This window comes from Pezoporus wallicus, unplaced genomic scaffold (assembly GCF_028554395.1).
Source record: "Pezoporus wallicus isolate ANWC-B61680 ecotype Strahan unplaced genomic scaffold, APGP_CSIRO_Pwel_v1 contig_7000, whole genome shotgun sequence".
Lineage (NCBI taxonomy): Eukaryota > Metazoa > Chordata > Aves > Psittaciformes > Psittacidae > Pezoporus > Pezoporus wallicus.
Genome location: NW_026642512.1, coordinates 159,749 through 420,563, shown reverse-complemented (window position 1 = coordinate 420,563; position 260,815 = coordinate 159,749). Strand labels below are relative to the sequence as shown.

At 41.0% G+C, this 260,815-nt stretch overlaps 3 protein-coding genes across 4 annotated transcripts; all 3 read right to left on the bottom strand.

Annotated features, from left to right (window-relative positions):
* Positions 1-57,467: 57,467 nt before the first annotated feature.
* Positions 57,468-188,350, bottom strand: COMMD10 (COMM domain containing 10). Its single transcript, XM_057430831.1, has 7 exons — positions 188,270-188,350; positions 188,047-188,137; positions 185,318-185,428; positions 183,990-184,145; positions 159,260-159,370; positions 58,627-58,686; positions 57,468-57,993 (listed from the first exon to the last, which is right to left on the bottom strand). The coding sequence occupies exons 1-7, from the start codon at positions 188,299-188,301 to the stop codon at positions 57,955-57,957; spliced, it is 600 nt and encodes a 199-aa protein (XP_057286814.1). The 5' UTR covers positions 188,302-188,350; the 3' UTR covers positions 57,468-57,954.
* Positions 188,351-193,041: 4,691 nt separating this feature from the next.
* On the bottom strand, positions 193,042-199,036 carry ARL14EPL (ADP ribosylation factor like GTPase 14 effector protein like). 2 transcript variants are annotated; one of them, XM_057430833.1, is made up of 4 exons: positions 198,838-199,036; positions 195,207-195,328; positions 193,632-193,768; positions 193,042-193,264 (listed from the first exon to the last, which is right to left on the bottom strand). In XM_057430833.1, the coding sequence occupies exons 2-4, from the start codon at positions 195,315-195,317 to the stop codon at positions 193,042-193,044; spliced, it is 471 nt and encodes a 156-aa protein (XP_057286816.1). In that variant the 5' UTR covers positions 195,318-195,328; positions 198,838-199,036. The 2 variants fall into 2 exon arrangements, with proteins under 2 accessions (XP_057286816.1, XP_057286815.1); XM_057430832.1 differs by lacking the exon at positions 198,838-199,036 and having other exon boundaries at positions 195,207-195,729.
* A 7,632-nt stretch (positions 199,037-206,668) lies between these two features.
* LVRN (laeverin) lies at positions 206,669-245,697 on the bottom strand. Its single transcript, XM_057430830.1, has 20 exons — positions 245,099-245,697; positions 237,666-237,808; positions 236,264-236,403; positions 233,992-234,118; positions 230,115-230,269; positions 228,679-228,792; positions 223,955-224,098; positions 223,588-223,653; positions 223,386-223,451; positions 222,142-222,311; positions 220,634-220,710; positions 219,496-219,635; positions 217,953-218,008; positions 216,533-216,686; positions 215,489-215,583; positions 214,484-214,591; positions 210,064-210,234; positions 209,594-209,734; positions 208,307-208,382; positions 206,669-206,911 (listed from the first exon to the last, which is right to left on the bottom strand). The coding sequence occupies exons 1-20, from the start codon at positions 245,695-245,697 to the stop codon at positions 206,765-206,767; spliced, it is 2,889 nt and encodes a 962-aa protein (XP_057286813.1). The 3' UTR covers positions 206,669-206,764.
* Between the last annotated feature and the right edge of the window lie 15,118 nt (positions 245,698-260,815).

Below are 260,815 nucleotides of genomic sequence, written 5' to 3'. Positions count from 1 at the left end.
TGCACGCAGGTGTGTGCGTGTGTGTGTGCACGCCAGTGTGCAAGTTCCTTTCCAGTCTTTCAGTTTATGCAAAAATGTAGACGTGTTTTTAATCTGTTACAATAACTGTGTCAACATACTGTAGAAAAAATGATGGGGATCGCTTCTAAGCTTTTTATATATATATATATCTACTGAACAGTATGTTTGAGTAAGGTGGTTGTTGCTGTTTCAGTTTGTTTTTTAAAATTTTATACTTCCATTTGTTTTTCAGGGCTTTGTTTTTGTTTCTGAATGATTGAAAAGACAGATTTTAAGTCCATTAGCTTATAGATGGTATATATAAAGTCTGGATGGTCTAGACCAAAGTGTGTAACAAGGGTGCTTGCATGTTCTTTCATTTCACCATGGCTTCTTTTCTGAAACAGTTTTGTTCGCCCCTAGTGAACTATGCAGACTGGAGTAGATAGATCAGTGTCCAAACTAATGTTGTTGTTTTAATAAAAACAAACAGAAGACCCTTTGAAAACAATAGGTAGCAAGGTCATTTTTTAAACAGAACCAACTCACAAGCTTTTTACCAAGCTCCAAACCACTGGAGCACCAAACACGCAGGTGCCCTTGATATTACCCCACAAAGTGTTCTCCTAAAACATAGAGATGAATAATCATGGCAACAGCTTGTGTAGCGATCGCCTTCACAATGTACACCACACCGGTTACTGGGTTGACCTGGAAGCGTGTATTTTGTAGTTGGTGGATCTTCTGCTTTTGTCCTTTCCCTCGCCCAGTTCCCTTCCACCCTCTGTTTCGAGGGGCTCATGAACCTATGTGTGCCTTTGCTTTCCACCCTTGCTATACACTGGTAGATGCAACAAATTCAGACTTTCATTTGTTGTAAAGTTGTAAAGTATTGTGATGTCATCAGTTTCCCTTCATTTCCACATCCCCCTAATATCTGAGTCACAACTTAATGTATGTTGTAAAAAAAATTAAAAATTTAAAAAAAAAAAAAATCAAAAAAAAAGGCAAGAAAGAAAGAAAAGGAGGAGGAAGAGAAAAGGGGAAATAAAAGCTCTTGATTACATATGGAAATAAAACCAGACTGTTCTACCTTATTTCTTCTGTTCTGGTTCTTTTGTTTCTACAATGATTTATCCTTTTCCTTAAAAATGATAAACAAACGTGATGCTGATCATTTAGATCAGATTATGGGGAGAAAGAAATTTGTTACTTTCTGTCTCTTAAAGAAGATGAATTTGACTTTAGAGTAAGGTGATGGTAATTAAAAATTGAATCACACATTTGCTCTCCCTCTATTCATATTCTGCATTTTCTTTTTATGAGCTTGTTCATCATCAAATATTTATGGCAGACTTGACAGTTTAAAAGATCAAGGCTGGGATTTAAGCACGCATGGTCCACCAAAATAGATCATCATACAGATGTGACTTCATCTTCAGGCTTTACATATTAATAACAGAGAAGCCTCTGTTTCCTTTTAGCAAGCATAAATTGATTGAGCTTCATAGACCTGATTTAGACGACGTTGCTGGAGAATAATTCTACAATCAAATGGTAGTAAACAGATAAATAACAAAAGAGCATATAACGTTCCTAGTCCTGGGAGCCATTAAAATGCATTCTCCCACGCTGATTTTGTGTAAAATGGGATCACTGATGCACAGCCATTTACAGTACAGGTGGACGCATGGTTACATTAGTTACTGGGCTTCGTGGGTTTTGTTTTGTGAAGAAGTTTCTTATGCTCCTGTAGAAATGAAGAATCCCATACAGTAATTTACCTTTGCTCAGGTCATAGTCAGGCTTTCCTGCCCTTCCAGGACACCTTGTTCTGGACAACCTACAGCCTTACTAATACATGCCAGTCCCCTACCTTGCACCAAGGATAGCCCTGACACTGGCTCCACAGAAAGTGGTGAAGTACTAGCTTTCCTTAAGGAGTAGAACATGATGGATTTAAAAAGAAAAGTCACAAAGTCTTGGCACACTCTCCTCAGTGGGAAAGCAGGAGGACCCTCTACAACTCCATCTCCCCTCTTTCCTCTGAAGGACACCAGGGCTCCAAAGGTGGTGGCCTTGGTCTAGCAGTGACATGCAAGAGCAGAGCAATGCAAACATTTTTCAGTGCCTTGCCTACATATGCATCTCTTTTTGTTTTTTCTCAGTGACAGGCTTCTCTTGAGCCATGCATACCAGCATGCTGTTGTGCGGTGTGGACACAGGGAGGCTGACTGCCATGGCCAAGACCTGGCAAGCTGCCCCAAGTGGTGCTATGTGACCCAGGGTCTCAGGACGGGGGGCACTGTATGGTCACACAGTTGCTGCATTTGACTGGTATGCTCCCAGAGTCACAGCAAACAGGAAAGCAAAAGCTCTCTGGGTGCTTAGGGATGAGTATGGTTTTCAGTCCTGAAGACAGTCCTTTGTGAAGTTACTTTGTCCAGATTTGTTTGAAACACTTCATATAAGCTGCACCTAAGGAAAGTATTCAAAGATTAATATACCTCTATCTTAACATTAATATTAATATGTCTCTATAAACAATTGCAGGCTGTTGCTTGGAGGATAGGGCCCAAGAGCACCTCTAGCAGTGGCACTGGCTGCCTCCTTTGCAAGAGCTCCTCCATCTGTTGCCAGTGAAGGGACGGTGCATTTAAAGTACTGGCGTGAAGGAGGGAGAGAGGGAAGGGGAATGCCCCAAGTCATGAATCTATGGGTTCTGTAACTGCTCTGCTTGTGTGGCCAAAAACTGCCACTCAAGGAAAGGTATGAACCTAGCCACCTTAAAGCAATTCCCCTTGCAAAAGGTCCCTAAACATGCACCTTTGCACCATCACACACGTAGTCCCTGACAGAGACCCGTCTTACCATACTGCTGTGCAGAAATGTCTAGAAAAGGAACCAAAGGAAACAGGGTGCATCACATTCCAGTTGCCCTGGTGGGGTCTTGGCCAGCCAAGTACAGCACAGGCATCTACAGCAGCACGCTGCAAAGGGAAGGTCACTCTATTGAGCACCAACAGCAACCCAAAGAAGAGGCAGTGCCCTCAGCCTCCAGTATGGTGGCTTTTCACAGGGGAGGAGACCACTGGGATACCCGCTGTCTATTTGAACCATGAGATCCAGCCCCTGCCACTCCTGTCACACTGCAAAAAATTCCCTGGACCTGAGCAGGGCAAAGAAGATACTTGGGAGAAAGCAGGAATGCTCTGAACACTTCAGTCAAATTAGTGTCACCTTATTCATCATATTAATGTTGACCTCATTTAGCATGCCATCGAGGATGCATGAAGTTCTTTTCCAATCAGCATTAATTTGCATACATACTTTTACACGAAATAGAACCTAGCTGAATGACTCAAAACAATAGGTCTCTGTAAATAAATCCTGGTCCATCACCCTCTTCCTCCCCTCTTTCTCTGTACGTTTTCCGCATTGTAACTTCTACAGCAGGGAATATTTTGCACCTGAAAGCTCCTTACACAAAAAAAAACGTGTTGGCAGTAAGGAAAAGCATGGGCAATTCAGTACACTTTGCTGCCAGCAGGATGGCAATACACAGTGCTGATTTTGCATGAAAGGGGGTGCCAGAATAAAGTGCCAGCACAGTAATGCATCTGCACTAGGAACAGCACAGTGGCCAGAGTCATTTCTGGGGTGCAATTCCAGATCATTCTTCTGTCACAGAATAGCAGAAATACTCTGTGATCTTTCCCGGTGCTGGACATGGATTCTTGCTCCTTAAAGCTTGCTTATAAAGCTTGTTTAAAGCAATGTGGAGGACCTCAAGTGGTAGTCTTGTCTAGACCACTGCACCGCATCAGGATCAAGCAAACCTAACCCAGTGCTGATAGTCTCACATCTCCTTGTTTTATTCTGGGAAGAAACTGAAGTCACCCAAGGGGTCAACATTGAGCATTTCAGAGTGTCCAAAGAAAATAATATGCTAAGAAAGTGGGTTGGATTGGCTTAGTTAAGGCCAGTTTTATATTTATCCTATTAAAGTTAATTTTCCAGAAGTATGGCACCTGCTCCAACAAACAAGTGTTGGAGAAGCACAGTGTGCGTGTAATACTCACATGCTTCCTGCTGATGTGTGTGTTTGTTAATGAGTCTCTAAGTAGTCTTTTTATGATTTTTCCCCCTTTTTTTAAAGGTTAGAGATACATTTCTTCTCAGAATAAGTACTAAGAAGATCATCACATCCCTTGCGCAAGGAGGATGATGACTTCTTTATATGAATAGAAACAGGTAAATAGTCATCTGTCCCCTGACTTTGTAATTTAAACAGTGTAAGTCAGTAGGAAAAGGCTATAATTGGAGTCAGAGTAAGTGAGGTGAAAATTGCTAGGTGGCAGTACCATCTGCATCTTGTTTTAATTAGCCAAGTTTATCATCAGACTATAAACTTTCTGCTATTCAAGTCCTTGTTTTATTTCACCCATCAGTTCAAAGGGATTGCCACATATCTAGGTAAGCACAATTACTAATCAGTAAAGGAGAATTATCCTCCCCACTGATCTGGCTAACAGTTACTGTGTCTAGGAGAAGGTACAAAAATATGACTAACCAAGATTATTGTCACATCTGCTTAGTGTTTCATGACAAACTCTATTGAGGCTAACAGTACCACTGTTAATTCAATTAGGTCAGTGTTTTCCTTTGCTGGCCATGATGCATTTGGAAGACCAGCAACTGTATGCAGAGCATGGCTGGCAGTCCTCTGCAAGGAATAATAGCATCATAATATATTAAGATGAAGAAAAATCTAGCAGGCTGCAGTCAGAGCACATCAGCCGTATAGCTGAACCCTGCAATATCACAAGTGGGGGAGGAAAAAAGTAGCTATGACAGGAAATTATAACAGCTATAAATGACAGAGACTACAGGAGGGAATAAAACTCATTAGGTCAGCTCTTTAAGCAAAGTGCAGGGGAAGCACAGACCAGCCTGCCTGCAGCAGTGGAGTCACTGCATGCCCTTACATTCATCCTCCTTAAGATGAAATAGCAGATGGCTAGTTCTGGATTTAAGGGAAGATGATAAATAAGGAAAGGAAACTGGCAAAGAGTTCAGTGGAAATCCAGCTCTTTCTCTGGCCTGCAAGCTCTGCCCTAGCATTCAGCCTCATGGAGGGCTTTTCAGGGCTGCCCCTTGTGCAGCAAAGCTGCCACCTCACCATCAGCAAAGAAACCACCCTGCTTTGGGGAAGCACCTTGCACAGCCAGGAGGATCAGCCTGTGGGAGTGAAGGGCACAGGTAACAGGGCTGATGGATGGGACCTTTGTTCTGACCTGCTCAGTTTGAGCTAGCAGGTACCATGCATCAGCAGGCAAGCACAGCCACACCGTAGCAAACATCAAGGAGTAAGAGACATGCTTGTGGAAATCCTATTCCAGCCTCTTTTGTGGTCAAAGGGAAAAAAGCCAAAACGTGCCTTAGCCTCAGCCAACATGTTAGTAAAAGGGTGCTGATAAGAGCTTTCCGAAACAATTTCTGCCCCCTTTTTTTTTTAATACTATCTTGCTGTGTAGGGAAAGGCACCCCATGGGGGGTGGGGGGGGGGGGCTGTGAAGAAGTTAAAAAGAGAAAAAGAAAACAAGAAGATTTTATTTCTCTGACTTTTAGCAATGATTACATAATCTTACCAATTCTCAATAAACACAACCTAAAGTATTCAGGCTGCTGATAAAGGTATTGCTTCTGATGGTGCAAGCAAACAGCAGATTGGGTTTTTTTTAACGCTGTGCAAATTGCTTGTGAAGGAACCTTTTATGAGATATGGTGGTTCACACAATTTTGTAAAGAGCAGGAGACAAAGAGTTCCTTTTACACTAAAATGGTTTCCTAGGAAACACTGTAAAATGTAACATGATATCTCTTTGTGGAAGTTCAAGGACTTGTGTGCGCGAGAGAGTGTGTTTCTCCTGACCCTCTTCCTTTTTTTTCCCCTTTATTGGTGTGGTGTGTGGTATCGCTGGCCAATTTACCTTTTGATGGTATCACAAGGACAGAGCAAGCCTGTACCACAGCAGTCCACAGTCTGAAGGACACTATTCACTTTGATAATCAGATGTCTTCTCTAAACAGAAAGGAAAAAAATTTGGTCAAAACCAAGTCTTTTCATCAATAGCATCATGATTTCAGAATCAGAAACAAATAATGACTGAAAATTCTCAGAGCCAAATTTCAGATGGCAGACAGTCCTTGTACCTTTCTTAGCATATTTTCTCATCTGTATGGACTCTACACCACTACACCACACATGTGTTAGTGGGAGTAAAGCAGAAACCAACACCCTGCAATGCTAATCAGAGATCTGGATTTGTGTGTTATAGGAAGGTCAGAAACATGTCCAGACCTTCCTTTCAGTTAAAGCCTAGTAATCTCCCCACCTGAGAGAAGCACTTTGCCCTTCCCTACACACAAGTAACATGTCCCCCAGGGATACAAAGTTCCTGACTGGAACAGCTCAACTGTTTATCTGAACAAGTCTGAATTTACCTGATGTCATGCCTCTTTCATTAGTTGTACTACTTGGTTTTTAATAGTGACACAGTATTAGGTGCATTTCCTATGCATGTTAAAAGACTGCAGAAATACTGATGTATAAAACCCTTTGCCCCGTCCCTGACTATTCTTAAGACCTTGATAAGCTGAAGTCCTTAGGTAGGCAGTACATGACTGTGCAGTGCTGCTAACAAGTCCTTCATCCTCACAGCTGCGGCCAGGGCATCTGTCCACTGTTATGTCCAAGTACAAGAACATGCTGGCCCAACTGCAGAAGCGCTATGGCAATGCATACAAGGGAACAGAGCCAGACCAATAGGGCCCAAGCCTCAGCATGGCTAGTGGTGAGCCATGCTGAGTGGCAAGCATGATTTCTTGCAAGATATCTTACAAGAAGTTGCTTTGCAATAGACCATCGTTGGATAAAAGATTTAAACAGGGCTTGGGATAGTAACCGGATCTTAGGACTCCCTTTGCCTGGTTTGGAGAAGCAAGCCAATATTTCAGAAATAATAGCATTTAGTTTAAGCATAGATGACAGACGCGGCACTGACTGTCCCAGGCAGCCTCAGCCAGAGAACCTTCCTGAGTTAACTGGACTGTGTCTTGGAGAAGCACACATCTAATGTACTGATCCCTGGTGCTGCCTTTCCACCCCAGTTTACTACCTTGTTGGAGCGGATGGTCTGTTGTGCCCCAAGCAGAGCCTGGGACAGTGGCCAGCGGACGTGTGCATGGTGGTGTCTGGATCTGTTCCTGGGAAAGGTTCCTGGAGTGTTTCTCTCCTGCAGGTAACAGATGCTGAAAAAATCACAGAACAAAGTCCTAAGATATTAGCTCATCTTTATAAGCACAGTGTAGCCCAAGCAACGGGTGGACTAAGGACTGACATTTACTGTCAGTGCAGAAATGTGGACTTAGGGGAACTACTGAATTCAGCAGGGTGACCAGGGTAAAGGAGGGAGCAGCGTGTGGATCCAGGTGTGCACCCTGGAAGAGCTGCCAGCAACGCAGGTGATGACCCAAGGAAACACTTAATGTTAAGCATGGTATCATCCGGTGAGCTCTGGTTTTAAAACCAGGCCCAAATGACAGCTTTTCTGGGCAGGGCTCCACATCCCCTCCTGAAGAAAACATGCTAACGGCATTATGAATGGCTTCTTCCAACCCAGCCCAGAGCAGACAGCCATGCACCCTCTATAAGAACAACCACCCCTCAAGCCAGGAAACCTTACAGGAATCGAGCAGTGCTTGCCAATGAAGGTAAATTGAAGACTTGGGACTTGCTTCCACTGTCGTTGCTCATGTGCCTGTGTGGACATATCAGTTACCCTGTGTGGCACTTACTAGCTGTCCTCATGGGCAGATCAGAAACACCAAGGACAGAGGAAAGGGGCTGGGCTCTTGTAGCCTGTTTGCTCATCCTCTGCTGTACTGGCTCTGCTGTACTTATAGGAGTAAAGTGCATTTAAATGAGATTTCATCAGGATCAGCAGGTAATCAAGCCCACAGAGATGCACTATGCTTATAGAAGCTCTTTTTGAGTAGAAATGCATCCCGCTTCCCTACTGTCCTAAGCCACTTATTTTGGGTGCCCAGTTACTGAAGGTGTAAATAATTGACATCTACTTTCAAATAACTCTCCTCTAGTGTAACTTGTACATTTAAATATCTCCTAACTAATATTTATACATTAACCCTTTCCTAAATAACTCCAAGCCCATGTGTGCATTTAGAGATTTAAAACCCTATACAGACAAACACACTTTCTAACAGAAGTCATACTAAGTATTAGTCAATGCAGCAAAACCCGACTTTCAGGCAGGGGCTTTCTGAAAATGTGAAGAGTCATGAGTTTGTAAGCCCATCATGCTGGGGCTTTGGCTCTGTCCCCTAGTGTAACCAGCTCACCACACAGTTTCTTTAGACTGTCCAGAAGCCAGCCTCACCCATAATCACAGATGATAAAAGATCTTCTCTGACACTTGAACACAGAGTATGAAATGCATTAGGCTGACTGGCAGAAGACTAAATGGTCTCCCAAGTATTTGCTTTTTAATGAACATGCCATTTTGCATAACACATGCAACCCAGCAGGGGTTTTGTTCATCTTAAGCTTTTAATGAAGGTACAAAACACAAATCTACCTGAAGATTGAACTACTAGCTGCTACAATGCTGGGAAGGACCTTACTCATTATTAGAGTTGGCCTAAAAGCAATAAAAAACAATATATCACCTTTGGATTCTGTGACTGTATAGTGTAAGAGAAAGGATAAACTCCCCCTTGACCTAGATAAAAATGCATGTTGCCTTTCCCCATTGCTTTAAAACAGGAAATGAAAAGTTGTCCCATTAGTGCTGATCACCCAGTTAGTGCTCTAGCATCATGTCTTCCCAGGCTTCTATGCATTGCCAGTACTGCAGTCATGATCAACTGCATTTGGCATGTCTGTGGGACCTCTATCCCATGGGACAGGGAAGGCTGAGTCACCGCTCCTGTGGCTGGTGCTGCAACAGGCAGGTGCTGTGAGCACTGCAGGAGGATGGTGGCTGTGAGTGCAAGGATCAGCCACCAGCAAGGGTGCTGGCAGTCCTCTGTGGTGACTGCACAAAAGCCTGGAAGTCTGTGGGCATTCACAGGTGCTCTGCAACCTGACTTGGAGAATGCAGGGAACCTTCATGTATTTCAAAAGGATGTTGAGTCAGGCTGTTTCTTTTTAAATCCTTCTTTTCTCTCTTCTTATCTTGCTACCTGCCCAACTGGGACTACTTTGAGGAAGGAGAATAGGATGGATGACCCATTTTATGAGCAGGCAAAGTGAGGACTGAAGCCATTTTGTCCCAGGCTACCTGCAAACCAGCAGTAGGGAAAATAGGTGGTCACAAGGTCCCAGGTCACTGTCGTGCACATTCTCCTCTGAATTGCCCAGTTTAACTGGCCTGTTTAAAGAAAGGCACAGCTCCCGATCCTGCAGTCAGAAACAGAGAAAAAAGGAAGGCGGTTTGAAAGGAAAAGAATCCTCTTTTGTCAAGAATTTCCAAATCGGGCAGACACACAGGTATTTCTGTTTCAAGCAAAAGGAACCAGGAAGAAAAATGTGCCTTCCCATAGAGTGGAAGAAGAAGGAAAAGGAAAACTGCTGGTGTGAGAGCAGGGAAGGAAAGCAGCATGCAGCCTGGGGGGATGAGTGTGCCAGGTCGCTCCATGGGTGACCACAGAGCACCTCACTGCCTTGCCTGAAGAGGTGCACTTCCACCTGTGGGTGACGGGCTGGGTACCAGGTCCCGTGTGCCCCACAGCTCCTGCCCTGCCCTCCACCCTGCCCAGATGCTCAGAACCGCTGCCAAGAGACAGGCAGGCAAAGGGGATGCCTCCAGCACTGTGGGGTGTCTGCTCTCAGAAACCACCCTGCAACACTTTGACCATAAAACTCATATAGGTACAAATATGCATATAATTTACATGTATGATATATAAGATATATGACATTCATATTGCATATATTTTATACATATTAAAAACCAGTATTCAGCTCAATAGTATAAACCTGCTTACGTTCAGTTCTTCATACAGCAACTTGTTCATGGCAGTGGTAATTTGTGAAGTTTGTTTTTCAGGAGCTGATGATGGCCAGTCCTTTCCCCCTCCTCTCCACTTGATCCCCCTTCAAAAGTGAGGTTTGACAGCTGTAGAAAATCTGGCCAAAAGTATCCTTTGCACCTTTTTTAGCTCCACTTCAGAAAGCAAAGGGCTGCTTGGGATGCCAGCAGGGAGCTGCCCCAGTCCTGCAGCCTGGGTATGAAGGGTGCAGGAGGGGGTTTCCTCCCCAGAGAGCAGCACTGCTGCTGCAGTGAGGCACAGCAAGGTGCCTGGGGGTCTAAGAGGCCTCACTGCTCACTCAGGAATTGAGTATGAAGGTCATGGTCATAGAAGAAATGTTGCAGGTGGTGCAGGGGGAAGGCAGCAGTAGGCTCTTCCACAAAGTAGATAGGAGTAGATGGGGCTGAAAATCCTGCTAGCTTCCCACAAAAGAAATAACCTTATGAAGCTAGAATGAAAGTCGTTTAAATGAGATGGTGTGGTCTTACTCATGCAGCTAATTAAAGGTTGCCTCACGTAGAGGGAAAAACATCAAAAAAGGAGTGTAACATTTACAGCAATAAAAATGATGAGTGATTTGTTACCAATTCGTGCCAAAGACAGAAAGCCCACAGAGCCAGCAAAGCTTTTTCCCCATCTCCTCCAGGGAATAAGGACTGCAGGCAGCCAGCTGCCTCCTGCCCAGGGGGGTGGGGTTGGCCAAGAGCAATTAAACACTAGATTATAATTGGGCTTTGGTGAGCTACCTCTCTAATCAGTCATCAGCTGTAACGTTGCTGTCAAAGTAGCGAGGATGATCTTCACTTAGGCTTTCCCTCTGTTTATCTGGGGAGAGTTTGGATGGGTTCATTTTCATTTTAAGTGGAAGATAGTGCCAGAATGGAATGGCTGCTACCACGCACTGCTATTTCAGCTGCTGTCCCTTTCCCAGGCTGCTCTGTGCTCCCGGCTAGAAAGAGCTGGGAAGGTCCCACAGATGAAATGCCAGCCAGCTGTCTGCATGACCAGCATAATGCACATGCCAGTGCCTTTCTTTTCCTGCCCTCCTTTGCTGCTGTGTATAGTGGTAAGCCTTGTGCCTCGGCACCAGGGCAGAGGAGGAGGCTGCCTGCCATTCCCAACTGGCACTTCTGCCAAGGAGGCCTGGAAGATCTTCAGTCCCAAGAACTTGGAGCTAGACCACATCCTTTTCCTCCTTCCTCTTGTCTCAGGATGTTTTTGGTCCCTGCTGTGACCCTGGCTCCACCAGAGAGGAAATGCTGGGGAGCTGTAACACAAGCTGGGCAAGCTGGGCTGGCCAGCGGTGTGGGCTGGACCAATTTGTATATTTATATGTATTTTTTAGTACCATATGTTTAATAGAAAAATAAAAAGCAGCTTCTATAGCTGAAGCAAGAATTGAGCCAATAACATAAAGGAAGAGAGGCAAACTGCCAGGAAAGCAAAAGTGGAGTACAAAGCTACATGGTAAAATACACAGCTTGTCTGTCTTTGTAGGAGATCATCAAGAATATTTGTTGTCAGATGCTGACAAACTTCCTTGGATCATATATTTACCTATCTCCTATAGTGTGTGCTTCAGTCAGACTGAACAAGATTTTCACTGAGCTACCACCAGCCTAACCCCCAACTGCATTTCGAAAGCTTGAGCTATTGCAGAGCACGCCTGAAACGTCGAAATGAGAAGAGACTTTTGGATGGGGCAGGGAGAAGCTGCCTCACCATGGCTGCACAAACGACTGCTCTTGGCACTTCAGAAGCAACTTTGGTTAGAAACACCCACCTAGCTGAGGCTCCTGCATTCCTGCTGGACAAAGCCTGGTGGTACTATAAACAGTAGCAAACAGCTTCTTGAAGGGGAAAATACTGGACAGCCTAAAGTACAAATTCACATTCACCCACATCCTACCATGTCCATTAATCCAGGTAATGTTACTGCAATTAAACCCCATGCATTTTCTAAGAAACCGCAGTTAACCCATCTGTTTAGAATAGCTTATCAAAATAGCATCTCAGATGCCACTGTGGTAAGCACTGCAGATAATAAAGTTTTTAATGGTAAGTACTGCATGTAACATTCTCACTTGAAGATCTTTGTGCATTAAGGAATTTTCCTTCTGAATAGTTCCATTTAATTTCTGCACTTTCATTTAATATGATGTGCATTAAAAGTATGCACAAGCCTCAGCCAGGTGGTTTTATTATCCTCTGCTTAGGGTAAAGGATTACCCTAAGCAAAAAAAACAGGCCCAAAATCTCACTGAAGGCCATTTGGATTTTTTCTGAGCCCACCTCTGTAGCTACATTCACTGCATTGACACTTGATGAACTCCTGTTGTACTTGCCATCACTTATAGGGCATCTCCACAGGACACAGCAACATCAGGTGAATGAGACCAGTTATTGTGGGTAGTGTGCATTGCTGGCCCATACCCTGCACTGAGCCTCTCAACCTTCCTCTGTGTTGCTTTGTGCCTTATTAAAGCCTAAACTCCTGTCTGTAAGTCAAAAAATGTGTTGGAAATGTTGGTTTCAAAACCTTAAACCCTTGCCCATACATACTTCAGATAGAGGGAAACAACACAACCTTTGAAACAAACCAGAGCTCCAGGGGAGACTGAGGTTACGGTGGCTCTAATTTTCACAGCCATCCATCATCTGTTTTGCATCTGGGGGGAAAAGACTCTACAGGCAATATCTTATTTACTGGTAACATACAAAAGAAAACATTTGCAGATGAGCCTGATCACAGTTTCAGAGGCTTTGCATTGCTGCTTTATACAGAGGTAAAACCCTTTCTGCTGGCAGGCTACCAAGCAGGAGGGCAAACATACACCGTGTGTAGGAGGCCTTGCAAGCACTGTAGATAATAAATGCCAGTCAAACAGGTATTTTTGGTAAGGTATGGAATAATTCTTCTCCCTAAAGCTATAAATTTCCGCAAAGTTTACAAGGACGAGATGGAAACAAAGATTTCTGCTTTTATGTCCCACTCTCTTACAGACTCCTTTTTCTGGTTATAGATAAAACAATTCATCTTGCTAGGAATGCATTTTCTTCCTGTTTATGGACATGGAAAATGGCTATATTATAATCAAACATCATTATGTTTTATCATTTATTGACATCTCTGAAGTCTTTTAAGAACCGTGGATGAAAGGTGCTATACAAGTGCCAAGTACATCATAAATTATTAAATATTTCTTCAAGATCTGCTTGCTTGGTCTTCGTTTCATCTCTTGATACCAGATTTCAGAGTGAGATACACAGAGGCCTTTATGAAACTTTCCCCTCCTCACAATCATGCTTGTGCTGTGCAGGACGAGGCAGAATCGCAATAAATCAGAATATATGCTGTTTCCTCTTCTGCTAAGCACAGCAGAGACACTTCCAGATGTACCTAAAGCCACTCTGTACCTGAGAAACTTTACAGGCCTCTCAATTATCTCAAATAAAAATAAGTTAAAAAAACAAGTATAAATTGATTACTTCCAGTTACACCATTTGAGTTTTTGTCTATCAGAGCGTCTCTGCAAGGAAGCGATCCTGGGGGCATCGAGGTTAAAAGCAAGCAGCAGCCGCATACAGCCCTGCCATGCTGCTGCGAACAGCCCTGCCTGGGTAAAGCAAATTATGCAGCTGCTGCTGGGCATTTAAAATGTATATGAACAAGCTGTCAGTCCAAGATCTAAAACTTATTCAGTTATTCAAACTAATTCAATTCCATCACCCAGCTCTGACACCCCCAGCACTTGCTGCAGACCATTTTAATAGGAAGTGATATGTAAGTGCAAACACCTGGGAGGCAAGCAGCGAGGGGTTGGGGGGTCTGATACAACAGTCATCACCATGGTTGTTAACAGCAGTGGCATTTATGTGATCCTAATTATGCTGTAAGCATCAGACAGGTGAGGAAGGTTCTCATTCCTCTTCCTGCACTGCTCTCACACCATCTGCAGGCTCCCACCACCCCTGTGCATCCCCCCACGGCCTCTGTGTCCCTCCAACATATATACATCCATACATCCCTCCTCCAGGCCCTGTATGTTCCACACAGCCTCCACGGACCATCACAGCCATCTGTGCTGCCTCAGTCACCCTATCCACAGAGACAGCCAACACCTTTCATGTCCTGAATGTCCCTGGCAGGGCTTACATCAGTATCATTCAAGTCTTCAGTATCTCTTAGGTCAGATCAAGATACCAAAGAGTAGCCTGAAAGAAAATATTAGTTTGCGAGAAAACGTTAGAAGCAGTGAACTTTCGCCTCTGTTAGTTAGCCTTCATTTAACCACAGCATAGGTCATTGCGTTACCAGATCTCATATGGCCACTCACTGTATTTTTACATTCACTTATCTTTGTGAGAGTGATAAGAGCATGGAAGGACATCTTGCCTTGAGACCAAATTCTGACTTATGCTGAAGTGCATGTCTGCAGATGCCATCCTTCCGGATTTTCAAACACCAGTAAAGTCTAAACATGGACATTTTGGTTCCAAAACAGTATTTAGTAATTGTTCATGAAGGTGAATTACAAACTGACTGTCTGGGAGTCATGGGTCTCATGGGGCTAGATCCAGCAGGGCTCTTGCAGGACTGAGGCTTGAGCCAACATTATTTAGTTTGGTTTTAATCAATATTCCAAAAGATGATACAGCATTTTCAACAGCAGTGTCTTACAGATGCTGTACTGGTCACCGAGCAATGGGCAGGGCAGGTTGTGGGTGATCACTGAGCTGAGCTGAATGGGGGAGCCTACCACCCAATGGGGCCATTCAGATGGGATGCAGGCAAAGGCTGGGTCCCATGGGCCATACAGGGTTAGTGTGCACACACGCTGAAGGGAGGTAGTGGGACCTATGTCTCTGTAGAACACAGTGGTGATCATAGTGCATGCAGGAGAGGGAGTGGGGTGATTTTTTGCCTTCTCAAAGGATATGGTCCAGCTGCCAGGGTTGTCACAGCAGCATCCTAACACCTGTGCATTGTGCAAAGCCTGAGCTGCATGATGTTCGGCTGCTGGAATGTGGCTTTGGGGGTGTGCGATGGCTCCAGCTGGATAAAACCTCTGCCTGCAGGATGCACAGGGGGGGCACCAAACAACTTCATAGCCTATGATTCACCAGGGGCCAGCCTCAGATTATTTAATGCTCATCATTAAAACTCTGTGTAGCTCTGCTGAGATGCTATTGCTTGTATCAGTGCTGCCTGCACCCACCAAGGTCAGAAATCTGAGGAGGTGAAAGGCAAAACAGAGATGAAGGGACTCAGTTCAGGTTTTATATCCCAGTAATGACCAAGAGAAGTGCAGAACAAGCTTCTCCTAACACCAGACCTGCACCCACACTGAGACTTTGATCTTGCAGCAGTGGCACTGGAACAGAAAACTAGCTTTTAATGAAGCTCATGTGATCAAGTGGGTTACTTGAATACGCTGGTAGTTTTAATTAACTTGTAAAGCAATTCTTCATTTGCTAGTCAAGGTTACCTGTGCCATGAAGAGGGTTGTTGATATCTTCTTTGTTTTATAATACTGAAAGCTTTACATTTGCAGCTTTCTCATTCACACAGGCCTACTCTGCCAGCTCATTTAAAATAAGGCTGAGACCCAGACTTCTGCCTTCGACAGGAGGGACTCATCCAAAACACAGAAAGCTGTAGCTCCAGTCACCAGCTGCAGCAGCAGTGCCTGCCAAAGGGGCTGGGAATGCACCAGGGCATTTCAGACCCTCAGGAGCCATGTTATTCATGTTCCCCCTTCCCAAAACATGCAGCTGGGTAGGGAAAAAATAAGGAAAATAAACAAAAAAAATGGCATCCTTTAGCAGACATTTTTGACAGAACCAATATACAGGTTAAACCTGGACTTCAACTTCCTTTCATTGCATGAACATAAGCCAATAAATGGCACAGCAATGCAAACACCAGTCTCTGCTTTTTCCATGTAGGCTCTGTTCTTCAGGGAACAAAGGCAAGGGGATCCCAGAGTGGGTCAGCTCCATTCTTCTGCCACTCCAAACATTTTGTGGGGTGGCCAAGCAATGCTGTATGTCAGAGCAGTAGGCAAAAGTGCTCTTGACTTTATTTTATACCTTACAAGATTACAGTGATAGTGGCTGAAAGATTAGGTACTGCAGATTCCGCAACAAGAGTTTTCCTGACAAAAAATTACTTTCTTTTGCCATTTGTTGTTGATCTCAAATGAACCAATTATTAGAACAGAATGAAATGTTCTGCTTGTTTTCAAATCAGCAGTATTTTTACTCACCAGAAACATCTTGTAGCTGTGCAAAGTTAAAAAAAAGGAATAAACATGATTGTGGGGCGTGTTCATTTTACTTTTCAGAGGTAAAACCTATGTGTATCTAAAATATTCCCAAATTCCTTTTCCAGAAACACTGAAAAGAGCACAATTCACTTCAAATGTTGATGTAATAATGATTTTCTCACATTAAAGGGATTTGTCTGCTTAGGTCTTTTTGAGTGACTGTCTTGCATGTAATAGGAAGAATAAGCATCATTAATTATTTATCTTATTACTGTTTAACATGTAAATTGCAGCACGGCATGAAGGACCTTATAATGCAAACATCGGCCTTTCAGAAATACAAAGCGTACACGCAATACCCAGCACAGGGACACCAAGGACCACTGGTGCAAGGGGGAGGGCTACACGAGGAGAGGAGGATGGGGACCCAGCAGTGTTCTAGCTGATTCCTTTCTTTCTTCCATGCCTTTGCACAATGGGAGCAAACACCTATGACCTGAATATCCCAGGGACAGATAGGAGGGAGAAGTATCCCTGTGGCTTTTTTCCTTCAGCCAGCCTGCATAGATGGCCTTGAACTTAGGCAGCGCTCAACAAAGTGCTGCACACCAGTGTAAGCCAAACTAAGCAGGGTAGGACCAATTTGGAAACAATAATCTCTCTTTCTTAGTATGTTTATAGGTGATAAGATAAACCCAAGGTTTGGTTTTCAGAACAATTTGGGGAAGGGAGAGAAAATGCAGGTTGTGATCACATCTGGTTTTGCCCATTCTTTCAATAAATGAGGGGTACGTGTAGGAATAGCCGGTAAGAGTCGATTTTCATTTTAAATAGCAGTAGGTCACTCACGCAATGCTTTTCAAACAGGGCAAGGTCTGCTGCTAGCTGTAAATGGGGAGAGCAGCATGTGGGAAGCAACTCAATTGACAGGCAAGGACCTGAGAGGTCACATAATAGGGTTCAAAGTCTGTTTAACCATGCAAAGCCAAGCTGGGAAAGTACCAAATAAAGCATCAGCTAGGCGAAGCACAGCTTTCTGCATCGAATCACACTGTCGGGGCTAAATCACCGGAAAACCAAAGTCCTCTGCACAGCGGCTCTGCTGCTAATGGGTCTCATCCCTGCGCTGCCCTCCGCCATCACACACATGGGCAGGCACATGTGGGCTTGCAGCCCCCCTTCACCCTGCTCCACATCCTCCCTTCCCCACATCCCACAGGGAAGTGGGGAACGGCAAGAGCAGGCATAGGCAGCTGCAGCCAGGCTCCTTATAAGAAAACCTGGGGATTTATGTGGGTCTCGTAAACAGATTCCCAGTCCCCAGAGGGCCTGAATGTGTTTTGGTGGGTGCATTTTGCCACCTCCCCAGACAGGCTTGCAGCCTGCACTCTCTTTGCAGGCTTCGCTGGAGGGAATGCTTTGTACAGCTGCTAGCTGTGAGCAATGGAGGGACAGCAGAAGTCAGGGGCTGCAAAGGCCACAGGGAACACCCTTCCAGCAGCTGGAGTCATGAGAAAGCTCATCATCTGCTATTTCGGGTGTCCTAGTGTAAGAAGAAAGCAAAGCAGAAGGTAGGCAGGAGGAGGACATCTAAACCCACGTGGTGGTGGTGCTCAAAGCCCCACAGCATCGTCAGTGGCTTGTACAAAGTACCAGGACACAGTCCTCCCCTTGTCCTTGGGGACCCAAGGGTGGTGGAGATACGATGCAGGTCAAGGGGAAATTCCTAGTGCCTGGGTCCCAGCAGCCATCCTGGCTGGGAAGTTACAAGGCATTTTTCATCCACTGGAAGGATAAAATACCTGAGGGACTCCAGGCTTGGGAGGACAGAAAGCATTTGTCTAAGCTTATTTCAGGGAAAATAATATATTTCCAGTATACTTAGATATGAATGCAGGCAGCTTTTAACTTATAAAAGCACACAAACAAACAACGCGACAAGAGCAGTTCAAAGACTGTAGTTCATTTATTTAAAAGTAGAAACTGCATTCACTCAGACATGACAGTAAAAGCCAAGGGTGTGGAGATCTTTTAAAAGGGGTATTTTAAATAATATTTAACCAGGTTCTGAAATTCTTCAGCCAACATCCAAATAAATGTTGAAGAAAAGGAACAAAAAAATACCAATTCTTTTGAAAATTTCCTTGAAACAGCCCCACTTTTATTCCTAGCTTGTTACACTTCACAACCACCTTGAATTAGCTCTTTGTTAAACCGACTGAGCCTTTACTGTTAGACCAAAATGATGGGTCAGATGACAGGATTTATCCACCCCTTTGCTTTACAAAACAGACCATTTGCCAAATGCTGTTGTATTTAGCAGGCTTAATTTTGGTTCATCATCTTATTTTATCTGAATTTTGTTTGAATTGTAGAAATTCATTCTTTGGTCTTCTGCAGTTCAATATATGCTTCAGGGCTTGTGTGTATGATTTATGTGCATGTGTACACCCTCCCGACACTGGCTTGAGTGTTACCCCATCTCTTCAACTTGAGCTGCTGCATTCACATCCCCCACTAAGCTGATGGAGACCAGAGCAAGGAGACCACAGCAAGTGATGGTCTTCTGGGGACCACTCTCCAACAATGGAGCCTTGGGGAAAGGAGAGACTCACCAGGAGGAGGTTTTCTGCCTTAAATGCATCCATTATTCAAGGAACCTTTTTTGTATCCTGTTTTGCTCTGAAATCTTTTAAGCTGCTTCTGGTCCTCCATAGCTCCAGGATGTACAGTGTTGTGGGATGACTGCTTGCAGCCTGGCTACAGCCCAGGACACCAGGTGGTTTTGATCCTCTGTAGCCTAAAGCAGAAACTCTAGTAACTGGCAAAACCCTTCTGGAGCACAAATTCCTTTACGAAGATTAAAGAATACATCTACATGCCCCATTGACCCCTCTGATTCCCCATCTCTTTTCAAATCTCATCTGAAAACATATATTTTTTCCTTCATCTGTACTTCTAACTTCTCACTCACTCAGGTAATATTTATGCTTCTGCTTTACAACTGCATCATTTAACTGTACTGAAATCTGTAATTGAAGTGTGCACAGAAGATTATAGATAAAATAAACCAGTATTATATATGTTAACCTAGGGGACTATGTTAAAGATAAGCACATAAAATACAACTCCAAATGTACTACATAGCCAACTGACTCGTGGCGTTCTTAGTCCTGGTGAGGAGTAACATCTTGGGTTCCTGAAGTACACATGAGCTGGGTGAGCAGCTCAGGGAAATGAAGAAATCTGGGCCCAGGCTTGAGTGGTAACTCCACCTACAACATCTCTGCAGGTGAGAGGACCGTCTTCTGGCTCTCCACCAGAAGGACACCTTTGGGACCAAATTCCCCATCCTTCCATACACTGAACTAATTACAGCAAAGCATGAACAGTGTGCTACACAATTGAAGAGCAGCTGAAATACGCTTTCAGCAAACACATGAAACAAAACATTAATGGGGAAAAGGGTAATTTTTAATTAAAGAAAAAGGTGGAGTGGCTAACTATCTGGAAGCTCTGCTTTCCTTAGGGGTATATTTCATTAATATTTGTCTCCCATAGTAATCTGGGACCTGTGTCTATGAAACTTCTATAAGCATTATTTCTACACCAAGAGCCATATCCTTACACTTCAGCCTACAGGAGTGAATTTATAACCAAGCCTCTGATACCCAGCAATAATTTTGAATAGGCTCACATTAGATAATTAAATGGTTTCTTTCCTCATGGAATCCAACAACTTCATGATTCTTTCAAAGGACTATCCCTTAACAACAGCTTTTGAGTCATGAAAATGCTGCCCCATTACACGACCAGGGGAGCCAGACAGGGAGAAACCAAAAGGAAAGACAGTGCTGGAGCAGGATCAAGAGGCAGGACATAGCCCTAAACTGCCACTTCTCCTATGGCTGACAAGATCTGCTGAGCTCACAGAGGTGTGGGGAACGCAACATGATCTGACCAGTGTGCATTAGCTAATTCAGCAGTTGTAACTTGGCACACTTCTGCTGGCTTCACTGGTGCTCTGTCAGCCTACATCCAGGGGGGGTCTTGGACCTATGTCTAAAAAGTATGTATTTCATCTGCCTTTGATAGTTGTTGTAACAGAATACTGTGCATTGCTGGAACTAAATCTGCCCCAGCAGGACGCCGGAGTGGAAAACCTAAGATTTCTTTCTGTCTCTCTGATAACTACCCTCACTCACAAGTGTGATAACATACACCAGCAAATGCTTTCTGCATACCTATGCATTTCTCTGAAGGACAAAAATATTTTGCAATTCATTTCTATTGCTACTATTCATTATGCTATTCAATTACATTAAGTACCCTAATTACTTATTTACAAAGGGTTCGAAACTCTGTACTTTGTACCCAACCTATGTACTAAGCCTGGAGGTGACGAACACTTCTATGCATTCATCTCTTGCTAGTAGCTGTTTTCAATAGCCCTTTATTTCCCACAAGTCATGAGGTCAGCAGAATTTTAGAGGGAAAGTACGACTTTCGGCTGACAGTGATCCCAGACCCGGGCGAGCCCAGGAGGTCTGGTGTTTTCCTGCACTAGTGTCACTGTGGTCATACTTACCTGCTGGTGATGCCTCAGTTGTGTTTCCAGCAATGTCTGTGTAGACTGCGGGATGTGACCTCCTTAAGATGTCCACAGACAGGAGGCTGTGAGGGATGTTGGGTGCCAGGGCCACCACTGGGAGACAGCAGCCTGGTAGCACCAGCCCTGGTGTACGGGAGACCCCACTAGCCCCATGGGCTGGCAGCCTACCCCATGGCCTCATTCATTTCTCCTGTTTCTGTTCCCTTAAGGCCTCCCTCAAGGTTCCTTTTGGTTCTAAGTAAGTAAGGTATGTTGGTTTTGAGGTGAAGTGTCCAAAATTGGACCCAGATATTTCAAGGAACTTTTTTTGTGTAAAGCAGAAGATGCATATCCTGTACCTTGTCTCCTTACGGTCCTGTTTGTGTACTGTAGGCAAACGGGTTGTCATTTAACACTATGTTTGTGTACTACTGTCCATTTCCATTGAAAATCATATTTTCCTCCACTGCTGTTGTCCAGCTAGCGTCTTTCTTACATGTATACCTTAGAGTCATCCCTATTGAGTTACACCCTTTTTTTTTCGGTCCATATGTCTAATTTGTCAACATTATGTGGAAGTCTAATCCAGGATTTCAGCTCCCTTGCAGTAACACTGATAAGCATGATCACTACTCCCATATTCAGGCAATCACTGAATTACTGAATAGTGCCAGTGTTCAGAGCTGCTGAACAGGTAGCTTGACAGATGCAAGGCTGCTGACACTCTGTTCCCAGATCCGCTCAGCAGCAAGGCTGAACATGTATTCCCAATAGGCACAGAACACTCATCCAAATCAGTAGCATGCAGATGGCCCGATCGTGTTCCTCCTCTCCTTCCAGTAAGTGGCCCCAGATATGCAGTCTCTGCAGTAGCTGGTCCTGGAATCCCAGGCCCTGTCTGCCTTAGAAGCCACAGTCCCTCTCCAGCTCCTGGTATCCAGAGCCCCTCACATATACAAGTGTGTGCACACTCTGATCTCCCCTGGTGCCTGAATCCCAGACAGGAAAGTGACCCCTTGACCATGGTCTGACTCCCACAGGGAGGTGTGACTCCCACTCACACCCCGTGCATGCACAGGCATGCAGAACAGAGTCAATCACCCAGAAAAAGTGCACTCACTGTTCCTGTTCACACACACTTGGCCCCTTTCATCCCTTTTGTTTTTCCCACAATTATTCCTTTCTAATCCACCTTGGTCCATCCCTTTCTCTACCTGTGGTCCTTCCCTAATCACAAAACTTGCACATCACTGCAGCTACCCTGCAAACATCCCATAGCAAGTGTTGTACAGTCCCTACATGCTCTTCCTCTGCACCGCATTGCCTCCAGGCAGCAAGGGAAAGGCCGTCAAGTACTCCAGGGAGCCTCTCCCATCTACCCACAGGTCTCACTCTGCACCCTGGGCCCATTGCTTGCCAGATGCTTGATTATCTTTCCATCCACCCCATAGTAGACCATGATTTTAGCTTGCCAAAGACAACTACTATGTGACATAGCAAATACCATACATAGTGAGACACACCTGTGAGATGAAAAGGAGCCAGATACGTTCCTCAGATCAACTGTGGCCTCTGCTCTGCCTAAACCAGTGCAATTTTTGCCTTCATGCCATGATGAACAAAATCTACTCTTCAGCTCCCACCATGGGGACTAGAGCCTCACACAGGTCCATGCACATGCCCAGGGATAGCCAAATTGGCAGACATTCCAACAGCAAGGGTCTCTTGTCAGTTTCTGGCAGTCCATGTGAGGCACAAGCATGACATCTAATCATAAGCTGAGATCTATGCTAGGTTTGGCTACTATGGGGCCATCAGCCCAGAAAATTCAGTTTCTGTCTTGGGGCGAGCCCCTGTGGTCAAGCAATGCCACACTGAGGGCATCAATGCACACACACCAACACACACGCACAGGTTTGTGATGCCAAGTGTCTCCTGAATTTGGCCAGTTAATCACCTACTCCTGTAACTAAAGAAGCAGGCAACCCCCGGCCCCCCAGAGCATTTACCTCTCAGCTTGAGATCTCTCCCTACTCGCACATTGAATTTGAAACTAGTCCATATGTCTGCAAATGCACTGAAACATCAATATCCAGATGGGATAGACATGTAGAGCACAATGCTGGCTTGCAGCCGGCCACAGCTTTAGTCAGCCACACAGCAGTGTGAGTTTAGCCTCCCACAGCAGCTTTCCTTGGGCCAAACCAAGGCAAGAGGATGAATGAACATTTGTGCCTCCATAGCATAAATATTCACAAAGCTCAAAGAGCTGGAAAGCCCCCTTTAGCTGGAGCAGTGGATAAAATTCGGAGGGCAGAGCAGAAAGTGCCGGAGGGGAAAAGCTGGTGGCAGGAGAAAGCCCATCCTCATGCATGTGATGATAGTGCTAGCTGCAGTTTTCACATCTCTGTAAATATTGCTCTAAAGAGAAAGTCAGTGTATTTCCACAAGCATAGGCTGTTTTGATGTTATTACCCAGCATGTGGTAGGTGAACCGGGAGTACAGATCATCTTGTGACACATCTGGAAAGTTCCCTAAACCAGTAACACGTTATTGGAAGAGTGGAAGTGAGAATATAGAAAATAAGTGCATGAAGTGTGACACCTAAGCACCACAGAAATGTTAAGACATTCTAGAAATGCTAATGCTAATTTTAACATAAATCTACTGAAACTGCCATTATTTCATTATGTGGTTTGTGTTGTGAAGACGATTTGATTGGTGAAAGAATTACTTTGCGATGTATTTAAACCCTGTGTTCAGAGTGAAGCAAATTAAGACCTATCCAAAGGGCAATACTTTCAAATGAGAAAACAACTTCCCCACCGTGCATCCATGCATAGCAAAGTGAACATCGCCAGTTTGCAACATCCTTCAAACTTGCTGGAAATAAATCCATGCAAGTGGACAAAATGGCATACACCTAAATGCAACATATAACCAGCTTAGTTATAAACATAAGTATCAGCAGAATTCTAAATCATGCACAATGCTACCAAAAATGCTAATTTGAGGAATGTCTGATACCAGATTACAACATATTTTAAAGGTCTTTGTTTCAACATGCACTGGAGAGGTGTGGAAAATTCAGAGCAAACTGAGAACATGGTTGATTTATTTTTCAGAAATCTCTGGAGCTCTGTCAACTTATCACAATTAATTCCAAACACAAAAAGATCTTAATATGGTGTCCAAGGAAAGAGTTGGATGCCATCTCTGACTACCTTCTGACAGGAGAGAGAGAGAGAGAGAGACACGATTTCCTAGCCATTTGAGGTATTCCAGTTTCATTCCTCAGTTGTGATGGGGGAGCACAGAAAAAGCATCTTCGGGTGGTGGGCTGGCTTGTTTTATACCACAAGAAAAGTGCAAAAGAAATTAGAAATTTAGAAATATTTTTTGCCTTATCATCATCAACAATGACAGCTTAAGGAAAACACAAGCAACTCCTCCAAAAGCTCTGTGCACCATTACTCCATCATGCCAGCAGGCTCACACACGTACAGAACCAGAGCTCACTTATGCTGCATGAAACACTCTTGCATTCTTGAATAATTTAGACAAAAAATGTAGACATGCTGAGCCTTTCACTGTAATTATTCAATACTGACGCTATCCCTTCCAGAAATCTCAGAAATGTTGGCAATGTACACTGGAAGTTCAGGTAAGGCAGGAGTATCTAAACAAAGGAACTGGCCCAAAAAAGTTCCTTATACTTGCATTATACATACTGCCTGCATCCTTTGCGGGCAGAGGACATCCTACATTATGTACAATAAAGCAGTCAATAGATTTAGCTGGCCTGACTGGCACTCAGATAGAAAATCACTGCAGACCTTGACAGTATAAAGGAGGTCATTAAGAAATAGAAGAAACAGAAAGAAAACTCTTTTCCAGTGTGTTCACCATAAGCCTGAGCAGGCAGGTAGGTCAGCCTTTTCTGCTCAGATTCCACATCAGGGGAAACACACCACAAGAGCAGAATTTCTGGGTTGCTGGTGCTCTGGGATTTATCTTAGGACAAGAAGGTCAGCAAGGAAGTTCAGGTTGAAGAGAGGGTCCTGTCTCACTTCAACCTCTAGTACTCTAATATTACAGACTGCTTTTTGTATAGCACCATTGCTGTGGGAACCATTGCTATTGATCATCTCCATCCTCACATGCAAAAATCTGTATTATTATTTTGTTGGGTGTCTCCAGGGAGGGAAGTGGCACCAGGAGCAGATGGTAAGGGGGTAGCAGCTTTCTGAAAATCAAAGGTGGCAGTTTTGCATGACTAAAATTCTTAGAGAGATTTCTAGCCTGCATCTCTCCCACAAATGCAAATTATTCCCGTAGCTGGGCTGGCATCTCTGTGAGTAAACCAAATCCAGAGAGCTGGGGGTGAAAGCACTCAGCCCCTGCATGTACAGGGACAAACAAAGCCAGGCTGTGGCCTTTGCCAGCTCTCCGCACTGAAAGGAAAGTGCTCCCCTTTGGACAATTGAGCACAATTAGCTCAAATCTCTCAGATTTCCTCTAGTGGAAGAGATTACCAGCAGGCCCTGCTGCTTAGAAGTGCTGGGCAGCATAAGGAGAGGGACTCAGACAAAGGGTGCATGCATCCACTGGAGTCTCCCCATATACACTTATCCCCCCAGTGCCCACTCCTGCACATGTCTTGCTGAGAACTGTATACATTTAGGATCAACTGTGCTGCAGATCGAGCAGCACAAGGGCTTGAAACATTTCCTTCCTGTTCAAGGGCACTGGCAAATTCAGATGGCCAGCTGGTCACCAGCTCTGCTGGTGCTAAGCACCTTGACAAGGATGCTCCAAACCCAGTCTCCACACCCTCCTCTCTGCACTGCCTTAGGGGTCCTCTGCTTCCCCAGCCAAACTCCATCTAGCTTTACCCCTGCTGCGGGACAGTCACTCTCCCTCACACACAGACAGCACCAGCTCCCACCAGCTCAAAGGGCACCTTCCTCCATGCCACCAGCACCACCCCTGTCCGTGCCCTGGGGACTGCATAACCTGCAAAGCTATCCTCCTCCCCTTCAGCTGTGAAGCACTGGACACAGAGATGTAGTCATCCCCCTTTCCCCCTCCTCTTTACTCTCACAGATAGCTGAATCCCAAATGTTTGTTTCCAAAAAATTACTTTCGAAACACAGCCCTGACAACACATCCCTTAGCAGCAGGAACGTGCCTGACTTCCCTTTGCTGCCTGCCTCCATCTTCACAAAATATGAAACTACAACTGCGCCACTGATGTCTGTCAAGACTATGTGATTACACTAACCACCTTAATATGTATTTCTTTGCATAACAGCTAAGCAGACAGTTCACACTCCAGCAACCATTCAGCAGAGATGAGGATCTTAACATCAATGCAGATTAATCTCAGAGCACCATGGAAAAACATCTCGTAATTGGTGCAACTCAACCAGTTTCAAAAGAAATTACCTCTGGCCCATAAGATACAGAGAGGCTGTGAAATGGATTAGCTGAGACAAGGGAGGAGAGGCAGAAAAAGAGCGAGGAACAAACATCAGCTCAGAATAAGCTAGGCGGCAGAGCTGAGACAGATGTGTTTTCAAGGGCGCAGAGCAAGCTCCAGCAGTAGCCTTTGCCTTTTCCCACAGTAAGCTGTTATCTGCAGAGGAAAAAAAAAAACAAACCACCACAACAAAGCAGGCATAAACGGGCAGCTCCTATTCGATACCAAAGCCAGTTATCAGCGCCGAGGCCTCATGTGCCACAGAGTACTTGTAAATTTACAGTCGGCTTTTTTAGATGTGCAGATAGGTTCATTGTGCAATTATCTCAGTAAAGACTGCCAGTGGTTTGGGGGCTTTATGGTGTTGACTACAAAAATAAAATAAAGGCCCTGGGCCTGAAAATATTAACCCTTTATGAGCCAGAAGGACCACTTTGTGTTTCTGTGTAGGCTCTAGAGCAGAAGGAAAACTGTGCGATCCATGCACAGTGATTAATTTATGTAAACACAGCTGAAGGGCTAAGCCTGAGACATGACTGGAGCTGCTGCTTCACACTGGGAACAGTGAGATATGGCAGTTGTGCCATGAGCAGGATCAGTGCTTTGAACACCCAGGGCCAGCTGCAGACATGGCTTTCTCACCAGAGAGATAAGGTATTAAATGACACAACATTTGCCAGAAAGACCCAGGGCTTCAGAAGAGACCCGTCACCTTCTCTGCTGCTCCCCTCACCCAGGAGCACAGAGGGAGCCAGCAGCAGGGTGAAGCCCTGATGCCCAGTCCTTGTGTGGTACCAGGCAGTGTCCAAGCCCCTGAGCCAAGCTCCCTTCTCCAGGGATGCTCCTACTACCTCCACCTCACAGTAAGGAGGAGATACGAAATACCAGCAGGGGACCTCTCATCGAGGAATGATATGCAGACAGAGACATCCCAGCACTATTTTCAAAATGAAAGACAGAGTTTACTTAGATTTGCAAGGAGAGTTTGTAGGCGATATAACAGCAGAGAGGAGAGAACATTGAAATACTTTCTTTCAACAAGCAGACCCCAGGCTATTGGCAGCCTCTGACACATTAAAACATCCACAGAGGCTTTTCCCTCACAAGTATTAATTTGAATTAAATACTTAGAACATATCCTAATAAAAAGGTATACATTAAAAGGCAATGGAGAACATCACATGGCATGAACGTCTGCAGATGGCAAGATCTCAGTAACCTTCTCAGGAGCATATGTACCAAAGTTGATGGAAAGATGTAAAAACAGGCTATTTCTAGAAACATTCCTTTATCTTCATATTCTTTCGTAGGAGAAGAAATACTATTTAAAAGGAAAGCCTGAAGAAGTCTACCAAGGAAGTTGTCTTTAATGTCTACATTTGCATTCTATTTCAGTATTTTCATAGCACTACCTGCAGAACTACTTAGATAATACAAGGAGGAATGTCAGCTCTCTGAAAATGCCTCCCTGAGTAACATCTGGACACTGGAAAACAACGGTATAATGAAAACACAGGAGAAAAAGTGATTTTCGTACTGATCTGAAGTTACTTATCTGCCCTACAGGCCTACAACTTTGCTGGTGCCTAAAGTCATACATGGCATGTGACATTGCAGCTCTACCTTTGCAAGAGTCTGATACTTAATCAATTGTCAAAATGTTATCTGTCAGCCACAGAAAATGAATGCAAAATTTCTATGGAGAGCTCCATGCTACACATAAAACATGGCTACTAAGCAAAGTAAAAACGCCTAGTAGAAGAAACTGAGGAAGTGGGTGAAGCGGGAGAATGACATTTGCAGAAATTCAAAGCAATGAATTCCTCACCAGGGAAGGTGGGGTGAAAGATGTACGTTAGCTAACTGCTTAAAGAAGCCTGTGGGAGAAGGATTGTTAGGGCAACAGTGAAGGGGCATCCACAGCTCAGTAAGGGGTTATGGGGGACCTCATGCGGAATCTGAAGCAACTCTGGCCTATGCCAAGCCCTCCAGTCATCAGACAGTGTTTAAACACTTCCAGTTCTCACCAAGAAAATCTGGTGCAGTGGCCTCTTTGGCGACTATCCCCATGAAAGCAAAAACCTGTCAGTCCTGCTGGTCCAGTCAAAAGTTTACAGCTCTCATTTACAGACCTCTTCTGCTCTGAGGAAGGAAAACACTGCGCAAAAAGGCTGACCTGCTAAAACAATCATTATCAGGGGTACAGCCTGTGATAAATGCAGGCAAGTGGAGTCCAACTACTCCTGACTCTGGTAAGCAAGATATTTTCCTCTTTTTTCTTCCATTTTCCCAAGGAGAGACATTTACCAGCAGGCCCCAGCTCCCTGCTAGGCAGCCTGCAGGGAAGGGGAGCAGCCATGGCTGCCCGGCAGTGCCACAGTCAGTGCAGATCCCCTGGGATTACCCGCCAGCCTGTTCGCAGTTTGATCCCACTTAGCACAAGCAAATATCAAAATATTTTGTTTCTAAACAGAAGACTGAAGACTGTTATGCAAATCATTCTTATCCTAATGCACAGGCAAACGGTTGAATTAGAGCAATAGGATTAGATGCTAATTTGTCAATATTATAGTTCAATTTAGAATATATTAATAAAAGGAAAAAAGATGACACTGGAGTTTCTGGTCTACCAGTCAAACGTTTCAAGGGATGACGTCTTCTCTTTCTGGAGATAATTCACCCAGAGGTGGGTGATGGACTACTTAAGGCAATTAAGGGCAAAGGCATCAGGGGCTTCCCTCCAAATTGCAGTGGGAAAATCGGCAAGGCACTGAGCCCATTACTTCCCTGAGCCCATATTGCCTGCAGCGTGGTGGGGGTAGCGGGTACACTCTGGCTTTCTCTCCCTACTGAGACCTGTTTTCTCCCATCTGGGCAGATGGAGTCGTCGCCTTGCCCACACCTGGCTGTCTTGCAAGGAGATGCCTCGCCTCGAGCACCACACTGCTAGAGGAGAGCTGTGCAGAGCTTACCCCCACCACCGTGCAGAAGGCACCTGTGATGTTTACACCAAGGCCACACAGTCTGTGTTCCCAGTGAGGAGCCCTCTCTCGCTCTTCTAGCCCTACGGAGGAGACAGCAACATTCCCCTGTGGTGTTACAGTCCCAGGCCCATAAACCCCACACTTCTCCCCATCTCACCATGCTGTCCTTTCCCTTTCTATTGTCTCTGGCTGCAGAGTGAGCCCAGCCTGCTGTTTCACCTCCAGCAAAGAAAGATCAGTGGAAATGCCTGATTGCTTAAAGTACAGTACAAGTAGCACCAGGCTTTGATATAGCAATTCCTGTCTCAGACAATTTAGCTTTTGATCTCTGGATGCAGTTAATTGCTAGCTATGCAGACGTTTGTGAAGGAGAAAACAATCACAAGCAATTTTAGAAGTGAGATGCTTGATGCTTAATCTTGCACCTGTCCTAAGAAATGAAATGGGCTTTTCTTAGTCTGGATCATGCTGCACAGAACTGCAGATCAACCAAAGGCAAAACATTTCAAATGTCAAATAGATGCAAATCCACTGCTCTCTCTCATGATAAAAAGAGAAAATCACCAGGATAAAAACAATAAGCTGTTGCAACCAATATACACTCATTAACTGCATTCTTCATGTCTTGAAAATAAGGCAATACATCATATACAGAATAACTGGAAAAAGCAGCTACATTCATTGTTCATTTTGTTCTTCTTTTTTTTTTTTTTTTCCTTCATGTGGGTAATACAAGGACTTGTATTACAATACAAGGACAAGCAGAGAGCCAAGCCTCACCTCTCCAGGGTGAAAAGCAATGCTATTTTCAGATGAGGAAGGGAGGAAGATAAGACAGGACACCCTGGAGTGCACCTAATCTAGGTTCAAGTCCGAGCATGTAAAACAAATGCTAGCAAAAAAAAACCCTGTCTAAGAGCTGTTTAGGTATGTCTCACTCTCCCTCTCAACCATAGCTGATACCCACCACCAATTTGCTTCTTTCTCCTGAGTGTTATAATGACTCATCTCAAACCCTTGAAAGCCTGATAATTTGGGATTGCCTTAAGAAATGTCACACCACAATCCAGTTTAGCCCACACACTGCAGCCAGATGAGGCTGGCGGTGAGGGCTTCAGACTGCTACACAGAACAGGGCAAGCACCTCTCCCTCACTCACTTGCTGCCCCCCTCTTAGGACCTCGCTGTGCTGGAGGGTGTAGCCATGTAGCCCATTTGACTTGCCCCCTGTACTCAGTTTTGATTACTTACCCCTCCCTGCACCTGCTGGTAGTCTGGCATCCCCAATACACAGGAGCAACAGTGCAGTTCCCCGTTGTGTGAAATAGCACTTCCCTGTCTCTGCTTCAGTCTGATAACCAGCTTGCCTGTTGAGCAGCGCTTGGATGCTTTTAGCAAACTCTCCACAATGACTCAAGCTGTCTTTCATTTTTTTTCCTGAGCTAAGAGATCATAATTTTGTATATGTAGTCACTTTTCCCCTGGCAGCCCCAACACAGAATTTCATTTTAGTGCAATGAGCTGTTGCAGCATCTTTTCAGAGTCAGCATTAACTTTGGTTATCCTGAATAACAATTGAACAGTTGTAAGCATTGCCACTATTTGCTTGTACCACCTTCTCCAGGCCACATTAGGAAGATGCTGAACATCAGGCCCAGGACTGGCGTTCGTAGGACCTCCTCCTGATGTACGAGATGACTGTTTCTTCCAATCCTCTCCTTTCTGGGGTTTAGCCCACAGGTAACCTCTCCTGTTCCATAACAAGTGCCATAAGAGCTTTTCTTGCTTTCCTAAGTCTGTGTTGAAAACTACAAATCCCAGACAAGCACAATGTGTATGCTCATGAAATCCTTGCAAGAGTTCATGTGGCTCTCAGGTTTGATCTTCCTCTCAACACCCATGTTTCGTCTCAAACCTCCAGCCAAATCTATGAAATGAAAGCCTTGACTGACTGCTAACATCCAGGATCACCCCTACAGCTCTGTTCAAAGCCTGGCATCACTTTCCCACTTCCATCCCTCTAAACCCAGAGCGGATCGTAGTGCCAGATTACACACAGTTAGTAATTCAGAAATTTCTTATTTGTGGTGTGTGTTTTTTCAGGACTCCTGGGTAAACACCATCTGGTGCTGAGAATTTGTTAATGTTTAGTTTATCAATTTGTTCTAACATGCCTTTTCTCAACACCTCCATTTGAGGTGGTTCCTCAGACTCCCTCCCATTCGCATTGTCTCCATCGTAGTGAATGCCAATGCAAAGAATCTGCCCAGCTTTTCTGTGATGCACTTGCTGTCCACTGGCAGATCTTTTCACACAGGGGTCATTAATGGGCCCCGCGGGTTCCTGGTCACCTCTATCGACTGGGGCCTGTTGTTGCACAACCAAAATGATCCTGTTAATATTTATACATCAAAATAGATTTTAAATAAATTTATACTTTTAATACACACTGCTGAGTTTACTATGAAAATTTCAGATGGAAAACACCAAATGTGATCTTGGTACACATCCAAACACAAATGTGTATTCTTTTGAGTAATTCCTAAACAGGAACAATTTTTATCTTAGGGATCTACCAAAGCTTACTGATTACCAGCCTACAAGCACATTGTGTAGCCTTCAGTCACATCAAGTGCTCGCTATTGACAGAGATGAATGGAGCCTGGAACAGCACCTTTCTTTGTGTTAAACGTTCCATTCAATCCCTGAAAGTACTCAACAGGAGAAAGAGAAACCAAATACAAGATGACCCTTGCCTAGCCAGCCATAGTGCTTTTGAAGCCCTGTTTATGTGAAGAGTTGTTAAGAAGATTTATGTGAGGTTTCTCATGAAAATTCATAACAAATGTTTCAGTAGTGGAAGGTAAAATATTTATTAGAAACAGTGGATTGAAGAGAAAAGCTCGTCCCTGTGATCGCTTTGTCGTACATAAAATAAGCAATAAAGATGACTGCCTAACATTTACTTACAGTCCCAACTTAAAGCCCTTCGAAAAAGAGAACACGGGCATAAGGGGCAGCAGTTTCTACAGCACTGAAAGAGAAGAGAGCGGCTTTGGTGCAAATGAGAGGGAGATGAGGAGAATGATTTATAAGTTCCTTGATTAATCTTTCACTTTATGTGGGAACAGTCTTGGGCATTTGATTAAATATCCAAGGTAGGAGAACAACATCTAATAATGTAAAATCTTGTTTTGCAGCTGCTTCCAAGATCTCGCTCTTTCTTCTGTGAAAGTGATTTGAATTTCAGATTATTGAGGTTTTGATTTGGTTTTTTGCTTTTTTTTTTTCTAAATTAAAGCTGACGTCTCTGGAATAAATTAAAGTGTAGAGGTGTGGAAAGGACAGGAAGAGTCCTGTTTACTAACTAGCGCAGTTTCTCAATCTTCTCCTGGTCCTGAAAGTAAGGAAAGCAATCATAACAATGAGGAACATGCTTTTGGTGCTGGGGCAAAAGATCATAGCAGAAAAATTAATTGGGATGCTGTTTACAGCTGAAATATATCACTGTGTATTCATTAGCACTGGGCATGACAACACATAGGGAACTTTACTCACATAGATGTGGTTAGGATAATGAACCAGCAACCCATATCTGGGAACTTAAAGCAACACTTGCAAGTTCATCTGTCAGACTTCTCTGGTACTTGAGGCAAGGGGATGAGGGGAGGAGCCTGAGAGAACCTGAAATAGCATAACTTCATGTGGGAAGATAGTACCATCACACAGCTCTGAACAATGGAGAGAGAAATCTAAAATTCTTTTTCATTAAAGAACATTTTTAGGTGCTATTGCCTTTCTCCTCTCTGTTTTCTGGGTATCGTTTTAATGAATATGTATATTCCAAAATATTTTATTTATATACTTTCACTCCTTCTTTATCATACTCCTACCTTGTTACTAAGTGATGGGGCTGTGCTGTTGCTATGTATTCTTCCTCAATAACCCCCCTCATTTGGTGCTGCCATTCTTCTCCTTGTCCAAACAGGCCACAGCCAACAGCCAGGAGAAACAGCTGGCTTTGTTTCAAGGCCCCAGGTTTCACTTGTATTGGTAATTGCATGAGCTATGCTGAGTTCACAGATGTGTAGCCCCATGAAACTGTCTTGCTATTGCTACAGCACAACTTGCAGCCTCCCAGCCCTCTACCCTGCCAAGGCAACCAGACCAATCCAAACCGACGAGCTGAGTGATCTGCCAGCATTCGTGGGACAGTTCACCCAAGAAGGAGACTCCTCTTGCAAGTACGCCCATCCTCAGGCACACAGCTCTACCATGAGACTATGTCCAAATCCAGGCATCCCACCAGAGTCCACCTGAGGTCTCACAGAGAGAGAGCCCAAACAGACAAACAGTTTAGACAGGAGAAGAGAGAACTCATTTGAGATTAATCAGATTGCAGACACCTGCTGTGCTGGAAAAAACAGGTTAGTGCATTTTGATAGGGGTGTTTGACCAAGGTGTAGTTGCAGCAGGAGATGCACTGCCACTCCCACCTCACTGCCCAGGGAAAGATAACACCATGTATGGGGACCACCCGAGGGGCATGTCCAACCTTCTGGTGCTCCAGGGATATAAGGCTTATGAGGTGCAGTTAAGGCAGAGGTGAAGGGTCTCAGTTCAGAGCCAAGCTGAGAGCACCAGTTCCAGGCTGCAGCCCCAGTCCTGGACACTGGTGCACTGAGGTGTGGTGAGCTGGCTTCACCTACATCCCTTGTGGGGTACTGACAGGGCAAAGGGAGCGCCTGGCCCTGGGTGAGGATCAGGGCTGGGGATGCAGTGGATGCTCCCAATGCTGTGGATCAGCCATTGTGTCAGTGGGAAGACAGTGGAGCTGCACTGCACAGCACAGCCTTGATGAGACCCAGCCTGTCCTCTGGTGCTGCAGGGCTCCCTCAAAAGGAAGGGAAACTTCAGACAAATGCGCATTTGAAAGCCAGAGAGACCATCTTTATAATCTAGTGTGAGCTTCCAAATTCCCTGGGAATAGTACCTCACCCAGTAATTCCTGCTCCAGATTTATTTGGATGTTTTCAAACAATGTTGACCTTCATAGTGTATTATGATCTGCATACAAGCAGACAAGCAAATTATAGCTCCATGTTTACAAAAGCTTACCCTGTAGTACCAATCGATTTATTTTTCACTAATACATTCACACTTCCTTCTCACATATCTCAAATTCTAATTAATGACAACCAATGGCTTCGTTTAAAATACAAGGAATATCCTGTGTGTTATGCAACTACAACTAGGGAGGGAGGGGAAGGGAGAGACAGAAAAAAACGCCCATTTGTTTACTCTCTGTCTGCAATTTGTAAAGCAGATGATCTGGGTGTTTAGAACTGCTTTAAGAGCATAGCTTTGTCGGCCAGGCTCCTGATCCAAGCCAATTTTTCCAGCTGATTTGCAGACCCCCAAAACGGGTGTTCCTAAGCCCGTTGTAAACATGAAAATGACAGATACCATCCTGGTGGATAATTCTCTAGCAGTGACATCCACTGCAGCTGTGAGAGGCAAGCTGGAGCAAAGCTTGCCTCATCCCACAGCATAATCCCAGGTTTTCACAAACAATAAACTGTTTTGTATCCTAGCCCAACAGTCAGCTCACTAAAACACCAGACCTCATTTTTCCTATGCTCACACCCCTTCCTGTTGTTTTTCCATCTCTGATAAAGTCTGGTTCACTGCTAGTTACCCCTTCTCTACTCTGTCCTATTCCTCAGTTCCCTCACCGAGAACCCCCATGTGGGAGCTTTCAGGCCCTAATTTCTCTAGTTTAGCATGGATAGCAATTAATTTTAGCAGGAAAAATGGGGAGCCAAAATTCACTGATGCAGACAGGGATTTACATGGTGGAAACAACGAACTTGCCTTGATCTCCTTGAAGTCCGATTCCTGGCATGTTTAATTTAAAACAAATATATCTCCTGCTGAGTGGATAGTTGGCTTGAAATTTGGACTGAAGTGGTGTCAAGCTGCTCAGTGGTAATAAGTGGCACATTTGCCTCCGCTTCCTCTCAAAAGGTATTTATTTTTGGTCTGAGAACTCTGAAGTTAATTTGGCTGCTGGTCCAAAGAGATCCCACTCATGTAAAGGTTTTCATGCTTGAAAAACATGTAAGAACATAGGTATTTATGAATGAAGCAGCAATGGACCATAGTCAGTACAGCACTTTACATTGTGCAGCCTTTTGCTTTCCTTTCAAGCTGAAGAATGCTTCAGTTTTTGTTAGCTCTCCTCTGAAACACACCCTGTAGTTTATTTCTTCACTCAGACGTAACACACTGAGTTCAGCTGGCATGTTTTTTTTTTAAAAAAAAAGCACCAATTATTGCCCAGGATAAAGCAACAATTTTACAGCATTTTCTAGAAAAGAAGAAAAAGCCTAATGAGCTATTTCCCAGCTTCAATCTTGACAATGTATCTATGACCTGTTTATCTCATATTCGCCAGGCTTTCCCACCAGGCTCATTATCGAGGTATAATAGCACCCATCAAGAATAATAGGAGCAAATATATAGAGTGGTCAATTCAGATGTAATACTCAGCCTTACAGAGATGCCTCAAATAAACTGCCAAGAAAATTACAATGAAGTTTTGACAGAAGAATTTGCATGCAATACTTAATAAAAATATAACACAGACTAAACCTTAATATCTTTAACAATGACAAAATGACAGTTGAAAGTGACCTTAATGGTATGAATATTTAATTGGGCTTAATAAAATGTACAGTCAAGACCAATACCAGTAACTAATTCCAGGTACTAGCTTATTTTTTGTGTGCTTTAAAACTATTTTGCTTGGTCACTGTGGGGGGAATAAAAACAACAAAAAAAGTGGTTTACAGCTCATTGCTGAAAAGAAGTTGGAGCTGGCTGCCTCTTTTCAGGAAAGACACACTGCCAGGTTGGTACACAAGACATAACTTTAAGGAGTTTAAATGTTTCTTTTCCTGAGGAATAGTAAAATCACCCAAACAAACATAATTACTTTCCAAGAGGCAGCACTTTGAGCCACACATACAGGGAAGCAAAACACTTTTTTCCAGTTGCCATTACCAGCAGACCTGCCCAATCCTTCTTTGTAGCTGGATTTGGAAACTCTTCACAGGGCACCAGCCTTTGATGCCTTTTTTCCTGGAGCATCCCACTGCACTATAATAGAAATAATGGTACGTTTGTGCCAGCCCCAAAAAATTATGCCTGCTGTTGCAGAATGGGTGTTAGCAGGGGAAACGAGGCCTCAGTTTTAAGTGAGAGAGGGGAGGCAGCCCACACTGCCACGACCCAGGCTGGGATCTGTCCCTGAGGACTGAGATAGGTGCCACTGATGAATGCCAGTGGGTCAGAGGACAGCCAGAGCTGGCCTAGTGCTGGCATCGTATCTCCATCTCAGCCTGAAGGTGGTGAGTGCTGCTCACCCACCTTGTGCTACCCTTTTGGAGCCATATTTAGATGTGGTTACCTGGGAGTAAGAGCTCCAAAACCCCAATACAGCTCTGCCCAAATTGCACTGGGATTTATTCTGATTGGGCTGTGCATTAAGCATTGTGCATGCTCCTGCTGCACTGTGCCAGACATCAGGGGGTGAGCAGCCTGGTCGGAGGCTTACCAACAGCGAACTAGGTGGAAAGAGTCTGTGCTGGCTGTTTTTTGACTGACAGGGCTAACAACTCTCTTGGCTCCCATTACCTCCATCTTGAGAAGTCTGATTCATCACAGGGGTCACCCAAGGGAGAGGGACTGCTGCAAGGAGCTGAAGCAAAGTGCTATGAGCATGTGAAGATATGGCAGCAACTGGCAAGAAGAGCTGATTGCTTTAAGAGAACACACAGTGTGAAAGACAGCAATAAAACATCCATGCTGTGCATCGCAGGAGTTGCAGCAATACTTTTAACAGCAGCCTGTGCTCTTCAGTGGGTGGGATGCTCTCAGGGTTGGACCTGTCAGCATGGCCGTACCATTTAGACCAAGGGAATGTGGCCAGCTTTGTTTCAGTTTGTGATTCACACCAATGGCTGCTGCTCTTCCCCAAGATAGACCCCTTCCACTCTTTTGGGCTGCCCTAAATTCATAAGGACAGTCCTGGAGTTTCCCTCTTTGAACAACCAAGAAGGTGCACGATGCGAGTGAATTCATTTTGGGGACAAAGCATGCAAATAAGATGCAGGGTCTTCTTCCCAGTCAGGGTCATACTGGGCTGGGTCATGATGGGGAAGATATTTAGAGTTCTGGTGACATCTGACTTACAGCCTTTGGGGAAGAGACAGTGTCTACCCAGTGCAGACTGCCTAGCTGTGCCTAGGGACTGAGCTCCCATTCAGGAGGGTTTGTAAATGGTCCTTACCTAAAATCCAGTGGAGATGAGCAGTCACATCCTTAGCAGTTATCTCCCTGTGTTGGGACAGCTGCTACTCCTGGGGGAGAAAATGCACATCTTTCCTCCCAACAGTCATCTATTTCTGGGCGTGAGAAATGACGGTGAAATTCTGCATTGAAAATTGACCGCAAACACAGCACCTTCTCACACTGCTCACTGTGAACTGTCACATCTGCTGACTTCAGGTGACTGAAATAGATTCTTATTACCTTCTGCTTGTTGGTTGCATCAAACCAACACCATTGAGAGAGAAAGAGGAAAAAGGTGGACAATTTTCCCTATTTTGTCAGCTTTCACAACATTTTCTTTACCAGGACAGTGAAAAGCCACAGCCTCACATACAGATCCCAAATAATTATGAAACACAATATGGACTCCTACAACACAATATTTTTACGGTTATTTTTCAGAGCAGAGCCATACTCTAACGTTTTATAGAATTACTTCCTGCAGACTGCGTTTTTTCAGCAGCACAGCTATTTTTAGCACCCAAAGCAGATTGTGGAACCACCAATCTAAAACATATCACAGGGTACACAGATACCAGCTCTCCTGATGTCCCAAACCTTGACTCTGCACTTACACTACCCCAGGGTCTTTTAATTTTTCTGATCTGTCAGGGCATATCCCAAACAAAGCATTTCTGGTAGCACGGCTCCTCCAGCACCGTTCAGATGTTTTGGATCAGAGCTAACATGGAAAGGAGACAGCTATTTAATGAATAACAGACACCACAGGAGCTAGGTTTTACTTAGGGTCTTTCACACAACAGAAGAAGAAATGAAGTCCTAGGGAAGGGAGGTCTGATGATGTCTTTGTCATCATGCAGCCATGTCAAATCACCAGCTCAGTCTGTGTAGATGCTCCTGGCTCTACATAGAGAGTATGTGCCCTGGCTGCAGAAATGGTGCCGCTCTGTTTGCTGGTTTTCAGTGCAGGATATTTATATGGTATAGACGGTTCTTCAGGCATAACAAGGGAAAGAGCAAGTAGACAGATGATAATTTTGTGCTGTGCAAAGAAACATCATGAACAAAGCCCAGTGAGCAGATAAATCCCAGCCCGGTCAATTGTGAAGTTACATCTTTATCTACCATTGTTACCCAGAAGAGGGAAACATCCAGCTCTCTGGCAGTTTTGCTCTGGCACTAACTGTAAGATGTGTCAATAGCTCTAATTGCTGAAAACCTTGTCGCAGTGATGAAAACCAAGCTTTCTGTTCTCTCTCAGGGACAGCCAAAGATACTGATCTGAAGCCAGAGTCTTTTTTCCCATGGAGACTTATGGCACTGCAGTAAACCAACTTGCTTAATCAACCCTCTGATTTACATGGTCTCGGATCAGGTCCTCTCTGACTCTTCACACACCTGACACTTAAAGTGCAGATGCCTGTCATTCAAAGGCCTAAAAACCATCACAAAAATCATTACAGCTTTTTTTTTCCAGACTCCTCACCTGGGGGAAATTAATTCCAAGTCCCTAGACATGGAGCCAGCAATGGTGAAACAGCACAGCAGGTCAAGCCAAGCTCGCCCCTGCTTCCACCCCTGTGACCAGCTCTGTGGCAGATGTGCCTGATGGGGCCAATGCCAGACCACCACCAGCCACCTTCCCTGTGATGCTCCAGCACACGCAGAGGTGGGGAAGGGGAAAAAGAAATAAATCACTTCCTTACACTTCTGCTTTGTCCTCTCCTTATGATGGTGTGAGGCCTGATGGAGGCAGCTCTCTACAGCTTCCTCAGCTCAGGGGCTTCAGGGAGGGATTTGAGAGCTTCATGGGTAGGGACCCCATTTCTGCCTGGGAAGCAATCTACAGCTTCCAAAACTGATGTTTTCTAGCTCTGGCATTGGGCGAGCAGATTGCACCTCCACTGTACAGAGTGGCCTTGCCACCAGCAGGACATTATGTCCTCCTGCCCACATCCCAGGCCAAAGCAATCAAGAAGTAACCCATTACTTCCCCAAGGACATTTCCCAAACATGACCAGTAACCTGCTGAGCTCCTGCAGAGCAAGCCCCTGGTTTGTATGTTGTAGGATATACTGCAAAGCCATGACCAGTCATGTTGACACCTGAAGGAACTGCTTCCATATTGATCCTTCTGCTCAGCAGTTTGTGGGTTACTCAAGGGCATCTGAAATAAACCAGGCAGAATTTTTACTGGGAAGGCTGACTCTTTCACCAAGAGTCAAACACTCTGTGGTGATGGTGAAATAATTTTTTTACACATGTACATGATTTTTTAAAATTATTTTTATGATAATGAAGGTCATATCCCCAGGAGAGTGTTTATTTTGCTCTCCTTTCATTCACATGCAGAGACAGGAGGGAGAGGTAAGGTAGGGAACTGAAAGAAAAGGGCAAAAGGTAGTGCTGAAGCAACGCTGAAGAAATAATACGTGGTGATTGGTATGAGGGGCTAGTTTGTCAACATCTGTGAAACAAGAAGTGAGCTGCATCTCCTAGCGAGCTGACCCCTTCCCTGCAGAAACTGCCTAATTCTTGGCTGCTAAAATGAGGAAGTAGCAGGCGAGTTATATACCCTTCTAGGTGACTGTTTCCAAATATTGCCGAACAGTTTCAGTGTTCCTTTCTTGCTTCTCAGGGTTACATATCCTTGGACACGGTTTCTATAACAGGTTTCTAGCATCCTTTCACATATCCTTAAAATGGTCTGTAATGTTAGAGAGCACTCTAATTTTGCACAGTTTAAACCAGCCATAACTACAGAGCTGTTATATCCTGTGCATCTTGCCTCAAGGCACAACGTAAATGAAAGTGGAGCTAAGAATAGGGCCTCATGTCTCAGCTGAGGGGAGAAGCATGTGCCTGCCTACATAAAGAGAAGTAGGTTATGTTTGGAATAGCAAGAGACTTTTTTCTTTCTTTTTTTCCTCAAGAAGAAAATAAAGTGTCAAAACTATCAACTAAGCAGAGCTGATCTATTCTCCTTGCCTCATTCCTAAGCAGGTAAACTGTATATATAAGAAAAATAGACAGACAGACAGAAAACTCCCCAAGGAGAATCTCATCTTAAGACATAATGAATTCAGTCTTCAGAGACCGTGAAGTCTGAGTGTTTTTAAGCTCTGCAATGTCAGTCGAATAATTATCTCACAAAATGTGTTTGTGTAGGTGAGGTCCCTGTGGTTTGGTTGCTTCCCTGCTATGAAATAGAAAGCTGCTAACCCCTTGGAAAAAAAGAATACAATAAATACAGGGAAATCAGAGAACATGAGGTTTGTACAAACACCGCTTTCTACTTGTATTCTTCATTTAAGTCCTGCTGATAGAATACCTTAGAAATAATGCTTCAATGCGATATAGGCTTTTCTCCCAGTTGTACGTGCAGACAACCAGAGCAAAACATTAAAATAAAGAAAATAAAACACGCTACCAAACAGTTGAGTGCTAAACATATCATTAACTGTAGATTTTACGCTGAAGAGAAATACAGAAATTTCAGAAAAACGTCCTAATCAAACACATTTATATTATTTATGTTAAGTTAATTAAAAATAGAGTATTAATTCAGTTGCAAAGTGACTATGTCATTAACCTGATTAGATATTTTCACATGTAGAATATTTTACATTTAGGAGATAAAATCTGGCAGTGTGGCCCAGTGAATATGGGACTGGATTAAGAATTAATCCATTAATTGGCTGGGCAGTTGGGCAAAGCACATAATCCCTCTGCACGCCTCATTTTTCTTCATCTTTAATACAGAGTTTTTATGCTCTCCAACTTTCACAAAGTGCTTTGATATACACAGATAAAAGGCTTATATTAATTATTATAGATGAGTACTGAAATGCCATAAAAGCATTGCTTAATGAAATATTGATTTAAAAAATATCAAGCGGGAGTAATTCCTTGCCTTAGATATTGAGGAAATGCCTGTGAACTAGGGGTCTTAGATTCATCTCCTCAGAGATGATTTGCTGCTCTGAATGGGGGAGCAAACAGAAAACAGAAGTATTGCATTGCTCAGTGGAAAAGCCAAGTCCTGGGTCCCCTAAATGACCAGCTGGGAGTGCCATGAACAGCCCTACCACATGCACCTAAGATGCCACCACCACGCATGGGAAGTGACTTCAGTGTCTTTGGGCTGGGATTTTTGAAGTGGAAATGAAACTGAGGGAAGTTAAAGATATAATTTGACCCCTTGCAAAAAGCTTCCCAGTTTGTGCTCTGTCTCTTTCAATGGAAAGTGGTCTGGACCTAAAGGGGGGGGGGGGGGGGGGTAGCATTTAAAGGTTAGTAGCTAATGAGAATGTTTGGAATTGGAGAGACCAGGGATGAGAGGAGAAGGAGGCAGGGGTTTCTGCTAACTAAATTAGGGAATCAACAGAAAGCTGTTCAAGCTTACATCTGCAGAGACATTTACAGGATCCCACAAACACCTACAGTTTAACATGTGTTGGGTATTTTAGATGACAGTGGTATGCTGAAACATTTCAATAACACAGTAAGAATGTTTCTTAACTGTAAGGGAGCCTGACAACAGCCTTGTAATCCATGCTTTGTTGTTAGAAGTGCTTGGAAATAGTTTGGAAAGCTATCTGGAGCATCTGGGAGGTGGAAATGTGTGTGAGCAGGATGCAGTGGGTTAAACTAAATAATCTGGTCTTTCCACCCTCACAGTTATAAAACATAACACCTTTCTTTTTATGTTCGTATTAGCACCCTTCTCTCAATTCTGAGCTTTTTTTGTGTTACTAAGTTTTTCTCTGACCATTCCACATTTTTCCTGAAAGCACTTCCCCCTTCTTTCTTTATGCCATTTCATGGACCAGATAGCTCCAAGCTAGAACTGACCACAGCCATGTTTTCTGAAGCAACAGCAAACACTAATGAAAAGTTTACCAACCTAACTCACTTTTGCTTTCCTGCCAGAAAATCACTGAGAAAAGTGGTGGAGGACAAGCAGGATGGACTCAAGCCCCTTAGCTGATCTGCCCATGAGTGACGGGTCACAGAGCCAGTGAGCACAGTGGTGATGCTGCTGCTCACCCACCAAAAGAACAGCAGAGACACGTGCAAAGCTGTGCTCTCACCTTTGCTTGTTCCCCAACCTACATCTGCAGTTTCTGAAAGCAAATCAGGCTGCAGGAGAGGCTGGTGGCACGGCACAGCCATTAGGGTTTGCACCATGCTTGGGCTGCAGATGAGCCCCTGGACACCATGAAGGGGTTTGCACTGTATAAAGGCAAAGTCCTGGCAACCTCCTGACGAGACTGCAGTGCAGACAGATATTTTATCACAGGTGTAATTTTAAGCGCAACCAGAGCTCTGCAGGGCTATTTGCATCTCCCCATTTAGGCATTTTGTGTAAGTGCTTTGCTGAATCTGTCCCTGGAAGCTTATTGATTTGGTTTTAAGCCATGTTTAGACTGCCTACCCCACGCAACAGTTTGGCAAAGTCTAATTAACAACCTCACCACCACTTACATGACCCAGAAGCACAGTTTAAAGCACAGATGGAAGTGAAGACAGATAAAAGTTCCGATAGGGTGAAATTCAGAGAACCCTGTATCAAATGCCTATGCCACAATTAGCACAGCCTGCTTCCATGAGACCCTTGCAGAGGTAAGGTGATATTCAGTGGGAATTAGGGTATTGGGTTTTGGCATTTAATAGCAGAAAGAGCATAGTTAGACCTGAAAACACAAAATGAAGAAAACATTCCAAGCAGTGGATGCCTGGCCCAGCCCAGCTTGCAGAGCCCTCCTGGGATGCATTTGAAGGAAGCCTGTAGAAAAGCAGGATGACTGAGCTTGTAACCTCCTGCACCAGGGGACATGTGCCCTGTACTCAGCCTTCTGTGGCCTCTGCACATTAAAAGAAGCAATTCAATACAGCAGAAATAACAGAAGCCAACAAAAAGCTCCACCACATTTACCAGTTTACGGCATGGGGGCTGAGGAAATCTCTCATCTGCAGCAATGCATTTCTGGCTTTTTGTTGGTCAGTGGCAGAACTGCAAGTGCAGAGGCTCAAGGTGCACTAATGCATGTCCCTCTACCCTTTCAGGGCACTCTGCACCGAGTACAGGAGCCACCATTAAAAAGGAATCAAGCTTAACAGAGAGGATCTTAGAGTTCAGTTTTGCCTTTTCCCCTGCGAGCAGGAATGTAGCCCTCTGTTTCCAGGGCCACCCTGTGCCAGTCACTCTCTTGGGTTAGCCGGGTCTGTGATCCTGCAACAGAAGACAATACAGCAGCATAAATAAGAAATACCTCCACAGAAATAATTTAAAGGGATGATTTAGAAATAGATCAAATCCTCAGCCAGGGCTTCAGTTTTGTCGGTGATGGTAGCTTTGATGTGCCTTCTTCAGGCACCATGCTAAATTCATACACCCATCTCATTTTAAAGAGTGGGAAAATTAATTCTTATTTTAGCTCCGTCACTTCAGAGAACATACACCAAGAAGGAACCAGCCTATTAAAATAGAATTGAACTCAAGTCAGAGAGGTGAAAGTCTAATGCTTTATGAGTATCCATTAAGTACCGGGTAAAAGTACAGAATATTCCAGATTTTATCCATCCGATCTTTATAGTTATCCAACTAATGGAGACAAATCTGAAAGCTGGATCTATTAAACTCCTCATATAAAAACAAAAGCTGGGAATCAGCAGAAAAACTGGAAAGTGTGAAAAGTTTCACTTCAGTTTCCCTTTTTTTTCCCCCAATATAACTTCTCTCCCACTATCACTTCAGTGATTCAAACTCTACTCCACCATCTGTGCTGAAAAGAAACAAATGGAGTGCATCTAATTTCTGGAAATTCTGACATAACCTGGGTAATCTGGTTCCAACAAAAAAATCTGAGTACGAGTCAGCTTTCCCAGCTTCATATCGCACAAGAAAATGCAGCTGAGACTGGGTCAAATGAATGCTTATAGAACAGAATGCAAACATCACAACAGAGTAAATGAGACCCCAAAAGTATATTCACTCCTTCACTGCACTTCTCCACTTAAGGTGGCCATTACCTCAAGTGACAGGGTAGTGTCTCACTTAAGCTGCCAAATTGTGTAAAAAGTCTGAAGGACATTCACAGCAAAGTTACTCAAGAAAATCCCCCTAAAGCTCTGGATTAACAACTAAAAGTGACCATCAAATCTCTAATCTAACTTGACAGATTCAAAACATATGCTTTTAACCTTGTCAGCTGCCCATGAGTTATACAGCATGAAAAGCATCCCTTCCCCTTGATGGTCAAGGCAATTGTACATCATCTTTTCACTGTGGTATGTGAGGGAGATGAGAGATGAGTCTCCTCCAGGTTCCTGTTCAGTGCTGAGAGATGCAGTATTAATGACAATTCACTTCAGCCCCTCTGCAGGAAAGAAAGTTTTTTAAAAAGGAGATTGATGGTGAAAAAAATGCCTTTTAGAAGAACTCCTCACTTTTTCCATTTGCATTTCCAATTTAGCTTCTTTCCATGTACACACGGCTAACTAACAGTCAGCTAAGAGTCAGAATAGTGCTGACTCCAGAATAGAGCTATTTCTCCCATTAAAGATACACATAAGTAGTTACACAAGCACCTTATAAAGACTCCTAGTTAAATGTGCAGTGCCTAACTAGCATACAGTCTTTGCCTCCAAACACCACATTTATTGAACACTGCAGACTTAACCCTATAATGGTTTATAAAACAGACAGGCCATTAAAAACAGGCAACTACCTTTCAGGTTCCCTCTACAGAAGAGCTGGGAATAAACTTCAGGTGAGGGCTTTGGTCACTTCTGCTAGATATTTCTTTTTGGTGTTAGAAGACTTAGATAGATGGTTTTTAAGTGACTATCTAGCGTGGGCAATATCTAGCATTCAGATACACAAACACAGCCAGTGGAAGTCTGAAATCTCGGAAGTCTGAAAGCTTTCTTCTTTAACTACATCTGCAGACGTACTTAAGAGTTTTCCAATGGCCAACATACACCTTAGTTTTTCTTTGCTATGATGCGTGTAAGATCCAGTCAGAAATGATGACGGTGCTAGTTCTGGAGATTAATGGGTACAGGACTCACCTTAAGAGTGTTCTCTGTGGCAGTTCGTAGCAGAACATTATCCTGATGAATGGCATCCAGCTGAAGTTAAGCAGTCAGAGCCCTTGCTTTTGCCACTTTCCCCTGGGAAGCTTGACAAATAAGCGAGCAGCCTCAGTGCAAAACAGAATTATTTCAGCATTGTTCACAAGACAGTGGTACCCACAGGCCCCTTTCGGAATCAAGACTCCCTTGCTCTGTCACTGTACAAGCAATTATATCCCAAAAGTTAAAAAAAGGAGTCTCATAAAAAGACTACGAGTCAGAGAAAATCAAGCGCAAATAAAAACTGCTCCACACAGCACCCTGAATCCTGTATTAGTGACAATCTTTGTAATGAAAGAAAACTGAAATGATTTTTAAAATATTTTAGAAGTATTAGATGGGGCTTACATATTTCTTAGAAGATGAACCCTGAAGCGGGGGGGGAGGGGTATACAAATAATTCTTGCAAAATTCTACACGATGAACCCGTTTCAAGCACTGATCACCAAAAATTTGAGATCTTAAATCATTCTTTCAGATAAAACATTATCTTTGTTTCAACAACAGCATTTTCCAGCCTGCCCAGACTAAATGAACTCTATATCCTCACAGCACAGGAAAAAATGTCATGTTTTCATGAATCACTGCAGAGCTATGCAGAGCCACCTTCATCTGCCTCTGTAGTGTTCCTGTGTTACTCAGTCTGCCTAATTAATTCTGCTGAGAAGCACAAAATATTAGACTGGGTTGTGTGCTGCTCTTCTCAGCATCTCAGCTAGCACAGATATCTCTGCTTGGACCTGTCCATGTTCCCTTTCTTTACTTTTGGCCTCTTTTATCCTTTCCTCAAGAAATCTCAACACCCTCAACACCCCAGGTTCCCCAGTTAGGATAAAACTGGATACAAATGACATAACAAACACTAGAAAAATAGAATCTTTTGCATTAATGAGCTCTATATAACAAATCTGGACCTCAACTGAATTTAAGTGCCATGGTCTTAAGATTCATAATAATTTACATTCTTAGATATGGCTTTTATCTTTTTCTTTAAACATCATTAACTACTTTATAGTATGGTTTTGAAACTGAAGTCTTGGGAGGTTAGAGCTACTCCCTTCATACATCAAATACAATATCCAAAAGCCAACCTGCTCGGTCAATCTCCCTTTAAAAGGATTATCCGTATCAAAAGATGTACTGAAGCAAACAAACACTTTATTTCCCTCTCAATTTAGGCTCCATTTTATCTAATGAGGCAGACACTGAAGCTGTGCTTTGCATATCTGGCTTTTATGGATCAAAGAAGAAATATTTCCTTGCATGTGGATTTTATTACTGTCAGGGAATAGTTCTTCTTGTTCTTTTTTGCTTGCATTACTAGACACCACTGTCACATACTGACTTCTAAGGTTTTTACAATGTGTTAAGATGGGTTCACAGATGAATCTTGATGGAATTCAAAGTGGGAAATAATTTTTCATCTGCTTTTTTCCTCTGCTGACCATTTGACTTTCTTGATCCTACAGGGGATGTGAGTGAATGCTACCTCTATTTAAGCTGATGTGGTGACTTAAAAATGCATCTCAGCAGAGGCAGTGGACAAGATCCTGTAATAGTTTCATTCTCTCCTCAATTTATAAGCTTTCTGTCACCATTTTAGAGATTTTCAGGCTCTTATAACATTACAGTTCTTTTCTCTGCACTTTATATATGTGACACTCGATAAATAATTTGACAGCACCTTGTGGTGAACTCCCCTCAAATAAAAATTCTCTATCCTTCCACCTCTGATCCTACTCCTAGCTCCAAATCAGCAACAGACCCAAAGGACTAAGGTTATGAATAGATATTAGTTTGACAATTTAAGTGAAAACAGGAAAGTATCTGCCCTTGGCAACAGACAGAAACTTAGATCTACTCCAAAGCAATTTCAAACACTTGTTATGCATAAAAGTTACACCACTCGGACATCCTAGCAGATGGATGCACATTGGATATCTTTTAACTTCATTAACAAGGGCGTTTTCTGCAGATCTGTTTGTAAGCTGTGTGTAACTGTGTGGCTATAAATGTAAGATTCTGCTTCATCCTTTGATTTTGTTTTAGGAGAGGCAAAAATCCTTGGGACTGAAATTTGATGTGGCTTAGCTTTAGTTTGTGCAGCCTTTGGCCTCTCTTTTAAGAGGAACTCCCTTATCATTTTATAACCTTGTAAAAGTTTTCACAGCCTGAAGATGTCTCTAAGGAAAAAGGTGAATTAAGAGGCATCTTTATCTTTAGTAGGCATCACATTTAAAGCAACCCTTCTTTTATGGACCTCTAATATAACAGAGGCACTACAGAAGTAACTACAGTCTAACACCTGATACTTGGCATCCTGCAAAAATAGAACAACCTTCCTAGCAACTGGATTAAAAGTTAAGAATAAAGGGTTGTATAAATACTAATGCTGGAAGCTGGTAAAATAAACAAAACAAAACAATAAAAACAATAAAAAAGCTCAACAACAAGAAAAGCAACCAACCAAAACCAAAACAACAAAGAGAAATGAAGATCGGAAAAAAGCCTCGTTATGCTGTCTAGATGTTAAAAACAACCAATAGGAGAAATAGCTGGATGAATAAAGGAGGACATGCTTTTCCCCCTCCCACTCTCCTCTCCTGACAAGGGAAGAAATCCTTGCTCAAGAGCTGAAATTAATGCGGACCTCAGAAAGATCCCAATTATCATGCTGGTGCTTATTTACAACACAAAACTGCTTAACCAAGTAAACTTGGAGGACCAGAGTTTTTATCCCCAGCAATCTCTTACACTGTGCTTTCCTGAAAAATAATTCTGAGACAAAATAAGAACTATATATAGAAATGAGAAATGTGAGAGCAAGACAAGATGAAGATACAATAAACTCAGGTCTGGCATATAAAATGTACTAAATGAAATGCATTGAGTGAGAGAAATGAAGTGATAGCACCTCTCCATGGGGATAAAGAACTAGCAGGTGTCTGAGAGCAATCTAAGCAAGGTAATTAAAGACTTTTAGCCAGGGGGTTATGCAGAAGACACAGTACTGTAGTCTATTCACACCACAGAATGATGCTGGAAAGAACCAAGTCCCCAGCTGTTTGCTCAGCTCCCTCCTCTTTGAGTAGCCAAACCCCAAACCCAGTTCCTAAGGCACCACCTCATCTGCCATACAGAATAGGGCAACATCAACCCCTTGAAGCCCAAGAAGCCCATCCTCAGTTGGAGGTACCTATACAGTGAATATGGAAACAGGCAGCTATGAGGTGATGTCTAGAAAAAAAAGAAAAGGGAAGATGGACTGTGAAAAGTGGAGCTGGTGAAGACAGGAAGAATGATAAAGTCAGAGCTGACCAGGTGGTGAAGAAGCTCCTGAAGTCCTCTTAAAATTTGTCATTTAATGAGTCATCCACTTCCAAATGCCAAAATGACCGTGTTCAAAATGTGATTCATTAGGTGCCAGGGAAACACTGAGATTACTGAGCTTTACTAGTACTCCCTTAGGAACAAACTGACCATAAATGTCCTAATATCTTCTGTCACTGGTTAATTCAATACAAATGGATCCCACTGGAGAAAGACTAAGTACCAGGACACACGTCTGTGTGTAGATGTCCATAGCCCTGAGTTCACCCACCTCTGGTATGGGTGAAATAGAAGTTGCTAAGGAGTGAACAGACTCTGCCTGGGTGACATTCAGTGTCCCAAAGAAAACATCCACTTTCGGTTTTGAGAGGTAGGTCAGTAGAACATTACCGATTTTTGTGACTTTAAAGTAATATAACTGCACTCAACACATTAAAAATAAGTTTCAAGTGACCAGACCTCTGCCTTCCTGAGCAAGGAATGGGATGTGAGTAACCCGAGATTTGACACCCTGATGACAGGTAAAAGAAGACAAGGTTTGAGGTAGCTCCTGCAGAAACATTTCCCTCCACTACCTCCACAAAACAAGGCTCAGTAACACCGGGAGGAACCTCTGGGCTCAGCTGCCACCCTAAGAAGAAGGTGCTCCAACCAGTGACTTGCTGAAGCTGATGAAGGCAACAATAGAGTTGGGCTGTCATAGTACACACAACACTGGAATCAAAGGTCTGCAAGGAGGAGTTTTAGGACCAAAGTGCTGGGCCCAATGACAAAGCATCCCTCTGCAGAAGCTAGGACATGCCTCCTATTAGAAACAGATGAACTACATGAAATACAGTCTTGAGCTCTTGGATTAGCACCTGAAGTGATACGCATTAAGGAAAACTAGTTAGTGACTAAATGTAAGTTTATCCCCTCGAGAGTCGCACCAGTAGGCAGGTAAATACACATAGACCCAGTTCAGGGTTCAATACTGCTTGCCAGCATGGTGATGAAGTGGCAATCCAGGTGTGCAGATTTGGGCTTTAGACAGTTTTGTTTGGCAGCTTTTTGAGGAACCACTTTATTTTTGAGCTTGTCTTTGTTGTAGCCCATGTTACTGATGTTGTCTTTATCCCGAAAAAGAAATGGTGTGAAGCCCTCTGTCTCTTGAATACCATGTGCTACCGACTGCACAACAGGGCACAGAGCACTTCACATCAATACTTGAAGAAACACTCATATTATAAGCAGTAGCACAGACCTTCCAGCCACACACAGCAAAACTGCAGATGAAGTCTGTTAAGGAGAACCTGAGATTCACCACTCTGTCGGTACAAAAAGGGTGCTCTTCTGGAGATGCTCATAGTGAATTCTTTAGTAGGGCGTTGGTCTCCATTGTCTCCTGAGTCAAACATGTACAGCCTGGAAACTCCCAAATTAAAAGGTTATTTTATTCTACCAACAGGTTGTCTTATTCTGTAAAAATACCCCAGCATAGGCAATACACAGTCAAAAGGAGTATCCCAGTGCACTGCTCCTCTGAGGTCGCTGGCTATGATACCTGAAGCACTAAAATTTACTGGTTTCTCGGTGTTCAGATGTTCCATATCCTGATAGTTAATAGGGTAATTTACATTCAATAAAAAGCATCAGAACAACGGCAAGCTGAGACTTAAAGCAGTACCTACATAAAGTGCATGTGCACCTAAACTAGCATCCTACTGCATGATACTAGACATAAAAGGATTCAAAGCCCAACAAGCAGTGTGTCACAAATTCACTCTAGAAAATTAAGCCGTTCAAACTTCTGAGTGCCACACTTTGTTTCATTTAAAGCAGCAAATATTGTCAGCTTTTAAATTAGGAGTACACATAAACCCTCTGGAATATGGGCAGACTACTTAATAGTCTGCTGTGCTCTTATCAGATCCTTCACAGCATAGCCCATGAGAATATTTTGATTCAGTTCTGCATGTTTCTGGTAATAAAGAATTATTTGTAGCATAAATCTGAAGATGTTCTATCTTCTTACCTTTTGCTGATAAGAAACACACTGGTCTTGCAAGCTCAGCAGCTAGCATTTATGTATATCTTGGTTTTGATCATGAACGTTATTTTTTAGCAGGAAATTAAAATCTCTTGTGGATTAGTATCAAATCCATGCTTACAAAACACATCAGTGAAAAGTGTTACTGATGTCTCTTCAGAGGATTTAACTTGATCGTGTCACATTAATCACCTCTGAAGCAAGGAATGACTCATAATTGTTCTCCATTACCTTGTGTTTGCTTTTTCAGCATTACAAAAATGCTTGGCCCAGGACCATGGATCATAAATCTCATCGGACTTGTGGACAAGTGGTTTTTTTTTTGCCATGCTATGTTATGTGTTGGCCTTTTTCTTCTGATTATAAAAATCTGTTTCAAATATAGGTACTTCTGAAGTAATCAGGTTTTCAACCTTCTGTTTCTTTGACTACAATGCTCCTGTCAGTCCTTATAGAAGGTAAAATTAATCTATAAAGCTGTTCCATATCCTCTAGGATATTTGCTTTTCAAAGAAGTGACTGAAAGCTACTGTGTACTAACACCCAAATAAACAGATTGCATCTGCAGTGAACAGAAAGATCTTTCGCTAATGCAGCAAAACCTCTACAAAGTTTATGTGATCACTCAAAGAAGCAATGGAAACAGGACTGATGTTCTAATAAAGGTAAATTAAAAATGAGCTTAATGCGTCCAGAGATGTTTCTTTTTCTTTTTCATAAGAGGCTTTTTTTCTGCATCTTACTGTTTCCGGATTTTCCCTGCTGTTTGGCTGGTTTATCTAGTCACTTCCTTGTACCAACAGTACTGACCTTGGGTGTCATCATGATGAACGGTGCAATTTCACAAAGTATAATCAATTTGAGCATGGTGTTTTACTGGCTTTAAGACCCATACTGAGTCCTTCAGAAGTTCACACCAGCAGAGCACTCTTGACAGAAAAACGGCACCTGCTGCTCCTCTGTTGAAATGTGGCCATGCTACAAATGTTACAAATGAGTAAAGAATGTAGCAAAACATTAATTACAACTTAAAAGTGTAGGGCAAACTGGGGGCAAAAGCAGTTACCTCAAGCGGTACAGTGAGCCAGGGCTAGAAACAGTAGAAGAATGTCTGCAAAGAGGTCAAAGAAGAAAGGCAAGTTTGGAGAAAAGTTTTCACAAAATCCAAGACAGCACCAGAACTCCAAATCATGATTTAGTGGAATGCATCATTCTTACTGGGACTTCAGAACTGTCCTCAGGGATCATGTTCATAAAATCAGATGCCTTAAAGACTAGAGACTAGGGAAAGGTATCTGTGCTTTTCAGAGTCTGCGCTGTTAGTCAGATCCACAACATGAGGATTTCAGCCAACCTGCACCTGGAGTGGCATGGACAGCCATTCCACTTCAAATCAATTAACCTAACCCTTTGGAAATCAACTGGTGACTGCTTTTATTCCAAGCAGACTCTTCCTTGCAAATAAAGTGTTGTTACAGGTTGATGCAGTTGCATTTTCCTGTTTTACCTTGTGCCCACTGAAGTTACCAGGGCGTTACTGCAGTACCATGTTCCCAGACTGGAAACGGAGCAGCCTTCAAATATTCAAAAAATATAAGGAGAAAAAGGAGAAATAAGGAAACAAGATTATGCAAAGAAATCTATAGCATCTTTTTCCAGTCATCAGAAAGATTGTCAAACCAAAGAAAATCATCAAATGCTTTTAACCAAAGTCAGTATAAAGTATTCACTAAATACATGTATTGAGAGTTAAAAGGTAGAGTAAATCTTCATACAAGTGATATGAAGATCTCTTTTATCTATAGAAGAGATATGGCTACTTTATCTGGAGGCTGGCAGAGCTCTCTAAAGGTCTGGATTTTCAAGGGAGGAACTACCATTTTTGAGGCAGAAGTGGGCTAACACAGCAGCTGAAGGCACTATCTGATTTGAAACTACCAAAATCACTTGACTGAAGATGGCTATGACAAAGGGGCTACTCTGGCAAATAAAAAGCACAGTCATCTGCAGCCCAGGTTTGATTTAGGCAGGGCTATGAAATGCAGAATGAGGTTCCAAGTTCATGCATTGTGACCTTGCACGTAGGAATAAGATTGATTAATAGAAAATTTCCTTTCTTCCAAGATGATGAAATCATTATACCACAGGGGTATGACCTTTTGCTCAGATACTCTTACACATTCATATCCAGGTCTGCCTGGAAGGAGTTCAAGCGTAGATTTTATTCATCTAACATAGTAGTTAAATCATGAACTTTGCTCCAGGCACCAGAATAAGCTCCACCTTCAGCTTCTCTCTCATATTGACAATTTCAACTAAATATTCATTTAAAACTTCTCTGTTCCCAGAGAGATGACTGATCTCAAAACTTACCAACTTCAGTGCTATGTAAGAGATATTCACCAATCCGAAACTTCATCTGTCAACCCCAACAGACTTTTTAATATCTTTCTGATAGCCAGAAAGACATTAAATTTACCCAAGGCGCTTTGCCTTCCCAGTTGGGAGCTGCTTGAAGAGGCAGGCAAGAGCAGCACTGCCCAGGTACGCATGAGGGCCTTGTATGCTCTGTCCAGACATACAGAAGGGCTTCAGGGCACTCCTTCTACTGACTACAGACATAGAAGAATCAATCAGTAGGATACCAAACAGACTTTTGATTGCCAGATGAAGGGTGATATCTGGCAGGGTATGGGAAGCTGTAGTTAAGCTGTAAAAGGATATTAAAGGCTCTCCAAGTCACTTACTGACCGTTGCAATGAGGAGTGTACACAGTATCTGTTGCCCAAACAAAAACTAAGAAAACTCCATTTCACTGCACATGTCCGTGGTAATATGTTGTGCTCTCTCAATTAAAGGAGACTCTGCTCTGTTTATTTTCTCCTTTTTGGTTCTTTACAACACTTTTTTTTTTAATCAGATTTTCTAAGAAACTGGGACCACTACAATTCATCCTGTGACAGAGAGTAAGTAAACACAGCTCCAAAGGGATCAGCTCATATTTATGGGCTTGCTTTCTCTGCATTTATCTGATGTACTTCTGTTGCTCTATATCAGATTCTGAGCATGATTTAGCTTGCTCCAACCCATAAGGATGATGAGGGGAAACAGAAATGATTTCATTCATGCAGGCAGTTCAGCTGCAAAGAAGAAACTGGATCACTCATAGGCTGGAATGAGAGTTTGCTTCAGAAAGAGCACATGGTTAATAATACCATTGCCCTGAAAGACTGGTCTTGTTCCACCTCCCTTTTCACATAAACCTTCTCTGGCTCTTTCTCAAAGTAAGTTCCAAACCTGCAGTGCTAGGACAACATCCACGAGAGATTCACCCTACCTGGAGCTGTGCTGAATGATGGCTTGAGATAAGGGAAGGGGTCTCCCTGGGAGCAGAGATAAAGCATGGGAGGAGAAAAGTCCATTTTGTTCTTGTGGTCTGTGGTGCGTATCTCCAGGCTGTGCATGAGCTGGAAGTAGCATGAATATACCCACAAGACTCACTCTTCAAAACTGTGTTTCACCCAAATGCAAAACAAAAGGTTTTAGACCTTCGGCATGCACACCCCTGCCTATGCTCCCACACCAACCTGGTGTATTCAGTTCTGAATAGGCTATGTGTCCTTTTCCTCCCAGAAGGAAAACTGCCTCTGCAGTACAGCACTGGGTGTAGTCCCTACTGCAGGCAGATCTCTCATTCTCCAAAGGGATCCCCCAGCCCATGCTGGTGCTCATTTTTCTCTCATTCCCTGACACTGCTGAGACACCAAGACTTCCACCAAACCAAGCAGGGGCAGTTGCTCTCAGGGAAGACTAATCTCCTCTCCAGTTCCACTCAGGTGCAGAGAGCAGCAACTAGAATAAAAAGCCTTCTTTTCTGCAAGAAATAACACAGAAACCCTAAACAGCTCTGCTCTTTTGTAGTTACTCAGCTTTCTTTCCTTATTCAGGAACACTTAAATAAGTGACCAATGTTGTTCTCTCAGATAGCACTGGTTTTGCCATCACTTTCCTAATAATGTATAACTCTAAGCTTCCCATTATACAGCAAATTCTTTCGAAACTAAGAGTTTATGTTTGAGTGTTCCTCAACAAAAAATAACAACTATACTTCTTACCATGAGGTATATGGTGGTTTTTATTATGGCTTCTGACAGCAAGACATTCAGTACATTCAGAAAAAAAAAGGCAATTGCTGCTAAAGAAATCATAACCCTCCTCATCCATCTTCAAACAAGGATAAACACTAAATAAATTTTACAAAATCTTTCCAGTCTTAGGGTTTGATTTTTCTATTTTTCCTTTTAACATTATTGTATAACTTTAAAAGTATTTCCTATTAAAGCTAGATTTAAAATGCTCTTTTTTTGTTATCCCACAATTTTCTTCAATTTTGACCAAATTTGCACCAAGGCTGACACTTACATGTAGATAGTTACACAACTGGACAGTTTTAACTCTGATTTACTTTGTTTCCCCAGTTTTCTTCCCATTCCCCTATTATATAAGGTTTTTCTCTTCCTTTGCCTTGTATTTTCTTTGTGTATATACTTTTGCCATGTTTTCCAGTGTTTCTCCTCTTCCTTATACTTTCCCAACTCCCAGATTCCACACTTGGGACACACTCTATCCTCTCCGTCCTTTTTCCCCACATCCAGTTACTTCCTACTTTGTCTCTGACTTCTTTTTTTTTTCAGATGTGCTTGCTGATTTGTCCAAACTTTGCACTCCAAACTTGTCCTGCCTTCACCCCATCCTCCAGGATTCACCAATCACCACCTATATTCACAAAGATAACTCCTCTCCCACACTTGGACAACTGCCTTAGTACGTCCTGCATCTACACGGCAGAGTCTTCAACTTACTTCAGACCTGACTTCCAGAACTTAAGCTCTGGAAACTGGAGAGAAAACACTCAAGACCAATGTCCTGGCCCATAACATACTATCCTAGTGGAGAAGAAAGGACCTAAGGGTCAAGAAGAAAGGGATTTTCCTAATTACGAAGCACCGATAATGCTGGCAGAGGGAATGGTGGGGATGCTTACCTGCAGGCACACACCAACCCATACAGCCTGAGATGAGCAAACCAGCAAGCTGTTGCAGAATAGCCAGGCTGAGGATGTGATGTCTTTGGGTGGGAATGTTTTATCCCCAGAACATAAGGTATGTTTGCCAGTGGCTTGAGACAAGGCGAGATTTTAGCAGCCAGCCTCACAAGGTGTGAAGGGTAAGATTCTGCTGTGCAGTGGTGACTCACTTCTTTTCTACAGGGTAATAGCGTTACCTTACCAGAGTGGTACAGTATTGTCTGGTGTTTCAGTGAAGAACTATGATAAATGTGTTTTTTCTCTCCAGTGTCCTTTATTCACATGTAGGCTGCTAAGGCCTTTTTCTTCTAAATCTGTTCTCTCACACCTCAAGACAACTGGTGTAAACCCCTTCAGCAATCTTGAGGCGACAGCACCATCCCTAATAAAGCAAAACAAAAAGCCCAAACCAACCCTCTAAAAGCAACAGTGTAAGAAATCTGGCACAAGAGAACCTAACCACCACCTGTTCAAAACATACCTTTAGGCTACACTTATATCTAACGTTGCAAACCTCAGAAGAAAACTGGCTGGTTGAGTATTGAACATCCCTATTTTAGGCATCAGGAAGAAAAAAGCCTTGTTCAGAGAATCCCTTAAAGAGAAAGAAAAACAAGCTATTTTCTTTCATTTCCTATTAGGCTGGAGTAGAGTTGCACACTGTGCCCGTTATCAAGGTGTAGCAATGAAGTTGCCTGCTCAATGAATGGCAACAAACAAGAACTTTAGCTTCTCACACTGCTCATGAACTTCCATTCATCTAGAACTGATGAGTGAAAATATGACCAACTTGGATTTATGTCACTGTACCTTATTTCTTCCTGTTCCACATAAGAACAGTGGTAGACAACATTAGAAAGAATCAACAAACAGCTTTCAGAAATCTGATCGTCACACTATTTCAGTGTTCTTTGTTATATACTCAGAGATTTGTCCCCCCAGTTATATACCATACTACTTAGGCTCATTGGTATGCATGCAGTGCTAAGAAGCTGTATTTGTTCTCAGTGACAAAAGTAAACACTGAAATCAGAAACATTAATTATTTAGGAAAAAAAAAAAAATCAAAACCAAAACTAAACCAATCTATTTGTAAATTCAGAATTTATTTTGACAAATTTGCAATAAGCATTATCAATTGTGTGAATAACAATTCAAAATGATAGCGATTTTACTAGCTGTATATTTTCTAGCTACTTTTATATTCTTTTTATGTCTAAAAAATAGATTTTATTCCTGGTTCCTCACTATTATGCAAATTTATACCATAATCAAGTAACACACATAACAAGACAAAAAAAAATCTGAAACAGGGTAGCTTTCTTCTCCCCCTCCCCCACAAGTAACGCTTTTCTTCTCAATAGCTCAGAAAACAAGAGAATGTCCATCAGAACCTTCAGACTCTTAACAAAGACTCTCAGCTAATGTTACTGGTTTATAAAAGAGATAAGCCATATAATTTTACAGGAAGCGACCCACTGAATCCTTCAGCAAACACAGCCTGGCAATCTATCTTCAATTCAAAATAATGAGGTGGCAGGAGCGTGATGGAGAAATAAGTCTTCAAAAACATCACGTAAGGGAATCCAGCTGTGCTTGTATAGTTTCCAGCTATTTAAGGGAACAAAAATAAGAGAAAAAATTTCACTCATATAAAATGTTGTTTAGAAACATGCAAACAGCAAAAAAATCACATTCCAATACCTTCAACTGTGCATGCTAAATCTATTCACATAGCAATAAAAAATCCTGTACTCGTGAATACTTGTTTTTACATGAAGCTATTAGAATTCATTGCTGGAGTTAAAATATTCACATTTTAAAGAAGCAGTTGTCTAAATACTGCCTTCTTTACACGCACAGATGTTTTGCTGTGAATTTCCAATGCATAATAACAAGGTAAAAAAAATAACAGAGTGCATTTCGACTGGATTATGAGCCTGGCATTTTGACTGAAGATGTTACACAAAGATGCTGTTTCCAGAGAGCTCTTTGCTGTTAATCATCAGCAGCTCCTCTCGATCTAACCACCAGGTATGCTTGCAATGTCCCAGGCCTTGCCAATTCCAAATTTGAATGCACAGACTCCTCTTGAAAATGTGATCAAAGAAATCCAACAGCCTTAATTAAAGTTGGATCCATTTTCCTTCCAGTTTCATTAGATTTAATTCACATAGGCAACACTTCCTGCTGAGCAGCATAAGGTGTTTACAAAGAAACTATAGTATTGTAAAATCTACAGACCTTGTTATAGAATTCAAACAGCTCCTGATGACTAAATTCTACAAACACTTTCTTCAGGTTCTGTGAAGAAAAAAAAAAAACAAAAACGGAAGAAATAAGCATACTTCTTTTTTTATTTTTTTTTTTGGCACTAATTCCTGTAATTCAGAGTATGAGATTAAGCTATGTGAAAGATAACAGTTAGTTTTCCTCCTATCCACTATAATGTCCCACATATATGCATATTCCATTTCAGTGAACAACTGAAGTCTACAGGTACATCTATTTTGCCAAAAATAGTAAAATATTCTATAAAAATTATTTTGTTACCTTATTTTTCAGTCAGATAAAAATGAAAGATTACATTCGTGTTTCTCAGCAGCCTGTCTAAGATCTGGTAAATACCATCACACAATGACAAAGTCAGTAGTGTATTTGATTGAACTTGCACAGCTATTAATGTACTGCACCAGCAAAGAGCTAATACTTCCATTCATTAATCTAACAGTTATAATCTTAGCATGCTGACACTGCTATAGGCATCTGCGCACAGATTCAACCTAAGTTAACAACACAACAGCTTCAAAGCAGTGCTTAAACACTAAAAAAGCATAATAACATAACTGATGGAAACTACTGTAGATAAAACAGATGGTGGTAATAATCCTCTGCATGCATGTGCTGATGTCTGTGGAGACAGGGGCTAAATTACAATTTCTGTCCTGCTTAACTCGCTTGAAAGAAACAGGTAGTTTAGTTCCTGCTATTTTCAATCACAGTGCAGATCTATCCAGACTGTTTCTAAGCTTATCTCTTCTACATCACTTTGTCACTTCTTCTAAAATAAATTCCTATGACTGCACAGCACATTCTTTGTATTGTTGCTAGACTTTCCAAACTGGGAGGCATTCCTGAGGATAACAGCTGCACTTCCACAGACACTAGCAAGGCTCTGTGAAAACCAAATCTGGACACCACTACTCACAAAATACTATCAGCTGAAATAACGTACACAAGCAAAGTTTGTTTAATGGGTACCAGGGTCATGTACCTCCTAAGTCAGTACAAAAACGCTTATTTATCAATTCTGCTTAAATAAGCAAGGATACTTTTGCATACAGACAAGGCTGTGGCCAGATTCTGTGTACTCTCATACCAATGCAGGTCTTGATCTAAGTCAGTAACACTGCTGAATTTGGCGCACCAAATGCACAAGAGCAGCAGAAGCCCTGGGAACTCGGGATAGGTACTGCCTGGTGCCTGCTCCTCAAAAGGAGCTGTAAGACACAGGAAAGGGATGAAATGTCTGGGGCCAGTCTGTCTGGTGCAATTCCTCCTCCCAACTCTGCAGAAAGAAGGATCCTTTCCAACAATTTCAGGAAGGCTACAAAAGCCTAGAAAAGGACCAGTGATTTGCATGAGAGACCAGTCTTCCCCCTCTGGGAAGGAACAATGCAATTCTGGGAATCGTATGGTGAATACAAAATAAAACTAACACTACAGCAGTTCTCTTTGCCATGACTCCAGCTGATCCTCCCTCCAAGGACCATAATACCGTGACAGGGAAGTAAAAGCATTTTTAAAGGTTTTCTAATAGCTGAGAAACAAAAAGAAAGCAAACAAGTGGTTTCTTCAGAAAAGAAAGGGGGTAGAGGAAAGAGGAAAGATAAACTAACAGCAAATGAATCTACCATTTCAGCTTGGATGTTTGTTTGGAATCTGCCATTCCAGAAGGATTTTGGTGTTTGAATGAAAGGAAGAGAAACCTAAAGGAGGAGGTTCAGAATAAAAAGAAGATACCATGTCTCTTAAAGTTTATCAGTCACACTGAATAGCCAAGGTAATCTCTTGCATGGTTTCTGGTAGAACAGTCTGCTGGATTTCAGTACAACAGTTTTGCAACGCCTCCAGAAAGGGGCAGTGGGTGTGTGAGACCTCCAACCACCGGATCTCATTTCTCCAAGCTCTATGTCTCATTCAAGATGGGCATCTTCTGGTACTCCCTCAGATCAGCAACCAAGATCAACTACTCACACACACAGAAAAAATCCCAAGAAAATGAAAAGCTGGTCTTTCGTATTTTCCCTAGCTAAGTTAATTACCATAAGATGGGGTATGCTAATGAAAAAAGTGTGGCTCTTTTAATTCAAGTTCTTGTTATACTAAAAAAACACCCAAATCACTCCGCTTTATGAACAGACTGAGATCTCTCTTGCCATTATCATTTAATAATCACAGTCTGATAAATAAGACAAAATTTATATTGCACTGTGGCAGGCAAATGCCTGTGGAGATCTAAAAGAAAATACAGCATGTCAGGCTATGTTTGTGCTGTGGGGGTGGGAGTGCCAATTGGAGAGAGGATATAACAATCTTTTATGAAATATGTTCTTTATCTGCACTTAATCCTCTGCTAAAACAGAATTGTTCTGTGTGTGAAAACCCGGTCCATCTACTACATCACTTCAGCAAAGAGCACTGCCACAAAAAAAACATGCAGAAGTGTGGCATCAGTTAAAAATGTGGGGTTTACAATACTCACTAGCATGAGCCCCTTGGGGAAGACACCAAATGATCACTGTTAATGTGCTCAGGAGTTCCATATATAGACCACAAAACCATCGTATCATAGCTAGGTCCCTACATGAAAAAGCTACATTTGAGCAGGCTGATGGGCCCCAGTTTTTAGCTGAGGTATCTATCCTTCAGTTATTTGCTTTATTCTGTGTGAACACAAACAACTGTAATTAAAACAATGTGTCACAGGACTAGGTTAGCATCCAGTTCTTTAATGGATGATTAAGTGGCATTAAAAATGACTGTATAGACAAAATACTGCTGAAGTCCTAGAGAAGGCAAATTCCTGATATACTTTATGGCATTTTGATCAGATAAGAATACAAAGTTAAAAACTGCAATAATTTTTCAACCATAACTAAAACATAGGATTAAAAAAAAAATCACTTTCAGCTTACTGACTTAATTAAATGTCACTATGTGCAGATGGAGTCTCAGCCTATTTGTGTAAAGTGCAGCTAAGCTGCCTCTTTTATCTGAACATGCAGGTTTTCAGATGTTGTCTCTGACCTAGTATGTGTTTCCCAGAACGTAAATAGGAAAACAGTAATTTTCTGGATGTCTAACTTCTTTCTATCAAGTAAATAATTCCCTTTTTCTTGTTAAATTTCTTCCTATTTCTCACCTTTACTCTACTCTTACCCCCATTTCTGGCATTTCATTTTCTCTTTGCTATTATCATCTTCACATGAAAGAAAATTGAACACAGTAACTAGAAAAGTAAACTGAATTTATTCCCATTGTCAGTCATTCTAATACTTTTTCTTATTATGTCCCAAACTTTGTCTCTGTGGCAATAGAAGTCCTAGCTCCTACTTTTAAAGAGTTTTAACCTTCGAGGGTTACAGATTCATGACACCAGAGAAAGCCAGTTGTATTCTTATGAAGACAAATCTATAAAATACCAAATGTTCATTCCTTGGACATCTTTGAAAACAGGCAGACAGGCTTTTTGTTTGATCAATACCAGTGAAGAGTGGCAGGGACAGCACTGGAGTGATACCCTCAATGAGCATACCTAAAGAGGTGATGTGCAGCATCTTCAGCTAAATAAAGTTGCTGTTAAGTTCAATGTGTTCATCTGCTGTTAAATATGACAGAGCACCGCATTTATTACTGGGAAAGGCTGTATGAATTGCAGGTGTAGCCCACAACAAATTTTTACATTACTCTGAATCCATTGCAAGGAATATGGTAATAAGTTTTCTGAAATACATGGTTTAACGTGTTTGGCCACATATCACTACTGAATGTATTTTTCACTGTTAAAATTAATTTTTAGTGTCATTTTGCTTTTATAGATCTAGATGGAATCTGATTTCATTCTACCTCTAATCTCACCCCAAGGCTGGATCAATTTACAGTTTACAGCCTCCTGAGAACTGTGAAATTCTAATAAGTTTAACTGATTACAGTCGTTCTCTTACTTATCTCTCACTTAGTGTCTGGCATCATTGTAAAAAACATCTTCACCAGCCTCTAAAAGAGCTGTTCAAAACCAAATTTGCTTGGGGGGGGGGGGGGGGGGGGGGGCAGAAAAAGAGGAGAGAGAAGGGAAAGGAAAATTAAGATAAAAATTTCCTGTTCCCAGTAAACATTAATACACTAACCTATCCAAAACAGGTATTCTGAATATATGGCTAATTCTACAAAATAGCCACAATCACTTAATCTAACACTTAGCTTACAACCACCAGCAAACAATTAAGCAAATTTTGAACTGAACATGGTCATCTGCATAAAATGATGAAGATTCAATGATGCAAGATGTAAAAAAGTCTCCAATTTCTCATTGCCTCAGCTAACAATTTATTTTAAACATGAATACCTTCTTGCTCAAATTGTTTCTGTGGAAACCATACAAAAAAATCTCTCCTTAAAACACTTCAGAAAGCAGAGGTAAATTCCCAGTTATAATCAAAGTATCTGAGGGGTTTGTTTTGGTTTGGTTTTTTTTTAATCCAGTGCTCTAGCTACTTCTATTTTAATGTACTACTTCAAAAAGCTTTATTACTAATGACAGAGTTCTGCAACCTTGTTTATTGAGCAGCTGCATTCCACATATTTAACACCCCTTGCCCATGCATAAGGATAGAGCAAGGCACTGGGAGTTATAAATAAAAGGCAAACTAATTATTTTAAAGCTAACTTGAATATGAAAAAATGATATTGCTGTAATAGTCAACATTGCAAAATAAATGCCAAGTATTCTGTAGCAAACGGAGGGACAGGCTGGTTTGTATATCTCAATATCTACTGATAATGATAATGTTCTATGACTGAGCACATGTAAAAAAATTATAGTACATTCAGTGAAGTTAGTTAATAGTAACTAGGTGAAGCCCAGTTTCCATATTCTAACATAATCTTTAATACTATCTTGAGGAACACCTCAATTAGGTTTAAGAGAAGAATATTTTCACATTTGCTTTCCATTCTCCAATTTATTCCTAATAGACATCCTTAAAATCTTAGATATAATGGAAGGATATGGGTAACTACATTTCATCAGTTTATGGCCAAATTCAGATGCATTCCTAAACAGACCTCAGTTGCTTCTTACTAGCCTACGTTTCCCTCTCAACCTGTCAGTTTCTGTGCTACATCAATTCAGATTTCCTTTAAATTTTCTTGGACCCTGGAGAACTATACATTGCTTAGGCACTTACAGATGGGAAGAGTAAGTTGTATCTCACAGAATACATCAGCAAGTTTAAGCCGCATGGTCAGACAGATGAATTATAGTTTAGTAAGAAAAGCAGATGTGTTAAAACAGACCAGCATCACTTAGAAGCACACCTGTTCCTTAACTCTCTGCGCATAAGAGGCAGTAATTAAGACTTCTTTGTATTCTTACAGCAGTAGACGGATGTAATTCAGCAGAACACAGGGAGTTAAATACGAACTTATGCATCTCTAATTGCACTTCTTTCACATCATCAGAAAATGTGACCTTCAAACTTTATTCTTCTTCCAAGCTTATTTCCATTTGCAATACTAAATGATTATTTTCATCAAGAAAAAAAAAATATAATCACGCCTTATGACTGAACTACATGCATTTTCAAGTCTCAGTGTGCAACTGCTATAAACCAGAACATCTTTCATACTAACCTTGTCTTTTCCTGATCGATACGTTAACATTTAGTTTGTACATATACTGCATGCTACCTTTCAAAGTTGCATTTCTTTTTCATATAAGCTTAAGAATTTCAAATTCCCTGTGGTTTTTAAGCAGATCAAAATCAGCAGCATACTAGGGATGTCTTTTCCTCCTTCCCTTTACAATACATTTGTAAGATCCCTGCCCAATAATCTGTGTTGATTCCTGAGTTCTAATCGACGTGATACTGGAAATACATACAGATAATCCTACTACAGCAGAAAAAGGATCATCTAAGCATGTTTCCATGGAAAGTTCCTAGAGTAAATTCATTGCCCAGTCTAGTACTGAGACAACAGATTCTGCGTGCATTTGGAGACCTGCAGAAGACCTGACGTACTGCCACCACAAGAACTGTCAATCATTTTCATTTTCGCACCTCCTATTGCCTTCCACCTTCCAGAAAATATGCATTACTAGCTGGCTGAACTGGTGCAAAGCTACAGACAAGAAAACAGGACACAGCTACTAAGGAAGACCACATAGGCTGGGAAGATCACAGAGTATTTACATGCAGACAGAACCCTTACTTCACAGTAAGGGAGAAAAAATGCTTTTGAAACTGAGACAATTATCTGGAAACAAAGAACTACAGTTTTCACCTTAATAGAGTCAGAGTAAATACCACCTTGCTAAAGAAAAGGGAGACAGCAAAGCATTTTTTTTTTCCCAGCAGCTGTATCCAGGCAGAGGGTTCCTTTGCCTTGAACACACTAAGAATTTACATTCCTATAAATAACACTATTAGGTTAGTTGGTTTCTTAATTATACTTTTCATGGAAAACATCTCAAAAATAGAAATACAGAATTGTAGGGATTGTCACTTACGTGCAAAGAGTATGTTCAATACACTTTTACAAAAACATCATAGTGAACACACACACCTTTTGGGGAGATAGGTGGTAAATGCATACCGGTGCATGCTCATCGCAACCGATGTTTAAAAACAGCATTTTGTGTACTGGTACCTCCCTTTATGTCCTACACAAGGAAAATGGCTCACAGAATATCTATTGAAAAGTTGAGTTACTTCTATGCCTGTTCTGTATTTTGTATATACCTTCATATGCCCTTCCCTTTGAGTACAAGCTCATTATTGATTCCTCGCTAGTCTCTGCATGGGATCAAGTCCCTAACAGCATGAAGCATCCACCCACAGAAATGTATCTTTGTAATTTCAGGATTCAATAGAAAAACATGAAGGTATAATTTCCAAATACAGTCTCTAGGAAAAGATGTGTGTGAAAACTTCATTTCACTCACCAACACGCTGACACACAGTTACTAAGAATATCACTGATTCATCTAAGGAACACAAGTCCTAATAATGACAACTTTCCTATTTCATCTCTCATGTAATTTTGCAAATTATACCAAAGTCCTAATACTGTAGAAAGCTCTCTGAAGAAGCAACCTTGCTAAAAGTTTAGAACAAATGTATGCTTCCTATTAAATTTCACTGTATCAAGCACGAAAAATACTCTCTGGGAAACATGTACACCCTAATTGCTGCATATTGCTTATACAGTGTACTGTCCTTAACTATCAGAATACAACTTTTTCTTTAGTCAGAACTCTAATGACTAAATCATTTTATTTCTTAGAAGAAACTAAATTCTTTGATCTTTTCAGTACAAGTTGTTTGGTACAGAAACTATGATATAAAAAAAATAAAGTTCACGAACACTGCAAGGAAAAACAGATTTACAACACCGTGTTTCACTTATTTCCACCAGGGCTATCATGTAAATCTTTAAATACCTTGAAGCTGAGTGAGTTTCAACTTCTATTCTAAAGGTATCTCACATTAGGACTGACTCAACAATGTTACATTCACTTTAAATGACAAGAAATTTACTTTTTGTCTTATGCTTGCACTTGTAGATAATTACTGTGGAAGAAAGAACACAGCAGTAAGCATGCTGCCTCCAGAAATGCTTTCAAGTTTTCTGCTTCACGTGTTCACCAAATATGATTACAGCCAAAGTAATTTTTACAAACTATACATGAAAAAGATGTTACATTGGCATGGTTGTGAACTATTTCCATTACTGTACACGGAAAATAATCCAGTTCTAGGAAGGTAGCGGTACCGACTGTAAGTATTAAGTATTAGCCCAGTACTGGCATCTGAAAACTTAATAATATGGACTCAAATGGCAAACACTGCAGCTTGGATAAGTATCTTAGCTCTAGGCAGACTGAAGTAGATTTCTATGTAGATATACAATGGTCAACCCTCCAACAGCAAGAAGAGGAACTCAACAACATGCACAGTGTTTTAGAGAGCTTCTCATACAGCTGGCTTGCAGCTGATGTTATTAACAATGAGTTGCAAATCCTTTATGCTCAAATCAGATACACATTTAATGCTGGCCTGAAGACAGATGGACTTGGAGAAAGCTCAAATTGTGATCCAGACTGCTCAGGAAGCCATCCTTTTGGTCTCTACTAGACCTGAGAAGGGGGGAAGAATCTTAGGTTATTATCATCTGCATTCACATCAAGAGCTACTGCTCTGACAAGAATTTATGTGGCATAGTCATGCAGATGAATAACACTTTAAGAAGGCTTTAGATTAATGGAGAAAGCTGGTATCTTTTTGATAGCATTAGCTTCTGAGCCTACCTGGTTCAATAAGATACTGCAACACTGCATTGTTTTACCACAAAAGGCCTTTTTTCACCACCTGAAAACCTGAAGGTATCTATTGTTTCTACTAAGGGTCAAGAAAAGAGGCTAGATAAAAGATGCCAGCAGCAAGAGGAAAGATCTAAGAAAGCTCAGATCCACATGAAATCAATGCAACTGATGTGAAAACACCCTTTCAAAAAAATCTGTTTGAATATGTACAAAATGTCAAGATTAGATAATTTGTAAATTACTTCTTTTGTTTGGGATGGGTCACTCAGAGTATCACCAATTTAAATTTTGTTAGGCAGACAAGCAAAGATAAAATGTTTGGGGTTTTTTTCTGCACTAAAAGAGTGTTAGTGGCTGTCAGCAAGCATATCTCTGATCTCCAGCAAGCAAATCATTCCAATAGCTAGCAAATGGGTGCTTGCACACAGGTCTCAGCTGCTGAAAGAGAGAGGAAAGACATGATGGAGTGAGGGATGTTATCCAGCAGTCTAGTCCCCAGGAGGATCAAAGACAGAGCTCTTAGGGAATAAGACTGTTAGAAAATTAAGGTATATTTTATTTTTTCTTAATTAGGAAGTCACCTGCTATTTTCACTGTACTCTAAGAAATAGAACAGACCTACACCTTTTGCTACGACACTCACAATTTACAAAGAAATGCCAGGCTCATTGCCAGCATCTCTTCCTCACCAGAAGTAACCCAGCAAGGCCTTGAACCTGGGCTACCCATTTGGATCCCAGACACACCAATGCTGGAGTGTGATGAAAAAGACATGGCCACCCTGACACAAGCAAACACGAGTATTTCTCAGGCACCACAACACAGTATAAAACTTTAAAAGGTCTTTAAAAGCAAAGTTTCTCAAATTAGGCAAAAAAACTTTTCCTTTTTACAAGGATTAAAAAAAGACTGGCTGGTATTTTCTGATATTTTCTGATTATGACTGCGAAATAAGAGGAATGTGGAAATAACCACTTATTATGAAGCAATCCACCAACAACTTCTCTTTCTCAGTTTGTCACTGAAGGTTACAGATGTTCTAATTATGCAAAAATTAGCTATTTTGGATTTCAGACAACGCAATTTCAGTGATCTTCTTGCTTTGTTACTTTTGCTAAGAGTTATTTAAAGCTTGATGCAGTGGTGTGGTATGAATTCTCACTATTTACAAAGCAAACTGGACAGAGTGCTAAGGACAAAAAGTACTACAAGTGCTGTGTAAGTGTTTTCACACACAATGAAGATGAAATCAAATCACACCCCCAGAGTTTCCTTTAAAGCCAGAATATGAATATATGTAAGTAAGACCCTCTCAGGAAAGAAAACAAAACTTTTGGCTAACATAAGCAATTTGAAAGAGTGTATCAAATCCCTTTTTATTTTCTTTATGTTTGCATGCTACTGAATTACAGGTCACGTAAGTGAGCAACGTGAAGGAATACAATAGTAGATTTGGATTATTCTACAGATGGCTGGAGTATAATGCAGTACTCAGGATGGCTGCAATGTTTTCAGTGAGTATCAATATGAAGATACTTTTTATGGTTTTGTCTCAAAACAAATCCATTTAGCTTCAGATTAATTATTTTTTTTCTTTTTTAAGCCAGCACTGTGTGATGTAAAACTAAAATGGTAAAGCAAGGAATACAAATGGTGTTATATGACATAGGCTCTTCATAAAGATAGACACGAAGTAAGTATTTTGACTATGCTTGTCTTCCAATTTTTTATTTAACATGCATGTTCTTCAAAGGGAAAATTAGAAAAATAAGGTGTTACAGGTAAGTTTGCCTCTATGAACCACTTTATAAACTGACGTTTAAACCTGTATTTAAGATACTGACTTTCTCTGAAGAAATAAAAATTGGAAGTTTATGATTTGTTTAATGTCTTGTCTACAATGATTTAACACAGGTTGCAAGTGTAACATATGGGTTAGTCACTGATATTTAGATTTACAAGCTAAGAAGTTATGAAACTTTTAAAACAATCTGTTTCCAGATTTTTCTTACATCTCCTCTTATATATGGAGAGAATGCTAAGAATATGTTTTCTGACAATCAAAGGTTTTAAATTTAAAAGCAAAGTAATAAAGAAAATGGTTTAAAATATTTTCTCTTGAAATAGTATTTAAATATTGCAATGGAAAGAAATTTATCACAAATTTTATTCTCCTTTTAGACAGAAGAAGGTTTACAAAACGCATACTGTTCCCAATAACATTCTTTCCTCTAAACTGGAGATACAGACTCGATGATAGACTGGTAGGTGGTTAAAGAATTGGCTGAATGGCAGCATCCAAAGAGTTACAATCAAGGGCTCAATGTTCAAGTGGAAACCAGTAATGTGTGGTGTCCCTCAAGAGTAAGCTCTAGGGTAAGTAGTATTTAATATCTTCATTATTGTCTTCAATAATGACACTGATAGTGGGCCTGAGTGCACCCTCAGCAGGTTTGTGGATGACACCAAGTTGAGTGATGTGGCTGGTAAACTTGCAGGAAGGGATGCCATCCAGAGGGATCTTGACACGCTTTAGATGTGGGCCAGTGCGAATCTCGTGAAGTTCAGCAAGGCCAAGTGCAAGGTCTTGCACCTGGCTTAGGGCAATCAAAAGCACAAATACAGGCTGGGTGGAGATTCCCTGCAGAGAAGGACTTGGGGGTGCTGGCTGATGAGTAACTGAACATGAGCCGACTTCAGTGTACGCACATAGCCCAGAAACCAACTGTGTGCTGGGCTGCATCAAAAGAAGCATGACCAGCAGGTCAAAGGAGGTGATTCTCCCCCTCTACTCTGCTCTCATGAGACCCCCACCTGCAGTCCTGCATTCAGCTCTGGATCCCCAACACAAGAGGGATGTGGACACATTGGAGCAAATCCAGAGGAGGCCACGAAGATGCTCCGAGGGTTGAAGCATCTCTTCTATGAAGAAAGGCTGAGAGAGCTGGGCTTGTTCAGCCTGGAGAAGGCTCCAGGAAGACCTTAGGGTAGCCTTCCAGTACTTAGAGCTGGTCTACACGAAAGTTGGAAAGGGACTTTGTACAAAGCTCTATAGTGGTAGGACAAGGGGCAACAGTTTTAAACTAAAAGATGGGAGATATACACTGGATGTGAAAGAAATTCTTCACTATGAGAGTGTTGAGACACTGGAAGAGTTTGCCCAGAGGAGCTGCGGCAGCCCCATCCCTGGCAGTGTTCAAGGCCAGGTTGGATGGGGCTTGGAGCAACATAGTCTAGTAGAAGGTGTCTCTGCCTAAGGAAGCAGGTTGGAAATGGATGATCTTTAAGGTCCCTTTTAACCCAAACCATAAATCCACAATAAGTCAAAGAAAATAGGCCTTTTTAACATCGAACGTTATTTTACAGATAAAAATACATCTTAATACTTGTATTAAATATTCAGACAAATTAGAATTATGTCATTTAATACTGAAATATCTTGGGGTTAATGCTGACATTCAAAATATTCAATTCCAAAACAGCTAGATTTTCTCTTCTTAAGACATAAGTAAATGGAAAATGAAGAATGATATGCAGGTATGGTAAGTTAAAAAAAAATGTGATTTCTAACACGATATAATGACATATACAATGTTACACAGATAAATGCAGTTTTTACATGCACTAGAGAGTTTAGCTTAAAGAAGGAAAGAAGAATGTGACGGTGAAGCGTACTACCAGGAAACTAACTGGTTCCACACTGGCTAAATGTGGACTGTTAAGTCTGGCTTTCCTTTATACAACAGAAATATCTCAGGGAAGACTTACCTGTCTTGAAGCCACTGTACATTCATCCATGTTCTGGGTTGTTAGATGCCTTTAGGATACGACTATCTATGTACAGTAAATTGCTTTGCCTTTATCTTCCTGATTCACATACTCTTCTATCTAGAGCACTTTTGGTTTTCTGCTCTTGTTTTCCTAAGAAAAATTAGGAAGTGAGGGGGGCTGAACTATTCCAAGTTCGAATTAAGCATACATCAGAAAAAAAATGGAGACTCTAATTTTTGTCTAGTATTTTCTCCTGTTTAGTACCAAGGCAATGCTCTAGTTGTGTAAAACTGCAGTGACTGGTAGAAAAACGAACTGGGAAAACGTATAGTTGACGCATGAACTGAAGAACCAGCAACAAACCCCGATTAACTTGGTCAGGTACTCGTCTTGACAGCAGTCTTATGAAAAAGCATATGAAGGGTATCTGTATTCTTACTGGTGAGCAACTGAATTAAGAGTTGAACACACACAAAATGGAGATGCCATTAGATACCAGAAACAAAGTAAGTTCTGTGACTGCTGAGAAGAGAGTAGTTCCACAGCCCTAAACAGAAGAGTGAATTACCAAAATTGCAAATGAAATGCATTAAGGAGCACAAATAGTCCAATATGCCTGGGACCATTATTTTAAAAGGATTAAAGCACTATTGTGTAGGAGAATCAATTCTATTTGGATTGTTTATCTTGGCAATAAACAGATTAACTTGTCTGCAACCATAAACTAGCCAGAATCCCAGGGGTCAGGCAAAGGCAGTGTGAAATCAGAGGGCATCTAAGGAATACGTAGGTCAAGCAGCTACAGTTTGACAGTTGGCAATCCATTGGCATTAGTTTTCCTAAAGCTGAAGCCTACAGAAATACTAAAATCTGGAATGCTAGAACATAGCCTGTGACTGCAAGGGTAAGGTCCAACTGAATAAACTGCATCTCCGTATCAGGAAGAACTTTCATAAATATACAATGTGAGTTTTCATATTTGAAATGAAATGTTTCTTCATGAATTATTCATGTTTTCTGTCTGTTGGAAGTATTGAAATGTGAAAAGGAACACCTGGGAGGCCAAAAGCTCTCCTAATTTCCTGTTGTTCTATTCAACAACAGCACTTGGTACAGCAATGAAAGAAAGCTTTAGGACACTGAAAATGCAGAAAGACTTTCCATTCCTTTTATCTCTGGGAACTAAAACCTCATGAGGCTTCACTGAGACACTGCATCCAGTCCTGCATACCGCCAGAACAGGGGAAGCTCAGCATCATCTGGATGGTTTTATCATCTGGATGCACCACATGTGAAGACATACTAGGAGAAGTTGGTGTGCTTAGTTTGAAATAGGGTTAAGAATGGTGAATCTAACTGCAGTCTTATCTGCAACAGTTTTAGCATTGAATTGTACCTCTGTGTCAGGCAATTTCAGTTTACCTTACTAAAGATTACAGATCTTATTTGTTTAGAAAACCCACTTCTTAAAAAAGAATGATATTTAGTAGTACATAATTACCCTTGCTGAAGAGTTGATAAGGAATAGTTTCAAATCATCCATGAGGATTCCATTTCTCTGCGTATTTTTCGCAGGGAGTTGATTCAAATGAAATCTCTAGAAGATGGCAATTACAACCTTTAGATGGCCACTGTTCTTCACTCTTAGAAAATAAGGAACTGGATGCACAAGTAACTTGAATAGATACTGGCTGATCAGCAGTGGCAGTAGAAAGAAATATGATGTAGGTAGGCTGATAGCGGGCCACTGAAATTCACAAGTGACAAGGCTGTCTAATGGTCAATCTTGGGATCCAAACTTTGGTGACCTCCTGCTTGTCTATCAGCACCAGTTTAAAAGTGCTGCAACTGGAGTATGATTAATGATTTTTAAACAATGCAAAAATACTCCAGCCCAATTTCCAATAGCTCTGAAACTTTAAAGATTATTTTTAAAAAATTGCTATTAGTCAGTTCTGCTTCTAGACTCTACCATTCAGAGCATCACTTAGCCACAGAGATCTTTGTGTAGAACCAAAATGCTATGCTCAGATAATACAAGGTGCTAAATTCACTTCAACTATTCAAATGTGTTTAACAGAAAGTCAATAGATTAATTTTGCATTAACAGTTGCATAACCCATTTCTCAGAGTAAAAAGAGCATAAGCACACAAGGCTGGCATAAACTCTGTATTAGTTGCATATATTCTAGATCATGTGACAGAATGGCAATCATGTACCCAACATTACAGTTCTTCTGTGAGCAATCTGGTAGTGCAGAGATATGGTATTAATGACTGTGAAATCACACCAAGACTCCATGGCATAAACTTAATTGTGAAACCATGGCATTAGACTTAATTTCTTCTCCACATACTGACTGGCTGTGAATTGAACTGAAAATGCTATTTACATGCTACTATGTGGCAGTATTTCCAAGCACTACTTGGAGACTGAAGACGTGAAGATAAATAACAAAATGGAACTGGAAATCACCTTGCTGAAAGCTCTTACCCAGAAGCTCCCTGACATATTTCACTACTTATGAAGCCATGCCACAAGGAATCTCATAGAGTATTACTGAGATTATAATAATAATGGTAACTAGAAAATGCTATATTTTCTACATTTCTGTTTAATGCAGCATAGCATCACGTTCTTAGTAGTTGCATTTTCCTGCATAATGCATTTTGCTAACACTGTGCTTGCAGAAACCAAGACACATTAAACACTGACAAAGATCTACATTCAAAACCTACACAAAATAATGGAATTTTAAGACAATTTACATTGGCTACTCCATAAAATCCCAGCATCTCACTGCTTCCAGTTGCTGACTAGAAAATGCACCTAAAGCCTCTCCACTTAAATGACTCCAGTTGAAAATGCAAAATAATGCAAAAATTTTAAAACAAAATATGGTTTTGTCACAAATCCTGTTTTCCACTCTGACCACAGTGGTTTAAACACAGTGGTGTCACAGCCTAGAAAATATGTGATAACAGCTATGACTGAGGATTATAAAGTAATTAGCTCACACAGAGCAATCCAGAAATCAACACAGACCTTGGAAAATGTAGCCTCAGGATCAAGAGCCTGCAACAGCAGCTGCTGTCCAGTCCTGCCATCACTCTGTGTTCTAGGCACCAGGAGGAAAAGACAGCCCCCCTTTCACCACCTCTGTAACTCCCAACCAGGTGATACCTGGGCTTTGGTAAAAGGCTCTCCCCATATTTTTTAAACTACTATGCTGGCAGCTGTGTGAAATGAGGTAGGGGATCTCAGTCATAAACCACAACGCGCAGAAAAAAGGCAACTGGAGTTCATGTATTTTAATGGTCTGAACACTTAATCAGTGAGAAATAAACTACTCGCTCATCCAAAGAGATAGTCATGACCAACTTAGTACAAAACAAAGACTGCTCTTGCATATCCATGTTGAAGAACAGTGCATGAAGAGAAGTGCAGTCTTGTTACGTATTAGGAACAACAAAACTGCAAAATAACAAAGTATAACACAGGAAAGGTGGAAAGGAGACCTTTCTCACAGCAAGAAAAGCTTATTGTTTTCTTTACTGCAAGTGACTGACAATGGCAGATATCATAAGCAGATTTTCCCTACTGTTAAAAAGGAATTTTGATGGATTATGGTGAAAGACGAATATAAAGTCTGTATGTTAAAAAAAAAAATACTTACAGACAGCTTATTCCTACTGAACAAGCTTTTGACCAGAGTGGTTCACTAGTTCCATAAAGAAAAAAATATGAGATTTTTAAAAAAGTTAAATACAGATGTGATTTTTTGCACTTTAATAAAAATTCTGCTCCATGAGTGCAGTAAGTTTATTTAATGCCTTCATCTACATAAAGAAATTTTAAGAAACTGTAGATCTCTCAATCAACTCTATGTTAAAGACTCAAATTATGACCAGTATTTTTGGCAGTATAGCCACTTTTCAGTGAACTGCAGTGAATGCTTTATTATCTGAGCTTTTTTGTAGCTGCTTTCCAGTGAATTGCAGTGAACATATTACTATTTGGGCTTTTTCTTTCTTTTTTGTTCCCCTATCAGGGATCCTATTCATTGACATATCAGAAATGGTTCCTTCCCCACTACCACAATGTAGAAAGTTTAGCATCAAAGGAAAAAGTTACCCTAAATCCTGTGGGTAAATACTAGATGTATATATGCAGCATTCATTGTTTACAATCTTGTATTCCATCCTTTTGAACAGGTTTTTTTTTTTATTCAAGGTCTTTTGAATGATAGGGAAGAAAAAGGCACCTGGAATAAGTAAAATTATTACAGAGCATTTTCTTTTAACAACAATGAAATGTGCTATCGGCTTTATGCAAATGCTTAGCACAAAAGAATTTTACTATGGTTAAGATATATTTCAGCGAACAAAAGATAAGAATGGAACAGAGGAAAAGTAATAAGAGCTTTTAATGTACGAACTGAATCCTACATCAGTGTAGATTAAAAGAGCTACAGTGATAAATGAAAGTCTATGAAAACACATATATTTGAGCTTTCCAGCATCCCTGAGAATTTACCCAATATATACTACCTTTGTTCGCAGATTTGTGTGTCATCTACAGCACAACATGAAATGAGATTGGCTATACAGTCTAATTCTTTTTTGATACGTTTACCTAGCCACAGCTACAATGTTCAGCTCTCCCCTTCTCTGAAAGATGAAACAGCTTGCAAATGCTTCAGCTGACTTCATTTTCCCCTTGATCCTCAACACTAAAAGCTGGAGTTTTAAAAGTGGCACTTCTGAAAAAGCTTAAGAGACTGTAAGAGTAGTAACTTGCTTCGTACATAATTTCGTTGTGGCAATTTCTATTTTTTTATTAGGCATAAAGTGCAGATTTGTATAAATGAGTGGCAAATTCAGTTCCCTCATGAGGCAGTGAAGAGCAGTAACAGCTTGACTCTTGAGATATTTTTATTTATTTTTCAATCCAAGCTTGGACATGTTTTGCATAAGAGACGATCTGAATTTGATTTTCTACACTACCTAAGCTCTACTTTCACACTCCAATAGAAAATTTCTAAATCACACAAAGCAACATTTTCTTGTGGCCCAAAAAAAAAAAAAAAGCTGCCTACAATACAAAAATCTTTCTATCAAAGAATTAAAAGTCTGAAATCTCATTTGAAAATTATGTGCTTAAAAAAAAACCAACCAATTAATTAGAAAGCAGGTTTGGGGCAAATCTCTCTGTCCATTACAAAAGACAATTAATATCTTTGACCAGAATATTAAGTCTTACATGGCCACAGAAGTTCTGACACTTAATTCAATACTGTATCATCTTGCTAGAGGGAAAAATGTAGAACAGCTCTTTTGTAAACCGTATTAAAAATGTATGAGATATTTTTTTATTTTGTAAAATTTAATTTTTAAATCCATAACTCTTAAACGTCATCCACATTAAAAACCAGCATGCATTCTAAACAAAACAGGTCAGAAACAGGCAGCATATATTAATAACAATGGGGCAATTAACATAGAATCAGAATACCAGTCTTAACATGAGTAGGTCACACCAGTACAGTGAGCTGACGGACAATATGCAAACCTTTAGTCCCAGGCTACTTTTCTGGCAATTGTGATGCATGTACTTTATGCAGCCATGAGAAAACAAGCATCACTATTTTTAAAACACATACCTATATTTATTTTTGCCCAAGAATTGGCAGAGGACAGAAAAAAACACTAAATGGGGAAAAAAATTAAAGAGATTAAAGAGCTCTAAGATATAAAATGCAATTTTTTACCCCTATGTCTGTCCTGGGTTCAGCAGCAGCAGTCATTTTTCTCCTTCTTAGTAGCTGGTGCAGTGCTGTGGTTTTGACTTTCAACCTGGCAACAATGCTGACAACACCGATGGTTTTAGTTGTTGCTCAGTAATGTCTAGTCTGAGCAAGGACTTTCTGAGTCTCATGCTCTGCCAGGGAGGAGGGGAAGTGCTAGACTCCACTCCTAATCCAAAGAAATACCAAAGACACAGTAATACTCCCTTTAAAATTTCTCAAACTTGAAAACACCTCAATACTAAAGAAAGAAGCACCCTTTGTCACACTCTGCTACCCATAACTTCAACTACATTTATATTCCATCAATTTCAATCAGTAACCTCTCTTCAGACTTTCTCTTCTCCCTTCATCTGTGTTACAAACACTTTGGGATTGCTGTCAAAGGCCTCTGAAAGTGCCTCTTGAAAGAGAATGCATGGCTTTCAGTAGTCATCAACCATTAATTAATTTTTAATGCATCTAACTACAGTATGGAAAGAACCCTTGCACACAAATCTGTTTAACTGACAAAATAAGCTTGGAAATATACTCTTTGGCATCACAATTTTTGTTTAGTGTTAAAGTAACAACCGAACTGCCCCTTTGGTTTAATTCTTCCACAAAATACAAAACCTAGCAAGTCACACAAGAGATCAAACAGCAGTAATTATGAGACAAATATCTGGAATGAGAAAGGTAGTGAAAATGAGTAGGCAAAGCTTCCCTTCTTCCCTTAAAGATAATTAGCTTTCCAGCTAAAAAACCAAACCCAACCTCCTAATATTTAGGTTTCTTCTGTTTCACTGTGAACACTCTGAAACCCACACATTCACAAGTAACTGTTACCTCTAAATGCATGTGCATTCCCACCAGATTCCAGCAGGACTTCTTGAGCCTCATGTGGGTTTATCTGTCCAATACCCCCCAACAGTCCTGTATTCACAAGCTTGTCCCATCTTCCCTTAAACCCACGAAAAATGTTTGCACCCACATTTTTGGGCAAGGCTTTCCAAAGGACTATTACTTTTTCACATGAATGTATCAACACTTCAGTTTTGATTAAAAAAAACCTAACATATCAGCTCCCTCTATAAAGCCAGTATGACTCAATGACAGTTGTATTGCTAACCTCAATAAATGCCTTCCCGCCATCTGTTAGTTGCCATTCTATTGTCAAATTGAGGGGAATATATTAAGATGCTACTTAAAGGTTATACTATATTTTATCCACTCAGTTTTAGAAAGACATATTTTATAATGCAGTAGAGAAAGGGATTTGCTTTTACTCCCGATGCATCTTACCCATTACTTCAGTTTTTCTTCACCTTTAGTACAGCTTCCCTTGACTGAAGAATTCTCTCTACGCATAGAATTCACACTCTGGGAGTCTCTGAGTTCCTTTCATAAAATAGAAGATTCTTAACTCCAGGACCAGGCAAAAAATTACTTCAGAATAGAAATGAACTTTAGAAAAGCATGGTTTCCTGCTTTTTAGTTGAATCAGTATACAATTATCAAAAAGTAAGAACCACATGTTGATTCTGAAAAAAAAAAAAAAATTTGGAGATTGATAATGAAAGAGAAATACTGCTCACCATTAACCATCCTGCAAACATCCATTCTTTTCTTGATTATTTTTATCAGCAGATGGATAATTCCTTTAATTTTGCATTCCCATTCAGAAAGCTGAACCCTCCCTTTTTTTTACAAACAGGTTGCTGTCCCTTAGTTAGGAATTTCAGAACATTATATATTTTACGTAAACAAAGCATAATGACTGATTCAATTACAGTTTCTTCAAACTAAGTATATGTTTTTTTTTTTACACTTACACTTTCCAAAAATAAGAACCCAATGATTCCTTTTTCTAACAAATAATGAATAACAATAAATGTGTTAACTACTGATAGACTTACGACTTCATAGAATCACAGAATGGTTTGGGCTGGAAGGGGCCTTAAAGCTCATCCAGTTCCAACTCTCTGCCATGGGCAGAGACACCTTCCACTAGACCAGGTTGCTCAAAGCCCCGTCCAACCTGGCCTTGAACACTGCCGCGTAAGAGGCAGCCACAGCTTCTCTGGGCAACCTGTGCCAGTGTCCCACCACCCTCATAGCAAATAATTTCTTCCTTATATCTAATCTAAATTTCCATGATTTTACCACAAATTACTAAATTTATAGTAAAAATAATAAATTTAAGTAGCAGCAGGACTAACTACTAAAAATACTAAGTACTAAAAATCAGTGTCAGATCACAAAAAGGATGTCATTTACATTCATTTTTTTTGCCACCAAAGTGCCTACTCCAGTTCTAGACAGTAGAACACCCCTCCTTGTGCAAAACCCCTATGCAAGGTTATAATTTCAGTGCATCTGCTAAGTCCCTCAAGTCATAAAAAATGCTCTGCTGTAGAAACGTCCCAGCAACCTGGGACCCTACCAAAAAAGTAGACTCTGCCTAAACATGTCTAAATACACCTCAAAAGCTCACATGCCTTTAGGTGACAGCACATTAATGTAAAAATGATTTCCATCCAGCCAAATCTGGTAATGACTTGCAACAGTTGCCAACTGCTTACCAGCTTATGTTAAAAGAACAGCTGATTTCTACATGTATACAACTGGTTAGGGATGCAGATTTCAGAACAGTTTAGCTGACTTTTTATCCATAAAAGAAATCTGGGTAATGCGAGTAAACTTCTCAATCCCTGGAGAGTGCAGAACCTTTAGCAGAATGTAGGTGTTACACTCTCATAGTAGATTAATGTCTTCTAACCATTACAAAGTTGATACTCTTTCACATGGTATGAAGTACTATCACCTAACCACCCCAATATTGAACCATCTACAGATTGTTTCTCTTTCCTCTACCAAAACTTTGGAAAGAAATTTTTCAAGAATGAATTAACAACTTCCCTGAATTTACTAAGTAAATTTGTATTTATTGAAAACAAAATTAAAGTATTTAATCCAAAATATTGATTATAGAGCTCAGAGTATTGGCACTCACTAAACTGCATTATCTTTTTAATACAATCAAGGATGCTGCTACTGGATGGTGGCTTTTTGTTTGTTTCTGAACCTGAGCACATAAATTGGACATTCAGGACAAATGAGTAGACTACTTAGATTTCTCAGTTGTAGTTGTAGTTTATAGTAAGCTAAACAAGAATAATATTTAATCATTCATATATGTCCAGATTTATTTACTTTCTAAGGTTGTATCCTTTTCCCCATAACACACATAATGTGATGTGCATCACTAATGCTACATAAAAATTCTAATTAAGAACGAAGAAATATTTTCATTGCCTTTAACAGAATTCTATGATTTTAGGCTCCAGTTATATTAATATCATTCCAACAAACAGTAAACTATTTTAATAAAGACATATACTTATGTCCATAGATTTTTAATAAACAACAGGCAAGACTTCTATTCTCCCAGTATGAAAAAAAGAACAACACTATAAAACCGTAACTGCTGTAATGACTTACTGAAACTTGAGTCATGAAATAACACCCATTGTTTAATGTTCTGTAGGAAATCATATTGTGTGTGGCAGCAGAGAAAAGATATAAAAGAGGAAAAAAGTCTACGAGATACATATTCTACATCTAGGGATATATTTAAAGATACTGAAAGTGATTTTCTCTCCCTGTATCTGAGTATCTGTCACAGCATTTTCAGAAACAGTATCTATACTTATGCAATGGCTAATATTAGCATAACAGTTCTCTAAATTTATTCTGGCTCATGCCTGTTATGCTTACAAAATTCAACACAACAGCAGCAGTCCTAGTTGAAGATCTTGCTGTCTCCTCAGCTGCCTATGCAATAATCTCAAACACAGGCTGCAGAGACAATCTTTGCTCTTCATTTAGCAAACCTTTATTCGTTGACATCTCTGTTTTTTTCTTTTTGTTTGCACTAATGAAGAAAACAAAGAACTTGCTGAATTCACATACTGTCTTAGTCCTTGTGTACAGAAGCAGTTCAGTATTTGGTAACTGCAAATTTAGTGGCATTTGTGTAATACAAATAGCTCAACGTTTGGACGGCTTATGATTTCATAGTGCATCTGCAGTGTTCACACATAATACATATTTTTCTGAGATTCATCCAAATAAAAGGAACTGAACAAACAACAATCTGTGATGATGACATGGGCACCATCTTAGTTGGAAAATTTAGTGCTCTTCAAAAGTAAAATAAGTGATTTTACCATGGCATAGAATATCACTTCAGAATTATATTGCAATAACTAGTTTTAACATTTAGGAAGGCCAGCCCTTTGCAAACCTAGTGCCCATATATGCTGAGAAATACTATATTTAGTCTTCTAAATCATTAAGCATGAAGCTGTGCAAGGCATCTAGGAAAAGAAAGCGAATACAGATCTTAAGGAGTACTGAACATTTTGTATTTACTACTACACCGCTGCTGTAATCCTACACCATTAAAACGTGCATTCTGTACAGACCAAATATAAAAACAAGTGACAGGTATAAAGGCAGCGAGAAATCAGAATTAATTATTGGGATGCTTGAAGATGGTTTACATCAGCCCTCCAAATTATTTTACACTGCATGATTCCCTTAAGTTTCTTACAGAGCATAAATACAACAGGAGTTTAAACACTATTGATAGAGAAAGCTTTAGGGGTAAAAGAATATTGGAATGAAAACAAATGGATCTAAATTATCCAAATACTCATCTTAAATTCAAATGACAGTTCCTAAACACTGTGACAGACAAGTCTGGAAGAGTGCTCCCACCAAAGAAATGGGGCCAAAAGTGTGAACTAATTTTACACTGAAGATCACAGAATTTATGAAGGAGCTATATGACACAGCAATCTAATGAAACCAAGGAAACAGCAACACTTTTATTTCCAGATTCTTAAATTTTCATCCAAAGAATGAGGCACCCAAAATCAGAAATCACCTCTGAGCACTGTTATCACTGTATAAAATAGACCAAAGCAACCTTCAGAAGTATTAGAGAATATCAGTTTCTCAAAGCACACTAAATATTAACCTACAATAAAAATAAGCAAAAATTCTATTGTATGTTGACAGCTAAAGTCAGCTAGTGTCACAAACTCCCCTTCAATCTTGGAAGATTGACTTAACAAGCAAGCAGCCTCCCACTTATCTTGCTCTCTGCTCATTGTTTGCAATGCTGTTTGTAATATGCCACAAAACAACACAAGGCTTTCAGTTCTACATCCAACACATCATAAATAGCAACATGTACCTTAACTTTATCACACCTATGAAATCTCAGAAGCAGCTTTCTACTATTGTGAAGCAACAGAATCTTATATCAGATTGCCACACAGTCCAATTGTTTATTCTGCTTTAGTATTTGTGACAGCTAGTAAGATAAAAACCCACTCTGCCCAGACTCCCAGTCTAGTGTAGTATCCCCAAGACTACTGAGTACTCTAACCAGCATCTCTCCACACGTAATTTTTCCATCAAACATCCTAAACCATGTTAGACTCAGTAATATCAGAAATAGCTTCAGGGAATATTATATATTGTCACTGTGAAACAGGCACAGCAGGTTACTTCAGAGAATAATCTCTTTCATTAAATTTTTAAGAACTGAAATTTCATTAGATGATTCATTCCCTGGAATCTGTATTGTTTCATAAAATAATTGAAAAAAAGAGTTCATTGATCCATGTTTTACTTTTTTTCCCCTTTAATTCTTTTTGGCACAGAGAAAGCACAAGTCTTCAAAATTCTGAGAAGTAGTTTCAGTTTCATTCTTGCATTTGAGTCAAGTCCCAAAAGGGCCAATCTGCAGCTAAATGAACATAGGCAGAATGTTCAATTTTGTTACCATTATAGGTCTGACTTCCACACAACAAAAAGAAAACATTCCCAGTCAGCTCTCGTCCAAATTGAACCTCTCCAGTCTTCATATCTGTTTCCATAACATCTCTGCTCTTACAGTATACTGCTTCTGCACCAAAAAGCCCTGAAGCTTTCTTTATTCAAATTTTTCTTTTAACGCAGTCTTTTGATGCCTGTTTCAGATACACAACTGAAACTATTTTTAGTTTTCTCCTAGTGCCTTTATTTTGCTAACAAATATATAAGGAACATTTAAACCATATTGCAGAATTCAGCAGATTTTATATACCTAAACAATAGGTGCCTGACTGAAAACAAGTTTCATTCTTTTTAATGAAAGTTTCCTCAGACTGTAAGAAAAGTTTCACATTTCTCAAAAACCTCTTTCCAAACTGAGGACCTGACTGAGGCACATCCTGATTTCTAAAAAGCAAACTTTAAAAAAACAAACAATAGTATGCAGAAGTATCTTTGATATCTTTAGATACTGGTTTAGGAGAAAGAGCAGCTATGAACAAAACAGCGACAAAGCTTGCTGCAGATTTGTCAGGTGTGTGTTTGTATGAACATGGAGTAGTAGTAAATTCACGTATTTTTATATAGGGCATGAGCACTAAGAAAAATGAAGTAAAAGACACTACAGAAATTCAAGTTAAGCAGTTCATGGAAGCCACAGTTTAGGATCTAGCCTGAATGGCTTATTTTAAAGGTTGTCAAATAAAAATGGACATTGTGCTTTCAAAAATACTTTGAAAGGAGCAGTATTCCTCAGCACAGGGCAATAGCTAACTCTGTATGGAACCACTAAAAGAAATGCCTAGCTTTACATGTTACTTCTGCTCTTCCTTGGCTAACTTTGCCTCTTTGAAAGATAAAAATATGCTTTCAAAACATCCACTTTGGGGTCTAACATGTCCAAAATGGAAATATTAAGCTAGACAGACATGAGAGGAGAAAGAAAGGAAGACAATCTAATGAGTGTAGTGATTCACTTGAGTTTTTATTTGTTCACTGTTGATGTGCTTCAGGATATATCGTTTAATTAATATTACACAAAGATAACAGTAGTGCTCAAGGTAATCCTTGCAAAAATTCAGTCAGGAACATGTGCAATGATGAAGCTTCGACTGCAAGCAGGTCTCAGCAAGCTTTATGATGTACACAGAAACAGCACAAATGACTATCCTCCTCTGATAAGCCAGTAATTAAAATACAAATAATTAATTGAGATCAAGTTTTTATTATTAAACATTGTAATTTTTAAAGAACTTTAAACCAGGAGCTTAGAGGCTGAACAAATATTCAGGAATAAAAATGTAAGTATGAAAATGTTTCAGATTTCAACTACTTAATACAGGCAAAATATCTTGGGTGGCACTCAACTTTGTGAAGTGTGGTTGTGATCTGCTACAGGATTAAAATGTGAAGAGGCTAAGAAATTATGCACAACCTCAGATCTTTCTTCTTCCACAAATTTTCAAAAAAAATTCATAAATGAAGTGCAAAACCTCTTACACTGTTTCAAGCTACTTCTTGGGAGCCAATCATCCAAACCCTTTAATTTGTTTTGGATATTCTTCTTGTCTCAGTTTTCTGGCTTTACCAGAACAGTACCATAACCACACAGATGCAAAGGAGGTATCACCAACTTGCAAATTCCTCAGTTTTCTTTGAGAGGCTGAAAGAATTCAAGGTTTTAATAAGGCTGGTTAACATTGCCTTCAGTATAGCAACTATCTGCTAGAAAGCACTGAATTTGATCTGATCTAACAAAAGCTTAGCTAGAAACCCTCCTGCTTTTCTGGCAGCTCCTCTGCCTGCCTCCCTGGGCCTGAAGACTGTCAAGGGCATAAAGGCCAGTGAAGGTCTCGTATTTTCCACCAACCTGTCCACCAACCTGCTCCAAAGGAAAAGTACCAGGACATCAGCAGTTTGGGATTTTCAAACCAGTGCTATCCCTGGCTGACGAACGATTAAGATATTGGGGTTTATGATCATCAGGCCTAACAGCAGCACCATCAGGGGCTGCTGGAAGCTTTGGCATCCAAGATCGTGCCAACAGGCTGTCTGATGGCCAGCCAGACCCTCAGGGCTACCAGTGTTTCTGGGTGGCAGCTAGCCAAACATCTGCTACTCTGTTATGCAGGCTAGGGTACAAAGTCATCCAGGTTATCTCAGAGCCTGATACATTCCTTGGCAAGAAAACCAGATCCCTATCTGCATATAATTTTCCCACATCTACTGTTAGACCTGAACAAGGCTTTGCAGTTATTATAGTCCTCGGCCTGTTTGATAGCAACTGTCTTTCATCACAAAGGATAAAGCACAGTAAGTACCTGTTTTCAATTTGTGTTGCTGGTGGGTTTTGTAAGTATACAAAAAACATATAAAAGAAGATGTAACAAACTAATCTTTTTGTTTCCCTCCATCCCTAGAACTTACTTCCTACTCTGCAATGCTGCTGCTTGAACCACAGCTGTGATATCACTGGAGGGAAACAGTCTGACACTGAAAATTTGGTTTTGGACAAAAAATCCAGGCTGCTTTTACTTACACTGCAGTTAAAGCATTTAAATAGCAAAAGCCACTAAACATAAAAAGACATGTTGTATCCTGAAATCCTAAGCCATTCTGTGTGAAATATACAGGAACCAAATCTGAAGGGTAAAATCTAAGAATTGATGAATAAGCAACTATTCGTTAAATAATAGATTACTTTAGGCATTATCATATAAAATGGACCAGATAAGCAGGAAAAAAAGCCTCATAGTCAAGCACTGTATCTGTTGCAATGTGAGCAACATATAAATGGGTTTAAAAGAGTAGTAAAATTATCATTTTCTAAGCGCAGCCAGTAAACCAGGAAAAAAAAAAAGTGGTTTCTTAAGTAAATAAGCTTTGAAATGAAGTAGAAGGACACAGTGCTGAAATGGATGAGAAGCTGGTGAAGTGTCCAGTAATAATGCATTTAAGTAAGCGATCTGGCTAGAATTTGAAGTCATCTGTGAATAATTTATCAAATTGAGTAAAGCAGCTCAAAAGCAGATGCTGGCTAAAAACTACTGAATATTTTTGCTGTCCTGAAATTCAGTCTCCCTCAGTTTTGGTTCCTTTTCTTCTATGTCCATTAAATGGATGAGAAGATTCCTGTATGACACCCAGGTGATAGCTGATTATAGAGTATATTTTTCCTAAAAATATTTTTGAATAAAGATGGTAAAAATGGTCACAAACTTTCTTCTTTCTCTGAGAAAACAGAGGAAAATTACAACTATAATGCATTGTGCCTGTTCACACTGACAGAGCATGCTCTCCAGCAGCAGATTTCTACACACTACACAAAATACAATCAGCGCCTGAGACTCAGGTACACTTGCTGATACAGGATTCAGACCGATTTCTTTTTGGGTTCAACATCTGAGTATTTTTAATTCTAGCCTCACTAGAGAGAAGAAATGTTGAAGAATAGCAATAAATTCTAGATATCTGCGAAAGAACTCATTCTCTAAGATAGGTGTGAAAAACTTTTGCACCATATCACTTTCCTATGATTAGGAATAGCATATTTATTACAACAAACTGTAAAGTCAAGGGCCACGACAAAGAAGCCTCTGCCCCTCTAATTACATCACACTTTGTACCATAGGGATTCTTGCCCTTAGCAAGCATACTTTCCTCAAACACAGTGATAAAGAGCAACCTATCTCCAAGATTTCAGTACTGGGCCCCTCCTTTCCTATCATATGTTTTTGCCCATATACAAAAAGATCCACTTTCTGTCACCCTGCCCCTAATGTGGAATAACATATTGCTGTACCTCAGTAACGCTGCTCACAAAAAAACAACTTATTTCCCCAACTCCAGCAAAGGCTGACTTGGCTCCAACTTGTAAAGCTCTCACCTCCCGCCTCAATATCCCAAACAAGCTTCCAGTAAGTAATCCCTTCATCTTTTTATTGTTTTGCTAGCTCTTGTAATAATTAATCAGAAAAAAAATAAATCAAAATTCAACTGTCAAAATTCAAGCATTCCATTCACTTGAACCAAAACCTTGATCTTCCTGCCCAGCACAGAAAATCCCTGAAAAAAATATCTCTACTTGATGAAGCTCATAGCTGCCTTAGTTGTCATGCCTCTCCCTAAAATACTGAACATCAAGGAGAACAAAGAACATACTGACATGTTCAAAGTATTTAACTTGACCCCAACTAAAAAAACTCTAAACTATTTATCAACAAAACAAAATGGCATTGCACACTATCTCACAGAAGAAATGTAAGACTGAAAAAAAAAAACAAAGTTCCTAATTAAAAAACAGCAAAACCCTTCCGCGTTACAACTCTGAGGATAGACTATTACTGAAAAAAAGGTCCTAAAGCCTATTAATTAAAATGCTTGGGTTCATTTTGTTGAAGAAAGCATTCAGATTAGTGAATCCATGTAGAACTGATCACCATAATAACACTGAAGTTAGTGAGACAGAACTCACATTAGCACTAGGAAATGCACGTTTTCTGTGCATTTTTGGTTTGGAGTGTTTTTCTTGTTGTTGCCGTTGTTTGTGGGGTTTTTGTTTTATTTTGTTTTTTTATATAATGATAGAAAAAAAAACTATTTGCTCAAGAAGAAAATACACCATGCATTGCTTCATGGATCCCAGAAAAAGTTTGAAAAACACTGCTGACTTAACCTGGTTTGACAGTATAGATCATTGCAATGGTTTAAAAGAATGTGTAAGTATTATATATTCTGAAACGCATGTATGCTACTAAAAATAATATATTCAGACACTATTTCAAATAAAGCAAGTTCTGCTAGGGCAATATACATTGCATCATTTAGGTATAACAGAATAGGAGCATGATGTAGCACCCCTCAACAGCTGCTCTTAAATTGTTGTATTTGAAATGCAACAAATGGAAAAAAGAAGTGGAGATAAATACAACCTTAACGCATGGGTACATAGATCATCAGTTAATTCCATTAAAATGTGAATAGAATTCTGTCAAAATGAAGTATAATGCTGAACAAACTTCTTTCGTCGTTCTGGTTAAGCGAATTAAACTTTCCTTGATATATTCTCACTTGAGGCTCAAGAACCCATTACAAATGCCTAAACCAAGACTGGATAACATATGTCTTGTGGCTTTTTCATATTATCATTTTAATTTTCAAAATATCTCAAGAGGTGAAAAAGCACTAAAGATGAAAGTACTTCTATCAAAAGAAAAGAAGAAAGAAAACCCACACAATTTAATTAGCTGAGAAACCAGAGCTTTGTTAAAAGTTGTAAATATAATAAAGGAGTTTATCACTCAGCCACAGAAAAAATCTCCCAGCATGCCTTTCCAGAAAGATATTTAAATTCAACGAAAGATCAATTACGGTTTATAAGGATAAATATGAAAGTTAATAGAGAGTGTTGGCATGCGCTGTTCTCATAGTAAGCTAGCAAAGTACCACAGATAAAGTAATCCAAAATATTAAAGCTTTAGAGACTACAGCTCTCCCAAAACACAACTCAATCACATACAGAAAATGAACAGAGAAAGAACTTATTTGAGACTCTGGAAAGATGCAGTCCAGAAGTTAATATTCAAACCCTTGCTATGTTTTGGCATTACTGAGTACTCAAAACTCAAGTTCAACAAAACTATTTTTCCTCAATTGGCTGCTCTTAAGGTTTCCCCTTAAGGCACCTCATGTGCTAACTTGTCTCCATCTGAATTACAGCCTGTAAGGGCTTGCTGAGCCATGTACACAGGAATGAAGCAAGAGAATTTTGGTGATTTTATACCTGAACCTAAAAAGCTTTATTTAAAGAATCCCAGTGCCCTCTTCCAGGCTTGTCTATGAGAAGTGAAGATGGAAATAAACATGGAAACCCCACTCTTTATATGTTTTGAATGTCCCAAAGCTTAGTTAGCAGTTCAAGTGTACCAGTGGTGTCTCAAATGCTTCTAGACTGTGCCCCAGGCAATGAAAAATAATGCACTCACCACCTCTGCAATGTGACTTTGGTTATGAAGTCAGGGAACTGCCAACAGTCCCTGGGAATGGTTCAGTGACAAGGGTTCACAGATAGGAAAACCTCTGCAATTAGTAGAGGCTGCCCATCTTTTGATTTTTTTTGAGCTCGACGATGAACTCCTGAAGAGAGCTGCCATCTGAGAAACCCATACAGGAAGGACAGCCAAGAGGCTGGACTAGATGATGGTTCTCAGGGGCCTGAAAATTGCTACAAGATACATGAATAGATATGTGAATGAACTGGAACAATGTGTTATTGTTTATGCTCTATTCACACATTTACATTCTGGCACATATTTGCAAACACTCCAGTTGCATTCACTATGTTAACACTCAGTGTGGCAACCAGTGGAGTTGTTACTGAGAGCAGCCTGGAAGAGCTGCATCTTGTGATTTGAAAAGAGTATATATTTATCCCAAGGAATCAAGAATGCCTCCTTTCAGGACTGAACTGAATTGATTGTGTGGGAATGATTCAGCTACAAAGGTTCCCTAGAGATGAACAAAAATGCCTTCGTGTCATGGAATTACTAATAACCTACTGGCATATATGACAATGAATCCTGAAAGTACAGTGAGAGGTAAATGAAAGCAGCATCTCAGAATGAAACCTCAGCAAGTCTGGTGTAATTTGTGAAGAGTAAGCCCAGGGCTGGGAAAAGCCCCTACTTGCCATACCTATTTAAAAATCCAAATTTTGCCAGGGAAAGAAAGACGTGTTAGGGCTTTGCCCGACAGAACCTACGTTTTCTGTGGCCAGAGCTGTCAAGGCACCTATGCACTAGCATGTGAAGATACAGCTAAGCATCATTCCAGAAAACCAGAATTAAAATTCCACAGTGGAAGCTGAACACATTAAATCATGCACTTTCTGGTTTCTAGAGGCTTTGTATTAGCTGTGCACTACATCCTCAAAAACTACAGAGCACCAGTGAATAATCCTAACCTCATGTTAGTGAAGCTTTTATTCATTTATTTCCTTGGTCTTCAAAGCAACAAATTTCCTGGCAGGCCCTTAATTCACAGGCCTTAGCCTTCTTTCCATTTATGTGGATTCTACGAGGAGATACTTCTGAATACAGAACGTTCTAATTACTCCTTTCATTGCCCTTACACCATCCTCCCATTTCTCGGCTGTTCTGCACAGCCTGGCTCACAGTCCTGAGGTATCACCCCAGAAAGGCAGAAATTAGTAAAGGTATGTATGGGGAACTGAAGACCAAGGGATGCAAGAACAGCAAAGGACCTGTTTAGAACACAGCTGTATTTACAAGGTTATGAAAGAGCATAAACCAGCAGTATGAGAGGAAATTGATCGAGGCAGAACTGAAGCCTGGGGAAATTCTGACTTCATATTCTGCTGTTACAAGTTTATTATGCAGTTTTATGGAAATTGCTTAACACTTATCTATGCTTGAAGTTATACTGAGAATTGACTGTATATAAGCCACTACCATTAAAGTTCACAAAGAACCACAGAAATAACCCAGCCACCTTATCAAGGCTTGGAAAAAGTCCAAACTATTCCTCAACCACTCAGATTAATTATGTCTTTATACTGACAAACATAACCTTCTCGCTGGTACCTTCCTTCTCTAAATCAGGAATTTCACACTAGTAATAAAGGATATGTCTGTGGGATCTAAACAGCTTATGGTCTTCAGGTGCACATCTTCACATCCTGAAGGCCTGTCTAAACCACACATGATTTGGTGTACAAGCTATATGTGCAAACCAGAGGCTGAGTGCTGTCTGCAAAACAAAGCCAAAACACAGAGCACTGCTCTGTGTGAGACCAGCTCTCCCTCCCAGCGCGGGGACTGTGCAACCAGCAAGAACGCAGGCTTTCTGCACTACACAAGGGAGGTGCATGCTGATACTGCTCTGACATTTGTCCCTGTCCTTCAGAGAACAGCACTGGAGTGTACGAGGGGAAAAAAAATAATAAAGTCTCTTAGCATAAAAATAAATCCTACTGGATGACTTCCACCAGACTAGTTAATGTCTGTGCAGGAAATCTGGCAGACTGTTGATCACTCTTAGGAAGTGACCAGCTATGTGGAACCATAAAGTCTCAGAACTTTAAACCTCCAGAGGGGAACCAGACAGGTACTCTGGGGTTTTTGAATAAGAAGGGGGGAAGTGTTGTGGTATCCATATATATATGAGAAGCAGAAAATACTGTTGCCACATTTCTCATCTCACTTTAAAATTAAAAACACTGCAGGTATCCTCGCTTAAAAAAAAAATAAAAAAATAAAAAAAACCCAACCCAAAACCAAACAAAAAAAAACTAAATGTGAACTGGTAGCACTGTTTCACAACCACAGGTCTATCCAAGTTTCATATTTTAGAACATTCAGGGTAACTGAAACAAAAAGTAGCTTAATTATGGTAAGTTGGTGTTCCAGAATATTAATTATTGTAATGAAATACAGATATATAGATCAGACAATTATAACACAGGCGCAAGGAAAATTGTTCTTTCTTCGATGATTTGCTATTGTTAGACTTTGTCTCTCCTGACCTGCACAAACTGTGTGTTCCTTCCTTTTGAGAAGCCAGGAAAAATTTCTGCACCAAAAGGGTTGTCAAGTCTTGGAACAATCTGCTCAGGGAAGTGGTTGAGTCACCATCCCCAGAGGTATTTAAAAGATGTGTAGATGTGGCACTTGCAGACATGGTTTAGCAGCAGACTTGGCAGTGCTGGGTTAACAGTTGGACTCGATAACCTTAAAAGTCTTTTCCAACCTAAACAATGATTCTATGACATTAAAAGAAAGTTTCTCCCTTACTTTTCTTCCACAGCAGATAAACCTTACATTTGAATGATAACAAGAAAAAATTGGAGTACGTTCAAACTGCAGCACATGTTGGAAACAGAGAAAATGCAGTTTCTTATTACACTGAGCTATTTCTGTTCAATTTTAATAAATACTTTAATTAGGAAAAAAAATCATCGCTACTGTATAAGGCTATTACCCTCTTCCTGTTTTGTAGAGTTTTATAATATTTGGAAATCAATATGACTCAAGTAGCACACACAAAGTACTGAAAATAGAAACACCAATGGCTCAGCAGGATGCAGCATCCTTGAACTTTCAAATGAGATTTACAAGAAATAATAATTCCTGTAAACTACAGCACTTTCATCCAAACTAAGTTTTGTAGAGTTCCCAGAAAACTTTTATAATTACCATTATAAAATAGCATTAGGGGAAGCAGTTAAACAGTAACAGACACCAATCATTCACACCATTCCTTCCACACAAGTGCACTTTGGATTTGCAACCCGTTGTATCTTTCTCTTCAGAATCAAAGAGGTATCTTTTTCACAAACAAGTAGCAATAGTACTTTATCTATTCAGTCTGCTTCAAGTTTCCTATAACATTACACAATAAAGTTAACTTACAGTTTTCCCTTTTATCCTTGGTTCATTCTTAAATTAAAAAACAAATCATGGGACCTACAGTATGCTGAAGAGCAGACTGAAAGCCAACTTAAGTGTTACAAACTGGGAAAAAAAGTGACCTTGATTTGCATGGATATTAAAGAAAGGCTTAATTTCTGAACATAAGAGATTCACAAAGGTAAGCGGACTGATTTCTTTAATATAATTTAAATATATAAAATGCTAAGAATAAAGAATCCAAAGGAATAATAATAATTAAAAAAAAAAACATTTAGAGGACATCATATATATTTAAATTAAAATAATTCAGAAACTGAAATATACTTGTAGTCCACTTTCCCCTCAGTAAGGCAGTGATACAATTATCACCGTAGCAAATTTAAAACACTGATTTTACATTTATGCGTAAACTTTCCCCAAGGGTAATAATATCCATGAAAGACATACGCGCTAACACATCTTAATGCTTATCTTGCACAAGGAACTCCCGTAGTACTATTGTTCACAAATTTTACTTCTGAAAAATTTCCAGCCTCACGCACTGCTTGTTTTCCTAAGACCAAAAATAACTTCTTTTGTCTTTTCTTCAAGGTAATAGCTTCAATCAAATTTCAGTGAATAGTGTGACTTCTTTAATTAGATTGCTTTTCTAATATATTTAAAATGGACTTTACATACTGGTCTATTTGTTAGAGAAAAAGGTAAAGAAAAAAAAGTTACCTGTATTGTTCATTCAGTCAGAAATTTCAGGGAAAATCCTGAGTCTCTGTACAGCTGGTGAGTCAATACAGTCTCACACATGACTTGAAATTTGGCAGGAGAGACGTAACTCCTAAGACAATTTTTCTGGAAGAAATACTTAGTGTACTTTCAGAAAACTGTCTTGAAAAGGGCTAAAATGTGCAAGAAAGGGCAAACAGATGCAGTTGCTGTTGCAGCAATAGTATTGTATATTAAGTACAGGTTTTAATACCCCATCACCTCTAACAGAACAGTTAGGAAACTACTTTTACCAAAGTATGTATCTGTTTACTATTGTAATTTGCTTACACTGACAATTCAGCTGACCCTAACCTGCTTTGAAGCATATGTATTTAACATCCAAGTCTTTCTTGCCTTCAGTTAAAGGAGTAATAACAACAATAACAAAGTAATGCCCAAAACCAAAGACACAACACCAAAAACCCAGAAAGCATATATCATTACTCTCGTTTCTCCACTGAGGGGATCAGTGGGTTAACTTCTGGCCATTTATGAAAATGTAAAATGTGAACATAAATCCCCATGCAATTCTGAGGTAGATGCAATACTTTTTATTTTCTGATCCTGGTTGCTTGATTCCAACAGAGTATACAAATTCAATCACTTTTAAATACCTGAGTAGACCCATGGAAAACAACAGAAGTACCACGATGTAAAGTTAAGCATATGGAAATGGTCTGCTGGACCAGAGCTCCCACACAGTAACACGTAAGATAAAAACAACAAAATCCTACAAAAGAGCTCAAGACTTGAATGGCAATAACTTGACATTTCTTTAAGACAGATCAGGAAAACAACAAAAATACCTGAGAACTTGTATGGCAATCAAAGGAGGAAAGAAAATCTTTCGTACTGTTGAGAGAATAAGTAATTTTCTTGAAGTAGAGAAACTAAAACTTGAAAAAATGAACTGACAGTTATTATGTATGGTTCTTAATGGATTGTGCGGCTGTGTGCACACATTTGTGTGGTCCAGGTAAGACAGAGGCATTTATAACGTCTTTCTCTTATATGGACTGGACTCTTTCTGTCAGATACTGCATGGGCTTATTCTGCAGCTTTTCATTTAGTCAAGGATCTACAGCGAGTAGTACATCCTGCACTCAAAATAAGCAGGAAAGAAATTATCTTTGGTACCTCTGCTCTTCAATCTTATTAAAAAACACCTAATAGGTTCAAATTGCTAGGGGATGAGAATACAAACACTGACTACACAGATGATGCAACCCATACTACTTTAGAGAAAAGGAGAAGAGCAGGAACCCAGCTATTAAATTGCTGGAACACTTCGCAAGCAACAGTACTGGGTACCAGTAAAACCTCATCAGAACTGCTACATGGAAATCTGGTCATCTGTTTGCAAGAAATATGATTCAAGTTGGCACAAGAACAGGAAAAGGATGCTAGGAATTGCAGGGAATGGAAAGTTTACTTATAAGCAACAAAACCAGCTTGGCTTCCATAAAGGATTGCAATACAATGACAATTAGGGAATACTATTGCTCTTTAGTTGTCAGAGGAAGTGTCATAAAAAACTCTTAAGATGAAAGACAACTCTTACACACACAACGCAGGAGAAAAAAAAAAAGAGGATAAGCTTTGAAAAGAGACCAAATATTAGAAGGTTTATTGTCCTCAGCAGATTCTGGTCAATGCTCAGTAGGCAACAGAAAAGTTAAACCACCTAACTAAAGATGCATATAACTGTATCATATAGCTAGGAGATGCCTTTCAGTTTCACTCTACACCTATTCATTTTTTCCCTTAGGTGACACTTTGTTTTCAATATGACAAAGTGTATCACATAACTAGCATAAACATTCAAATACACGGACATGAAAGTTGTGGCAGTAAATACAATAAAGTACCATGGCTTTAGTTACTACACCTATCCTGCTATGAAAACAAATAAATACTATGCCACTAGCCCCCTAAGATAAAAAGAAAATTATGTATTTATTTTAGCAACTCTTGAATATGATTACAAAACCAGAATAACAGTAACAAAAATAACACATATTGAATAATTTGGGGTAGAAATCTGACTTTGGTAATGAATTTTTAAAAGTATTAGGCTTTAAAAAAAAAAAACAAACAACATAGAAAATGGGAAAAGGTTAAAGAACCCTACTAAGTAATTTCCAAAATGTATATCAAAGTTTCCAGATGATTCCCTTTCAGACTAGGTTCTGGAACTTACACACATTAGCAATGAGAAGTGTTATTCCAACATCTGAACTATTTTAGATCTAATGAATCAGCAAGAGTTATACATACGATGTTGATATATCAGCCAGTTCCTCTTCTCTGGGAATGGCAAAGTTCATGCAAAAAAAGCTGAACAACTCCTTAGACATCCACTGTTTCGCAAAACTTTGAGAACTGAAAAATAAGGTATTGTTCAAAATGGCAAGGCTTCACAAAATGAAAACACAAGCATTGCAGCTGTCATAATAAAAACCCTGATGAAATCTCTTTGCTCTTGGTTTCTGTGAAAAAATACAAACTTTCAAAGCCAAGATTTGAGTAAGAACTTTGTGGACCCTACTGAGTCTCTCAAATTCCTGCATATATTTCCCTGCTCTGTAACAAAGGTATTACTCTTTCTCACACTTGTGTGCACAGTAGCTGGTAGTGCAAATAATTTCCATAATCCAGGAGTTCAAGATGTCACCTGAATCATTCTATTATGGTGACCATACATGTTCTAAATTGTAATATTCAGCAACTCCTATTTATCTCCTGTTTATTGTTAAATAAACAACCCAGTTTATTTAAACTCCTAGGTTTAAACACAGATCTTATTTTAAACCTGATTTTGAAAGAGGTGAAAAATCTTTGCAACACAATAACTAAGAAACTACTGAAATGCACACACCTTTTAGGGGAATCTGTTCACTTTTTTAAATACATTCCATTGGGTTTTTCAGGCTAGAGTGTTTTCATAACCTTCAATGAAGGAGCATGAAGACTGAAGAGAAAAACACCTCTTACTAACCTTCAAAAAAACCTAAAAGGCACATTTCAGGGCGTATGAAAATTCAGATCCTGGCAGATGTTCCTAATGAGAAATTATAAGTTATAAAGCAGCATAGCTAGAGATTTTCTGGAAAATAAGTTGCATTCAATCTGGAATTTCAGAACTCATCTGAAACTAAAAGTATGCCCAAGGCATATGTCAGTTTGTTTGCTTTATATTTTAATTAACTATTTTACGTGTTTTAAATCTGTTTTGTATGTGGGAAAACTGGGGGGGGGGGGAGGGAGGAATTTCCTGTAACTGTGTTTATTTTTTGCAATAAGTACCATGTTGATACTTAACACAATTTTACTTTCATAACAATGCCATTGTTTTGTTATCCCTTCTCTAAACATTAGTCTCTAAAGTGATTATAGTTAGATAACAAGCTTTAAAGGCTAGGAAATTCAAAGATCTTTTTAAGAGAGAAACAAAAATAAGGCTAGTTGAGTGTTCAGTAAAAGGTATGCATTCAGACACTTTTTCCATGTGAAAAATTAACAATTTTACATCCTCAAACAATGTGGCTTGTGGCCACAGAGAAGGCAACAAGCAAAATATTACCGTCTATTGCGAGTTTAGTGAAAACTCCAAACACAATTACATTCCATTTTTACCCAAACTAAGTTAACCACTAATTATCCTTGGCTTATATATCCAGACAGGGTTCTTTAGATCTTTTTCTAAATGTCTCAGCCATTTGGTAGGTACAAACCCAAGTGGCTAAAAATGACATGTGCCTTGTAGTCATTGTTTCATGAATAACAGTGCTCCATGGAAAAAGCATCTTACAAAGTCAATACGATGATGCATACAAGTAAAGTCAATTGCATATGGCGCTTACTGGGGCTTACAAATCTTTATTGCTGCTTTTACTTTGGAGTTATATCACATTTTAAATGCAATTAAGACAAGATATTTACAACAGTAATTTCTACCCTTCTTGGTTTTTTCCCTCTTCTGCAATATCCATGTAACTAACACACAAACATTTTACCATTTTTATTTTTCCAAGGCTCCTGCCAGAGAGGATCATTTACTCACAGTAAAGAAAATCTGTAAAGGATGCAGAAAATACTAGATGCTCTGGAAACTGTTGAGTTGACTGTGTTTATTATTTCTAATGACAATTTCTTATAAGTATGGTAGATTCATATGTAGATTTATTCATTCCTTTTCACATGTTTCTTTGGGAAATATGATCTGAAACAGAATCCAACAAATAGATTCAAACGCTCCTGAAGAGGGCGGGGGGGGGGGGGGAGATGTATTCTCTTCTGTAAGCTCTGACCCTAAGACTAAAGAGTCATCCTTGCTCCCATAAAATGAATGAAGAATTCTCTGATCTTTCTAAGCCAGGTTTTATCCTTTTCAGACTTTCCAATGGAAAGATCTGCATTATGGCACTCTTACCTGAAACTCTTTTTTATTTTTGCCTTGGAAAAAAAGCACCAAGTCTTAGGAGTTTTTTCTCTATAGAAGAGTGACCTCTGCAGTCACTCTCTGCAGAGCTTTTTCATCTCTTTTTCAGTGTCACAGATTTGGGGAGATAAGGGTGAGGGGGAATGGAGAAGAGAGGAAACAGGAAACAGAACGAAACTATCAACCTCTCAGAACTCTGATATTAAGCATTTCAAATGTAGATAGTTTCCTTCTCCCTCTTCTTTGCTGCAGGATGAAAAACGGTTCCAGATTTTGAGGAAACCAAAACCAAAACCGTCACCAACAAAGAAACTATGCCACCATGCCTTCTTCCGCAGTACTGAAAGAAACTTAATCCTGAAATGTTAGCTCAAGAGGTGACCCCTCTGAACCTGTAGAAAATGATTCAGAACCTACTGCAGACCACAAGTTGGATCAACAATGGGATGATGCTGCTCTCTCTAGTGTATTAGCAGGAGTGTTCTATACAAGACACAAGAGCTTTTGCTGGGGGGGTGGGAGGTGCTGGTAGAAGCAAAGCATTAGCCATGTCCAGTTTCAACTACTTTACTTCAAATGTAGACAAACTGAAAAGAGTTCAGGCAAAAGCAGCACATGAAGTAACATTCAGAGAATGTGATTCACTAAAAATTGAAAAAAATTATTTGTTCAGAATAAAAGGGATGATCAAGGGCATATAATTTACATCTTGATATTTATAAAAGAGAGCTGTACTCCATGGCCACTTCATATGGTAAAAGCAGGCAGACTGACCAAGAGATTTAGTGTCAGTATCAATATAGCTGGAAAGATTTCCTTTCCAACTATACAGATAAGTCATCCCAGTAGAAAGTTGTCGTGGTTTAAACCCTAGCCAGACAGCTTGTTCACTCACTCCCAGTGAGTGGTGCCGGGCTGACAACAATCGAGCCTTCCCCCCTTCCCTCCCCAGGGCTCACCCCTTCCCCGCTCCCGGAGGAACGGGGAGGAGGATCGAAAGAGTGCAACTCCTACGGGTTGAGACAAGAACAGTCCAGCAACCAATGTACAACACAAATCACCACCGCTACCACCAACGACAACGATGATAAGAGAAAATAACAAGGGAAGAGAATACGATACCACCGGCCAAGAAACGAGTCCCACCCAGAAGCCCGTGTCCTTCCGGGTAACTCCCAGTTACCCCCCACCCCGGGCATGACGTGCTGTGGTATGGAATACCTCCTTGGCTAGCCTGGGTCAGGCGCCCCGTCTCTGCTTCATCACGGCTTCTCCTCCTCCCTGGCAGAGCATGAGCCTCACAAAGTCCTTGGTCAGGGTAAACATCACTTAGCAACAACCAAAAACATCGGTATCACCAACATTGCTCCCAGGCTGGAAGTCAAAACACAGCACTGCACCAGCTACCACAAAGGAAAAACATGACTGCTACTGCTGAACCCAGGACAAAAGTTTACATGAAAATTAAATAATCTCTGCCACTGGGAAACTGAACAGTTACGACATACCACCTAGGGAAGGCTTATGATGCACAATGATGCACAAAGATGCACAATGCGTCTTTGCATCTATACCCTTTTGCTTTCTAGGCTGTCAAGTTACACCGTAAGTTCAAAAAGACAAACACAGGTTCTGAGAACAGAAACTCCTTCCTACTAACCACCTTCTCTATTTGCATTGAGAGAAGTGTGAGAATGTACGGTACCACAGCTAGCTTTCAGCACAACTGGGATAGTTAACATAGATGTCTTTACATCCAGCCCAAAGTCTCTACCTTGCTGCCTGCAAGATCCTTGCAGCACTTCATGCCAGCCCACTACAGGTAGCTGCAGGCCCCTATATCTATGTCTAAAGAAACAATCATCAGAAAACCTTCTGCAGCAAGGCAGAATAAACACAAACACAGCGACACTGAGCAGCACCCTATTTTGCATATCGTTCATGCTTTTTCAGCTAAGCAGGCAACACAACAAGTCTTCACAGAATCATGGCGTGGGTGAATATGGAAGGAATTTTGGAGATTGTACAGTTCAACCACCCTGCTCAAAGCTTCTCCTTGACACCTGTCGAAAATGGATTGATCTAAGTGTCACTACCAGCCTGTTTCAAAGGAAGGATCTGCCATCAAGGAGCAGCAAAAAAAAAGTTCACTGAATAAATGATTTGGTTAATATATTATGAACTATTTATGAACTACACTATGAAGAATTAAGAGTCCTTATGAAAAATTTCTTCCTTGTCCCCAGATTAACATAGTTTTTTATATATACTACAATTTCAGGCCACTTTTGATTAAATGAATGACCAGTAGCTAAAAGAAGAAAAAAAAACAAACAACATACTGTCACAAGGCTATAGTACAAGAAAAGAATTAAATAATGCAATCCTTTTAAGTTCCATCAACAAAATGCAGTAAAAACCAGCACTTAGTCCTCTTCAGAAACTCTTACTCAACATCAAGAAAAATTCAAAACCATAATAACCCTCTGAGCTTATGCAGCCCAATTTGGAAATACAGAAAGGTGCAATGCATGAGACGAACATAAAATAAATGTTAACTACGCATTTGTTCAATATCACGCTTACCATACATGGTACACAAACCACAGATGTTAATATAGGATAAAGAAAATATATCCTAAAGGCTTTTTGACACATGACTGAGTGAAAATAGAAAAGCTGCCTTGCACTTTCAGTATTTCTTATCTAGGAAGTGGTGTATCTTTCTGATACACAACATCTTGTCCTAAAAGGAGTCTGCTCCTAAAGAGAAAAATCCTAATTTTGAAAGAATCTGTTACAAAGGAATAATAAAGAAAGTCTAAACTTTGTTTTGTAAATCTCCTAGGGACAAAGATATTTCAAGTACAAAGGACTGTATCGGTTAGAATTTAGAGATCAAAAAACATAGCTTGGATTTCTTTGAAAATCATCACACAAAGTGTATTGTGACTGAGCTGCGCCTTCATTTACTCAGCTCTCCTGTAATACTCTGCTATCTAGGGATGCTCTCTTGTATTTTTTGTTCTCTCTCCTATAATGTATCCTTGTATGTCCCATTATCTAGATAATGTCATCATGAGATTTTTAGTTTAAATTATCATCCAATTTATCCATTCTTTTGTAAGAGACTGAAATACCTGAGTAGTGCCTATAGAGATGTAAGAGCTTTATGGTCACACCAGTAAGACCACTACAGTCAGGCATCACTACAAATTTCACTAGATATAAAAGAAAGCCCTTTTTCTTTTTGTGAGAGTAATTGCAAGACTATGATAAGGAATGCCATACAATTCAAGTCTAAGGATCCATCTCAAATCCAAAGTAAAAAAGGGCAGCTGAAAGTGCCAATGTACAGATTACTTACTGCTAATTTTGTTCTGTTCGATAGATTACCTAGAGTTTATTTGGGTTTTCAGTTCTACAGGGAGAGACTTTCACTATATTTTTTAATATAGTCTTTTTCTAAAGCAATGTAACAAATGCTGTAGTCAAAACAAATACCACAAAAAAAGAAGAGTGAAGAGGACAACCACAAAGATTAAATTACCTTAAAATGTGCAGACAGAGAGTTTTAGAGGAAGATCTCTCTTCAGTGATAAACTATTTGTTATTTATTGTTCCATAAAAGTCATAAAAATGAATGACGCAACAGTTATGAAATAAACAAATGAAAGGCAACTATATTTATAGGTATGTGTCTATTAGGAAGCATTTTAATAATCAGGCAATATTTTATCACTATCAACTTCAAATCTATTCTAGACTTGTGTTTAAAATGCATATTCCACAACTATGAAACTAAAATCCCACATCTCACAAATCACAATGCACCCTAAAATCTCTTCTGTACTAAGTCAGTTTATAAAACCTGAGGCTTTATTTATGCTTAGCACTATTTCTATGTGAGAGGGAAAAAAAGTCAAAGATGTCCCAATTAGATTTAAAAAAATAAAAAAAAATCCTGCCATTCTAAAAATAAAAGAAAAATAAAACATGATTGCAACTTAAAACTAGAAGCCTTGTGCCTTTCTCGTTTTTTTTTAACCATGTTTTTGAAGTGGTAAAAACAGGATGTAAGTATTTCTGAAACTTTCTGTGAAGCTGTTTTGAAGCACCATAAATATAGTTACTACCTGCAAAGCATTAAGTCTCAGCAGAATATGATGCATTGCTCCCAGCGAGTAACAGTTTCTCCCTAAACTGCAAATTTGGTCAAGTTACAGTAAACATTATAGAAGTACTCAGTAAAGTTCTTTCAGAAAGCTTCTTCCTTGTGATGTATACAAGTTTAAAAGATTAATAGTTAAGGGGAAGGGTGCTTGCTGGGAGTTGCACTGTGAACAGGCAATGTTGATGTAATTTTTCATGTTTCCCTACAATTCACCTCAGGGTTTGGTAGTTCTAGAAAGGTACCCATTGTCTGTAAACTGCATTCATTGTTTGCTTGCAGATTTTATTTTATGGGTGAACACTGAGAAGCTTGTAAACAAAAGAATAACTTACTCAAAAGGATAGTTTCCAAAAGGACAGAGCTGTATTTAAAATTCTGAGTTTATAATTTTGAGAGAGGGAGAGAGAAGATACTATCAATTTCAAAAGTTCTGAGTAACCAATTACAGACAACTACACAAATAAAATTCTTACAGTAGATGTATTCAGGTACTAACACAGAAATGGTCAGTGACATATATAGAGACAACAATGTAAGCTCAAGGGGAACAGACCAGAGCGTAACACAGTTCCTTTCCAACTTATATTTAATGTCTTAGATACAACATAACTAAATTTCCAAGGTATCAGTAATTTGTTGAAAATTACTTCAGATCTGCTGACCTTTGAAATAAATAGATCAATTTCTTGTAAGACTACCATACATTAAGCTACCTGTATCTCATGTCTCTATATACTCTGCATTACTTCATCTGATCTCAATTTTCAATTTTCTCAAGAATATATATATGTGTGTATATATATACTTTTTTTTTTTTAACAAGGAAGAGTTTTGGCAACACTGCCAAAACCAACAATACTTGGGGTAAAATCTTCCATGGAGGTGTCTGCCTCAGACTTTGCTTTGAAATTTATTTGTTAGCAAAAATTAGTTAGCTTTCTCAAAGAATTCTAGAGGAATTTCCCAATATCTTTGTCACAAGACTTTTCCTGTTACCTTTTGCATTACTCACTAATACAGCTTCTAAAACAAAAGAAATGCTATGAATAAACAGCACATTGTGCTGTAGTCAAAGAATGTAGGATGACAATAGTTATAAGCAGACACATCCTCTAAGTTGTGTACTTGAACCTTAAGCTATACAAGTAATTAACTGAGGATCACTTATTAAACATGCATCGATTCTACAGACTGCTCCCCCATCAATCCACAACTAGATATTCAGTGAAATGAATCTTCCTTATTACAACAGGAGCACTTCAAACGAGCGCACTAACTCTCAAGGTTGAGCATCTATGGTGAAAAAACCTGCAGTCATAGTTACAAGTGACAGTTTCTCATGTATGTGCATCTTGCATGTGGCATTTTACTTTCTCCTTTGTCCTGCTGACATTTATAAAAGATCAAGTTATCATTGTGAAAAAGTACCTTGAGTTTCATAATTGATTTTGGCCCAGCATAACGTCTGGTTAACTATTAGCTTGCAAATAATGATGAATCTGGGTTATAAAGACTAATTTTTACTACTCCTGTATTGTTGCTGGGGCTGAGGGGAAGGCAGTAGTAAAGAACTCTTTACTACACAGTAGTAAAGCCTCGTTTTCTCATCATCAAAATCTGATGGTAGCAGAGAAGCCTAAACTTCACCAATCAGGTTACTGAAACATTTGCTAACATGCTATAATAAATATACATAATGCTGTAACAAATGTCACAGATGAGACCACAAAATATTGGACAAATTAATTTACATTCATTCATTTAAAATTATAAATCTCTTTCACATTTAGGTCAGTCACATCTTCTGTTGGCAGTCTACTATCCTTGAACTTAGACTCTGTTTTGATTGCAAAGCTAGAGATGCAGTTAAAAACAAAAAGCTGCTGGTACTCTCCAAAAGACAATTTATCAGTATTTTTGTACTCAGAAGTAAAGAAGGAAACAAAAGCAAACAACAGTCATTAAAAAAAAACATTTCTCTTCTTCCAATTTCACATACAGGCACTGCATAAAGATACCTGTCTTATTCATAACAGAGACAACTTTTAAAATTTGAAAGTAGTTTTTAAAGTCTTGAGGGTTTAAAGAAAATCATTCAGGTAAACTTTTTTAAATTAATACTTCAATAAAAGCCAATAGCAAGGAAAGAATAAAAGTGAAGCAGTACTTCTAGCTTCTGCAAGTCATGGGTAAGATGTCATGAGCTTTTAATTGCTGCATGAAAAAGCATGCCACATGAGTATAATTCCACTCAGGGTAATTCAGTCCTCCAGCAACTAACACATGAACTTTCAAATTAAGAGAATTAAAATCAAAACTGAAAAAGTAGGTGCTTCCCTGCAATCAAACTAGAAGCTCTTTTCAGCTCTACAAAGCAATGGACTCAATTAAAGTAAGTACTTGCATCTGATTCTGTGACAGAAAGATGAAATTACAACACTGCTAGCAGCAGCAACTGAATGGCAGACAGTAATCATGACACTAACATTGCGGTACATTGCAGGATCAGCAAGTAACACATAACTAGATTAATTTCAATAATTTAGTGAGCAACTTAGAAGCTAGTCTTTTTTTTTCCATCTGCATTTACAAGGAGGAAGTTTATTACAGGAATGCTTAACAGTGTCTACAAGTACCAAGTGTTTAAATATCTAAAGCACTAATGAATATTTACGCCATACGGTCAGCCCAGAATGCATACACCAACTATACCTATAATACCTAAAAATGAATACATTGCTGTTAGACTGATTTGTATTAACTATTTTGTGTAGGTGTGGACTTCTTTTATCTGTGTGTTAAGACTTGCAGTAACTTAATCTAAAACCATACAAACCTACAACTATAACCTATTTGTATGTCTCTTATCTTCAAAAGCTATATTTCAGGAATTCCACTGAAATGTATTTCTCTTTATCAAACATTTATGTAAAGTGTATACTAAATATCAACTACAAGGATGACATGAAAACAAGAGGAAAGACAACACTGATCATGGGGCCTGCCAACTGGAAGAATAAAAATGCAAGTACATGCTGTACTACTTTATTTGGTGGATTTTACGAACATAGTTATAATGGTCAGTATCTTAAATGCTATGATCTATGTGTCTATGATTAGGCAGAGACATAACTCAGTATTCCCTAGCTACATGAAGAGTGATAGCACTTAGGTTTTTTGACCAGTCCTTCAACTCACAGAAAAACACAACTGGCCTCCCCTTTTGAGTTACAACAGTATAAATTTCTCACAGCAGTAACTCTAAGAAGTTAGTTGTGTTCTATAATCTCAAGCTTTCAGGGGAATTAAACATTTCTTGGACATCTAAACTAACCCCTTGAATTTTGCAAGCTACCTATTAAGTTAGGTTCTTCCAAAGCATACTGGGTGAGAGTAGCTGTAAATCTTGCAGTTCTGCCACACCCTGACTCATTTTCCCACCCTACTCATGAGACAGGCTTATCCTCTATGCACCCACCTCTTTTACTCCTCTTACTTTCATTTTTCTTCATTAATCATGATTCTCCAAAGTTTCATTTTATGATCTCGGTGTAACTTGTCAGGACTCAAGATGCTACTGTATTAAAAGGAGGTATACAGTCACTCCTGGTTTTCACTGCAAACAAATGGCATGAACTAAGCTTTCACTGGTCAAGCATATCCGAGTAATAATGAATAAACAACTTCAAACACATCACGACTAAAAAGAAAAAAATCTCTTAAAAATAACTTAAGAGATCTCTGGGCAATTAGGCCTAAGGTGACTACCAACTTTTCGGTTGAAAAAAGACATAAAAAAAAAGAGAGACAGACATCAGGTTTCACAGCTTTAAAAAAAAAAAAAAATAAACAAACCAAACAAAAAAAAGAGTCCCGTATTTTTATCTTCGTGCACAACTTCCTGTGCTTCTGAAATATTAAAAAAAAGAAACGTTCTCTACTCCTACAAAACACAGAAACAACCCACTGATTCTCAGCTTCAAGAATCTTCCGTTTTAATCTTACATTTCTGAGAACACCAGGGCATTTCTGTAAGGCAGGACAACACTATTACTTAAATGCCTATGACATTCTGAAACCTAAATATAGAAGGGTTACATACACCACTTTGAGGGTGTTATTTAAGTGCAGCATCTGCAAAAGTTTATCCAAACTAAGTCATTATTATAGTTGTGCATTTCTTCTACTAAATACAATTTCAGGTTGAGTAGATTTCCAAATTAATCTATTAACATTCAATTCCAGTGGCTAAAACAGACTTGCTGGGAGATACAGTTGGCCAGGCTTACTGCCCGCTACACTTAGGAGTATTTTCACAAAAGCAGGGTTACTAGTGAAGGTTAAATTGAGTTTGAACACCCTAGAAGTTTGTTTGAAATCAATGTAATGTCTTCCCCATTGTGTTCTGGGTCCTATTTCCCATGAGGAAGTAGCCAGGTTTGCTTCTTTTATCTTCTCCCTATTTAGACTGCATTTTGTAATTGCTATTGCAGCTCCTGAAGCACCGCAAACTGCCCTGACTGAATAGGAGATTTCTTCATACAGAGGTTCAGGGTTACCCAGCTACTTGAAAGACCCTCTCATGGCACAAGAAAACAGCATATTTGCTTGAGGGAGCGGAGGAGCATACATTGACTGTATATATATACATAGCTTTGAGTGATACATGCACTTTTTTTTTTTTACTGTTTTTCTCTCAGAATGGCTTTGGTCTTAAATGGTGCCATCTGTGCTGTCTATGCCCTCCAAGCTCCACAGAGACCTTAGCCTCACAATATCACATTTCCACCCCTCTAAGGATATCAAGGTGAAAAGACATCTTTTTAAATAGCGTTGGTTACTAAAAAATACAAAACCCTGCACTGCTTTTGCAATACAGAGAACTCAAAATGAGAGGTTTATGTGTAAGTTTATTAACAGTTTAGGTTCCATCTCTTTGATCATAAGCTGCTACTAATATAATGTCAAATCACAACACTCTTCTGCCCCCCCCAAAAAAAAAAATTAAAAAAAAATTAATCATGTGAAGAAACTAAAATAAGGTGGAACAGAGCCACACAGAGAGTAATTAGATGTGCTATTTCCAGTGTTAAAAAATAAAAGTGAGGAGTCATGAAAAAGGACAAAGCATGCACTTTGTTTTCTTCGCATAGGATCACTACAGTATATAGAAGGAAGAGGTATTTTCATGCCCCTAAGAAGTCCTTCTCCTTTTCCCCTTAAATAATATTCAGTCCTAACAAAATCCGAGTCTTTTTACTTAGCACTCCTATCCCACCAATTTCTTTTGAATAATCACTGAAAAGGTTGCTTCATAGATGCATCTATGTTCTCCACATAAGCTTGTATCTCCAGTGCTCCTTCATTGCTGTTTAGCATTACAATGGTGTCAGTTCCACTAAACACTTAGGACAGTAACAGGAGAAAATCACTCACGGCCTTCTGTAACTCCATCCTTAACCACGACAGAGCAAAATACTGTATAACATACACCTGACCTCCACCTTGAATTATTTACATTACTGTGGTGCAAAACAAATGTGAGCACGTTAACAAAAATCCAGCTCACATATAATTGAGCCTAGAAATCTTAGATGGCAGGAAGGTCATCGCCCATTGCTCTGGTGTAGGTTTTGCTGTGTTCTGAGCACAACTCTCAGCATCTCCCAGTACCCAGCATTTCCTACTGCACCATCTGCAAGAGGAGGCATTTCCCTCCCAGCGGCTCACTGCTCTGTCACCACAACAGCTATGCTCCTCAGAGAAAACTGCCAAACAATAAAAAGCACTGAAACAAAGACTTTAATGTGACTGACAAAAGTGTTCACTCTTGGAAGAACAATGGATCTTAACCACATTCAAAATGGGGGCCTCAACCCTTCAATTTAGCTTTTCCCTCAAGTGTCTCACACCTTCAACTATGAACTAATCAAACTAAAAAGGCAGAGAGAGAGATTGTCATTTCTATTTTTAAATACAAAGGAGACAGCCAGGTACTATCAAGATGAAGGCTAGCAAGATTGACACAAGTAGGATTTACGTCTAACAATTATGTTGGTTGAGGAAGGCACACCACTGCAGACCTTTTCCAGCAGATTTACAGTATGTTTCTGTGGGAGAAAAGCAGGCTTGAACACTGTATTTTATTAAGATGTTCTGTAATACAGTATCTGGACTGTTAGAGTAACACTACTAATTTTTTTTTTAATAGCTTTGAAATTCTTTTTCTTCATAAAGAGGAAAACTTAGTATGTCCCCCAATTTTTTTTTCACAGCATGAAGCAAGCATCAAAGCAGAACTCAGTGTAGTTCTGAGTCTATATTAATTTTCAGAATCCAAAGATGAAATATCACCAGGGTTCCAAATTACTTGCCTAATACATTTTTTTAAAAGTAGGCTTAGACAGTCTTAAATAAAGGCCTTATAAAAAGGCCTAGACAGGCTTATAAATAAACATATTTTACATTCAGAAAAGTTCACCAGAAATTCAGACTGCTAAGAGTCAGCAACAGTTCTTTTGACACTGAAGACCCTCATTTTCTTCATTTGGCATTATCATAAAGTCATGCTGCGTTTTAATGGACAGATTATCAAGTAAACAAAAAAGGCTGGGTTTGTATTTGGTCATATTCAGAAGCAAATAATCCAGGCTACCGTCCTGTTTAGATCACAGAAATGTATGTCTTAAAAACAGGTACTTCACTAAGTCCTACAATACCAAACTGTACCAACAGTACCAAGTAAGAAAGAAAAAGACAAACTGTGAAACAGCAACGGCTTCACTAAGTAAAAGCGATGCTACAACGTGGAAGGAAACTATTGGACTAAAATGAGATTAAGAGTGGAGCTCCTTACAAACCATTCTAACAACTGACCTTGTAGCAAAAACGGGAACCAAAAAAAAAAAGGATCACATTAATGACACTTGATGACAGAAAAAAAAATAAAATATTGGAACTGCTATCAATACAGAAGAAGATCAGAACATCACATTGCAAGAACTGAATATCCTTTGAGAACCAAAGTGATAGTAATGAAAAAATGCATTAGCACAAAGTCAAGGTCAAGCTTCTGGGAAGAGGAAGAATTTCTATCGTAAGCTAGAGGATCATCAGCTTGAAATAACAGAGAAGGAAAATGATTTGGATGTATTAATCCATCAGGATGAATACAAACTGTCAGAGAGATACAGTTGTGATAAACACAACTGCAATCTGGCTGTATCAAGGGAGGAATTTTCAGTAGAGATGAGGACGTATTAAAGCCATTTTACGAGAAACCGGCGAGATCTCTACAGGAACTCTGAACATTTCTGGTCACTTGTCTTACAAAAAAAAAAAAAAAGGAAAAGGGCAACAAAAAACCCAAACATGATTTAAGATCAAGCATATGAAGGCAATGAAAGTGCTCCCCATAAACAAATCAGGGATGGAAGAAAACATAAGGAGAAAAATTCTAAAGCTGTAGGCTCCACTGTCACACAGAAGTGGCTATTAACAAGCAGAGCTGGGAACTTGAAGCCCTTGTCACTGAGTAGACAATATTCTCAAGAGTTTTCACTAGCAGTAATAGGGGCAAGAAGTGTCACAGGAGCAAGAAACATTTTATTTGGTTATACACAATACTACTATTGTTGAAGCCAGAAGATCACAGGCAGTCTTCCTTTCTAAAGGCCTTACTTATATTCCGACCTTTCCTTTGCTCGCTTTCTCTTTCCCTACACACAGTACAGAAGCAAAAGACTATTTGCACACACTTCTCTATCTAATCTTCTCTCGCTGAGGTATTCCTCAGCCCAGGGACTCTAGTCCGAAGGCTAGAACACCAACATTTTCTGACATACCCACTAGCATACCTAAAGGAGTGGAAACAGTTTTATCAGGCTCTCCCTTAAACAAAAACAGAGTGTATTCTTAATGTTTGCAATACATCCCAATGCAACAGCACCAGACAACAACTTTAGAGATCATGCGGTTCTGCATAATTAACCAGTCTGGCAATTCTAACTTTTTCCCCCCATCCTTACATTGTAATCCCATGGAAAGCTGGCAGTAAGGTAACATCTGTTCCATGCTGCATTGTAGAACAAACTAAATCAACTATTCAATCACTTTAACCATGCTATTTTATAAGCAAACTTACGTAAAGGTTTCAATCTTTAAAGAAACACTTAACTTCTTACGTAACATGCCAGTAAATACAAACACAAAAACTGAATCATACCAACAATAAATATTGGTATTTAAATGTTAAAAAGCAAATGCAAAAATAAGGTTCCAATTTGAAGATAAAATAAATAAGGGTGCTTAAAAGTAGTAACACCTGAAAAGAGTGAGTTCTCTTCCATTTGTTTCATGACTTTTCATCATTAACTAGAACTGGCTAAGATCATGCACTTGAGCAATCACAGAGCAAACAACAGCTTGGTATGCACTTTCACAATACATCTCACACCTAAACCTTTCCAATATAGTCTACATTCTACACACCTGTAATACTTACACAAACATAAACTTGCAGTTAGCAACCTAGAAGGGTTATTTTCAAGCTATTATTTTCAAACATGGGGAAAATGGACTGTCAAAACACTGCTTGTCCTACCCAAAAGCTGCATATTATCTTAAGGAAGAGCATTTTGCTATGAAAAGCTGTAATTTATGAAAACCCAGAGCCAGAAATCAAAAGCTGTCTAGCAATAGCCTTCTTCAGTGACGACCCTGAGTATCTCGCATACTAGTTATTTACATTAGTCTGGCTAGATTATGAGCATGCATCCAAGCAAAGTAAACATGTTGCCACATCCCAAATCCCTTGTGTTCAGAACCTTCATGATTCTTACCCCATCAGCTGTAGAAAAACACACATATCCTAAGACCATGGAGTTACTGATGGAAGACTACACTATTTACACCCAGCTGCAGACTCAGAGATCAGGCTAGCATGCATTTTTGTATTTTAAAAGTGGATGGTAATAGAATTTGGACATATCTAAATACAGAAGCGCATATTTAGTTACAAACATGAACTATTTGGACCACTGATATAACCACAAGCCTCTTCTTTAGGTACTGTTCATGGCTGGCAGGAAAGGTAGTGAGCTCTTTACCTAGGGATGGGGAGGTATTTCCAATTCAGTATGAAAATAGGACAGATATATTTTTTTGTCTAGCTCTGTATTAGCCCTAAAGTTCACTTAAATTGCATAATTCCCCCTTCCTTCCTCCCCTCCCCCCAAGCCCGCAATTTCAACCACTGTTGTACTGATCATATGAACAGTTAGGAAGCACTTTCCCTTCCAGTTCTCTAGAGCTTGCACTTGCAGACACTGTGCTAACACACTGATCCTAATTACTGCTGCTACTTGTCCTGGGTTCAGCAGTAGCAGTCATTTTTCTCCTTCTTAGTAGCTGGTGCAGTGCTGTGGTTTTGACTTTCAGCCTGGGAACAACACTGATAACACCGATGTTTTTAGTTCTTGCTAAGTAACGTTTAGTCTGAGCAAGGACTTTCTGAGTCTCATGCTCTGCCAAGGAGGAGGGGAAGCCGGGAGGAAGCAGAGACAGGACACCTGACCCAAAGTAGTCAAAGGGGTATTCCATACCACAGCACGTCATGACCAGTATATAAATTGGGGGTAGTTACTCAGAAGGGAGATAACTGCTTGGGTCGGGCTGGCTATTGGTCGGTGGGTGGTGAGCAGTTGTATTCTCTTCCCTTGTTATTTTCCTTATCATTATTATATTGGTGGTAGAAGCAGTGGTTTAGTGTTATACCTTAATTATACCATAGCTAGAATGCAACCCGTGGGAGTTACATGCTTTTGATTCTCCTCCCCATCCCTCCGGGAGCAGGGGGAGGAAGGGGTGGGGAGTGAGTGAGCGGCTGCATGGTTCTGGGTTGCCGGCTAGGCTTAAACCACGACAGTTCCTTGTGGCGTCCAATGTGGGGCACAAAGGGTTAAGATAACGACCCATCTGACCAGAGTGTGTCTAATAGTATTTGTGATAAGCATTTATTGTTTCAGATTAATAGTCACTCATCATAACGCTGATTTATTGGAGGCTCTTACTGCAGCTCAACAAGAAGCCATGGAAGAACTACAGAAGATTCAACTAAAGCATGATGAAAAGTAGTAGAAGGCACATGGAACAAATTGAACAAAGAAAAGCGAAAGCAGCTGAATTAAGTAGTGGAAGACATGCTAATACTGATTATGCACTGAAACTTACAGCATATGAACAAAAAAAAAACATCGGTGTTATCAGCGCTGTTCCCAGGCTGAAAGTCAAAAACAAAGCACTACACCAGCTACTAAGAAGAAAAAAGACTGCTACTGCTGAACCCAGGACAGCATCTACCCCTTATTCCATACCATTCACATCATGCTCAGATCCCACATTTTTCAATATACTATCACTCTTGTCTCACACACACACACACACAAATAGAACGAGATATCATTCCTTGGTGCATGGACCGATCCCTATAAAGCTGCAAAGTTCCTCCAGTCCATGATGTCGCGCTCCATCTCCTGTAACAGTCTTTCAGAGCAGGAGAGGCTGTGTGCAGTGTTGGACTGTTGCCTGCTGATGATACCGCAGAACTTGTTCGATTTCATCGAAGTTCATTCTTTGTTGGGATAATGGTCAGAGGGAAGTCAGGGCCAGTTGCTAGTGACCCGAGGACATCTAGGGGGTGGGTTATAAAAGTGCTACACAGCAGGCAACAGCATACAATTGAATTCATTGGCTGTTTTCCCCTAAAATCAAATCCCCTTGAGGTACACATCAGACTTCCCCATCTTCCCACATTACCCACCAAGTATATCCGGGTCCTTGAGCACCACCCAGATGGCTTTTGGTAAGTGTGTATCCCAATGTTTGAAAGTCCCACCACTCATTGCTCTCAGTGTAGTTTTTAACAGCCCATTGTACCGTTCGATTTTCCCAGAGGCTGGTGCATGGTAGGGGATATGATATACCCACTCAATGCCATGCTCTTTGGCCCAAATATCTATAAGGTTATTGCGGAAATGAGTCCCATTGTCTGACTCAATTCTCTCTGGGGTGCCGTGTCACCACAAAATCTGTTTCTCAAGGCCCAGGATAGTGTTCCAGGCAGTGGCATGGGGCACAGCGTATGTTTCCAGCCACCCGGTGGTTGCTTCCACCATGGTAAGCACATGGCGCTTGCCTTGGCGGGTTGTCGGCAGTGTGATACAGTCAATCTGCCAGGCCTCCCCATATTTATACTTCAACCATCATCCTCCATACCAAAGAGGCTTTAACCGTTTGGCATGTTTAATTGCAGCACATGTTTCACACTCATGAATAACCTGGGCAATAGTGTCCATTGTTAAGTCCACCCCTCGATCACGAGCCCATCTATATGTTGCATCTCTGCCTTGATGGCCTGAAGTGTCATGGGCCCACCGGGCCAAAAATAATTCACCTTTATGTTGCCAATCTAAGTCCATCTGAGCCACTTCAATCTCAGCAGCTTTATCCACTTGCTGGTTGTTTTGGTGTTACTCAGTGGCCCGACTCCTGGGTACATGAGCAGCTACATGGCATACCTTCACCACCAGGTTCTGCACCCTGGCAGCAATATCTTTCCACAGTGCAGCAGCCCAGATGGGTTTAACCATTGCCAGTTGCTCTGCTTCCATTGCTGCAACCACCACCACAGGGCATTTGCCACCATCCATGAGTCAGTATAGAGGTAAAGTACAGGCCACTTTTCTCGTTCAGCAATGTCCAGGGCCAGCTGGATGGCTTTCACCTCGGCAAACTGACTCGATTCACCCTCTCCTTCAGCAGTTTCTGCAACTTGTCGTCCAGGACTCCATACAGCTGCCTTCCATCTCCGATGCTTTCCCACAGTACGGCAAGAGCCATCAGTAAACAAGGCATACTGCTTTTCACTTTCTGACAGTTTATTATACGGTGGGGCCTCTTCAGCGCGCACCACCTCCTCCTTTGGTGCCATTCCAAAATCTTTGCCCTCTGGCCAGTCCATGATGACTCCTAGAATGCCTGGACGACTGAGACTTCCTATTCGAGTTCGTTGTGTAATTAGTGCAGCCCATTTACTCCATGTAGCACCAGTTGCATGATGTGTAGAGGAGACCCTGCCTTTGAACATCCAGCCCAGCACGGGCAGCCGGGGTGCCAGGAGGAGCTGTGCTTCAGTGCCAATCACTTCCGAAGCAGCTCGAACCCCCTAACAGGCTGCCAGTATCTCTTTCTCAGTTGGGGTATAGCTGGCCTCAGATCCTTTGTATCCCCAACTCCAAAAGCCGAGGGGTCGACCTCGAGTCTCCCCTGGAGCTTTCTGCCAGAGGCTCCAGGTAGGACCGTTCTCCCCAGCTGCAGTGTACAGCACATTTTTTACATCTGGCCCGGTCCGGACTGGTCCAAGGGCTACTGCATGAACTATCTCGCGTTTAATTTGCTCAAAGGCTTGTTGTTGCTCAGGGCCCCACTTAAAATCATTTTTCTTCCGGGTCACATGATAGAGAGGGCTTACAATCGAACTCTAATTTGGGATGTGCATTCTCCAGAACCCCACTGCACCCAAGAAAGCTTGCGTTTCTTTCTTATTAGTTGGTGGAGACATTGCTGTTATCTTGTTGATCACATCTGTGGGGATCTGTCTACGTCCATCTTGCCCTTTTAAGCCCCAAAATTGCATCTCCTGTGCAGGTCCCTTGACCTTACTCCGTTTTATGGCAAAACCGGCTTTCAGAAGGATTTGGATTATCTTCCTCCCTTTCTGAAAGACTTCTTCTGCTGTATCGCCCCACACAATAATGTCATCAACGTATTGCAGGTGTTCTGGAGCTTGCCCCTGTTCCAGTGCAGTCTGGATCAGTCCATGGCAAATGGTAGGGCTGTATTTCCACCACTGGGGCAGTCAGTTCCAAGTGAACTGGACTCCCCTCCAAGTAAAAGTGAACTGTGGCCTGCACTCTGCTGCCAAAGGAATTGAGAAGAATGCACTGGCAATATCAACTGTGGCACACCACTTGGCTTTTTAGTTGTTGCTCATTAATGTTTACTCTGACTAAGGACTTTCTGAGTCTCATGCTCTGCCAGGGAGGAGGGGAAGCTGGGAGGAAGCAGAAGCACATTACTAAAAACTCAGTTTTCATAGACACCTGAAGCCAAACTTCACATGAGCAATTATGGCTTCTGTATGTTATTCCCTTGCTAGCTAAGGTTTACTGCCTTTCAGCTAAACTCAGCCTCTGCATGAAATAAAAAATGAAAACCTAATGAAAACATCGTAAGCAGGCATATGTCATTCATTTTTAATAAAATGTAACTACGTCCATCTAATATGCAGTCGAGCCAGAAGCACGCATAGAGTAAACAGAAAAACATATTAAGGAGGATAGTATGGTGATCAGCGAGAGAAAAATCTACTGTAAATACAGAGTTGGTATGAGAGAGAAGATAACTTGGAACGGAAGGTGCATCTTTCTGTCTGGAGAACTACTTTCTTGGAGAGAAATAGCAAGCTGCTGCTCCTTCAGGATCAGATATACTTAGAAGTCTCTCTGCATGGACGATATTGATTTGGAGACATTCCTTATGTAACGGCCATCTGTAATGTTATAATTAGACTAAGCAGCATACGTGCTGGATTCCCTTTCAACTCTGCGGCCATCCAGTCCCTTCACCTACAATGGGTGTATTAGGTGTCTTTGGCAATGACCTTTCACTGTGTGATTTGTCCTTTCAGGCTAAATAGCATTCTCTGCTTAAACACATTTAGTCTTCTCTGCAAGAATACAATAATTCACTGGTTCTCTAAAAATCACTCATTTAAGAAGAATTATATGATTACTTATTTGATTCACTAATTAACGTTATGAAGGATTCCATGACAACAATGAAGAAGATGTAATGATAATTTAAATCATGGAATGGTTTGGGTTAGAAGAGACCTTAAAGACCAACTAGTTCTGACCCCCTGCTACAGGCAGGGACACCTCCCACTAGAGCAGGCTGCTCAAAGCTCCATATGTTTTTTTCTTAAGATCCTTTAAAATTAAGTTTAAAAAGCACTGACACCATTTGTTTTCCGTTCATTGTAACTTTTCCTCCTGCTGCTAATCTGAGGAAGACATTCTTGCTGGTGTAAGAGCTACAAAAAGACTGTATTCTATTTCCCCAGTGTACAGTTTGCTCATTAGTTTTGAAACAGATCAAGAAAAAAGTTTTTTTAATGGTGCAGTCCTTGAAAAAGATTGAGGAAATTGGCTAAAATAATACATCAAAATTCTGTATAAAATGTGACATTGAAAACCTAATAATTCTTTGTGTAGCTTTTTCCTTAAATTCCAAGAGAGTATCGAGCATCTGGGGATAGAAAACAAAGCTACTAATACAAGATAAGAGAATATATTTTTCTTAAACTAGTATTTATATAAGAATAACCACAAGGTTAATAACAAGCTATCTAGGTGGAAATCCAACTAGGCATTTATAATGATTTAAATCACTGCATGCTTCTGCAGAGTATCAGGAGTGAGATCCACCCACTGGTGGTTTCTGCTGTGTGCCTCAGTTTCTCAGTGACAGGAGAACTGTGCAACACAACTGCAGGACAGCTTTACCTGATCACAGTATCAGTTAAGAATATCCAGGTTGTTAATATCCACAAACTACAGGTGGCTATGTAAAGCACAATCTCAGACTAGCTCCCTAAAAATATGCACCTGCATCTCAAGATGACAGCCTTCCCACAGATTGTCTTTCTGGTTTTTTTACTAGGTGTAATCTGTTCTGGCCAAAATCCAGATTTGAAGCACAAGCAAGAAGATGTAAGAAACTGTCCATAGCCTACACCACCATTATAATTTTCCAAGTTTCAATGCCTTCTTCTAGGTCCCTTATCACTTAGCACTATGTATACCACTATATGCAACATCATGTATACTATTTCACTATTCAGCGCAAGTAAAATACATTACTTACTTTCAGCTGAAGTGACAAAGGCACAGATAAAGTGACAGCTTGTTAGAAGCAGCAGAAATGCACAGCAAAATGCCACGATCTGCTACTCTACCCAAAGGAATCTTTCAGGAACTTCAGCACATCACATGACCAGAAAAAATTCATCATAACTTTTTTTCTGGAAGACCAACATGACTATCTGTGGTAAAGCTCAATTACTATGAAGATCATGGTTCAATATTTAGCCTGAAGAAAAATGCACAATAATGCTGCTCTTCCTTTGTAGTACTCTTTCTTCTCAAGATGGAATATAAAAGAAAGATAAATCATCACAGAAGCAGGAAAGCTGCTGCAAACAGCAGAAAAAAATGTGCCAATGCTGGTTCAGCTGATGGTGCTCAGGTGATGCCCTGAAGCCATCCAAGGCATCACCTGAACTACAGGAAGCACCAGGAAAGCAACCTCACTGGGATGAGGTAGCTGACTGGACAGCATGATGCATCCTACAATGTCTGACTAGGACCATACCTCTGATCCAAAGACTTGTGGGAGACTTTTCAGATAGCAGAGAATGGAGATCAACAGTGTCTTGCAAACAGGATCCAAACCAGTAATCCTAAACCATAACCTTTATGGAGATGACACCTGTTTAATAACAAATACCTTAGCACCAAGGTATATTGCACAACACAAACAAGACAAAACAAATAAATTCAATACCACTGCTTCCTGGATGCTATGAAGAAAGGCTTCCCTCCTAGGATTCTTCCTTCCAAAAACATAAACACCATAATGATCCTTCCTCCCTGCACTTAATATGAAATTAAACTGGAAGCCGTGACATTTGACTAGGAGCACCAAGCTCTTCCTTAGGTGGACTGAAAAAAAAAGACCAAAACAAAATGAACAAAGAACAAACCCAAACTTTTTAAAACTGAAAGTATGTTTAAGCTGCTGCTATTTCCTACAAAAACAAATACAGTATGGAGTTCAATTCCAACAAATGCATTGTTAATAGGAAGCTGAGCTGAAATAAGAACACTATAAAACTAATTAAAATCACAGTTGTACCGAACACTGGATGTTCTTGCTGTATTTAAAAAAAAAAGTATTTTATTATTCACTCCTAATAAGGTATTGTGGGTCAAAGGTATAATCCTAAAAAGCACACACGAAACAACCAACCAGCAAAACCACCCTTTTTCCTGTCATTACTGAGTTTATGAAACATTTTTAATATTTTATTTTTGTTGCAAACTTCACAACACGCTTCCTTTCTCACTCCTTAGATACTGCGAAAACTTCAAAGGAATGTGAAGACTTCAATGGACATGAAATATAGCTGTGTTCTTTTAAACAGAGTTCTGAAACCAATTAAGCTGAAGTATGGTAGAAGATGCTACAGTAGGAGAAAGCTGATGAACGTGTAACTGCATTTCAACTGGGTACGCTGTGGGAGAGTATTTTTTTTCCCTATGGCAGCCAATGCTAACAAGCATTGGGAAAATTTTTAAAGTAATTGGAAGAGGTAAGTAGGCCACAACTGTACGCATTTGTGAAAGGCAGACACTGAGATACAAAGCTTAGGTGTGTTGATAAAACTGCCTGAAAGTGGCTTTGCTTTATATCTCCCTTTTTTTCCACAGCCAGTGTTATTTGCTGTGTGCTGAAGCCTTACACTTTGATTAGAAACCACCTTCTAATCATGCTGAACATATTTTAAAACAGGAGCATTTTAAATGCACCATTCTCTCCTTCCTATATTTAGCAGCTCTAGACAGTAAAGTTCATGTTCTTCCGTTTTACCACCTATAGGGTAGTGGCAGTAATGGTTCAAACAAGGAGAACAAATGCCTAGCTGAAACAGGTATTAATGAAACAGAGACAGTTCTCTGCTGCACAAAGATGCAAGTGAGCATACCAGTTCTCCAGACTAAAACTGCCCCGTTTCTGCAAATAATTAGCTGCACTGAAGTGAAACGGTTGTACATCCAATTTTCTTTAGGTATTGTTTAGTATTTCCCATATGCAGTTCAAACTTAAGTACCTAAGAAGTCCCTTGGACCTAAACCAGAGTTTCACACTTCACAAGATTAAACCCAATTAAACCCAAAATACAGAAAAGCAGAAGAAACTCTAATACACAGAAGAAACCAGCTACAAGTGCCATGTACCCTTACTTTTTAACATCTGCATTTTTTTTAGCTTTTGTTTGTTTTCACTTTTTTAAAAATGCTGATACAGTCTGATTTATTACTTATTTTTTAATTAACGGGGTTGGGGACTATTTTTTCAATACTGTCCTGACAAATCATAGTAAGTACATTTCTTTCAACAAGGCCACATTAACCCTGAGGAAACAGTTTTCACGTGTAGACTACCTGCACATTAAAATATGATTACTTCAAATTATAAATGAAAATAGTTACATCAACACATGCTGGACCTACACACAAGAACATTTGAGTAGCTTTCCAGTTATGTTTCAGCATTTCATCCAACTTCCAGACAGCACAATGCTCAAATAATCAAATATTTATTAATATACTTCATAAACACATTCTTTCTTGAAGCAAATCAGAGACAACAGAATCTCTGATCTGAAAGCTTCAGGGTGCGGGGTGTTTAAAGCTGGAATAAATCCTGACCTGAATTTTACCATTTTTTTTACCCACCATTCTTTTCACATGAGGAAAGACTATTCTCCAACAAATAATTACCCCTTATGAGTAATCCAGTAACAGCAATGCAGATGTCAGCACTCAAAAGAAACACTGTAAACAAGTATAGAAATTCATTTATTTCTCTCTGGCAACCATGGTGAATGCCGTCCTTTTGGACAACAAGGAAAGGCACTTAGGTCTCAGTTCATAAAAGAGCTCACTCCTCTTTATGAGAAATGAAACCTAAGATTCCACATGAAACCTGAGAGTTCATATTAAAAATGCTGAAGCCTGAACGCAACACTATGAGCTCTAAATACAAGTGTTGAATTGCTGTTCAAAAGCACACCCAATCACACTGAGTTGTACTTTGCAAGCATGGCAAGGTGAACTTGCTCCATGCAAAAATCTCTAATTAGAGCAAAATGTTCCAGGATTGTCTGATACGACCGTAGTTTCTTGGAATTGTCTCCAAACCCAAAGGGAAGTAAAAGGCAACAGATGCAAATGTTATCTTAGTCCTCAATGTTCATCTGTTTTTCATGGGTTAGGTTTTTGGTTGTGTTATCTTTTGTTTGTTTTGGGGTTTTCTGGTGTTATTTTATTGTTATTGTTGGATTTAAGCACTTCCACGCTCAAGTATTCCATCAAATTGTGAAAGAAAAATTTGTATCTTGTAAAAACATGAAGTACTTCAAGCTTAGCACGACAAATTCAGAAGAGACTAAATCGATCCTAGCTGAACACAAAAACTTTTAGCCTTCATCTTTAAGCTTTGCCTCATTTTACTCCGTGAGTTTATACAAAAGCAAGTTTTAGTAATCACAGTGAACTTTGGCAACTGTGAGGAACTAGTTGTACACTTGCTCCTCTTACAATTCTTTCCTCCTACAGACTGAATTAATTAAAACCAAGACACTTCTAAAACATGCACAATGGATACATTTGAAGTTTTTGATGAAGGAAAGTGGCAGAGCGCTTATAATGTCTTATGACCTAAGAAGCTGGTGTTCAATAATGAATAGCGTTTCACTTGTCCATGGTGCTACCGTATCTCCAGACGATGACTGCAATGTTAATAGATATCAGCTTACACTTCTCTTTTTTTTTATTTTTAAATCCCTACTGGTAATTAAAACACCCCTTGATTTAGAGTTTAATTAAGAAATAAGATAATGGGATAATAAAAGCCCTGCTAAAAAAGCTTAATGTTTTTAGTCTGATATCTCAAGTCAATTAACAAACTACGTTTTTTAAAGGAGCACTGCCAACCCTTATTGTTGGCTGCCCACGTATTTCTTTAATTAGCTTCCTTTTCTGGTGCAGAAGTCTAAAGTAACTGATTTTTTTTTAACTTCCCGAAGCAAGGAAATAAAAATAATCCAGAAGTTTGGTGGCGGGTTCAGTTCTATTTGCTGTTGGTGTTGTTGTTGCTGTTGTTTCAGGGTTGGTTTTTCTGTTTGTTTTTTTTAATTTACACAAGAAACATGACTATTTGGCAGCTCTGAAAATCTAAGTTATTGGCCTAAGTCATATGATATGCAAATGCCATCATGTATTTTAACATGAGAACCCTCACGGGTCATGTTCTATTGAAAAATCCTGCTCCCTTTTGCTCTGCACTATCACTGCCCACTTGTACTGTACCCACTGCAGCACCAGGGTGGGTCAGTCAGCACGCATACCTGTATGCTTTATGGAATATGCCCCAAATAAGAAGTCAGCTTCAGTAATGTCTTTACCATGGTAACTGTAATGAATTTTTGCACCTACTCAGCATTTTCTGCAAAATCACAAAGAAAATGAATCGGCCTCTCCGCAGCTTTATTAGTGCTAATGCCAAATCTGAATTTATGTCTACTTAACTACATTAACCAATCGTTCACTGAAATGTGGATCCTGATAGGAAACCATGCAGGGAGAATCCCAGAATACAGCAGAGGGGAATTCCTAGTGGTTTCCTCTTAGATTAATTCAATGTAGAACTGGGGAAACTGATTACTTACTGAATCACAACTCAACCTGCTACACAAAGCCAAATTTCACATTTTCAATTCAAATATTTCAGTATTTTTAGTATTTCAGATCTGTGTTGGAAAAATAAGTTGAAATCACCAGACTTTCAGGACAAGATTTATGAAGCCAGAACAAGGAAGGGAATCTCAGAAGAGAAAATGTCAAATTTTCAAACTTAACATTATTATATAAAAAATCCACATAATGAACCTGACAACCCAGACACCACTTCAAGAAATCAACTTCTAAATTTAAACTGATAAGCAAGTTAAAATAGCACAAAAACAAAACAAAACAAAACATCGCCAAGTAAATGAACAGCAAAAATCTGGGACAATAGCTCACAATTAGTTTCTGTAAGAGTCAAAGCTCTATATTGTTTTTGCCCTGCTTTGCCTGAAGGACAGAAACAATCAGAATTGTAGAGCTCTAATTATCAAGTGCAAGATTATGTCAGTGTGTTCTACTCCTCAGCAGTGCATTCTGGAGTATTTTCAAGCAGTATTACAGAAGTGATCTGTATGCTCCCCATTTTACACTGAAGGTTCCATCAGTATGTAAATAAAGAAGTAAGGCAGCTCTTTGTTTGCAAAGAGTGAAGGACCAATGAAAAAGTATAAGCACAAGGCTCCAAAACTTACTCTTCTTATAGCATAAAAGAAAAAAGTCATTACAGATTTATCCTCTACTATCTATCCTCAATGCAATGTAAAAACAATACAAACAATAGCAGGTTATATCTTTGAACCCTCCTCCTCCTTAAGCCCTATCCACAGTCACTGGGGTCACGCTGTATGCCTACTGAAGTGACAAATTTTTTCTGCAAACACATCATCACAATGATTGCTGAATTTCCAGTGAAATCTGAACTCAAGCAAAACAGTAAGTTCTCAGTAAGACACTGGCTCAGTTAACACCACCAATGCCAGAGTCATTAGCCATAAGCTGTGGTCTACAGCCGCTCGCCACAGAAAAACCACACTTTTCAAACCCATGTATGTACTGAAGATTCACAACCACACACTACTGAGACCGAGTTTTATTCTTACGGACTTGTGACTTCTTCCAAGGCCACAGAATTGTATTCCATGGACACAATGGTTTGCACACAGAGCACATTTTCTCTCTCCCTGTCCACCCTTCACCTCCTTTTCTTGAACTTCTTGTCTGATCTGCTGCTCCCAGAAAAGTACCCCGAAGCTAGGATAATACAAACACTGCATGTATTTGCCTTTTAACTAAAAGATAGCATGTGCTAAACCACTACTATAGACGAATTTCAATATATTTATTTTTTTAGTTTGAGAGTATGCAGGGAGAAAGGAGGAAGTATGTTTGCTTTTTTGTATTTACAACTCTTGAAAACTAGAAAACACAGGGGAAATCACAAACTCCATACCAAGAGAAAACAATTTATATTGCAAGTCATTTTGGTATGCGAAGAGGAGTATCAGGCTACTTCTCCCCTACCACTAAAGCATCAAAGATGCAGGTCAGTCAGCCAGTTATTAAAGGACTTTTGAGACAGTAATGTTTCCTGCTAAACAGCACACAGATTATTTTAAGTGTCACTCCAGTTCAACTGTTGCCACTAGAGAAAACAGAAATACTTTGTTCTACTTTGTCTACTGTGGTTTTGCTGAAAAAAAAAAGAACAAACCACAAACAAAAAACACCAAACCCTACAAAAATTTTATTTCTCATATAACCTGCTATGATAAGCATAGCTTAACTTTTTCTCCCCCGTCTCCAACTAATGCTTCACTCATTTGAAAAAGCTCAATTTTCTCGACCTGAGTCTTTCTGCACTTTTTCCTCTCTTGAGATCCATTTGGAGATGTGGAGATGTCCCCCCATTTAAGCCTTTTATTTTATGGTACTTACCTATTTTTAGGACTTAAGTATATCAGTCAATATGAGGCATTAAGATAGAAAATAACTGTTGTGATCTGCTCCTCTGTGTTGCTTAATGAAGTAAAAAGGAAAGTTGTATAGCAGTTTGGCAGTCTTACTGCCTGTGAAGTGTCATTAAGTAAAAGATGGCAAGTTTTATCACGCACCTCTGACTACTAAATTCACAAAATAAACAGAAGGTTTACCATGGGAGGTAGAGAGAGAACAGGCAATATCCTCAAGTCACTCTTCCAGTAAAACAGCGTGTGGTTACTAAAATTGCTATGGGAACACGGGAGTTCGTCAGAAACATACAGTTCTAGGCGAAAATGTTCCTTAACCTTTTACATTACCAGTATTGCACAAAAAAAAGCAACACCAAAAACCAAACAAGAAGATGTAGAAAGCCTGATGCTGGTACACAAGTTAAAACTAAAGTATTAAATCTAAAGCAATGTCACGCTAAAATCTTTTCTGCAGTCTTTGTTGTTAAAGCTGTAGTATTTGGTTAAGGAAAAAAAGTTTCCATATGTGTTCTCCAGTAATGCACTTCACTTGATTTTAACACATTCTCTAACTGCAGCTGAAAAGAAGAGGCCACAGTAAAGGGGTGAACAAGAGACAGCAGTTTTCTTCTGAGACAGTGCTGCAGTCAATTACGCTGCTCAATGGCTTTTGGAGGGAAATACAGCTATATTTGGCTATCTCCATTGTCCACACAAATTCTGCTCTGACTTCCCTCTGTTGTCTGGCTCCTTGATAATCAAAAGGTATTAAAAAGCCCCACAATCCTTCAGCCAGAAGAACTGCTAATGTCACCAGAATTTAACTAATGGTCTGTCACATTACTCATAGGTCTTCTTAGCCATGTATCCTGTTTGCAAATATCCACAGCTTGGGAAACAAGGGCTTACTCCCTTCAAACATCAATTCCATCATATCTTTCAGGGCAAAGTGAAACAATATTCCTCAACAGATAGCTAATACATCACATCCAAAAATATACTTGTATTTTGAACCACACTTACAATTGTTACACTGAGGAAACCTTAGTTCTACTGTATCTGGAAAAGGGCCAAAACGTGGTCTGGAAATTAATACAAATGTCAGTTATTGAAACCAATGTTCCAAATGCATAATCGAGGCTACAAAACCTAGCTTCTCAAAATACAAAGTCTTCTAAGCTAATATAGCACCAAGAAAAAAAAAATGAACAAAGCATTTTAATTGTCCAGGTAGTGTATTTTTTTCCACTTCCTATAATTTACCCCATTAGGGCAATAATTTAAAGTGACACAAGAGAACAGTAGAGAGTATTTGAAATTTTTATGACTTTACACAGGTAATCTTTCTCCAAAAGAAATCTTTTCTGTAGCTTTGATATCCTGATGAGAGTGTATATCATAAATTATTCAAGTAGTAACGAATGTGTTTACCTGAGAGACAGGATCACGTATTTGCTTAAATCTGTCCAGTTGTTCATTTCTGTCAGAAGGCACCAGAACTCCTAAGCCACAGGAAGCTCTAAAACATCTCCTGCATGTCTGCCACACTGAGGTGGGCACAAGTGGCTAGTGTGAAAGCAGCTCTAAGAGAAAGCAAGGTAACACACCCCAGTGATTTCAGGACTAGCCCAGATCTATCCTCTACCCACCTTTTCCCTCACTTCTCCATATTCTCTACTTCTAAAAACTTTATGTTACAAAATATAGCCATACTGATATGCAAATCTGAAGTTTCAGTTACGCTGTTTCTAACTATGCTATAAACATCCTGATTGTCAAAACCCACTCATTCACTCACCCACCAGTCTGCTGTGTGTGCCATATTAGTATTGCCAAAAGTAAAACATAAAGCAGCATACTGCAGTAATACAGTCCAGACCTGCACAATGGTTGCAGCACAAAATTAAAGACAATAAAAGAATGTGTGCATTTCTCACTTTGAGGTATTGGCTGCGTCTCAGACATACTTATTTATTACTTCAGAGTTTCTGAGAAAGTAAGAATAGTTGAGATTGCGTCAACTGTTACAACACACATTACGAATATCCTTGTTCCCCTCTGTTCACAAGAACTAGAATTAAGACATTGTGCTTTCCAGTGGACAGTGCTTGGGCTAATATTTTACCTCCATGTACATGTCTGTTTCAGATTAAGGAATTAAAACATTTCTTTTTTGTTCTAAAGTTTTCAACAATTTAGAAACAGAAATCACATTGGAAACATTCGTTTCCAACACAGTTGTTGTGGTTTAACCATGGCTGGCAGCTAAGCCCCACTGAGCCACTTGCTCACTCTCCCTGCAGTGGGATGGGGGAAAGAACTGGAAGACTGAAAGTGAGAAAACTCATGGGTTGTTGTAAAGACAGTGTAATGAGTAGAGCAAAAGCCACATGCGCAAGCAGAGCAGAACAAGGAATTCATTCACCACTTCTCATGGCCAGGCAGGTGTTCAGCCATCCAGGACATCAGGGATCACACTTACCAGTGGCTTGGGAAGACAAACTCCCAATGTCCGCCCTCTTCCTTCTTCCCCAGCTTTCTCTGCTGATCATGACACCAGATGGTGTGGGATATCCTCTGGAACAGCTGAGGGCAGCTGTCCCAGCTGTGTCCCCCCAATTTTTTGTGCACCCCCAGCCTTCTTGCTGGTAGGGTGAGGTGCAGAACAGGCCCTGGCTCTGTGTAAGCACTGCTCAGCAATAAGGAAAACACGCCTGTACCATCAACACTGTTTCCAGCACAAATCCAGAACCCCATACTAGCTACTGTGAAGAAAATTAACTTAATCCCAGCCAAAACCAGCACAACTGTACGTCAGAATTCCAACACTTTATTCAAAAAAAACATCCTTTTAATAATGCAGTTCCATTCCTAATTCAGAATTGCTGGCTACTGTTTAAGCTGTTACACTGAAAATGTCCGAGCATCGACAGAGGAAAGAAAATACCCACATGCCTACTTCACTGCAAAGGCTGTGCTTGATTATGATAAAGAAAGGGTTAAAATTACATTTCCAAAACCTTTCAGAAGTCTAATTTAAGAGTTGAGCTAGTAAAACAGACAAGACTCCAAGGTGAGTGGGGCACATATAAGAAGCAAATGATGCAATGCTCATCATGTAATTTTTTCCTTTAAACAAAGCATAATTTTTAGATGAAATAAGTGAGAAAGGCAATAGTGTTATTACTCCTGGTATGTTCCGCACGCACAACATACTTTTATCATGGAGAATACTGCAGGTTAGGATGCAGTTTCATGTGAAATTTGGCCAGTACCTTCCACTGGCAGAATATCACTCTCTAAAGAAAAAAAAAGTGTTTCAGCAAAAACCCTGCTTAGCCTGACAACAATTATGTTTCATAATACGCTTTCCAGAAACTCTTCCAATTTGCTAAATATAGCAATAAAATGTTTTACCACCACCTTTCTGTTCTTTACACCTTATGAAAACTAAATGTGAATTTAGCTTAGTAACTGGCTTGTAAATTTTATTTGTATATTTTGGTTTTACAAACCTTCACCTTCTAATAGGTTTAAAAAAAAAAAACCAAAAACATATGTACACAATATAGCAATACCACAAAAATGCAGCCATCCACTACTCCACTTTCCCTCACTCTCTACAACTGCCTGAAAGGAGACTGTAGTGAGGTGGAGGTTTGTCTCTTTTCCCAAGTAGCAAGAGATAGAACAAGAGGTAACGGCCTCAAGCTGCATCAGGGGAGGTTTCGACTGGAGATTAGGAACAACCTCTCCACAGAGAGGGTGATCAGGCATTGGAACAGGCTGCCCAGGGAACTGGTGGAGTCACCATCCCTGGAAGGGTTCAAAAACCATGTAGATGAGGCCCTCAGTGACATGGTTTAGGGGTGGTCTTGAAAGTCCTGGGGTAAAGGTTGGAACTCATGATCTGAAAGCTCTTTTCCAACCTACTTGTTTCTATGATTCTACAATGTCCAACTTCCCCATCCTCATTCACCATTCTCACACTAGGGTTTGCAGTTTAACTTGAAAGAAGGTAAGTGCCTTTACTACCTCAAATGGAAACCACATCCACCACCCCCTTACGCCCAACTGACTTGTAGAGACATTGCAAACATGAAGGTGCAATGTTCCAGGTGCCACAGGATGGCATATCTTGTAGTACTGAGGACTGTGCATCCTAAGGATAGCTTAGCACACCAGCCTGCTGCCTGCAGACTGGTCTGCAAAGCAGCACTGACCCAGCAATGGACCACAGATTTACAGTCATTCCTGTGTTATACATCAACTTGGGCGTAGGTGTAGCTAGGTACACAGCTTGTAACACTGAAGCAGAGACAACGTGCAATTACAGCACACAATCGATCAAAATAAAGAATATTGCTGTTTGTTACTTGTGAAGAAGAGGGGCAAAGCTACACAAAATACAAATCTTCCACAGCACTTCCACAGCTTTTTCTACAGAGCCTTAGCCCTGTATTAAAACTAGTATCTAAAGAAAGACAGAATTACAAGGCATATCAGCTAACAGGCTAAAATACTTATATGAGGAAATATAAAAGTGCTAGACTAAAATCAGGACCTGCATTTTAGCAGCAGTCTGATCATTTGCCAATTCTGGCAAAATCTGCTATATTTAAGTGCAGCAAAAATGGATCCTGGCTGCAAGGAATTTATAAACGCATACCTTTTTCAGACACAAAGCAACAAGTTACAAATAAACACCAAACAAACTACTAATTTCGTACTTTCTTAGGGAAATTAATCACAGAAGTTACCCATCACAATTATGTAACTTCAATGCAGAACAATACAGATTTGAGAAACCTGCAGCAAATTAAGCTCAGCATTTAAAATGTTGAAGCTTTTCAGAGATGCACTATTAATTAATTTTAACATATAAACTTCATATCACACTCACCAAATCCTACACTGTAAAATGTAGAATCAGATCACAGATTCACAGAAGAACGAACAAAAAAGTTTCCTTGAAATGCTACTCTGCTTCTTGGTCCTAAATGAGCTTAAATCATTAGTACTACACTTAAACCAATAATCATAATGACTGACATTTGATCAAAATCCAGGTCTCAGACTACTGGTTTCCTGCACTACAAGTTCTGCTCAGAGCAACCGCAACCACACATATATGCCCAAATGCAGTTTTAATATTTAATTAAATACGGAATACCACAAAATTTGCACTCCAGGCACAGAGCTACTACTGCCTCTGGTCCTTTATCTTGCATATTGGTTTTACTTCATTTCAGTGATTTCACTCTCATCAAGAAACCCGTTATTGTGCATGTTTCCCACAACTAATATAATGCCACATTATGCTAACTCTAGTAATATTGGTTAATGCTTGACATAAGTCCCAAGTCTGCCTGGTTATGAGAAACTCATTATTTTCCATTATCTAGTAGAGACTGAGTGATTTAAATGAGAATCAATTCCACTGAAGAACTCATCTGCAATGCTATAGCACTTTCGTACATCTCCCGTTAAGTAGCATTTCTAATGAAAATTCACTTGGACATCTTAACATAATACCCAGAATGGAAAATGTGACAAAATTACTAAAATCATGTGGTTTTCAGAAAGGGCCAAAGCAAATCAGGAACCTTTCACAAAAGCTAAGTATAATTCTGTCCAGAAAAGAGACTCTGATCTGTGTATTTAAAGTCTCTGTTGCTTTCCTCCCTTAAAAGTGCACTCCCACTTTTGACCCTCTCTGGAACCTGGGCACTCTTCCTTACCTTTCTTGTTTAAGCAAGAAAAGCAGATTAAATACCAAATTAGTCATGACTCTACTCTGCTTATTTTCCAGGACTTTGCAGAAGAGTCTAGTTACCCCTTCATAACTGAAATCTCCCCATAATGGCAGAATAATATAGCTTGAAAGGGGCCTCAGAAGGTTATGTGGCCTAACCATCCCCACTCTCCCTGTTCAAAACTGGGGTAACTCTGGAAGTCCATTTATTTTCCTCTACAGAAAATTTTTAACACAAAGCTTCCCCAGAAATGTCCACTTCTGACATCTGATTGAAGGATAGCATTTTCACAATGTGTAAATTTAAATACCTGCTAAACTTTCCAGCTACAGAACTACATACACTGTTCCTTCTAAATTGTTCTGGGTTCAGCAGCAGCAGTCATTTTTCTCCTTGGTAGCTGGTGCAGTGCAGTGTTTTGACTTTCAGCTCAGGAACAGAGCTGATAACGAGGATGTTTTGGTTTGGCCAAGGACCTTGTGAGCCTCATGCTCTGCCAGGGAGGAGGGGAAGCCGGGAGGAAGCAGAGACAGGACACCTGACCCAAGCTAGCCAAAGAGGTATTCCATACCACAGCACGTCATGCCCAGGAGGTAACTGAGAGTCGGCGGGGTTGGAGGAGGTATCGGTCAGAGATTCGTTGGGCTGGGGGGGGGCGTGAGGTATCGGTCAGCTGGTGCTGAGGTGTTGTATTCTCTTCCCTTGTTATTTCCTTTATCATTGTTATTATTGGTGGTAGCAGTAGTGATTTGTGTTATACCTTAGTTACTAAACTGTTCTTATCTCAACCCATGGGATTTGCATTCTTTTTGATTCTCCTCTCCCTCCCTCCGGGAGTAGGGGGAGGGAAAGAAGAGGGGGAGTGAGTGAATGAGCTGCCTGACTGGGTTTAAACCATGACACAAATTCAGTTATCTTCAGTGATGTCCTCAATTTTCTCTCCTCTAACTTGAAAATCTTATTTAAAATACTAATTGAATACAGTGAAATCCTTTTGATAATAATCACTATCACCTCTGACAAGAATCTCTGAATTTCAGTTGAATTTCCTTCTTCGTAACTATCACTTTTTGTATCACTGCACATTACAGGCAACATCCTTCTATGATTTCCTTACCTAGGTACATGTCAATTATTAGTTATAGAATCAAAGTGGCAGGCTAACTCCTGCAGCCCAAAGAGGATTTTCTTCCTCAGCCATTCATTTCCTGCCTTGGACAATTCCATACATTCCATATCTCTCTTGATCCCTTAACCAAAACTATTTTGGCAATTTTATCTTATCTGCTACTAATGTGCATAATATCTATTCTAAATGTGTTCCATATTGACATTTCTGTAGTTTCCATTCTTATCCCCTATTTTCTCTTTCATAATGTATGTTGATTACAATCACGTAACATTCTTATCATTGCTATTTCATTTCTTTTAGTTATATATACTTTACTTACAAATCAAATTCTTATTATATTCTTTGGTTTATATGTCTGAACAGAAGAAAATTATTTTAAAACTGATACAGTAGCAGGAGACAAGCTCACCATCTCTAAAACTTTATATGCAAACTTTATACATAAAGGTCTTTAAGAATGTGAATTGCTTGGGGTAAAAATATTATTATTCTGAGGTTGAGTGTATGAATGACACTGCTAGTAACAACAAAAAAAATCTAATCAAATAGTGCTTCAGACAAACATGTACAAACATGATTACAAAAAAAAAACCCAACAAAAATGCTTAGCAATTTCCTGCTTTTTAAACTTGTAGGAATTCTGGAAATATTTAATTGTCGCTCCATCTCACTGATTTCATTAACAAGAAATGCAAATGCATCAACCTTAATACATTCCATGCAAGTAATTTCTCTACCAAGTTTTATGAGCTTGCCAAAAATCTTCCTGACCTTTGTATTAGTAGCAATACAAAAGGCACAACCATACATACAGAAGAGTCTCACTTTAATCTACATTGTAAAGCAAAATGTTAGTCTTAAGACGTCTGCTAAAATTTGGGAGACAACTGCCATTTTGGAAAGCATGAGTCCAGCAACCATGGAAAAGAAGCATAACCATTAAGAACAGGGCATACTTCAAAGTTGCATCTTCTTTGCTATGTAGGAAATAGACTAGTTTGTGAGTGCAATTTTTTGCAAGGCCCACTGGAAACTTAAGCATTCATGGTTTCTAGAAACCTCCAGGACATTGGTTTTGTTTCATTTTCTAATTCATTTCATGGATCCATTTTGCAGTGCAAATTTATAAACATATCAGCACAACTGAGACAGTGGTGAACTCTCCCATAAGAGAGGTTCAATCACCAGCCTTTCTTCAACCTGCTCCAGAGGAAAACACGCACTTGTGGTTTCAGTGGATTTAGAGGGAGAATCAATATGCTTCTCAACAGCCAGCAGGAGTAAGAGGATTGGGTTTGGTTTACTTTTATTTCTAAGGTTTGTCTCTGCAATCAGAGTTTGTTCTACAGCTTTTGTGTTGCTGTGAAGGGCACTTGACAACTATTGACATACATATCTATTCACAGGAAAAAGAAATCCCACTTAAGTTAAGCCACGGTAAAGCTTAAGAGTCTGTATCAACAACTTCAAGATAAAAACATGTACAACATTCTAACAAAAACAGCCAAGTAAATACAATCCCATGCTCTGCTGTTCCCTGTGATGCTTGTTCCAAAGGTAACCTCCTTGTTCCTGGTCAAGGACTTTCTGCCCTTTTCCAAACTGGTTTCCAGGCTCAATGCAGCCCACAAATGGAATAATGAAACTGCAAGTAAAACAGATTTTACTGCTAGTCTCACATCTGCAGTCCCTCACTATATACAATGGTATAAATTTACAAGTTTAAATAGGAATTTTTATTGGAATCAGAAAAACTATTGGAAAAATCCTTTCAGTCACCTCACCCATCCTTCTGCTAGTACGAGTGTTTTCTATCTTATATTCTCTGGAAATGCTTTTACATTTTCCATTTTCTGTACATAAGCAATTTACCTGTGGGAAGATAAGCCACCTTCTACATTCTTTTATACACCACCTCCAGACAGCAGAGTACACATCTGATTCCTTTTCCTATATCCAAGACTAGAAGGAATCCCAGCCAAATACACTCCTTCTCCCAGGTGCGTTGTTTCAGCACCTGGACTGTGAGCTCTCCACAGTGCCCAAGAGCGTTATATGCCTGGTGTTTAATGACAGCAAAGCCTGACCTTAAATCAGAATGCTCATGACCAGCTAGTGTTTTGGGCAAAAATCCAGGACCTCTATGAGAAACAATCAGCAAAAGAGAAATGGTAATCTCTATACAGTTTAAGTCAACTAAACTTGAAAGGGATTTTGTGGGACAAACTAAAAGACACTGTTCTAGCCCAAAGGGTTTCTTTTATATTCCAAAGACTTTCATACTCAGTAAAGATGTCAGTATCCTTTAACAAAAAAAAAAAAACAGAATATTTTATTGGAAATGGAAGAATTAGATGCTTTAAAAAAAAAACAAACAAACAAACAAAAACCTTTATTTCCACAGAGCCACAGAATAAATTAATTTTCTCAAGCTCTAAAGTATTATGAAGTTATCAATATACCTTGTGCACATACAATGTGTCCTGGGTTCAGCAGTAGCAGTCATTTTTCTCCTTCTTGGTAGCTGGTGCAGTGCAGTGTTTTGACTTTCAGCTCAGGAACAGAGCTGATAGCGATGTTTTGGTTTGACCAAGGACTTTGTGAGCCTCATGCTCTGCCAGGGAGGAGGGGAAGCTGGAAGGAAGCAGAGACAGGACACCTGACCCAAGCTAGCCAAAGAGGTATTCCATACCACAGCACGTCATGCCCAGGATGTAACTGGGAGTTACCCGGAAGGGCTGGGAGACTGCAGGGTTGGAGGAGGTATCGGTTGGTGCTTCGTTGGGCTGGGGGGGGGGGGGCGAGTTATCAGTCGGCTGGTGGTGAGGTGTCTTATTCTCTTCCCTTGTTATTTCCTTTATCATTATTATTATTGGTGGTAGCAGTAGTGATTTGTGTTATACCTTAGTTACTAAACTGTTCTTACCTAAACCTGTGGGAGTTGTATTCTTTTTGATTCTCCTCTCCCTCCGCCCGGGAGTAGGGGGAGGGAAAGAAGGGGGGGAATGAGTGAACGAGTTACCTGACTGGGTTTAAACCACGACACAATGGCAGAAGATTAATTCTGCACCTGTTCCAGACCTGTTGGTGGAACAGCCCATTACTGGATGCTGCCTTCCTAAACTTCACATCGTCCTGCAAACTTTTGTGAAAAATTAAAGGACATGCCAAATCCACATAACTCTGAAAATGGAAAGTGCTCATTTTTATATAAAGTTATAGTATTTTTGTTTCAAGCTGCAAAGCTCTGTCTGCAGTTTTATAAGCCAACTCATGTTTGGTCCACAATTCTTATTTCCTTCTTTAGTTAAAAAAAAAAAAAAAAAAGGAAAGACGAAAGCTAATGCTGAAAGCACATTACCCAAGTGCTTCAGAAAACAATGGGAAAACCAGAATGCTGATTTTTAATTCTGTTGTCTGATACCACATGGCTATAAAAAGCCACCAGTCTCTCAAGTTTTGAGCATCTTTAAAGATGCAAGATGAGTATCACGATGCAAGATGCAAGTTTTGAGTATCTTCAAAATAATCATATTAACAAAAACATTCACATTAGTTCAACAAATTCAAAACCAGGATATGTTGGATCAGAATGTTTTGAAAACAAACTTATTGCAAAAAAGGGAAGGGTTTAGAACAAGTATCCACAAACTAATGCCTCACTGTGGTGCTGCAGTTACAGCACTGCAATTCTTATGCTCAGCACCGACAAGTATGATGCATCTGTCTATCCATGAAAAACAAATACAGTAGATGTCTTTTTTGGTCTGTCTTTCTTGCTGTAGTAGTTATATCCCTACTATTTCCACAAATCTTTGAAAGATCAGCTTTTGGCCTGTGGCTCACTCCCTTAGTTAAAGATGTGTCAAGGTCTTCTCTTCAAACAGCAGTAAACACAACAAATGTACAATGTCCTAGACACGCATCACAGGCCTCCATCTGAAAGTCAAGGTTGTTTCCAATTTCTTTGTGACTCTCTCAAGGCCACAGGAGTATACAATTGCAGTTTGAAATGCTAATGGGAATATTAAAGCACCTCCACTAAAAAAAAAAAAAAAAAAATCAAATTACACTACACTTGTATTTTCAAGAGCTTTCAGAATGGCTTTTCAGACAGCAGGTTGAGAACAAAGCACTGCATCATGTGGCACACATTAACACTTCTAACAGTGCATCACTTCCCTCCATGTTAATCATCATCAGCCTTACCAAAACCAAAAAACATCTAAAGGTTCAACACATCTTCAGTTAGCTTTCAATGAAGCTTGCTTCTTTGTTGCTGGTAACTGCCCTTACTGCCTCCACCTCCCCATATTGGTTCAAATGCAACTCTGCTCTGTATTACAACCTTCTCAGACATCACTCTGTCAGCTTACCTGAGTCTGCCTGGCTACAGTACCCTTGGCAAATCAGTGCACTCCAATAGAGAAGCTCCTTGCTGCGGCAGCAAAGCAGTTCTCCTGAAAAGGTTTAGCATTAAATGTTTCCTACTGTATATCATCTCAAATACATCTGCATTTGGAAAGAAATCAAACAGTATCAATTTCAGTACTAAAAAAAATGGTTATTCTTGATCTCATGCATATTATCTACAAACTATTTTGGTCTTCATCAGAGCGAGTTTCATTTTCACTCAACGTGATACAGATTTAGAAAGAGGAGACTAAAATGGTCACTCAAGAACCAGTTAAATGTCAGCCTTCAAGAGAACAGATATGAATACACTGCCATCCAGGAACGCTCAAACTATCTGAACACTGCCTAAACATTTCTTGCATTTGTATCGTTCCATGCTACCCCTCCAGGAGCAGATGATATCCTACAGCACAAGAAGAGCTTTAGAGCCTGAAGAACAAAGGAAACCAATCTAATACAGAATTATAATGGTATCTTATTTAATCAACTACTGTTCTAAAATAAAAAGAAGTGTCAATAAATGAAAAAGATACCAATTATATGATGGCAGCAACTGAAAGCATGTATTAGAACTTCTTAGACACAACACCAGCCCCAGGAACTCTGTCACACTGATGACAACTTTGCAGTTCAAGGAATTTCAAAGATGTTTTGGAATCTGTAGCCTTTTTTTGAGATAAGCACAATGCATTTGTTGCTATGAAGATGGGGTGACAGAAAGGAAGAAGGAATGAGAATGTGAAGAGGCAACATGATCTAGAAATTATAAGAAAAACAAAAAAAAAAAAAACAAACAAAAAACCCCAGCTCAGAAACTCTGTTTCCCTGCTGTCACAAGGACTTTCCTGAATCTGGATACCTTTCTTCCTGCCTCTGAATTGCATCTTCAAATGAACCTCCTACTCCTGAGTACTCTTAAGATCTTCCAACAAAAGGCACTTCCTTTCCAGTAATGACTTCAGGTATTTACAGGCAATATTTGTAATGCTTATGCACTTGATCTTGAACAAAGATATGTATTTCTTCTCAAGTGTGTATGGTTAGATTATGAAATTCCTTTATTTGGAATTCAGATTAGGAGAAGAAAAAAGACAACATGACTTTGAACTCCTCTGTACAGTTAATGAATCCTATACTCAATTCCAGACTGCAAACCCACAGGACTACTAAGTACAACAGCACTCCTGAAGCATAAGTGGGCAGCCCTACAAGGTGTGAGTGCTTCTGCGGAAAGCAGCTTAATCCCACGACTCTTGTATGCTAACACAGAGAATAATGCATTTCTCCATCTCATGAAGGAGGCAAGTGCACCCTTTAGCGCTGAAGTACCTAATCCACCAGAACTAGCGGCCTACAAATCTGGCCCTTGGAAACTTGTTTCGCTGTCAAATTCCCAGTCTTATGACTTATTCCCAAACATAAGCATCTCCCAGCTCCTCATTTCTGTTGATGTTAGAAAAGAAGACAGATAAACAATCCAGCACTTTCAGCCTTCTTTAAAACCCTGATGCCTGCCTCTACACACCAGAAGTAATTCAAAAAGCCTCAAACCAAGCATTATGGAAAAACTCAGTGCCTAATCCTTATGCTGTTGAAGGAGAAAAGCATCTACAAACACCACTTACAAAGCAATTCTCCTAATATTTTGATTACAAGCACAGCAGAAATTGTTATCCCCTTACAACGATGACAGCTATAACCTCACCAAGAAAGCATCACAGTGCAATTTCCATTTTCATTTGACCCACTGGTGTGGTTGCATCTCATGGGCTGGCTGGACAACTTAGTTACACCGATTACATACATGCAAGTACAATGCTCAAGGGGTCAGAGAAAGAAGCAGCTTTTTCTTGCATATATTTAAAGCAAGACAAGCATATTCATTAGCTTTGGCTCTATTTTGGGTTTTCTTTTGTATTGCCCTTTCATGACTACAAGTCTTCAAAATGTATTCTTAGGAACAGGATCTGTCTCTATAAAAAAAAAAGGAGTATTTTCTTTTCCCCCAGAAATCTCTTCTATCACTGCCTTGCCAGTGAGTGTGCATTCCTAGAAATACAAATTTGTTGTTTCATTAGTAGAGATTTTATGCAATCATGCTGAACAAGATTTGCTCAGGGGCGATAAGGCCATGCTGTGGGTTGTGGTCTTTCTGTGGAAGAGGTCATATTTCATGTATTTTAACCAGTGAAAAAGGTCACTTGTCACAGCAGCTTTTAACATTTGCTAAATGTTCATACAAAGCCAAGTAGCACTAATTTAGATGCCACACAGTTCCAGATACCAAACTCCTGTCATTTGTAAAGAACAGGAAGCAAGATGAGTAAAAACTGCCGCCCTTGCATATAATTGAGGTGATAACCTACCTCTTCCACCCGAAGCAGGTCTACAAAAGGGTGTCACAGCATTGCTACAGACACCTGTTCAATGTAAAATGCACAGCACTGATACTGTTTCACAGCACGTACTGTATATTTATTGCCTCAAGCATGACAGATGTTCGCAACGCAGGAGATGCTCACTTCGCACTCTTTCAATATACATACTGCTCCAGGAAACCAGATTTGGCAATTTCACCAGTTTGCGTATTGACAAAAAAATTAGCAAAAGTAACAGGAAAATAAGCCCAGTGATTCTGCAAAGCAGACAGAAAATACAGAACACTCCAATTGCTTTTAAATTCACAAACTTGCTACTAACCTACAAAGCAGCTCGGTTGGAAACTCACAATCACGGAGAGGATTACTTTTCCCTGACAGCACCATCTTGTATCAAAACTCATGAAACAATGCATTTAAAGAACTGACAAAGAAAAAGCAAAGCATGGGAGAATCACAACAATGGTGAACACAAATATAAACTGAATGCAAATGAGGAAGCATGGGTTCCTTCTGTACTACTTTGAGCAGACTTAGTGAGATGCCTGTCACATAAAATACCTAACTGTAATACAGAGCTGATAGCAAGGTATGAACAAACAGTGTAACTGGATACAGCTCTCCTCACCATAAATGTCTTTTAAAGGCACGTGAGACAAAAGGAAGTTGCCACCTGCACAGTGTGTGAACTGGTCTGGCAGCTGTTCCTTGCCACCCTTTCACCCCTCAAACAGCCTCTTCTGACATAAGCACTGGCATGGTTAAGAAGAAAAGGCATGAATGTGTGCTGTTCAACAGGACATGTGACAGGCTTTGTATCAGAGGCAACTGGGAGTGGGGGGAAATAAGACTGGGTGCAGGATGTACAGCCTTGAAGTGATTCCATAGCAAGCTGTGGGACCTAAGCCTGGCAAGACGTAAATACTCTGACGCAGATCAGCTTCTCTTTTTTGGGCTGCACAGTAAAAGTACTGTGATAGAAATCTGTAATTTCCTAATCTAAATTAAAGTTTCACACATTATGTACTTGTTTTTTAATATTATAAGAGAGACACTCTGTTCAAATGCTTCCAACAGTTAATTTTTTGTTTCTGTGGCCAGCCCTGCTCTTGAAAGGATTACAGAGAATGCCTGAAAGGAAAATACTGACAAGCAGTCACATTATGAAGAAATTATTCATACACGTGTGGAACAATTGGGAGGAATCTCACAATTATTCAACTACATACTGACAAGAGTACTCATGGCACCATTCAGTTAAAGCTCCTGCATATTTACTGAAACCATCCCTCTGCTCTCAGACATGCATCAGTGCTTCTTCTGGAAGAAGGCAAGCTGCCCCACTATGTAAGTTTAAGGGATATGACCAAGTATCCCAAGTCCTGTGCAGATACTTACTGGAAACCTCTACCCTTAGTCAAGCAGACTCTCTCCCCCTCCCAGTGCAGAAGATGAAGTTACCACTGCTGCGGTCAAGATGCCAAGGCAAAAGCTGGCGCTGTTTTGAGGAGGGCTCTCTGGCTTGCTTCCTCCCAGGCCTGAGACTTCTCTGTTACCTCTCTAACACGTCAGTATACACTTAAGCAGCAGGAGACAGCTCACCTGAAGCTCCCCACTCCAGCAGTGCGCTGCTGACCCTCAAGCTGATGCCGTTTTCCCCCATGCAAACATATTAGCTACTCAAATGCAGCTCTGCATGCCCACTCCAGAGTACATCCTCTGGTACTGGATGGACTTTGAGGACAGTTTATTGATAAGGAGAAAACAAGTTAGAAATTAATTAAAAAAAAAATAATCTGACATTTAAAATCCAAGTTAAGGAATAGTGAAAGTTATATTTGCTAAAATTTTCCATATTTTAGAAATTAAATACTGCAAATTATCTATGAGATTTTTAATCTATTTGGCCCAACTTCCCTTTTGCACTTCAGAAACTCAAAAAGGCAAAAATCATACTTGTTAAATGTAACTCATTTTCAGTTACTCTGCCTATTAAGACAGACATCTTACAGCATCTAAGGGCAGTCAAACACATTTTAAAAGCATGTAATTATACTCAGAGTTGCAATGAAATGCTTACAAACATGCTATGGAGTTCCATAATTTTAAATATCAATTCCAGCCTGCAGAAGGTAGATCTTATACACAACTTTAGTGTCAAGATTGCCTTAGAAAGATCCATGTCTTAACTGGATTTAATGTTGAAGCTGGACTTACTTTGTCAGGACACAAAGAATAACCATATTTTCAAGGAAAACCAATTAATATCCAGCCCAAATACGCAGAAGAAAAAAACTTTACAAAGATAAGAACTGGAATAACTAGATCTACTGCAACTGATGATCAAGCAAGTGATTTGATACTGTAGGAAGAAAACCAGAAAACTAGAAACTAATTAAAATGATCCTTTTGATGTGCATAAAGATGTAACACAGCAAAATTCATTTAAGCAATGCAAGAAAGCAAATACCCCAAATATTATGGTAATTCTAAAAATGTTCATGTATATAATGTTCTTACCAAATTTGCCTATAAAAATCTGCCCTACAGCAATACTTAAGCAAGATGGGTTCAAAACAGTACATTTTACAACTCGGAAATTAGCTATAGTTCTAGACTACAATATTTTTTTATGAAGATAACAATGACTTATAACAGGTGAAGAGCAAGATCAGAGTGCCTGATGTGTTAAAATACGCCAGCCTGCACGTAGGCTTTTCAGGAGCTGCACAGAGAATCAAAATAAATGAGACACTCACAGGCTGAGTGACTCCTCCATGCCTCTTCCACCTTCCTCTTCATCTCCCATACTCTTAGAGTATATTTCATATAATTTATAGAACAACGTAATATTGCAGCTTCCAAGCTAATCCACCCATTTAACTTTAGAAGGTCAAAAAATACACAACTTGAGATAAATAATCAAGGACATCTTAAAAAATTTAAGATGCCTGTGCAGGTATACCTTTCTGTGCACTAATAAAAAGGAAATGTAATGTCGGGAAACAGAAGGAAATAAAACTCCTGCCACTGTGCCTCAACAGCTCAAGTTCAACAAGTATCATTATTTACTCTATGAAGAAAAGAGAATAAAAAAATTTATATAAATTACTAATGAACTGCTTAGGGTAGACAGTAAGAACCCATTTAATTGGCAATTGTATTATAAAGTTTTTCTGTTTCTTCATGGAATTTTGTTTCTTTTGCTTACAACACAAGAGTTTGATTTCCACCCATGCCCATCAGAGAGCCTGCTGAGCAGTGCACAGCATATTTAACACAAGAACAGAAGGCAGAAACTTTCTTCTATTTTCTAGCCATCCTGCCACTGCTGCACAAGTAAAAGGCAGTGGTGAGAAAAATTTTACCCAACTACAGTAAGCCTGAAAAACTCCCATGAAATTATGCAGGGAAAAGGTGGGGCACTGCCACCAGTCTAGGCAGGTGTGGAGGTAAGACTTTTCTACAGACCTGCTATTTAACCACCTTTACTGTTTTTACAGTCTGTGCAAAACTTAAAGCTTTCTTTAAATGTCCCAATCTTTTCTTTCTGAGTACCTCAAGCAAGTTATTTACTTGTATTTCTTTGGAATGTCTCCAGAAAATGCATTTCTACGGTGCAGCTACAAAACTTAATGGACAATTACAGGCAAGCACTCTATAGACAGATAGGAAAAGCCTCACGCTCACAGACCCTTGTCCTCATGGGGGGATTTCAACCACCCTGACATCTGTTGGAGGGACGGTACGGCCCGGCACAAGCAATCCAGGAGGTTCCTCGATTGCGTGGAAGACAACTTCCTTCTGCAAGTAATAGAGGAGCCGACAAGGAGAGGTGCCATGCTTGACCTCGTGCTCACCAACAGGGAAGGGCTCGTTGGAAATGTGACTCTCCACGGCAGCCTTGGTTGCAGCGATCATGAGGTGGTCGAATTTGGGATCCTCAGGACAGTGAGAAGAGCGTGCAGCAAGCTCATTGCCCTGGACTTCAAAAGAGCAGACTTTGGCCTCTTCAGGAACCTGCTTAGTAAGGTTCCATGGGATAGAGCCCTAGAGGGCAGAGGGGGCCAAGGCTGTTGGTTGTTATTCAAGGATCACCTGCTACAAGCTCAGGAGTGTTGCATCCCAACTAGAAGGAAGTGCAGCAGGAGGGCCAGGAGACCTCCTTGGATAAATAGCTGCTGAGGAAAATTCAAATGAAAAAAGAGGCTTATAAAAAGTGGAAGCGAGGACAGGTAGCCTGGGAGAAGTACAGGGAAGCTAGGGACCAGGTTAGGAAAGCTAAGACCCAGTTGGAATTAAACTTGGCTAGGGATGTTAAGGATAACAGGAAGGGATTCTACAGGTACATACCAAATAAAAAACAGACTAGGGAGAACATAGGCCCCCTCAGAAAGCTCTAGGGAGAACTGGCTATCCTGGATTTGGAGAAAACTGAGTTTCTTAATGACTTCTTTGCCTCAGTCTTCACTGGCAAAGGCTCTGACCACACCAGCCAAATCCTGGAAGGCAAATGCAGGGACTGTGAGAATGAAGACCTTGGGCCCACTGTAGGAGAGGATCTGGTTCGAGACCATCTTAAGAACCTGAACATGCACAAGTCCATGGGACCTGATGAAATCCATCTGTGGGTCCTGAAGGAGCTGGCAAATGAAGTTGCTAAGCCACTGGTCATCATATTTGAAAAATCGTAGCAGTCAGGTGAAGTTCCCGATGACTGGAAAAAGGGAAATATAACCCCCATTTTCAAGAAGGGGAAAATGGATGACCTGGGGAATTACAGACCAGTCAGTCTCACCTCTGTGCCTGGCAAAATCTTGGAGCAGATTCTCCTGGAAGGCATGCTAAGGCACATGAAAATCAACAAGGTGCTTGGTGACAGCCAGCATGGCTTCACTAAGGGGAAATCCTGCCTGACCAATTTGGTGGCCTTCTATGATGGGGCTACAGAACTGATGGACAGGGGTAGAGCAGTTGATGTCATCTACCTGGACTTGTGCAAAGCGTTTGACACTGTCCCACACAACATCCTTGTCTCTAAATTGGAGAGACATCAATTTGATGGATGGACCACTCAGTGGATAAAGACCTGGCTGGATGGCCACACACAAAGAGTTGTGGTCAACGGCTCAATGTCGGGCTGGAGACCAGTAACAAGTGGTGTCCCTCAGGAATTGCTTTTAGGACCAGTCTTGTTCAACATCTTCGTCACTGACACGGACAGTGGGATTGAGTGCGCCCTCAGCAAGTTTGCCGATGACACCAAGCTGTGTGGTTCGGTTGATACGCTGGAGGGAAGGAATGCCATCCAGAGGGACCTTGACACGCTTGTGAGGTGGGCTGATGCTAACCTTAAGAAGTTTAACCATGCCAAGTGCAAGGTCCTACACCTGGGTTGGAGAAATCCCAGCCAACACAGGTTGGGCAAAGAAGAGATTCAGAGCAGCCCTGCAGAGAAGGACTTGGAGGTGCTGGCTGATGAGAAAATGAACATGAGCAGGCTTCAGTGTGCGCTTGCAGCCCAGAAAGCCAACCGTATCCTGGGCTGCATCAAAAGGCGCGTGACCAGCAGGTCAAAGGAGGTGATCCTGCACCCCCTCATCTTGCGAGATGTCACCTGGAGTACTGTGTGCAGTTCTGCTGTCCTCAACATGAAAAGGTCATGGAACTGTTGGAACAAGTCCAGAGAAGGGCCATGAGGATGATCAGGGGACTGGAGCACCTCTCACATGAAGACAGGCTGAGAAAGTTGGGGCTGTTCAGCCTGGAGAAGAGAAGGCAGCGTGGAGGCCTCATAGCAGCCTTCCAGTATCTGAAGGGGGCCTATAGGGATGCTGGGGAGGGACTATTTGTTAGGGACTGTAGTGGTAGGACAAGAGGTAAGGGGTTAAAACTTAAACAGGGGAAGTTTAGATTGGATGTAAGGAGGAAATTCTTTCCTGTTAGAATGGTGAGGCACTGGAATGGGTTGCCCAGGGGCGTTGTGAATGCTCCATCCCTGGCAGTGTTCAAGATCAGATTGGATGAGGCCTTGGGTGATATGATTTAGTGTAAGGTGTCCCTGCCCATGGCAGGGGGGCTGGAACTTGATGATCTTAAGGTCCTTTCCAACCCCAACTATTCTATGATTCTATGATTCTGTGAAGTTAGCAACTTCCATTAAAATGTTCTGTATATATTTAGATCCTACTTTTAGCTCCCTCTTTTTTTTTTTTTTTTAATGTTTTATTTTGCTTCTCTCTGACTAAAGGTCTCTTTATATTCAGAGAGTCCCTCCAACACAGGACACACTGACAGAAGACAGGGCATTAAAAAAAGTGCACCTGTCCCATTCCCACCCAAAGAAATAAACAGCAAAGCAAGAGTGCTCCCAAGCTACTGCTGCAATAACAAGGAGCAAGGCAACTGCTTCTGAAGTGTCAGTGTAACTGGAAAACACATAGTAATCATGACTGCAGAAGACAATCCTACCTCTTCCAACAAGCTCTGAAGGTATCCCTTGCATGGGAACCAGCTACCATACAATAAAACACTGTTGGCTCTTAAAGATGTGAAGTATTTTATAGCATAAGTCTACGGAGAAAACACATGGAAACTCCTGCTATAAAATTCCATGCCTCTCATAACTTTCCTTGTTTAGAATCCCTCAAAGGAAAAATAAAGAATTAATAGATAAAACTTTTTGCAAGTTTCTCCTAGCTGCAACTGCTGAGCAGTAACAAGTTAGCATTTTTACAGATGGAAGAGCTACAAAGCTAAGGATGGAAACTTACAAGCATTTCCAGTGTACTCAGAAAACATACTGACACATGTTTATACGTAGTTCTGCAAAGCCTCCCCAACACCAAAGCTCTCATACAGAAAAAGTTAATCTCCTACTTTTATAAACAATATATTCCACCTCTTCTCTGCTTGCTACCAATTGTCTGACCTAAACACCATAAAATGTTATTCACTCAACAGATCTAAAGGCATTATGACCCTCTGAATTTTACACCTTTTAATAGTCAGGAAAAATGTGGATTATGCATCTACACATAGAAGAATTATCTATTATTAAACATCAACATTAGAAAGCTGATGACTTGAAGATCAAAGAATAAGAATAGTTTAGGTTGGAAAAGACCTTTATCAAATCCAAAAGTTAACCTAGCACTGCCAAGTCCACTACTAAACCATGTCACTAAGCACCACCTTTGTGTTAGCTGGTGCAGTGCTGTGTTTTGACTTCTAGTTTGAGAATAGTGTTGGTGAGCCGATGTTTTCGGTTGTTGCTAAGTGATGTTTACCCTGACCAAGGACTCTGTGAGGCTCATGCTCTGCCAGGGAGGAGGGGAGGCTGTGAGGAAGCAGAGACGGGCGCCTGACCCGGGCTAGCCGGAAGGACACAGCACGGCATGCCCGGGGTGGGGGGTAACTGGGAGTTACCCGGAAGGACAGGGGCTTCCGGGTGGAACTCGCTTTCTTGGCCGGTGGTATCGTATTCTCTTCTCTTGTTATTTTCCCTTATCATTGTTTTAGCTGATAGTAGCGGTGGTGATTTGTTGCTGGACTGTTCTTGTCTCAACCCGTAGGAGTTGCACTCTCTCGATCCTCCTCCCCGTTCCTCCGGGAGCGGGGAAGGGGAGAGCCCCGGTGCAGGGGGGGGGGGGGGAGACGGACACGGACCTTGATTGTTGTCAGCTCAGCACCACTCACTGGGAGTGAGTGAACAAGTTACCTGACTGGGTTTAAACCACGACAGTTCTTTTTGGCGCCCAACGTGGGGCACGAGGGGTTGAGATAAGAACAGATCTGACTGGATTGATAGTCACTCGTCACAATGCTGATTTATTGGCTCTCAAGGTTTTTCCTCTTGATCTCACAGTTTCAGTATATCATATCTTACGTCCATCCGGTATTGGCTGTATTAGTGTTTTTCAAGTGTGGGGCTTGGGCTAAGGTTTTTATCCCATTGTACTTTATGGTAATGACTTGTAATACAATAGAATCATTGATCATGAAACTGATCTGGCTTATGTTCCCAGTGTGGTCACCACCTTTATACTTTGGGAGGTATATGATGGAGGTGCTTAGCAATTACACATGTTTTTCTCCTTCTCAGGTGCTCAACCTGTGAAGGAGACATCCTTTTACCCTCCTAGTCGTCCCCCCAGACCATTTACATTTGAGAGTTTTGAATTTTTTGAATGGCCTTTTAATGCTGTTGAGACTTGTTTGCTGATGGTGATGGGAATCACCATGCTAACACGCATACAGAGTGTGTTTTGCCCACTACTGATTTCAAGAGTTAAGCAGATTCAGGTTTGGGTCTTGTCTGGGGTCAAACGACGATGTAGGAGGACCGAGAGATTTTCCCAGAGGCTGGACAGCCATGAGTGGCAGGGTGTGTGGGATAGTATGGGCAAGTATCTAGGTCAGTGGGCCCCTCCAGTATTTTGGAATTTCACTACCGAACAACTGCAAAATCCAGAAGAATTAGTAAAACACTTAAATGAGGTGTGTGGTCATTCTGGCCATACCAGAGATGGACAAATCACGGCAACGTGCTGGGGCTTGGCCTATGCTTACAGGGCCTTGTTCAACACTATCCAGCACCTTCAAAAGGAAAAGAATGTCGGCGGATTTGAGGGCAAAGCGACAGTCGCTACTCAAACTTTGGCTGCAATGAACTGCGCAGCTACCCCAGTGGCAAGTACAGCAGCTGCTCAAACTTCAACTGCAACAGACAGCGCGGTTACCCCAGCTCCAAGCACGGTAGCTACACCACCCCCAGCAACAAGTACAGTCGCTACTCAAACCACAGTGATAATCACTGCAGCCAAACCAGAGGACCAATTCGTACCAATATCAGTTGCCCCTGTACGCAAGAGAACAAGCAAAAAGGAGGCAAAAAGGGTGAAGCGAGATGAAGAACCAATGAATTCACCACCCAGTCCAGAATCTGATCAGGAGTCATCATCACATGACGAAGAAGAAGAAGAAGAGGTAACTTCTCGACCTCGGACCTCAACCGAGCTGCGGAATATGCGAAAAGATTTTACCCGTCAACCAGGGGAGCACATCATCACCTGGTTACTCCGATGCTGGGACAATGGGGCCGATGGTCACGAACTAGAAGGTACAGAAGCCAAGCAGCTGGGATCACTTGCTAGAGAAGGGGGAATTGACAAAGCAATTGCAAGAGAGAAAAAGTCCCTCAGCCTTTGGAGGAGGCTCTTGGCAGCTGTGAAAGAAAGGTTTCCGTACAAGGACGATGTTACGAGTCGTTCGGCCAAGTGGACTACTATAGAAAAAGGCATCCAGTCTCTGAGGGAATCGGCCATCGTAGAGATGATCTATCACATCAAGCCAAATAACGGGGATACACCTATAGATCCAGATGAAGTTGAATGTACACGACCCATGTGGCGAAAACTTACACGGAATGCACCGTCATCATATGCCCATTCATTGGCAACAGTGACCTGGAATGACATAGTACCACTAACAGTGGATGAAATGGTTCATAAACTCCGAGAGTTCGAAGACAATCTCACTCCTTCCATCATCTCAGCTGTGAAAAAACTGTCCCAGGACCTCGACAAATTGAGGGACGATGTATCTGATTTATCCAGCTCCTCACGTGTACCAACACACGTCTCAGCTATTAACAAAAGACGTCCTATTGTTCAAGAGAGGAGATACAGAAGGTATACGCCACGGGGTACCCTATGGTTTTACCTGCTGGATCATGGAGAAGACATGACAAAGTGGGATGGAAAACCTACTTCAGCTTTGGAGGAACGGGTGAGTGAACTGAAGAGGGGAGCAAGGGCCAAGACTGATCACCACATGAGAGCTACGGCTTCAGTCTCTGGTGAGCAGTTTCCCAGATGGAGTGGAAGAGCTGATTTTACTCCAGCTCCTGTGATAATGAAGAATAATCCCTTTCAACACGACTTAAGTGTCCAATGCTGTGACGACCATTAGAGGGGCCCTGCCTCCAGCCAGGTGGAGGTAGGGGACAATCGGATTTACTGGACTGTGTGGATCAGATGGCCTGGCACATCAGTCCCACAGAAGTATAAGGCTCTAGTAGATACCGGTGCACAGTGTACCCTGATGCCATCAAGCTGTCAAGGGGTGGAACCCATCTATATTTCTGGAGTAACAGGAGGATCCCAAGAGTTGACTGTGCTGGAGGCTGAAATCAGCCTGACTGGGAGGGAGTGGCAAAAACACCCTATTGTGACTGGTCCAGAGGCTCCATGCATCCTCGGCATAGACTACCTCAAGAGAGGGTACTTCAAAGACCCAAAAGGGTACCGGTGGGCTTTTGGTATTGCTGCTTTGGAGACTGCTGTCCACCTTGCCTGGTCTCACAGAAGATCCCTCTGCTGTGGGGTTGCTGAAAGTTGAAGAACAACAAGTGCCAATTGCGACCACAACAGTGCACCGGCGGCAATATCGCACCAACCGAGACTCCCTGATTCCCATCCATCAGCTGATCCGTAGACTGGAGAGTCAGGGGGTGATCAGCAGGACCCGCTCACCCTTCAATAGCCCCATATGGCCAGTGCGAAAGTCTAATGGAGAATGGAGACTAACAGTAGAGTATCGTGGCCTGAATGAAGTCACACCACCATTGAGTGCTGCCATACCGGACATGCTAGAACTTCAGTATGAACTGGAGTCAAAGGCAGCCAAGTGGTATGCCACGATTGATATTGCCAATGCATTTTTCTCCATTCCTTTGGCAGCAGAGTGCAGGCCACAGTTTGCTTTTACTTGGAGGGGTGTCCAGTTCACTTGGAACCGACTGCCCCAGGGGTGGAAACACAGCCCTACCATTTGCCATGGACTGATCCAGACTGCACTGGAACAGGGGCAAGCTCCAGAACACCTGCAATACATTGATGACATTATTGTGTGGGGCGATACAGCGGAAGAAGTCTTTGAGAAAGGGAGGAAAATAATCCAAATCCTGCTGAAAGCCGGTTTTGCCATAAAACAGAGTAAGGTCAAGGGACCTGCACAGGAGATTCAATTTTTGGGAATAAAATGGCAAGATGGACGTAGACAGATCCCCACAGATGTGATCAACAAGATAACAGCAATGTCTCCACCAACTAATAAGAAAGAAACGCAAGCTTTCTTGGGTGCAGTGGGGTTCTGGAGAATGCACATCCCAAATTACAGTTCGATTGTAAGCCCTCTCTATCATGTGACCCGGAAGAAGAATGATTTTAAATGGGGCCCTGAGCAGCAACAAGCCTTTGAGCAAATTAAACGCGAGATAGTTCATGCAGTAGCCCTTGGACCAGTCCGGACCGGGCCAGATGTAAAAAATGTGCTGTACACTGCAGCTGGGGAGAACGGTCCTACCTGGAGCCTCTGGCAGAAAGCTCCAGGGGAGACTCGAGGTCGACCCCTCGGCTTTTGGAGTCGGGGATACAAAGGATCTGAGGCCAGCTATACCCCAACTGAGAAAGAGATACTGGCAGCGTATGAAGGGGTTCGAGCTGCTTCGGAAGTGATTGGCACTGAAGCACAGCTCCTCCTGGCACCCCGGCTGCCCGTGCTGGGCTGGATGTTCAAAGGCAGGGTCTCCTCTACACATCATGCAACTGATGCTACATGGAGTAAATGGGCTGCACTAATTACACAACGAACTCGAATAGGAAATCCCAGTCGTCCAGGCATTCTAGAAGTCATCATGGACTGGCCAGAGGGCAAAGATTTCGGAATGTCACCAGAGGAGGAGGTGGTGCGTGCTGAAGAGGCCCCACCATATAATAAACTGTCAGAAAGTGAAAAGCAGTATGCCTTGTTTACTGATGGCTCTTGCCGTATTGTGGGAAAGCATCGGAGATGGAAGGCAGCTGTATGGAGTCCTGAACGACAAGTTGCAGAAACTGCTGAAGGAGAGGGTGAATCGAGTCAATTTGCCGAGGTGAAAGCCATCCAGCTGGCCCTGGACATTGCTGAACGAGAAAAGTGGCCAGTACTTTATCTCTATACTGACTCATGGATGGTGGCAAATGCCCTGTGGGGGTGGTTGAAGCAATGGAAGCAGAGCAACTGGCAACGCAGAGGTAAACCCATCTGGGCTGCTGCACTGTGGAAAGATATTGCTGCCAGGGTGCAGAACCTGGTGGTGAAGGTACGTCATGTAGATGCCCATGTACCCAAGAGTCGGGCCACTGAGGAACACCAGAACAACCAACAAGTGGATAAAGCGGCTAAGATTGAAGTGGCTCAGATGGACTTAGATTGGCAACATAAAGGTGAATTATTTTTGGCCCGGTGGGCCCATGACACTTCAGGCCATCAAGGCAGAGATGCAACATATAGATGGGCCCGTGACCGAGGGGTGGACTTAACAATGGACACTATTGCCCAGGTTATTCATGAGTGTGAAACATGTGCTGCAATTAAACAAGCCAAACGGTTAAAGCCTCTTTGGTATGGAGGACGATGGTTGAAGTATAAATATGGGGAGGCCTGGCAGATTGACTATATCACACTGCCACCAACCCGCCAAAGCAAGCGCCATGTGCTTACCATGGTGGAAGCAACCACCGGGTGGCTGGAAACATACGCTGTGCCCCATGCCACTGCCCGGAACACCATCCTGGGCCTTGAGAAACAGATTTTGTGGCGACAAGGCACCCCAGAGAGAATTGAGTCAGACAATGGGACTCATTTCCGCAATAACCTTATAGATATTTGGGCCAAAGAGCATGGCATTGAGTGGGTATATCACATCCCCTACCATGCACCAGCCTCTGGGAAAATCGAACGGTACAATGGGCTGTTAAAAACTACACTGAGAGCAATGGGTGGGGGAACTTTCAAGCATTGGGATACACATTTACCAAAGGCCACCTGGTTGGTCAACACCAGAGGATCTGCCAACAGGGCTGGCCCAGCCCAGTCAGAACTTTTACATATTGTAGAGGGGGACAAAGTTCCCGTGGTGCATATGAAGAATTTGCTGGGGAAGACAGTCTGGGTTATTCCTGCTTCAGGTAAAGGCAAACCCACTCGTGGGATTGCTTTTGCTCAGGGACCTGGATATACTTGGTGGGTAATGCGGGAAGATGGGGAAGTCCGATGTATACCTCAAGGGGATTTGATTTTAGGGGAAAACAGCCAGTGAACTCAATTGTATGCCGTTGCCTGCTGTGTAATGCTTTTATAGCCCATCAACTAGATGTCTCCAGGTCACCAGCGACTGGCCCTGACTTCCCTCCAGCCATCATCCCAACAGAGAATGAACTTGGAACATCATGGACCGAATGGACTCGGCAGCATTATAGGGATTGGTCCATGCACTAAGAAAATGATTTTTTCCTCTTGGTCTGTATGTATATGGATGTATATATGTGGGAGAGCGATGGTGTATTGAAAATGTGGGATCTGAGCACGACGTGAATGGTATGGAATAAGGGGTGGATAATGTCCTGGGTTCAGCAGTAGCAGTCATGTTTTTTCCTTTGTGTTAGCTGGTGCAGTGCTGTGTTTTGACTTCTGGTTTGAGAACAGTGTTGGTGAAGCCGATGTTTTCGGCTGTTGCTAAGTGATGTTTACCCTGACCAAGGACTCTGTGAGGCTCATGCTCTGCCAGGGAGGAGGGGAAGCTGTGAGGAAGCAGAGACGGGGCACCTGACCCGGGCTAGCCGGGGAGGTATTCCATACCACAGCACGGCATGCCCGGGGTGGGGGGTAACTGGGAGTTACCCGGAAGGACAGGGGCTTCCGGGTGGAACTCGCTTTCTTGGCCGGTGGTATCGTGTTCTCTTCGAGGAGTTGCACTCTCTCGATCCTCCTCCCCGTTCCTCCAGGAGCGGGGAAGGGGAGAGCCCCGGTGCAGGGGGGGGGGGGGAGACGGACACGGACCTTGATTGTTGTCAGCTCGGCACCACTCACTGGGAGTGAGTGAACAAGTTACCTGACTGGGTTTAAACCACGACAGCTTGACAACCCTTTTGGTGAAGACATTGTTCCTAATATCCAACGTAAGCCTCCCCTGGTGCAACTTGAGGCCGTTTCCTCTTGTCTTATTGCTTGTCACTGGGGAAAAGAGACTGACCCCCACCTCACTAAACCTCCTTTCAGGTAGTGGTAAAGAGCAAAACAGCCCCCATGACCTTTGTCTTCTCCAGACTGAACACCCCCAGCTCCCTCAGCCATTCCTCATCAGACTTGTGCTCCTGAACCTTCACCAGCTTTATTGCCCTTCTTTCCATTACATGTTGTCTTCCTCTGCCTTCGCCTTCAGTTCTCAAAGGCAGCAGTCAACTTCATTTTAATCGAGTTCACATGCAGAAGTGTGGTTAATCAAGGACACACACAGTTATGCTTGCAAGACTGAGCCTTGCTGTTACAGAAAGTTCAACTTCTGTGCTCACCTCTGCCTAATCTCACTCATTCCTTACACTACATTATCTTTCTACCTTAGAGCCAGGATGAAACAGGCATGGAAGAGATGCCAGTTTTTAATGCATTTGTGAAGGGTTTTATTGCCTAAGTAAAAGCAGGGGGATCAGTATTGCCAAGAAGTACTGCAAAAGCACAGCAAAAGTAATAAAAAAAAAAGGGTTACTTTCCACTGCTACACACAAATGAAGACAACAGTTCATTTCCTAGAACACTGCATAGTTTCTGAAAGCATACAGATGCCTGAGAATTTGCAATGAATCCCACAAATCTGTTTTCTTCATCTGAAAAAAAATGGAGGATGAACCCTACAAAACCAGCTTAAGGCAAACAGGAAACAAATTTTGTAAGGAAAAAGGTGTCATACACAACTGCATTAAATGATAAAAACTTACCATATCTTGTGTTTTTCAAATGCCCTCAAGTTTAACTCTGCCTCACAGTGAAATGGGTCACCAAGTTTTAACTTAAAAGTCAAGTATTTCAGCTACTTTTCTGCTGCTTATTTGGATTGAGGATGGTAAAGTTACACATTAGCGACAATTCAGGTTACTCCTGTACAAAACAAAAGTTTCAGTACTAACTCCAGGCTGAGGTTGCCCAAGGCTGCAACCAACTGTAAACTGCAACCATTTTCTTCTGTATTTCTATGACACAAAGACACACGGACAAAGCCATATGAGTGTTTCAGTGGGAACAGAGCATGCACAGAGGCTGTACCCAGTTACAGGATTTGTAAATTCATGGTTGTGGACTGTATTCATAAATTCTGTATATGGCCAGGTGAAACCTAAGAATACTGTAAAGAGATCCCTGTAAAGAGATCCTTACTGTAAGCTGGGTTAACTAAATCATGCAAGATCACAAATGGAGTCAGATAATTAACTACACCCTGCAGCAGAATTACCAGAAGTGAGTGCACACTCCTGGAGTCATACCATCTGGCAAATGGATTCTAAGTAAAATGTCAAACTACTCACAACGTACAGGACATGGTTACATTGTCATCCGTTTCTACACTGGTAAGAAAACAAAAGTGTTCCCAGCATCTTGAAAATTCCGGCTGCATCTTTGTTTCTCCCTCTAATTAAACGAATTTAATCAGAGATAATAGATCTGATAGACCAAAAACAGTCTTATGCAAGAATTACTGTGTGCTGCAAACCTAGAATTTCTGGCTCTCATGGTTAACCAACAAAATTGCTGACAGCTTTCTGTAGCAATCTGACAGCCTGGAAACAAATTATGAATTTCAGTCTCATTTTTCTGAACTGTTCCACACACTGAAGATTATACAGTCATTCTTACTACAGCTCCAACAAATATGAGGACTTTCATCAATATTCTGAAACCTCCCCTTAGGAAAGCTTCTTTTTTCTGACCAGCAGCAGTATTTATTAGATCTTAGTCTCAGAACAAAACTGGTTTCATAATCTACCTTGCCAAATGCAGCAACCTTGCTTGTATACAGAAGTTCAGAAAGACCCTGAACCAGGACTGTGCTACCTGAGGCTATTCAGGCTTCCACTTACGTTCTCTAAATAGGAACGAAAAAATCTTTCCCCCTCAGTCTCATTTTTGCATTCATCCAAGGCCTGTCCTACTTAATTTCTGCAATTGCTAGAGACTTGCAAATCTACTTGATGAGAAGACTAAATTTGCCTCAAGGGTGTACATACAAGCTAGCCTTTTTGTGTTCTGAGAAGGAAAATGGTGATGTCCTCATCAGAGCAGTAAACGGCTGAGAGGTGAACGTGAGAAACAACTTACATTTTGTTTAGTCTCTGCACCTCAGCACAGTTCTTTCAGCACCATGTCTTTTAACTGTCCTGTTGTTTTGAGGCCCTACAGATACAAATTACTCCTTTATTTTGAAAATCAAAACTGGCACTGAAATGCATCACCCCAAAGTTGATAACTAAGAAGGCAAATGAAGGGGGTACATCATGGTAGTAGAGATGCTCAACTCTATCACCTTCTACCTCTCTGGAGTGGAAATACATTTGCATCCACCAACTCCAATTGTTATGCCAATCCCTTCTTCTCAGAGGAAAACAAAAGGCTAAACTGAGGGGAAGGGGAAGCATCACCATATTTGCTTAAATATAATCCAAGTTCAGGTCCTACCTGCATGCCATACAGGCTTCACAGAATCTACAGTCTGAATCAAAGAAAAAGAAGAAGAGCTTTGTTTCTCATCTACAATGCTTTGCTGTTAAAGATGGGGAAAGTATTTACAACGGCAAACTTAGAAAGCAGAATGGCATACTTAAACAGAGCAAAACATCAAAGATCTAAATTTCTCCACAGTCCAGAAATGCATAGAAAGCCTGTAAAAAGTAGGGTGGAGAGAAGGGAAGGGAAGAAAACCATACCCTGTTATTTTATCAAGTGAAAAATAATCATTTAAGATTTCCAGACTTCTAGTTACACTGCATAATGATGAATATGTATTGCACTCTCAGTTTCTAACACAGTCAGACCCCTGTTTTGCTTCTGAACAAACAGTTACAGGAAAAAAATTGTTTAAAATATTTCCACTTTAATATTCCCCTTTTAAAGCATCCAAAGTTAGGGGAAATTAAGTAAAAAGAAAAAAAATTCTTTTAGTATAGTAACACTTTCATTACATCTGTCTTTTGGCAAATGTATTGCACTAGCAGGCTTAAAAAAACAGAACATTTATCAGTTACCTTTTGTCATGAATTTGCAGATAAAATTCTTCAAATACATGTATTAAGAAGGAGCAAAATAAACAAAGTATTGATTTCTTACAAGGAATCTATACATAGCATTCACACTGAAAAAAAGAGCTCTGCCAAGAAGTCTTTAATGGTTAAGAATAAAATCATAGATTAAATAGAGAGAAGGAAAACCAAGAAAAAAGCAAAGCCTTCCATAAGAAACTGTAATTAGATAACTGAATCTAATAAAATATGTGGAATGGAGTTACAGGAAAAAAAAATAAATTATAACTATCAAGAGAGAACACTGGGCAAGAACAGTTTATTTATCCTAACAATTTTCAACTATAATTGTTAGCTACAGATCATGTGTAAGAATACACAATAATAAATACCTTTTATAGTAATGCGCCTTACTGGTTCTTCCTAGAAAAGAGGTATAGGAGAAATTCTTTAAGAATACACTCCTTATGTCCCTCTGCAGAGATATTTGGCACCAATAATGTGACATTTCTGAAAGCTTCAGACTTTTTCTACAGCCCTTATTAATCTTTTTTTTATATGGCTCCTCTGGTTATAAAAAATACCACAGCTTATAAAGATCTGGACTAGATGGCCTAAGGTATTACTGCTATTAACGGGGGGGGGGGGGGGGGAAGAACATGAGGGTGTGTGTCTATGTGGCTGATTATTAAATATATTACTGAAGAAAACAGACATTAAACACACACAGCACTTTCTGGGAACAGTCTTTGTTTGCAAATCAAAATCATAATTAGCAGCACAGATTATCAGGACTATTCATTTGTGCTCCCTCTACTGGTTAATTCACCCTATAGACACAAAAATAATTGTCAAGAAAACCTAGACTGTTGTGTTGCAACTCAATGGACCCCAAAACCTGAAACCAAATTATGTTATTAAAGAAAAGCCTCATATACAGCTGATGTTTTTACACATCAATCAGTCCTAAATGTTACCTGACCTCAGAAATGTCAGAATGCAAGCAAAAAGGATCTTGCCGTTCAAAAATATGTTTCTTATCACACCAGCTTGTTTTGTGTGCTTAGTTCACAGAAATTCCACTTTCCTTAGACACAGAAATGCAATTAAACATTTCAAATTATGAATCATTGCAAGAAGTTGCTGTTAATTGGATTTTTAATTGAAAGCTCCTTTTTTTCTCTCCTTCTTATACAAAGCACCATCAGCAACTAAGTGGCACAGCAGCCTAGATCAAAAGACAACTAGGGCTGGAAGGCAGGGTTTGGCAGCCCGTCTGATCCAGCCCCTGCTCACAGTAGGGCTATCTGCATGCTTTGCTCTAAATGATCAGGGACTTGTCCCTTTGACTCTTGAGTATCATCAAGGCTGGCAACTCTGAAGCCTCTCAAAGTACCTCATTCCTCACTTAATAGTACACACAAACACACACACACCCCCCCGGCGCCACTGTGAGAAACATCTCACAGAATATGCAATATGTTTGTTAGATACAAATCAAGCTAATTCAGAGTATAAGCAAACAGCAAATTTGTAGCAAAACCCAGGAAAAAGAAACAAAAATCATGGGATCTAATCACCACTACTACTAGTCACAAGCAGCGTACTTCCTGGGCAATGCAAATGTCACTAGCAGCTTGGATCACCTTTAAGAACCAAAGACCACCTTACTTTTTCATTTTGATGTTATAATACCTATGGGATTCTGCATTTCATCTGAAGCTTACAAAATATACTCTATAAATATTTATATAGCATATAGCAGATCCTCTGACTCTCTTCATTCCATGAAGCACAAATAACATTCACATATCCACAGGTTTTCTGATTACTTCTCCTGAAGAGATAATTTAAATACTAATTTAAAATGTCAGATTCTGACAGAGAACTGTTTAAATAATCTTTAAGTGGAGTGAGGTGTAGTAAGAATTAATGTATTAGTAGAATTACTTTTAGTTAGCAGAAGTGGAAAAAATGGCCATTTTTATTTACCTTGTGAAGTACCGGGTGGTTTTTTATTAATAGGCCTCGGATTTTTAGATGAGCAAGACAAACTTCTATTGTTCTGTACAGATTAGAAATGTAAATACTTCACACTTCCCACTACGATCGACTTCACAATTGATTCAGAGCATTATCTCAACAAAGCAAAGAGCCCATGTGACAAAGAGCACTACTGCCCTCTAATGAGCCAGACGTCAAAAGCTCCTCTGAAACAGCACTTCGTGCCCTCCCTGAAAAAATTCAAGTTGCTACATCCATGGATTATCAGAAAACGTAAAAAAAAAAAATGGAATAAATAAGATAAGTTCATGCCAAATTATGCTCCAACACTTCTGTCAGTATATAAGTAAATATTAACCAATCTTAAACCTGTTCTATACAAGGATGTAATCATTCAGGAAAAAAAAGCCGTAGTTACCTTTACACCAACCCAGGCTTTTACATTTTAGTATCTGTAGTGTGAGAGCATCCGTATGTTTTTCTTAGAATCATACAGAATTACAGAATCAGCTAGGTTGGAAAAGAGCTTTCAGATCATCAAGTCCAACCTTTACCCCAGGACTTTCAAGATCACTACTAAACCATGTCACTGAGGGCCTCATCTACATGGTTTTTGAGCACTTCCAGGGATGGTGACTCCACCACTTCCCTGGGTAGCCTGTTCCAATGCCTGATCAACCTCTCTGTGAAGAAATATTTCCTAACATCCAATCTAAACCTCCCCTGGCACAGCTTGAGGCCATTACCTCTTTCCTATCACTTGTTTCTTGCAAGACTGGACCAATATCCATCTCACTACAACCTCCTTTCAGGCAGTTGTGGACAGCCTTCTCTTCTCTGGACTAAACCCCCCCCCCAGTTCCCTCAGCCATTCCTCATCAGACTTGTGCTCCAGACCCTTCACCAGCTTCACTGCCCTTCTCTGGACCAGCTCCAGCACCAAAATGTCTCTATTGTAGTGAGGAGCCCAGAGCTGAACACAGGATTTGAGGTGCAGCCTCACCAGTGCAATACAGGGGGCTGATCACTGCCCTGGCCCTGCTGGCCACGCTGCTGCTGATACAGGCCAGGATGCTGTTGGCTTTCTTGGCTGCCTGGGTACAAGCTGGTTCATGTTCAGAGGCATCAATCATCGCCTCCAGGTCCTTTTCCACCGAGCAGCTTTCCAGCCACATTCCATGGAGTTGTGGCCCAAGGGCAGGACCCAGCACTTTGCCTTGTTGACCCTCATACCACTGGCCACAGCCCATTGATGCAGCCTGTCCAGATCCCTCTGCAGAACCCTCCTATTCTCCAGCAGATCAACACTCCCACCAGAGCTGGTGTTGTCTCCAAATTTACTGAGGGTGTGCTCAATCCCCTCATCCAGATCATCAATGAAAATATTAAACAACACTGGCCCTAATACCAAGCCCCAAGGGACATCACCAGTTGCCAACTAGATGTGATGCCATTTACCACCACTCTTTGGGCTTGGCCACCCAGCCAGTTTCCAACCCACAAAAGAATCCACCTCTCCAGGCCATGAGCAGACAATTTCTCCAAGAGAATGCTGTGGGAGACAGTGTCAAATGCTTTACTTAAGTCCAACTAGACAATGTCCACAGCCTCATCAGCCAGGCGGGTCATCTTATCATAGAAGATCAGGTTCATCAAGCAGGACCAATATTACATTGCTCAATCTAAATGCCAGTTACAAGTTTATTCTAGACTTATAATTACTGCAACATAATTCTGATCTCCGCATCTAATTATACACACAGAGAAGAAATCAAAAAAAATCCACTTGCTGATTCTGTTTGTAAAGGAAACAGACAAACTTTGTGTTATTTTTCCCTCATTTTTTAAAAAACTGGTTTGCCACAGAATTTAATCTGTATGCAGTGCTGCCCAATGCAGCTTGGACATAGAATACTGTCTAGTTGCTGTATTTGCATTTCAAAAATACATATTGCTGTGAACTGCTGAAAAACACACAACTCCTGCAAGTCCTGGTGAGAAGTACAGACATAAGCTGTGCATTCTACTATTCCACCATCTATCAGAAATTCCACTCACATTAGTAAAATTACTGTAATGCAATAAATGCAATGCTAAAGCAGAACTGAGTTCTGACTTTTCCCTTCAAATCTCTTACAGAATCACAGAATCCTAAGGGTTGGAAGGGACCTCAAAAGATCATCTAGTCCAACCCTCCTGCAAGAGCAGGGTAACCTAGAGTACATCACACAGGAACTTGTCCAGGCGGGCCTTGAATATCTCCAACGTAGGAGACTCCACAACTCCCCTGGGCAACCTGTTCTAGTGATCTGTCACTCTCACAGTAAAGAAATTTTTCCTGATGTTCACATGGAACCTCCTATGTTCCAGTTTACACCCATTGCCCCTTGTCCTATCACTGGACATCACTGAAAAAAACCTAGCTCCATCATCCTGACACTCACCCTTTACGTATTTGTAAACATTGATGAGGCCACCCCTCAGTCTCCTCCAAGCTAAAGAGTCCCAGCTCCCTCAGCCTTTCCTCATAAGGGAGATGTTCCATTCCCTTAATCATCTTTGTAGCTCTGCGCTGGACTCTTTCAAGCAATTCCTTGTCCTTCTTGAACTGAGGGGCCCAGAACTGGACACAATATTCCAGATGCGGCCTCACCAAGGCAGAGTAGAGGGGGAGGAGAACCTCTCTTGACCTACTAACCACACCCTTTCTAATGCACCCTAGGATGCCATTGGCCTTCTTGGCCACAAAGGCACATTGCCGGCTCATGGTCATCCTCCTGTCCAGCAGGACCCCCAGGTCCCTTTCCCCTTCACTACTGTCCAGCAGGTCAGCCCCCAACCTGTACTGGTACATGGGGTTGTTCTTCCCCAGATGCAGGACTCTATACTTGCCCTTGTTGAATTTCATCAAGTTCCTCTCCGCCCAACTCTCCAGCCTGTCCAGGTCTCGTTGAATGGCAACAGAGCCCTCTGGTGTGTCAGCCACTCCTCCCAGCTTAGTATCATCAGCAAACTTGCTAAGGGTACACTCAGTTCCCTCATCCAGGTCGTTGATGAAAATATTAAACAGCACTGGTCCCAGCACCGACCCCTGAGGGACTCCACTAGTCACAGACCTCCAGCTAGATTCTGCCCCACTGACCACAACTCTCTGCCTTCTTCCTTCCAACCAGTTCTTGATCCACCTCACTACCTGATCATCAAGCCCACACTTCCTTAGCTTATCTATGAGGATGCTGTGGGAGACACTGTCATTCATCATTCATATAAATACATCATTAGCACAGAAAGGCTGCAAGTGATGACTAATATCTTAACTGCACACATGGTAGAAAGTTGCAAGCTACTAAGCATTAAAGGTGTAAGAGGTACCAATCACCTGCTAGGTGATAAAAATAGATTAACTACAGAGTTATAGAGACCTAAAATAACCACATTCATATTTCTGCATTATATTACAGTCCAAAGAGTTGGTAACACAGCTGTCAGCCTACCCAATATATATACTATCACATCGGTACTTCACAATTCCAAGTGCTTACTATAATTTTATAAAATACAAAAAAAAAAAACCACAGGCAAGGCTAACAATGAACACGAGTTCCAACTGATGCCTCAGAACCTGGAACAGAAGAGCATCACCACAACTCACTCCAACTCTGCCAGGCATGCATTTTCTTACCTTTGAGTCTTCATTGTTCACTCCCAGTTCTAGCACAGCTTGAGGAGACTTCAACTTTGCTTGCATGGACTCTGCCAGTTGGAGATTAAGCTGCCATCCAATTGTTTCAAGCTATAGAATACAAATGCAGATTACAATCAGATGGTGAAGAGCCATTCAGGTCAACTTTCAATGTTGTGCATGGTCTGTGTCAGTGAACACAATGTCAGGCTCCTCAAATCTTAAGCATTTTTATGCAATGCATATTCTGCAACTTCTCCTGGATTCCAAGACAGATTTGCTTCTCTCTTGTGCTATTTATCATTCCAGCTGCCTGTGACCACTCAAAATAAAGCAACTTCATACGCTTCAAATCTGCTGGAACCAATCCACAAAACATAACTAAAACAAGGTAGTTTCCCCTTCTTGTGGAAGTTTATCAGCAAAGCTGCAGATTCGATTTCATATTTATTTTTCATTTAGGAAAAAGAAAAAACTACCAGTAAATGGTAAACCAGCTAAAAATCATAATTTCTCAATCAACAGATCTACTCATGTGTGTTCTAGCATATACTGATGTTAATGACAAAAATAATTCTGTTCTTTTTAAATTGTTACTATTGAAAAGCCAAAAACCAGTTAAGTATGTCAGCAACAGAATTTTAGCAGAAAGCTACACAAAAATACATTTTAAATTGCTTTCTAATCCATTAATCTAAAATTATACTCTAACATTATCAAGCTACATCTCATGCATAAATGAAATATACAAGAACAGAGCTAAAAGTCACAGAATCATAGAATTGCTAGGGTTTGAAAGGACCTCTGGAGATCATCTAGCCCAACTCTTTCGTGAAATAACCTACTAGGCCTTCTCAAATAAAGAAAAGCAGAAAACTAAAGTCTTCCCATCTGGCAAGCTAATTTGTATAGAAGTTCTTTTTAATCTTGTGCCTCTCCTCTGCTAGAAAAGACTATGTCCGACTTGGTAAAAGTGAAAGCGAACCACATCTCAGTTAACCTCTTGCCAGTCCAAAAATTCAGCTAAAATCGTCAACAACATAAAGCCCTCCCAGAGGCACTGTACTCTGAACAGGAGAGAAGCCAATACATGCCCTACATTCTACGGTGTCAGTAATCTCTAGATCAAAAGATAAGAAAGAAAGTGGCAGAAACATCTTCTACGGGCTCAAAGAAAATTTCCAAAATTTGTTGCAGCTATGCCATTTACATTTACACATTAATGTCTTATAATGCATTTCTTTGTATAATTGCATCAACATTAAGCCAATTATGTAAAAAACACTGAAAGCCATACAAATAAGTATACCGAAAGGAAAATTACATGTCATGACCTATCAACCACCCCTTCGAGTCCAAGATGGTTAAGGTGTTTAGCCAAGGCCAAACAAAGTTAATGTAAAGAGAGAATCTCAGGCTGACTTTATGCATACAGGAATCAGACAATAGGAAGAACTTCACCACATTTGCCTGCAGTCGGTAAGCTGCTCGGCAATCAATGCCCCTATTCAGGCTTCATTCTGCAGTAAAAATAAGGAAACATATTAATCAGGTCAATGAAAGCATGCTTACAACACAAACGGCCACAGCTAAAACACTGTAAATGTGGCCTAGTTCATTTTGTGGTAGACATAGTTTTAGTATGCCCACAGCCAATGAACTAAGTATGCTTTAAAAGACAAATTTTATAAATTCTAAAAGCAGATTTATTTTTAACCATAATTCTCTGGTTTGATTTCCTCTAAATAAAAGGCCATTGACAAACCCAAAAGTACAGTGCAGTACAAATTAGATTGTGTGGATGTGCCCAAGTCAGTCTAATAATAGACAAGTGTGCTGGACAGTATTTCAAATCCTCCAGCAACCTACAGGAGAATCACAGCTGGAAAATGGCTTTTGTCTCCATGAATTTCAACCAAATCAAATAAATAAATCACTTCTGCTTCGCTAAAGAGCGGAAAGATCTTGGCATCCTGCCCTACTAGGTTTTCAATCAAGAAGATCAGTTCATAGAATCATAGAATAGTTATGGGTGGAAAGGACCTTAAGATCATCTAGTTCAAAGCCCCCCGCCACAGGCAGGGACACCTCACACTACACCATGTCACCCAAGGCTCTGTCCAACCTGGCCTTGAACACTGCCAGGGATGGAGCATTCACAACCTCCCTGGGCAACCCATTCCAGTGTCTCACCGCCCTTACCATAAAGAACTTCTTGCTTATAACTAACCTGAACTTCCTGTGTTTAAGTTGACCCCTTGTCCTAACACTACAGTCCCTAATGCATCTCTAAAGCCCCCCCTTCAGATACTGGAAGGCTGCTATGAGGCCTCCACGCAGCCTTCTCTTCCCCAGGCTGAACAGACCCAACTTCCTCAGCCTATCTTCATACAAGAGGTGCTCCAGTCCCCTGATCATCCTCATGGCCCTCCTCTGGACTGGTTCCAACAGTTCCATGTCCTTTTTATGTTGAGGACACCAGAACTGCACACAGTACTCCAGGTGACATCTCGCAAGAGCAAAGAGGCAGGATCACCTCCTTCGACCTGCTGGTCATGTTCCTTTTGATGCAGCCCAGGATACAGTTGGCTTTCTGGGTGTGAGCACACACTGAAGCCTGCTCATGTTCGTTTCCTCATCGACCAACACCTCCAAGTCCTTCTCCACAGGGCTGCTCTGAATCTCTTTTTTGCCCAACCTGTAGCTGTGCCTGGGATTGCTCTGACCCAGGTGTAGGACCTTGTAGGACCATTTTAATGGAAGTTGCTAACTTCACAGAATCATAGAATCATAGAATAGTTAGGGTTGGAAAGGACCTTAAGATCATCAAGATCCAGCCCCCCTGCCATGGGCAGGGACACCTTACACTAAATCATATCACCCAAGGCCTCATCCAATCTGATCTTGAACACTGCCAGGGATGGAGCATTCACAACGCCCCTGGGCAACCCATTCCAGTGCCTCACCATTCTAACAGGAAAGAATTTCCTCCTTACATCCAATCTAAACTTCCCCTGTTTAAGTTTTAACCCCTTACCTCTTGTCCTACCACTACAGTCCCTAACAAATAGTCCCTCCCCAGCATCCCTATAGGCCCCCTTCAGATACTGGAAGGCTGCTATGAGGCCTCCACGCTGCCTTCTCTTCTCCAGGCTGAACAGCCCCAACTTTCTCAGCCTGTCTTCATGTGAGAGGTGCTCCAGTCCCCTGATCATCCTCATGGCCCTTCTCTGGACTTGTTCCAACAGTTCCATGACCTTTTCATGTTGAGGACAGCAGAACTGCACACAGTACTCCAGGTGACATCTCGCAAGATGAGGGGGTGCAGGATCACCTCCTTTGACCTGCTGGTCACGCGCCTTTTGATGCAGCCCAGGATACGGTTGGCTTTCTGGGCTGCAAGCGCACACTGAAGCCTGCTCATGTTCATTTTCCCATCAACCAGCACCTCCAAGTCCTTCTCTGCAGGGCTGCTCTGAATCTCTTCTTTGCCCAACCTGTGTTGGCTGGGATTTCTCCAACCCAGGTGTAGGACCTTGCACTTGGCATGGTTAAACTTCTTAAGGTTAGCATCAGCCCACCTCACAAGCGTGTCAAGGTCCCTCTGGATGGCATTCCTTCCCTCCAGCATATCAACCGAACCACACAGCTTGGTGTCATCGGCAAACTTGCTGAGGGCGCACTCAATCCCATTGTCCGTGTCAGTGACGAAGATGTTGAACAAGACTGGTCCTAAAAGCAATTCCTGAGGGACACCACTCGTTACTGGTCTCCAGCCCGACATTGAGCCGTTGACCACAACTCTTTGTGTGTGGCCATCCAGCCAGGTCTTTATCCACTGAGTGGTCCATCCATCAAATTGATGTCTCTCCAATTTAGAGACAAGGATGTTGTGTGGGACAGTGTCAAACGCTTTGCACAAGTCCAGGTAGATGACATCAACTGCTCTACCCCTGTCCATCAGTTCTGTAGCCCCATCATAGAAGGCCACCAAATTGGTCAGGCAGGATTTCCCCTTAGTGAAGCCATGCTGGCTGTCACCAAGCACCTTGTTGATTTTCATGTGCCTTAGCATGCCTTCCAGGAGAATCTGCTCCAAGATTTTGCCAGGCACAGAGGTGAGACTGACTGGTCTGTAATTCCCCAGGTCATCCATTTTCCCCTTCTTGAAAATGGGGGTTATATTTCCCTTTTTCCAGTCATCGGGAACTTCACCTGACTGCTACGATTTTTCAAATATGATGACCAGTGGCTTAGCAACTTCATTTGTCAGCTCCTTCAGGACCCACAGATGGATTTCATCAGGTCCCATGGACTTGTGCATGTTCAGGTTCTTAAGATGGTCTCGAACCAGATCCTCTCCTACAGTGGGCCCAAGGTCTTCATTCTCACAGTCCCTGCATTTGCCTTCCAGGATTTGGCTGGTGTGGTCAGAGCCTTTGCCAGTGAAGACTGAGGCAAAGAAGTCATTAAGAAACTCAGTTTTCTCCAAATCCAGGGTAGCCAGTTCTCCTGATAGCTTCTGGAGAGGGCCCACGTTGTCCCTAGCCTGCCTTTTATCACAATGGACCTACACAATCCCTCCTGTTATCTTTCACATCCCTAGCCAAGTTTAACTGGGCCTTAGCTTTTCTAACCTGGTCCCTAGCTTGCCAGACAACATCCCTGTACTCTTCCCAGGCCACCTGTCCTTGATTCCACTTTTTATAAGCCTCTTTTTTCCCCTCTAAGTTTCCTCAGCAGTTCCTTATTCACCCATGGAGGTCTCCTGGCCTTCCTGCTGCACTTCCTTCTAGTCAGGATGCAACAGTCCTGAGCTTGTAGCAGGTGATCCTTGAATAACAACCAACAGCCTTGGCCCCCCTGCCCTCTAGGGCTATACCCCATGGAACCTTACTAAGCAGGTTCCTGAAGAGGCCAAAGTCTGCTCTTTTGAAGTCTAGGGCAGTGAGCTTGCTGCATGCTCTTCTCACTGTCCTGAGGATCCCAAATTCGACCACCTCATGATCGCTGCAACCAAGGCTGCCGTGGAGAGTCACATTTCCAATGAGCCCTTCCCTGTTGGTGAGCACGAGGTCAAGCATGGCACCTCTCCTTGTCGGCTCCTCTATTACTTGCAGAAGGAAGTTGTCTTCCACACAATCGAGGAACCTCCTGGATTGCTTGTGCCGGGCCGTACCATCCCTCCAACAGATGTCAGGGTGGTTGAAGTCACCCATGAGGACACGGGCCTGGGAGCGCGAGGCTGTTCCTATCTGTCTACAGAGCGTTTCATCCACAGAGTCCTCTTGATCAGGCAGTCTGTAACAGATCCCCACAGTAATGTCCCCCCACAGCTGTTCTCCCTAAAGTTCAGTTGAGTTAAAGAACCCTATGAAAAGTGAAAATTATGAACAGGAAGGACCCAAATGCTGACATATAGGCTAATGGCAGAAGCATCCCAAAGCAGGCATCAGGAAACAATACCATCTATTTTGACAAAACACCTACTCACTAAGGTAATGGAAACGGTGAGCAAGCTCTGGAATATGATGGCTCTTCATATCACAGTCAATAACGTTCAAGCCCTACACTCCTGAATTTAGAAATCACTTTCTCACAGTTATTTCAACAGTTTATTGTAGTAACACAGAAATCAAGCCTTAATCAGGTTAGCAGCTTATCCAGGGTTATAAAACAATGCCTCTAGAGACAAGAACAATATCCCAGGAAGCCTGAATTTTAAAAACTTTCCTAAAGCTCCCAAACAGTGTAATGTATGTAGCATAAAAATCAAACCATCCAAAGTAAAGAAATTCAAATTTATGCCTTCTATTTCACTTTCAATACACATCTGTCTAGGAATATTGTAGAAGGCTCAAAACAAATACTATATATGTGGTAGCACAGTGGCCTGAGTTTATAGCTGAACAGCTGCCATAACTCTTTTTATATTGCTTTACCTTAAAATGAGTTTGTTTTCCTGTATAATTCATGCATTGTTTCTGTTTTAAATATAGTTCTATGAGAACAAGTTTTGATTAACAATGAGCATGCTTCCTAAGGCTTCAAAATGGTCTATTTGTTTTCTTGAAAGAAAAATATATCACGTATTTTGCTATGGTTGTGTTTAGCTAAATGACATTCAACATCCTGAAATACCAATTACCTTTTGAGAGTGGTGACATGCTTCTACACAGCACTTGTGTCAATGCATAGCATTTGGTAACCATGAAGCGGTACATATTTTGGAACTTATTTTTTTTTAAAATGAAAGGATTAAAACATTATTTTAACTTCTAATATAAAATTTGATATAGAAAACAAATGTTGGGAGACACTATATGGAGCCAGAATCTGCAATATATTACCTGAAAAGCATTTACTGGGGAGGGGGAATGTATGTCTCCATAGCTAGCACGAAAATAAAACCATGGTTTTAGTTACTGTCTTAGCTTCTTTTTTACAATTTCTTATCAGTAGCTTAGAAATATGCAAGCTACCTTGCCACTACAACAATAAACACTTCTGAAAACATACTGTAATTTAGTGCTGTAAGTTGTCACTGGTATCTCTGGCACTTACTAAACCTCAGGGTTACATTTAGAAAATAAAAAACAGGTACAGGAATAACATAAATGCTAAATAAAACCAATATTAAGCCCATATGAAAATGCTTCAGATATACTCCCTGAACCCTATGGCAAATGATTCAGGACAACAAAATGTGAGGAAGCTTTCAACAGCTCTAGTAATCCTCAGTTCCCATGTCCATTTTGTTCCACTCAGGCTTCTGATGAGGATACCATGACAGCTGGGAGTAACAGGCATGCAAGAACCAATGCACTTCTTCCTTCCAGCACTCACTCAATACTTACCCATAGAAAAGTTAAGGTGTTATACCTACTAAACCATCCCTATATCCCCTACATAGTGCTTCCCAGTGATCATCCATGCTTGTCCCAGGGGCAGATCCATGATAGAGAGCTGCCATATCCCCTAATTTGACAGGATCTGACTCTTTATCCGTAGGTCACTAACACCTTTAGGGGGATGGCCTGAGGCAGCCCCTGCCCTGTAGCTGTTGCGCAGAGGTAGGGGACCAAAAAGACGACGAGGGTTGGAAGCGAGTTCCGGGTCGACGTCGTGGGAAACCCTCCCCCCTTCCTGCCCTGCTTCCCCAGGTGTCCCTCCATAATAGGTTCGAGGCCCTGGATCTTGAAGGAGAGGTAGGTGAGAATGTGGGGCAAGGCCAGCCCCACAAGGCCACATAGGAAAAGGGAGTCGACTTTGCACCTCAAGACTGCCTCTGTTAAGAAAGAAAGAAGGGTCATTGTAGTAGGGGATTCCCTTCTGAGAGGAACAGAGGGCCCGATATGCAGAGTTGACCCTCATCATAGGGAAGTGTGTAGTCTGCCTGGAGCCCGGATCAGGGATATCACCAGGGCGCTCCCCAACCTGGTGCACCCGACAGACTATTACCCGCTGCTGGTCTTCCAGACAGGTGGGGAGGAAGCTGCTTCCCGCAATCTGAGGGGGATGAAGAAAGACTACAGGGCCTTGGGGCGGATGGTGAAAGAGTCTGGGGCTCAAGTGATCTTCTCCTCACTCCTTCCATCTTCCACTGATGATATGGGAAGGAATGGGAAGATTCAGTTCATGAACAATTGGCTTCGAGACTGGTGCTACAGGCAGGGCTTTGGATTCTTTGATAACGGCTGGTTTTATAGGGCACCAGTCTGGACAATGACAAGTGAGAAAGGTTTGTCTCACAGAGGGAAAAGGATGCTGGGGCACGAATTAGCAGGGCTCATTTGGAGAGCTTTAAACTAGATTCGAAGGGGGATGGGGTTGTAGCTGGGCTTGCCCCAGTGGGGCAGCGCTCCAGAATTAATGAAGACTGGGAGGCCTCCTACAATCCTAGGGTGAAATCGGTGTGCTCAGCTCGCTCCCTGAAATGCCTGTACACCAATGCGCGCAGCATGGGAAATAAGCAGGAGGAGTTGGAAACCTGTGTTAAGTCAGGAGATTATGATCTGGTGGCAATTACAGAGACGTGGTGGGACAGCTCACATGACTGGAATATAGTCATGGAAGGCTATGTCCTTTTCAGGAAAGACAGGCCAGCCAGGCGGGGTGGTGGGGTTGCTCTTTATGTGCGGGAGGAACTACAGTGCACCGAGTTCTGTCCAGGGACAGATGATGAGCGAGTTGAGAGTCTGTGGGTGAGAATTAAGGGGCAGGCTGGCAGGGGGGATACTGTTGTAGGTGTCTGTTACAGACCACCGGATCAGGGTGAGGAAGTTGACGAGGCCTTCTACAGGCAGCTGAGAGCGGCCTCACAGTCACAGGCCGTGGTCGTCGTGGGGGATTTTAACTTCCCTGATGTTTGCTGGAAGGACCACTCGGCAACCCAGCCGCAGTCCAGGAGGTTCCTCCAGTGTATGGATGATAACTTCCTCCTGCAAATGGTGGATGAGCCGACCAGGAGAGGAGCGCTGCTGGATCTCATCCTCACTAACAAGGAGGATCTGGTTGAAGCAGTAAGGGTTGAGGGCTGCCTTGGTTGCAGCGACCACGAGATGGTGGAGTTCAGGATCTTGTGTGGCAGGACTAGTAGAATACCAAGTAGAATTGCAACCCTGGACTTTAGCAGGGCAAACTTTGGCCTTTTCAAGCAATTGCTAGGGGAAATCCCATGGGCAGGGCTGCTTGAAGGTAAAGGGGCCCAAGATAGTTGGTTGACATTCAAGGACTGCTTTTTCCGTGCTCAAGATCGGAGCATCCCGACACGTAGGAAGTCAAGGAAGAGGGCCAAGAGACCTGCGTGGCTAAATAGGGAATTGCTGGGTATGCTCAAGTGGAAGAGGAGAGTTTACAGGTCATGGAAGGAGGGGCTGGCCACTTGGGAGGAATATAAGGCTGCTGCTAGAGGATGTAGGAAGGCAGCTAGGATGACTAAGGCCTCCTTAGAATTAAACCTGGCGAGAAGGGTCAAGGACAGCAAAAAGAGCTTTTTTAAATACATGGCAGATAAAACTAACACCAGAGGCAATGTAGGCCCACTGATGAATGGGATGGGTGCCCTGGTGACAGAAGATACAGAGATGGCAGAGTTACTGAATGCCTTCTTTGTCTCTGTCTACTCTGCTGCGGGCAGTCCTGAAGAGCCCTGTACCCCTGAGACCTTAGATGAAGTCAGGTCGACGGAGCGGTTTGCCTTAGTCGATGAGGAATGGGTTAGAGACCAGTTGAGCAATCTGGACATCCATAAATCCATGGGTCCAGATGGGATGCACCCGCGGGTGCTGAGGGAACTGGCGGAAGTCATTGCTAGACCATTCTCCATCATCTTTACCAAGTCTTGGGAAACGGGAGAGGTGCCTGAGGACTGGAGGAAAGCAAATGTCACTCCAGTCTTCAAAAAGGGCAAGAAGGAGGACCCGGGTAACTACAGACCGGTCAGCCTCACCTCCATCCCTGGGAAAGTGATGGAACACCTTATCCTTGGTACCATCTTAAGGCATATCAAGGATAAGAAGGTTATGAGGGGCAGTCAACATGGCTTCACCAGGGGGAAATCATGTTTGACCAATCAGCCTTTTATGAGGAAATAACACGGTGGATGGATGATGGCAGAGCGGTGGATGTGGTCTACCTTGACTTCAGCAAAGCATTTGACACGGTCTCCCACAGCATCCTCACGGCTAAAATGAGGAAGTGTGGACTGGATGATCAGGTAGTGAGGTGGACTGCGAACTGGCTGAAGGAGAGAAGCCAGAGAGTTGTAGTCTATGGGGCTGAGTCTAGTTGGAGGCCTGTAACTAGTGGAGTGCCTCAAGGGTCAGTACTGGGACCGGTATTATTTAATATATTCATCAATGATTTAGATGAGGGAATTGAGTGTACTATCAGCAAGTTTGCTGATGACACTAAGCTGGGAGGAGTGGCTGATACGCCAGAAGGCTGTGCTGCCATCCAGCGAGACCTGGATAGGCTGGAGAGTTGGGCAGGGAGTAACTTGATGAAATATAACAAGGGAAAGTGTAGAGTCCTGCATCTGGGCAGGAACAACCCCAGGTTCCAGTATAGGTTGGGGAATGACCTGTTAGAGAGCAGTGTAGGGGAGAGGGACCTGGGGGTCCTAGTGGACGACAGGATGACCATGAGCCAACACTGTGCCCTTGTGGCTAAGAAGGCCAATGGCATCCTGGGGTGTATTAGAAGGGCGGTGGTTAGTAGGTCGAGAGAGGTCCTCCTTCCCCTCTACTCTGCCCTGGTGAGACCGCATCTGGAGTATTGTGTCCAGTTCTGGGCCCCTCAGTTCAAGAAGGACAGGGAGCTGCTGGAGAGAGTCCAGCGCAGGGCAACTAAGATGATTAAGGGAGTGGAGCATCTCCCTTATGAGGAAAGACTGAGGGAGCTGGGTCTCTATAGTTTGGAGAAGAGGAGACTGAGGGGTGACCTTATCGGTGTCTATAAATATATAAAGGGGGAGTGTCACGAGGACGGAGCCAGGCTCTACTCAGTGGCAAACAATGATAGGACAAGGGGTAATGGGTACAAACTGGAACACAAGAGGTTCCACTTAAACTTGAGAAGAAACTTCTTCTCAGTGAGGGTGACGGAACACTGGAACAGGCTGCCCAGGGAGGTTGTGGAGTCTCCTTCCCTGGAGACATTCAAAACCCGCCTGGACGCATTCCTGTGTAACATTATCTAGGTGTTCCTGCTCCGGCAGGGGGATTGGACTAGATGATCTTTCGAGGTCCCTTCCAATCTCTAACATACTGTGATACTGTGATACTGTGATATCCCCTAATTTGACAGGATCTGACTCTTTATCCGTAGGTCACTAACACCTTTACAGGTATACAAATGCATCATCTCTGGTCTGTGATATCCACAGTCATTCTCCTCCAGTGTAAAACATAGGTGCTTCCAACTCATGCCCACTGTACCTTCCACCAGACTGCTTTCTATACAAAACAGCAGATAAGCAGTAGAGCATAGTATTTTATGTATTAGGATAAGATGATCAGCAATCTAACATAACTGTACTAAAATGTTTGATTCAAAGTCCCCCTCTGGAAAAACCCTACGTACACTAAATGTCAAGTCAGCTTTCACAGCTTATCTAATCCGAATTTTAGGCATGATCTCCAACCCAATAAAAGATTTCACATAGCCAAAATTAGCTCCCACCATTTCTCTCATCACTTACAGCCCACTATGGGTTTACATTCTGTCGTCTTTCTCACATATTTTCACCATAGTTTCTTACTTTCACTTTTGACTGTCCATAAACATTACTACAAATTACACCAAACTGAGAAGAAACTCAAGAAATCAGAAAAATATGGCAAGTTTCTACATTATTGTCAGAAAAAAAAAAGTCTTCTCCTTCGTCAACTATGTAAAGATACTTAAAGTCTTCAATAAGAAATCAAATAGCTGTTCTTTGGCAAAGGAATTCAGGCTAAAAAAAAATAAAAAATAAAAATTCAAGGAGAAAGCAATCACCTTAGCTATACAAGAATCAGTCAAAAACTGAGAACTACAATTTGAAAATGAAAGCAGATGGGATGAAGACCAGAACAGGCATGTTGAGGGGCTCCAACCCAAACGACCAAAACCAGAGCCAAAGTGACTGAGAAACTCAATCGCAAAAAAAAAAAAAAAAAAAAAAAAATGGCAGGGCCCTTAAATTAATAAAAGAAAATAAGTGAGAATACTGTAAAAAAAAAAAAAGGGGGGGGGGGGGGGAGAAACTCAAAAGAGGAAACAGAATTTCAGAAAATACATAATCACCTCAAATGTCCCAGTTCTTCCAACTTCAGCCTTTCAAAACTTCTGGAGCACGGTTCAGTATTTTTACATAAGCAGATGGAAAGTCAGTACTGAAGCAGGGAAAGGGGATACATTTTTATTTTACTTACATGTACTCCTGTCTGTCTCTACAGCCATGAAAACTGGAAACTTGTTTTAATTTTAAAGGGAAAACTGGAATTTTCATACAAATGACCCACTCCTGGAAGGTGAAGCTTTCAGAAGGCTATCTAATATCATGAACGCATCATTACAGGACCTATATGAAATCAGTACTGCTGCCGTCAGAACTCACTGAATGTGGCAGTATATTTCTTCCCAGAGTGCAAGCAGGATGCCAGGCATCACACAAACCACTATTCGTCACCTATGGGTAATTCATGATTCAGCATCTATATTTCCCTTACGAAAATGTTGTAACCATTTCAGTAAAAAAAAGCACTGAACCTGCAAGAATTACAGTATGGATATACTGCCTGGACACACAAAATCAACACGACTGAGGTTTTTATAAGTGCCAGACATTCAGGCAGGCATGAAATAGCTGATGGTACTACAGATCAAATTTAACATATTAAGAGCTAACTATTTCATTTAGATTCTTGCACTCCATTCTCTTGCAAGATTTTTGTTTTCAGAACACCTAGCTTTCCCTAAATAGAATATTATGTACTTCATTTCTGCATAATACTAAAACATAAAAAACAGTCTTCAGTTAATGAGAGAATAATGACAGAATTCAGAACACATACACGATTTGGAACATGCGGGCAAATGCAATTAATCAGAACTGTAGGTTAAATGTAATTTAACGACGCACTATAGACACACAGGGAAGATCATGAACATCCTGGAATATCCATTATTAGCCTTTCAGACAAAGAAAAGGCTGGTTAGAATTTAGCAAAAAGCAAGAAAAAGAATTCTCAAAATGAAGAGTTTCATCCTAAAGATTAGACGGCGATTCAGAGCAGCCCTGTGGAGGACTTAGGGGTGTTGGTCGATGAGAAACTTAACATGAGCTGGCTTCAGAGTGCACTTGCAGTCCTGAAAGCCAACCATATCCTGGGCTACATCAAAAGGAGCATGACCAGCAGGTGGAAGGAGGTGATCCTGCCCCTCTACTCTGCTCTCGTGAGACCTCACCTGGAGTATTGTGTGCAGTGCTGGTGTCCTCAACATAAAAAGGACATGGAACTGTTGGAACAAGTCCAGAGGAGGGCCACGATGATGATCAGGGGACTGGAGCACCTCCTGTATGAAGACAGGCTGAGAAAGTTGGGGCTGTTCAGCCTGGAGAAGGGAAGGCTGCTTGGAGACCTCACAGCAGCCTTCCAGCATCTGAAGGGGGCCTACAAGGATGCCAGAATGGGCTCAAACTTAAATGGGGGAAGTTCAGGTTAGATATAAGGAAGAAGATTTTTATTGTGAGGGTGGTGAGGCACTGGCACAGGTTGCCAGAAGAAGTGGTAAATGCTCCATCCCTGGCAGCGTTCCAAGGCCAGGCTGGACAGAGCCTTGGGCAACATGGTCTAGAACTGAAGCATCCTTGTCCATGGCAGGGGTGTTGGACCTTAAGGTCCTTTCCAATCCTAACTATTCTATGATTTTATGATTCTATTTCTCCCATTGTCAATTGGTTATGGTTGAGTTTGTCTGTCTGGACTTTCTCTTTAAAGAGAAATAAATAAATAAATAAACAAATAAATAAGGAAAACGTGCCTTTTTAGAGAGCAAATGCTATCCATCACCCCAGTTGCTAAGGGGCTGCTGAAGCTTTCCAACCTGAGGGATGAGAATTTTAAAGCAAACTGAGTTTGTGGCCCACAGTCAGAAGTAAAAGCCAGTAAGAGTAACCTTTAGAATAGCTAGGTTACATGTTATAAATATTGAGAAAATAAACATGTATTAAGGAAATTATGGGATGATACTAAATCTTCTTCATCTAGTTCATAATACGGTATCAGTTTAGTTGAATTGGCCTCTAGTGACATTACTAATTTGAGCACAGCTGAAAATAAATCTTCTTTTCGAAAATTAAAATCTTGGCACAAAACTGAGAGCTTCTAATAATCTACTTCTTGTCATATTGGCAGTGCTCAAGGACTTGATTAATATAGACATCTCCATTCTTGATTACCAGCAGCTTCCTAGGGCACAGAATGCGGGTTTAGACTTGCATAGCTGAGAAGTAACATCCAAGCCTCCTGTCTCAGTCAATACTCAAAGAGCCTCTTCAGGGTAGTTTAAGAGCATATACAGTTACTTTCCTTCATAGGCAGTGTGAGGACAGGCTAAAGCACTACAATTGACCTCTTTTTCATGCAGTTTTTAAAAACTGCATAACAAAACATCAAAACAACTTTCTTACTTTTTACAAGAATCACAGAGAACAGTCTCCTTCCTCTTAGGCAGAAGCCTAAGAACCTATTTCAGATAAAGTACGATGGTTACAGTAATACAGAAATTGGTTTCATACTCCACCAGTGCTCTACTGGCCCAATCAGTATTTTCAAGTACTTCACTCCCTATTTTAAGAAGCCATTCAGTTCAAAATTATCATTATTTGTGGTAACTTAGATGTTACTGGACATGAGATTATGCTTTCATATCCTGAGAACAACATCTATATGCTTGCTTCTAGAAACCTTTTTCTGTAAAAAGAAAACAAAATAGTATTCAAATGTAATGGCACTATTTTTCAGATTTACACTCCCCTCATCTATTTCTATCAAATCTGGTATATCTGTAAGAGCACTGTATCAGTTTACAGAGCAATCACTCTTGGAAGTAAGTTCTGCTTCACTACATCAGTGCTGGAGTGCTCACTTAGTTAAAAGGCTACGTTAACTCAGCATTGGTAATTAAAGATTCCAAAGTCTAAACTTCTACTATTATAGTATTTAGAGTAACTAACACTACAGAAAAATGCGTAACAGGGGCATTCTGGACAACCCAGCCTTCAGTCTGCTCTTGAAGAAGTAGATTTATGACAGCTGGCAAAATGAGGTTCAAGAACTACCCTCAAACAGCCTTAGTTTGAGCAAAAACTATCAGATACTTTAAAGACAGAGCCTGACAAATTCAGAGTGCACTAGATGATGTGACTGCTTGAGGTAAGGGAGAAAATTAACCATGTCTCTGCCCCCATGTACCTCAGAAAGAAATCTATGCTGTCCCCAAAGGTAACGATTAAGAAAGAGAAAAAATTAAATTCTGTTATAACAAATGAGATTAGAATTTCTCTGATTAACTCTGAGACTAACTCATCCATTTCAGCTATTTTTCCCCCTAATTTGAGAGGAACAGTCAAACTTTAAAGACGAAAATATTTCCTGGAACAACCAGAAAGAGGTTTTTATGTAAATATTACTATCACTGATGCTGTTATGAACAGTGAAGTGAGAGATAATGGGATATAAAAGACATCTTGGCAAATCTTCTCATATTATTAAGACAGCACGTACCACACTCACACAAAACATTTAAAAATGTTTTCCAACTAACAAAGTATTTTGAGAAAATAATCCATTATGTAAGGAGTTTTCTGGTGCAGATCTTTCACTTACAATACGCTTATTTCAGCTGTTCTAACCAAATAACCTGGGGAAGATGAATATTGATATCCTTTCACTCAGTTTAATTCTTGACAGAGTAACTCCCATAGCCCCTCTACTGAAGACCAAGTACTCCTCATTGCATTAAAATAAAGTCAGAATATTCATATTTTAAAGTTTGGGGGTCCCCTCTCTTCATCTTTCAACAGCCAAAGTGAAAAAAATGTACTTAGTCAGAATTACATAAAGACCTTTCATTTAAAGAAAGTACTTCAACACTTATGTATGATTTTAATAAATTATCAGTTTTGTATGGATGAGATAGGACTAAAGGTGTATTACATGTTAAGAAAAGCACTGGTCTACACACACTAACTTCAGACCTGTGTCACACCAACATAAAGCTAGAGCAAACCAGTAAGTCTGCTCTTTAAAATTTACAGCCTAGCATGCTAATTCCAGTCATCATCAGCACACTCAGCATTGCAGAATCTAAACTGCAAATTATATATGAAAATGTCAATTTTGCTTGCTGTGATGATGAAAATAATTTAGGTAAGACGCCAAGGGAAAGATGACAAAAACCATGTCTGACTGTGAACTCCCTTCAAAAACTCTCATCATCTGCTTAAGAAAAGCATGCCAGTGCAGAGGAGAAACCAGCATGATGAAGCCAGAAGTGTACTCAACACAGCAAACAACTATTAAAACAGGAAAAAAAAGGTGCATGTTTTAAGAGAAAGGCATAATCATCACAGCTAGGGTCTTCATCACAAAAATATTCTGTAATCAGGAAGAGAGTGTTTCCTTTAAGATGAACCCCAGATCAAACACCAGCTTCCAACTGATGGGAGACTCTAGCACTGGGGACACTGGAGATGACTGCATGAACATACTGATTTCTATTCTTTATTGCTGCTACTGACTCCAGCTGTATTAAGATGGCATGGATATCTTAGAAGGAAATTCTGGATGTTGCAGCTTCCTTTCAGCAGGCCTCACTGTACCTTCCTCACCTACTCCATTGGTTCGAGGAAGTCCGCAGTGAAGCAGCTGGATTTTAACATTGGCTGCATAAGGTTTCTGACTACCATCCTCTACCACATTTTTAAGAGCAACAGAAAATATGATTGGTATACAGTATTTCAAACTCTGTCCCCCCTACAGCACGTATTCAACTTTAACATAATTCAGTATCCCTGCCTTATAAATGAACTACTGAGGCATTTTGTGGTTTCAGTGAAATGTACTCTTCAATGGCAGATTTAAGACCTGTAAAACTTAATTTCTATACAGATATACAAGCTGCAAATTAAATCCTCAGCTGACAGTACTAGCCAAATCTTCAAATTAAACCCACCTCAGAGTAGACACTATAAAAATGCAATATAACAACCAATAAAACCTTACCTACATCCGTACGTGCACTTATGCATAAAACAAAGTTTTTCTGAAAGTTTTTCTGAAAAAGCATGAAAGTCTGTAATAAAGACAGTCACAACACATGCACAGCCAAGTTAAACAGAGGTTGCAGTCAACTACAGTGCCTATCACTAAATTTTACGACCAGACTTTGCAACCTTAATGATAGTTTAGCAATGATGTATCTTAGTCATGTAGTCATAAGAAAAGAATCATTGGATGGATTTTATCTACCTAGTCACAATACTATAACGCAACATCAAACATGATTCTGCCTTAATCCCACAGCTACTGCAAGACCATAAGCATACAGACAAATAAAACAAGAAGAGAAGAAACAACTATGTTTTTCAACAATAGACAAGAATAATCTTCTAGGCCCTAAAGTAGTACCACATGCTATATAGAAATAGTTGTAGTTGTAAGGTAAGACCAAGGAAAGAGTTAGACTGTGTCAGGTAGATGGACAGTGAATTTACAGGCTCCTGCAAAAAGACTGACCAAAGATAACACAATTTTCAAAGCAAAAAAATTCTGAAAGCTTAAAAAACAGGGGGAAAATATTTACACGGCTTTGTCTTAGTCTCAAAAGAAGGCACTATAAGACCAAGGGACCAAAGGCAGGTTGGGCTAAACCAAGTGAGTGGGATAGAGAGGCACTGACAAGAGCAACAAGCCATGCATTATGTTTGCTGTGCAACTCTTGGATCCCTCACCTAAACTTTCTCTAATGATATCAGTAACTTTAGAAGGAAACAAGAAAATAAAAGAAAATAAAAGCAAAAAGTATTTTAACTTCATAAACTGGGAGTTTCAGCTTGTAATTAATGCTAGAAAAAGCAAGAGGAGCAAGCCAAAAAGCCACTACCTCAGTTACCTCTCAGAGAGAATTTGAATATTGGAAGTGTACTAAAAATATAGACTGAGATTTAACTCTACAAGGAAAAGCTGCACAAATTACGTACCTAAAGCCATCTTATTTGGTAATATGTAGGATGAACCAGATTCTTCATCCAAGATTGGCTCTTTCCTGGAAGGTTAACTTTCTCTGACTTCCCATTCTTTTCTGCAAGGATAAAGTCCTATATCTCTCTTCAGCAAACCTTACTTGAACATATGCCAGCAAAAGTGGTATTTTCAGACTTCTTCATTCAATATTCAAAACAAAACCCCTCATATCTTTGAACTTAAAAAAAAAGTAAGAGACACACACCAAAGAGTACTACTGTAGTTCAAAAGGGAGGAAACAAAAGAAATAATATGACATGAAATTGGTGGAGTAAGAGTAGTTCTGAGAAGCAACAACTTCAAAAGACTTTCCCTAAATGAAGTTACTGCAGATTTTCATCTTTACATGTATTTTAACTGATAAGAAGCTAGCTTGAAAGCAAACAGAAAGAAACTATATGACAAACATCAGAAACAGCATTCATGTTTCTAAAACCCCAGTATTCAGGGATTCACTTTGTGCAAAAGGTAAAAGTGGTATTGTGCTCCATCTCTCTCTCTCTGGGAAATTTGTGGGCACAGAGTTACAGTAAATATATGCACCATTCTAAGAGCACTTTTTTATGGAGAAGACTTAGCTGACTGGCTCTTTTATCTAGCAAGAGAATATACAGCAAGACCCAATGGTGGGAAAATGAAGTTCGACAGATTTTAATTACAGACAAGGCACACATTTTTATTAATCATAAAAATACCCTAGAAATTACCTGTCATTTCATGCCTTGAAATCACAATAAGATCCTTGTTTCAAAAGCTCTTTTACATATTGAAGAAAAATTACAGTTTGTATTACAGAGGAAGTTGCAAAAGATAAGCACGGTACCTTCTTATAACCTTATAAGTTGGTATTTAGCATGCAGAAAAAGAACAGATGTTTCCAATGTTTTTAAACATTCTCAAAAAAAACCTTTATCATTTACATGCTCTTGGTAGAAGGCAGAAGGTGGTAAGAGGGCTACGAGGAAACTCATCCAAAAAAAACCTCAAAAACAGAATACCTACTAACAAAGCTGGGTGAATGGAAGATTAAACAGATTCATTTGTGCTGTAGCTGGCTACTAAAATAAATCTCAGTATGCATAAAACTGTGTCTTTACTACATCTTTCAACATTTGCAATCTCTGTGCCACTGTCTGTGATAGCATCATTTAATGCAAGTTGGTTCAGAATTCATTGTGACAATGCCCACTGTCTTTGTGACCTCTATTTGTCACTGTAAGAATGACCAGTGAACCAGCCACTAACAAGAAACTGAAAGATTATTTCTGTTTGAGCTGTATTCCTCCTTATTTTGTATTTCTTCCAGTATCAAAAAGAATTTTTCCCCCATGACACACAGAGAGCACACTAATTCTCTTCTTTTTTGTCATAACTGCCATAGGACGTATGTGTTTCAGAGCATTTCTGTAGATTTGCCAGCATTTAGCAGAGGGAATTTAGCATATTCGCATTACATATATACCCCTTAGCAAGAAAACCAGTTTCTGAGAAAACTACTTTCAGAGTTTTCCCATATGGCTTCAAACAGCCAGTCAAGATACAGAACTGACAGCTCTATCAAGAATTTTAGGTACGAAATTTCACTAGTTGCATTCCCACGCATCATTATATTAAGTAATGCTGTCTGAAGGCTATAAAAAACTTCTCCTGCTTGGCAACATAGCAGTCCCATCTTTTCCATTATATGTATTTTAAAGATGCCCTGAAGTGTTTTCTAAAACAAGAAAGCTATGAGGCACTTAGTTTGACCTGTCTTTAAAACAGATAGATATATGCAGAGTACAGAGTTATACACATAACATAATGGGGATGGGGTTAGAAGCAACAGAAAATTGATGAAAAATTGCCATGACAACTCAGAGTAAACCCTACTAAAAATCTAGGTCTTCTTCACGCAGAACAAAACACATTCTATTCTAATCAATACGTGCCCTGATTTCTGAACTGATATGTTACCAAAGACTTGAAAACTGGATCAGATTGGTATCAAGACTATTACTACTCGCCTACCATTCTAGAGGCCAAATTAAGAATGTATTCAAAGAAAAAAAAACTCTAATACAAATACTGTCATTCTAATTCACTAGGATTGTACTATACAGCAGAAATAATTTAAAAAGGGTCTGCCATGAGTAAAGTCTCAAAGAACTAATCAATGTAACAGAAAAATAAACATAATTAATAACCCTGTGCAGCTGAAGACTGCCTATAATTATAAAGTGAAGAAAAATGAAAAGATGGAATGAGAAAAAAGATACTACTAAACAGTACAGCCTTAGTTTAATGCTAACTCCTATTCATTTCTCAAGACAGTAAAGCCCCACCAGCTAAGCAGTCTGAATTAAAAAAAAAAAAAAAACAACAACAACAAAAAAGACCTGCTCTCAAAAGAGAACATTTTTTTCTCTAACAATTAGAAGTAACGTTCAGCATACCAGAGAAAACTTCACTTAATCAGTATTCTGGAAAATACCTATTCTGTTGTTACTCTAAGAAACTCAGTTTGGCTTGTCATCCAGAATATCAGCCAGCACATTACCACCTACCTCTCTTGCATATAACTTACAGACTCAGAACACTAGTTTTTACCAACTTGTAGTCTGCAGAGAAGAATCCGGACTTAGAGAAATAACATGGTAATACAAGCAAAATATCTGTAAGAAATTGCTTCTCTTAGTGGTCTGGAGTCTAAATCTGAGCACTTCTTCAAGCCAAAAGATACACTGGCCTACACGCTCAGAAATGGAGATAAGCCAAATTAATTAGTAATACAATGAAGTAATAATCCTCAGCAGTCAGCTACCCACCAGATTTGGCCATGCTAACCAATCCTCAATTCTTCCTTCAATTTGCCCAAAAGCTCCAATGTTTGCTCAATGTGTTGTCTTAAAACAGAAATGAAAGATTACTGCCTGGTCCTTTTTGTGTACAGAAATAGACTTAATGGCACCATTTCAGTACTTTCAAAATAGACAACATCCAAGTACTAAGTGCCAGAAGAGACTCGGGAGTTATTTTGCCACTTGGATTTTAGTAAAACACTTTAAAACAAAGAAAAAATTCCTATTATCTCTTTCTTAGTTACACTGTAAACTCTGTCTCATACAGTTTCCCTGGACACCCTCTCATGCTGAAACAGAACTATTAGGACTTCAGTAACACTAATCATGACTCCAATTCTGTGCTTGGACCCAGACAAGCAATTCTGTGCACACACCCACTAATCCCAAAATCAAGAAAATTCAGAATTGATACATGCACAGAAAACCACATGGCAAGTAAAAGCATGAAATATTCACACATACTTCAAATTCTAAATTAATACATAGGCCAGCACGCCACCTAAACAGGTCAGTAAAGTCCCTACCAAATATGCAGTGACAATCAAAAAAACCTGTATATATTTTTAAAAGGGGATGAAAGAAGAAACTCTTTTCTCATAGAATCACAGAATGGTTTGGGTTGGAGGGGACCTTAAAAATCCCAATCCCTTGCCATGGACAGGGAAACCTTCTAGAGCCGGTTGCTCCAAGCCCCATTCAATCTGGCCTTGAATACTGCCAGGGATGGGACAGCTACAACTTCCCTGGGCAATATGCAGAGGAGTACTGCCAGCAGGCCGATAAGGGTGATACTCAACAATGGTGAGGCTACACCTGGAATACTATAACCAGTGCTGGGCTCCCCAGTACAAGAGAGACATGGACATACTGGAGACAGTATAGCAAAGGACACGAAGATACTGAAGGGACTGGAGCACTTCACATGAGGAAGTGGAGGAGAGAAGCAGGACAGAGCAGCTGGAAAAGTCCTCTCTGGAAAAGAGAGGACTTATCAATGTATATAAATACACAAAGGGAGGGCGGAGAGAAGACACAGCCAGGCTCTTTTCTGTGGTCTCCACTAACAGGATGAGAGGGAATGGGCACAAAATGAAGCACAAGAGGGTCTGCCTGAACACAAGAACACACATTTGCACTTCAGGGTGACCAAGCACTAGTACAGGTTGCCCAGAGAGGGGGTACAGACTTCATTCTTAGAGATACTCAAACACTGTCTGGACACAGTCTTAAGCAAGTGGCTCTAGGTGGCCCTCCTTGAGCAGAGGGGTTGGACCAGGTGACCTCCAGAGGTTCCTTCCAACCTCAACCATTCCATGATTATGTTGCTGGCAACTGTGACAAAAGAAATTACATATTATTTTTCTGTACCTAATATTGCTTCTGTGAGAGAAGTGAACAGGGCAAGTCAGGAACTCGTATACAGCCAAGTAAACAAGAACAGTGGGCTCATTTATAGTATCAATTGTTTTACATCACAATGAAAGGATCATACAATTATTACTGCACTCACATGACATTACAAGAAGATTCATAAGATTATAAACAGATGGCAAGTTCTTCCATTAACTTATGCAATTCTAAAAATACTATATCTCTGTGTGCCTTCTTAGCAGAAGAATACATACTTTATTTAGCCATCAGTTTTGTGAACTTACTCTGTCAATTAAGGAAAAGTTATCATGAACTTCAAGTGTTTCACTCAACTAAAGTCTACAAGTTTAAGATTTTACAGGTTTTCAAAACAAACCAAGAAAGTAAATTCAAGTTCAAACTCAAATTAAACCTTAACATCTACACTCACGATCAAACTGCCATTAAACTTGTCATCTGGGCTAGGAAAAGAAAAGGAAAAAAAGAGGTGGGGTGAAAATGATGATTTAAGAGCTACACACCCGTATTTAAACCTGCTTAAAAAAAAAAAAGAAGAAAAAAGTAACTTGCACTATGATATTTTTGCACTTGTTTTTCTGCAAGTTTAATTACAAATGACAGCTTAAAACTGCTTTATATGGGATGTAATTTACTACCAAAACGTCATTCCATTATTTGAGAATCTCCGACATTGTAACATACACCAGAAGCACTGTATGTTGCTGGGCTGTAGACAAGAAACAGAGCAAAGTCACCCCCAAACCAGGCCATCAGAAGGACCACAGGTGCATATGGTACAAGCTCCATATGAAAGAGGATCAAAGATGCTTTTATTAGTTTCCCATATGCTGAAGACGAAGCAGTGAAATATGATCTACTGCATAATCTGTCTGAAGAAAATTCTCAGACAGCTGCTTTGTAGGATATCTCCAGAACTGCCTTCTATTCTGCACACGTATGCTGTATTTTGGAAAGTTAGCCATATAACCTCCTGCAATTTTAATTGGTTTTCAAATTACCCACCCCCTCCAATGGACAGCTATACTTGCCTATATACTTACCATACTGCTGACCTTTTAAACTTTGGAACTTGTGTGCTTGGCACTGGGAAATACTATCTCAAAAAGTATTTAGGCTCAGAAGCCTAAAATATCTTTTCAACTCAAACCGGTTTTTTGCATACTTACATTATCAGCCATTTACTTGTTTCACTTCATGAGTTAATATAATTTTGCACATTAAAATTATGAAAGTTTTGTTAAACAAAATTACCCAGTTTTACAAAGGATAAAGTTTAAATACTGCAGAAAAATCAACTGTAATGCGATTCTGGGTATTTTTAGTCTGTTCCACAAACATAACTTGTCTTTTTAAAATGTGCATTTTACACCTAAGTGAAATTCTAGGTCTATTTAGGTTTAAACCTGATGGTATAACTTATGATGCTCTATTTCAGTCAGTATATCAGGTGTAGCTTTTAAACAAAATAAATTTTATATGTATATTTTACTAACTAAATCATAAAGTAAAAAATTGAATCTTATCCCAACAAGATATATAACAATGATAAAAATAAAGTCAGAATAATTAAATCTGTGCTCCACAATTCATTGAACCATGTGATCCTGGCTGACACTGCTATGTTCTTTATACATTTCCTTATACAGTTGAAGACTTATTATCAATTGACAGATATCTGCACCTTCTCATATATGCAAATATCTAGGCCTCAAGATACAACGAGACTTCCATATGATGTACCAAAGTTTTAGCTGGTAACAGTCACATATGAAGGACAATTATTATGTTATCACAGAAACGTAACTCAGAATTGTAGCAAGTACCTTACAATATGCACTACCCAACCACCTTACAAAATTAAAGACAGCAGGAGCTCAGGTACACTTCCAAGTACAGAGAATCAACAGGCTGATGAGCTAAACCACTAAAAGTGTTCATGAACGCATTTTAACCTTGCCCTATTGCAAGGCAAGTTCACAAACATCTCCAAATGGTATGTACATTGCATTATTTTACGTTGCTAATAGTACACATAACACAGAGTCATAGAATGGTTTGGGTTGGAAAAGACCTTAAAGATAGCTAGTTTCAACCCCTGCCACAGGCAGGGACACCTTACACTAGATCAAGTCACTCAAGCCTCATCTAACCTGGCTTTGAGCAGGCTTTTTTTTTTTTGATGAAAGGGCCACAGCTTCTCTGAGCAACCTGCGGCAGTGTCTTACCACTCTCACAGTAAAGAATTTCTTTATAATATCTCACCTAAATCTACTCTCTTTCCGCTTAAAGCCAACCCCCTTTGTCCTGTCACCACCTGCCCTTGTAAAAAGTCCCTCTCCAGACTTCTTGTAGGCCCTTTTAGGCAGTGGAAGGGGCTCCAAGGTCTCCCCAGAGCCTTCTCTTCTGGCTAAACAAGAGAAACTCTATTAGCCTGTCTCCATAGCAGAGATGCTCCAGCCCTCTGATCATCTTTGTGGCCTTCCTCTAGACTCACTCTAAGAGGGTCACGTCCTTCTTATGTTGGGAGTCAGGTTCCAACAGCTCAGATAACACAAAACATCTCTTTGAAGTGGAACTCCACTGCTCCCATCACAAACTCTGCACCTAATTTAAACTCCTTGCTTTAAAACAAAGCTATGTAGCTTTACCCTCTGTTAGGAAAAAAAAAAAAAAAAAAATTAAAAAAACCAAAACCATTACCTTCTGAGGATTCAAAACCCTCTGCCTGAACTTTTCAATTGTATCTTGACCTGCAGCTGCCCATGCACTGGCAAATGCTTCAGTTTTGTCTTGATCCAGGTGAATGCTTTGCAGCTGTTGTTGCAATGAAGCAGGCTTCAAATTATGATAAACTGCCTGTTAAAAGGAAAAATAGCTGCTGTTGTTCAGTACTGTTCTACAAGTTGCGTCAGACAGACTCTACCACAGGTGGCCACCACGTTCACACAAGATTTTTACTAACAACTCTACTGCGGGACTGCAAGCATCCTGCTAGTATTAACCCTCTGAGAAGATAGAAAAGTGTAACTATCTTAATTGTATCGCAAAATCTCGTATTACAAATTACTTTTCACAAGATAGAAGAATTATGAAAAAATGCATATACAGGCTAGAACTGAGTATATGTTTCTACTGTACATACTATCAAAGCAGCTATCATAAAAAAAAAGGGGGGGCTTTGAAGTCAACTGTGAAGAAAGAACAACTTTTCCAAATTCCACATTGTTCAAGTACACCTGAACTACAAGGCAGTATAAAGCTTGCTTCTTTTCTAATGCTGTGAAAAGCGTTAACTATATGAACTCATCGTAAATTGAGGTGTTAAAAAAGGACAAGATTCAAATTCCCCAAGAGACCACCATTATGCATACCCTCTGCAAAGACTACACTTATTACATTTCCATTAAATGAATTGATAACATTGTGGCTGTGACAATTTCTAAGTTACCATATTTACCAGGTAATACACTGGCTTCCCAATCTGAGTAGTGGCAGAATGTAGGATCAGAAAGCCTTCTATGTTTAGAACATAATTAGCTCTATACCACACAGGAACTACTCATTCAGGCACTAAAGCTACATCAGGTGTGTCTGTTCACCAAAGTAAAGGCTGCTTCTGTGCATGAGAATTTTCCATAACTGGCACTTCATGTAACTTAAGCAGTGCTCATTAGTATTATCTAATATTTTCCTTACAGGAATTAAAAAAAATGCATGGCTGTCCTGCTTACAATGAATAAGAGGAAAGACTGCCTCTCATAGTCATTAACACTTCCTCTCAGAGTCATGCAGACCTTGCTTCCACAACCTATGTTTAGATCAGCTAGTAACTCATTCCACCAATGCAATGAGTCCAATGCAAATCAGGAAAGCATGCAAAGAAAAGCAGTAAAATCATACCCCCAAACCATACATAATATACTACATACACATTTTCCCTAATTCCTTTTAAACTCACATTCTATATTTTTTAAATCTACAATGGGATAAAAATATGTATTTATCAATTCATAATGATAAAAAGGTACCTGTTCCAAAATGAATGATATAGTTTCAAGAACTAGATGAAGATCCTGCTTTTCCAATGAAAAAGCTATCTGAAGTTTTTCTTCCTCCTCTTCACTGAAGGTACTCTCAGCCTGAAGCACAAAAACATTTAGTTCTGACAGTCCGTTCATCGACCAAGACCATACTTGCCAAAATGAAAACTTTCTCCTCCTTTTTATAAGCATAGTGGCTGTCCAGTAGTTCCTGAACAGAAATAACAAAGTAAAGCTTTTTTCCAACAGAAAAACAAAAAGCAATTCCTCTCACTGAAAATGAAGATTAAAAGCCAACAGTATCACATGTGAAGTTACAAGAATTACTTGAAATACATCGAGAAAATACTCTCTCTTTGCATATGAGGAACACTAAAGAAATATTTTTCTTTCAACTATCAGATCACCTCCAACAACTTTTTATAAATAAAAATGAGAAAAGTATTAACTGTGTTACTTGAATCAGACCTCAAAGAAAACAGAAGGCAGTACTGTAGTGGAGTTAGTTACATTAGCTTCTTCCACTCTGGATACTCTTCTGAAAACCCATGCTTACAAAGAAATTAAAGGCCTAATGTATGCTTATTTTCACAGTCAGATTTGAATCAATAGCCTACTGTATTACTGCCGATTACTGAGAATGTGCTGTACTTTTAAAATACATCAGTTAAATTATTTAATTTGCTGCTGTAAATATAAATGCAGATATTGCCATCTTTTAAAACTTTACTAACAAATCTATGCTACATACATCAAAACACCGTATTTACATTACTTAGAAATCCAAAACTGCAAAGCTACACAGAAAAGCAATTCAGCTTACAAAATAAGGTAATTACACAAAAATTTAAGTGATCACAGTATTTGTAAATAAGAATGTCAAACTAGAAACATTATTGGAATCACTGGTTGTTGGAAGAAAATGAAGAACACTGAGTATATGCTTTCTAAGTAAGTTTATTTGAAGTTTCCAGCAATTTAACATGTCCTAGAGTCAGACAATTTGGAATGAGTAGGCTAAATTACAAAGACCACTCCAGCTCCTGTAAGTGCTGACTGAAACTGAGAAAAGCTATTGAACTGCTAATGAGCAGTAAAAAACATAACAAAAAAAAAAAACAAAAAACCACCACAAAACACACACACACAAAAAAAAACCAAACACAAAACAAAACCACAAAACACAAAACAAGCAAAAAAAAAAAATCCAACCCACAAACAACCCATGTTTGTGACACTTTTCAGTTGCTAGTGAGCTAATAGCCCTGCAAAGCAATGGAGACAGCAGCAATAACAACACATCCAAGCTAGTAAGTTTGGGAAAAAAAAAATTAAAAAAACAACAAACAAGACAGTCAAATAATCAAAACAATCATTATGGTCCCAGAATCATGACCTTTAATACATCTGTATTTTCTATCTGTGCTTCTCCTAACCTGCAATATTTAAAATTTTAATTTGTGTATATATGTGTACAGAAAAAAAAATCTGTAATTCTTTTTATACTTTTTAAAACTCAAAACAAGGGAATAAACAAAATCTGACACTGAAAGAGAAGTTCAACAAAATAACTTCCGATGTAGCATTTATCTTACAGTTTCCCCAACAACAGTTAGTGCCAAGGTTAGATTTAGTCTCCACTTGATTTTTTGGTATAGCGCAATGAAATTGACTATGTTTTATTTCTTTGTCATTTATTCTGCAGCTGAAAAAAAATAAAAACAAACACAAGCCTCTGTAAAGATGAGAAAAATATTCACTAAAAGTTATGGACTTTATTTTAACCTGCATTCCACAGATGGCTTTGGGTGACGAACATACAAAAGTGAAAAAAAAATAAATATATGAATCATAGAACAGTTTGGGTTAGTAGGGGCCTTAAAACTCATCCAGTTCCAACCCCCTGCCATGGGCAGGGATACCTTCCACTAGAGCAGGTTGCTCAAAGTTCCATCCAACCTGGCCTTGAACACTGCCAGAGATGGGGCAGCTGCAGCTTCTCTGGGCAGCCTGTGCCAGGGCCTAAGCACCCTCACAGGGAAGAACTTCTTCCTAATATCCTCTTTCAGTTTAAAGCCATTCGCCCTTACCCTGTCACTACATGTCCCTGTGAAAAGTCCCTCTCCAACTTTCTCGTCAGCCCCATTTAGGTACTGGAAGACTGCTTTGATTTCGCATTTAGTGTTTCTCTTGCAAGGTCAAGTGGCGTTTGTGCAAAAATCCAATGACCTCGCATCTCCTCCGACAGCATTCTCAGAGACGCCAGCATATGTAGGTGATGGAACCAGGTTCTAACAGGCACAGCTGACTCCCACACTATTCACCTTCTGCCATTCATTACTCGTTATTTCATTCACCTGAAACAGTTCTTAACAACCAATGATGAATGAAACTACGATTAATATGCATCTATATATAAATGGAAACGACTGACCCTTATGAAAACAGCGTGTGGTACCTGTTCCAGAAAGAGGACTCCGCAGTACGGGCACAGAGAACGGACTCGGTCCTGCTTCGGTCCTGCTGCGTCCCCGCCCCTCGCCGCGCGGGGCGCGGCAGCAGCAGGAATCGGCAGGTCATGCTCCGCTCCGGGCATACCGGTACCGCTGAGCCGGCCCTGCCGCTTCGCCCGGCAGGACCCGGAGGAGCCTCCACGCACCACGCCGACCCCCCTCTCCGCCTGCTTCCCCCGCCCGCCCACTCACTCATCTACCTACCTTCAGGTGCAGCTTCTGCAGCAGGCGGGAGAGCAGCAGCGGGAACCGGCCCGAGTCCATGGCATTGAGCAGCGACACGGCCCTGCGGATGCTGCGCGGCAGGACAGAAGACAGTCAGAGGGACCGAGCCCTGAGCCCCGGCACCGCGGCGAGGCCCTGCCCCCGACTCACCCGCCTTAGCCCACCACGGTGGCAGCGGCACTGCGGCCGAGGCAGCATTTACCTGTCAGTCTCCTGAACGACGGGCGCCGCCATAGCTGCCGCTACAACCCCGCCCCACGACGGCAGCCCGGCGGGTCCAAGCGCCGCCGCCACTCCCCGCGCCGCAGCAGCGCGGTCACGCTGGGCCGCGAGCCATCTCAGACGGCCCAAGGCAGAGAAGAGGCGCCGTGGGCTCGGGGCGCGGTGAGAGGCAGACTGACAGCGTCTCCCTCCTGGGTTTACAGCACCCACTAGAGAGGCTGCGGCTGAAATCCTCGGGTTTAAAGGATTTAAAGACGGGCTGCCGCCTGGCGGAAGGCGCTTCTCGCGGTGTTTCCCGCTCCCTTACGTCTCCTCGGTGCTCGTTGTGCTCTGGTGTGGGTTGTGCGGAATTCCGCAGCCCCTCCAGACCCCAGAGAGCCTTTTTGTTCCCTTGTGGTACCGCGCAGGCAGCTCCAAACCACGGGCCAGGGAACTTGTTAGTATGCCACGAACTTGAAGTTGGCACACCTCCAGCTTTACACAAATGGTTCCAGAAGCCACGGAACTTAACAGTGGCTGGCGGCTTTCCCGTCCTCCCTAAATAACGTGTCCCCAAACCTTGGCCCATCCCATGCACAAGACCGAGCACACTGTGCCAAGTGTGTGCTGGCTGGTGAGCTGCATGAACAGAAGGGCATTAACATTGGAGCTTGCAGGGAAGCAGCGCTGTGTTGGGTATTTCGACTCCTTGAGTGAATGTCATGCCTATGAGACCTCTGGTTTCCAACAGCTTTGGCTGAAATTTGAAAAATGATCAAGAAGTCAATGGGACAAGCAAGTAGGAACGGGCAGCACAACTGTGTAAACCTTATTTTCCTAGGAAGCCAACTAAAACCGTGTAAAATCTGCAAAAGCCCTCTGAATGTGGCTATAAAGGTTTGTAACATGCCTAAGAAGGGTTAGGTGAATGGTACTCAATTATGACAGGCTGAAGAGGCAGATGTAAACTTGCTGGAAATACGGTGCTGTAAGGAAATGTTTTACAGACATATATACTGAAATGTCACCTTTATTGAAGTGAGGGGAACTTAGTCATTAATTTCAATAGCACCAGGGTTTCAGCCAGGACATTTGAAAAGGCAATGTATTTTGAATAAACTCAGCCTTAAGAACCAACTTCAGGGAGTAAGAGTGACAAACCTGGCTGTATTCCAACAGGAAGCAGAGAATTCCTGGCTGAGACTTCCAACAACATCTGTACCATAGCTCTTACCAGAAGTTGAACCCACAGCCACTGTTACGAAAAGCTGCTGCACTTTTCAAGCTATTGTTCTGCAGTGAAATATATTTACATTTGAGCGCTTCATCTGTTTTTCTATACTCTTACAAAACATGAAAAGACAATATTCTAGGAAGAAATTTATTTGGCTAGAAAAGAAAAATGACTGGTTTACTCCATGCTGCAATAGCATAACTTCTTGTTCTAGGAAACTTCCCCCGAGAGCAGAATTTATATATAAAGTTTGCACAGACAAAATGAGCAAGGGTGACTAGAAGTCTAGACAATTGCTTGCTTACTTTAAAAAGTCCCAGCTGATACAGGTATTGGATGCGCGACTCAGGTTTGCTGCCAGTTCTCTGGTTTTATAATCATGTGGACCTATTTTTAAAATGTTTTTTTTCACGCTTTTACTTCGTTAAATGAATATTGAAAGTGAATAGTCTAAATAATGAACATTAAAAACTGGACAGGATCTTGTTATCTTTAGCACACCTTTGTATCTTAAAAATTGTAATATTTAATGGCCTTCACTTTCATTGTAGCCTCTTTTGAGCCACATGATAATTTTATTGTTATTTCCTTTAAATTGCATGTTGTTCTAGGAACAGCTTTAAATACCTAATGCAGTATGCTAGAACAGCTGCTGTGTTTCTTTCTGCAGAGCTGTGACAACTTCTGATATCAAGAAGTATAGACATATTATTAAATAACAAGGGTCTTCAGTGGACAGCTTTCTGACTTTAACTTGAAGCACACTGTAGGCAAACAAGATGCTGTGCACAGCTCTTACTTTGATTTTGGAGCTTTCAAGTTTGTAAATAGCAGGAGATGCACAGTGGAGTCTTTGAAATCAAGAGAATCCAAGTAAGACACTGCCCAGGCACATAGGAGGTTAGTAGATAAAAAAACATCTTTACCTACACAAAAATCATATGGGAGCACATTCATCATTTCCATGAGATCAGTTTCTTTGTAGTAGTAACATCTTAGAAAGCAGAGTATGAGAATCTCCTTCCAGATAGGTACGTATTGTGAGCAAGGGAAATACAGTGGAAGGTACAATAAATTCAAATTAATCTGTTTTTAGGCAAGATACTAAAAGATGGTACCTTAAGTAGGTTATAGTTTAGTATGTACCAGTGCTCTCATCTGTCCTTAAGCTACAGCAGGAGCACTGGTAGCCATGAGCAAAGCAGCCACACAGGACAAGTAAAAGACAGGCAAAATTGATTCAGTGTCACAAACTGTTTAACCTGCATAATCCAGGACAGGGGGGCAGAGAGGGGAAGGGAAGAAGGACCAACAGGCCTTATAGAACAGTTCACTCATTTGTTTTCCGTATTTTAAACAGCAGCTTTCTAAAGCAAACTTATTCCATAGGGAAAAGCATACCTCATTGACATGAGGTAAAAAGATGATCTAGTGTCATCTGGAGAGTGGCAAATTTCGTAAGAGGCTAAGAAATGTTCTCTGCCTTTTCTGGTAAGGGATTTTATTTAAAACCACAATGTCATGCAGTGTGGCATTATGTAACTGCCTAAAAAAACTATCAGATATGGGCACTGTTATTTTTATGTACATGTATCTACCTCTAAATTTCACAGTTAATATAAACATATGTATGACACCAGCCTTTCTCTTTTTTCTCTTCCCTTCCCACCTTCTCCCCTTACATCACCCCAGCCCTCCCACCCCCAATGTACAAGTGCCCTAATCTGGTGGTTTTTTTCAGGTTTTGTGCTATTATTTTCAAGGTTACACTGTGTTTGTGATGGAGTTCTCTTACACTTTGCATTTAGCTATGATTTGTGATAGAGGCACAGTCTGTGTTAAAAGCCACAGAGTCGCACCAATGAATTCAATAATAGGACAATCTGGGTTTAATCACATTACTCAAAAAAATTGAACATGTAGCTTTACCACAGGAATCCACTTGAAAAACTAATCGGGTTTTGCCTTTAAGTGGAAAGAATGTGAAGCTAATTCAAACCTGACCAATTCAGATCTTCAGATTATTTCAATGGAAGACTTCCATCTTCCTGTCCATGTAAATCGATTGTCTTCTTGAAGAGCTGCTTATTTAATCAAGTGCAGAATGAGTCTGACACACCTGGAACAAGAAGTCAGTCCCTGACTACAATGGAAGGATTTCCATCTACCCAAAGAAATACAGGTCAGAGATGGTACTGGCTATTTGGACTCCCACTACAAGTCAAAGGATATACTCTGGGATCAGGGGGGAGTATGAGAGAACACCACCAGATCTGAATCTGACTGCCACACAGAGAGTGTTTTAACCACCGTAGCAAATATTCCTGTGAAATTTTTTTGGTACTGAGTGTTTTTATGTTACAAGCTTAAGTACTAAGGTGTCACTAACCGAGAGGAGCAACAAATCTTTCTGAGGTATCAAGTCTGAAGGAGGCTGTGGTGTTAAGGCATTATCGGGATCTGTTCCAGGAAGTTTATTCTACAGGGAGGTATCTACACATTGGAGAGGAGGTCTTTGCCTGCAGAGAGTGGTGACTTGCAGGGGAGAAAAGTGGTCCCACATTCAAAATGAGGAGAGTCTCCTCAAAAACAAGCAGCAAAGTGCCCAGGCCCAGAGAACAATTCCTCCACTAGCAGCACACTCCTGGAGTTTGCAGCATTTGCAGCCTTCCCCTCTTCACGATCCAGAGATCCCTCCCTCCCTCAGAAATTTTGTGCATGTCCATCATGAATAAAAAGACCTACTTCATAGAAGAATCATTACCTACCTCATTAGAATCCTATGATTCTAAGACTGGTTGCAAGTTATGGTATTTGAAATCTGGCATGCTTTGCATGAAGAGGAAGCTCCTGGAAATGAAGAGGCTTTTCTGTCCAAAGGCATAATTAACCAATCCATTTACCTCTAGCTGTATAATTAATGACTGATCAAGGTTGAGTGTTCTATATGCTGTAAACAAAAATAAATAAATAAAATCCTGACTGAATATGTTGGTTTCAGTCTTGCAGGCTAAGCAGCAAGAAAGAATTGCAGAATTGTTTCTGTTCTCTGCTTGATTTATGGAGGGACATGGGAAGTGGTGACCTAGCTTCAAAGAAATGTTAAATCAAGTGAATCCTGCCTCATGTTATACAAGACATGAATGCACAAGAAGGAAAAGACACTTGCACAAGCATTCACAAAACAGCCATGTCACACATCTGCGTAAATGAACAAGAGAAATCATCAAGAATAAAAAAATTATTACAGGTAACGTGGTTCAGCTTCCCAGGGTCAGAAAATTGTCTTCCCATGGCAGTCCAGGCACCTTCAGCTTTAGAAAATCAAAAGTACTGACTAGGTACCTCAGTAAAGCACACAAGGATGAGGAAGAATGGAACAGATAATTTCATGTAATGGAAAAGATTAAAGTCTGCTAGGCAGGCAGCAATAAAGAAGCACTGACAGGCACTTCATTAGAGACAATTCATAAAGCCAAGATTTGCTTTAATAAAATGTGAAGAAGGAAGAACTTTGCTCACACACAATAAGAACAAAGTCAATCAGAGTCAAGAAATGGAAATACACTGATCACATTCCCATCTTCAGTCTCAGTTTTCTCATAAAACCATTTCCTATTGCAGCGACATTCCACTCCACATTTTTTTGAATTGCATTTGGGGCAAGGATAGAAGCAACCCATGCAGGTCTCTTCCAGGCAATCGCACAAATCAACGTTATTACAAAGCAGCCTGCCATGTCTGTCATACTTCTTTGCAGGTCTGCAAAAGAGAAGAAAAAGTGATTCTCACAGAATGCTTCAACATGTATGAAGACTAAATCAAAAAATGTGGAAAACATCTGTCCAGGAACAAATATTTTCTCTTTAACAACCTCACAGCATAATGAAATACCAGGATTACATCCTAATTGCAACAGCCACTGTTACTAAAAATTAAAGTATGCTAAGGAAGTAAATCAAAACTCTCTCAAGTTACACAGAAAGCTTGTTTTCCTAACACAGCTTTCATGTGTAATAAGAAATCTGCTGCAAAATATTAATGCTTTTATTAGTTTAATTTATATTCTGTAAAGAGCATACCAGCCATTTTTTTAAAGTAACATATGTAATAAATTAGCACATCTTACTTGGGCTTCTTAAAAAAATCTTGTTTCATCTGTGACATGCATGCTTTCTTTTTCTGCTCTCTAGTTTCAGGATTGAAGTCAGCTACCTGAGGTCCTGGATTTTGAAAGGCTAAGGATTTTAATTGTTTCTCAAGTTGCTGATAGAAATAAACAAGAGAAAGATTATAATTAGTGCAACAGATATTTATTAGCTGCCAAATGACCTCCTGGCTTTCAAATTACATTAAAATTCATACTCTTGATAACTCAAAACCGCACAGGTAGGAAAGTGAAGCAAAACTCCACCTAAATTAAGATAACATTGTTTAAAATGCTTTCTTGTCTGTTAATTGAGTATTCCTTTGCCCAACTCTATATCCTGACAGGAGAGGATAAACCATGACTCTGCATACACGTGAGTGGTACAGTGGCATGAAGTTTGAAGGTCATCGTGTGGGAGACAGTATCATGTATTTTTTTCTTCAACTTTATCTATAATGTAGAGACAAGTATTTGTGATTATAAGCATCACAACTGGATTTGCTGTATCTTAACTGTTCTCTCAGATGCCTAGAAACCATCTTTGTCCAAATAATCTGAGGGCCATAGAAACGACTGGCAGAGCAGCTACTGCATGAAGGGAGCACAAGTGAGAAGTATGAAAAAAAACAGACAAAAATAAGGAAGATAAACTGAGCAGAGATTTTTTGAAACAGGAGGGAGCATTTTCTTGACTATTTTATGGAATTCATATTTGTAAATAGCTAAAACTGCTGAATAGTTCTGGAAGTTAGAACATCAGCTCTATGTATTGCCATTCCACACAGCCAGTGTATGTTGAGAGTCATGTCTGAAGTCAATGCAAAGAAACATGGGCCTTGTGTCAAACAATTTCTCTTTGGACAGTGACTGTGGACATCAAATGTACACTTGTAATTCATTATGCAATGACACAAACACACATGCAGATTTATCTTTTCCCCTCCTTGGTAAATGCAGCTGACTTGCCACCCCTCAACTTCCCCAGGGGGTGTCATCCCTTTCATGGTCCACAGTGATTTTTCACAAGCAAGTGATCCCCTTCATTACTTCTCCTGGGGAAAAAAGTTCAGTTCAATCTGCTGATACAGTGATTTAGAAATACTCACTTGAAGTCACTTGAGTCTACTTGTTTACAATGTAGTTGATGCCATGCATCTTCAGTTGCATCTTTCTGAAAACCTGTAGGGCAATCTCATGCACCTATGCTATTCAGCCATTTCTTTTGCCTTTGAGTATGGGGAGATCTTCAGTGCAGAAGATATGCTTCAGCTTCATCATTGTCCACAACCATAAATTATGCAATTTTAAGTTGAAACATATAATAAACTATGGAGATAGTCCTTCCTCAAAGAGTACTCTCTTATTTCCCCACTTACGAGATCATTGAGCTCAGAAGTGTTCTTAGCCCTCTAAATCACTGCACTGCAAACTTGACTCATTTCACTGTTATTACTGATACTTCCCTATTGACTCTAGCTTTTTATTTCTGTAATTATGTAAGAAATTGAAGGCAATAAGTATCTTGATAATAAAAGGGTACTGACGAAGTCATACCAGTTGTTTTTGTGTTACTGAAGCATCCTTCTCAGGAGAGACATTTCCTTCTGCAGATGTTTCCTGGGCAGAACTGCTTTTCTTGCAGTTTTCTTCTGTTACATCACTCATTTTTGGCCACCCTTGTGAAACACATACATACATGTGTTAAGACATATACAGAAGTGTGAGATCCACAGAATTTTAAGTGAAAGTTTTAAGGTAAGCAGGTGATATCCATACTAGGCTTTATGTATTCTTAACCCACAGCAAATGCAGAACAAATGTTGCTCAGTATCAGCCTCGATTAAACTGTATTAAAATAATGTTAATTAACATAACAAAAGCTGTATCACCAAAGGCACTCTACAATTGGTTAAGCAAACCTCGGAAAATCTCTAGTGTTTAAATAACACAAAAACTGAAAGAAATGCTGTCATCTGTGATTCTGTAGCTGGCACCGCTTCAGCGCATTGCCAGCTGTACCGTAAAGGTGAGAAACAGTATTCTCACAGAACGCGTAAGAACAACCGGGGCCGGGCGGTGGAAATTAGAACAGCACGCAGGAGCAGTCATTTCGCTTACCAGCAGGTGACACTGTTGTCCAACCTGCCGGTCTTTTTGCAAGCCTCCGAAAAAGAGTGGCCGCGGCGGCGTTGCGGGGAAGCAGGAGGGGTCCGGCCATATTCTCTGACGTTATTTATAGACACCCAAAGTGTGTGTGTCAGAGTTGTGTCCCTGGCAACGAGGCTATTCCCCACATATTCACAATTTTGTTTCTGAGGATTTCAACCAATGGGCTAAAAGTAAATTTCTTGGCTTTTACACCTCAGTCCTGAAACATTTTGTGTATAAACAGAATGTGTAAATTCTAGGATTAATAGAAAAAAGCGAATCACTCACTCTATTAACAAAGCACCCGGGGAAGACTGAGTTCTGCAAGTCTGTCCTGCAAAGGCCATCCATGACCTCTCTGCAGCCACACAGAATGGGGGTGGAAACTGTTCAGGATGGCCTTATAACCCATCTTGTGAACCTACTTAGTTAAAACTTTTTTATGCAATATATGCAGTGCCAGTGCCTCAGACTTTTACTCCAAACACCACCAGAAATATTTAAGCTTTTTTGGAGTTCACTCAACCCTTCCCCAGATGCTGCCCAGTTGCTCCTATTGCCTCACAAAGGTAGTGCAGTTGTCTCTGCCAGGTTACCCTGCACGTTAGGATTGTTACCCAAACACTGCCCCAGAGATGATCTTCATTTCACCACTGCCAAAGAACCAGCAGAAGAGGAGAAGGAGAGGAGTCCAGGCCTTTAATTCCTTCTATTGCAGCCCCTCCCTGCAGGGTGCCAGTCAAAGCCGGAACAGCAATGAGAACAGACGGTGTAGTAACGGGAGGGGATGCTTTTTTGGGGAGGTGAGAAAAAACACCTTCAGCCTGTTTCAGACAGGGTTTCCCTTTCTCTTCTTCAGTGACTTCAAGAATGACTGAAGACTGTAACAGTTTAGTCCTGGGACTTGAGCATCTTTCTATAAAAGCATTATAAAAGGAAAGCTATTACCATGCAATTAGTATTTGCTGTATGGAGGAGCCTTGCTCTCCCACTGGAAATTTGCTAGGGGCCCACAGATAAAACAAGAATGAAGACCACTGCTCCAGAGAAAGTGAGTATTGCTCTTCATTTCCACTCAAGTTTAAGTCGTGATAAGGATTTGCTTCCTACATCTCCTCTTATGTCCAAACCATACATCCAGCATTGTTAAAGCATTTCATGTGAGTATGCATGACCACTGTCCATGCCTGTTTTATTACAGTGTACAGGGTTCAGGAGCAGAACAGCCATCAGGAGCCAACAGTGTAAGCATGCAGAATCTCCATGTGTCCTCTGGTGGTGTAAGTATTTGACTCCTTTGGCAACTAGGTCCAGATAACTACCAGTTATCTGCAGCCAAATGCACAAAAATCAGAAAGCCACTTTTTAAATACTGTCAGAAAAGGAATATGCATCTTGTTCCAAATGTGTTTCAAATGCCCTTGCATCTCAGTGGAAATGTCCCACACAGAAAATCTGGCACATTTCTGTCTCTGTCTGTATTGTAAAGATAAAGTGTTAAATTCTAATCTCCAGGAAAGATACTCAGAAATGAGACAGAGTGTGACTAGGAGACTCTGCAACATTCAGAAACTGGTGAGACCCACAGGACTGATTATCCTCCACAGCATGTTCTGAAGGGGAGTAAGAGAACAAGGGAGACTTTGAGACTTACACATCCACTCTCACATCTGCAAAATCTAGTTATCCAAAGGAAAGTATTCTTGGCCATAAAGTAGAGTTCTTCCATCTACTATTTTTGTCTGGCCGTAGTGATAATTCAGGAGCAATGCATTGATGCATAGTCTCTTCCATAAAAATTTCAACTCTGCAAACAACCATCAATTGCACTGTTCCTCCATGAAACCCTGTATTCTCCCACACCTTCTGAAAACAGCACATACTTCCTGGAGGCGATAATCCACATTTTAACATCCCACCATGGCCATAGTATATGGCTGAGAACTTGCAATTTTGGCACAGATCAGTGGCACAGCTGGCAAGGCTAAAAGCATATTAAGGGAGGAAGAGAATCAGAGCCTGTATTATACTAAACAGAATTGGTCTTTTCCAAGGGACGGATGTTTCTGCTCAGAGAACAGTTTCAGAAGATGCTGGGATGTGGAAGGAACAGCATTTTTTTATGATTTTCATAACAGCAGTATTTTCCTGTATCTGCTCTTTCAAGAATTTAATATTCCTATTATGATCCTTGCAGTTTGCACTGCTGAATATTTCAACTGGTGTGAAACATGGTGACCAGCATTCCAGATACTTCGACTGCTTGATCTCAGCAGCCTGAAGCTAGTACCTCTGCAGAGCTTGACAGAGTGAATGCACATTGTTTTCAAGTTGTACTTGTTCATCCCATTGGAAACTTTCTGGCTGAGATCTGTAAGTATGTTAATCACCTTAACCAGGGCAAAACAAGATGCTGTCCCTACAGCTTTAATCCCCTTATGCGCACACAGATTAGACTGACCCATTGCAACAGTCCCATCTTGCTCATAGCCTGGTTCTGCAGAGATGTCAGTATGCTCAGAAACCAGCAGTCAGGCTTGTGACACATTCTAGTATGCATCTTGAAATCTCTATAGGACATCTGGTGCCAGCCAAATTAAGACTGAGAATAAATTAATCTTTCTCAAGATGAAGTATGGACGGAGCTGTAAAGATGTGGAAAGGCCACTCACCAACTAGTCCATGCCTTCTCTCATAGCCCTAAATGTGGGGGCAGAAGATGGCCTCGAAGTCAGATGGAAACACAGACAAGATGAAGAAATAGGTCTCATCTCTCGTAACTCAGATTCTTTCACAGAAAACTGATAAACACGGTAACAGAGCAATGGCCCATTCTGTGACAGGAGTCTGGAGGAACAAACCCTGCCCTCTCCCAGTAAAATAAAACAAATCCTCATGAGTTTTCCCTCACAAACCCACAGCTTTTCTGCCATACCTGAAAGTGAGGGATTCTTTGGCTTGAAATCTAATGCAATTAGAAATTTATGTGCCTCTTCTGGTTGTCATGCAATAGGAAGAAGTGATCTGCCAGACTTACCTCCTGAAAACCTGCAGTTCTGAAGGGCTTATGTTCAGTTCAGAGCAGACAGCAAGAGAGAAAGGAGGTTCTCCGGAATTTTAAATTGTACTTGCCAAAGGAAGGGACTGGCACAGTGTAGGTTTATTGCTGCACAGTTCCTCTAGTAGTGGAAGTATGACATCAGCCCCAGAGCAACTGAAACAGAAGACAAATAATCAAAATAGTGCTCCCCAGAGAAGGAGGCTGGAGACAGTGCCAGGTGACTATCTTAAAGGACCTCACATTTTCTGCCTCATTAATTATGGCTTTAAAATAGTACAAAGAGTGGAAACAGAGAAATTATATAAACTGGGGTGAGAGTCCTCATTATTAGTTGCACCTGCGGTATGTTCAAAGAGCAAATGTACTTCTTAGAGCTTTCTTTTTCTTGAAAGTAAGTAAATTTAAAAAAAAAGACTGTCATAGCTACTGCATTGTACAAAAATTTAAAAAAAAATTTTAATAGTATGGATGTAGTAAAGGAATGTTTTACGACATCAGACAAATATTTTGGATACTGTTCAACATCTCAAACCATCTCCTAGCTAAAGTGACAATGCAACCTCACCATTCTGCTTACTATCTTTCAGGATTAGTTGCACTAGTGTGGACAACTCAGGCTCCTCCTGATACCTCTAGATGCCAGTTTCCAGCATGCTGCAATCACTTACCGCTTTTATTGCTCTTTAGAACACAGCTAAATCTTAATAAACTTCCTGTCGTGATTTAAGGCCAGCTGGTAACTCATCACCACACATTCGTTTGCTCACTCTCCTCCTTCCCCCTCTCACCTTGCTGCTCCAGGCGGGATGGGGAGGAGGACTGAAAGAATGTAAACCCAACAGGTTGAGAAAAGAACTAAAGTATAATACAAAACTACTGCTACTACTACTAAGGGAAGTAACAAGGGGAGAGAATATAAAATTAAATAGGGAAAAAGAAAAAAAAAAAAAAAGAAGAAAGACAAGTGACAATGTAATTGCTCACCATTTGCCAACCGATACCCAGACTGACCCAAGCAGTGATATGGGCCTTCCGGGCAACTTCCCCCCAGTTTATATACTGGGCATGACGTGATGTGGTATGGAATACCCCTTTGGCTAGTCTGGGTCAGGTGTCTTGTCCCTGTTCCCTCCTGGCTTCTTGAGGCCCTCCTCACTGGCAGAGCATGAGAGACTGAAAAGTCCTTGACCACAGTAAGAGCTGCTCAGCAATAACTAGAACACTGGTGTGTTATCAGCATTGTTTTCAGACTAAAGCCAAAACACAGCCCTGCACCAGCTACTAGGAAGAAAAATAACTGTTAAAACTGAACCCAGGACACATCCAAACCTGTCAAGTCTTATGAATTCTTCTGTCGTGCTTAGACAAATAGTCTAACATCCATCCATTGTCTGGGGCATTTCACAAACCAGTCTGAGAGCAAGTAAACTTACGATTTACCATATTCTTTCCCTCAAAACACTTTTAAAACCAAAAGCCGATTCTAGCAGCAGACCTTAGCTAGGTGATTTAAATGCTGCTACATATACCTCATTTTGTTTCACAAACTGTTTTTCTTGTTGTGAAAATCAAACACAAATGTCTCAAGCAGAAAAACAAAAAAATCAGTCTCCAAGGTACTCATACAACAGCAAGCCACAAACAAAAACCTACACCCTACAAACTGCGTAACAAATAAAACTGAATTAGTGCTATAAATACAAAATTTATAATTAAACAAGCCTACACTTACTACCTATTTTTCATTCATTTTGCTAATACTTAACACTGAGGTATCTCAACTTTTTCTATATTGTTTGTGCATGAGTTATATTTGTTTATCATGGTATGCATGATACCATGAAGCCTGCAATCTCCTCAGAATAGTTTTTTAGTGAGTGGATGTTAGGCTACGAATATGGATGTTAGGCTACGAATAAGTGAGGATATACAAGTAAGATTAAAATCTTTAGAGAGATTGATTCTGGTGGTTCAACTCATAAATGGTTCCTCCAGGAACAAGATTTCCCCACTGTGAGCATGTGACTGTAAATACACCTCCAGATATATGATACAATTGTACTAAGGGGTTTGCGGGGAGAAAAAAAGAAATTGTTAAAAAGATTTCTTCTAAGCTTCCTGGCCATCATCCAATGTCAAGCTGCTTGCTCCTTGTACACCTCAGCGCTCTCTGCCATGCAGTGCACTCAGTAGCAGCCTGCAGCCAGCACAAATAGGGCAGCTTGAAGAGGGAAAAAAAATGCATTTTCAGGTATTAAAACCTAACTTGTAATGTTCTTATCCCACTGGAAAACGGTTCCCTGGAGCCCTTTGTTAAACATTAACACAGAGTAATGTCTTAGAGGTGTTCCTCTTACAGACAATTCATTCTCCCCTTTTCCTTGTCCTCCCCACACCCATTTTTTTCTAAACTGTCAGGTTTATCGGGGTGTTTCTGCCTCTGGATTTTTCTTTTCTGGATTTTCAAATCAGCAACGGCCAAGGGGGGGGGGGGGGGGGGGGGGGTTGGAGGGGGGGGGAGGGAACTGGCAGGGAGCATATGGAAAGTGGGGGGATAATTCGGATAACTATACTGGCAGAGATGCCAAGGGAAGAGGCTATGAAACGTTTGGGTGAGACACACGGGGAGAACAAAACACCTTTCTCCAGAGAAGGCTGTCAGTCCTCCTAATCGACCAGCCCAGCGCCCCAGCGGCTCAGACCACCTCATGGCTTACTTAGTGACGAGTCTTCCACACAGGCAAAAGACAGCAAAGAGTTGCTTTCTCCTGTCCACCGCTCTGTTACCGAGCCCGAAGGGCGAGGCGCAGCTCTGCTGTCATTACCGCGGCCGGCTTCGGTTCGAGCCGCCTCAGCAGCGTACTCCCTCCCCTCTGCTGCAACCCCTGTGCCGGTTTCGTCCTTCTCCGTGTTTCCGCCCCTCCGCTGGTCGGTGGCGGGGGCCTCGTCTGCTCCCTCTCTGCTCTTGCCGCTAAATGTGGGGTATAACGGCCCTTCCTCAACCTCTGCGTTCTGCCCATGGCGGCTGCGGGGCTGTGAGGAGCCGAGGGGCCCGGGCTGGTCCCAGTGCTTCAATCAGCTGTGGGACACACCAAGCCTCTCGGCCAGGCCGGCGGCGCACTGGAAGCGCCAGCTAGCAAAGGACTAAAATGCCGGCGAGCAGAGGGGCTAGGGGAAGAAACACAGAGCTACAAACAGCAGTCCGAGCGCAGGGGCAGCGAGGCAGGCGGGCAAGGAGCTGCTGCAGGCGCCAGGGCAGGCAAACCCCTGCGGCCCCTGGACAGGTTGGTGGTGGAGCAGGTGCACGTGCCCTGGGGGAACTGCGGCTTGTGGGAAGGACCCCGCCATGGGGCAAGGAGGAGCATGAGGAGGGAACGAGCGGCTGGATGACCTCAACTGCCATTGCCCCTGAGGGGCCACGGCCTGACCTCAGCCCAGATTACTCCTCCCCGCTGGGCTGCTCATGGGGAGGAGGCGGAGTTGGGAGTGAAGATGAGCCTAGGAAAACACGAGGGCGGTGGGAAGGTGGTGGTTTATGTTTTGGTTGTGTTTCTTGCTACTCAAGTTTAACTGGCAATAAATCAAAGTAATTTCCCCGAGGAAATCTTTTTTGCCCACGATGTTAACTGGTAAGTAATCTCCCTGGCTTTAACTCAACACGAGTAGTTTTCTCCCCACGTTCTGTTGGGTGGGAAAGCACCGCTATGGGCCTCCTGCAGCCAGTTAAGGTCAGCCCACCATTGCTGCTTAGGTGCCTGCCTCAGAGAGCATCGCATCACAAAGAATGATAATCACGAAAGAGCTCAGTGCGCTATAATACAAAGTTAAACACAAAATTGATCACTCACGAAGATGCAGTTGGCAAGTAGCAGGGAGTAACCCTGAGTGATGTCCCCGCTCAAGGGGAGATCACCACCACTTAGTAAGCTGCTCAGCAGGGAGTGCTCAAAGAAAGCTCACTTGGGCTGTCATATTTATGGAATAAAGTGAGCCAGCCGGCTCTCAGCCAAATTCCGTGCAATGGGAAAGATATGCATGGCACTCCTTGTACTCACAACCTCCCCTGTTCCTTGACAAAGGAGTCTCAGAAGAACCACCTGCTTTCATTTGTACGAATCACATGGTCAGTGTTCAGTTTGCAAGCTCGTAGGCACCAATGCTCACCATGTCATCCTGTTCCTGTGTGGGTTTTCAGAGAACAGATTGGAGTGAGAGAAGTTCTTGGCCTGGCGGTGTGCGAGCCCTTCCTGCCTTTGGGACCTGCATCACACTAACACTGGTCTGGTCAAAGAGTTGGGTCCAGCCATCACACCCCTGAACCTCTGTGCTAGGGGATCCACATGCAACAGCTTTTTGTCCTCTCTTAATCACTACACAACAGAAATTAATTGAGGCCACATCTTTGTTCATTTATGGCACTTTAGACTCCGTTCCCTTTTCCCTACCCCATACTCACCCTTCTGGGACTTGAAACAACACTGAAAGGAGTGCTCTTGGATCTTGACTTAAACACTGCTGAAGTCTCTCTTCCTACCTGGGAGCAGCTTGGCTCACAGAGAAACTGCATGGGCAGTGCATGGCAGCAGGAGGACACAGGATTTCTTAGGGCCAGCTGTGGCATTTGGAGGGAAGCTGGAAGCTGTGTGCTGTGGGGCAGCTGGTAATGGTGACTGCAGCAGAGACTGCCAGGCTGCATTGATCAGCACTGTCAGGGTTTAGGCAGTGTGGGCTGTTGATGGGCCAGGCAGACGCTGTGCCCTTCAAGCCAGCTCAGAAATGGACAAAACCAGCCCAGAGCAGTACAGAGGCAGGAGAAAATGATGGAAACTGAAGGAGACACATGGAACATGTTGGGGACACAGCTGGAGATACACACTTGGGAGACGGGACTTGATACCAGAGGAAGGATGCCCCCCCCCCCCCCCCCCCCAGGCAACTGCAGCCCATGGGCAACTCATGCCAGAGCAGGGACACTGGTGAGGAACTGCAGATGACCAGCACTGGGGCAGGGGCACACCTGAGGAAATATCAACCCTGTTCTAGATGAACAACACAGGATCGAAAAAAATACAACATAGTCCTTCAAAATACCTCAGGTTGAGTTTGGGGAAGTAAGGCAAGCAGTGCACTTAAGAGGAGACTGAACTTTTCCCTCTTTACACTGTTCTCCTCATCTCTCTTGGATCTTCCCTTGCTCCTGCAGCTTCACTCATTTGTTCATCCTGTTCCCAAATTCACTCATTTGTTCGTATCCTGTCTCTTCTTTGTACCCCTAGTCCTCTCAGCTATTTTCATCCTCCCTTGCCAGCTATTCTGGACTAAACTTCCTTAACAAAGTTTTACCCTTAAGCCCAGTAGGTGCAAACCATTTCCTTCCACTGATGAGTAACCACTCCACTTTTCCCTGTGGTCCTAATGCTCCCGCACTCCTTCCACTGCACAATCTCTTCCCCATCCCTGCTAGCTCCAGAGTCCCCTGCCCTGTCATGCATGCATGCTGTGAAGGCAAAACAAGTGTAAATTTTTGATTTCCACACTGTCAAGGCAGAGAACAGAACTCAGGTAAAACAGCTGGTCTTTCCCCATCATAGATACTTTTCCCAATCATAGATACTACTGAATGCACACCTTCTCTCACTGGAAATTGTCATCACAATTACATGCCCCATAGCAGCTTCACAGTCTGTGTAAATACTGTAAAAGCTTATTTCCTGGAGTCCATCCATGTCCTCATACTCATTTTTGATAAACTTTCTTTTACCCCAACTCCATTTGCAATAAAACAGCTTTCCCACCTTGCCCTGGATTCCTCTTATGCCTGTCTCCTTGCCTTGGTGCACCTCCCATGTGTCACTCTCCAGACCTCTGTGTTCAACTTGTACTCAACAGCAGCAAGAACTGCCACTGAATAGCTGCCAGTATTACATGCCACCAAGTGAGAATGTGTGGACTCTGGAAGCAAGAGTGTTTCAGATCTGCTCCTACTCAGGCAGCTTAAGTAGCAATCATCTTCACCATTTGCCTCTGCCACGAAAACTGTGCTGCTATTCTGCAATACAGAATGTCAGCCAAGAGGCATACATTAGTTAGGAACCACTATTTGAAATCAATTTCTTATTTAAAATTGCTTTACTGGTTATTTACATATTGGCATTTGTAATTAAACAGTTTTCTTTCAGTAGAAAGAAGAAAAGTATTTTAAAAAATAAGGAAGAGTAGTTGGAAAGGAAGAGTAGTTATTCATGGTTAGAAAGAAATGGTTTGGACCTATTGAGCTTAGGAGTAAAATGTTATGGGAAGTTTAGTCCATACGTCCCATAATAATTACTTTCTTGAGCTATGCTTAGCCCATCTGATGAGACATGCAGAGTCAGTGATTAACTGGTGTTAAGTCAGGAAATGCTGAAGCAAAACCTCCCTAATTCACCATAGCCCCAAGGAATTCCTCTGCTTTCTGAACTGGCTTGACAAGGACTGTCAAGAATGCATACAATTTTCTTTGGCACTACCCTTAACTGGATTAAATGCTAAAGAGGTCAAATGATTCCATCACAAACCTGGCTGCACCAGTTGGTAATTCCCATAAGGGGAGCCTGTGAGAGTCTCAAAATAGTTACCATTTTTCTTTGCAGCCATTTGGGAGCAGAGGAGATTCATTGCAGCCAATATGGCAATGTTTTCCTTAAATGTATTTAGAGGCTGCCAGTGATAAATTCTTTTTATTAACAAGGCTGCTTTTTGTTCCTTGTCTCCTCACAGTGTGGTACTTTTAACTTCTTGGGTTTCCTGCATTCCATATATCTTTGTTTTCTATGTTAACCTGAGCACCAGTACAGTAATTTTGTCATAATACTGTTACTCCACAAATAAATAAATTGCATGGACTAAGGATCCCATACTTCTTCAACCAGAAGCTTCTATTGTTTGCTGATACTGATAGACTGAATTCTGTCTGTCATCTGCAAACTGCTGTGTAAGCAAGATGATTAACCCTGTGTCTACATCAGAGAGAAGCTTAGTGCAGTTAAGAACTTGGTGATGTTCCAGAGGGCTTAGTTTAGACTAGTGGCATTCTAGTGCCAAAGACAAAATGACCATTAAATGGTGGTGTCTGTCAGTTGCACACTAGGAGCTCATAATCTCTTAGATAAATTTCATCCAAAAAGAATACAGGTCAGCCCACTCCAAGACTGTCCTGGGGGTTGAAGCATGCTAAACAGAGACAACTAGGAGGATCTCTTCAAAAGCACATTCCTAATCAAACACAAATGTGAATGTAAACAGTACATTATAAATGTACACAGTAAGTACAGATCTGCTAAGGAAAAATACAGTTTGAAAGCCAAGGCATTCATTTGTTACCATTAAAATTTGAGGTTTCTTTAGTCCTTTCCTCCCTGCAGCTCTGGAACCATTCTCAGACTTATACTTCATGGCACTGTTCTGAATTATTGTCCTCTTAGCAATTTACAAACACAGAAGTGGAGAGAGACAGATTAAATGACTTGCCCAAGATCACAGTGCAAATCATAAGCAAAACAGAATATAAAACTTTTCCAGCTTCCTCGTGTGTTTTTGCCACAAATTTATACCACACTTTTCATTTTGTTATACAGAAAAACAAAAAGGATTTAGGACTGAATCTATATGTTAGATTATTATTAGCAATACATCCTTACTAACAACTCATCCAGTAGGAAATTAATTTAGTGACAATATGAAAATATACCTCTCATTTATTTTGCTGAATATTTACTTTGTGAATTATTTTAGCCTTACTTTCCAGTTGGGAAGAAAACCACAGGACTCACAAAAATGTGCTTTATCTTTAATTACATCTTAAAACAAATACCAAAATTCTAGTGAATCACTCTGTAAAATATACTGCAAGTTGTTCTCCACATCAATCATCCAGATTTTTCTGTAACCACTTGGCAACTTTGATTAGCAGTTTTCTCCTTTCCATATTTTCAATTTTTGTCAGCTCCAGTAGTAGAGTAGTAGCCGCTCTCTCATCCTCTTCCAGTGTAGCATTATAAAAAACCTGCAACTGAAGAAATACACACATGAGCTTGGTTCCTGTAACTTCACATGCAGCAAGCAACTGTGTACCTGACAGGTGAGTTAGACAGAAGTGCACAGAAAAGGGAGAGACTAAAGAGGGAATGGGGTGAGCTTACTGATTTGCAGATCCTTTCAAATGCAGCCAACTTAACTAGGGATGGCAACACACAGTGTCTAGGACTAGTTGGATAACAGAATCCTCTTGTGCTGCCTTTTCTACAATCACAGAACAAGAAATCTTTCCTATCAGTCTAATGAGCAGACAAGAGGCCTGAAGAATAGCAAATAAACATAGGGAGGGGAGTGGGAAACCAACAATAAGAGAAATTATATTGACGTCAGCACAATAACCAGCAACCTGATATGCCAGCAGCCCAACTTATGGTACATGATCATGGCAAAGGTGATCTCTATAGCAGATTTTAAAGAGGAAAATAAGACAGCTTTTGATAATATTTATTGGGTCTGAGTTCTAGATCTGAAGGTTAATATAAAGGCTGGCATTGGGCTATTGCTTTTGCCATCCCAGGGAGTTAACTTGTCTCTAAAGAAGAAAAAAAACCAACTTACAGTTCATGAATGTTGAAGAGCTATTTCTTTGACTTTGGGAGCTAACTCTCAGAATTGCTGTCATTAGCATCCCTTCTCAGTTACTTGCTGTATGCACGCATCACAACAGCAAAAAAAAGAAAGCAAAACTTTTTCTTGCAATGACAGATACTAGCTATACGGGGCTGGCACAGAAACATGGATCACATGCTGACAGCACAAAAGTTGAGTTGTTGAGGAAAGAAAATAATATTTTGGGAAAAAATCTGAGAAGACTTGGAGTGGAGGCAAAAGAGCAAGAAAAGAGTATGAGATGAATGGTGGTGATTTGTCACAGGCAGTAATGTGGATTATTGCAGGGAACAAAATAAGACAGCCTAGAGCCACCTCACACAGATTTCCACTCTTCAGCCGGTTTCCCAAAGCCCATTCCCTTTTTCCAGATGTACAGCAAACCAATTAGAAAATACTATTCATGGGCTTATCTGGGCTGCCACATAGTGAAAAGGAAAGAACTGTATCACATGTGTAGGCCACCACTTCAGCACACAGGCAGGCAACACTCTTACACTGTAGCCACGCAGAGCAGGACAATGTCTATCACTTTACAAAAGCTGACCTTCATGCCATGCTTAACAACCAGCTGCACACACAGACTGCAGGGCTGTGGGTGCATGTTCACATGCTTATTTCTCAAATGAGGAAGTACAATTTTTCTCGATGTCTCGACACAGCAACATTGTACAATATATTATTTCTTTAAAAAACAAGAAATTTAAAAACCTGTACTTACAAATTGGCAATAAAGTTAAAACTAACTCCTCTGATTTACCTCTTGGATCTGTACATCTGTATTGACAAATCTTCCCATGACTTTTAATACATCATGTAATAATTCCTTCCCGTACCTGTAACATTTAGATGAAGGTCCTTCAAACAGCATGTTAGCAAACATAACAAATTTTATCTCAGTTGAAAATATTCTCACTATTTAGTTATTATTTACCATGCTGGAAATATCAACTAAGCTAAGTTTGCAACTGTGTGCTCTTTTTTCCCCTTTTAAAGAAATAAACACTCAATTTAGACATTAAAGCAGGATGAAACACACTAATTACACTTCATCTTTATTTCACAGGAAGATCTGGTATTCCTACTTCAGTGAAGTGAATTCTTTGCTTAAAATCAATAGTCTTTGTGAGCCCATACAGCCAAACTGAGCTAGAAAGGCTAACCAGTATGATTTTAACAACTTGGCATTTCTGTTGGTATCTTGAAGATAATGTATAAATTACCACCTACACTATTCTTTTAGTTTGAAAATAATGGGTCAGTTTCCCAGCAAATTTCTGATCAGTATAGAACACAGAAAAACTCTGTAAGGGAACAAACTGGTGTGACAGAAATCTGCTACATCATGCCTTTTCTAGTGTTAGCAATAAAGATACACATTTGAATGCTCCTAGATTCTTGGTTACACTACCACTAAAAAACTGCTGATGGACTGCTCTGCCACTGAAGACAGCAAGAATGTACTCTCAGAGCCCAGCTGCTTTTCACCATTGCCAAGGAGTGAGGGAGTTTTTGAACAGATATGAAAATACTGTTTTGCTTGAGACAAGTAGCCCAAGATCACCTGCAGTTTACCTGCATTAGTTCAGGGAGGCTGGAGATGGGTTAGGACTTAAGTCAGTGAATATTAACTGTAGCTGGTCTTTGTAGTGCTTGCAAACCTGTAAGCTCCGATCCCCCATACTTTCTTTGGAGAAGAGATTACAATCTTACCCCAGCATTTTACACACATGCTTGTGAAATGCTAGTGGATAAACCCATTTCTAAAGTCAGATTTTCCAGGAAATTTAACATTTAAAAGGCCTAAAACAGTCATGGACAGGCTGTTTTTTAAAGTACTGTGTCTTCTCTGACATTAAGCCCTTATCAGAGTTGAATTCTCTGAAAACCCTCCTCTGCATACTTAAGGAATTGCATCAACTATTACAAGAAAAACCATCTCTGGAACAAAAATCTGCACGTGGATTTTACAGCTGAAACATAGAGATGGAGGAAGAAGTCGAAGAGCCACAGAAATAGTCAGCCCAGAGCTGGTTGCTTACCATACCTTTCATTTAAAAGTGGCCAATTTTCTGTAACAAATTCCCAGGCTATACGGTGCCCAATATCCTTAGTCACTGCATATAAGATGATGACTGAAGTGTAATTGGCAGAAAATAGTGTATCACTGAGTCCATATTGCAAGTATCTGTTAGAAAAGAAGGTAATAATTGTACCTATCACTTGTTGTTTAACAGTGATGATCTGGAAATACTCAGTTCAGGAAAATTCCTGCTTCAGCAAATACCATGATGTGGAAGGTTACACCAAAGTTGGTGTCAGCCTGAAATGTGTACTCAGCTTGGGTTTTGTCCTTACATCAGTGAAATCTCCTGTTCTTACCCACTGACTCTTCACTTAGCAGTAAAATTAGGGTCTGTCAGGATCTATGTTCTTATCTGTGTTACATATAGACAACCCCTCCACCAGACAACTCTGTGTTCTATATACACAAAGATATACTTTGATCAAGGTCACCTGTGAAGTAACCATGACTCTTTGGCACAGCTCATGGCAGACAGCAGGATATCTTTATCTTCCTTTGTGGAGTCAGTACGGTTATACATTTCCCATGCAAAATTCCATTCTTTATCACTTCCCACTGCAACACCATAGCAGCAGACCGGTCTTCTAATTAAAAAGGGAATTCTGCAAAGCAAAATGTATTTAAGAGGTACTGTATTGCTGTAAAGTCAAAACCAACAATTAACCCATTAACTGAAAAAAAAAATACAACTAAAAGTTGCACAAGGAAGGAGATATAAAATAGCAATCTAAACAAAGCCAGGAAATTTTATTGCTGTATAAATTATTTAAATGTTTTAAAAGCATGCAGTTTAAAGGCAAACCAAAAATGTTTTTTAGAACAGTTGGAACAAGCTATTTTGTGTATGTACAGTGTCAATGCCACTTTTCACAGTCTAAGAAGTGGATCACATCATTAGAGCGTATGGCTGCGCATAGCATCACCTCAGACAAGCCTTTTCAAAGCTTCTCCAGTGAGTGCATCCAGAAGGAAGAGCAATGTGCAGCACAAACAGAAACAGAAAGGACATTTCTCCAAGCAACAGGCAGCCTCCTGTTTCTCCCACACCAAAGGAGAGTCCTCAACATGCCCATTTTCATAACAGAATCTAAATGTGAACATTATCAGTGTAACACTCTATGTGCAAAGGCTTGAACGGAAGATTTCTCTTGTGGCAATGATGTATCTCTGATATTAAGACATTGTCAGTGCTTTCCAGTGATAGCAATGTATTCTACTGTGCAGGTGTCTGAAAACAGTTTAAATTAATGACTTTTTTGACTAATTCTCTGTAGGAGAATGAGGCCCATTGCTACAAATGAAACATTTAACTTCCCGATGGCATGCTGTTAATCTGGTTAGCGTTACTTAAGCCCAAGACTGTAAGCAAGAGGTGTAAAAACTATCTTCCATTAGGTCAGAAGAGAGACTTGGAAAAAAAGGTAAGTTTCTGGTCACAAAAGCTATTCTTCAGGCCCCAAACTGGAAGCAGCACATTCAAATGTAAACGGAATTTGAGAAAAATTCCTTTGAATTTCAGTAGACTATGCTAGAGAAAATGGGAACGATACCAGCAGAAAAAGTATTATTCAGAGAGAAGTCTATAGGACAGCAGTCTTCAAAGCAAAGGTAGAGACATGTACGTTATAAACTCTGGAAACTTAACTACCGGAAAGGAGGGAGAGAATCAGGTGTTTTGCATGGCAGACATTACTTGTTAAGAACTGAAAATGCAAAATGCAGGGATTTTGATTGTCATTTTGTGGGTGAAGAATTTCACTGGCATAATAACTGAAAACGTGGGCAGTTTTTGTGTTTACTGGAAAAAAATCAGTTTGGATTCATTTACCTGGATATGTGCTGGATCATAAGGCATTTGTCACCAAGAATGATGGTTACCAATATTGAGAGATTATGTCAAGGTAAAGAATAGTCCCATGAGAAATCCTTTTATGAGAGATCTTATTTGAGTAAAAGGTCTAGTAATTTGTTCAATAATCATTTCGTAATGCTGCAGAAAGAGGCCACGGTAGGGTAATACAGGGTAAAGCTGTTTTGGCTAAGATACAGCTATTTATTTTGCTACTGCAGCTGTTCCAATTGTTTCATGAAAATACTGGTTGCTGAGTGTGAAGCTCTTGTGAGTGAAGAGCATACAGGCTCTCTGTACCATCTGGCTGCAGCTCTGATGTTCAGCATTCAAGGCAGGCTGTACAGGAACCTTAATATGGGGCAATGGTCTACTGGCTGGTAACATCTGTGGTGGTTTATCTTGTATAGATCACAGAGGAAGTCCACTGTGGACCAGAGGGACTTTGGAGCTTCAGGTTATATTAGATGAGGGGTGGGGATTATTAATCTTGATATTTTCACTGGGAGTCGTGTGGTTTGATATTACTGGCTTGTCAGGATTCTCTTATTTCTGGATCTTGGGGAAGATACAAAGAGATGCTGGGAAGAAAGGCAGATTATTTTACATAATTTTCCTACAGCTAATGCAGAAGTGACATGGTGATTTCTTAAGTTTTGAGGAAAATGGCAGCATACAGTTACCTTTAGTAAATAACTAAATTGTACAGCAACATTCTCCCTCCCTCAACAGACTTCTTTCAAAAGAAGACAAGCCAGAAACAGCACCACAGAGAATACATTAATCTGGCTTCACTTCACGCCTATAAGCAAAAAAGAGTAAAACTGAAAAACTGGCTGGGAATCACGGCTCTTGGCTTGATATTTCTGAGGAACAGATAAAAATGCACCATATCAAGTCCAGTTAAGTTCTACCAGGAACTATTTGGAAATGTTCAGCTGAAAGTTGGTCACCTTATCTTAAAGGGAAAAGCATTGTATGTGTGCAGTTCTAATGTCCTCAACATAAGGACATAGAATTGTTTAGGACATGGAATTGTTGGAGCAAGTCCAGAGGAGGGCCACAAGGATGATCAGGGGACTGGAGCACCTCCCATATGAAGACAGGCTGAGGAAGTTGGGGCTGTTCAGCCTGGAGGAGAGAAGGCTGCGTGGAGACCTCATAGCAGCCTTCCAGTATGTGAAGGGGGGCTATAGGGATGCTGGAAAGGGACTCTCCATTAGGAACTGTAGCAACAGGACAAGAGGTAATGGGTTCAAACTAAACAGGAGAAGTTCAGATTGAATATAAAGAAGTTCTTCACTGTGAGGGGTGATGAGGCACTGGAATGGGTTGCCAGGGAAGTTGTGAATGCTCCGTCCCTGGCAGTGTTCAAGGCCAGGTTGGACAGAGCCTTGGGTACATGGTTTAGTGTGAGGTGTCCCTGCCCACGGCAGGGGGTTGGAACTAGACGATCTTAAGGTCCTTTCCAAGCCAAACCGTTCTGTGATTTTACAGTTATATCCTTCCACAGACATGAGAATCCTGCTGGGTTCCACATGTGGCAGAACAGCTATAGTGTACTGTTACGAATATTCCTCTCAGAAAGGAGAATGTAAGAGCATCTATTCATAAAGTTTACTGTGCCCTATTCCTTTTCTATCCAGCATATGAAAAGTTTCCTCTTTAAGTGAACAGGAACTATGATCTGTCATTTGAAACATAAGAAGTGTCCTATCTCCTATGTTTTCTTCCTTTAAAACATGGTCTTTTTTTTACACTTAATAAAATTCATAGCTGCATTTTCTTCCTCACTTACAGCTATGTGAAGTGTAAGGCTGTAAAGTCCCTTTGAACTTATCTCAGTGCCAGAAGGACAGTGATATTAATCTTCTCCATGTAATTTAAAACCAGCTCAGCTGATACATTTCACAGACTTTTCAGCTCTTCAAATCAGATAAGGTATGTAGTATTCCTCCAGGAAAAAAAACATTTCAAATATTATTTATAGGGGAAGATCGGTGTCTGTTTTGAGAACAGCCTGAGAATTCAGGATAGCATTGTTGCTTTTAGTATTGGATAGTAAGAATATTCTCTCTGGAACATAACAGCATGTCTTTAAGCTATTTGAACTTTTCAGCTTAACCGCAAAGTAAACTCTGGTTTTTTTTATGAGGATGATCACTATGAAGCTATTTAAAAACCCTCAAACATAAATGTACAAGTTCATTCTACTTAGCCAACTACATACATCAACAGATATACAAGTAACAACTAAATATTTATTACAACAAATAAAAGTAATAATAAACTGTATATTCACTTACCAGTGCCAATACAATTTGACTATTGCATAGAAAAACATCAAAAGAAAGGGGGAGGAAAAGAGAATAAGAATTTCAATACATCATAATTTTTCTTTAACAATGTAGTGCTCATACAGAAAGTCTGCTCCTGGTAGAGCTCAGCCTCTATCCTCACAGACCAGAAACCTGACCACCAGGCTCCGGTATCAGCGTAAGAACTGACAGCTGTTCCCAGCACCTCTTTATGTGAACAGAAAACATGCAAGGCAATTTGATGGGCTCACCATGGATAGATGCCTGTATCATACACGCATCATTTCACTCAGTATTTCTAAAAGAAGCTTAGAAACTGAGTTGTTATATGGTACACCTAAGGCTATACTGCAGCAAAGGGACTGGGCAATACATGATAGTGGACATAATCTGATCACCTATTTATGTGGCTAAACAGATTTTGGTCTTCATGGCAAAAAAAGCTGTATCCTCCAGCCTGTAAAGTCTATGAAAAAGCAATAATAGTAAAATCATCATAAAGTTTAGATCTGGGGAAGAGGAGGAGGCTGGGGGGCACAGCTAGGCATAAATTCTGTCCTTCTGTCAAGGAAGAAAAGCAGTGTACAGGAGCATTTCTCTTTCTGCTTCCCCTGTGTAAGAGCCCTTTAACTTCCCACCTCACTTACACGTGCACACCTCTTAAGAGCACATCATCATTCTTACTTGTACTCAGGGTTGTCCATCCACTTAGCGTACAGTTCAGATGACAGGTTCAAACAGTCTTGGAGACCCAGCCAGCACGCTGTTGCAAAAAGCTTTTCCAAATACACTCTTGAAGGGAAGCCAAAAATATCAAGAATAAAAGATACGTATTCTACATTTGGAGTACCTGAACTGTGCTTGACCAGCACAGATTCACAGAATCACAGAATCAATCATTAGGGTTGGAAGGGACCTTTGGAGATCATCTAATCTAACCCTCCTGACAAGCAGGGCCATTTACAGCAGGTTACACAGGAATGTGTCTTAAGTGTGTTTTGGATATCTCCAGAGAAGGAGACTCCACAACTCCCCTGGGCAGCCTGTTCCAGTGCTCTGCCACCCTCAGTGTAAATAAATTCTTCCTCATGTTGAGGTTTCAGCCATTAACCCAGAAGAACCTCTACTAGAAACAGTTGAGGTTTAATGAAAAATAAGAATTCATAAACAAATAAATAAACTACTAATAATAATAGTTGCAACATCAACATTCATGGACATAAATGAGATTATGAATGTCCTATATTTTTTTTGTTTGTTCGTTTGTTTCTGTGGTTTATATCCCTATTGGGAGTTTTAAGAAACTAATTGCACCTAGTCCAAATCACTCTTACATTCAAGACTGTGGCTGCAGTGGCCTTGCAAAATGAAGCATATTAAAGTTCTAGTGATTGATCCATAAATCACATCTAAAATTCATTGCTGTCAGGTTTTCGCCAACTAGCAGCAGCCTGTTGAGCCTATTCTCTTATCAACAAAAGCTACTACCACTTAGATCATTAAACTATCATCTCTTATGCTCACTAAATAGAGCATCGTAAGTAACACATTCCTACAGGACAATAAAAATAAAAATTCAGTTACATTCAAATCAGTTTGACCATTTTTCCTGTATTGAAATTTAGAGGCAAACTACAGTGTATCAGATCCATTCACATCAGAAAAAATTTTTGAGAAAAGAATACTTACTGAGCAAAATAGTCATCTTCCAAAGCGTCAACATTTTCACGAATAAAACCTGCATAATAATGGTATATTGGCAACATTCTCTTTAAAAGGTATTTCTTTTAAAAGAAGGGAAAGAAAAATTACTTTAATTTATATGCAAGTTTTTATTTTACTGTATTTTTCCTTATTTTCTCAGATTTATCTTAAATATTTACCACTATTAATTTCTTAACAAAACACCACATTAAAATACACTATATAAATTGGGTCTAAAATTCAATACACCTGCACATCCGTTCAAACTGGGAAGTTACCATTTCACATCACTAGGACCTTTAAACTTGTTATGAAAGAAAACAAATGCTCATTCTCAGGCAAAAAAAAACCCAAAACAAAAAAAAACAACAAAAAACAACAGAAAAAGAACATGTCAATACTTTAGAAAATACTTCTCACATATTTTAAACATGCCTTTACTTTAGAATTTAAGAGAACTACTACTGTGGGGTTGTACTTTAAACAGAAGTGAAATCTTCAAGTAGAAGTGAAGGAAATAAGTAAGACAGTATCATCTCAGGTAGCTCAAATATGTGAAGGAATTCTCTCATTTAGTATCCAAACCCAATCCTTTTTTTCTCTCTATGAAGACAAACTGGACGGCAGTACAAACCACACAGCACATACATACTACATGCCCTTTATACATAACGGTGTTACTCCTGTTACTTACCACCGACTATCTATTACTGACTGATAACTGTATTTTCCAGATCCCCAGTTTTTCAAAAACCCAGGATCAAGGTTAATAAAAAGAATTTTATATATCTCTGCTTTATAATAAAAATTGCTTGAAGTTCAATGATATTTTTATCATTAAATAATATATACAAATAAGTACCTCCTTCTATTAAAAAAAAGAAAAAAAGACAAATCATGCAAAGGGAGCAACAAGAACTATCACCCATCATAGTCATCATTACTTTCTTGAGAATTTAAAAAGCATTCATTTTAGTCAATTTATTTAAAAGGCCCAGTATCTTTGCTAACTAACAAAAAAGTCGATACCTTTAAAAGTGGATATACTTCATAGTTTTTCAGAGTACTTTCCCAATTCTCAGGTACTAGGTTTAACAAAACCATATTCCATATGAAGAGTTCATCTTCTCTGGCAAGGTACTTTGTTAGTTCAAGTGCTGTTTCAATCTGAATATATCCAAACCTATTTGAAAATGAAAAACCTCATACTTGAGTATATTTAACCACTTTAATCACCTACCCTGAATGTCTGTTTATTTATGAAACTGACAAACATCAGAAAACTGCATGGAAAGTAACCTAGAAGAAATGTTGGAAAAATAGAGCTAACTCTCAAGTTTATTACAGTGCCACTCTCAAAGTAATAGGACAATCATGGCAGTAAGCATGGCAGCATGCAAACTATTTTGCTTGTGCCTTCAGGACAGAGCATAAGCACATTTACAGCACAAGCACATTTACAGCACTCATCAGTCTAACTAGAACAAAATGAAGTAAAAGAGCACTGGTATGAGTTTTAATACATTTACATTTTTATGGTTTAAACAATGTATTTTCATTACAGGTTCTTTCGTAGAATATAAATTACCGTAAAAAAACAATTTCATCACATGCACATTATTTGTGGAATGAACAACTTCAGCATGGCATTTCTGTGCCTCAGTATGGAATAAGCACAGAATTATTTTTTTCCCAATTAAATTCCAATTCAAGCCCTCTCTTCCAGGACAGAAACATTCCTAGTGCATTTACACAGAAGCACAGTTCTATACTTTACAGTTACATTCCTTATTAAATACTAATTTTGAGCTTTCTTAAGAGAAAGGGCATTTGTATGAGAGAAGAAATGGGAATTTTTACTTTCTCATCCTAGGGCTACCTCCAGAGGCTCTGAGGTGGTGCAGTATGCTTTGGCCACCTCCTCCCTTAGCTTGCACATCATAGGTGTCTGATGCCTTTGTGACCTCTGGCACATTTAAGGCACAGACATATGTTGCTTCTTCAGCTCCCTACAGTACTGCTGACCTCTCTAGCACCATGACATGAGCAGCAGATTCATCCATCAGCTGGGGAAATTGAAACATTATTAACAGTGATACAGGACATCATAGCTGAGATAGCTGAGAATAAATTATGAGAAATTCAGAATTTCATTCAGAATCTTTCTTCTGTTACAACAAATAGAGGTTAATCCTTAAAAAACTCATGACAGTGCCATTACTTAAAATATTTTCTAAGAGTTGGAACAAAACTTAGAAGAAATTTTGAAAGAAATAGCTCAGCACTGACAGAAGAATGGATTAAATGCTTAACTCTCCCAGTGTTTTGTCAAAACAGCTGTTGTTCTTATGAGGCACATCTGGGCAGGGATGAACAAAGCAGAAGTAGCAATGTTGAATATAATCACATAGTTCAATCATTTTCTATGACATACTCGAAACATACTTACTGTGTCAATGCAAAAACATCATCTATCAGCTGGAACCTGCTGACAGCAGGAATAGCCTGCAGAGAGTATTTATGGTGGTGTTAACAGATCTAAAACATGTCATTAAGAGTTTTAAAAAGCTTTACTATGTTTCAGAAGGATATTTTTTCTAAGCCAAAATCTTCTACAAAAAGTCGTAAAATGGATCCTGCACTTTAAGTGAAATTACATATGTGCTTTTAGGAATGTTTGTATATATAAATATATAGCTACATAATATAAATATACAACTACAGTACATTAAGCATGGAATTTCAAGACCCCTCTTACTTGCATGCTGAAATTAAAATTAAAATATGGAAATGCTACATTTCCTAAAAACATCCTAGTTCTATCATTTTGATACATTTTTAACTTCTGATGCTTCAATTCAGAGCGCCTCCTCTAATTAGTCTACAGCAAAGTGTCTGGCACTATCATGAATTAAATGACTGAGGCAGAGCTATGGCCAAACCCCTGCCTACAATTTGTGCTCTTGTTAGGACTGCTGGTCCCTCCTCATCTCCTCCCTGCTTCCATGCCCCTACAGCTTGACCACTGCTCGAGAGATCCTTCCCACTGACTGGTGCCAACCAAGTCAGCACACACCTAATTTCCTACTGCCTTAGATCTGCTGTGGAAGAAAATAGTCTAGAAGAAAGAAAAACAGTGTGCCGTAAAAAGGTTTAACCACATCCCATGTTCATATCACTGTCGTTTCCTGACCTTCCTGAAAGCTTATTCTCACTGTTCTTAACAAAACCAATGGGTTGACCTTACTACTGGAACCTCTGGCTCACTCCTGGGTGAGGCAACATTAAAAACCATCCAACCCCATATACAGCCACAGGTATAGGCTGTTCTGTACCACTTTCACCTTCAGCCCAAACTGTGGCAAGTCAGAGGTATCTATAGTGTCTATAGAGGACTGAAAGAGCACAAGTAGAACTGATTAGGACTTCTGAGAAAAATCTAAAAAAAAGAAAGAAAAACTAAAAAAAAAAAAAAAATACCCAAAACAAAAGCAACAAAAACAAACAAACAAAAACCAACACAAAAAACAACCAAAACCACACAAGTCAGATGACTTTTTTCCTGAAATTACACTGGCAGAAATACTGTGATTTGTGGAAATGTGGAAATAAAAAACTTTTTTGCAGCTTTCCTTCTCCGTGGTTACCTAACAGCACATAAAGCTCAATCACACATGCATACCAGTAACTAACCCTTGAGCCAAATTTAAGATACTGAAAGAACCATTAGGTGTTAAGACAACTTTGAAGACAGAATGCCATCTCATGTTGTTATTTTTCATGCATATGTGAAATTACTTGGGCCTGTTCCTCTCCCACTATGAAAGGCTTCCAGTGACTTCAGTGGTGCAACAGTGGATCATTTCTTCTTATTTGATAACAAGTTTCTCACTATTCCAGGTTTTCATCAGTGTGGTTACTAGTAAGAACTGCAAGAAGAAACACATGGAAAGAGTCTGTTTATAAGCCTGAGAAGAGAAATATGATCTTACCTTTGGATCATTTTCAAGCAAGCGTGCTAATCTTTTTAAGTTTAACTGATCGTAGTTTACTCTGTAGTATCCATTTAAATTTACATTCAGCAGGACCCAGTCATGTTCTGATTCTGATACTTGCATTTCAGGAAACACTTCTGTAAAGTGACATAAAGTGTTTCATTTTATTTTCTGTGCACTGCTAAATTCTCTTCACAAGTTAAATGAGATGGAAAAGTGGCACATGACAGATAGTAGCTTAACCATTTAAAACCAGCTAGACTATAGCACTAGCAGTACTTCCTCTATAATAGCATACTGGTTCAAAGCTGTGCTAATCATCAAGAGCACTTTCAGATACAGCTAAGACAGCAAAACTATGCTCCTCCACTACCAAGGCTGAGTGAAATATGTTCTACCATATCAAAACCGTCCTTCTAATGTGCCTTTTATTGCTGCATGGATGTCTCAGGGACAGTGACCAGCACTATTACATGAGCAGAAGTGACAAATATAGACATTGCCTGAGGAGCCCTCAACCAGCAGGACAGGCTTTTAACACTGTACAGTGCAGCACTGAATGAACATGCTTGGCACTGCTTGGAGCTTTGAGTTTAGTATGTTTAGAAGTATGATTCATTAGCTCCTGCAGAGCTATTTACAGCAACAAAACACATGCAAAATCACTTTTGAAATGTTTCCTCTTTATGTATTATTATGCCACTGCAGCAATTATTCCTAAATTCAAGTTAACACTTTGTTTATTGTTGAATTGAAAATTCCTCATTTTCATTTTCCAAAAGTACTGTGATGAACACCTCTTAAAAACATAACACTTCTCCACCAGAAGAGAACTCACAGGAGTTCTCAAAATAGTAACTGAATTTAAAATTACCCTTAACATTTCCATGTTTGTAAAGAAACATCTGGTTTATTTATTCATCAAAAAGTCAAAAATAAAATTCTTTTTTAAACTAAAAACATAAATGAAAGTTCCTTGACTGAATAGTGTCTGATAAGTTTGCTACATGGCTTTCAAATACAACTGAAATGTGTTTTATCTCCTTATTCGATTCAAATGCATCCTATGTAGAGAAGAGTTAGCTGTGTTTTTATTAGTTTGGTTTTAGCATGCATAAACAAATACATTACTTACTGCTGCGTTTATCTAACCACATTAAGGGCTGTGATGATCCATTTCTCATCCAAGAAATAGGAATAATCCATGTGTTACTTAAATAAAAAAAAATATATATATAATTAATTCTTAAGCTTATGCTAAACTAGACTGCAAATGGGTTCCTCCTTACAAGAATCTCCATCTACCTTCTCTCCTCTGACACACAAAACCTCATCAGATGGTGGTACCTACGCTGAATCAGTACCTAGGATCACCAGAGAGTTTAAGCATCTAGAATACTGCCCGTATTTGAACACCACTGTATCTCTGTGATATGGCTTTCCTTCTTCAGGCAATAATTTTATTCTCCTCAGTTACAGCACTTCATCCTATTTCTGGAGAATATAAAGCTGCTTTTCAGAAGGGTGTCCACTAAAAAAAGCCCCCAGCCAGCAATACAATTGTAATTCTGACAGCTGTAATTTCCTTTCTGAGGAAATGTAAAACTCCTGGGGAAAACAGAGGAAAGCATCTAAACCTGAAAAATTCTGCAATACATAAAATCATACAAGCATAGAATTATAGAATGGTTTGGGTTGGAAGAGACCTTAAAGATCATCTAGTTCCAACCCCCAGCCATGGACACGTCATGGATTTTCTTATATTCACTTCATTCAATTCATGGTATCGCCTCTTGCTAACTCAGTAAGGATTTAACATCTGTAACTTGGGACTCCTTATTTGAGCTGACCACAAGCACTGAATGGACTCCAAATCCTGGAGCCTGGGAGCAAAGTATGGTTCTTGTTAAGATTTCTTCTGGCTGTTTGTATGACCAGCAATAGCAGCCAGGGGAAAACTACTTCGGGTTTTGCTCTCCTTTATACTTTTTACCTGTGTGAGAACTCATCTCGTGGGCCCTGTCCATTCATCCCAACACTCATGACAACTGCTGAATTTCATGAAAGTTCAGACTTTAGCCCTAAGTTTCCAAAATGGGCAGCTCCTTCTATCACCATTTTTAGACATCTGAATAAGCAGCACAGCTTCCAAACGGACCAGGCAACACTCACTGACAGGAACTTCAGAGCTGTGTGTCAAGTACCAGACACTTTCCTAGAAAGTGCTTAAATGAAACCTCTTTATCTTTGCCAAGCTGAAGAGACTAGGAATACGTGCGCTGCAAAGAAGCTACAGCATGGTTCATCCAGGTCCCCAGTCTGCACAACCAGGGGAGGAGGAAAGAAGAAAACACCAGGCAAAACTCCTGCTCTGCAACCTATTCCTGCCCTGTGTCTGTCCTTACAAAACCATTATGTGGCTGGAAATGTCACTACTCCAGAGGAAAGCAACCTTTTAGCAAAGCAAGCGGCTTGCAGAACTACTGCAACCTCCAGTCTCAAACAGATTTTACTTCGTTGCTTGTGACAAGAAAAAAACCATAAAGTTAAAAAATCAGACAGTCAAAACATAATGTCCTAACTGAAGAGTCTCCTGCAAAAAATAGGGTATAAGCATGCAATAAAAACACAAACTAAACATACTTGTAAGAATCAGTGCTGTTTTCATGCTTTTTATTAAGAAATTGTTCCTGACTGATTGTGCCAGTGGTTAGATTTAATGTTAAAACTGGAAACCCATTTTGGCATGTCCAGGAATCCATTATTTGTTTTACAGATGCTGGCAACTGAACTTCATTCTGTGCATCTACGACCTGCAAGAGAAACAAGAATTATAAACAGTTACGATAAAAAGGTAGTTACTGATACTGCTTCAGCAACACTCTAGGGGTTGTTCTAAAATATTAGAGAAAATACAATTGCTTAGCCGTTTACTGGCCTTCAATTCATGAAAAAAAAAAAAAAACAGTGTAACAAAGTCCAAATGACATTATTGACATTATAACAAAGACAGAGTAAGCCTTTTTAAGAATTATGAAATACTGAGATGATATTTCTCATTCTTATTGCTAACCTGCATTCTGACTGCTAACCTTTCTCAGTGTTAGTATGTTTACACACCTCTATGGCTATGACAGACCTGATTTGTTGATTTCATTCAAATAAAACTGCCATAACAGAAATTTTTAAGTGACTACCTAATGAACAAAATTAATAGTAAAGGCAAACTGAAAAATCTACTAAGCTGTAGCCCCAACTAGTGTGAATCGGTACAGGCTCTGTTAGTTTAAAAGATGTGACAGCCTTGCATACCTGAAATTGTGGCACCCTAGTTCTTAACCTGAGAATGAGTCTGCGACACAATGGAAGCCTTCTTTAGAGGACCAGGAAACTGGGATTTTAATAAATAAACCTATCCTTTGCACCTGTTCTCCTATTCAGATTTCTGCCAAAACCAGCAAAGGGTGAAAATATTGAACTGCTGCCCTGGGTATAGACTTTGCTGGATCTGTGACTTATCAGCATCTTAATCATCAAGCCCAGAGCATCACACACTCTGATCTGGCAATGCTTAGACCCCAGAAGAATAGGCTATGCAATTTCATGTAGGCTTACGCAATCTCCATGAAACCCAAAACTCCACCTGGCCCTGAATTCCCATCTCATCTCTCTACTCCTGTACTTAGCTTCACTGGTCTCAGGTGCAGTAAAGCAGCCAAATAAACACTTTTGAAGACATTAGCCAAAAGAGACAGCAAAGCAAGTGTTATGCAACAGACTGAACTAGGGATACCCAAAATCCAGTGCAGTCTTCTACAAACAGTATATGGCCTAAATTTGGACTTTGCCAAATACCAGAGCAAGAATACTAGAGAAAAAATGAGTACCATCTGTATGTGGGTCCAGAGATCATCTTGGTTAGCATTTGAGAAAGAAAATTCTTTCAGATACAACTGTATGGAAACAAACAGAAATATCAGAATTCACAAGGGTTCAGTGAAGAACATCAACAAGACATACAGGTATTTGTGCAGTTGTAATTTTTCAGGCTTATAAATCAAAATGAGGACATTAGCTTTTCTAACTTACAGTCAGTGCTCTGATAAACAACTTCTCAGTCAGAAAACCAGAAAGCATCCAGGTAATAGAAGCCCCCTGGAGTACAAACAAAAAGATACAAGAAAACATGAGTTATTATTGTGATTATTTTTGCAATATTTTTTCAAAGTATATTCCAGAGAAATTACTCAGGCTACTCCTATGGTTCATATTTCATTTATTTTCACCATTTATTTCACAGACAAACACATCTGCAACATCCAATAAATTTTTGTGTGAAGCAGAAACAATTTTGAATGCCAGAACAACCTACAAAAAGCACTGTAATTCAAAGTTTGTTTCTAACCTACTTAGTTTAGAATATACAAGAAATGGGAAGAATTTTCTATCTTTTGACCTTGCTGTAGGTGATGCTGTCAAACAGAGATATTAAGGAAAATGATCCTTTGATCTTTTCTTCCGTCTCTGACAGTGATCGAACTCCTCTTTCATTGTCTTCCCTTAAGACAGGTTGTACAACATGATCATAAAAGATTTTATCCTGCAAAAAAAAAAAAAAGACAAATCCAAGAGAGCTGAACAGAACACAGTATCACAGTATGCTAGAGATTGGAAGGGACCTCAAAAGATCATCTAGTCCAATCCCCCTGCCGGAGCAGGAACACCTAGATAATGTTACACAGGAATGTGTCCAGGCGGGTTTTGAATGTCTCCAGGGAAGGAGACTCCACAACCTCCCTGGGCAGCCTGTTCCAGTGTTCCGTCACCCTCACTGAGAAGAAGTTTCTTCTCAAGTTTAAGTGGAACCTCTTGTGTTCCAGTTTGTACCCATTACCCCTTGTCCTATCATTGTTTGCCACTGAGTAGAGCCTGGCTCCATCCTCGTGACACTCCCCCTTTATATATTTATAGACACTTATAAGGTCACCCCTCAGTCTCCTCTTCTCCAAACTATAGAGACCCAGCTCCCTCAGTCTTTCCTCATAAGGGAGATGCTCCACTCCCTTCGTTGCCCTGCGCTGGACTCTCTCCAGCAGGTCCCTGTCCTTCTTGAACTGAGGGGCCCAGAACTGGACACAATATTCCAGATGCGGTCTCACCAGGGCAGAGTAGAGGGGAAGGAGGACCTCTCTCAACCTACTAACCACCCCCTTCTAATACACCCCAGGATGCCATTGGCCTTCTTGGCCACAAGGGCACAGTGTTGGCTCATGGTCATCCTGTCGTCCACTAGGACCCCCAGGTCCCTCTCCCCTACACTGCTCTCTAACAGGTCGTTCCCCAACCTATACTGGAACCTGGGGTTGTTCCTGCCCAGATGCAGGACTCTACCCTTTCCCTTGTTATATTTCATCAAGTTATTCCCTGCCCAACTCTCCAGCCTGTCCAGGTCTCGCTGGATGGCAGCACAGCCTTCTGGCGTGTCAGCCACTCCTCCCAGCTTAGTGTCATCAGCAAACTTGCTGATAGTACACTCAATTCCCTCATCTAAATCGTTGATGAATAAATTAAATAATACCGGTCCCAGTACTGACCCTTGAGGCACTCCACTAGTTACAGGCCTCCAACTAGACTCTGCCCCATAGACTACAACTCTCTGGCTTCTCTCCTTCAGCCAGTTCGCAGTCCACCTCACTACCTGATCATCCAGACCACACTTCCTCAATTTAGCTGTGAGGATGCTGTGGGAGACTGTGTCAAATGCTTTGCTGAAGTCAAGGTAGACCACATCCACCGCTCTGCCATCATCCATCCACCGTGTTATTTCCTCATAAAAGGCTAAGAGATTGGTCAAACATGATTTCCCCCTGGTGAAGCCATGTTGACTGCCCCTCATAACCCTCTTATCCTTGATATGCCTTAAGATGGCACCAAGGATAAGGTGTTCCATCACTTTCCCAGGGATGGAGGTGAGGCTGACCGGTCTATAGTTACCCGGGTCCTCCTTCTTGCCCTTTTTGAAGACTGGAGTGACATTTGCTTTCCTCCAGTCCTCAGGCACCTCTCCTGTTTCCCAAGACTTGGTAAAGATGATGGAGAGTGGTCTAGCAATGACTTCCGCCACTTCCCTCAGCACCCGCGGGTGCATCCCATCTGGACCCATGGATTTATGGATGTCCAGATTGCTCAACTGGTCTCTAACCCATTCCTCATCGACTAAGCAAACCGCTCCGTTGACCTGACTTCATCTAAGGTCTCAGGGGTACAGGGCTCTTCAGGACTGCCTGCAGCAGAGTAGACAGAGACAAAGAAGGCATTCAGTAACTCTGCCATCTCTGTATCTTCTGTCACCAGGGCACCCATCCCATTCATCAGTGGGCCTACATTGCCTCTGGTGTTAGTTTTATCTGCCATGTATTTGAAAAAGCTCTTTTTGCGGTCCTTGACCCTTCTCGCCAGGTTTAATTCTAAGGAGGCCTTAGTCATCCTAGCTGCCTTCCTACATCCTCTAGCAGAAGCCTTATATTCCTCCCAAGTGGCCAGCCCTTCATTCCATGACCTGTGAACTCTCCTCTTTCACTTGAGCATACCCAGCAATTCCCTATTTAGCCACGCAGGTCTCCTGGCCCTCTTCCTTGACTTCCTACGTGTCGGGATGCTCTGATCTTGAGCTCGGAAAAAGCACTCCTTGAATGCCAACCAACTATCTTGGGCCCCTTTACCTTCAAGCAGCCTTGCCCATGGGACTTCCCCTAGCAATTGCTTGAAAAGGCCAAAGTTTGCCCTGCTGAAGTCCAGGGTTGCAATTCTACTTGCTACTCTACTAGTCCTACCACACAAGATCCTGAACTCCACCATCTCGTGGTCACTGCAACCAAGGCAGCCCTCAACCCTTACTGCTTCAACCAGATCCTCCTTGTTAGTGAGGATGAGATCCAGCAGCGCTCCTCTCCTGGTCGGCTCATCCACCATTTGCAGGAGGAAGTTATCATCCATACACTGGAGGAACCTCCTGGACTGTGGCTGGGTTGCCGAGTGGTCCTTCCAGCAAACATCAGGGAAGTTAAAATCCCCCACGACGACCACGGCCTGTGACTGTGAGGCCGCTCTCAGCTGCCTGTAGAAGGCCTCGTCAACTTCCTCACCCTGATCTGGTGGTCTGTAACAGACACCCACAACAGCATCGCCCCTGCCAGCCTGCCCCTTAATTCTCACCCACAGACTCTCAACTCGCTCGTCATCTGTCCCTGGACAGAACTCGGTGCATTGTAGTTGCTCCCGCACATAAAGAGCAACCCCACCACCCCTCCTGGCTGGCCTGTCTTTCCTGAAAAGGACATAGCCCTCCATGACTATATTCCAGTCATGTGAGCTGTCCCACCACGTCTCTGTAATTGCCACCAGATCATAGTCTCCTGACTTAACACAGGTTTCTAACTCCTCCTGCTTATTTCCCATGCTGCGCGCATTGGTGTACAGACATTCCAGGGAGCGAGCTGAGCACACCGATTTCACCCTAGGATTATAGGAGGCCTCCCAGTCTTCATCAATTCTGGAGCGCTGCCCCACTGGGGCAAGCCCAGCTACAACCCCATCCCCCTTTGAATCTAGTTTAAAGCTCTCCCAATGAGCCCTGCTAATTCGTGCCCCAGCATCCTTTTGCCTCTGTGAGATAAACCTTTCCCACTTGTCATTGTCCAGACTGGTGCCCTATAAAACCAGCCGTTATCAAAGAATCCAAAGCCCTGCCTGTAGCACCAGTCTCGAAGCCAATCGTTTATGGACTGAATCTTCCCATTCCGTCCCACATCATCAGTGGAAGATGGAAGGAGTGAGGAGAAGATCACTTGAGCCCCAGACTCTTTCACCATCCGCCCCAAGGCCCTGTAGTCTTTCTTCATCCCCCTCAGACTGCGGGAAGCAGCTTCCTCCCCACCTGTCTGGAAGACCAGCAGCGGGTAGTAGTCTGTCAGGTGCACCAGGCTGGGGAGCGCCCTCGTGATATCCCTGATCCAGGCTCCAGGCAGACTACGCACTTCCCTATGATGAGGGTCAACTCTGCATATCGGGCCCTCTGTTCCTCTCAGAAGGGAATCGCCTACTACAATGACCCTTCTTTCTTTCTTAACAGAGGCAGTCTTGAGGTGCAAAGTCGACCGCCTTTTCCTATGTGGCCTTGTGGGGCTGGCCTTGCCCCACATCCTCACCTACCTCTCCTTCAAGATCCAGGGCCTCGAACCTATTACGGAGGGACACCTGGGGAAGCAGGGCAGGAAGGGGGGAGGGTTTCCCACGACGCCGAACTGGAACTCGCTTCCAACCCTCGTCGTCTTTTTGGTCCCCTACCTCTGCGCAACAGCTACAGGGCAGGGGCTGTCTCGGGCCATCCCCCTCTGTCTGAGAGGGCAGCGGGTCCTTCCCCTTTTGGGGGGTATCTCCCTGGAACCGTTCCAACTGGCACGCCAGGGAGTTACTCCACCAGTCGATCTCCCTTTCACACTCCCTGATGATCCTCAGCGTCTCAACCTCCTCCTTAAGTTTTGCCACCAAAACATACTTATTCTCAGGAGAGAATACAGATTATGGGATTAGCACGAGTAAAAATAGTTATCAATAAACAAGGACCAATCCTTTTCCCCCCCTCCCTTAATTTCCAATGAAGTAAAAGGGACCGCATACCCAATCCACATACAACATTAGTAATCAGGGAAGATTTTACATCTGAGAAGACTGAGCCTGACAAAGACAATTATGGTGTGATCCTCAGGTTAAAAATAAATCAACTCTATTAAGCAATAAGTGAACAAATACTGGAAAGTGACAACCTGTATTGGATGCTTGGAAAAGAGCTTGGACAGTCAGGGGGCAAACCATCAGCTACAGGACCCAGGAGTGAAAGCTGGATTTGCTACATGGCAGACCTAGGACAAAATTCCAATTCCTTGTCACTGCAGAATCACAGCTGTCTAGCCATCCTCTGTGCCAAGCTGCAGAAGAGCTCAATGGGATCACAGCACATGGAGACTCTCCAAGGAACAATCATGACCTGCTGGTCCTTCCCAGGGGAGTTAAATTGCTAATCCCATTGTTTAATTAAATCCCATCTCCTGCACCTTCCTTTTCTTTGTACATGCTGGAACTTTGCTACTTTAGTTTACTTCAGTAAGTGTTAGTACTTACCAGTGAAAGCTTGGGTTCAACAAAGATAGCTCCCAGGTACTCAAAGTAAGACGCCAGTCCCTCATTAAGCCACAGATCATTCCACCAGTTCATTGTAACCAGATTTCCAAACCACTTAAGCAGAAAGAAAAAAATGTCTCCACATCTCTTTGGACTGCTATTTTAATTTTTGCAGGTTAAACACACATACCTATGCTGAAGTAATTTTATTCAATATATAATAAAATGTTGGATATTCCTTCAGACATTGAAAATGGAGTAGAAGAAGATGCACCTTAGAAAAAGACAGATATTCTGGGCAGTTATTCTTTAATTTCATACCATGAGTATCAATGTCATTCTCTTACTCTATTTAATTTTAAATACTTCCCAATAAAATGTAAATATCTAAAAGATCATTATCAGGCTATGGTTAAAAGAGGGCTTCTATCAAGCAATACTAAAAACATTTTTCCATGCTCTTAACAAAAGAAAATTGTCAAGGGAACTATAAACATAACTGGGGAAACAACCATTTCCAAAATCAGCAAATCCCTATCCTGGCAAGCAATAAAACTTCCACTACAGCTGCTATGTACTCATATTTGGCAGTTCATATTTAACAAAAACCTGATCGCTTGTGGATTTGTATTTTATTTGTTAATTCTTGAAAACTTGAACTACAACTTTGGTTTTAAATAGTGTTTAATTAAGTCCTGACATTTGTTCCATTTTTGCAATAATAACACTTTGCTCATCCAAAGGACTAAAAAGTTACAGACCTTGTCAAAAAGGTATACAAGTGCATTAGAGAAATTAAACTCTTTCACTAACTTTGTTGACTAAGTGCAAACAGTTGTTGCTCTGGCAAACAACAGTAACAAGCATAGTGAATAAATAAGTGAAATTGCATTATTATTCCAAACCCAGTAAGAAAAATTTGGAAAATCTCTATGAAAACTGGAAAAAGGTACAGTGTAAAATGTTAATTTTCTTCTGTCATATCACAGGGTGTTTCTTAAAGAAAAACAAATACCTTTTGAATTCAGACATGCACTGCCACTGCAAAAGAACACTTATGAACTCCATTAATTCTCCCACCGAAGTACTTAGTAAGTATATTGTATTTAGAGAGCACTGTGTCCCCCCTACATCCCTACAGTATTTTCTAGAATGGCATTCAGGTACTGCGCAAGATAAAAAATAAGTAGTCTGTTAACAGTTTGGTATCAATGAGTCCTGCACAGTCAGTATGCAGTCTGTAATATGACAGAACCTGCTTTCAGTGTTGATTTATCAGCAGAACATATATTCAAATAGTCTCTCAGTACTCTAGTGCTCATACCCCCTGTTGTCAAGTCACTATTTCCCTTCTAATCATCAGTGACCACAGCATCAGCAACCAAAAGGGAACAACATCAGAGGCAAATAAATGTACAGAATATTTTACCACATGCCTGGTGTCCTAGCTCATGGGACACAATTATGGCAATCATTGCCTTTTTGCTTGTGAATTTATCACTCGGTTGGTACATCAGTGATGATTCTTGGAAAGTCATTAGCCCCCAGTTTTCCATAGCACCTGCTCCAAAATCAGGCAGTGCAACCAGATCTAAATTGAGTCAGAGACAAAAAAAAAAACGTACTTTTAAAATTTTCAGGAGTAAAATGTTCACATGATTTTAATGCTCACTCTGGTCCAGCGTACAATTATAGAATACTACGTCTTAGTGGTTCTTTGTGGTATTATGGCAACGCTCATGCAAGTGGTCTGTGAAATTTCTTCTTGTTGTACATTCCATCTATGATGGCTGCTCCTTCACGAAGCCCTATAATAAATTCCCGTGAAGCCCAGATCTGTACTGTGTCTTGCACATCCAAATGTTTTGAACAAAAACGAAGGCTGTATTCTGCCAATGCTAGGAGAGAATATATTCAGTTCTGGCTGTCAGAAATCTTTTTCTGTTTTAAGTTTCTCCTGTGTTTGGGAAAGATCATACTCACCTCTTTCTTAAAAGACAGACTAGGGACAATGTGGGCCCTCTCCAGAAGCTATCAGGAGAGCTGGCTACCCTGAATTTGGAGATGGCTGAGATTCTGAATGACTTCTTTGCCTCAGTCTTCACTGGCAAATGCTCTGACCACACCACCCAAGTCTTGGAAGGTAGATGCAGGGACTGTGAGAATTAAGACCTCGGGCCCACTGTAGGAAAGGATCTGGTTCGATACCATCTTAAGAACCTGAACATGCACAGGTCCATACGACCTGATGAAATCCATCTGCGAGTCCTGAAAGAGCTGGTGAATGAAGTTGCTAAGACACTGGCCATCATACTTGAAAAATCATTGCAGCCAGGTAAAGTTCCCAACAACCAAAGAAAGGGAAATATGACCCCCATTTTCAAGAAGGGGAAATGGATGACCCAGGGAACTACAGACCAGTCAGTCTCACCTCTGTGCCTGGCAAAATCCTGGAGCAGATTCTCCTGGAAGGCATGCTAAGGCACATGAAAAACAACAAGGTGCTTGGTGACAGCCAGCATGGCTTCACTAAGGGGAAATCCTGCCTGACCAATTTGGTGGCCTTCTATGATGGGGCTACAGAACTGATGGACAGGGGTAGAGCAGTTGATGTCATCTACCTGGACTTGTGCAAAGCGTTCGACACTGTCCCACACGACATCCTTGTCTCTAAATTGGAGAGACATCAATTTGATGGATGGACCACTCGATGGATAAAGAACTGGCTGGATGGCCACACACAGAGTTGTGGTCAATGGCCCAATGTCCGGCTGGAGACCAGTAACGAGTGGTGTCCCTCAGGGATCAGTGTTGGGACCGGTCTTGTTCAACATCTTTGTGAGAGAAGACTTGGGGGTGTTGGTCAATGAGAAAATGAACATGAGCCGGTTTCAGTGTACACTCACACCCAGAAAGCCAACCGTATCCTGGGCTCCATCAAAAGGAGCATGACCAGCAGGTCGAAGGAAGTGATCCTGCCCCTCTACTCTGCTCTCGTGAGACTTCACTTGGAATATTGTGTACAGTTCTGGTGTCCTCAACATGAAAAGGACATGGAACTGTTGGAACAAGTCCAGAGGAGGGCCATGAGGATGATCAAGGGACTGGAGCACCTCCTGTATGAAGATAGGATGTGAAAGTTGGGGCTGTTCAGACTGGAGAAGAGAAGGCTGCATGGAGACCTCATAGCAGCCTTCCAGTATCTGAAGGGGGGCTATAGGGATGCTGGGGAGGGACTATTCATTAGGGACTGTAGTGACAGGACAAGGGGTAATGGGTTAAAACTTCAGGGAAGTTCAGGTTAGATATAAGGAAGAAGATCTTTACTGTGAGGGTGGTGAGGCACTGGAATGGGTTGCCCAGGGAAGTTGTGAATGCTCCATGCCTGGCGGTGTTCAAGGCCAGGTTGGACAGAGCCTTGGGTGACACAGTGTAGTGTGAGGTGTCCCTGCCCATGGCAGGGGGGTTGGAACTAGATGATCTTAAGGTCCTTTCCAACCCTAACTATTCTATGTTTCTATGATTCTAACATTCTTTCCTAGCAACTGATAAAAATAAATAAATAAATCTTGCTCTTTTGGCTCTGTCAGTAGAGGGATCCTTTCCACTCTTATCTGAAAGGTGCCTTAGAAACATCCTCTCTTTGTTTCCACAGTATGGCTGTTACCTCTGTAGTCTCCTTCTGACTTACACACAAAGAACAGTTTTGCAGTTCAAATGTCAGGGCTGGACGAAACATCAAAGAAAGATATACTGTATAAACTCAGCTGCAAAGAGCAAAATTTGGAAAACTTATGCATTTTGGAAGCGGACACAAGCTCCAACTAGCTGACCATGAGCCAGTTCCAGTCCAAAAGCTAGGCAACTAATGTAAGGGTGGTGCTGAACACAAGCAAAGCTAGACTGCATCTCAGTGGGGCTTATTGCCTCAGGCTTACCTAAAAATGTATTTCCTTTTCAGTGGGGCAGCCCCCATCTAACCAGCTTGGGGGAAGAGAGATCACTTATAACTGCATTAAAATCAGAAGAAAACAAACCCTTAAATAATCCTTAATTTCATAGTTTGAGTTTGGAAAAGAAGTATCCACAAGTAGCTATTTTGGTTGATCTGATCCTGTGGACGTTTAAGCAGAACTTCAAAGAAAAGTCTGTGGGAAATCCAGTTTGTATTGCATGACATTACAGTGGGACTGTAATGGTTTTACAGCACTCTGAGAAAGTGAAATCTTACCTTACAAGAACCCTGCAAGAATTTCTTCTACTTCAATTTTGTAAGACTTTTATACTAATTAATTAATGTATTGACACTGCTGCTACAGAGAGGAATACAAGCATGGAGCAGAATTGTCTACAGCCCTTGAACAGCTTCCATGATTTCTAAGATAATAAAATCTAAAGTGATGACTGCATATATTACATTTTCTGTAAAAAACGTAGTGAGTAATTATGCAAGTTACTCTATACACACTGGGAGTTACTATATTTACACAGATGAAAATTTATTTTATTTCAAGTGCCAAGATGCAGGTCTGACAAACCAGCAAAAATGAAAGGAGGGAAATTCTTCCCCCAAAGTCCTTCTATCTGCTAAGATCATGGGCAGGTCCAAACCTCATTTTAAATAAGAACTGCCTCTGTGCTCTCAATATTCTACCGATTTGTATAAAGGAGCATGTTTCCCCATAATATTCATCCCGAAGCCCTTGCAAATCCAAGTACAAGTAGAAGACAAACTATACAGTAGAACTACATAAACCACATAATGGCACCCTTTTTTTCTAGACTGAAGCTTGATTTCACATACCTGATGACCATTTTAAATAGAAACACATTTTCCTGCTGGAGTGGTTTTTCTGAGGAGGAATGTGCAGGAACATGCAGCCAATTCACAGGTAAAACAAGAACATACTGAAGAAAGCAAGGAATGCTTTGGGGGGACATGGGTTATAGCAAGCACAGATTTCCTAGGAGGACATAAGGACTACAACACTTGCCTGGTATGGTCTATACATCCCAGAAACAGTCATGTAACTGAACAACTCTTTTCTATCCTCTTTGTAGTCTATCAGCCCCTCTATTAGGAAATGATGGTTTAAAAGAATGAGTGTGATATGAAGGTAAGAGTTCTAATTTAGGAGTAAATAAGAGCCATGATATGGAAAGGAGAATTCAGTGGGAGAGCTTAGGTGGCTTTTTTTTCCATGAATGTGGTAAGCCATAGAAAGAGAATACTGCAAAAGAATGCATTGCCTCTGTGAACTATACACCACCAGCAGGCATTTCTGGTCCATTTAAGAAAATAAGTAATCTCACCTGTCTTTGGCAGAGGATAGCTGACGTTAAGTAAGTCTTCCAGAAATGAAAATATTGGGCCTGTGATATTTAAAGCATAGTCAACATACCCATTTTTAACTGCCTCTTTCCGAGCCCAAATACGTATCTGCAATACAACAAGGAAGCATTATTTTAGACATCCCTCATGTTTTAATTTTCTTCTCTTCCGTAAGTCATTATTTGAAAATGCTGTCTCCCCACAACACACCATACAATGAAGTTTTTAATGAAAAAGATCCCAACTCAAGTTTTGCTAGACCTAACAAAATGGGGCACAGAGCCTAATCCTGCTAAAATCTAGGAGATTTCCAGTACGTCAAAAGGGCAAAGATTTGAATCCAACTATAAGCTGCTGGAACAAATGGACTCCTAGTTTTTCTTTTATTAAATGGGAAATGCTGTAAAACTATTTAGAATCACATATCTTAAGCCAGTGTTTTCCATCCAGTGAGTCAGGGTGACAAACCTTCCCAGTCATTCCCTGAAGAGAAATGGATGTTCAGACAGCGTTTGCAGTCCAAGCATACACATTTCTCGAAATTTCACAGCCTGAAACAGACCACTGGCCTCCCATTGTTGATGGAGAGAGCAGGCAGCATGTGAGCAGATGACATCTGTACCTCTGAGTAATGAAGCCAGCAGCAGCAAGCAAAGCTTTCTCCTCCCATCTTCATTTGCTTTGTCATGGTACTGAAAAGGGCAGCTGCTTGCCCATGGTAATGGAGTACACTGAGAAAAGGTTTATGTCTCTCTCCATCATGTACTTCCGGATGTGAGATCCCCTAGGTGCCTAGCAGCTCAAGCACCCCTGCATTTCTTGCATCCAAATGCAATACATGGTCTCACAAGAAGCTGCACAGCCAAACCCTAACAGCACAGTTGGAAAGCATCAGGATTTGATTTACAAGGGAAAAAATAAAGCATATTCAGTCCGTAGAGTATCCTCTGCCTCTAAGCCTCTCTTTTCAGCCAAGGCTTCAGAGGAGATTCAAAGACCAGATCACTTCATTTTGCAAAACCTAAACACAGTGGACAGCTAACTATCCTAATCCTAGCAAAACCTAAATACAATGGACAACTAAATATCCTAATCCTAGTATGAGTTTTGAGTTACAGTACTGGTATTTCAGCTTATGAATTACTTACCAGAAATGACAAAACAGCATAAACATGCTCACACAAGTACTGCGGAAGCACAAACTGACCATCTCTGTCTGAAAAACCAAGGAGCAAAATGCCCTCTCCCCTTTATCTCACAAAAGGAAGAGTTCAGTTTTCCATCTGAGAAACACTTGCTTGAATGCTATGATTTGCTAACTCCTGTCACTATAGATCAGCCCAAGAAAAAGGCACCACTGAGAGCCTAGGCATCCAGCACGTTCTATACAGGGGATAGCAGGTATGACATACCAAGCCAAATCTTCACTTTAAAGAGGAGCTAATAATGTGCTATGGTCACCTTCACACTGCCCTCTCACCATGTCCCACCATTCCTCAGTAGGATGACAGTGAACTAATCATGAAATTAACACTGTGCTCTCATTTATTAACAACAGCAAGTATATGCTAGCCTTAATAGCTTTATTCTTATTTTGGAACAACTTGATACATCCTTTCCCTATTGACTTTCAGCAAAAGAAGGAAAGTGGAATACCTGGTGCCAATGGAGTAGATTTTTTTACGGCTTTCCTCAAGAAGCTTTGGCCATTGTAGTGTAAGAGCAAAACTGAATACTCACTGATTAAGAAGCTTCAAACACAAAACAGTCAGTTTTGGAGTCTAAGTGTCCACTGAAGAATAAAAGGTTAAAATACTACATACAAAATGCTTGTAGCACAGTATTGCTCCTAATAATGTCATGAGACTGCTCCTCAAAGGGCCTTGAAGAACAAGGCATTGAACTTCGGATAACTTTTTACAACTAAGACAACTAAGAAGATAAGCAGACCCTGAATTACGACCAGTACTTTCTGCAGAATAGATGCTCCTTAAGTTTTAACATACAGAGCCCAAACCTACCTGTGGAATTGTATGAAACTAACAGAACAGGGCAAAAAACTAATTATCCTAAAGGAAAGCTTTCTGCAGAAATATCTGCAGGATAAATATTAGCAGTTTTGCTACGTAAGCAAATGTCTTGGAAAGGAAAGCATAGTTAATTTCTTTTATATTGTCTATACAGCACATGATGCACTACAGAGCCAGCTTCTGTTGTTAACTGCTGTAATGTGTTACACAGCCTTATATTTACCTTGTTTCCCCGCTCGGTTCTGGTGACATAATCAAAATCACAAATCACAAAAGCAGTCAAGTAAGTTGACATTTTCAGCGAAGTGTTAAATTTGGTAACAGTCCACAGACTTCCATTTTCATCCTTCATTTCTGATACATCTAGAAAAAATATCAGACAGGTTCAAACCATTGCTCTTCCACAATAAACAAGGAATTTTGTGTTTTCTGCACGTTTTTTTAATATCTCTCTTTGATATACTTTATTTCTGCACTAACTCCACATGTTTCTGGTAGAAGGCAAGCAGCCAGACTCATAGCTACTGCCACATATCAGAGTCGTGACCTTCCATGCAAAGGCCAAAAATCCACTCTTGAGCTTCTTAACTGAAGTCTTGGAAGGATATCAAACTGCATCAGTTTGAGGATGTGGGCAAACTGTAGACAATTTATCCCATGCTGCATACCTCTCTGCTGCATAGATCATATGATCTATTGTGACTGAAATATAGGTCATGTGTGCCCAAGAATTATGAAATACTTTATCAGATACTTTCCTTCTGAGTAAGGTGGACATGGACAAGATTCCCAGAGGAAACAAATGCTTCAAACAGTTCTCACAGACATCCCACCTATTGTGATTCCTAAGTTACATAGCTTCCATGCAAATCTCATAAAACTTCCTTGCTATGGCTGAAAATTATTTAGGGGAAAAATAGAGATTCATAGCACTAAACTGCAGAAAAAAGCAATTAAAAAGGAGGCAAGAGATCCATGAGATTTCTCTAAGAACACTAATTTACAGAATTCGTTTGGAATCTTATACTCCCCATGCATCCCACATGAGATTCCAGCAAGGGATATAAGGAACATCTCCAGAGCCTGAAAGTCTTCTCATTTTTATTTTGCAGATACCCAGGAAGCTAAAGTGTCCCTACCTGGTAAAACAATTCTTTGTATGTTGTAAATACATCTTAAAATCTACTTAGAATGAAATGAATCCCTTAATACCACAATTATAGGCTTTGCATACTGGGACTGCTATTTTGTTTTAAGCAGATGTCATGCAGTAAGACAGACACACTGACTAAGCAGTAAATGCCAGGAATCAAACCCCGTGCAGCCTCCAGCTATCAGAGGAGAGCACATCACAACTGGAAAACTATGGCATTACTGCCATCAGAGACATTAATTAGGAATAACTGTTTCTAAATTTTTTTAAGTTCACAAGCACAGATTTTCTGTGCGTTTTCAAGGTGTTAGCACATGGACAACAGAACGCTGCTGTATCAGATGGTATAATCTGTTACAGATATATATATATATATATAGACAAACTACACCCCTTGTAAAAGTAGTTTAGGAAAAAAACACAAAAAACAAAAAAACAAAAAACAAAACATGTCTACTTGTTTTTTACTTACCAATAGCAGGCATGTTGGAAAGAGCCACATAGCTGGGGTCATGGACAATTCTGATATTAAACGTGGCTTTCATGGCAGGTTCATCAAAACATGGATAAACCGTCCTGGCATACGTTGGTTCCAGCTGGGAGGCAATCAGCATACTGTGTTAAAAATAAAAGTATGATTAATCCAGCTTGCTAGTGCTGATAAAAATCATAAAGTGCATAAAAACATGAAATCAGGAAATGCAAGAAGTGAATCACACAGATATGCAGATTTGGAAAAGGTGTGGTTATTATTTAAGTCCCTGATGAAATTGCCATGCCCAACAGACAGATCAGTTTGGATGCTCCTAGGGAAAAGCAGCCTTTTCTAATTAGGACTTTCTTTTTTTTTTTTTTTCCTCACCAGCCTTTTCCAGATACCAAATGTTAAATATTTGAACTTTTCTAGTTTGTTTATTAAGACAGAGTTGATTAATGAAAGTTTTGCACACAACAGGCTAGTGCTCAAAAATGATACAATGCCCATCTTTAATTTCATAATCAGGATCTCTCTGTACACCTGCTCCTCTCTCTAATGCACATACTCTTATTTTAATAGGGCATTTTAATAAAAAAAATTGTAATAACTGTTAGGTAACTCCGTATACCAGTACTTGCACACTTTTCTCAGATCACATAAAGAACCTCAGTGAGAACAGCACCAATGCTGACCCAGTGCCCTGGCAAGCCCAGGAAAATATTCAAGAGGACTCTTTTCTACCTTGTGCTCTGGCACTTTGCCTCACTCAGAGCAGAGCTCTGTGACACACAGTGCTGGATGCAGTCCTCCTGTTTGAACTAACTGAACTTGGGTCCAGGCAGATGCTCAGCAACCAAGCCAAACCAAAGTTAATCCTATTGTGTGAGGCTATCAATGAGAACTTGGCACCAAATCCAAAAAACAGGTGTGGCTGGAGACTGGGCTGATGAACAGCCAAAACTGCATTAACAGCAGAAAATCCAACTACAAATCAACCACTTCAGACTATAAATATGGGCAGCCAACAGGGTCCATTGAGCTCTTCATCTGTAGCACAGTGGTGATCTCCCCTTGTACAGGGACATCCTTCCAGGTTACCCCGGAGGCTGAGAGATCCCTTTCCTGACACCAGGCATTAGTGGGTTGGTAAGTGGCATTTTCTGCAGGCATATAACATTTAAGCTACATATAGTATTCATTCAATATTTTCTGTATCCCATACTAACTTTAAGTGTAGTTAATATCACCAGTCCATCTGTACCTGTTAAATATTTTACATACTTAAATTTACTGATTAGAACTCAATAAACTACCTACCAGATCTAACTACCTACTACTGAGTGATCTCTGACTCTTCTCTTGCAACATCCACTGGCTGGAATCAAAAGATAAATGACTGTGTCCCACGGCCAAAGTTGGGCTCTTCACAATAGGATATCTGTACTAGGAATTAGGAAAAATACACATGCAGTGGGTCTCAAAGCTCCATACCTGACAGCAAGTAGTAGCCAGCAGCTGAGCATGCCAGAATGGCATAATCTCCTGTTTCAATGACCTCAATACTATCACAAGGCTAGTATTTTTCAGCTGTAGTTGAGATGTTCCTTGAAAATATATTCACACCAGGTCCACAAAGGCTTATGTTTAGCACAGAGCCATCCCAAATGAGCCAGAAGCCATCAGGACAACACCCATACACGAAGTAACAATGTGTAATAGTCAGCACTGCACTACACTGTGGAGTAACAAGTCTGATCTACCCTACAAGCACAGCATGACTGCAGCTGATTGTGATCTGTAGCACTTAACCATATCTGAAACCTAAGGTTCCATCTGTCAGCAGTGTTTTTCACTGAGTTCCAAATGACAGCTCTAGGAGCCTTTTCTTTTGCAAGATGTTTGGCTATTACCATTTTAATAGCTGTGCTATCTAGCCCTGATCAAAGCTGATCTAATCAACTCAGTGCTGAAAGCCCTGCAACTAATCCACACTACATCATCCTCATTGCTGATGTTTGGGAACACAGTATCAACAAGACAACTGCAAAAACACAGTATTCTCAAAACACGGTACATTTTGCATTTAACAGACGTCTCTGATACTGTACCATAACACAACTTAATGACAATTCAAAGAACACGTTGAACACATGTTAATACACGGTGACTACTGGGACAACAATATCCACTCTGAAGTGAGGAATGGCCAGCACAGTGTATTTGCCTCCTGCCTGTCAGCGCAGGAAGATTTTCTTTATGGACTTGATTCCCTGCAGAGTCAACTGTGCCAGCCACCAGCTGCATACCTGAGACAGCAGTATCACCTCCTCTCCTCCTTCACCCTGTCCAACAACAGGAAGTGTCTGAAACTTCTGCCAGGGCTGCACAGGAGCAGCAAAAGCAATCGGTCACTTCACTGAGGGAATCACCCGCTGAAAATACCCTATCTCTTTCTTCCTGTGCAGCCGAGTGTGCTTTTGTGCAGCCATTAGTTCTAGGAAACACTGAGCAACCCCACAATTGCAGATTACCCCATACTGTGCAGTTTCCTGACCCAGGAGGCTCTGTACCAGCAGAAACGGGTGCAGACACTGGTGCAAATCTGCCCACAAGAAATTCTTGTTCAAGAATACCAAATAGCATATATTGGGCAAAAACATCATGATAAGAAAGAAACATTAAGAGGGACTAAATGTTATTTTTCAGCAGGACTCCAAATAGAAAGGGAAAATGGGAATGTTTCTTGCATCTTACACAGATCACTGGTGTTTCAAACACACGTTATCTCATATAATTTGTCAGAATGAGTCATTGTTGGGACTTTTTTCTTAGTTGTATTGTTGTGGGTTTTTTTTTTTTTCGAGGTGAAGGTGTTAGCATAAAATGAATTACTTGCAAACTTTTTTCCACACTGAAATATTGTAACAAAATAAATTACCCAAAAGGAAATTATTTTTTTCTAAAGCCTAACACTGCCTAAGCAGATATATAAAGTCTTCTCTTAAGCCTACAGTTTCGTGCATATATTTCATTTTCTTCTTTCATAAGTATCATATGATGTCTCCTTCCCCTAGTAAAACAAAATTGAAGCCAGAATACTTTTAAAAAACGAGAAGCAAACAGATAACAGGATCTGTTAGCCTACATATTTGACAATTTACACTAAATGGGTTTTTTGTTTGTTTTTAAGTTAGTGTCTAAAAACAAGCACAGGAAGAGGAGGAATGCATCCTGTACAGGACATTAACACCAACTGGACACTGTTTCAGTTGATTTAAAAAAAAGCTTAATTATTGAAGAAATGTTTTATGTTGATGCAAAAAAAGGTTATTCTTCTAAAAAATGCCTTCTCAGTGACATAATGTTATTGTGATACTGATAGCATAATGGGTATTTGTGTTAATATCTCGTATAACTGATTTCTTCCACTTTAAAAATACGAAGCATTAAACTGTCAAACCAACCCTGAAGTGGCTCAAAGTAAGGGATTTTCACAGTGAGCGGAAAGAATCCTGTTCTGTCCTCAACACCCAGCCTGTTTTTCAGGTGAACAGCGCTCAGCACGAATATGCAGCTCAAGAAAACACCAAACCTGTTACTTGCTCTGGTCTGTGCCTTTGGTGTTCTTACCCACCAATTCGTACAAAACAGAAGTGTTTCAGAAGATTGAAGAAGGTTGCAGAATAACCGTATTGATGCTGTTCTAATTCTCTTTGCCCTCATTCTAGTAATTGGTGCTGAAGCAGCTGATAAAAATCATCACAAAAACTGTGTTTGATTACATTTTGGGATGCCTGCTAACACCAGCCCTATCCAGGCAAGTATTTTATACAAGTTGCATAGGACATGTGCAGAGTGGTTACTGAGCAAGATTCTCAACAGATTTTGAAACACTGCTGTGAACAGTGACATACAGCATGCACTTTACTGTACACACCACATGAATACTCTAACCCTAGAGTAGCATATACAAGGTTACTCACAGCAGTACAAGATTTGTATGCAGAATGATGCTACAACAAACCTCCCGCATCATGTATGTTTGAGCTCGCGGTGCTAGAGAAGAAGGGCAGAGGTGGTTTCTGTATCTTTCTGCCTACACAGATCCTGGCATGGACTCTTCCAGCTGTATGTAGAGTACAGATTCCCCATTTCAACAGGAAAGCATTCAAATTTATAGTGCTGGTGAAGTGGGAGCATCCTCCTTCTTTACTTCCTTCAGTCCTCCAACCACTGCAGACATGGGCTGTGCACTATGCATAAAGAGTGCTCCCATTTTTCAGAGTTTTGTGTCTCAGACCTGATCAGGTGCACAGTACAAACTGTTAACCACAGTAAAATCATCTGCAGTTATCAATGATCAAACTGATAAAAAACAACTTCCGTGCTGGAAAATCAGTGAAGTTTGGGCTTTGGTTTATCCTGTTTTCCACAAAGGTGACGTTAGCACTTCTGAAAATAGCTGTCTCCGCAGCCTTCCCACACCACCTTGTTGGCGTGTTCCAGCTCCAGCTTGGAAAGAGGAGAGGGAACAGTACTTTTCATCAACTTGGTAACTCTGCCAGTGTGTCAAGAACCATCGCGATACCTGACCAAGATAAAAAGCCTGTGCCAGATGGAACAAACATTCCAGGGACTTTGCTTCCCTTTAGGACCAACTGTCTATTGAAAGCTTGCCCTCCTCTGCTTAAACTGTTCTGAAACATGAGGCATCCAGTGGTTTCACAAGCACCAATTACAAAAAGAAACGCTGAGACTTCTAGTGCACGCAGGAGATACAGGAGTATTTATGACCACAGACAAGCAGCACATTATCCGTTAGAGCTGGTGGTTTCACTTAGGTGCTGCAGTCAGAAGCTGTCATAGGAACCAGATCCCAAAGGTCTGATGGAGCCAGGTGCAAGTCACTTGAAAAGAGCTACAGGACAATCAGCTGGAGATCCTGGTTTCCTCACAGGACAGTAACTAGCTTTGTACTGAGAGCTGAAGGGCACTGAATGTTTGTAAGTGGCTTCTGATCTCTATAATCCATTAGAACCCAACTTTTTCCATCATTAAAAGCTCGCTAGAGCTTACAGACAGTATTCCTCAAAACACACCTCTTCCATAAAACAGGAAGGCAAAACCCCTTCCCTGTAACTGGACCCCATCAGATTAGGAAATGGCTGGTAAAGTGATGACTTAATTCTTAGTGAAGGAAAAGGTAACAAGATACTGTTGCATACTCCTGATTCAGAGAAAGACTTTTCAAAGCAGAAAAGATATTAAAAATCTATTCAAGAATATCAGGAATGTGGGCAGTAACAAGTAACCAAAACAATACATTACATCTGGAGTCAGTGGCTTTCCTTTGATTTATTTCAGTGGCTGAACACCACTGACACCTCTTTAGCCAGACTGCAGTCTCACATTTAATTAGTGCTTCATTATGAGCTAAGAATGAAACGGAACAATTGTCATAAATCCTCTAAACAATTGGAAACTGAAATATACACATTATTTTAATGATTTAAAAGTGTTTCCCTCTTATTTTCTACTGTGGCAGCACAGCAGACAATCGCTTTCGTTGTTGTTTTTTCAGATCCTCAAGTTGTTTTTTCAGATCCTCAAGTCTGAACCAAAAAACATTATAGTCTAATTCACTGTTTCTTAGATAGGACTTGATTGCATGAATGCAGCACCAGAGAGCACACTGACACAGTATTAAGTAGCTAAGTGCTTGTTCCTTTCTTACTTATTTGGATTTTTTTTTTAATCATGTAAATTACACAATAAGTTCTGGATTTTCCTTGGTTCAAAAGTTGCACAAAAAATCCTCTGAATAACAGTCAGTAAATGAATAAATAGAAACTGAAGAAAACCAGAATATATTTCCTAAATATACTTATTACCATACTGCATTTTTCAATTGGGCTAACCAACTTACATCCTTTTCCTTAAAAAAAAAACGTCTGCATAAGTTAAACTTTCCAGATGTGGCAGACAGTGCTGTCAGTGAAGATTTACACAGGTGCTGGCACATGAAAAGCCAACTCATTGAATAAAAAACACAGTCCTCCTCCACCTCAATAAAAACTATTATTCTTGGTTTCCTATTATTATGGCTCATACAGGGACTTATATATATGGATCTTGCAGGTAACTGAATAATTCCTGCTTGAAAAAGTAATCTATGAACTGCCGAGATACAGTTTATTTTAGTGGATTCATTGATAGGCTGGGAGGCAAGAACATGTGAATTTTAAGTCATTTTCCTTTTGATTCACTGATTGCTGTTCCTCAACTATTCACTACACCTTTAATTATTAAAAGGAAATAATTTTAAAATAAGCAATTTATCTGCCTCTTCTCTAAACATCCTGTCTTCTACTGGAACTATTTAAATCATAATCTTAAGTATCACTTTTCTTTGCCAAGTTTCACATCCAGAAGTTTATAATGCAATTCACCTTGAGAATATTACCAATAAAGAAAAATTAACAAGCAAACATTATTCCGAGGGTGAAAATATGTTTTAAATGATTGGTAAACTCACAGTACCCCAGTGCTGATTCTGCAGTTCAAAAGAAAAGGAAAGCATCCTAATAGCACTCACTAAGGAAATGATTGGTTGGTTGATGACAGCTAAACAACTTCATGTACAATAGCACCTACCAAGTCCAGACTGCCTAAAGCAGCCACCATCCTACTCTACCATACTTCTCAAACTGCATGTGGTCAACTCATGCCCAAACACACATCTGAAATGCTGGGGTTTAGATAAAGACGTGCTCCCCACAGACACAGAGGAGATAACAAGCTGTCACTGCTACACTGCCATGTGTTGGGCAAGACTCTCAGCTGGACTGCGGTTCCCAGGAACAGGGTGTTGCTGCCCATCAAAGACACAGAAAGAATGACTAGAAAACGTTGCTTCCCAGTGAAGATACTCTTTCCTCTGCCAAAGACAGACCTCTGGCTGAAAGGCCCTCAGTAAACCCTCCAGACTAACTTCTGAGCAGCAGCTCCTCAACGGCCCCTCCAAACAAGGAGGTCTCCACAAACCATCTCAGCAGGGGTCTTTCCAAGCCGGCGTTGTGAATAAACTCGGCTGCTGGAGGAAAGCCAGGGCAACCTTGCTGGTGCTCTCAGTGCACAGCGCTGACAGGTAATCTGACCTTTGCAGCCTGCGATGTGCACCCCCGGGGAGACGGTGCGGACTGTGCACAGCCCTTGCCCCATACGGGGCAGCCCCGCCGTGTGGAGTATCCATCTCTCGCCACCCAAGGCAGCGAGTGCCGCTCAGCCCCGGCACCACTGGACACGCAGCAGCTCCCAGGGTCTTGTCCGACCCCTCCACGCCACGGGTGGCCCTGCAGCGGAGCCGAGACACCGCCCGTGCCGTCGACGGAGGGGCGCGGGGTGCCCGGGCGGCCGCCGCAGCCTACCTGCTCAGTCCCCGGTCGGTGTACCGGGTAAGGAAGAGCCCGTCGAGGTCCTCCTCCAGGCGGCCCTGGAAGCCCAGCTGCAGCACGTAGCGGCGCCCGGCCCGCAGGCGGCCGCGCAGCTCCAGCACCGCCACCTCGCCCTCTGCATCCAGCCGCAGCCCCGCCACCTCCATGACGGCGCCTGCCTCCGACAAGGGGCCGCGCACGACGGCGGCTCCGCGACTCCGCAGGCCGGAGCTGTGCAGCACCGCCGCGTCCGTGTCGTGCAGGCAGTGCACCGTGATGTTCACCTGCCCGCTGAATGCGAACGGTCCCGCCTGGCCCGGCCGCACTCGCGGCCACAGCTCAAGGTCGTAGTGCAGCGGCAGGAGGTTTCGCGGCAGGCGGCGGCCGGACGCGGCAGCGTGAGCTTGCTCCTGCGGCGCGGTGAGGCTGGGGGCGGTGGGCGACGGGCGCGGCGGCCGCGGCGACGGCGGCTCCTCCTGCCGGCAGCGCCCGTAGAGGGCGGCGAGCGCTAGCAGCGCGGCCAGCAGCGCCAGCAGCAGCGCGGCCAGCAGGGCGGCGGCCCTGCGCCCCACGTACAGCCCCTGCGCACCCATCGGCAGCTCTGCTCCGTCGGCCGCCCGCCACCGCCCGTACTTACGGGGCGCGCCTGAGGGCGGGCCGGGCTAGGGGAGGTGGTTCTCCTCCCCCGGGGAAGCCGCTCCTGGGAGGGCGGCTCCAGCGGGGTGGGCAGCCCGGGGAACAGCGGGCTGCCCCCTCCCCATCTGCTGAAGCAAGCAGCCTGCGGGGATCGCGACGGCAGGCAGCCGAGCAGCGGCAACTGAAGTCCCGGGGCCCGGGGTTGGCGATAGTGCTGGATGGGGTCCGGGCCAGGGGATCGCCGGGGAGCAGTGATAACGGCACGGCCTGACGGACGCGTTGCACACACGGCACGGCGTCGGCAGCCCCCAGCGCTCCCCGTCCGAGGCTGGGTGCAGGACAGCGGCGTGGGGCTGCCGAAAGCAGGGGCCACAGTCGGTACGGGGCTGGCGGCTCCCGGCGGGAGAAAAACACCAAACCCACAAATACTTTTTCACCACTGTGGCAGGAGAAGGATGAGGAAATGGGGTGTCACTGAAGTATGCAGTGTTAGAGTGGATCGGCTCTTGAGAGAAATCTAAGTGCTAAACAGTTCGGGAGAAGACGTCCAGTCTGGAAAGCCTCTGGCACGTAAAAGAAAAAAAAAAAAGTACGACCAAAAACCAATGGGTTCCTGACAAATCGTCCTCGTTTAGACCCGCACGTCACTGCATGGTTCAGTTGAGGCTATCAATATCACCACGCTGTGCGTACGTAGTTAACCCCATTACAGTCAATAGGATTAATCCCGTGTTCCTAGGTATGTTAAACACATACTTAAAGGTTTTGGCGCATTGAGGCTGGATGGCCATCAAGACTGCAAAATTGAGCCTTTGTCACTGTGTAAAACTTGCCTGTTGGGCTCGTTCAGTTGCATCTCATCTTTCAAATAACTGAGCCATGCACCAACAGGAGCAGTAACCAGGAACAGTGGCCCTTGTGTGCTATTGCCTCGTTTTAATCTGGACTATAGCAGGTCCCCACTCCCCATTTTTTTTAATGCACTTCCTTCCCCACTATTTTGAGCCCAAATCAATACCTTTGGGTTTGTATTTCACACAACAGCCACCCTCAACGCCAAAACAGCCCTGCAAAATTGAGGCATTGGATTAGCTATTACAGTCCAACCGAAGGAAATTCACCTCAATGACCTAATGCCAAAGGTTATCCCTTCAGCTGATACATTTGTTAATTGGGAGAGATACCTTTTCCATGGTCCTGTACAGAATACAGCTGGCCACTGAACAAAGAAAGTTTCTGATTCCAGCAGAAGACCATAACCTGTTGTTTTCCCGTTACTTGAGGGATGGGGGGATCCCCTCTGCCAGCCTGTCCCTCTGGTTCTGGGCTCTCCCACTCTTCTTGCCTCATCTGCTGCCTGCCCCAATGTATTTGCTGCTGTTAGCCATTAGCTACCCAACAGGCTGTCTTCTGGCACTGGCCCATCTTCTGCTGCTTTCTTTCATACAGTTTGACTTGCAATGCTTCTGTTTCTGTGCTTCTTGCTCACTTTGTTCTCATTTACCCCAGTCTTCCCCACCCATGCCCTGGGACCTGCGTCTGTTTCTCTGGTTCAGACCTCTGTACGCTTTGCACTCCACCCACCATCGCTTCACCCTTATGTCCTTGCACATGCCTCACATACCTCTACTCTTCATCTTGCACATCAGCAGCTTCTCCCTTTTCTCTTATCATGTTTTGTAACATCCATTATACTGTTCTTGTATTAAGACCTCGCAACAATCTCTAACAAACTTCTTGGAGGTCGCTGGACCTGCAGCCACACCACAGCCCTGATGAACTAACTGCCCTCAAACAAGCATGGCCTGCTGCATATCACTTAGAAGACTTCACAGAAAATGTTCTCAAGCTTTTAGGAAAGTATCTCTTCCCTCTGTAAGTCTGAGCAGCAGTTTTTGTGTCCACAGAGTTGCTCCATTCCATGGGAGTTCTGACACTACAGAGACTGGGTAAGGTGAATGATCAAGAGCTGCCCAAAGATGCCAAAGACTGGGGATGAAAAGGCAGTGCTGCAAAGAAGGAGGTGACAGAAAGAAGGATTCACAGAGTGCAGCAGTATTCCTGAGGCAAGTGCCCAGACACTAGAAAATTATGGAGGAATTCAATGCCCTGCTGTCCAAATGTTTTTCATACACTCTCGATATTGTTCAGTAAAACTATGCTAAACCCTTCACGCCCTCAAAACAAGGCACAGGCAAAATCAAAACTGTGAGGCATCTCATGCCACGCCTGTGAAAACAAGCAGGATTGCTCACTGATCAGCCTGTAAGTAGTGCAGACCCCACAGGAGAGTTGTCTTTTTTAATGGTGCGGGATATGTTTTAAACTTTGCAGTTCATATCCATAAAATACACTTTGTTTTCTCTTGTTTGCAGTGGAGAATTCAAACCTGCTCCTTTCCTCAATTAACACACAATAAACCCACAGCAGTTATAATTTACAATAAATATTTTAAGAACTGTTGTTTAACTACCTTTTCCTTCCAGATTATTTCTGGCAGTTACCTTATAACGTGACTGGTGGGTGATGGCTTTTAGTAACCCACAACTGTGGATCCCTCTCATCAGAGCACACACATGCATGTGTTTGCAATGGGAAGATACTTTGCATACGGTACAAAATGTGTGAATAGGTTCTATTGCAGCTATTGCAGTTCACCATCCTGCTAAACTTCTTTGCAGAGTTGAGATGTCTAAACGACATGTTTCTGAAGCCAAACCTGCAGGAAATCCTGGGCCAGGGCAGGCACTCTGGCCACAGTCTTATGTTCAGGCCACAACTCATGCCAAATCCTGACCTTAGATGGAAACAGGAGGGTTGTATTTAAGTCAGCAGAAGCCTCTAGTACACATCTGGAGGTAAAAATAAATCACCAGTTACAAAAGAGGTCATGTCACTCTGGAGGATACCAGAGCATCTGACAAACTTCACTGTCTTGTTCCAGACAAAGGGGTCTGTGCCGTGCTCACTGGCTGTTCAAAGTCCTGTCAGTGTCCACTGCTTTTTAAACAGAGAAATGTCAGTGACAGCATGGGATCCACTATCTGTTAGGGTGCAGTAAGGAAAAAAGGCACTTCATGTGGCAGCTGGCCAGGAAATTTGACATGAAATTCCAATTAGCAAAATATTACCATGACCCATCCTTAAAGTTCATCAAGCTTTTCAGGTTAACAGTATAGTTTTCATAAAAAATACTGTGATATCGTAATAAATCATATAGTACTGAATGCTAGGAAAAAGGATAATAACATGCCTAAGCAACATGAAATAATTGATAGGCTGAAAGGTAATTCCCTAAATCACATTGTTGGGGGTTTGTTCAACCTAATTTGAGAAGTTCTGAGTGATGGAATGTAAGGCAATTCCAGTAGTGGGAGCTGGGGGTGATCAGCGCTCCTGAAAGCTTACCAGAACTGTAGATCTTGTTTCCTCTACAACTTTTAGGGAGGTGCCTGATTTTTATTGTATTTACAAGGTCAGATCAATGCTCCTTCTAGGCCTTCAGTGCACCACCTTCATCCATGAAATCCCTAGATCTACTTTTTTTTAACTTGGTCTGCTCATTTTATGCACTGTCATTTGCTCTGCGTCAGTTACTTTCCTTTTTTCAATAGAGAAATTAATGTATCAGAGCTGGAATGTTGTGATGCCTGCATTTATCTGTGACAGGAGCTATTCCGTGAGAGGTGCTGAAGTTACAGACTTTTACTATTGCTCTGACAGTCTGATTTAGTGGATATTTCAGGTTTCCTAGCCATCTGAGAGAAGAGGTACGAGCAATAGGTGGAGATACATAGTTAGCATAGCTGCAAGCAAATGCTGTACACATGAGCTAAGCATGAGTAGTTGAGGACCGTAAGTTCTCACTGCACACATCAAAGAAGTCCTCGGCTTTCCTGCAGGCTCAGGATGAGTACCTTCTGTCATCCCTTACGGAGTATGTATCTTCAGTACCAAAGGGAACACAGGTGATACTAGTTACCAAGTAGTAGGAATTAGACTTGAAAGAACAGGGTTTCCTTTCCCTAATAACATGAAAACCCTACCACCAAAACTGCTGTTTCAACATTTCTGTCCTAAAGAGACTTCGTTCCCTCCCTTATAGATTTGTCAGTGGATAGAAGATTTACAAACTGGGACAGTAGCAACTGAGCATGGATCTGTATTTATACTGACAAAATTGTCTTAACTGGCCTGTACAGAAAGGGAATGTGGAAAAAACTTCCTATTTAAAAGGGGCAAATTTGACCAAGAATTGGAGTATCATAAATATCCTGATATTGAAAACTCAGAGTAACATTTTGGAGTGAAGTGTCATTGCATGGTGGTCACTATGTGAGCAAGGAAAGTGCTTTCACCATAGACAGTCATACATCTAATGAAAAGGTTGCATGTCTGGAAGCATGCTTGAAATGTGGCCATTATTGGTAATGATGCCTGACACTGTAATTGAAGTAGTTTTTCACTCGTGCTTTAAAAAGATGTTCCTGGATGTTACAGACCAATAGGCCACTGATAATGCTCTGTCTTGCAGGCTACCAAACCATTAAAAATTTGTAACGTTTGGTCTCATTTAGTGCCCTGGCTGTGAACCTTTTACCGAGGCCTTGCTAACTACTTCTGTGGACCTATGAACCAACGCATGGTTTGGATCTACACACCAAACAGTGAGTAGCAGCAACAATTCTAACCAGTGGACAAAGATAGCAACTGGAGCAACACCAAGAGATTTCTTTGGGTGCTTCTGCTTGTGGAGGACAACAGAGTAATGCCTAAACGGTATGGGTAAAATAAGGTAGTGATGAACCATAAAACTGGGTGTTGATTGCTGTGTCCCATGAGCAGAGCTGTGCTCAGAGCTGGGAAAGACTCTTTTCAAACAGCTCAGGGAGCTCAAAGGGGCAAGAGAGGCCTGCAGCCCTGTTTGAAGGTATGATACCTGGTAGAGCCACCTCCTCGGAGTGGAGGGTCAGAAAGCATCTCCAGAGAACAGGAGGAGATCCACAGAACAGTGTAGAAAGTAACCAAGAAGCTACCACAGTAGACACAAAAACTACTATTCAGAATATAAGCAGGAGATGAAAATTACACCATAGCTGTAATTAAGGAGGGCTGCAGTTTCATCACGATTTTTTCATATAGTTGGTAATTCTATCAGTTGGCTTCTAAGCTGCGGCAGGCAATCAAGAGACTGACAGACCAAGTCTTGCAGCTGAGGATACATGAGAAAGAAGCTTGTCATGTTTTCACCAGTTTGCTTAGTAAGAAAAAACCCACCCTGTAACAATGCACTTTTGATTGGAATGAAGTTTTGAAAAACAGTTTTTAAGGATTTAATAAGAAAAGGATGAGTGAATGCATGAATCAGTTGCAGCATGTGAAACTTTGTTCCAGATGGCGTTTAACTTTTTGTTTTGTGAAGTTTAATGTTTTCTGGTTGTTCTGTGCTTAAAACCGACTTGAATAGGTACCAGCTTTTCTCCAAATATGCCTAATTTTCAGGCTTGTGCATGGTGAGACTGTATGAAAGTGAGCCAGCATTTGACAGGAAATAACTTGCAAGTAGATTTTTTTTTGTAATGGCATTAAATGTCAGTAGATTGATATTGATTAATATGATGAATGGTGGCACTTTCAAAGTTGTTGGCCCTTTTATTAAGTGTTTTACAAGCTTTCAGATGCCTGGTATTTTTCTGGCAGCTTCACTGAAATTAACCAGGAATGTCGTATTTGTCCCTTTAGTGCTAGTTGTGCTGAGGCTTATCAGCTCTCTAGGAGGAACAGTAAGTTCAAGTTTGAAGAACTGACATATTGGGATTCTGTAAACTATTTCTCACCCATGGAGTTGGACCAACACACAAGTGTCTCCCCTTGTTTCATCTGCCTTTGTTGCAAATAGGGTTCTTGGATGGTATGCAAGCTCAAGATTGCAACAGACAAGTAATGGAAATGTTTCACAAAGCTTACTTCAGCCCTAGAGCTGCTCAGGGAGGAGCAGGGAAATAAGCAGAACCTTAGAGTATCTGGCTTGCTCTCCTGTTTGGATAGCAAAAGAGAGTGATGGCTGTTCCTGCTGGAAATAACCTGTTTATCCACACTGACTTGTTCATCCATACAACCAGCCAGTCTGTCTGTCCAGAACAGTGGGCAGTGTTCAGTCTTTGGACTTTTGAAGCTGGTCCCCTGATACACCTCATTCTCTCCAACCACTGATGGGCACTCAGTCCAGACAAGAAGAGAGAGGTCCAGGACACCACATCTAAGCTGAAGTTAACTCCCTGGAAATGCATATGCTTTGAGGACTGGCTCCTCTGTACCAATTCTTTTGTTCTATAGATCCACACATTTTGGGCTATCCTATCTGTATATCTTAACCTTTCTTGCCTCACTGTTGTAGGAAACGCCTGCTTTTTCTGTGCTGAGACTTAGCCCTGCAACAGAGCATTCTTATTGCACATCTGGATCATCATCATCATCATCATCATCATCATCATTATTCTCTGAAAAAAATACTTCAGATGATGATTGTTTTAAGTCTGTCTTCTTAGCTTATCAACCAAGATGTTTCCTATGTTTTGTGATGTGCCAAATACTTCAAAATTGCTGAAAAATGAGGGCAATTGCTTCTTCATACTTGTTGTGTTTGTATTTTTTTGTTTGGTTGTGGTTTTTTTTTCCTATTAAAATCTTCATTAATCCAGTCAGACTATGGAACACCTGAAAATTACTGGTGTGAATTCACATGCTGGCAGAGAACTAAACAACCAAGGCTTCCACAGCTTTAAAGCTTACAGGTTGTCCTTATCCCCAGAATCTGGGTATTAGATCTTGTAACATACACTTCCAGAATAAATTCATAAAACACCCCCTGAATCTTTATCAGTCCAGCAAACCTGTGCTTAACTGCAGAATGTGGCTATGTGCCAACTTGCAATCAAATTAGACAGAGCTCTGTGTATCCCTACAGACTCTAGAAAGCCTGTTTTCCAGGGCCTTTTTCTGGCAGACCCTTGACAGAAACATACTAAAGCTTGAGCCTGATTTATAAGTGGAATAAAATAGGTCTCCAAACCCAAAGTTTAACCCTTTGGAATGTTGTTCTTGCACCTCAGAACACTGTGCTTTTTTAACATTCTTGTCTTGGTGCAGCCTGCAATTGTAGTTCTCCATTCCTGCTTGCTAGATTTGCTCTTGAAACCCTAAATCTGATTTCGTCTGATCCCTAAATGCTCTGATCCATTCAGACAAAACAGAGGAAGATCTCTGCTGAAGCCCGTATGATTGGCAAGCAAATAGCTTTAATATTTGGGGCAAATCTCCCTACTTGGTGGCACGCAACATGGCACAAGTGAGAACCTGTGTGTGACAGAAGTCAAGGAAGTGTTTCAAAATGTATGAATGAGAAATTATAATTCATAAATCTTTTATGTGGATAGACCTGGGAAGAGAATATAGCCTGTGCTGTTGCACAATTTGGTTTCCTACAGAGAATATGACATAGAATAGGATACAGAAATTGGATGTACCTACTCACTGTAGGATAGGAATAAAGTTTGCACCTAAAATTAATGTGTACAAAATCTAGTAGCTGCTGGCTACTAGACACCATCTATGGTGCAGAAAAAATAATAACAGAATAAAAACTATTACAAAACCCAGAGCTTCATGCAGGACTAATGATAGAGCAGATGCCTCTGAGGATAGCTCAGCCACAGTAATAGATTTGGGGAAGTATTTCTGATCTTTCTTTTTTGCAGGCTGATCCATGCCACTGTCTCCTAAGTGTGCTGTAGTGGTTTCTGAGATGACACTAGAAAGGTGTTAGGAGAACACAGTCAGGATGCACTTCTGGAAAGATGGAGTTGGTGACATGAAGATCAATGAGAAGACAACTCCCAGCTGATGGCAAGGTGAGGAGAAATGGTAGAAAGCCTCGGGTCTTAGAAGGCAGAAGGGCGTATCACTAGTTTATTCAGGGAATAGTTTCTGATGGGTTAGAGTCTAGCTGCAGGAAGGTTACAGTTTTACTAGAAAGTGTAGATGGGGAACTTGTGCCATTTATAATCAGCCTAAAACATCATCAAATCTCTGTGAGGGACAGAGGCACGTGTCACAAAACCAAGGATCCCAAATTCTTCATGTCTGCTATGGAGTGAAGAAGCAGAGTTGCCATGTCAAAAATAAAACAAAAAAAAAAAGAAAAAAAGAAGTGACCAAAGGCTAAGGCAAGTTCAGCCTGAGAAAGCTTGGGTACATGCAACAGTTTGCTCTGAGAACAGGAAGAATATTGTCATACAGAAGTGGGCTGATAGACACACTGTTCACTCTGAAATCAGCAAATCTAACTCAGTGAGACAAGAAGAGAGGGAAGCTTAGCAGGCAAATAAACAAAAACAAATACCAAGGCAAAGTGAAGCAAATCAAATGGACAGAGGCCTTGCCAGGGGAGCCTGCAGTGCTATGATACAAGAAAGGGCTCTTGCATACGAACAATAACAGACAACAGGACATATGTACACATTTTTAGTCCCTGCTTCAAATGCTATGAATGGGTCTTTTTTTCTTCTCTGGGGTCTCTCCTGATGGGAATTAAGTAACCTTATGATCACAACTGCAGTTTTAAACAGAATTTAAAACCTGGAATCCTCAATATGTATGTCCTAGCCCCTGAAGCTGACCCCGAGAAAAAGAGAAATCTCAAAGCCCAAGCAGATGTCCAACATAACTATACCAGGATTATCATGGTCTCACTTACAAAAAGGAATTTTTAAATAACTTTTGTTCTGGGGACCTCATGGGAAGCTACTGGAAGCTTTTCAAGCAAGCTCAGTTTTTATTACTAACCCCACACCCATTTTATGAACACACCAAATGATGTCCAGGATGAACAGTGTATGCTTTGTAGTGTTTCCTTTTCTGAAGTATCAAACACTCCTGGTTTTGATTACAGCTTTCAAGCACCCTCTCAATCCATCTACTCATTTAATATTCCCTCAGTCCCTAGTTGCATGACTTGTTCCCTGACCATGTGCTCAAAGCTGTGCCTGTGCCAATTAAATGTGAACTCTGAAATGTTTATTTCTGTAATACAACAAAGTAAGTGTTCTCTTTCCCTTTCAGATGGATACTGTTCCATACTCCAGCTGATGGCATCTCAGAGGTCATAAACAGACATTTCATGGCAAAAGGTTTTTCCTGCTGCAGTTGATACGCAAAGATGAATCCTAGCATAGAGAAGTGTATGGCTTCACATCTCAGGAACATCTTGAGTTTATAGCCACCTTGAGCCTCAATACGCATTTTTCCATCAAGGCATTTCAAAATGAAGAGGAATGAGTAGCAAGTAAAGCTACTCAAAATATGAAAAACAAAGCATGATTTTGGCATGAATCATGGAAGGCAAGAAAGTCATTCCAGGGCTGGTAAAAAGTGATACCAACACTGGCCTTCTACTGCAGCAGATTTTTTGAGACCACTATATAGAGCAACATCACTCACCTTTTGCTGATCCTCCAAATGCTTTCTCTGCATCTTGATCAAACTGAAGATAATATTTTAAAGATGACTCACAACATGTGGTTGGGACATCCCTATTTTGCATGGATTACGTAAAGGTATATTCAACAAACATTTCCCCAAACATTGCACAGGCAAAAGCTGAGACATCTCACCTACACTGAACAAAGAGTATTATTTTTCTTGTCTTATAGTCATTTAGACATATGTATCCCATTTACTCCATCAGATATATTTCTGCTGTCTACCCATATGCAAAAATAGTATGGACTCTGTGAAGGATAAAAAAGCACTGACCAAAACAATCACTTTGTGTTTTATGCATCACTTTTGTTCACCACTCTTTCTCTCTGCTCACTTTAGGGCATGCTAATCCAGGGGTTAGGTCCTGAGAACTTGTTTAGACAGACAGCCCATTATGAAGTCTTCAAAGGCACTATTTGCTCCATGTTTGGGTGAGATCTTTGGGATTCACAGAACTTATAGGCGGAGCTGAAGAATCCTGATAACATAATCTGAAAAGCTCCAGTTTCTTTCCTCTGTTTTCCTTACTGGCATCATAGAATGTGGACTAACCATTACAGATGTTTCTTCAATTTCCAGAATGGCTGACTTTGCAACCTTTGACCTCTCTGCCAAATCTGGCTCCATTCTCCTTCATCCTTGTTCTCCTTTTAATATTTTTGTTGTTAGGGCTATAAGTATTTTCTTTTTTAAAGTTGGATACAATAAGAGTACATCAAACCTAACCTTTTGCAATAATTTTCCCAATATCATTTCAAAAGACATGGAAATCTCAAACATTGAACCCTAATGACTTGTCTCCATTTGGATTTTAGAAGCACAAAGGACAAAACACAGACCTCACATCAACTGAGTTCTTTCTGCAAGTCTCTGGATCACAATCCCTGGCCAATGCTGTCATAAGATACAGAGTGGGTGCAGACTAGTAAGGAAGCAAGTATAGACAGCAGTGCAATTAATATGGCATTATATAGTTGTACAGCATTTAACCACTGCTTCCGGGGGCCAGAAAGATGTTGTCAAACAGAAAAAGCAGCACAGAGCACAGCAAACAATACAGCTTCCAAAGAAATATCTGCCCTCATAATCTTCCATTACCCCTTTAGGAGCTACCTCTTCTCATACACATTACTTTCTTTCTCCTTGATAATTAGATTTCCCTTAAATAATTTTGTTTGAATGGTAAAACATACCAAGTTACAGTGCTTAACTCCATTCTCAGTTTCTTTACTTCCCTCTGTTCATATTCTGTACATTATAAAATTGTTCTATTGGTAGAGAATCTTCTCAGACAATGAGTAATTTTTCAAAATAGTACTGGGGGAAGTATCCCAAAAAATGTGTTGGAACAAATGCAGCTATCAGGACTCTATCTGTGAATAGAACAACTCCATATATTCACTTTGATGGCTTTTATTTCTCAAAGTGGAAATATTTTTAAAGTTTAGTTAATACAATTGTGTTGTTTGGGTTTTCTTTAAAAGCAAGTGAGTCAAATCCCCGGCAGCCTGCTACTTTTGTTATGCTGCTTAATCATTCTTTTCCTTCACTCATGAAATAGATACTTCAGTTGCATAAGCATATTTTATTGTATCATAAAATGACAATCTGGAATCACTTCAGATATCTTAATGGTTCCTTTTTGTGGGTAGTATGTAGCAGAAATAATGAACTTTGGAGTTCATCCCAATAATTATCTCAGTACTCTCCCCAAATTCATTGTGTCATCCCTAAACAAAGTGGTGTGATCCTAATAGGCAAGAACTACAGACTTCACCGTGGGGATTGGTGACTTCATTTTAAGATTGTGACTGTCCTGAAACTGCAACCAAGCAGACAGTTGCCCGATGACTGTTATTGCCATCCCTTTTACCATGCTCTATCTATCTCTTACTATCATCAGAGAGTGTTTATCAGATTGGCACCTTGCAGCTCAATGGACCTGTTGCTACCACAGCACAGGGAAGATAGGGCCAAACTGAAATGTCACCTTGGAGACATATTCCACTTGCACAGCCATAAGTGTTTCTTGTCTGAGCTCTCATTACAGTGTAGCTTATATACTCAGTAGCAAAGAGTAACTCAGAATTTTTATCATCCAAGTATCTATCCGGCAGTTGTGAAATAGTGATACTCACCAGCAGTGCAAAGCAACCAGCAAGACTCAGGTACCAAAATGAGCCCATTGCCTCCTCTACCACCAAACCTGCCTCTGAAATGGTATCTAATCACATACATGTGCCTCACACACAGAAATCTGAGGGAATCTGGTATGGTAGGTATAGTGGTTCACCACACCAACACTTACCATTTTCATGACTGTTGTGCCAAACAAAGAAGCTTTTCTGAAATTAGCAGAAGGGAAAAGGCGTACTGTGGTAGGAACAAATTTGGAATTGGAAAGAAGAACAGGATTCATACCATAAAAGTATAAATTTTTATAGGTAAAAGGAAGATGTCCACGTGTCTGTAATTGGGGAACGTCATAGATATTGCCAGTTGATATAAATTTCTGAGAGCCCCTTTTTAAAAGTTTAGCATTGCACCACTGTCAGTATATATCCGTTATTACTTTTCTGATGGCTGATCCTGAAATAGACCCCTGGATACCTGTAGAAAATACCACGTCTTTTGCACACAACTGGTTATTTAGAAGGAAAACATTGAATGTGAACATACACAGCTGTTTATAGGCGTTTGAAGATTCTCTTATTCTGTATTGTAAATACTGTCAGTAAAGCAATTTTGTTTGCAACTGCAAAAGAAAAAGGCAGCAAGAAAACATTTCTGGAATTTTTAAGTCAAAAACAAGAATTCCAGGAATGGTCCAAATAAGCAGAGAACTGAAACAATAGATTTCCAACAGGAGGGGTAAAAAAAAGAAAGAAAGAAAGAAAAAAGGACATTACAAACATCTGCTCAGTTATTTACATTAAACATTTTAATATGTGTGAAAAGATTGCTGCCTCAAAATTGAAAAAAATTAGTGAAGACCTAATCTTACATCTTCTATGCTAAAAACTTGAGAAAATTAGCCTAGAGAATCCTTGTGGTTGCTTCCAAAAGTACCTTACCATTTCACTTTTGTATAAAATTGATCATCACAACAATATGACTGCAGTATCAGAAAATGCACACATAGAGCGAGCTAAGCATCCTGTCATACAGAAAGGACCACATCCTCCAGTAGCCTCAGAAATCCGATCATGGTCACAAAATCCACTGGGACCATCTGGTAAAATGAGGAAAAGTTGTGCAAGTGAAGAGCTTGCTAGGTTCCAGCAAAATACGTAAGTATGAAACAGCTTAGCAATACAGCTCTAAGTAGCAAAAACACCCCAAAACACTAGGGGCTTGCATCTGGTACTGCAGCTTTTTTAATTCTATTTTGATAGAATCATAGAATTCCAGGTGAGAAGAGACATCAAGGACCAGCTGGTCTTATCTTCCTTGGCAAAGCATGACCTAGACTTGGTGGCCCATTACCCTGTCCAGCCAAATCTTGAAAGTGTCCATTGTTGGTGAGTCCACCACCTCCCTGGGGAGATTGTTCCAATGGCTGATTGCTCTTAGTGTGAAAAATTTTCCTCTTGTGTCCAGTCAGAATGTCCCCAGCAGTAACCTGTGCCCATTACCCCATGTCTTTTCCACATGACTCCTTGTAAAAAGGGAGACTCCACCTTCTTTGTAGTCAGCCTTTAAACACTGGAACATGGTGAGAAGGCCTTCCCTGAGCCTTCCTTTCACCAAGCTGAACAAACCCAGTTCTATCAGCCTTTACTCACAAAGCTTCCCAGCCCTTGGATCGTCTTTGTGGCCATTCTTTGAGCCCTCTCCAGCCTGTCTGCATCTTTTTTGCATAGCTGGGCCCAAAACTGAGCACAGTATTCCAGGTATGGCCTGAAAAGGGCTGCATGGAGTGGGACAATGACATTTTTATCTGCTGGTGATGACTTTGTGGATGTAACACAGCATCCCGATGTCTTCCTTTGCCACAGCTGCACAGTGGTCACTCACACTGAGCTTGTGGTCCACCAGGATCCCCGGTCGCTTTCCACAGAGCTGCTCCGCAGCCAGGCAGATCCCAGTCTTTGCTGCAGTCCTGGGTTGTGTTTTCCCAGGTTCAAGACCTTACACTTGTCCTTGCTGAACTTCATAAGGTTCCTGTTAGCCCACTCTTTCAGCCTATCCAGGTCATCCTTCAGGGTGGCTCTCCTCTCTGAAGTGTCCAGTTCCCCATGCAGTTTGGTATCATCGGCGAACTTCATCAGGGTACATTCAGTCCCATCTTCCAGATCATTTATGAAAACACTGAACAACATTAGGCCCAATATCGATCCCTAGGGGATCCCATTAGTGACAGGTCACCAGCTGGAAAAGTTTCTCTTCACCACCACCCTCTGGGTGCAGCCAGTCAGCCACTTCCCTACTCACTGCACAGACTACTCATCAGGACTGTATTGCATTGGTTTCTTTAGGAGAAACTAGGAAACCTTATCAAAAGCCTCAGAGAAATCTAGGTAGACAATATCCACCACTCACCCCAAATCAACTGAGCATGTTACTTTATCGTATTTTTTACTTATGTATTATTCTATTGTGTCTTTGCTTACTCTTCAAGATCTTCTCAAAACTCTTCAAGATCCTCTCAAAACTCAGATGGTAATGCTAAAAGTTCAATCCTTAGCTTTACTCTTGCCAACTGTAAAGAGAAGTTCATAGCTGTTAGTTAGCACACCTACTGAGGCAAATCTTGCTACATAGCCATGACCGAATATGTGTATTTCTTCATCAGCAAACAGGAAACATTAATTTTGGTGGATAATATGAAAATGACACTTTGAGTTAACATGAAGTAAAACATTTCAAAAGTATTGGACTGTACAATTTCAACATTATTTTCATGTTAAAGTGTTTTTAAATCATTCACATTTTCATTTTACACAGTAATTTTCTTTGCTTTATCTCTTTAAACATCAGTTATGAAACAGGGAACAATGAAATGCCTGACTATAATTTCCTAACTTCCGTAATTAATTTACTGAGTAAAATTTAATACACTTATTACCAAAATACCTAGAGTAATTCTAACAGCAAAATTAATTAAAAATAGATATATAATAAAAAGAAAACAAAAATACATACAATAAAAATAATGAATAAAACCACCTCTGCAAAGCTCTAAATTTGAAGTGAAACATTTGAAGTTCAGCAAAAACTTCAGTTAAAGAGAAATGAAAAATACGTAGAAATGCAGGAATTTTTCACCAATTGAATTTATTGCTGCAGCCAGCTCTGTGCTTTCTGGGGATGTGATATATACAGGCAAGAATGTCACCAGGTGACTTTTGGTATGTTAGCAAATCTTCACCTCTGTGGTATCAAGGAGGGTGCAATTTCATTTTACGTGTCTCTAGTGGCAACGTTGGTTTTATAGGTTCCTCCTTCAGTCTTGGCTGTCTCTTCCTGCCCTGTGCAGCTGTTCACCCCCTCCCATGCTGAGCTAATGTTATGGTCTGTGAGAACAGCGGGAAA

Excerpts from the sequence above, each read along its gene's own strand:
- COMMD10 (XM_057430831.1), bottom strand. The coding sequence starts at position 188,301 with ATGGCGGCGCCCGTCGTTCAGGAGACTGACAG. Across the intron at positions 185,429-188,046 it reads TGCAGAAGCTGCACCTGAAG|GCTGAGAGTACCTTCAGTGA; the intron begins GTAGGTAGATGA and ends TTTGTGCTTCAG. Across the intron at positions 184,146-185,317 it reads TATCATTCATTTTGGAACAG|GCAGTTTATCATAATTTGAA; the intron begins GTACCTTTTTAT and ends TCCTTTTAACAG.
- ARL14EPL (XM_057430832.1), bottom strand. The coding sequence starts at position 195,350 with ATGTATGTATGTGTTTCACAAGGGTGGCCAAAAATGAGTGATGTAACA. Across the intron at positions 193,769-195,206 it reads CAGTAACACAAAAACAACTG|CAACTTGAGAAACAATTAAA; the intron begins GTATGACTTCGT and ends TATTTCTATCAG. Across the intron at positions 193,265-193,631 it reads GATTTTTTTAAGAAGCCCAA|ACCTGCAAAGAAGTATGACA; the intron begins GTAAGATGTGCT and ends TCTCTTTTGCAG.
- LVRN (XM_057430830.1), bottom strand. The coding sequence starts at position 245,697 with ATGGGTGCGCAGGGGCTGTACGTGGGGCGCAGGGCCGCCGCCCTGCTG. Across the intron at positions 236,404-237,665 it reads TTCCAACATGCCTGCTATTG|ATGTATCAGAAATGAAGGAT; the intron begins GTAAGTAAAAAA and ends TATTTTTTCTAG. Across the intron at positions 209,735-210,063 it reads GAGTCATGGTTACTTCACAG|ATACTTGCAATATGGACTCA; the intron begins GTGACCTTGATC and ends CTTTTCTAACAG.